The 258,937-nt window shown below is 47.4% G+C and overlaps 3 protein-coding genes across 3 annotated transcripts; 1 reads left to right on the plus strand and 2 right to left on the minus strand.

Moving 5' to 3' along the window:
- The first annotated feature begins 5,794 nt into the window (after positions 1 to 5,794).
- On the plus strand, positions 5,795 to 221,402 carry LOC122379101 (protein masquerade-like). Its single transcript, XM_043361032.1, has 13 exons — positions 5,795 to 6,043; positions 18,832 to 19,129; positions 108,387 to 108,583; positions 111,299 to 111,422; positions 125,146 to 125,364; positions 156,671 to 157,408; positions 157,983 to 158,324; positions 168,298 to 168,547; positions 186,404 to 186,575; positions 208,805 to 208,910; positions 213,043 to 213,197; positions 217,922 to 217,990; positions 219,426 to 221,402. The coding sequence occupies exons 1-13, from the start codon at positions 5,795 to 5,797 to the stop codon at positions 219,522 to 219,524; spliced, it is 3,018 nt and encodes a 1,005-aa protein (XP_043216967.1). The 3' UTR covers positions 219,525 to 221,402.
- Positions 94,673 to 97,105, minus strand: LOC122379093. Its single transcript, XM_043361023.1, has 2 exons — positions 96,028 to 97,105; positions 94,673 to 95,709 (listed from the first exon to the last, which is right to left on the minus strand). Exons 1-2 carry the CDS (start codon positions 96,990 to 96,992, stop codon positions 95,679 to 95,681), a joined length of 996 nt encoding a protein of 331 aa, XP_043216958.1. The 5' UTR covers positions 96,993 to 97,105; the 3' UTR covers positions 94,673 to 95,678.
- Positions 221,403 to 224,780: 3,378 nt separating the features above from the next.
- Positions 224,781 to 239,919, minus strand: LOC122379102. The gene is made up of 4 exons (XM_043361033.1): positions 237,700 to 239,919; positions 236,783 to 236,944; positions 235,990 to 236,512; positions 224,781 to 224,794 (listed from the first exon to the last, which is right to left on the minus strand). Exons 1-4 carry the CDS (start codon positions 239,917 to 239,919, stop codon positions 224,781 to 224,783), a joined length of 2,919 nt encoding a protein of 972 aa, XP_043216968.1.
- Between the last annotated feature and the right edge of the window lie 19,018 nt (positions 239,920 to 258,937).

Consider the following 258,937-nt stretch of genomic DNA (forward strand, 5'->3'; position numbering starts at 1 on the left):
GTTAACCAATCCAGCGATTTAGAACATACAGCATCTTTTTCGACAATGAAAGCCTGTGTTTTATGTGGAATCTGGATGGCAGGCTTCGCTGTGCTTCAGGTCCGTTTCTGGCATGTGACTTTCCCCGAGATTGGAGGGAGCAAATCAGATGGTCGGAGGACGCAGGGTACGCGTTTGTCAAACAAGCGGATCAAACTGATAAAGCCGATCTCCCTTTCCTCTCCCTCCTCCCTCTCTCTCTCTCTCTCTCCCTCCTGCCTCTCTCTCTCTCCCTCTCTCTCTCTCTCTCTCTCTCTCTCTCTCTCTCTCTCTCTGCCTCCCCTCCCTCATTTCCCCTCTCTTCCTCTGCCTCTGCCTCCTCCTCTCCCTCTCTCTGCTCTCTCCCCTCTCTCTTCCTCCACCTCTGCCTGCCTCTCCCTCCCTTCCCCTCTCTTCCTCTGCCTCTGCCTCCTCCTCTCCCTTTCTCTCTCTCTCTCTCCCTCTCTCCAGCTCACTCACTTGTCTTCGCCTGCTCGCTCACCCGCTCACTCGCCTGCACACCCGCTCACTCCCCGCTCATCCGCTCACTCACCCGCTCATCCACTCAATCGCTCCATCATCCCAAGCCCGTAAATAGGCCTCGCGCGGTCATTCATCTATGCATACTGATCCGAATCATCCCTTCAACAGCCCAGCAACGGAACATCTCATTGAACTTATTATTATCTTCTTATCGGAGGTGCCGTCAACCCATGTCCACGGCTCAATGAAGCCAGAACAGTCACCGGCGACTCCAAAATGTTGGAAAAAATTGAGCTTTCTCGGCAACCCCGACAACTCTTCAATGATTGGCTGACGCGACTGCTACGTCACACCCCGGCGACTGGTCAGCTGATATCGACAACTGCGGAGTTGCCGGCGACTGACCCCGGTCGCTGGCGATCGCGGGCGACCGCGGGCGGTCGCCGGCGACAGTTGCTGTCGCTGGCGACCGGAAAAGTTGCTACGTGTGAAAGGGCCATAAGTATCTCTTGCAACAACTGAAAACGGCCACCGTTCGCTCGCTTCCGTCGAAAACCCTCCCTACAATTACACCGATAATGCTGTTGATATTTAAGAAATGTATATTTCATGGGAATGCTAGCAGTTTTTGAATGAACAACTGTCATTCACCGACATTGTCCGGTCTCTGGTTCCGGAGAGCCTTTGTTTTCTTCTCGCGACATATGAAAATGCAACTGGCACGTGTCGTGGGGGGTCGTGCCGTCAGCTGATTACACCCCAGAGTACGGCAGGTCGCACACAGGTCGGTGACCTTCCATTGGCCAACTCCAACTCGTCACAACAGAGGAGTACTAGCCTTTTCCCTTAAAGGAAGGGTGCCACCTTCCGAAATTTTTGTTCTATGAATCTATTTTACTTATTTGAATTTTTAGACGTGGTTAGCGCGTCCACAATATACAAAAAACCGAAACATTGCATTTAATACATTGGCCAAAAAAAAGATCGTTGTTTATATCACCACTACAACTCAAGGTCGTTTGATGTGGCAGCTAGGACGGCTGGCATATCCTGTTGTCATGGCAACATGTCATTCTGCCATTTGCATTGATGGCGCAACTGAGACAAAAAGATGAACAAATAAAAAGGAAGAAGATAACATGATTTGAACTAAGTTGTAGTAAGTAAGTTGAACTAAGTAAGATACGTCAAAAGAACATCAAATAAGTCGAGTAAAGGTTTTTCCTTTACAATGCTTAAGAGATCTATGGAACCCTTCACCCTACATGCAACTTACTAGAAAAACTTCCCAATTAAAATTTTAAAACTTAAGTGTATACCATAAAGAAAAAATATACCCTTTCAAAATGATAAAACATGCTTCAAAAGTATAACTTTTATACATACCTTTGCTGATTTCATGTTTTATAAAATACCCTTAACACGACGAGGAAATAGTGCTGAAGATTTTTGCCTGCCCGAATGCTGGCAGCAAAACTCGCAAATGATAACTTCACGTGCGGATTCAATGCTGACCGTCTCGAGCATAGGTAAGTGAAGCCGGTTTTTAGGTTCATGTGAAGCTAATCTTGTAAAAACTGCGTTGTGTCCAAAAGGTGGCACCCTTCCTTTAACGCACGCTAGGGCCCGTCCCATGGCTCAGCAGGAGCAGACATGATTCATTCAAAAAAGTGTTCACCCACAACACCGGCGCACTGAGGCGCAACTTAAATTTTGAGGGCATGTAGAGTGTAGACAACTCCTTGATCCACAGTGTGGTGGCAGTCTGAGACCGTACACTAGCGTACGATTTTTTTGTAGCTGTATTAGAACATTGACATTTTTCTAAAAAGTGTGCCAATGTAAGGGCCGACGGAAATAAATAAATGTAACACCTATATGCATTATAATTATATAAATTATGACTCATTACAAAGACAAAAGTTCGCGCTATCGTTTGGTACCCAAATTATATAGTTGTCAATCCAAAGCTCGAAGATATTGATGTGAATCACGGCGACTGTTTATGCGTTTTTTTCGCCAAAGTTAAGTTTTTGAGAGTTGTCTGACTTTGTTGTACATTTTCAACGTTTTCAAAAGTATAGAGAATACAAGTTACCGTCTTTAAAGATGCTCTGATCATTTTTGAACACGATAGTGGCCAAATGGAAACGTTTCAAAATAGTCGATATTTCGCATCCTGGCCAGTTTTTGGCCCGAATTAAAACACGGTGCGGTCTCAGGGGCCCCAAGCGGCATCTGAGGGCCTCACACCGGTCTCTGGTGGCCTTATTTCTGGATCTGGGGTACCAAAACTAACCTTTAGGCGCCTATGAGGGCCCGCACTGGCTGTTGAAGACCCGATGCCGGCCTCTAAGGGCCCGTATCAGCCTCTGATGACCCATCTTGGCCTTTGAGGGCCCTCTGCTGGCCTCTGGGTCCAGCGCCGGCCCATGCCGGTCTTTTAGGACCTTACGCTGACCTCTGAGAGCCCCATGTCGGCCTTAAGGGTGCGTTTCACGCGACCTTTACACCACCTGGCGAGGATCTTGCCGACATAGAGATACGTTTCTAGACCAGTAGATGGCCCTAGCGCTGAACGCCGATTTGTTGTCATAGGACAAGTATCACATTTCCCCTGTCCATCCATCTGTTAGCGCAGAGGGGTTCGACTGCCGGACCGCCCCTCCCCATCCGCGCCCCGCGAGTTCGGGGAGGAGTGGCACGGCACGGGTCCGCCGCGCCGGTCAGGCCGGGCGGAAAGGACCAGATGTCAGGCACTCAGTCGAACCACATTGGACCGAACCCGCGCCGACACACACGGATAGGGAAAGACCGGAATAATGAAAGGGTTGGCTAACAGAATGAGGTACAGGAAAGCAGCTTCAGTCACATTCATAGTGTTAGCTTCATTAATCCTTGCTTGGGGAAGTGGGGTGTTTTTTTTTTTGTCAAACTTGCAAGTTTTTGTTTGCCGGCATACCTAAGCGCCGCGAAACTTGGCATAGCTTATCATGCATTAATTTCTCATCATGTGTGAAATTGTGGAACCCCGGTCTCAGAAGTTTAGGTCACCAAGTTCAGGTATATCCTAGATGTTCGAAACTCGGGTTATTGCATGAGCTATCAGCATGAGCTACACTGGTGCCGGACTATCGCATCAGAAGGCACAGATGAATATGCTTAACCCGAAACGCCCGGGGAGGGGTATGAAAAATACCCTGCTAGGGCGAGGGTTTTGGCATAACAGTCGAACTGATATTTGGTCTCACGTCACTTGGGTCTATGTCTCCATGGAATTTGTAGGTATTGCTGGTTATTTTCATTATTTATGTTCAGTTCCGACTGCCCAGGTCAGGTCAAATACATATTGTCAAAATATACCTGTTCGCTGTTCGTAATACCTACCACTCACACAAACTTGTGAGTGACTTCTTTCAAAGTTGTCAGTTTCTCAGAAGCTCTTCCCGGCGTACTCCCGATCAAGAGTGAAAGGCGCGCGATAGGAGACGCCTGGCTGGGCGCCGCTCATGGATAGATCGTGGGATGAGTCTCCGACCCGTCTGGTCACGGCGAAACGTAGCAGGGAGGGTTCAGACTTCAGAGCACCTCGACGGCGGCCGAACGCCAGCGGACCGCCGTAACTAATGGGTGTGACACTGTGTCAACAAACGCCGCTGAGTGACGAGCCGAGGGGACCGTCGAAACGCGCGGGCCATACAGCCAGAGACATCTCTCGGCGATTTTATGAACTAGCTGTGCAATGACTTTCAAATGAATAGAACTGCATAGTGATGCATGCAATGATGATTCACTCTACAGGATTGTGTAGAGAATCGATGTCTTTATGATTCCTAGCAGCCACATTTTTGAAATTGTCATGGCTTTCATGCAATGCACTGCAAGATGAAAATTGTATCATGCAAAACATAGTAGGTACAAAATTTGAAAAAAGGCTTGCTAGGAAATGTTTTCCTTGACTTCGTCAGTCCAAAACTGCAAACATCACAGTCGTACGACAATTCGTTGTTGAGTTCTATTCGTTTGAAATTTTGATTTTACAATATGTTTGTCTCAATTGCTCAGTATATGTGGATTGCAGAACAACGGTAACCACTCTGCGATGACGAGGTTAACGTCCTTCATATCATATCCAAAAATGAAGGCAATCGAAGCAACGATGCTCTAGATATTTACGAAAAACGTTTCTCATAGCGTTACGCGTGAAACGCACCCTTAGCCTCTGAGGGCCCAACTCGGTCTCTGATGGTCTCAACCTACTGGCCTTTGCAGGCCCTGTACTAGTCTCTGAGGGCCCTAAAATGGCCTCTAAGTGAAAACATACAGGGGTGGACTTCTGAAGTTCTGAGGACTCACACAAACTCCTGCAGAGCCTAACGTGTCCCGATGGTTCCGCGCAGATTTCCTCATATTTCGGCGCCGGGCCCCATGAGCCGGTGTGGGTCCTTGGCTGACAGAGACCGATGAAGTGTCCAGGGCCCAGGGACAGTCTTTTTGGCAGTTGAGGATTATGGCAGGATGAATGAGCCCCAACAGAGCCGTTGCAAAGCCCCGCAGGAGTCTGCGCGTGGCCCTCAGATGCCAAATTTGAAAGCGGAACCTGTGGAGGGAATCTAGAGGTCGGTGTACCTACTCTCTCCCGCAGCCACACAACTACAGCATCGGTAAATGCCATAGTCTAAAAATGCTCTCTTGGCTTTATATGCTGCACCGATCTGTCGCCTCGGTGCGGCGGCCCGACCGGTGAGCACACCGTGGGACGGTAAATGGAAATGGTTATTTTGCTTGAACTGAGTTAAAAAATTGTACGCAAGAATGGGATGGATGAAGCATAAGAAATGCCAACTGCGCGGCACTTTGTGGCGTCGACTTTGCTACACACGTACAAACTTGGCCGATCACCCCCCCCCCCCCCCCGGTTGACGGATAAATGTTATGTTCCGCGAGTTTGACTTTGCCCCCCCCCCCCTTAGCTAACGGCTGCCACTGCCAGTGCCTGTCCGTGCATGTTTTCCGCACATATTATGGAAATTTCAGATCCAAGTCGCTCGGCTAAATTAAGGTCACCGGGTTACGTCCAGTGAGCCTTACCTTACCTCGGCACAAGTTAGTTTCCGAAATAACCGGATGTGACCTAATACGGTCCCGGGCCATGGTGAAGTTGGCTGAGTGAGCCCGGGCCCGGGCGCGCCGGTAAGCGTTTCATTCAGGACGTCAGTATTGGCGCACCAGCTGGCGCCGTGCTGATGTCGAGAGCCGGCTGGTGCCGTCGGGGCGCTACTCTACGGTTGGTATGCGGTACCAGCTCAGCGGGCGGGCGGTGAGACGGTCGGCGCGGCCACTGGCCTGGCGGCGGGTAACGGGCCGGGCCGGGGTGGCCGCGGCGCCGCCGCCGTCACCGGGTCGCCGCTCAGAGCGCGCGGCACCGCGGCGGCCAGCGGACGGACGGCAGCGCGGCGAGCGGCGAGCGGCAGCGGCGAGCGGCAGCGGCAGCGGAGAGCGGCGAGCGCAGCAGGGCATCGAGCACAGGCCACCGGAGCAGGTGAGCGCACCAGGCAGCTCGTGAAGGAGCGCACCAGGCAGCTCGTGAAGGAGCGCACCAGGCAGCTCGTGAAGGAGCGCACCAGGCAGCTCGTGAAGGAGCGCACGGGGGTACATTGGGCCGACATGGGGCCACCCAATCGGGTCACAAAGCGCGACAGCAGGCCGTGGGCCGCGCGCTGGTAGCCACCAAATTCACACTTTGCCAAATTCATAACTTTTTTACGTTATTTCTGCTTAATAATATCAACAAAATACGAAATGCAATAGGTTTGAAATAACAAATACCAAATTGGCATCGGTTTGGTATCAGTATATCAAAAACTTTGTATCTGATTCACATCTCTAATCCGTATCGTCCATCTGAGCACATCTAAGGTGTTCTCAGCGCTCGAGCATGTCTCTATCAAAAGTCATTGTTTAAAAAACTGCTGCCGACTTTTCATGACCTGAGATCATGGATGGAGAACCTACCCCGGCCACCCCCGGCCGTGGCCGGGGTAACTTTCAGCTTACCCCGGCGCGGCCGGGGTAACCTTTTCCACTTCTATAAATCCTAAAAGCTGTATCTACATGAGAGAAAAGAAAAAACCAAGTGCCACCTATGAAAGTGTCCCTCTTATCTACCTTTCAAATTTTCTATTTTTATTTTGAAGCTTCTACTCAAAACTTTTCATCGAGAATGTACAAGCCTGATCAGACAGAATTAAATGCAAATCAAGGGCCGTTACCGTAAGACGGCACTACAACAATAACATTACAAGGCAGATCTAGGGTAATATCAGTGATATATGTAGAGCACCAAGAGAGAGCTACTGAAGCTCAAGGCTCCCCCAGCTTAACCCAGTAGCGGCGGAACACCTTCAATTAAGGGGGGGGCACTGCCGACTTTCTGTCCTATTCTTTCCATGCAACGCCCTTAGGGCTAATGTTATAAAGGCAAAATCAAGGGGAGGACACGGTGCCCCGTTGCCCCCCCCCCCCCTTCCACCACCTATGGCTTAACCCGCGCCAGGTTGGTGACACTATCGTAGCACGTTGAGGCAAGAGGTAGGCGTTTTACGTCCCTTCTAACTCGCCTATACTGGGCTACGTGGCGAGGAGCGGTAATGCCGTTTGAAGGAGTGTAAAAATAATAAGAGTCCTATATAGCTCGGTCATTATCTTAGGTCTGCTCAAAGGCAAGACCACCATTGGCCATCGAAAAACTAATTTTCCCGACTTAAGCGTTCTCCAACCACTTTTCTCATAGCTCGTGAGAATTGACGAAGCTAGAATAAAACATTTGATAGCCCTAATTTAAGGCTCGTTCGAGAATACGATTTCAGATACGAATTAAAATCAATCGCTTGGCCTCAATGGGACCAAAACGACGAAATTTGGCATATTCAGTGTGGAAAAAGTTACAACTTTCTAGGAAATAAGCTTTGCAAATAGCAGGATTGCAATTTTTAATCATGTTTATTCAGCAAATTTGACTTGATGACCTGACCCTAGGTGACCTGGTGCCGAGAGTTTGAACCATGTTGCGAAATTGATGCATAATTAGCTAAACTGATTTTCGCGTAACTGCGTGCGGCGACGAAGATGGATACAAGGTCACTTGATGTCACCTGGTGGCCTGACCTTGAATGTTCTGAGTCGGAATTTTTCAGCATTTGCAGAAAAGATGCAATGCAGCATAAGCGTGTCTGAAACTTTAGAGGGAGTGGCGTAAATTCGCGGCCCCTCGCCACTGCGTGGGTAAGGTCTACAGACAGAACCTCTCGTTTCTTAAAAGCAGACTGCCGCGAGCGTACCAATGCATATCAGGCTGGCAGGTAGCATAATCTCCGATCTTAGAGCCTGCTTGTGGTCGCCAGTGCCCGAATTCCTCTCAAATTGTGCTAAGCTTCGAAAAATTTGGCGCGTATTCGGCGCGGTGTTTAAGAACTACTGGTCGACATAATGCTATGGGGTCGACTTTTGTTTGTCACATGTGAGGTTGAGCCGCCCAAGGTTGCAAAATATCCGTCCCTGGATGTCAGTGGCCCACTTTCGTGTATTGACTCGAATGTTACGAGCTTACGAGCTCTCGTCATTTGAAACTTTTTAAGGACACAATAAAAAACTGAAAACGCAACATTTTTACTCATAATTGCATAATGCATATGGTGTCAACCTATGGTGTCTTATGGGTATGCTGTGAAATTGCAAACTGCTGAAAAAGAAGAAGATCGTCTTGTCAATCATGTCAAAAACGTTATGAATGATTCAATGCTAATGCACATCCCTGAACAATGAACATAAATACACAACGTGCATTTTTCCATGCGACAGGATGGATGCTTGTTGATCACCGTTGACAAATATGTATAATTATATATTTGACTTTTGAGCATATGGTCTTTCCGACTCGCGGTCGCTGGCCGGGGTAACTTTTTCAAACATTCTCCACCCATGCCTGAGATGACATCAAGGTTGTAAGGAGGGGTCACGGAACAATGTTTAGATTCAGTGTGTCATATTTACCTGTATTCCGATGTTTAAAGTGACCATCCCACCTTAACCCTATAACTGGTGGGCTCTCTGCACTACGTTAACTGGTGGGGGGGGGGGGAGGGGTCGATTCGGCCCCCCTTTATATCTCAAAAACTCGATCGATTTTATCGATTTAGGTCGATTCAGCCCGATCTTGATGGGACGAATGCCATTTGGTTGCTCTCATCGTTAACATTCAGATTGACTATAAAAAGTAAAAAAAAAAGTTTAAAACTGGGGTCCTGGAAGCAAAAATTTCGAAACAAATGCGTTTTACACCTCATAACTAAAAATGATATAACTTCTTTTGTTTTCGACCGATTTTGATGAAGCATTATGGGGCCCTTCTTCATGAACTGGGCCTTCACTTATATCTTCCGGAATTTGGATATTTTAAAAATTATAGGGGGATTCAGGTAAGCTAACTTGGGATGATGTTTTGAGTTTTTGTCCATGTGTCATATGTCATGTAAAATGCGCAACGTGGGTATAAAATGCACGTTTTCAAATTTCATTCAGCATAGGCGGATTCAGGCACGCTAACACGGGGGGCAGTACATTTATATTACCCTCTTTCTCAGGTACCTGGATCCGCCTATTCCAATATTTTCATTGTAAAATGACGACACATAATCTATAAGTGCATACATACGAGTATGACGGGTGTGGCCACTGATCACCAGTACAAACCTAAGTAAGTCGCTACTTTATATGATTTCAAGCTTTTACGACTAGACATATTAACCCTCGCCCGTAAACGGCGATCTGCCACCTTCGCCCATGCAGGGGGGGGGGGGGTTGGTGCGACCCCCCCCTTGGCGTTTGAAAACGGAGCGTCGTAGAGCTTAGCGGAAAAAACCAACGGATTGCTCTCGCCGAGATCTCGCGATTGGTGGTATATTTTTTGGTCCTAGGTCAACATTTGACCTACTTTTGACCGGTCAAAGGTCAAATTTTCGGAAAAATAGACTTTTTCAAAATTTCCGCGGCGATTGCGGCAAAACGGTGGGAGATATCGACTTGAAACCTTCACTATCGTGTTCCTTGATCAATTCTCTATCGTTTGGTATGTATTTCGTTTCTCTAGCTCTAAAAATGGCGCGTTGGGAGCGCCGGAAGTCGGCAAGGTCACAGTCGGCGGCAGAAATTCGAAAAATCAAAATTTAAATTTTTGAAATCTGATTGTATTTTTGGATTTGGGATGTCCATTTGCTCCCTATAGAAGCTAATATTGCTGCATATTCCCATTGAGGTGACAAGAATTAGCAAAATAGTGGTTCGGGCGCTTTTCAAAAATAGTACCGGACGCTGTTCCTCTTGTGACGTCATAGCTCCGTGACCTGACCTGACCCGGTCAAGTTTCTTATACCATATGATAGCCAATACTTGCCCCAACATGCATGGGAAGTTTCATCACGATCCATCAACCGATGTCCGTACTACCGGCAGGAAACCTCGGGCGTTGACACTCAGTTTGTGAAAATCCGGCCTGAGGCTGTTCCCTTTGTGACGTCATAACTCCGTGACCTGACATGACCCGGTCAAACTTTTTTTATTAAAAGATGCGCAAGGTTTGCCCCATAAGGTACCCAAAATTTGGCGGCGCTGCGCGCAGCCGTTTTTGCGCTATTTCCGAAAAACCTCAGGGGGGGGTTGCACCAACCCCCCCCTACATGGGCGAGGGTTAATTCAAGGTACGTTTTTTTTTCGGCTCCTAGTCGTTTATTGTTTTCGTTTCTTACCCATTCGTACGAAACGCTGCCGTAGCGTTCTGTAATATATGATTCAAGCTTTTACGACTAGACATCTTAATTCAGGGTCGTTTTTTGGCTACTAGTCGTTTATTGTTTTCGTTTGTTTCTCTCGACGAGACGAACAAATCTACAGGTGTGGGCCGAATCGCCCCCCTCCCACCGGTAAGAGTTACAGTTAGTTTTGAGTTGAGGTAGCCAAATTGTGGTCCCTGGCTTGCACTTACCGGTTTGGGCACTCACAAGATCGAGAATTGCTTTAATTCTGAGATATTTAATTCCAAACTTACTGTTTTCAGATTCTAAGGGGCTAAATGCATTTGAATGCCCCCTTATAATTTGTGAGAGATCTAACTATTTTGAAATCTTATAGTCCATATTACATGATTTCATGTAATATGGACACATAAACAATCGGTGCACAGTCACACATTTGTATACACTCAGACACACACAGACATACAAACACATATAACTGACCTTGACCTAACTTGACCTGAAATGACTTCAGCAGCAAAAACCTGGTCGGGTAGTGTGACAAAGAGGTTCTAGCTGGCTTGGCACCAGAAAACGGCATCGTCATCGGTATATGATAAGCAGCGCACTTGATATCCAAAGGTGACCCAAAACAGCAACATTTTTTAGTTTGACCTGACCTGGAAGGTCAATGACTGACCTGAGAAGGTAAAACTGGGTATCATTGGATTTGTCTCTTCCCAAATAATCTTTTTGGTCTTTAACGCTAAGCTCTATCTCCATCAGGAACGAAATGGCGCGGGGGGGTGGCAACTAGAGTTGCAAAGTTTCCCTACCGCATTACCGGCATGCCGGTAATTTTTCACTACCGCAGTTTTTTGTGGTATCTGGCATGTCTTGCCGGTAGCATGCCGGTATTTTTGGTTTTGCACAAAAAAAAATTATTAGCATATGATTCAAACCTTGGACACTAAGAGGAAAATGTGGCATCTCTTGTAGGGGTAAACTGGAATCAACAATGCAGGTTTTTTAGTATGCCGGTAATTTGGTGGTGTTTTTGCTTTGGGCGTGGTAGCATGCCGGTATCCCCAAAAAAATTTGTGGGGCGGGACGGTGCCGGTAGCAGCCTTTGGGGGAAACTTTGCAACTCTAGTGGCAACCCCCCCCCCCCCCCATGTGCGTTCTAGGATGGGAAAATGGCATGTGCGGGCGAGGGTTAAGAGCGTGACTTCAAGCCAGCAAATGTCGACTCTGACTTCGGATTCGAAGCACAAAGCGACTTCGGTGACTCCAGCTCCGACTCTGGCCAGATCTGTCAAGTCAAGCTGACGAGCTGTCAGGCTCCGGCTCCGACCCCGCAGTCCTGCAGTTGCACTACACAAAATTGTTAACTTTTAAGAAATAAGTTATACGGTTAACACGCGCAGTGGAAGGGTTGCGAGCACTACGCCCAGTGGAAGGGGGGGGGGCGGATGTCGCCCCCCCTAAGATCTCAGCTCCCACTAGAGCTAGAAAGACGAAATTTGGAGGGTAGGTGGCGGCCTAGGGGAACTCTGTTGTGTGTGAATTTCATGACCCTAGGTCAATATCTTCAAGGTCAAATGAGGTCAAAAGTGGTCAAATCTGCCATATTAGCGACTTTTTTGCGTTTATACGCCGATAACTCAAAAAGTTACGGGCCGATTTTCTTTTTTCTTTCACTATACGAAAGAACATACATTTGTGAGTATGTATGGTGAATTTCTTGTTAATCCAACGATAAATATGGCAGTTAGAAGCCTGCTAAGCGTAAGATGTCGCCGGCTGAAGCGGGATCGGCGGACGCGGGAAACGCGGCAATCACAATTTTGTGTTTACACACTCATAACTCAAGTTGTTACCGGCCGATTCTCAAAATTCTTTGACCATAAGATTGCCTGTACATTTCTTAGTCTTCTCACACAAATTGACGCGAATCGAATATAATCAGCGGTAAGGAGCGCGATGTAAAGACCGAACCGTCCCGCCCCGGCACAGTCTACAATTCAGGCGGCGCGTAACGGCTAGCGCCGGCCGCCGCGCCGCCGCGCCGCCGCGGCGGCAGGATGTTTGACTTTACACCGCTATTACTAGAAAAGTTGTGACCCGATTTTTTTATTTCTTGCACGAGAAGATCCGCAGTTCAATTCTGGACAGGTAGCCAAAATTTCACATTAATATCTTGTTTGCGGCGCGAGTTATTGGCGAAAAACAGGAGGGGTGGGCGAAATCCGCCGCCCCCCCCCCTTCCACTGCGCGTGTTAAAGGACCACAATTTTTTAGAGGCAGACTTACTTGACTTGGTGACCAGACCTTAGGTGTTCTGGCATCAAACTTGTTACACGGGCTGCAAAATCAAGGTGTTTTGGAGCTGTTTTGCCAATTGGTTATGAAAAATTTTGCGGCGCTTCGCGCCGCCGATTCATACTCGAGTCAAAAAGTACGGTAAAATATCTAATATCGGGTTTTTAGTCGGCCGATCCGTCCCCACCCCCTGTCGAAAATCCGTGGCGACGCCCCTGGAGTTTAACGTAAAAGTTCCCTGTATCTTAGAATTTTTTAAGATTTCATCTTGTTTTACACTCAATTCTGCGTAAGATGCCGGGTTCCGTGTCTACATAGCTTAAACGTAACGGATGCAGCGGCCGCAAACGTAAATCGGGGTCCCGAATTCCCTATTCCCCAACACAGGCGGCGGCCGCTTACTGGTCTGCGCAACATGGCGGCACCGTTGGACACCATCTGGCGGCCGATGCGCCTTCCACATATAGAGTTCAGTGCCTCAACCATAGCTATGGATAAAACGCAGTTCACACATGACCGTCAGTCTGTCGGTGTCGGGCCCGTGACCGTCGACCTGATGGCCTGCAGCCCGTCAAACGAAAGTTGAGATTTGGTAGCTCCCATTGGCTGCCATATGTTGTGACAGAAATAGCGCACCATTTTCGAGATTGACGCAGATGGGAGAAGGGGATGGAGGAGGGTAGAGGCCGAGAAGTTAAAAATATTCTTTGAATTACAGAAATTAAATACCACGCATTTACACTGTATGTCAAAAAATGCTGCAATTTTATTTTAATGAAAGACAAATCGGTTCGCTGACTTATATCAGGGATCGAATCTCATAATTTCGTGCCGTAATAAACACTTTCATCTCAACAAATGGATAGAGAATGGTATAAATGCTCTTAAAAATGCATTTAAGCTTCATGCTGCATGAGAACGTTCCTTTTCCTCTTTCTCCAACACGCACACAGTCAAACCGACGGGCCCGTCACCGTCAAAAGTTGAATATTGCTGAACTTTCCAACGCGACGGCCGTTAGGTCCAGCGCCGGCGCAGTCAGCTGTTGCCGGCCGTCAAACACTGCCGATTCACACATGCCCGTCGACCTGACTGCCGTCGCTCCGTCAGTTTCGGCCGTTATCTTGACGGTGTCGGGCCCGTCACCGGCAGACCTTACGGACAAGTGTGAACTGCGTTTAAAGGGACCCTCCCACCTTAACATTAGATTTGAGTTGAGATAGCCAAAATGGGGTCCCTGGCTCACAATTACCGGTTTCGGCACTCACAACATCGAGAAATGCCTTAAATCGGAAATATTGAATTTCAAAATTGCAGCATTTTGATTCAGAGGGGCTAATGGTTAGGAATACCCCTCTGAATGTGTGACGTCAGCGGAAATATCTAACGATTTTTAAATGTTTGACTAAAACGTTTTGTAGCACGCGGTGGTATATGCTATTTGCGCGCAACATCTGCCGCAAACGCCGCACTTCTAAAATAAAGTCGCTAGAAACAGCGGAGATACCAAAAAAGTAAACAAAAGTAAAAGTCTAATATCTTGAAAACCGGTGAATATTTTTCGGTGAAATTTGGTAGATATTCGTTTTCGCTCTTTCTGAGCCGAGCGACATCACTTTCATGCCAATTCATAAAGTTTTTTGAAGGTGGGAGGGTCCCTTTAAGGGTTGGGTACCGAACCCGCGGCCGCAGGCCTGCCCCCGATGTGGAGGTTTCAACCGATTCCCACAGCTCTGGTGTTCCTTGATGCTGTCCTATTTCGCATTGTTTGGCAAAAGGCTCACTATTTTATTACGATGCTATACGTATGGGACATCTTATTTCACTCACAAAGTAGTATGGTCACCATTCACGCATCGTCGGCCGTGCCCGTGCGGCAGCGCCCCGGTCTCCTCCCGGTCGAGAAACCTGATCATAGATGGCGCTGTTTCTGCGTGGTCGCGGGGAACAATGGGAAATGGCCGGAGTTGCCAATCCATGCTAGTTATCCATGCCCTGGGCGAGCGGCGCATTGGAGCCGAAGGAAACTGCTTCAGTTTTTTTATGGGGAGGATACCCATGGTTGAAAATTATGTTCTGGAATGCAATATGGAAAAGAAAGGTTTCTTGAATCTTGAAAGGCTGTCGAGAAGTTGCAGATTTTCTCATTTGCTAACCGATACAACGCGAAAATGCGCATATGTTGATATGGTGCACATTTTAAGGGCTCAAATGTAATAAAAGATTAGGGACTTCGTGGATCATGCCAAATTGACCGCGACCCAGTTATTTGCCATTGCAGGTAGGTACATACTCATTTGTGAACAGAACGTTCCATTTCCACCACCACTCGCCAGAAATTCAATGGGCAGTTGCTTACCTTTTAACGTTTGAGTGCACCTAACAACCTTCAAAAATGACGTCCTCGGCTCCCTTTCAGTAGCGGCGGAACACCTTCAATTAAAGGGGGCACTACCGACTTTTGGTCCCATTCTTTCCATGCAACGCCCATAGGGCTAATGTTAAAATGCCAAAATCAAAGGGGGGCACGGTGCCCCGGTGCCCTCCCCGTTCCGCCGCCTATGCTCCCTTTCAATAGTTTGTGCGAAGCCATAAATCCAGAATCAACCAAGCAATACCAGGATCCATTGCGCAGCGTGTCTGATGTGCCTCCAATTTTCAATCCGCGCATAGCATAGCGCACACTAAATGCAGGTAAGTACGCTCACCTACACATTAGGTATTTGAAGGATTTGGTAGCTCATTTGCAATTCTGAACTGAAGAAGGACAGTGTCCGAAATATATTCATTTTGTAATTAATTTTGGAACCTTTTGCATTTCGCAATCATTGAACAAAAGGTTATATTTGAAAACATAGATTTGGTAGCTCACTCAAATGTAAGAAACACAATGCGCTGAAATGAAATGTGATTAATAGCTGCAGCAGAAGTTTGGCGTCTGATGCCTCTTCGCCAAAAGTTAACCCTCGCCCGTAAACGGCGATCTGCCACCTTCGCCCATGCAGGGGGGGGGGGGGGGTTGGTGCGACCCCCCCCCCTTGGCGTTTGAAAACGGAGCGTCGTAGAGCTTAGCGGAAAAGACCAACGGATTTCTCTCGCCGAGATCTCGCGATTGGTGGTATATTTTTTGGTCCTAGGTCAACATTTGACCTACTTTTGACCGGTCAAAGGTCAAATTTTCGGAAAAATAGACTTTTTTCAACTTTCCGCGGCGATTGCGGCAAAACGGTGGGAGATATCGACTTGAAACCTTCACTATCGTGTTCCTTGATCAATTCTCTATCGTTTGGTATGTATTTCGTTTCCCTAGCTCTAAAAATGGCGCGTTGGGAGCGCCGGAAGTCGGCAAGGTCACAGTCGGCGGCAGAAATTCGAAAAATCAAAATTTAAATTTTTGAAATCTGATTGTATTTTTGGATTTGCAAGGTCCATTTGCTCCCTATAGAAGCTAATATTGCTGCATATTCCCATTGAGGTGACAAGAATTAGCAAAATAGTGGTTCGGGCGCTTTTCAAAAATAGTACCGGACGCTGTTCCTCTTGTGACGTCATAGCTCCGTGACCTGACCTGACCCGGTCAAGTTTCTTATACCATATGATAGCCAATACTTGCCCCAACATGCATGGGAAGTTTCATCACGATCCATCAACCGATGTCCGTACCACCGGCAGGAAACCTCGGGCGTTGGCACTCAGTTTGTGAAAATCCGGCCGGAGGCTGTTCCCTTTGTGACGTCATAACTCCGTGACCTGACATGACCCGGTCAAATTTTTTTCATCAAAAGATGCGCAAGGTTTGCCCCATAAGGTACCCAAAATTTGGCGGCGCTGCGCGCCGCCGTTTTTGCACTATTTCCGAAAAACCTCAGGGGGGGGGTTGCACCAACCCCCCCCTACATGGGCGAGGGTTAACACGCGCACCGACGGGGGTATGCGCCAACTTCGCACCGACGGGGGGGGGCGGATGACCGCCCCCTCCTGAGATCTCGAGAACGAAGCAAGATAGCGACAAGCAGTAAACGGCATCGGATACGCACGGTCAAGATCTACAATTTTTACTAAGGTCATTTTCAGGTCAGGTTAAAGATGACGTCACAGGGGTCGAAAAAGTCAAAATGGCGGCGCTAGATATGGAGAGTTTTTCTCGAATAACTTTCGAATTAGTCAAGATAGGAACAAACTAAGGGCATCATCGTGATCCTCTCGTCAATCCGCATCGAATGATATATATGTATGTTGACCTCGAAAGGTTGACCTGACCTCGAGGTCATCGTGTATATCATTCGATGCGTCTTGACGAGCTGAACACAATGAGACCATCTACGCGGCTGTATCTTGTTCCTGTACGGAGTTATTGGCCAAAAACCTTTGGTGACCTTTGATGACGTCACATGACCTTACAGCTGCCCAACAGCAAAACAGACCTCAAGGTAGTGAAGGTTGATCGTATATGAAGTCATGTATGGTATATGGGGCCATTCCGACCCGTTTTAGTGGTAAAAACAGGGAGTTGATTTTTCCCCCATTGACTTATAATGGGGAGGTCGCGAAATTGACCTGACCTTAGGTCACCGATATCAAAATTCCGAGATGAACAAATTGTAGCTACTAATGACCTTATAACATCCTGCTACTTTCAAAGGCCTCCGACATCTGCTGTAGCTCTGGCACGGTGACAAAATTGCAAAAAAGTGACTTGAGGTTGGGTCATTCAAAGTGAGCTGGTGACCTGACCTTAAAAGGTAGGAGGTTCAAACTTGCACACCATGTGTAAAATTGATGAGGGAATAGTCGTACCAAATTTCGCGGCGCTACGCGCCGCGGCTATTCGCGAAAAACCTCAGGGAGGGCGGATATCCGCCACCCCCTAAGGTTTTTCGCGGATAGCCGGAAAACCACGGCGCGTAGCGCCGCGAAATTTGGTACGACTATTCCCTCATCAATTTTACACATGGTGTGCAAGTTTGAACCTCCTGCCTTTTAAGGTCAGGTCACCAGGTCACTTCGAATGACCCAACCTCAAGTCCCTTTTTTGCAACTTTGTCACCGTGCCAGAGCTACAGTAGATGTCGGAGGCCTTTGAAAGTCGCAGGATGTTATTAGGTCATTAGTAGCTACAATTTGTATATCTCGGAATTTTGATGTCGGTGACCTAAGGTCAGGTCAATTTCGCGACCTCCCCATTATAAGTCAATGGGGGGAAAAATCAACTCCCTGTTTTTACCACTAAAACGGGTCGGAATGGCCCCATATACCATACATGACTTCATATACGATCAACCCTCACTACTTTGAGGTCTGTTTTGCTGTTGGGCAGCTGTAAGTTCATATGACGTCATCAAAGGTCACCAAAGGTTTTTGACCAATAACTCCGTACAGGAACAAGATACAGCCGTGCGGATGGTCTCATTGTGTTCAGCTCGTCAAGACACATCGACTGTTATACATGATGACCTCGAGGTCACGTGACCTGAGGTCAACATTTGACCTTTACCTTTCGAGGTCAACTTATATATCATTCGATGCGGATTGACAAGAGGATCACGATGATGCCCTTAGTTTGTTCCTATCTTGACTAATTCGAAAGTTATTCGAGAAAAACTCTCTTCATATCTAGTGCCGCCATTTTGAATTTTTCGACCCCTGTGACGTCATCTTTGACCTGACCTAAAAATGACCTTAGTAAAAATTGTAGACCTTGTCCGTGCGTATCCGATGCCGTTTACCGCTTGTCGCTATCTTGCTTCGTTCTCGAGATCTCAGGCCCCCCCCCCCCCCGCCGGTGCGAAGTTGGCGCAGACCCCCGTCGGTGCGCGGGTTAAGACCATGCCAATCTCGGCCCGTCTGCCGCCGCGCCGGCACTGGCCGTGGTGTGACGTCATACGGCCGGCTCGGCGCTGGGTATAGTTCCACACATACCCAGGGTCTGTTCCAGTCGCACTTCCTAACACCTCTAAACTCCTCCAAGATTGCTTCCCGTTCCAGTGGCAGCTCTAGCCCCTACAAAGCCAAGGAGGGCCCTGCTCCAACCTCCTCTATCCTGCTCTTGGAGGAGTTTAGAAGTGTTAGGAAGTGCGACTGGAACAGATCCTTCGGTAACTCGGACCGACACCCGACTGTCTGTCTGTCTGTCTGTTTGTCTGTCTGTCTGTCTGTCTGTCTCTGGCGCCGGCCGCCATGACACATCCGGTAACAATCGGGTCACTGCGCCGCCGCGCAGGTGGGCGGCTGTGACGTCACAGCGCAGCACCGAGACGCCGAGCCAGTGAGCCCACTCGGGCTGACTCACACCATGGGCGCCGCCCGGCTGCTGCTACTGCTGCTGGTCGTCGGAGCCGGAGCCGGAGCCGGAGCCGTCCCGGAGGCGGCGCTGGAGGCCTCCGGGGCCGGTCCGGACCCGCCGGCCTCCGCCCAGGGCCCCAGCCAGCCAGCCGAGCCGGCGCAGCGCACTGTGGACGCGCCGCCGCCCGAGCACCAGCTGCCAGCCAGCCGCCCTGCCACAGCCGGACTCTTCGCAAGTAAGGACGCGCTGAGTGCTCGGTGGCCACCGGCATTCTCATAAGATCTACAATTTGATTTCAGACCCTATGGACCCTGCTTTCCGGCGATCATTTCTTTAATACTTGTCCGATTGGCTTCAACTTTTCACAAATCATATTTCATCTCGGGCGCCGATTTTCGTCAACATGGTTACTTAAAGGGACTATCCCACCTTCAAAAAAGTACCGTTTAGGACACGGAAATGTTACTCATGATATTTTGACGAATTCTGCAAGTTTTTACGCGTTTTCATCGTATACTTTTTGAGATATTGCGACTTTCATATTTCATCGTGATGTCATTTATATCGAATCTGTGACGTAATGAAGGATTTACTTCATGTCAATGTGAGGGGAAATTTGGCAGCACTAATATATTTGCTCTCAAATATGACACGGCTCATACAATAACAAGAGTGTCTCTGATTGGTTTATTCGTAAATCAAGTGATACTTCACTTGAATGTGTGACAGGCGTTCAAAAGGCAAATGAGTAATGACGTCATCAAATGGCCGTTAATAGTTAAGATATAGGGCCTTAGCTAAGGCCCACTTTTCAAATGAAGGGAACGAATTTCTTTAACACCACGAAACTGAGGATATTGCAACCAGTGGCGGCGGATTCGATTTTGGCATGGGGGGGCAAGATCCCAGTCGAGATGATGTCATAGGCGGATCCAGAAAGACGTTTCCGACACTGTAGGGGACATACCCCCCGAAAAAGTGTCCCAAATCCAAAAACTCCTCGGATTCCGATTCCTTACGGATCTACTGCTGAACAGTATAAAGCAAAAAATAAAAAAAATCCTGATAAAAGTGTTATTATTAGGAAACATAAGGTACGCTTTGTCTATTTCGGGCGATGCAGGGGCCAGGGGAGGGAGAGCAAATATTTGCTTTAAATGCCCGCTCCCTGGATCCGCCAGTGGACGATGTAACGCTTTTCGTATTGCTGTATTAGAAAAAAAGTTTCAATGGGAAAAGTTGTGCCATAACCCGATCGCATATTAGATGTTGAAGAACGGTTCCAAACCTTTTGAAGTAGGCGAGCGCTTTCCTTCAATGAGGTAACTCGTTAGCATTTCCTCTGTTCATTTTACGTTCGATTTCCGTTTAACCTTCCTTTAACCCGCGCCCCGTAGGGCTACCGGCGGACCCTACCACCCGTAGGGGGGGGGGGCCGTTTCGGCCCCCCCCTAAGATCTCGGAAAGTTACCGGCCGATTTTCAAAATTCAAACGGCGTTCGATAGCCCCACCCGGGAACTACCTTGTGACCAAATTTCATTGACCTAGGTCAAACCGATGACGTCACAGGTCAGGTCAAAGGTCAGATTTTCACCGTTCACAGGCAATTCAAGAAATGTGCTGTGAAAGCGAGTAAATTGGTAATTTATTGAAAACCATCGATGGTACATTGTTCGTCAAACACATAATTTGCTATCTGAGGTCACTGATACCAGGTCAGGTCACAGCGAGGTCAGGTCACCGGGGGTCACAATATGAATGTGTCGTGTGATACATGTTTTATGGTCCATTTTACATGACAAATGCGATTATGTGGGTTAGGCAGCCTTTGGGGCCAGCCTAAGTCACGTTTTGGTGAAGGTCAGGTCAAGGTCAGGTCAAATTAGGTCAAATTTCAAAGTTGATATTTTTGCATAAAATGGGTATCGATTCGATGCAGCTCGTCACGGGGAGTCTAATGGTGGTCTTCGTTTTGCTCTACGAGTTCTAGAATTGCCAAAAATTGAGTTTGAAAATTTGACGTCATCATTTTTGAACAGTTTTTTCGCTATAACTTGGCCAAAAAACGAGGTATCGATCTGAAATTTGGTATGTAGATAGAAGACGGTAGGCACTATCACATATATTCCGGTTTTTTCGAAACTCAAAAAACTTTTTGGATTTTTTGGCGAATATATCCAAAAAATGCTTTTTTGATTTTTTGGGGTCAAAACTAAAAAATTTCAAAAATTCGAGATAGCAGTTTTGTAGCCCTGTCAATTCTACACCTTTTATGTCTTGATCATTTTTCTGTATCTTCAAAGCTGTAGTCCCGACAGGTCTTCTCGCGAAGGTCTTTTTTCGGTCGAAAATGACAGAACATGACGTCACTCTGACGTCATTTGTGGCCAACCTATCATAGCCTCTGGAAAAATTTTTGGTCACAATGTGTAAAATTGATGCCCGGAGGGGTCCTGAAAGTTTGGTGGCGATATCTCCAGCCGTTTAGGAGATATCGACCGAAAAGGACAGGGGGGGCCGTTTCGGCCCCCCCCTACGGGGCGCGGGTTTTAAAAAGTATTTCTGAGACAGATATCAACTAGCTCACAGCGGGAGGAGACCGCTCAAACATTCAGAGACAGTCGGTCGCATCTAAACCTATTGGGACAGCGATCCGCCAGAAACCCTCCCCAAGGCAGTAGCTCGCCAACTAAGCCCACCGAGACGGGCTGTCTCGATGGGTTTATACAGTTAGCCTACAGCAAGGCTTAACTAAGGCCCAAATGCTCGTCAAGCTGGGAACGGAGGGCTGAGGTGAGGGAGCGTGGCGGTGGGCTGGGGTGAAGGAACGGTGGACTGAAACGAGAATCCAGAAGCTCTGGGTAGGGCGTTTCTTTGAGGGTGCGCTGACTGCGGTAAGGTCCAAATTATCACACCAAATTTTGCCACGACATCTACCGATTCAGGCACTCGAGAATCAGCGGCCAGTGATATCTGCAAGAGCATTTCCAACCCAGATTCAGCCTGGTGTCAGGGTGCCTCAGGTGGCTTTAATTAAAGTTGCACATACCTCAGTGCAGCCAGTCTGTCGCCGAAACCATTCGGAACAGACTTCAACAAAAAGTGAGACAAGGTTAGTGCTATCGTTATAAAAGTGCCATTATAGCCTTGGGCCCCGTTGGCTTGACCCACCGGAAGGTGGTAGTTATCGGACGCTGCGGGGCATACTCATTTTTCCAAAATGCCTCAGATTTCGCTTTCGTGTTCATAGGCGGCGGAACGGGGAGGGCACCGGGGCACCGTGCCCCCTTTGATTTTGGCATTTTAACGTTAGCGCTATGGGCGTTGCATGGAAAGAATGGGACCAAAAGTCGGCAGGCCCTTAATTGAAGGTGTTCCGCCGCTACTGTTCGTGTTTGATGCTCTTTATTCTCACTTTAATAATAATTCTAACTATTCTAACTATATAATACAACTATATTATAACTAACTAACTATATAATAATTCTTAATTCTAACTCTTTATAGTCAGCCTTTAGACAGAGGGGGTCCCACTAATGATCAGTGCCCTAACCCTCAAAAGTTTCCAACACTAATTTTTACTTTTTTAATAGTGAAAACTGAAATAAAGCGGATACTGAACTGTGAGCATCCAGTTTTTACACTGGCCCCACACAAGCCTCCGAATGCCCAAAGCAGATCTCTGATGACTGGCCTTTGGGTGTCATACCATACCGTGCATTGGTCAATGTCGTCAATGTGTACGACCTCGGCGTTTACCATTTTATGCGCTGGAAACTGTTGCGCTCGAAGAAATCAGGGGAGTGGCTTATTATGAGCGCTCATCAGTCCTAACTACCCGCAAGCGAATGGCTAGCCATTCCGTCTCCGCTCGCTTGCGATTTGGCATTTATGTAGGTACAAAATAGAGGCAAACGACCACTGAAGGTATGAGTTGCGTCTCTTGCACACATCTATAAATCGAATCTGAAAAGACAAAAACAAAATGATATAAAGCGGAAATGGTTAGCATTTACACATATTCAAAAGGCACCGTTGGACAAACTGTAGGAGCGCATAGCTGCAATATCAGGTTATGGAAATTTTCCTCATGTTTAGTGCACAATATGGAGGGGCAAGAATATACGTTTGCCCCTCCTCCAAAAGTTTCTTAGGGAACGATGCCTCCTCTGCCACTCCGTATCCGTCGCTCCTGAAGCGGTCACTGAAGGCCTGGGTTTCCGCTGCGTCACGTTGACGCTTATAAAGCCTCCAAAACTAGGTTGAAGATAGGAAAACTTCAAATGAACGTGAACGCTTGCCATTTAAGAAAGGCAACGTATGATAAAGTTATGGGCATCTGGTTACATCTTCAGATGATCGAACAGAATAATCAGGTACATGGTTTCTTGTCTAAGCTTTGTCACAAATTATGGGGGGGGGGGCAAAAAGATACTTTTGCCCCCCCCCACGAGTTTGCCAAGGGGGGCAGCTGCCCCCCCCCCCTGCCCCCCCCCCGAATCCACCGCCCCTGATTGCAACCAGGATATATAGTGGTTTCTGAACCTGGCCGCCAACTTGGCTATCTCAACTCAGAACTAATGCAAAGGTGGGACAGTCCCTTTAACAAAATATCAAATTTTAGGGTACTTGTCGTCGTCTCGTAAATCGTAATGTTAAAATCTGCTCCGTAAATCTGTCAGTGGAGTAGAGGCTATCCGTGCGTAGGCGTGACGTCACGAACACGTGACCACTAGGCTCCGCCCTCCCGGCGGACCTTGGCCGGTCAGTCGGCTGTGTGGAGCGGGTGGGGCAGTAGCTGTCGCACTGGGGCGGCTCGCATGGAACGTAGCTGCCGTGCAGTTGTCGTTGCAGTCGTACCTTACCGATTGAGCCAAAATAGCGCTCATAAATAACGCGCTAGCTGAAGTCCTCGCCTTTGTATTTATCACAAATCACAAAGATCCTGTCATCCTTACAGTTATAAAAAAACATCCAATTCTACACAAGATTCGGGGCTTATGACTAGTTTTGCTTAATTAAGCGCACATAAAAGACGCCGTTGATTTCAAATGATTGCGTAAAATTATGTATCACGTCAGACTACGTCCAAATTGCAAAATAGGATCACCATAAGTTGGATGCAATTTATGTGGTTTTGATATGAAATTAGATTAGATCCGTATGCCTGTATATCATCCCGGTGCAACATCAACACCTTCAGAGGCCTGTTTCACTACCAAATAAAGTTTGTAATTACAAAGAAAAAACTTGAGTTTAAAAGAAATAATTACCAACATTTGATATTTGGATTTCACGAAACCTCCGACAACTAATTTTGAGTTTACTATTTACCAACTTTTTTACAAGAAAAAAGTTTGTAAGAAACATCGAAATCGCAAACTTTCTGTTTCACGAAACCAAAAACTTGAGAGAAAACGTTGTACTTACAAACCCGAAATTCCAGTGGCCCTGACGTTTGGAATTTTGTTACCTTTTGTGCAATAATGCAAGGCAATCAATTATTTAAAGCAAAGATGATATGCTGAGTAATTATATGCTCTTTTTTACTTAACACAATCCCTATGAACCATCTACGAGTTGTTTTTGTTGTTGTTCTTGGTTTAGGGCGCATAGCCTCGTTGGGCTCAGAGCGTCCGTAGTTCGGCGTTGGAGTTTGTTGTTCTCGTCGTCATTTGGTATCACATATGGTAACTAAGCGCGGTCGTGGGAAAGGAAAGGCGTTGCATGTCGGACTGGTTCGGAATGATAGTTGGCATAGGAGCAGTTGTGAAAGGTATAGACTTGAAGAGCATTTAGTATAGTTAGTTTAGTTCTATGCTGCGGGGGAAAACTGGTTAGAAAATAATATAAAAAACTAAAATGCCTGGCTTTAAACATTCGTCTTGAACTCTCGTCTCAGGGCATCGCACTCAAGGCTTTCCCAGTGGAGTCCCACGTTGTCTTCCTTTCCCAGTGGAGTCCCACGTTGTCTTCCTTTCCCAGTGGAGTCCCACGTTGTCTTCCTTTCCTTCTTCTCGCTCCTCTTTCTCATCTTCCTTTCAGCCTTACATCAGCCTTACATCTGAGTACTCTACGTCACTTTAAGATTGTCACACACACGCATGTGTCCCCAATGGTTGTAAGCATTCGAAACTGTGACTCATCGTGCCTCTTTCAAAACATCCGACTGAGGCGAAACGATCACGTCAGGGTAGCCTCTGGCCTGAAAACGTAATCACCTCTGACCTGACGCGATCGCCCTCACCTCTGCAAGGGAAAATATCCGGAGCGAGATATAAGCACCAAACCCTTAATGGCGTTCGAAACTAATTTAATGTTAGTCGAATACTAGTACTCCACTACATAGATGCTACAAATTGGTTACAAATTTAGTAGGCTAACTACCAGTCATTCTGATGAACCACTCATACCCAGTCTCCTTTGCTTTCATGCTCATTCTACTGTTTCACTCATACAATCAGGCGTGCACTTCATACATCCCTTCATTTCACATCCATTCTTCAGTGAGGACATAGACAGAACATGACAGCATAGACAACATAACAAGACAGCAGTGACGTACCCAAGGGGGGGGGGGGCGTCAGCGCCGAAGGCGCTCAGGCCCCGGGATATTTTTTAACACTGGATAAAACGTCTTTTACTCGGAAGAAAAAATGATATTAAAGTTTCATTTATGTGCCCTGGTTACCCGAGGGGCCCCTGCAGTCATCCAAGGGCCCCCAGTTTCCTGGGCCCCTGGTCGCCTAGGGCGCCTCTGGTAGCCAGGGGCCTGGTATCATGGGGGGCCCCTGATCGACTGGGGGCCCCTAGTCGCTTAGGGGGCCCTGATAGCCGGGGGCCTGGTCGTATGGGCCCCTGATAGTCTGTGGCCCCTAGTCGCCTAGGGGGCCCTAGTCGCATGGGGGCCTCTGGTCGCATGAGGCCCCTGATCGCCTGGGGGTCCCTAGTCGCCCAAGGGGCCCCTGGTAGCCGGGAGCCTGGTCGAATGGGGGCCCCTGGTTGCCTGGGGCCCCCGGTCGCCCCTAGTCGCCTGGGGGACCCTGGTCGCCTGGGATCCCCTGGTCGCCTGGGGGCCCCTGATCGCCTGAGGGCCGCTGGTCACCTAGAGGGTCCCTGGTAGCCGGGGGCCTGGTCGCACGGGGGCCCCTGGTCGCCTGGGGGCCTCTGATCGCATTGGCCCTTGGTCGCCTGGAGGGCCCTGGTCGCCTGAGGCCCCTTGTCATCTGGGGGACCTGGTCGCCTGGGAGCCCCTGGTCGACAGGGGGCCCCTGGTCTCCTTGGCCCCCTGGTCGCCTAGGGGGCTTGGTCGTCCGGGCTCCCCTGGTCGCCTGGGGGCCCCTGGTCGTCTGAAAGAAAGCTTATCACCTGATTGATCCCAAATCATCTGAGTGGCTACTGGCTACTGGATATAAGTAGAGACTGGAGTAGGCACTCATCTGAAGGAGCCAATATCTTTCACGGTGCCGGAGATATCACAGAAAAACAAAGAGGCTAAATTGAATATCCCCCAACCTTGGCCCCAAAGGCGTCATTGGCTAACACAGGGATGTGGGTCGATTTGCAATCGCATTTCCTCCTACGTCCTATTCCTCCAATTAATACAGGCTGTCCCAGAATTACCCAAGCATTTATTTTCTGGCTAAAAGTACAATTGCGCTCGATTCCTAGTGAAACATATAATAGCCGCGTTTACATAGGGCTAGTTGCCAGATAGTGGAATTCCGATAACGAGACATTTATTCCACACTATTATATTATATACCTATTATCCGGAATTGGAATTTGGAGGATGTTCGGTAATTAAGGCGCTCGCTCATAAAATGCTGTGCGTTTCATGCACACTCCTCAAGCAAAAATATTTTTACTTTCCAATTTTCCACATTTTCTCAAGGCTTAGACCGTTACAGAGATCGTTTTAATTGACTTTGATGAAGTTGAACGCGAGAAATCACAACCAAATGCTACATTAGGTTGTAAAGAACTGAATTGCGTTTTCCCACCTAACGTTTGCAGGAGAGACCGGACCCACTATGCCCCCCCCCCCCCCCATCGAAAGGTTTGCATGACTCCCGGGTGCCCCCGGGTGAACAAACATAGGACAAATCAGTTTCCTCCGGAATTCAACTCAAACGGCTGGTCAACCAGTAGAGCTATCAAGATCGCTCCATACACACTACACAGTACACAGCCTAGTATAGAAAGTCAGAAAGTCTATGTATATATAGATTTCGATCACACGCCACTACAATAATCGCAAAAGTTCACAGTTCCGTAGGAACCCCAAAAACAGCATCGATGACCTCCGGGTACTCATCACCCAAAAGGTGTTTCACAGTGAAATCCACTCCAAGTTGTCGACAAAGGTCCTGCAGGTCACATCTTTGGGCACCGAAAGTGGGACATTCAATCAGAAAATGCTTAACAGTTTGGTAACAGACCCGGACGGGTTAAAGAAGATACATTTCTTTCCCATACGCCGAGATATCCCTTTAGTATTATTCTAGCCGTGCGGGAAACATTTGCACGTGATCTTTCCTGCACTGTTTTCCGGCACGGGTTGATGACCTACAGTTCTGGTGATTTTTTGATAAAAATCTTAAAAAAGGTGATTTCAATAATTAAATTGTGAGTTTCTGAATAGATATTAAACGACGCATGGGAAATATCTTACTGAACTTGCTCTGGGAAGAAAAATGGAAACCTCGGTCTTCAAAAAATCTCCGGCACTCGGCTACGCCTCGTGCCTACAATTTTTTAAAGACCTCGGTTTCCATTTTTCTTTCCCAGAGCCGTTCAGTAATATATATTCCAGCACTATCAAGTATGTACAATGTACATACTAGAGATGTCAATCAGATACCAACTTTTTGGTACATATACCGATACCAAACCGATACCAACTTGGTATTTGGTATTTCGAGGTCAAAGCATTTGGTATTTTGTTAGTTACGGAGCGAGCGAAGCGAGCGTAGTCTTTCCTTAGATTAGCGGAAATTTCTGAGTATGAGCGGCCGGCCGCTTTTGCGAGCCTTGTATCTCAGCAACCACTTTACCGATTTACATGCGGTAATTTTTGTAGGGTAGCTTCATTCCTTCTGCCAAGTACTCGTATTGGACTATTCCCGATGCATGTGGGTGACCCCTTATGCACGTGCCACGTGCAAAACGAAGAGGTGTCAGTTTTGTAATTGTTGCAATATCTTGGTAACTACTGGGCCGATTGCGCTGAAAGTTGGCATGTAGGTAGGCACCCACTAGGCCATACATATCCATGTGCCAGAGTTGGGGTGCTGCTGCACTTGCGCACGTGCAGGGGTCAATTCCAGATCTCGAGAACGGCTGGACCGATTGCGCTCAAATTTGGTACACGGTTAGGGACCAGTTAGTAGGGTCAGCCGTGCACAAGTCAGTTGGGACTCATTTTGCACGTGCGCACGTGCAGGGTGCCGCTCCCAGATCTCGAGAACGGCTGATCCGATTGCGCTCAAATTTGGCACATCGCTAGGGACCGGTTAGTAGGGTGCAGTGCACAAGTTAGTTGGAGGTTCCCTCTCGCAATATCGCACGTGCAAGGCCCACCCTCTCGCTCGCTCCGTTGCACAGTGGGGATTTTTCCGATCTAGCACGTATTTATTCGTAGAGGGCAAACCATAGGTAGAATTGTAGCCAGATTGTGCACAGATGTTGGCTGGTGTGTCCTGGTGAGAATTTTACCTGTAAATGTGCATAATCAACATAGTATAGGGGGTTCAATTGGACCCCCCGCTCAGCCGTTTGGCCCCTGATCAAGCTAGAGCTTCGCGGAAAAGTCAAGCGTGCTGCCTATGACGAAATTAGGCCGAATATATCCAATTTTAAAGTCCAAGGTCATAAGCTGACTTTCCAAGTCAGTTTAATGACCCAACTAAAGTTGGGAAATCGAGACCTCTTGAAACTTCGCAAAGTTAGGGTGTTACGGGGTATTTTGGGGTGCTGATCACGAATTTCATGTTAGTCTTGATCACAGACGATGTCTTTATGCATTTAGGCCAGGTCGAGTCAGGTCAGGTTAGATCAATTAGTAGGCGTCCTGCCGGCCATCCATAGAAGTGTCACCTACTACTGATAGCTTCGTAACATGGAAAGAAGGCACTAGAACTACTTCGTAAATATTCAAATGGCTGCTAAAATCGAAATCAGCACCAAAAACTACCCTAGAAACAAGTAAAACTCGAAAAAGTGAACCAAGGTCATCAAAAGGTCAATGACCTTGACTTGACCTTCACGTGACCTTGACTCCCACCATTATGCATGGCACCAACATCATTTCACATATTTGAACGTTTAAAACCACAAAAAGACTGGAAACCGCGGATAATGTGAGCTGGCATACGCCGAATCGCGATTCCGGCCAAACATGGTCTCGAGAAATATGCCACAGGTCAAAGGTCAGTTGGGTCAGAGTCATGAAATTTTTAGGTTAGATGTAAAATTGATGATCTCGAGGGTACCGAAAGTTTCGGCGCGATCGGCCGCTTTTTGCGCGAGTAATTTGCGGAAAACCATGGGGTTTTATCCGACCCCTTCCCCCTCCCCCTCCCCACAAGTGCGATGGTTAATAAGGTTACGGTATGTATAATTTACGCTTGTCATCCTATTCCGATAGGCGTTATCACAAGTGTATTCGCGGCCATTAGGGCGACGTAAGAAAAGAAGAAAACAACTGGCCCCAAGAACCTTAAATTATCAGTTAGCATGCACATTTTCCTTGATGTGTAGAGAATTTACCATAAATTGTTAGAGAAAATTGCATATAATATCTTCCATTTATGCTTTTTTCATCGTTTGCACAATGTGTTCTTTTACTTAGCTAGAAACACTAATAAGAAATAGTTCCCGCATCCGTCAAGAACAATAGGGAAGGCTTGAAGTTAATACAATAATCTAAACGGTTTTGTAATCTATGTGAAGACACTTCTAAAATTGCCTGTAGAAATATTGAAGGCAAAAAGTCAACTTCTTCACAAAACTGTTGTCTATAAACCTATTCAACGTGTGACAACTCAGCCGGTATTTCTTCGCCTACAGCCCAGCTTTCCCTAGTGACCGATAGAGGCGCTGCTATCGATGTCCGCCCGTGCCGCCTAACGCCTAATGAATGTGTGTCAGAAAATATGCATCATATAAATGACGAAGTAAAATTATTCGCCTATGTCCGGAACATACCTATATCGTGCTCTTTGCCCTAGCGCTCCTCGAGTGGGGTGTTAAGATACTCTAATGTGAATATTCCGTGTTCAGGCAAGTTTCGGCAGCCAAACTAGGCGTTGTCTTGTGCAGAAGAAAGTGGCGAATTCGATAGGATATATTTCGGAGTGGAAAAGTGTGGAGAACATTGTTGATTTCCTACATTTATTTAGAATACCATTCCTTCAATATGGTGCCTGTAAGGGTTTTTTGTAAAGGGCATTTTTGTGACCTTAGTAAGGTTGTGGCATACTTTCTGTTTGCCATTCCATTCCTAATAAAGGTGCCTTTCAGACGATATGCAACTTTAAGACCTCGCAAGATTAAAACCAACAGGACAGGACAATGAAATTGAGCTATACTTTCGGGCCTTGCTGAGCCCATTGAGTAATCACGCATGAGTGTGAACTTTGGGCGCATTTTTCCTAGTTTTGCTGTGGACGTACAGATAAAACAATGCCATATATGAAAAATTCAGACATTTCTTAGCCCTACTGACACAAAAAATAAACAAAAATCCAAAAAAAATATTTTTTGAATTAATAGGCGCTAGATCGAAAAAATCCCCACTGTGCGTTGGTCGCCCCAAAAGGCGTTATACTGGTATTATCGATCCTCACTTATGTATAAGGGGCCGTGAATTCGGTAAAAAGGTGGTATTTTCCTGGTATTCCCAAGTTGGTTTGATTTCGGTATTTTTCCATGATTTCAGTTGGTGTTTGGATTGATATCGGTTTCCCGATTTTCTGTAATTGACATCATTAGTACATACCAAATGGCAATTATTGGATGTCATTTTGGTACCTATGTGACAAGGTAGCGGCTGGCGGGGACGACTCTTTAGTGCCCTGGCGGGGACAAGAACGCGTGCCCCAAACTCTCGGCAGCTGGCCGCCGAATACATTATGCAAATCAGGCGAATTACCTATTCGGTTTTGCGTTCGAGGGCCAAAGGTCGTCGCCCGGTGCTGGCCTCGGTGGTTGCTTCAGCCTCTCGCTAACACTGCAGTTGACCACGAACACACTGGAAGCATCAGGCCGCCAGCGTTGACCACTGCTGCTGCAGACTGCAGCCCAGCTGGAGTGGCGTGCAGTGCCGCCGCCGCCGACTTGCTGCGGTATCGGCATTTACCACTTCAATCTGTGTGACTGTATCGGTCTCCTTCGCAACACGCGCCGTATCGTCTGCCACCACTGGCGACCTTCCGAAACGGCTGCGCAGCGCGGCCAGTGGCGGGGAGGGGACCGGTCAGCCACCAGCGGCCGGGCGTCAGCCGTGGGCCGGCCCGGCCGCAAATTCCCAATAATGCTACACGCTACGCACCTCCAGCGCTGAGTGGCTGGTTGTCGCGGGAGATGACGTCATAGCCTGACGCCACGCTCATTGGCGTGCGGGTTATGTGACGTCACATCTATCAGCCAAGCAATAGTTGGACGAGGTGGGGTCTATTCGCTAGTCCAGATACAGGTTAAGGAAACTTACGAGGACAGTATACGAGTCTATGCACGAACCACACGCGAACCATGGATAATTACCTTGTTAGTTATCCAAGCGCGGACCTAAGGCGCGAATTCAAGGGGGCTATTGCTGCCTGCTGGCGTTTGTTGGGTGCGCTGACTTAATCCATCGTCTGTATGAAGATAGGCCCCTCTTGCTCGGAGACTCATCCCGAATTCGCAGTCTCCTTGGACGAATATGTCTATAATCTTGGTAACGTATTTAGATTGAGATTCATATTCGATATTGATGGTCTGCGGAGTGCGGAGTGCGGACCATTTAGAATCACTTGAAAACGATTGTTGTTTCTGCACCTGTGGTGTTCGATGGAAAAGGATGTTTTTTTTCGGAAAAAAATGAATCTTCAGGCATTTTGAACATCCACGTGAACTGCAAAGATTTGGCTTTGAGATGTAACGTCAAAACCCGAGAAGAGTTCAGAAACTGGCTGGAAATTTGCTGTTCTTCTACCTCAACTTACCTAAACCCAGGGGCCAGGGACTAGTGATGTCAATTATGGAAACTCGTAATACCGATACCAAACCAAATACCAACAGTATCCATGGAAAAATACCGATACCGAACCGACTTGGGAATATGAGGAAAATATCAACTTTTTACCAAATTCTCAGCCTCTTTTACATTAGTGAAGATTCATAATACCAACAAAATACCAAATGCACTCGCCTTGAAATACCAAATACCAAGTTGGTATCGGTTTGGTATCGGTATACCAAAAAGTTGGTATCCGATTGACACCTCTACCAGGGACACCGCCGAACACTATGTATAAACGTTCTATAGCCTTGGTATAAACGGATCAGCTACAGCTGCCGTCAAACTCGTAATTGATGCGAGTGCATCTCGTTCACCTACGTTGCAATAACTTATAACGTAGCATCTCGCTATTCGGTGTCACTTGTTTGAGGTCATTTGCTTTGTCAAACATCTGGTGCGTAAATCATTCACGACGGATACGCTTACTTGAGCCGTGGTGGAATGTTGGTCCTCAAAACCTGCCACCAGCCGTGCACAGCTCGCCCTACCACCGAGCCAACACTCCAACTCGCACCGCACGAGCAGAGTACATTTCGATTACCGTAATGCTGCATGACGCAACAACCTCAGGTTCTTTCGCCGCAACTTCCCTTGCGTCGGATAAACCCGATAAATCGTTCGCAGTGTAGTTGACTACTAAGCATCAGAGCAGTGGTCTTCGAGCCCTCCCATCGGCCGTGCACATCTCGGAACCCCTCCCATCGACCGTGCAGACGCCTGCCGCCGGCGCCTCCAGAGCCGAGCGGGCCCCCATGCGCATGCCCCGGACGCGAGTGACGACACCATGACGTCACCCGCCCGGGCTGTGCGTAGCGTGTAGCACTATTGGGAATTTGCGGCCCGGCCGCGAGGTCACTGATCCCGGCCGCGCCGTGCTGCTGGCAGCGGACGCCAGCGGCGCGGCGCCGGGGTAGGCCGCTGACCGGGCCAGCCGGCCTTGGCCAGCCCTCTGGGTGCAAGGCCGGCTCGCGCCAGCTTTGGGTCAGATGAGACATTGTCACAGGAATGGCGATCGGCCATTGTACGAGTATATAGTACGGTCTGCACCGGCCGGCTGCAGCCGCGGCTGTGGGCCGGGGCGGCTGCAAATATCTCCAAGAACACGGCTACGGCTGTGGCCACGGCTGTGAGATTTCAAGCTCAATCTAAAGTACTCAAATATAAAATTTTAAATCCTTAATCTTACATTCTGATAAGCAGTCTAGCCTGTAAAAATCATGCAAAGGATGCCCAGCAACATTGAAAGTGGTGAAGCCTTTGAAAACCTGTAATGGTTTTATCATTTGCCGTAGGGGAGTTTGCACTCTGGTACTGAATACCAATTATAGGTACCAATTGTTCCTTCATCATCAAGAGCTTGACAGTTTCAGAAAATGCAACATGTTGCATTGTCACCTCACATCCCTCTCAAATCAATCTCACCTGGTCATTAGGAGAGCACCTTACAGCTATTGAAGACAAGCGTTCAATAATTCTTTCAGGTAAAAGAAAAAGAAATAACGCCTAGGTAAAGGCAGGTAAAGACTTCATAAAATATTATCTAAAATAACTCTCAGATGTATTTCTGGATTTTCGGCAAGTCCAATTACATAATATAAAACTGGCGCTTTATGATCTAACTGGTGTGTGAGTGACCGCTAACAGAAAATGCTGATCAAAGAAGCCAATGGAATTAGATTATAAGGGAGAATAAACTTTACTTACGGTTAATTCACATGACTGTGAAAATCCTGAACACGATATTTCTTACGCAAGCTGTTGACTTTACTAATAAAATGACGTCTTTTTCTGAAAATGTAAAAAGTTGATACTGAATCTTTGTTTGAGAGCAAGTTTTTAACTGTATAGCCTTATTATTTGTTAATTATAATTTTTATGGCTGTTTGTAGTGACACAAAAAATTATTGCCACTTCTTTGCTATTGACGTCATTAAAAACTCAAATAAAATTTTTGATTGAAAGAGGCAATTGTGGCTCGCACGTCCTTGGTGATTTGAGCGAAGATTGAAGAAAAATGAAAATCAAATTGGAAAAATCAAAATAGATGAATGTTTTTCTTTCTTGGATGCTCACTAGTGTTTTGATGCCTTGCATATCAAATTAGTTTGAGACTTGCTCAGAAGGCTGCTTCAAGCCTGGCATATCACACCCCAGAAAATATGCAAGGTAAGAAAGAAGCAAGAGTTTTGACTAGATAATCACTGTTTGACAGTTCATCAACTTCAGTTTCATTTTCCATAACATTGATAATGAAAAGCAGCAGGGTCTGTTGTTCTGTCCCACAACCATGCTTCAGGATTTGGCATTAGATGTCCACACTGCTAGTGCTTCCATTCTGGTTCGTTGTTTATGTCAAGGCCATCTATAGAAGGTACAGTCCAGGGTTGTGCTCGACTAAAAAAAATTTGCCGACTCGACTCATCATTCAACTTCAGAAAGCCCTGACTCAACTCTGACTCAAACAAGGAGCTGATTTTTTCCCTTGACTCGACTCATGACTCAAGCGGCTCAATGAAAATATGAGCTGACTCAAACTTGACTCAAATTTTTTGTTGAGTCAAGTGTGTTGACTCAAAATTGACTCAGATAAAAAAGTTGTTGAGCGGGGGGGGGGGGGGGTGAAAAAAAAAATCCGGCAGCAGGGCCAAGCCTAAGTTGTTAAGCGGGGGAGAATGAAACGCTTATATATATTGTTTCTAAAAAGATGAGTCAGCCGACTCATGTTCCTAAATGTTTTTGACTCAACTCAATGTCAAAAATTATTTTACTGACTCAACTCTGACTCAACTCAACACCTTAATATTTTTGTCTGACTCAACTCTGACTCAACTCAACAGCTTAACATTTTACCTGACTCGACTCAAACCTGACTCATTTGAGTCAGAGTTGAGTCAAATTTCTGACTCGACTCATGAGTCAAGCACAACCCTGGTACAGTCACTCCTTCGCCGACCAATCAGAGACAGATCCTGAGTGACGTCACCCCTGATGCTCGCAAGGGGTGCTCCATTCCTTTACAAAGTAAAAATGACTAACTTCAATTGAAGATTGTTGGTGACACTCTACAGATAACACATATCGCTCAACCGTTGATGTCATTGGAAAGTTTAACTAATTTTCTAGCGATAAAAAAGAGCAGCAATATGCTAAGAAATGGCCGGTTTTGAAGACATAGACGATTTCAGGCTGGCACGGTCCGCCGACATCAAAACAACGGTGCGTCAGCTGATTATTGGTCCTCCGATTCAGGAGAAATTATTAACGCGGGAACGCCGGCGTTAAATAAAGGCGGTAGGATTCACGGCTTCGCATGATCGTGTGCAATATTTTTTTTTATAGTATCAAGCGAGGGGTATTGCTGGAGTTTTGCAAATAAATATTTTGTTCTCAGTTTGGCTATGCGATCGTGAACACTTTATTTTCATAGATACGATATGAAACAGGATAAACAGGCCAACCCAAGGCTTATGTAGGCCAACCTTAGACTTCGCATAGCCATGGACATTGCGTAGGAAGATACTCGCCGATCGTACCACGATACCACGGGCAAGATATCAGAATTTTGGGAGTTTTGTGTCGCTGAAATGTATTTTAAGTGCTAAGAAGGAAAATAATTCAATTTAATGATGTCATCATGGACAATGGTCACCAATGGACAATGGACAATGGTCACCATTCCAAGCATATGGTTTGCCTGGCTTCGACAACCAGATAGCCAGGTTTATTTCGAGAGCTTCTAAAGAGGTAGTGGATTTAATATCGTTTCTATTACCTACATTTATTTGATAATCCTGCATATCAGTACCTAAACCTGCCACGCTATCATTCTCGGCGAGCGAAGCGATTACCGGCACATCGTACCAATGCCAATGCAGCGTCGAGCGTCCGATGGTTTACGATAGGAATTCATAACAATAATTTTAAACTAGCGCTTTTTAGAACCATGGTCCGAAATGGTAATTCAAAGAACCTCTTCCCCTTTCAACTCACCTGAAAAAGCTGCTTTCGTGTACCACCCAGCACCCGTTTCGTAGATATATCAAAATGATAACCGGAGGCGAAGATTATCTTTATGATCTACCACGATTCGTGGGGCTGACTAGTACCGACGGGGATCCCACAAACACGACGGTCACATTCATTAAGCATGATGTACAGTCTGTCTTAAAAGTACCGCGCAAAGTGACGATGGATCCATCAAGCCTGACCGAGCAAGGGCCTGCTAAATTTGAGTCGCCGAAGCAATTGACATCCTCGTCCATTGCCCAGGTCAATTGGTTCGGTGACTTTCAAACTATAGCAGGCCCTTCCTCGGTCAGGCTTGATGGATCCACCGTCACTTTGCGTGGTACTTTTAAGACAGACTGTACGGCGTAAAGCACCACAACTCGGACCCAAAAGCGCAACCTTCTGAGATATCTTATATTTAGTTTCAATGCTGGTACTGGTGCAGTTTCAATGCTGGTACTCTGCTCATTTCTGTTCAATGAAGTTATTTCTCGCTTAAATGCGCCTCACATTAATCGCGTGCTGTGCTCCACAATCATTGCGCCGCGCGCTCTTCCTTGTTATCGGCCCCCTTGAGATCGTATCCATCAATATCTATTTACTTCTAAGTTCTAATGACTTGTAGAGAAACAACTTTAGAGCGTTTAACAAAATAATTGCATAACGAGCGATGGGAAAAGCCCAATCGTCCAACTCATAAAAAACATTGGGACACAAACAACTGGAAACTGTTGGTAGTTGGTACTTTCGCGCATAGGCGGCGGAACGGGGAGGGCACCGGGGCACCGTGCCCCCCTTTGATTTTGGCATTTTAACATGGGCTCTATGGGCGTTACATGGAAAAAATGGGACCAAAAGTCGGCAGTGCCCCCCCCCCCTTCCCCAGTTGAGCTGGGCGCAGGTACTAAATAGCATCAAAGGAAATCCTATATTATATAAATAAATAAAGGAAACTTATATTATTTAAGGAAAATTAAAATATTATTTATATATATATATTAAGGAAAGGAAATATTATATAAACTATATAAAGGAAATCCGCATTTAAGCGCACCAATCGAAAGACGACAGCGTGACCGCGCTGATAGGCAATCAACCTGGCCACATAAAACTAGCTAATGCAAGGAAGATGTCTATATAAACCACTGGACCATGCAAAGCGTTCAGTAAATAAAATACGAGTAAAGATGACGCGTTTGAGGGCAGACTGGCCAAACAGTGACGTTACACGCGGATCTCAACACTGCACAACACATTCATCAAAAAAGATCTCGTGGGTCCCTATAAACGTCATAACTAGCCCTAGTACGGGGGTATATAGCCATGGACGTAAATGGCCGGCTTAAGGCACAGGATCCCAATTGTCATCCCCATTACGTGGTCCCCAGAAGTCGCCAGGCCGAGAGCCAATGGCAGTTAAGCACATCTTACACGTGCCGACAAACGTGACACAATGAATCCAATAATGAGTCCGCTAATAAGCCTGCCTAATTCTGCATGTAGGCTGTTATTTACCACCACGGCGGAAGGCTAAAACGCATCCATACAGCTCAACATAGGTGTCAATTTCCGCCGGGTTGGGGGTGCTCAAGCTCTTTAAATTCCCCGCCGGCTCGGCTGGCTTGGCTTTGGAGCCCCAACAGACGGTGCGGGTCAAGGTCACCGCTAAGGCAGCGGCGGATTTGCTGCGCCCGGGCAGTGGGCACCCTCAATTCGGTGAAAATCGACACCCATGCAGCTCAACATGACAAAACGCTGCATACAAGCGCACGTCCTCGCATTTAATTGACGCATTTAACTGCGTCACTAACCTCGTACACTGTACAACACTGGTGAGATGACTGTCCGAAGGAAACTGCCGACTTTGGCTGGCAACATTCAGGGTTGGTGACTCATGTACTGAGTTCGGCTGGCTGACAGCGATGTGACTTCAGGACCGGTTGATGAACGGGCCATCCTAGCCCCATACTACAGGAGCCCAGCTGGTCTTGGCGAGCGGCGGCGACTGGACGAAGCTGGACCCCTACTACAGGAGCCCAGCTGGTGCTGACGAGCGGCGGTTACTGGACGAACGGGTCAGCCTGGACCCCTATTGCAGGAGTCCGGCTGGTCTTGGCGAGCGGCGACGACTGGACGAGGCTGGACTCCTACTGCAGGAGTCGAGCTGGTCCTGTCGAGGAAATAGTTCACCTTTAACATGGGATTTTAAACTGAGATAGCAGTCTGATAGAGCAGATTTGTGTATGCCTTATATTTGAACCGTTTGAGATATTCACCTTTTATCAGTGAATATTGGTGCTTAAATTCATGTTCTAGTGCTCATTTACAGCAAGCAGAAACCTCTTCAACACACACAGTGGCCAATCAGCGATGAGAGAGAGAGCACTTACAGGAGCAGAATCCCTTGCAGCTGATAGGTTGTTCAGCTGTTAGTGTTCACTCTAATCATTAAAATAATGAAATCCCTTTAGAAGAAGTGTGTAATTCCAAGTTAGAATACATTTCATTTTATTCATCACATTTTTTTAACACACCTTTTTAAATTTTATTCATCAAGTTACTCACAGAAGGTGAACAATTTCTTTTAACACTTACCTTGCTTCAATGGTGACATGTAGCTCCTGCAGCAGAGAAGGCACAGCATTTGGCTGCAACTTCAAATATTTACTTGTTGCTATCAATTATTCAGTTTTGAAATGCATACAGGTAGGTACAGTGAATCTTGGGTTCTCCTGTAAGAATGCCGACCGCAGAAGCAGAAGTTCATCCAAAGCTTGCGCCTGAAAAAGGGCCAGGTTTAATTATCATTATACCATAATCACATTTTTGCCTAATTTGTAAGAAATAGGTTTAGGTTAGCAGAAATAGGTAAGGTTTTGACTAGACCCCCTGGGTCACAACAGGAGATGACCCCCGTGATTGGTGGGACCACCAGGCACCAGCACTGGCACAGTCCGTCCTGACCACCGCACACCTATCAGCCACATTTAAAATGCACTACACTACATCCCCCACCACCTGACCACACCAGACCAAAGCTGCACCGCGCTACACAAAATCCGCACTGCACCAAGCTAAATCCACGCCACACCAAAGCCTCACCAGCCGGACAAGCCAGCACAGACGAGATCTTGTCGAAATTGCCATGCTTTGCAGAGTGCATACTGGCCTACCTGAACCTGACCTTACCCAACATATGAGCCTGACTGTCCTTAGCACTGGGAGCTCATTGAGACCAGGCCCCACAAGCCGAGTGGCCTCCTGAAACCTGATTTCCATATGGGGTGAGCTATTTATGAATGGTGATCGGATATCGAACGTGAGACAAGACAGCAATGAGCAGTGGGGGGTTCATGCAACCATAATCATGTTTCCTTACCACAAGTATCAAAGCAAAATCAAAAATAGCTACCTATCGAATTCAAATTTCACTTGAACCTCACCTGCATGGATCTAAGTGAAAGGATCTTGATACATCTGCACGAAAGATACATCTTGATCCACTCATCTCAATCTTGTTTTTCTGCATCCAGGGCATGCAAAACTTCTGGTCAAGGCCGTATATAGGATATCACTTCTGGTATTTTTGGCACCACACTCGACTGCTGAGCTCAAATGCAAATTGCAATCACGGTCATAAAATACTGAATATTGAATCGCAATGTATATTCAGTCGATGTACCCCTCGTTCGATGTCTCTCAGACGACGAAGATTGTACGTCGTCCGGCCAATCCCGTTCTAGATCAACGGGGGCTCGGCTGCAATTATGGAATGTGATTGGCCAAATGGCGTAGAATCTTTGTCGTCCGAAAAACATCGAACAAGAGTAATGTCGCTACTGCGCCATTGTTGCATCGAATTCGCCCCATAGAAGCACGTGTTAACTCTCTCCCATAGGGCCCTGGGTAAACTCTCTCCATAGGGTCCTGGGTAAACTCTCCCCTTGTCTATTTTCTTTAAACGGGGATAGTTTGGACAACAAAATATTTTCGACCTCATAAAAAATAAAACTTAATTTTTGATGTACCTCATTGATGCAAAACATCAGAAAAACATTAGAAATTAAGTCAAAGAAACCGATTGTTTATAAATGGACAGCTGACGGCATGCCTCCCGTGTCCCCTGGCTTGAAGCTTCGGCTCCGTGTTACCTTAGTATTCTATGACCGTGGACGATTTAAAAATCTTCTGCAGTTGCAGGAAAGCAACGTAAAAACGCATCGAGCTTATATTTTTACTATGAATAAATCATTTTTCAGTAAGTTTTTAGATATGGTATCGATTTAATTAACAACTTTATTACAATATTTTTATTACTTGTAACTTTATTTCAAAATAATATTTTCAAAAATGGAAACTGTTGCCGACAAATTGCACCTATGCAAGGCGAGAAAAAAAAGGCGAGAGACTCGGCGCTGCCGAGCCGAACCGCCACTATGGTTGGAAACGACCTCACGGATGGCCATGGGCAATTTCGGAATATATGTATATTTGGGGTGTCATTTTGTTGGAAATTGATGAAATGTTTTGAATTGGGCAGAAAAAAATACTTAGTTGCGCATTAAGTCTCCATTATCGTACGTGGAATCGGGAGTTTCTGATAGTGGCTTTTTTGGTGCGCCGTCAAAGGTTTAAACAACCGCGCCGGTGATAGCATGTGGAGTACCTCCATGACATTGTAAAACTGGATTATTATATATCAAAATAATCCTTGTTATGTTGGCTATCGAGTGGAGTGACTCTTTTTCCCATGCGTGTACAAAATCAGGAACGGCATTGCATTCTGTTTGCAGTGTCACCACAGCAACATTTGCAAAATTACGTTTATGTTTCATTGGACATACAAAAAGTTCTCCATCGACCTCCATTGAGCTTTTTGGCAGAAAAAATCTCTGTTCAATTCTGCGTAAGGGGAACGTAAAAGCAAACTGCGCACTTGTGCGCAAAATTGTCCGTGAAGCTTCATCTCCCGAGGCGTACCTACCCGTCGCTTCGTTAGCACCAGGTCGGCTCGTCAGTCGTGCAATCGCTTATCCTAATAATTGATGGTAAGAAGAAGGGTTGCGGAGTCGTGGTGGCGCCAAATCCGACTCCGACTCCTGACTCGTAGCCATGACTCCGGGCGACTCTGTCTCCGACTCCGGACCCCTGCCAGTGTTTCGGAGTCGTGATGGAGCTGTTCCGATTCGGACCAACTCCGACTTCCACTGCGGGCTCCTGACCGACCCTGACTCCGACTTCGACTCCTGGCTCGTTGCCACGACTCTGGGCGACTGTGAATCCGACTCCGACTCTGACTCCGACTCTGACTTCGACTCCGCACCCCTCGTAAGAAGTAACTGCTCTCCCCTGCACCTGGAGTATGGATATCGTGCAAACGTGTATGGATATCCTGGAGTATGGATATATGGATATCCACTGACAGAACAGACATACAGACATGCTGTAAACGCCATTACACTGCCAATACCATGGCAAATCAAATGGCTATCTATGGTTTTTGATCATCGTTCTACATTTTCCAAAATCTTGAACTGAATGTTGGCAGTTTCTCGTGACTACTTCACGACCATGCATTTCTGAAATTGATCTTTTTTTCAACCAACTACGTACTCGTATGATAAAATGAATGTCACCATCGTGTTCTACGCCCAAAAGTACCCATAAAACATGTGTCATGGGCTGCGAATAGGTACCAGTTTTAATTTTCGGGGTTATGTGCTTACCTGATTGACCTGACTTTGATCCTGGCCAGTGGCCTATGTTTGACGAACCCCTACATTGATCTGACACTCTTTTAGCACTTATATGAAGGGTTGTGACAGTTGTGACAGATTGTTTAGGACCAACTGATGACTGAATTTATTTAGGACCAACTGATGACGATGTAATCGAAACGCATTTTGGTTTGAATGTAAATTATTTTGAATAATTGACTTTTGCCATAGTGACAAAGTTTATGACGAGAGGCACCGATTGCGAGGTTCTTAAGTCCATGCTACTGAAAGCCCGATTTCAAGTGTTTGACCTGACCTTGACCCGACCTGTGACTTCGAAATTCAACTTTCAAGTATTCATGTGAATCGTCTCGTCGCGTTCTTCTTTCGTTTGCCGCCTCGTGCGTTTCGCTGCGCCTATTTGTTCGCGAGTTATCGGCTGGGGGCGTTGAACGCCGCCCCCCGGCAAACGGCGGGTGGGGAAATACCCCAGCAACTGCCGGGTTAATCTGACGCATTTTTTGTCGTTTGATCGTCATTTTATTTCTTATTTTTTGCCCAATCTAAAAAAAAATCATTAATACTTTTTCTCCAAATTTTTGACTCTTTATGACCAATAGTAAGACACTGTGCGTCACTACGTTGATATTTCTCGCCCTAAAGCATAACAACAATATCCATTCAGTAATAGCAGTATTCAAAACATGTCCAAAATGCCTCGAAATATCGATAACATTACGAAAGACAAAGGCGACTTATAACATACTTGCAATGATGACGTCACACACGCGTGACGTGACGTGACCTCGTCATTTCTGAGTTACTGTATGATGCACGAAAGACACTGGTATACCTATGCAAAGTTTCATCGCAGTCGGTCTACGCATTAACAAGTTATGGGCAAAACATTTTTTCGCGTTGACCCCCGGCCATCCGTGAGGCCGTTTCCAACCATAGTGCGCGCCGCCGCGCCGCCGAGCCGAGCGCCGCACAGTGATGCAAATGGGGTTCACGAGTGGCCATAAATACCAAAAAGTCAAGTTTACCAAACCGAGTAAATCGCGATCGATATGGCTAACCAAAGAAATGTTTGGTGCATCTGAAATCACATAGCTTTCATGTTTTTGTCAAAACCGGCCTCGTGTATGATTGTCAGAAGTCGTGACATTTTCTATGTCGTAAAATGACTGTCGGATACTTGCAAGTTCAAATGCCGCTAGCGTGCGCTCATTTAATAGAAACTACAAAAATTATGCATGGCAATGATCCCTAAAGCCTGCTGCTTCTCTTGCTGGGTGACAAAAAGCCGTAGCTCTTTTGGTTAGACGATGATCTAATCATCTGTCATCATGTTTCAATAACAATATTTTAGTGAAAAATATTTGTTTTCGTTTCACCTACAGCAGCTAACACAGTGTGTGCCGGTTAGTGCACCATACCATAGCATTCCCATCATTTCTGAGCCACACCGTGAAAGAATTAAGGCGCTAGCACAGGGCAGACCAGCGCTATTAAAGTTTTTGTCCGGCGCGGTCGGGTGCCGCGGTCGGGGCGGATTGCTTTCACCGCGGATTGCAATTTCGACAGGCGTTTGACTTTGACCTGCTATTAATAGGTCAAATATTGACTTTAAGTCAAAAGTAATATGCTCACTCACGAGATCTTGTCAAGGGCAATCCATTGGTTTTTGTTGCGAGGCGCTAGGACACTTCGTTTAGGAATAGGAGAGGGATGCACCGGCGAACCCCCGCTGTGGCCGCCCGCCCGCAGCGCGGCCGCCCTCCCACCGCGGCACCCGACCGCAACGGACGAAAACTTTAGTAGCGCCGGTCCGCCCTGTGCTAGCGCCTTAATTCTTTCACAGTGCGGCTCAGAAATGATTAGGGAATGCTGTGGTATGGTGCACTAACGGGCACACAATGTGTAAACTGCTGTAGGTGAAACGAAAGCAAATACTTTATAGTAAAAAGCTGCGATTGCAACATGATGACAAATAGTTAGATCAACGCCAAACCAAAAAAGATACGGCTTTTTGGGACCCTGCATTAGAAGCAGCAGACTTTGGGGATCATTGCCATACAAAAATTTTGCCATTTGTACCAAATGAACGCACGCTAGCGGCCTTTGAACTTGCGAGTATCTGAGTCATTTTACGACAAAGAAAATGTCACGACTTCTGACAATCATACACGAGCCCGGTTTTGACAAAAATATGAAAATCATATATTTTCAGACACCTCAAACATTTGCTTGACTGGCCAGATTACGATTTATTGGATTAGGTGCACTTGAAATTTGGGCCTTTTCGGTATTTATGGCCACTCGTGGACCCCATTTGCATCACTGTGCGCCGTCCACGGTCGCGGGACGCTGGCGTCCCCTCTGACCCGGCTGGCCGGCCGGCGCGGCAGGGCGGCTCCCTGTTTGCGTAGGACCGGCCCAGGTCCGGGCCATTGTGTGGGGCACGCACGTGCGCGCCCAGCGTGTGTGTCTTCCGGGTGGAGCGCTGGACGCCCGGGCCATTATTAGCCTTTTCTGGGTGCTCTGACCGTCCTCAACGCGTCTTATTTTCACCCCCTGTCGCTGTATATAAACTAGTTGTAAACACCCCCGGCCCTCTCTTCACCTTTCGACTTCGACGGGGACACTGCGCTGCCCCTAGGTCTCTTCCCGGTACGTTTCGCTGCCTTGTCCGCCAAATATAGTGAACTAGAAGACAAAGTGAGTGTGGAGCCCGAATGAGAAGTGAAATAGTGCGCGGTCTACACACAGATGAGATATTCGACGGAAATGCGGCAGGCGTATCGGTTCCGGTGACCAGGTCTACTGACTATCCTTTTTTATCCTAAAACATTCCTAAAACTCTCTGAGAAGGGGGTTCCTTTGTCGTCGGTATCCGGCGCTCTCATATTTTAGGCCCTAACATACTCCCTGAGAAGGGGGATCCTATCCTTTGACGTCGGTATCCGGCGCTCTCTTATTTAGGCCCTAACATACGTCCTGAGAAGGGGGTTCCTTTGCCGTCGGTATCCGGCGCTCTTTTATTAGGTCCAAATATACTTCCTAAGAAGGAGGTTCCTTAGTCGTCGGCATCCGGCGCTCTATCCTGTATCCAATATTTAGTTGTATCTTAAAGGTAGTGTGCCACCTTTGAAAGATTTCCCATTTTATTTTTCCTAGGATAAGAAGCTTCTGTTTTTACCTAATATCGCAAAAAAAAATCAAAAATGGGCCTGGAATAGTGCCTTTTTCGCCTAAAAGTTTATCGGTTTTTAGATATGTATAACAACTGTAGTGGGCTCACCTGCAAACAGGCGTCGGCAACAATCGCGAATGCGGCGCACATGTGACAATAAGCAAAGGTCATTATAGTGTTACGACCATACGACGTACGGGAATGAGTTATCAGCTGTCTAATCGTAGACAACACAATGTCGAGCCTTAAACTGTAAGCCTGTATTGGTATTGTTTCTTTTATTTGGCTGTCGAACATTATGGTTTGAAATATGATTTTATGTAAAATAATTGATATGAAAAAGCCGTCTCATAAGTTATGACCCCATTTCACCACACGCAAGTGGCAGAAAGGACAATGATCAGCTGACGCATTTTTCTTGGCCGAAGTCAGAGCGCGCAGCCCGACGCACCACCACCGCACCACAAAGTATGAGCAGAAGCCGCGCCCAAAGCCAGGGCCCCGGTAACGTGAGGTAGCCGAGTCGGGGCAGCGTGCGCTGACCCAAGCCGGGGCCGCAGCTTTGGGAGCGGTCTACCGCATCCCCGCGGGCAGCCCCGGGCTATCACATGACACCGGGAGGACGCGCGGCTCGGGCTTGGGTCAGCGCACGCTGCCCTGACTCGGCTACCTCACGTTACCGGGGCCCTGGCTTTGGGCGCGGTCTACCGCACCACCTAACAGGCGTGTTCGAAACCGCAGGAGCTGATGATGAACGGGTTTATCGAAACTTGATTGGATGAGCATATCGGTAATAGCGATTTCAGTGTGTGCATTTATTGTTCATAGTGGTGTGAAATGTGGTTGGGGTACGACCGACAACCCGTCGGGGCGAATTTCGCACTGGGGTACTCAAAATTTGAAGAATTTAAGACGTTTCCATGAGTTTTGAAGGTATGGATAAGTTCTAAAAATCCGGTTCTCCTTATCTGGGCCATTAACTCCATACGGTCCAGGAAAGCTGGCACACTACCTTTAACTAGGCTAACGTGATAGGTTATAACATTTATTTTCCCAATTTTCCAATTAAACCATTTTCCTCCTAGATCTCGGCCACCAAACAACCAAATGCTGTGCGATGCGCGATTAACCCACGAGCCGCTGGGGGGCATAAAGTTGCCCCCCCCCTTTACGTTTTGTGGAATATCTCCGAAACCTGATGAGCTACGAACGTGAAACTTGGCATAGCTTCAAATGAATACCTAGGCAATGTTTGAGGAAAGTTTGGTGGTTGTAGCACCTAAGATGACGTCACAGTGACGTCATAAAGTTTTGCCGTTCTGCGATATGGACCGTTTCTGATGACGCTGAGCATGAAAATCAACTGTAAATGAACTAGACAGCACCTGCTGTCATCCTAAAACATCTAACTACACTTCCATCTAGTTCCTAACCAATAATCGGTCCTTTATATTCGGTCCCGTATATCTGATGTATCGTGAGGAATATGAGAGTCGGATATCTATAATTTCACTTATGACGTCACTGTGACGTCATTTCAAATGGGATCAACACCAAATTTGAACACAACCTCGGCTAGGTATTCAGGAAGATGTGTGCAAAGTTTCGCTTCTCTATCTCTTCGCGTTGCGACGATATCGTCGCAGAAGTAAAGGGGGGGGGGGCAACTATATGCCCCCCCCCCAGCGGCCGGCGGGTGGCGCGGAGGCCCAGCGGCCGCCGGGTTAAATACAGTCCACACCATGAAAGGAGATTCATGGTGTGGACTGGTGTGGACTGGTGTGGGACTGGTGTGGATTCATGGTCCACACCTTAAGAGCAGGAACAAGCCAAATCCGACAACTTAGTGACAGATGCCAACAGACTGACAGAGCGGGGTGAGACTCCCCCCTACAAACCACTGGCTTTATCACCTAGATTCAGTGACACTGACACTAGAATGGCTCCGACCTCTGACCCCCCTACAGAACGATCGCTTAGGTACTTAAGCAAAAGATAATGACCTACTTCAAAAATCACAAAACCAACAACGCAAACCACTCCAAAGAAGACAACTTCTAGATAATCTACGTTCAGAATCAGACATTGTCATTAAGCGCTCTGATAAAAGCAAAGGGTTTGTAATCATGTCAAAAGATACCTACATACAGAAAGCAGACACGATCACATTGCAATATGAGCCAGTTGACAAAAATCCCACCCCCCGTCTAGAAGCAGCTACTAAGAAAGTCATAGTAGAAAACCTAGGGGGCAAGGTATCGGACAAAATGGTCAATGCCCTTAAGCCCACTTCTTCCAGGACTGCAGAACTCTACGGCCTACCAAAAAGTCACAAGACCGATATCCCACTCAGGCCTATCGTCTCAGCCTGTGGTGACCCGCTAGATAAGTTGACCTGGTTTCTAGAGAGGATCATCACACAACTCCTAGTCTTCGTCCCCGCACATCTCAAAAATACTTACGAGTTTCTCTCCAAACTCAACCAGACCTTCCCGAAGGGATTGCCAGCTGATTCGATTCTGTTCACTGTGGATGTAGCAAACCTATATGGAAACATCCCGATTCAGGAGGCACTAGACGCTACTCTAAATTTGATAAAGAAGTACATTGACAGAATTGACCTATTGGGGCTTGACCTAGACACGATTAAAAAATTACTCAATCACTGCTTAACGAACAACTATGTCAGATTTGGACACTGCTTCTTCAAACAGACTAATGGGATAGCTATGGGAAGCCGGATAGCCCCGCCCTTAGCAATTATCTTCATGAATGCCATCGAAAGCATGATTCGTCTAGTGATAGGAAGCCAGCAATCTATATGAGATATATAGACGATATCTTTGGAGTATGGACTCACGGTCCAGATGCCTTGGACGACTTTCTAGACTTCTTGAATAGCTTCCATCCCAAACTGAAATTTTCCGTAGAGCGTAGCGATCACTCCGACAAAAAGCAAGTACACCCTCATAACCCTTACCAAAAACGGTTCTCTCATAACTGAACTTTATATCAAACCCATGGCGGCTCCCATTATCCTTCCCTTTTCCTCGGCACATCCCATCCAAACCAAAAGATCAGTGCTATATGCACAGCTACTAAGAGCAAAACGTCTCGGCAGCTCAACAGCAGCACAAAACCGAGGGATGGCCAAGATAGAGTTACTGTTTAAAAATAACGGCTACCCTAACAAAATGATCCAAAAGACAAAGTCTCGGGTCAAACTCCAACGCCCTCAGAAAACCGATCCGACCAAGGGACCTACTAAATCCCCAGACGAAATTACATACCTGAGTCTCCCATACATTGATGATAGCATTTCGGGCAAAATCGAGAGCATTGTCAAAAAGTCAAAGCTACCAATTCGGATTGCTTGGAAGCAGACATGTGCTTGGATCCGAGAGCTGGATCTATGATCTCAGTGGATCTCTCGACAAAATAGAGGGGTTGGATCTATGATCCGGGTGGATCTCTCGACAAAATTCAGGGGTTGGATCTATGATCCGAATGGATCTCTCGACAAAATTTAGGGGTCGGATCTATGATCTCTGTGGATCCAGCGGGCAAAAATTTGTGGAGGACCTATGATCTGTATGGATCTCACGACAACATGTAGCCAATGAAACCCTTATCCTACATAATTGTACACCTTACAGTGCAATACAATTGAGAATTATCACTTGTGGACATGGTTATTGGTTAAGACCACTTGTAATCATTAGGTATCATCATTAAATTTGAATTTAAATAAACAACATTTGTACTACATTTAAAGTAAACCAAGAACATGCATATTGCTACTTTTTGTGACCAATTGTAACTTTTTCATGACAGCACTGATGACAATCTTATCAACAAGCTACAGCCACTTAAATTCAATGAACAAGCAGTACAGACAGATGCAGTGGCAGCAGGGCACTGCAGATTTTCATTTTGGTCCCATTCTTTCCATGCAACGCCAGTAGGGCCAATGTTAAAATGCCAAAATCTATGGGGGGCACTGTACCCTGGTGCCACCCCCCCCCCCCTGTTCTGCCGCCTATGGACAGATGTTAGGGAATCAAACCTGGAAGCCAAATAGGTCAGTTTTGTTAAAATAATCCAACAATCCACTTCTGCCAGGTATGAAATCCCAATCCAGAATGTTCGTATGAGCTATTAGTATGTGCAACACAATTTCGATTTAGTAAGAATAGCAACCAACCTCTAATACTTTCCTAATAAAATTACAAGTTCAAAAATGGCATCAACTTCTTCAGATTGCCTACTTTTGGCATCGTGCCACGTGTAGTGCCATGCTGTGCTTTTGTTATGAGAGAGCCTCCCAAAAAAAGACAAACGAAATTCACAGCTCACGTTTTGGTAATATGGTTTTATTACGTCATTATCGTTTGACCAATGAAAAATCTTGATTTGTCCAAAACCGTAATGATTCCAAAAGATTCCCGTAATAGGCCCTTTAAACTAATGACGTAAGATATTGTTATTCTTTTGAAAAATGAATAAAACAAAGATGCAAGGCGCACACCGCTCTGGGTCATATAATACCGTTTCAGCTGATGTTTATGTCATTAAATTCAACGCTACAAAGATGATATTCACAAACAATCGTATCGTAAAATTATGTGAGGCAGAAAAAATGAACATTCTTTAAAAAAAACTCCAGACTTTTGAATTTCCAGTTTGATTTTTTATTTATTGTCATTATACTCGAAGGTAGAACGCCTAGCTCATTTGTTATTTGAAATGACGTCACGAGTTCTATTTAGATACTGAATAATCATTCTACGGTAAATATCCAAGGCCATTACAATTGATATTTCGGTTCCCATCAATTCCGCAGGCTGTTGAATGTTTTTATAATTTTGTTTATATCTCAGTTTATTTTATCAAATATTTCTTTCAATAGATTGAAATACCTTTACCTAACCAAGCCACATGTGTCAGTATCATCTTTTATTGTTTATCAATCAATTGTGGTAGCTGGAAAGTGGAAAGTGGAAAGCCTCATGGTTGTCTAATGCAAGATTGTCTTATCAATATCATTATGTACAGGGTGTCTCAAAAGTTCGTTTACACATTTCCCATGTCAATAAAGCATACAAGAACCGGCCAAAAATCTAACACGCGCAGTGGAAGGGGGGGGCGGATTTCGCCCACCCCTCCTGTTTTTCGCCAATAACTCGCGCCGCAAACATAATATTAATGTGAAATTTTGGCTACCTGTCCAGAATTGAATTGCGGATCTTCTCGTGCAAGAAATAAGAAAATCGGTTCACAACTTTTCTAGTAATCGCGGTGTAAAGTCAAACATCCTGCCGCGGCGGCGGCGCGGCGGCGCGGCGGCCGGCGCTAGCCGTTACGCGCCGCCTGAATTGTAGACTGTGCCGGGGCGGGACGGTTCCGTCTTTACATCGCGCTCCTTACCGCTGATTAAATTAGATTCGCGTCAAATTTGGTAAGAAGACTGAGAAATGTACAGGCAATCATATGGTCAAAGAATTTTGAAAATCGGCCGGTAACAACTTGAGTTATGAGTGTGTAAACACAAAATTGTGATTGCCGCGTTTCCCGCGTCGGCCGATGCCGCTTCAGCCGGCGACATCTTACCCTTAGCAGGCTTTTAAATGCCATATTCATTGTTGGATTAACTTGAAATTCACCATACATACTCACAAATGTTTGGTCTTTCGTATAGTGAAAGAAAAAAGAAAATCGGCCGGTAACTTTTCGAGTTATCGGCGTGTAAACGCAAAAAAGTCGCAAATATGGCAGATTTGACCATATTTGACCTCATTTGACCTTGAAGATATTGACCTAGGGTCATGAAATTCACACACAACAGAGTTCCCCATGGCCTCCACCTACCCTCCAAATTTCGTCTTTCTAGCTCCAGTGGGAGCTGAGATCTTAGGGGGGGGCGACATCCGCCCCCCCCTTCCACTGGGCGTAGTACTCGCAACCCTTCCACTGCGCGTGCTAAGGTTTTGGTGTCCGTGTGTACACTAGACAAATATGCATGCTTTGACAACTGATTCGGAAGGTTGGAAACCAAACCCTTTGCTGTATCTCCAAAAATATTTGCCCATACCGATTTTCGTCACTCCGTCAGCTGCCGGAGGCTGATAAAAGGTTACCAGCTTTCAAGCTCTTGTAGGGGAATCCCCCGCAGTTTCTGCGTCGGATTTAGGTTTGACGAGCTCCCCGGCAACATCCGCTTCTCCCTGAAAGCCGATAGCTTGCATCGACACCATTCGTGAGTATTTTGTAGGTCTTCTCTGGCGCTAACTCCTTCATGAATGACTGGCGCCGACCTCCCAAGCACCATTTTCCTTTTCAAAACAACCCCATTCCTGAACAAATGGGAAGTGCCAGGCGCAAATTTTTCGCAGCATATCGTAGCAGAATGTGTCGGCCATCTGTTTCTTAGACACATTTTGCAAAATTTGCAAATCCCGAACGCTCGTCATTCCCAATGCCAAGACCTTCGCTGGGTTCCGGAGTGTTTTCCTCAGGAGAGGTTCTGCTTTGTAAACGGCCAAAACCTGTCCATCGTGCGGTCTTGTCCGGATTTTGTGTGTAAAAGAAAGCTATTTGCTCCAGATCTGCCTCTTAAAACTTCGTTAGATAAAACTTTACATTAATTGACACTTTTGGAGGGTCACTTGTCCTCGGCATTGACGATTTTCGCATTATTTTCCCTCAAAATTAACGTTATAGATATTATAAACAATTTTAAATGATATTTTGTCTTTATTTTATGATGACCTGCAATTTTTGAAACTGGGTAACCTCTGTCTGTGAGCTTCTAGTCAGTTTTCAATAGTTAGGACTGCATTTTCAGCTGCTTTCCGGAGCACGAGTCTGCTGCGGTACAAGGGTCGTTCAAAGCGCTGTTAGTCTCGCATGGTTTTGTCCTTCAAAAATTTTAGCCACCGTTTTTATTAGATGACCATCATGTTGTACTCATCCTCGCCGACACTTTGCCATGTGTCATTTCCGACCTAACCATTCCCATTACTCGTGAAGCAGAGAGTTTCTCAGCCGACCCGAGTATGCTACCTCCATTTTCATGCCTGATCCATGGTCAGAGGTGAACCCTTTTTGTGAGCTCATGAAGGGTCGAATGCGCTTGAAAACAATGAAGCTGCTTGAGGAAGGTTGTTACCAATGCCCATGCAAAATTTCGACTGTTAATTTCATGTTGATTCAGAATTATTGACAAAAAAGCATGGCTGGTACCTGTAAGCGAACTTTTGAGACACCCTGTAGATTCTAACATGAATTGTGATGTGGTAGGTACCAAGTTATGTATTGTTCATTAGTCATTACTTTGACTTACCTCTATGTTAATTGTTAATGCAAACTTTTCTGTTGGTAGGTACCTATGTGAACTGTGAACAATCTTCATGTCACTCAATTCTCTCAAGTTGTGACCGTCATGAGCCTCCTTTATTTTGTATTCTGTATAATGTAACTGGATGCCTTTACTAATATGTCCTTTGTATAAGATTGTTTGTTTCTAACCATACTTTGGTATTCATAACTTCTTATGAAAGAAAGTTGTTAACATTTTGAGCACCTATGAGCTATGATCCCAATGGATCTCACGACAAAATTGGGGAGCCAGATCTATGATCCGAGTGGATCTAGCGACAAAATTGAAGGGTCAGATCTATGATCCCAGTAGATCTCTCGACAAAATTGAGGGGTTGGATCTATGATCTGAGTGGATCTCGGATCGGGATCCATGGGATCGGATCTCAGATCCATTTTTCCGGATCCAAGCACATGTCTGCTTGGAAGAGTGGTGAGACGCTCTGCAGTAAACTCAGTCGATCCGCACTAGAGAAGCCTCCATGCCCAGCAGGAGGCCGGAAATGCAACTCCTGCTTGTCGGGATTAGAAGGCAGGTGCCACCAGGGTATATTGTTTCTGAAAAATATAATGACAATCACCGTTCCATGCTTCTATCCTCAGGATACAGAAATCATTCTCCTCCACGCCGCAACCCCCTCCGGGCTGGACAGGCAACTTTATCTCATGCGGGCTGCTCCCTTGGAGCGGCGCCGCTGCTCCTGAGGGAGCGCACCCCGTAGCCGGGTGCAGTGAGTGCCTTGGGGCTGGGTGGCCTGTCCTCTGGACAGGCTCAGCCCCGGCGACTCACTAGGGTGCCTGCCCAGACCAATGTCTCCCCCTAATTCCTATCATCCTTCCGGCTCTGCAATGGTCTTGTCGACCGAAAGGGCCTAACCCAACAAAACAAACAAACAAACAATAATGACAATTGGCAAATTTTGACCTTTGATGACCTCTGGTGACCCCAATATTGCTCTAAGGTGAAAAATGACTGAAATATTTTCAAACGTACGCATTGAGAGCTATCGACTGCTTTTTACCGCGTCTTTCTAGCCCTCTTAGTTTTTGAGTTAGAGGTGGGTGGTAACATATGCCCCCCCCCCCCCACTAGGGCGAAGTTGGCTGAGACCGCCACTGGGGCGCGGGTTAACAGCAAGTAAATAGAAATGATGAGTAGCGAAACGATGTTGAAAACTAATCCACTCGATTTTCTCAGCGCGAGAATGTCCTCGCGGAAGTTTACTAGGCCAGTAACCCGCTTTTCAGAATTCTTTGCAGGCTTTAGTTTTTTCATAGTCTGCTATCACGTTTTCCACAAATAACTTATCCTTCACACATATGTATGGCTCTAAAACAAATAAACGCCCGACCAAACTTAAAATAGAGAGCAATACCTGTTCGCAAGCAATACGCACAATTTCCAACAGCGAAGGTGACAACAATTGACCAATCACGTTGCGTGTTTTCTGCTGGCGCTGAATTGTACCGTGGGCAAAATGCCGTGAATAGAAATGCCGTGGCACGGCATTGGTAAGATTGTGTAAATGGAGTGCCGTGGATCAGCCGCCGTGGTTGGCATCCACGGCATCTGCACTCACGTCATTGGTAAGATTGGGCCCAGGATCGACAGTGACACCGATAATTTTGACGCTATTTGCTTGTTCTATTAAAGTTTCACCGACCTGAAGATGAAAACCAGTAGCTCTGGGGGCATTCCACGTCAAATCGAACAAAAATCGGCTGTTTTGCACCTTACCATCAGTGACTTCATTATAAATTTGTGAGCGAGTTCCTGTGTCGCCCCGGACATTACATTGATGTTTTTTGCACATTCTGACCACAGGTCTTCTAAATATAGGGCATCAAATTTTTACAAAATGTTGCATCTTTATATTTTTGAACGACCATAACTTTGGTTGTACTTGTTTGATTTGAATGAAATAAACCTTACTGTTTAGGTAATTTCTTAAGCATTTGTTTAGAATTGCATCGACTTAAATATATGACCTTGAAATTTGCTTAACTCTGTTCTTAAGCACAAAAATTGAAATAGCAAAAAACACGCAATCTTCGATTTGGCTCATTTTCATATATTTTATTGCCTACCATATTCTTAACAACCTGTGAAAAAATTAGAGTGGGCCATTGATAAGTTTTGAAGAAAATGGCACATATGCACGTATGTTAGCACGCGCAGTGGAGGGGGAAGAGTGAATTTCGCCCCACCCCTCCTGTTTTTCGCCAATATCTCATAATATTGATGCAAAATTACTTATGGCTACCTGTCCAGAATTGAATTGCACATCTCATCGTGCAAGCAATAAGAAAATCGGTTCACAACTGTTCTAGTAATAGCGGTGTAAAGTGAACATCCTGTCGCCGCGGCGACGCGGCGACTCGGCAGCCGGCGCCGACCGCTACGCGCCGCCTGAATTGTAGACTGTGCCGGGACGGAACGGAACGGTTCCGTCTTTACATCGCGCTCCTTACCGCTGATTACGTTCCATTCGTGTCAAAATTTTGTGAGAAGACTAAGAAATGTACAGGCCAAGGCCCTATATAGAAGGTATGCTCATTAGGCCGAAGCAGCGATTTCCGTGACGTCACTGGTACGAAGGGTCGGACGGCTGTAATGCAATCCTATGGAAAATGACCCAACTTTAGGGCTCTCCCACATAGCTGCCAACCTCGACACTAAGGTAAAAGTTATATCACATAAAAGCTCAAATCAAGACGAACAAGAAACCTATTTGACGTTTTTAGGTATTACTAACGGCTTAGACTCTATTCAAGTATATTCAGAGCTCTGCATTACCTCACTTTTTCTGCCGTCAATGCCACTACAAATGTCTAGTCGGCGCACGTGCGCTTGTCGAGCGGGGACCACCAGTCGGGCGATTCAGAGCTGCCGCCCAATCAGAACGCCGCAATGCCGTGACGTCATTGGTCGCACACGACACGTTACGGAGATAGGGATGAGACAGCCCTGTGTACAGGCAATCTTATGGTGAAAGAATTCTGAAAATAGGTTGGTAAACAATTGAAATATGAACGTGTAAACACAAAATTGTGACTGCTGCGTTTCCCGCGTCGGCCATTCCCGCCTCAGCCGGCGAGGCGACATGTTACTCTTAGCAGGACTCTAACTGCCATATTTATTATCGGATTAACTAGAAATTCCCCATACATACTCAAAAATGTATGTTCTTTCGTATAGTGAAGATCAAAAGACGTGAAGATATCGTTGCGTGATAATGTTTTCGTTGAATTTATTTCATGATGCATTTCCACACGGCTCAAAATTCACCGCAAAATACCGTTTGCCTGAGACACTTTTACAATGGAACGTGAATGCTTGACTACGATGACTATGCATTTCCATTCTCGCAGAGTTTGGGATATCACTAATCAGCAATCATTCATTTCAGAAAGTGTACACAAGCAAGCATGTCTTGACTCTGTCTTTCAAGGTCACGCGCGGTTGCGTGATGTTGATGCATGAAAACGGCGTTTGCCGCGAAAGTTATGAATGGCCCACTCCAATTTTTTCACAGATGGTTAGGAACATTGTGACGGACATAATATGTAAAAATTACTCAAATCGAAGGTGGCGTGTTTTTTGCTATTTAAATTTTTCTGTTTTAATTCAAGGTCAAATGCATTTCAAGGTCACTTCAATTTAATTTTATAATTAAAAATCAAAGCCTTATCAATTGCCTACAAGACCCTGTTAATATCATTTTGATACCAGAAAAGGAACCAGAGTTATAAGCATTTAAAAAAATGATGTGTGGCATTTTTGGCTATATTCGATGACCTATATCTCGGCGATACGTTATCAAATTTCGAAAATATTATACGTAACTCAGTTTTGAACCATGCCCAGTCTGCCTACACATTTTCAGAAAAATCGAAGGGGATGACGGATTTCGGTGTTTGATTTGACGTGGAATGCCCCTCTGGCTAAATTTTGCTTAGTTCCCACAATCATGAACGCAGTTTTCCTCTCATTCGTCTTGAGAAAGTTACACATGAACCAAGGCCGAAGAGGACATGAACCACGACTGGAGCTCACGCATGGTGAGCTTCAGTCTCGTTTTAAGGTCGGCAAGGCCCGATCCGTCAGGGCGCGCTCTGTTAATGTGCATGGTGTCGTCCGCGTAAGATATAAGGAGGCCATGGGTTAGATTTACCCATGGCCGCCTTATGGGCTAGATTCGAAATGTGGCATCTAAGTCTAACCCGCTCCGAACCAACCGCACTAGAACAGTGGTCTGCAGCAGTTGGAGTTCTAAAGACAGGAGTTCAGGGCAATCAAGGATCAATCAACATGCACCTCAAATAAATGTACCTGGCAAAGCTCAACTGCGCTCAACTGCGGCCCCCTGTCAACAGATATGGTAGCCCAAATCTAGTCGGATATGAAAATTCTTCTAAATCCATAGACTTTAATGTTAACCCTCGCCCTGGCGGGGGGGGGGGTCAATGCAACCCCCTCCCCTAAGGTCTTTCGAAGATAGCGTAAAAACGAATTTGACGCAGAGAGTTTTGCTTCTAAAACAAATATTTGGGACAACAAAAGTTGATAAATACTTACTTACAAAGGCAAAGCACACCGATAGATGGAATGAAAGCACGCGATGAAAGCTAATTTAAATGTCCACAATTTTACGAAAACATTAAAGGGACCCTCCCACCTTCAAAAAAGTTAATGAATTGGCATGAAAGTGATGTCCCTTGGTTCAGAAAGAGCGAAAACGAATATCTACCAAATTTCACCGAAAAATATTCACTGGTTTTCAAGATATTAGGCTTTTACTTTTGTTTACTCTTTGGGATCTCCCTGTTACTAGCGACTTTATTTGGAAGCAATAATTTGGCAGCCTTAAAGTGCGGCAGACGTTGCGCGCAAAGCAGCGTATACCACCACGTGTTAACGATGGTTTTAGTCTAAGATTTAAAAATCGTTAGATCTCCGCTGACGTCACAAATTCTAAGGGGGCATACCAATGCATTAGCCCCTTAGAATCCGAAAACCGCAAGTTTGAAATTCCATATCTTCGAATTAAAGCATTTTTCGATGTTGTGAGTGCCCAAACCGGTATTTGTAGGCCATGGCCACCAATTTGGCTATCTCAACTCAAAACTAATGTTAAGGTGGGAGGGTCCCTTTAACATCGGTCACGTGTCACCTCTATCACATTTGCGAAGGCCATTTGCATTTAGGGACCTAGGCAATATCTGAAATAAACCGTTTTTCTTTTTTGCTTTAGCAATTAGCATGCTTTCATTCAAAATATATGTTTATATTTTTGCATGTTAACATTAATTCAAGAAATATGTCGGGTTACTCGCAATGAAAAATGAAGAATTTAAAGAAAAACCAAGTTGTTTAATTACCTTTTTATTACAGCCATTGAGTTGCAACCGTACCTGGCGCAGTTGTGACATAAAACGTTTTCAGATGTGATCAAATGCGTGAAAAACAAGCCAAAACCCAATTATATTTTAGAGATGCTTTTGATTACATTGTTAGCGATCCTCATAAGTTTAAAAAGCAGAAAAGAGAACATTAATCAAAGAAAATGGATTATCCACAGGATGTCTGTCATCAACATGATTTTAACTTTGAGATAAGTTGACAGAATGGTGCTAATGATGAAGTGACAAATTTAGAATGCTGCCATGAATATTGGATATAATAGTAAAGCTAGTGCTATACAAGACAAAGTTTTGGATAATTTAGCTGCATTACAGCGAAATCTGGAGCAAGATGAATCCCAAACAGACTGCTGAAGAAAAAGTCAAATTTGTTTTTTATATTGATGGATACTTTAGGAATTTAGAGTCGGTAAGCCAGTAAATAGAGGATTCTTCATGGCTCCGACTTCCGAGTGGAAGGTAAAGATATCTTTTCCATGCGGGTTGCTGAAAAACCGAGCGACGAAGGAGCGAGTTTGTTCTGGAACACGCGAGGAAAAGATATCCGATCTTCAACGAGTGAGCCATGAGGAATCCTATATCCTTCTACGTTGACGTTTATTCTTAATTAATTAAACATTATATTGAAATGTTCTCATCTATGGAAAAATAGATTTAGAGTACTTTGTTTTAATATTTCATAAGTTTTAGAATTGCAAAGTTTTCCCGAAAGGCTGCTAACGGCACAATTTTTGCTGCTACAGGCCCCACAAAAAAAAATTCTGGGATACCGGCATGCTACCACGCCCCAAGCAAAAAAAAAAAACGCCAAATTACCGGCATACTAAAAAACCTGCATTCTTGATTCTAGCTTACCCCTACAAGAGAATAGAGATGCCACATTATGGCAGTTTCAGTACCCGTCCCACCCAGCAGCCATCCATTGTCCAACCACAAATACCAGCAGGCTGATTGTGGCTGAGTTGGCCCCACAAATACCCACAATTTTGAAACTGAATTCCAGTCTATAACTGTTAAAATATCACCTGTAATCAAAGAGGTATTGTCTACAAAAAAACTAACACACTCATCAAAAAGGCGAGAACAAAAAGAACTTGAATTACTGAAATATGTTTCTGAAGACTGGACAGTGGGCAGTTATCACATTTACATATCACAGGTGTTCTACTTTTCCACATTCTCCTCCTACCCTACCCTAAATTGTTGCAGGCACCAGCCAAATGTGTAAAATCTAGATGGTCAAAACATAAACTAGTACAGATTCGGCCATCTTCCTAACTGAGGAAGCGAGATCAACATCTGCTGTTTCCAGGGGCGTCGTTTTGTATAGGCCTGGTAGGGCCCGAGCCCTACCAATGTTTATTTGGGCCCTACCAATGTTCGCTGAGCCCTACCAATCTTTTGTCACTTATCAGTTGGTAAAAAATCAAAATAAGCAGATAAGCAAATAAGCATATATGTACAGTCGTCACAGATGTGTGTGGCCTGTGGGCCGTAGGAGCTGCTGTCGCGAACTCTTCGCAAGCCGGCAGGGGGTTCTTAGGGAACGGCAAGGGGTCCTCACTCCTCAGGCCGGCAAAGGGTCTTCAGAGGCCGGCAGCACCTTCAGAAGTTCAGTGGGGTCCTTAGAGAACGGCACGGTACTCTCAGACTCCGGTGGGATCCTCAGAATTGCCAGTGTGGGCCACGCAAAAGTCACCGGTGGGTGTCCGTCAGATGCACATGTGTGGGGCTTTCAGAGGCGCCGGAGAGGGACCTGCACAGTCGCCGGCGAGGGCCCTCTTAAGCGCCGTTTCGGGGCCTTCAGATACACTGGTTTATGGCCATCACAGATATGCGTGGGGCCCTTAGAGCTGCTGAGCTTAGTGCTGATGCGGGCCCTCCATAGGCCGACAAGGGGACCTCAGAGGTCGGTGGTGCCTTCAGGAGCGCCGAGGGGGTCCCTTTAGACCGGAATAGTATTCTCAGACGCCACTGAGACCCTCAGAGTCACCAGTGTGGACTCAGTGGAGCCGTCAGAGTCGCTGGTGTAGGGCCTTAGGAGCCTCTGATGAAGACCCTCAGAACTGGGGGAGAAGGGGCATCAGAAACGCCGGCGTGGGCTCTCAGAAACGCTGGTGTGGGCTATCAGAGGCACTCATCACTGTTATTGGGGCCCTAAGAGAATTGGTGTTGGACCATCACAGGCGGGCATGCAGCTCGTAGAACCGGCCCCTAATAGGCCAGTAAGGGCCCTCAGAGGCCACCAATAGGCCCTCGGAGCCGAGGCCACCAATGCGCCCTCAGAGCCGAGGCCACCAATGGGCCCTCAGAGGCCAGCAAGAGATTCTCAGAGACCGTGAGGGGCAGGCTGGTAAGGGGCCCTGGTGACAAGGGCTCTAAGAAGCCGGCGTGGGGCACTTACAGAGATCTTAATACGCCACTTAGGAACCCATGAGATGCTCTGACGAGCCCTATGGGGTCCCTTTGAGACGAAATATGGCCAGCGTGGACCCTCAGCGGCCGATTGGCGCCGCAGGGGCCCGAAGGGCCCCCTGGACCCGATGGGAGGGGCATGTGCTCCTTGTGCCCGCCCCTCCCACCCCCCACCCCCACTTGGCTACGCCACTGGAATCTATTAAGTTATGTTTAAGATCTCTGCAAGATGTATCCCCCGTTTGCCGACTCTGCAGAGAAAAGGCAAGCTCGAAAGGAGGCTTAGCGCGGTATTTTTGGCCCCTTTATCGAATGTCTAGAAGATGTCATTGACTTGTCACCGTAAAGGAATTGTGGGTGTCACACGTTGACACTAATGGCTCGTACTGTCATCCTTTAATTTTGGCAAGGAGGTCTTTCTAACTATCGTGGTGTTTCGAGACCTTGTTAGTTGTCGAACCCTGCAATTGGCGTGGGCCTTCAAAGCCGTTCCTGGCCCCGCAGCCGTCTTTTTCATTCGGCTTGGGCCATCAAAATCGTTCCTGGCCCCTTTCAGCACAGCAGTGCTTTTAAGTCAGCGTGGGCCTCTTTCAGAATGGCGTGCATTCTTCCGACACTATTATAACTGCCTATTTAACTGCACGTTTTGTGCATGGAGCTCGGTGAGGACCTAGACTTCCAAAATGTTTTTTTTTTTTAGATTTTGGTTTGTCTTGTCAATGACCAGGGCGAAAAAAATAAGTGGCCGAAATCCGATGAGAAAGGCAGATTTGGGGGTACCCTACCTTTTAAGCCCCGTCACATATGGCCGACCGCCGCCATTGGGCCCTACCAATCATTTTCGGAAAACGACACCCCTGGCTGTTTCCTATCCACTATGGCTTGCTGGTTCGTGATTAAGATACGAATCATGTAAGAAATGTGTTAATAACTCACTGGTCCTGAGAACAGTCACCAAATAATATGTATAAAAACGATATCTTCCATCCTCTCCAGCCTCAAACGGGAACAAACACAAGGTTATCAAGGATTTCGAAACAGATGCGCCATAACACAGGCTTTTAACCAGCTGATAAAACGCTGCAAAAAAAAGTTTTACGACTGCAAGCCACTGCCTCGTGAATGATTATATTGCTAAAAATTATCCAACACAATATTAAATTATAATGAAATCAACATTGTGAGTGTAATTCACTACAAGAAAATTCATTTCTCTTCAGTTATTCAACCAAAAGGGTATATGAATAAATATTACGTCATCAGATTACATCCATTCATTAGGGGAGAGAGAATCTGAAAAGTAAATCCTTGGTTGTCTATTTATTTGCGCCACTTTGTGTCAATTTTGCCTGCATGATGTGTTTTCTTGTAAAGATAAGACAAAATGCCAGTTCAAATCAATCCATTTTCATTTAATTATGGGACCAAAGTCAGGCTCAGGGCTACCTAACACCTGCCTTTTCAGCTGGATTTTCAGTGTCAAATTCTTTGTAGAGTTTCTCAGACCATATCTCATGATCTCAGGACTCAAGGCCAGTTTCCAAACAATGTGTTTTTTGGTGTTTTGATTCTGCCTTTTCCCCTAGGGAATGTTGTCATGAACATTTACTTATTTTATTGTGTTATACGTATTACCTGCCATTTGACTTACTAATTGATCGTGCTTTTGCAACATGAATGAGTATTCTTCCTTTTATAGACCCCTACTTTACTCCCGTCTCCTCTACCTCTACCCTACTTCTACACTAACCTACCCCCAGGGGGCGTCGAAGTCTAGTAGGAAAATCTGGAAATCCCCGGCGTGACGTCACGTCGGGGATGACCGACGGCACCTTGCACTGAAAGATACGGCAGAACGGCTATTTTTGAAAAATGATTAAAAATACTTTTGTGCTGTTATGACACACAAAACGCTTATCAGCATGTTCCTCATCATGTCATAAAGGCATATCCGTGGTCGAAAATAGCCGAGACCCTCCCAATTTCCAACCATCGACCTGATAAGCAAAGGATGTAAGCGTAATCCTTAAGGGCGACTTTCCGTTACATATCCGTACATATGCATCCTTATGGAAATCGGTAGTTTGGCGATTGGCGACGCGCGCGACATCTGTGCTGCGACTGTAGCGACACCTGGTGGCTGCTTTTCTGCTGTATGTAGGTATTGGGGTTTTGCCAGATGTGGTTCCTACTGCTACACCACTATGTTGACCCAATACTAGAAAAGTTATTTTGCTAGTAAAAGGCAAGCCATGGTGTGTCAAAAGTGGAAATAGCCAGTGCGCCGTCTGGCAACCCAGCAGCCCGCCGCCATAGGGAAATTCATGCTTTTTGTCGCCTTTTCGCTCCCTATGAGTCACTTGATCTAATTAGAGCTTAACTAGGAACGAGGCGGGTCACTTGGACGTATTCGGGAGTCGAATACGGTGTTTTGGAGCCAATACCTGGGAAACCCTACCCGCCCAATGCGAGTTTTTAAGAGTCTGCATGCCCAAATTAACGTTGAGCGCGGCCGTTTTCGGTCGGTTTTCCCCGACCTTGTGGTGAAATCGCCTTATTTATTCAACCAGGGTGGGCTAATTCGCTTAACTAGGAATGAGGCGTTGAAGAGAATTATTCAAGGAATAGAGCTGTGCAAAAATATTTTTTGTATTGTTAAAACTGTATCCGCCCTCGAATGATAAATATTGTTAACCCACCAGAAACAAATCACCTGGAATGCGGTTGGACTTGGCTGGATCTAATATTAGCGAGTATCTGCTAATGCAGTTTCTTGGCTTACATAGCACGCACACAAGCATACATACTTCCTGCCCTTGGTTATTCCTCACTTGAATGAAAATTTTGCTATAATAACTATTCCAAGCAGTTAACAGGTTTTAGTGCAGTGCCAATTCGGAACCGTTCCGCGCCGCCAGTCTCCCAGGCGGCGCGTAACGGCTGCCGCCGGCCGCCGCGCCGCCGCTCTGGCAGGGTGTTTGACTTAATATCTCTGTTGCTAGAAAAGTTGTGGACCGATTTATTTGATTCTTGCATGAGAAGATCCGCCATTCAATTCTCAGTACATAACGAAAATTTGACGTCAATTGCACGATCCGCTGCCAATATTGTGGTACTGCCATCTATTGACAAGGCTGGCGAACTAAAGCCGGGCAGCTATTTCCACTTTTGACACACCATGAAATTGAAAGTTGATTTATAAAATTGCTTACAAATGATAACGAGATAATAATAAAGAAACTTTGTTTGAATAATTATTTAAATAATCAACCGTGAAACTTTTCTGGTAGGTTTAGTAGAAATAAGTCCGTGCAACCTTGTATTTAGGACCTTGCCTACCCCTAACCTACTCCTACACTACCACTACCCTACTTCTACATTACCCTACCCCTACCCTACTTCTACACTACCCTACCTCTAACCTACTCCTACACTACCCCTACCTCTACCCCTAACTGTATCCTACCCTACCCTACCCTACCCTACCCTACCCTTCCCTACCCTACCCAATATGCATATTTACGTCTGGACAACGAGTTGCGGGGAAAAGTGCTGATTTTGTTGCAGTTTTAGGAGCCGGTGATTAGGCTGGATTTTTGGGTTACTTTTTCGTTCCGATTCATGTATTTCATCGTGTTTGGCTTTTGAATATTTTAGTTCTTTCCGATAAATATTACTTGCCTTACAACTATTTTAAAAACGTTTCATTTTTTATAAGCGGCCGTTCAGAGTCCTAAAAATACATCAGCACTACAATCATTGTAAACAAACAAATGGAGCACCACTTGGCTCTGTTCCAAGGCCATTTTTAGTTTATCTGGTGGTTTTCTTACTCTTGTACGTCGTTTTGTTGGATGTTTTGAATCCCTTAAGATTGACTTATATCATATTTAAAAAGCATGTTGACTGAAAACAATCTGAAGTATCCAGGAGGCTGACAGTGGTCCTGACTCCTGAGCCAAACCTCCTGAGCAATATCAATATGATATCAAGTTGAACAAGTTATGAAAATTTGGTTGATAAACGCAAGTTGATCGGGCTCATATATCAGCAAGAAAAAGTTAAATTAAAAGAGCTTATTGACCAAAAACAAGCTATAATGTTGCAGACCTTGGAGCAATACTGAAGAGCACGCTGAGCAGGATCATGCCAGAAAATGTTGACTGATGAGCGCATATTGATGTATTGGTATGAATATTGAATGATAACTTACAACAGCAAGATAAATTAGTGCTAACTATCAAGTTAAAAATCTAGAATGAATGGACTTGGGCAGTTTTACTATGCTTAGATGCTATGCAGATTGTATAATGTGCATCAGGTACTCAGTGTCTGGCAAATGAAACATGCGATCATTCCATTGCTACTGGAGGAGAAAGCTTGGATCACTAAATCCACTTAATGTTGATTTTGATGTAAATCATCACTGTATTTCTTGAAAAAAGGATTGTAGTAAAATTGTCAATGTGACAATCCATGCAACAATGTGATCATATAATGTGTTCATACTTCATAGTCATTTGTGATAGTGATTATTGGTCCAATATACAATGGCAAAGCTCTCAGTCTCAGCGTTTCTTCCTGTGGATGGCAAGTAGTGACTCAGAGCTTAGAAGTATTAGTTTTCATCACAGGGCTGGGATAAAAAGTACTGAGGGTATTCTTCCACCAAGGAACTCTACTTTGACATGGTATGAGATGTAGGCACAAGTAGGTAGGTGCTTAGTTCCTATAGTTAGTAGTTGTGTATGTTTTGTCAGGTTAGCTTAGATTAGATTGTTAGTTTTTTTTTTAATTTGCCAAGTGTCCATAAAAATGTGACCTGAGCAATGAGCATACCTGACTAACCTGACAGCTGACCTAACCTCAATCATCACGTACATATTTGCAGCCTACCCAAGACCTGCATAGCAGTAGCACCCAGTTATAGGTAGGTAGGTACTCACCCTAACTCAATCTTACCTGCTAACCTTCAACTTGCCAAAAGTTAGCTCACATTACCAAGCTGCATCCAGGGAAACAATCAACTGAGGAACTGGCTCATTGGGTGGCTGGTGTGAGTCTGTGCATTTAAAGTGTTTCTTCTCTGAAGCTGTTCTGCACTGCTGTATGTCATGTTAGATGCTCAGAGAATGTGGGAAATGATTACTAAGCTACTTAAGTGCTTTGTTAATGCTCGAGACATGAACAAGTACAGATCCTGCAGGGTACAGCTATGAGTTAGGTGCTAGGTGAGTATGTTATGTGAATGTGCTGTTCCCTGTTTGACCATAGTATTAGTAAGTATACAAACAAGCACAGGGTCACATATATATTCAATCTCCACATAAACATACAACAAAAATGGCCGTATAGCCTAACACCAAAGTCTGAACACACCACAGATAACTTCAGCCTTTGCAGGCACAAAAATGTTTTGATTAACAGGACAGGTATACAATATATCCTCTGCCCTTGGGGGATCTTGCTGCCAAGTTGAGGTACGATGACTGAACTTCAGGATTGATCAACCTTTTCTTAGCCACTGCTTATATACAAGAAAGACCAAATGCTTGTTTGTTTTGATTTACAGGACATGTATAGGTATGTACAATATATCCTCTGTCCTTGGGGATCTTGCTGCTAAGTTGAGGTTCGATGACTGAACTTCAGGATTGATCAACCTTTTCTTAGCCACTGCTTATATACGAAAAAGACCAAATGCTTGTTTGTAAACTGCGTTGAAAATTTAATGATCCACCTTCAATTTTCTAACATGAAGGCACAAATGAAATAGCGACACTGACGCTTTTCGCTTCATATTTTGTAACAAACGCGCTAAAACTGCAATATGACAGCACTATATGCTTCTTGACAAAATGCGAAAGTAGTAAAAATTTAGCCCTGATGGCATTCAGTCTTGGTGGAAACGTAATTACAAAATGTTTTGTAGTAACTAATAAATTCCGGCCGAAAACAGTGCACGGTTTAAAAAAGAATCATTCCAATGACGGTCCATTCTTGCGGTCCTGAAATCGCCACTATTTCCGGCCTCTCCAACGCAACTCGTCCAGACGTAAATATGCACCCAATATCCATGCTCAGCCCACACTCGACCGAAGCATTGTATCAAATATGAGCGCAATCGACCCAGGGTATATTGAGTGAAGGGTAGGACGAACTTTGGTAGGAATTTCTAGTATAACTACTAGAAAACCTACTATATGTGGTCGGGACTAGCAAAAAGTTAGTTCAAACTAGAATATGGTAGCGCTTATGGTTGGCAGTCGTGACGCGCACGTGACATTCATTTCTTAAATTTCTCAATTAACAGGTTTTAGTGGCCGATTAGTGGGCAGATACATTCAATTAGCTATTAATAATTGATTATGCAAACATTCAAGAATCTACATCATTCAATTCTAGCCAAAATCACGCTGCGCTTCCAGGATTCGAACTCACGACCCTCGGATTCGTAGCCCGATACGCTACCGACTGCGCTACCGAGAACCGCGCGCCGATGATCGGAGAGCCGGATCGCTGGTGCTGGCGTGCAGAGGAATCTTTACCCTGTACGCCGTAGAAGATCGGCTGGGTTTCGTGAAAAATGGTAGAGGAATTGTCGAAAGAAAATTCATTGATCTATCATTTGAGACTAAGAATTATTGATTCCTTCAAAGGTTGACCGAGATATCGCTCGCCGAAAACAGGCCATTTAACATGCAAACCCTATGGGCTGGTAGGAAATGTACGCCGTGGAGCAGCAGTGCTACCAACTAACTTCGGCGGGGGCCGCAATCGACCCACTACCCAGCCGTTCTTGAGATGTTAAAGCGGCTCCGTTGCACGTACGCACGTGCAAAGTGAGACTTCCGTGCACTTGTGCCGGTCACCCTTTTAAATGGACGCCATTTAATCGGGTCCTAAAAAAGCTATTCCTGGCACTAAATAGCTGTTCCAGCCTAAAATTGGTCAACAGCACCTATTTGGCTAGAACCAGCACCTATGGCCAAAATTGACCCAATTTAGCTGTTTCTGGCACTAATTCTTCGGTATTTCTGCCCTAAATGCTGAACGTAGCACCTAAATGCTGAACGTAGGTAGCACCTATCTAGGAGGAAAACAGATGGCAGCACAGTCGAGTCGAGCTTTTTGGCATAATATTCCATGAAATCTAGTCTATATAGTTGCCAGTCCAGTTGTATTCCAAGGCATGACTCGGACGCGCTGGCTGGAGGAGCCCGGCGGCTGACAGCACGTGGCAGAGGAGGATTCGCTCTGTCGGCCGGCCGGCAGATCCCGCGCGAGGAAGAGTCGAGAGAGGGGCAGTTGAGTGCAGGGCCATGTCGTCCCCTATCTCCCCGTGTGTCCAAGTGCACAGATGATATAGGGCAGGTATATAGGGCCTTGGTTGAGTGGATAGCCGTACGGGACTGGGACGAGATCGTGATATTGTGGATATTGTCATTGTGGTATTGCGTGCACGGGTCACCGGGTGCATGGCAGTGGCATTTCTTCGTCCGCAACTTATCCTACCTTTCTTACCATCTTAACTAACCTAAAGGAAAATGTAATATAATTGCTAATCGAAGTGTAGCGTGTGTTTGTGTTTTTGCTGGGGGACTGCATTTGGGGCTGGGCAGAGGCAGAGCTGCCGGTTCGATGGCCGGAGATGTGATACCGCGTGTTCGGATGGCCCGAGTCCGGCGCCGGCGGAGGGCACAGACAGTTGGGACTTGGGTTCACCGTTCAGGCACCGCCGTGTGCCAGCATGTGACGAAGATTTGTCGGGAAGGATACCGCTCACTTTTTCTAAGAAACTCCGACGTTTGTGGTCATATGTTCGCCCGCGTATGCCGCTTGGACCGGAAATAGTATGTTTTCCATTGTCAAAAGCGTGCCATGAATGCACCTAATGTAAATTATCGGTCTGATATGGTTTAGCGAATCCGAGAAAAGGGCCGCTAATAGGCTGGGCAAATGCGAAGGGATATAGGTGCTGAATATTGCAATTCTGGTGCCAATTCAGCAATCACTCCGACTAGACCATCTGGCAACATAAGGCTACTTGTCAGCATTTTAGTGCCAGATTCAGTTATTAGGTGCTAGTAAGCTTTTTGTTGCCAGTCAGCAATTAGGTGCTAGAAACAGTTATTTAGGGATCCGAAACAAATATTCCCCCTTTTAAATCCCTCTGTACCACATTTGAGCGAAATCGGCCCAGCCGTTCCTGAAATGTAGGATCCTTCCCTTGCACGTGCGCACGTGCAATGGCACCCCACACATGGTAACGCCCCGTCTGGTACCGACAGTGGAAGTTTCAACGAAATCGGATAAGGAACGGCTGACTTATTGAAAGAATGAATTTATTTCATTTTGGTGAATCCCCTTGGCGAGCGGTGCCCGGGGCAGGTATTCATTGCCGAAGGTCAATGACCTCCCGGCTCTGATTCTTTTCACTCAGTTTTGCAAGCGAACAACTGAGCCTAAAGCACGTGCCTCCTTCTCGGCGACGGTCGCGGCCCCGCCACGTGCACACCGCTGAACCCACACCCTCGAAACGTTGATACGACAAATGAGTACACGCGTCCCACTTGTCGCGGAAATTTCACCCCCGTAACCCCCAATCTTCGCGAGCAACAGCCTGTTTGAGTGTATAAATAGTGTTTGAGTGTATAAACTGTTTGAGTGTACAAATCCTAAAAAGTACCCCGCCCACGCCGTGTATGACGTAGTCACTTTGTAGCACTTATTGCAGCGGCGTCCGTTGAGCTACGATCTTGCAATTTTCGAGAAATTTGGGCCACCTTTACACGTAGGTCGTATCAAATTTTGGACATGATGCGGCCGCGGGCGCACCCTTGGCGCGTGCTCGCGTGCCCATAGAATTAACACTATAATTGGCTAAAACACGTTATTGCTCTGGAACGGTGAGGGCTACGGGGGACGGGGGTGAAATTTTCACGCCAAGTCCGACGCGTGTACTCATTTGTCGTATTAAATTTTCGAGGGTGTGGGTTCAGCGGTGTGCACGTGGTGATGCGAAAAAAACTTGCATTTTTATTGGTATTTTTTGTGTAGAACTGGGTAACTGCTTTTAATTGAACGGTAATGTATGATGGTGATGCATGCGAGTTGTTTAAGTCCTTTGTAAGTTAGGATGTTACTCAATTCAACCCTACCCTACCCTACCCCTACAATACAATACCCTACCCTACCCTACCCCTACCCTACCCTACCCTACCCTACCCTACCCTACTACACTACCACCGACAGTCCAAGTTTCAGCTAAATCGGCCCAGAAACGGCTGAGATATTGCAAGAACAAATTAATTTTATTTACTACTGATGAATCCCCTAGGCGAGCGGTGCTCTGCGGCGGAATTCATTGCCAAAGGTCAATGACCTGCCGGCTCTGATTCTTTTCACTCAGTTTTGCAAGCGAAGAAACAGCCTAAAGCACGTGCCCTCTGCTCGGCGCCGGTCGCGGCCCCACCACGTGCACACCGCTGAACCCACCCCCTCGAAAATTTAATACGTCAAATGGGTGCACGCGCCCGACTTACAGTGAAAATTTCACCCCTGTAGCCCTCGCCGTTTCCGAGCAATAACGTGTTTTAGCCAATTATAGTGTTAACCCTATGGGCACGCGAGCACGCGCCAAGGGCGCACCCTTGGCCGCATCCTGTCCAAAATTTAATACGACCTACGTGTAAAGGTGGCCCACATCTCTGTAAAATTTTACGGCCGTACGTCAACAGACGCCGCCGCAGTAAGCGCTACAAAGTGACTACGTCATACACGGCGTGGGCGGGGTACTTTTTAGGATTTATAATATAGGCTAGAGGTACAGGTTTACGTGATAACTGTATGTTTTGATTTATGTTATGTTACGGGTGCATTAGTTTGGGTGATTGACTTGTATTTTTATCTGTATTATTTGGGTAGATTTGGGTAGCTGTTTTTAATTAAACTGTAAGGCGGGCCCGGGCAGCGCTTGTCGAACAGCACTGCGGATCCGAAGGTTGGGACTTGAATTGTGAAAAACCGCCCGCCCGCCGCAAAACGTAAACACCGCAAAAGGCGCAAAACGCCAACGCAAACTTCGCAAAAAAGAAACAATCGCCCGCCCGTCGAAAACCGCAGAAAAACGCAAAAAAGCCGCAAAAAACGCCCGTCCGCCGCAAAACGCAAACACCGCAAAAAAAAAACGCAAACACCGCCGCCGCAAAAAAAGCCCGCATCGCCCGCCGCCAACCGCGAAACGCACTGAAAGAAAAAATGACACCCTGTACGGGGTATTGACGGTCATGTCAAAAATAACACCCGAGTGGGGTGTTTTGAGGGGAGTCGCTGAGCTATTATAAATGGGGTGTTTGGCGTACACCCCAGGAGGGTTTCGACGCATAGTGGGGAGTCGCAGCCGCTAAAGGGGGGTCAGCGCCGGCCCACATGGGGTTCCGTTAGACTGCAGGTGACACCCCTCAAATATCAGCCGAGCACCGCTTTTTGGTCCCTAAGCACCCGACAGGGTGTCAAACTCCCAAATTAGGGTGTAAAATATAGCAGCTCAACTCCCCTATTTTTCTGATATAACTCCCCATATTGTTCCTGACCCCCACGCGGGGAACCTCGCGCCTTCAGCAGGGAATCTCTCAGAGAAGTTTCACTCCCCTATATATGTACTTCCGAAAAAGGTTGGATGATGATGTAAATAATAAACCAAATTATTACAAATGCATTCAAATATATTCAAAAAGACACACAAACACACCGCAGGTTGTTTGAAAAGACAAACACTATTCGTTAGAATTGTGTTTTTCTATTGAAAAACAACCGGAGCGGTCGTTCTCCGGGCTATGTTTTGCAAGTCTGGCAGCGAATTGGGGCAACTTGATTGGGGCCTAGACGAATCGCTCAATTTCCGCAAAAAGTTCAGGGTATGGGCTCCCGCGGGCGATCTACCTGATGGCATCGGTCGCTACTCGCTTAAAACCTCGTGGCACGTGGCACGTGCCATTCCATTTTCCCCATGTTAAGTGAATGGGGGTTTGGGGCACTTTTTGCGCCATCGGGAATGGCGGAAAAACGAGCCAAGAAAGGGGTGGTTTTCATCCCAGCATTTTATGGCAAACACGTTTGGGTACACGCTAGTGTGCGCCGTATACCCCTCAGAATTTCGTAACGTGCCTTTGCACGAGGTCAAAGTTGAACTTTTTTCGCTCCCCATGTTAAGTCAATGGGCGTTTTTGCAGAGACATTTTCATTCGTTCATTGTACAAAATTATATGATACGATTTTGTTTAAACCTTCAGGACTTGTTGAGAAAAGACCATAGAACTTGTTGTTATGCTTCGTTAAGCTCTCAGAATTCGTTTGTTCTTTTTAAGCTAGTTTAAAAATGGAAAATTTTAACATGGAAAGTCAACGGGAGCGTTTTTGTTCCTTAATAACTTTTTACAGTTGAGATATATTTAAGTGAAAAGTCGATAGGTTATACAACTTTTGATGCTCTTTCCAATGATATATAGACCGTTATTGCACGTTGTGCCGTTTTCGAGAAATTTAGTAAAAAAGCACGACATTACCGAGATTTGAGCTCACACCCATATATGGCCTTTGCTCAGACAGTATACGAACAGGTGACGGGGATACCTCCCATAGAAGGATGCGACACGATTTTTCTGCTAAATAGCGGCCGGCCGCCGTGGGGACGTTTTTGTACGACTTATGTCTCGGCAACCACTGGGCTGATTCACTTGCGGTTTTTATGTGTGGGGTAGCTTTTTCACTTCTTTCACATAGTGTGCTACTCTCGATGCATATGGGTGACCCCTAACGCACGTTCCACGTGCAAAGCCAAGAGGTGCTTGTTTTGTAATAAGCGCAATAGCTCGGTAATTACTGGGCCGATTGCGCTAAAACTTGGCATGGAGGTAGAAACTTTCCAGGCGATGCATTTCCATGTGTCTTGGTAGGGGTGCAACTGCACGTGCGCACGTGCAGGGTGACGCTTCCAGATCTCGAGAAGGGCTGGACCGATTGTAGTCAAACTTGGCACACCATTAGAGGTTGGTTAGTAGGGTGCCGTGCACAAGTCAGATGGGATCCGTTACGCACGTGCGCACGTGCAGGTTGACGCTTCCAGATGTCACGAACGGCTGGACCGATTGTGTTCAAATTTGGCATAACGCTTGATACCGATCAGTAGGTTACAGTCATTTAGTATGTATTTCCATGTGCTACGATTGGGGTGCAATTGCACGTGCGCACGTGCAGGGTGACGCTTCCAGATCTCGAGAACGGGTGAACCGATTGTAGTCAAGCTTGGCACACCATTAGAGGTTGGTTAGTAGGGTACCGTGCACAAGTCAGATGGGATCCGTTACGCACGTGCGCACGTGCAGGCTGACGCTTCCAGATGTCACGAAGGGCTGGACCGATTGTGTTCAAATTTGGCATAACGCTTGGTACCGATCAGTAGGTTACAGTCATTTAGTATGTATTTCCATGTGTTACGACTGGGGTGCAACTGCACGTGCGCACGTGCAGGGTGACGCTTCCAGATCTCGAGAACGGCCGGGCCGATTGTGCTCAGATTTGGCACACCGCTAGAGACCGCGCAGTAGGGTGCCTTGCACAGGTCAGCTGGGCCCCAGGTTGCACGTGCGCACGTGCAGGGTGACGCTTCCAGATCTCAGGAACGGGTGAGCCGATTGCATTCAAGTTCGGCACACCTTTAGAGACCGGTTAGTAGGGTGCTGTGCACAAGTCAGTTAGTATGTATATTCATGTGTCACGGTTGGGGTGCAACTGCACGTGCGCACGTGTAGGGGTCGCTTCCAGATCTTGAAAACGGCAGGGCCGATTTAGCTCAAATTCGGTACACCGCTAGAAACCGGCAACTAGGGTGCCGTTCACAAGTCAGTTGGGACCCTGCTTGCACGTGCGCACGTGAAGGGTGCCGCTTCCAGATCTCAGGAACAGTACGCCATGGGCTGGGCCAGCCCAATGGGTCATGGGCTTGGCTGGACTACGGGCTGGGCTGGGCCCTCAAATATGGAGGATCAATTGGCTGTGGATGGGCTGGTCCAAGAACTGTACAGTAAACCATAACCACAGCTTACTGCTGTGTGAGACTAAAAACATGTTTATATAGAATATACAAGTATGTGTATATGTACAGATCTCACGGGTTTTAGCGGTAGGTCGCTCAGCGAGCGGGAGGGCAACCAGTTCCGCCTTTGTATTGCTAACCATTTGCTCCGCCCAGTTACTCGCGAGCGTGTACTACGGGACATAGTTAAGTGGGAAGGGGAAGGTTAGAGTGGCAGCCTGCGTAGAGGCTAGAACCGGTTTCTATCGTCTGGGTCGGCGACACGGCACGCGGTCAGGGAACGGGGAAAGGTCAGAGGTCACTCACAATGTGCAGTACCGCGTCCCGTCCTATCCTTTAAGTAAACTGTAATGGCACAAATGGCAAAAATGGCAGTGAAAGGCGCAGTGCGAAGTTCCTGCCCGCCTACTGAAATAGCATGGATTAACGAAAACGCCTTAAAAAGACGGCGCGTTAGGTCACGCCTGGAGGCAGTGCCATGCCCGTCGTGACTGCGGCGCTGTCAATGCTGCATGCGGGCTTAAATTAGACATTTCAAGAAATGCGTTGTAAATTGGAGTAAAATGCACTTCATTGAAAATCATCGATGGGGAAATTGTACGTCAAACACATATTTCGCTACTTGAGGTCACTGATACCAGGTCAGGTCACAGAGGTCAGGTCACTGAGTGTCATAATATGAAAATATTATGTGATGCATGTTGTATGGTCCATTTTATATGCCAAATGCGATTACGGTTGGGGTGCAGCTGCACGTGCGCACGGGCAGGTTGATGCTTCCAGCTCTCGAGAACGGCCGGGCCTATTGTGATCAAAGTTGGCACAGCGTGAGGGATCGGCGAGTAGGGTGCCGAGCATAAGTCAGATGGGACCCATTTGGCACGTGCGCACGTGCAGGCTGACGCTTCCAGATGTCAAGAACAACTGGACCGATTGTGTTCAAATTTGGCATACTGCTTGATACCGATCAGTAGGTTGCCTTGCACAATTCAGTTAGTATGTATTTTCATGTACCACGGTTGGGGTGCAGCTGCACGTGCGCACGTGTAGGGGTCGCTTCCAGATCTTGGAAACGGCTGGGCCGACTCAGATTCAATTTGGTACACCGCTAGAGACCGGCCAATAGGATGCCGTGCACAAGTCAATTGGACACACCTTGAACGTGCGCACGTGCAGGATGACGCTTCCAGATCTCAAAAATGGCCGGGCCGATTGCGCTCAAATTTGGCACACCGCTATAGACCGGCGAATAGGGTACCGTGCACGTCAGTCCGTAGCACACCGACTCCGGTCTGCACGTGCAAAGCTCGTCCTCTCGTTTGGCGGCGGACGTTTTTGCTGCGCTGACTTAACCGCAGGTTGTTTGAAAAGACAAACACTATTCGTTAGAATTGTGTTTTTCTATTGAAAAACAACCGGAGCGGTCCGTCTCCGGGCTACCGACTCAGATTCAATTTGGTACACCGCTAGAGACCGGCCAATAGGATGCCGTGCACAAGTCAATTGGACACACCTTGAACGTGCGCACGTGCAGGATGACGCTTCCAGATCTCAAAAATGGCCGGGCCGATTGCGCTCAAATTTGGCACACCGCTATAGACCGGCGAATAGGGTACCGTGCACGTCAGTCCGTAGCACACCGACTCCGGTCTGCACGTGCAAAGCTCGTCCTCTCGTTTGGCGGCGGACGTTTTTGCTGCGCTGACTTAACCGCAGGTTGTTTGAAAAGACAAACACTATTCGTTAGAATTGTGTTTTTCTATTGAAAAACAACCGGAGCGGTCCGTCTCCGGGCTATGTTTTGCAAGTCTGGCCGCGAATTGGGGCAACTTGAGCGGGGCCTAGACGAATCGCTCAATCTTCGTAAAAATTTCAGGGTATGGGCTCCCGCAGGCGATCTACCTGATGGCACCGGTCGCTACTCGCTTAAAACCTCGTGGCACGTGGCACGTGCGATTCCATTTTCCCCATGTTAAGTCAACGGGGTTTTGGACACTTTTTGCGCGATCGGGAATAGCGGAAAAAATCGCGGATCAAGGTATGGTTTGCTGCACACCATTTTATGACCGACACGTTCAGGTACACGCCCGTGTGCGCCGTAACCGCAGGTTGTTTGAAAAGACAAACACTATTCGTTAGAATTGTGTTTTTCTACAGGTTGTTTGAAAAGACAAACACTATTCGTTAGAATTGTGTTTTTCTATTGAAAAACAACCGGAGCGGTCGTTGTCCGGGCTATGTTTTGCAAGTCTGGCAGCGAATCAGTACAACTTGACCGGGGCCTAGACGAATCGCTCAATCTTCGTAAAAAGTTCAGTGTATGGGCTCCCGGAGGCGATCTACCTTATGGCACCGGTCGCTACTCGCTTAAAACCTCGTGGCACGTGGCACGTGCGATTCCATTTTCCCCATGTTAAGTCAACGGGGTTTTGGACACTTTTTGCGCGATCGCGAATAGCGGAAAAAATCGCGGAACAAGGTATGGTTTGCTGCCCACCATTCTATGGCCCACACATTCAGGTACACGCCCGTGTGCGTCGTATACCCGTCAGAATTCGTTAAATTGAGTTGCACGAGTTTGAAGTTGAAGTTTTTTTGCTCCCCATGTTAAGTCAATGGGCGTTTTTGCAGAGACATTTTCATTTGTTCATTGTACAAAACTATATGATACGATTTTGTTTAAACTTTCAGGACCTGTTAAGAAACGACCATAGAACATGTTGTTATGCTTCGTTAAGCTGTCAGAATTCGTTTGTTCTTTTTAAGCTCGTTTAGAAATGAACAATTTTAACATGGAAAGTCAATGGGAGCGTCTTTGGTGCTTAATAACTGTGTACCTTGAAGATATATTTAAGTGAAAAGTTGATAGGATATACAACTTTTGATGCTCTTTCCAATTATATATAGAGCGTTATTGCACATTGTGTCGTGTTTGAGAAATTTAGTAAAAAAACACGACATAACCGAGATTTGAGCTCACAGCTATATATGGTCTTTGCTCAGACAGTATACGAACAGGTGACGGGGATACCTCCCATAGAAGGATGCGATTTAATGCTAAATATTAGCGGCCGGCCGCCGTGGGCACGTTTTTGTACGACTTATATCTCTGCAACCACTTGACCGATACACTTGCGGTTTTTTGTGTGGAGTAGCGTATATCCTTCTACAAGTATTTTACTATGGACGATGCATGCGGGTGACCCCTACTGCACGTGACACGTGTAAAACGGAGAGGTGTCCCTTTTGTTGTTATGACAATAACACGGTAAGTGCTGGGCTGATTGCGCTGAAACTTTACAAGGATATAGGCACACACCGGACCATGCGTTCCCATGTGCTACGGTTGGGGTGCAACTGCACGTGCGCACGTGCAGGGTGACGCTTCCAGATCTCGAGAACGGCCGGGCCGATTGAGTTCAAATTTGATACACCGCTAGAGACCGGTTAGTAGGGTGCCGTGCGCAAGTCAGGTAGGACCCATCTTGCACGTGCGCACGTGCAGGGTGACGCTTCCAGATCTCAAGATCGGCTGGACCGACTGTGCTCAAATTCGGCACACCTTTAGAGACCGGTCAGTAGGGTGCTGTGCACAAGTCAGTTAGTATGTATTTTCATGTGTCACGGTTGGGGTGCAACTGCACGTGCACACGTGTAGGCGTCGCTTCCAGAGCTTGAAAACGGCTGGGCCGATTGAGCTTAAATTCGGTACACCGCTAGAGACCGGCAACTAGGGTGCCGTGCACAAGTCAATTGGACACAGCTTGCACGTGCGCACGTGCAGGGTGACGCTTCCAGATCTCGAAAATGGCCGGGCCGATTGCACTCAAATTTGGCACACCGCTATAGACCGGCGAATAGGGTTCCGTGCACGTCAGTCCGTAGCACACTGACTCCGGTCTGCACGTGCAAAGCTAATCCTCTCGTTTGGCGGCGTAGAGTGCAGTGCATGTCAGTTCGTAGCACACCCACTCCGATCTGCACGTGCAAGGGTCATCCTCTCGTTTGGCGGCGGGCGTTTTTGCGGCGTTACAGAGGTGCTTGCTCAAACAACCTGCGGTCCCGCGATGCGGAGCCCAGCATCGCAGATGCTGGTAACCGCAGGTTGTTTGAAAAGACAAACACTATTCGTTAGAATTGTGTTTTTCTATTGAAAAACAACCGGAGCGGTCGTTCTCCGGGCTATGTTTTGAAAGTCTGGCAGCGAATCGAGACATCTTGGTAGGGGCCTAGACGAATCGATCAATCTTCGTAAAAAGTTCAGGGTATGGGCTCCCGGGGGCGATCTACCTGATGGCACCGGTCGCTACTCGCTTAAAACCTCGTGGCACGTGGCACGTGCGATTCAATTTTCGCCCATGTTAAGTCAATGGGGTTTTGGGGAACTTTTTGCGCGATCGGGAATAGCGGAAAAACGAGCCAAGAAGTAACCGCAGGTTGTTTGAAAAGACAAACACTATTCGTTAGAATTGTGTTTTTCTATTGAAAAACAACCGGAGCGGTCCTTCTCCGGGCTATGTTTTGCAAGTCTGGCCGCGAATTGGGGCAACTTGGTCGCAGCCTACAGTTTTGCGTCTAGGATCGTAAAAACTTCAGGATATAGACTTTTGCAGGTGATCTACCTGATGGTACCGGTCGCTACTCGCAACAAAAATCATTGCGCGTGCCACGTGCAATTGCATTTTCCCCATGTTAAGTCAATGGGCTTTTGGACATTTTTTGCGCGATCGCCAATAGCGGGAAAACGAGCCAAGAAGGAGGTGATTTTCTTCCACGCATTTTATGGCAAACACGTTCTGGTACACGCCAGTGTGCGCCGTATTCCCGTCAGAATTCGTTAACTTGAGTTGCACGAGTTTGAAGTTGAACTTTTTTCGCTCCCCATGTTAAGTCAATGGGCGTTTTTGCAGAGACATTTTCATTCGCTCATTGTACAAAATTATATGATACGATTTTGCTTTAACTTTCAGGACTTGTTGAGAAAAGACCATAGAACATGTTGTTATGCTTCGTTAAGCTGTCAGAATTCGTTTGCTCTTTTGAAGCTCGTTTAAAAATGAAAAATTTTAACATGGAAAGTCAATGGGAGCGTCTTTGCTGCTTTATAACTTTTTACGTTAAAGATATGTTTAGGTCAAAAGTTGATATTTTATACAACTTTTGATGCTCTTTCCAATGATATATACAACGTTATTGCACGTGCTGCCGTTTTTGAGAAATTTCGTAAAAAAGCACGACATTACCGAGATTTGAGCTCAGACCTATATCGTTACGGTGCCAGGCGGACACGAGGACAGGTGGCGCCGCCGCCGCCAGCATAGCGGCGGGAATGTGAACTAACCTGTTTACCATCTATGGTATGGGGGACCATCGGGGGACCGGCCGCCGTCGGCACCATTTCGGGCTTAGTTTTGACTTTGCATCGCAATAAAAGGCTTATTTACAATTGAAAATGGACTAGCGAGAGTCGTTATGGAATCAGAATTTGATGCTCTACAAAACTAGGCTATTTTCATTGTGATGGCATCACAGACTACACCGCTAGCCCCAATAAAGCAGATTTATGTCGCGTCATCGATGATTACATGTAATGTTTCTTTGGTATATATGTTTGTAGTCGGGTCTTTCAGCTGCCTCCCTCTCCTCCCTCGCCGCGCCGGCGGGTCGGCCATCCGCGGCTTGCCGCCCGCCGGCTGCTGGCCGGTCAGCTGGCCGGTCAGCTGGTCGCCCGCGGCTGTCGGTGCAGTGCGGGATGCCTACTTGCGGGGGGCCGTCGTGGCGGCGGCCCGGGTGGACTGGGCGAGCAGTGAGTTGGGGAGCGCTGCGCTGTCTGGTGCTCTAGTTTGTAACCGCAGGTTGTTTGAAAAGACAAACACTATTCGTTAGAATTGTGTTTTTCTATTGAAAAACAACCGGAGCGGTCGTTCTCCGGGCTATGTTTTGCAAGTCTGGCCGCGAATTGGGGCAAGTTGAGCCTCTCCTAAACGAATCCCTCAATCTTCGTAAAAATTTCAGGGTATGGGCTCCCGCAGGCGATCTACCTGATGGCACCGGTCGCTACTCGCTTAAAACCTCGTGGCACGTGGCACGTGCGATTCAATTTTCGCCCATGTTAAGTCAATGGGGTTTTGGGGAACTTTTTGCGCGATCGGGAATAGCGGAAAAACGAGCCAAGAAGGAGGTGGTTTTTTTCCCAGCATTTTATAGCAAACACGTTCAGGTACACGCTAGTGTGCGCCATATACCCCTCAGAATTGTGTAACGTGTCTTTGCACGAGGTCAAAGTTGAACTTTTTTCGCTCCCCATGTTAAGTCAATGGGCGTTTTTGCAGAGACATTTTCATTCGCTCATTGTACAAAATTATATGATACGATTTTGCTTTAACTTTCAGGACTTGTTGAGAAAAGACCATAGAACATGTTGTTATGCTTCTTTAAGCTGTGCAAATTCGTTTGTTGTCTTTAGGCTTCTTTAAAAATGAAAAATTTTAACATGGAAAGTCAATGGGAGCGTCTTTGGTGCTTAATAACTTTGTACCTTGAAGACATATTCAAGTGAAAAGTTTAAAGGTTATACAACTTTTGATGCTCTTTCCAATGATATACAGAGCGTTATTGCACGTTGTGCCGTTTTTGAGAAATTTAGTAAAAAAGCACGACATTACCGAGATTTGAGCTCAGACCTATATCGTTACGGTGTCAGGCGGACACGAGGACAGGTGGCGCCGCCGCCGCCCGCATAGCGGCGGGAATGTGAACTAACCTGTTTACCGTCTATGATATGGTACCATCGGGGGACCGGCCGCCGTCGGCACGATTTCGGGACTTTGCATCGCAATAAAAGGCTTATTTACAATTGAAAATGGACTAGCGAGAGTCGTTATGGAAGCAGAATTTGATGCTCTACAAAACTAGGCTATTTTCATTGTGATGGCATCACAGACTACACCGCTAACCCCAATAAAGCAGATTTATGTCGCGTCATCGATGATTACATATAATGTTTCTTTGATATATACGTAGTCGGGTCTTTCAGCTGCGTCCCTCCCCTCCCTCGCCGCGCCGGCGGGTCGGCCATCCGCGGCTTGCCGCCCGCCGGCTGCTGGCCGGTCAGCTGGCCGGTCAGCTGGTCGCCCGCGGCTGTCGGTGCAGTGCGGGATGCCTACTTGCGGGGGGCCGTCGTGGCGGCGGCCCGGGTGGACTGGGCGAGCAGTGAGTTGGGGAGCGCTGCGCTGTCGGGTCGGTGCTCTAGTTTGTATTGCGTTCGCATGATACGGCTTGAGCCAATACAGAGTGAACTGATTGAGCTGAGCAAGTCTTTATATGCATTGAAAAGTAAAGCACTTTTTACTGCATCTACGGTGAGATGCTAGATAAAATTTATGGTCGGTCTACCTAATGGTACCCATTACTTAACAATTAAGTGAATCTATTTGCGTTTTTTTGCGGTGTTTGCGTTTTGCGGCGGACGGGCGTTTTTGCGGCTTTTTTGCGTTTTTTCTGCGGTTTTGAGCCTGCGGGCGATTGTTTTTTTTGCGGCTTTTGCGTTGCGTTTTGAGCGTGCGTTTTGCGAGTTTTGCGGTTTTGCGTTTTGCGGCGGGCGGTACAGAGGTGCTTGCTCAAACAACCTGCGGTCCCGCGATGCGGAGCCCGGCATCGCAGATGCCGCGTCTATTGAAAAACAACCGGAGCGGTCGTTCTCCGGGCTATGTTTGCAAAGTTGGCCTGAGATTGGGGCAACTTGATAGGGGCCTAGACGAATCGCTCAATCTTCGTAAAAATTTCAGGGTATGGGCTCCCGGGGGCGATCTACCTGATGGCACCGGTCGCTACTCGCTTAAAACCTCGTGGCACGTGGCACGTGCGATTCCATTTTCCCCATGTTAAGTCAACGGGGTTTTGAACACTTTTTGCGCGATCGCCAATGGCGGGAAAACGAGCCAAGGAAGAGGTGGTTTTCTTCCCAGCATTTTATGGCAAACACGATTGGGTACACGCTAGTGTGCGCCGTATACCCCTCAGAACTTCGTAACGTGTCTTTGCACGAGGTCAAAGTTGAACTTTTTTCGCTCCCCATGTTAAGTCAATGGGCGTTTTTGCAGAGACTTTTTCATTCGCTCATTGTACAAAATTATATGATACGATTTTGTTTAAACTTCCAGGACTTGTTGAGAAAAGACCATAGAACATGTTGTTATGCTTCTTTAAGCTGTGCAAATTCGTTTGTTCTTTTTAAGCTCGTTTAAAAATGAAAAATTTTAACATGGAAAGTCAATGGGAGCGTCTTTGTTGCTTAATAACTTTTTACAGTTGAGATATATTTAAGTGAAAAGTTGATAGATTATACAACTTTTGATGCTCTTTCCAATGATATATAGAACGTTATTGCACGTTGTGCCGTTTTTGGGGAATTTGGTAAAAAAGCACGACTTAAACGAGATTTGAGCTCAGACCTATATATGGTCTTGGCTCAGACAGTATACGAACAGGTGACAGGGATACCTCCCATTGAAGGATGCGATTTAATACTAAACATTAGCAGCCGGCCGCCTTGAGGACGTTTTTGTCCGACTTATATCTCCGCAGCCACTGGACCAATACACTTGCGTTTTTTTTTTTGTGTGGGGTAGCGTATACCCTTCTTAGAAGTATTTTACTGTGGACGATGCATGCGGGTAACCCCTACTGCACGTGACGCGTGTAATACGGAGAGGTGTCAGTTTTGTAATAAGTGCAATAACTCGGTAATTACTGGGCCGATTGCGCTGAAACTTGGCATGTAGGTAGTCACCTACCAGGCGATCCATTTTCATGTGCCACGGTAGGGGTGCCGCTGCACGTGCGCACGTGCAGGGTGACGCTTCCAGATCTCGTGACCGGCCGGGCCGATTGAGTTCAAATTTTGCACACCGCCAGAGACCGCGTAGTAGGGTGCCTTGCACAGATCAGTTGGGTCCCAGGTTGCACGTGCGCACGTGCAGGGTGACGCTTCCAGATCTCAGGAACGGCCGGGCCGATTGCATTCAAATTTGGCACACCTTTAGAGACCGATCAGTAGGGTGCCGTGCGCAAGTCAGTTAGTATGTATTTTCATGGGTCACGGTTGGGATGCAGCTGCACGTGCGCACGTGCAGGGTGACACTTTCAGATCTCGAGAACGGCCGGGCCGATTGAGCTCAAATTTGGTACACCGCTAGAGACCGGCGAATAGGGTGCCGTGCAAAAGTCAGATGGGACCATTTTGCACGTGCGCACGTGCAGGGTGTCGCTTCCAGATCTCGAAAACGGCCGGGTCGATTGCACTCAAATTTGGCACACCGCTAGAGATCGGTTAGCAGAGTGCAGTGCACGTCATTTCGTAGCACACCCATTCCGGTCTGCACGTGCAAGGCTCATCCTCTCGTTTGGCGGCGGGCGCTTTTGCGACGTTACAGAGGTGCTTGCTCAAACAACCTGCGGTCCCGCGATGCGGAGCCCAGCATCGCAGATGCTGGTAACCGCAGGTTGTTTGAAAAGACAAACACTATTCGTTAGAATTGTGTTTTTCTATTGAAAAACAACCGGAGCGGTCCGTCTCCGGGCTATGTTTTGCAAGTCTGGCAGCGAATCGAGACATCTTGACGGGGGCCTAGACGAAACGCTCGATTTCCGTAAAAATTTCAGGGTATGGGCTCCCGCAGGCGATCTACCTGATGGCACCGGTCGCTACTCGCTTAAAACCTCGTGGCACGTGGCACGTGCGATTTCATTTTCCCCATGTTAAGTCAACGGGGTTTTGGACACTTTTTGCGCGATCGCCAATGGCGGGAAAACGAGCCAAGGAAGAGGTGGTTTTCTTCCCAGCATTTTATGGCAAACACGTTTGGGTACACGCTAGTGTGCGCCGTATACCCCTCAGAACTTCGTAACGTGTCTTTGCACGAGGTCAAAGTTGAACTTTTTTCGCTCCCCATGTTAAGTCAATGGGCGTTATTGCAGAGACATTTTCATTCGCTCATTGTATAAAATTATATGATACGATTTTGCTTAAACTTTCAGGACTTGTTGAGAAAAGATCATAGAACATGTTGTTATGCTTTGTTAAGCTGTCAAAATTCGTTTGTTCTTTTTAAGCTCGTTTAAAATTGAAAATTTTTAACATGGAAAGTCAATGGGAGCGTCTTTGGTGCTTAATAACTTTGTACGTTGAAGATATATTTAAGTGAAAAGTTGATAGGTTATACAACTTTTGATGCTCTTTCCAGTGATATATAGAACGTCATTGCAAGTTGTGCCGTTTTCGAGAAATTTAGTAAAAAAGCACGACATTACCGAGATTTGAGCTCACACCTATTATGGCCTTGGCTCAGACAGTATACGAACAGGTGACAGGGATACCTCCCATAGAAGGATGCGACACGAATTCAATGCTAAATATTAGCGGCCGGCCGCCGTGGGGACGTTTTTGTACGACTTATATCTCCGCAGCCACTGGACCGATACACTTGCGGTTTTTTGTATGGGGTAGCGTATACCCTTCTTACAAGTATTTTACTATGGACGATGCATGCGGGTGACCCCTACTGCACGTGACACGTGTAAAACAGAGATGTGTCACTTTTTTGTAATGACAATACCGCGGTAATTCCTGAGGAGCTTCTGCTGAAACTACACAAGGATGTAGGCACACACCGGGCCATGCCTTTCCATGTGCTACGGCTGGGGTGCAACTGCACGTGCGCGCGTGCAGGGTGACGCTTCCAGATCTCGAGAACGGCCGGGCCGATTGAGCTCAAATTTGGTACACCGCTAGAGACCGGTTAGTAGGGTGCCGTGCACAAGTCAGATGGGATCCATTTTGCACGTGCGCACGTGCAGGCTGACGCTTCCATAGCTAAAGACTGGCTGGACCGACTGTGCTCAAATTTGGCATACCACTAGAGACTGGGTAGTAGGGTGCTGTGAACAAGTCAGTTAGTATGTATTTTCATGTGCCACGGATGGGGTGCAGCTGCACGTGCGCACGTGTAGGGGTCGCTTCCAGATCTTGAAAACGGCTTTGCCGATTGAGCTTAAATTCGGTACAGTTTTGTAATAAGTGCAATAACTCGGTAATTACTGGGCCGATCGCGCTAAAACTTGGCATGGAGGTAGTCACCTACCAGGCGATCCATTTTCATGTGCCACGGTAGGGGTGCCGCTGCACGTGCGCACGTGCAGGGTGACGCTTCCAGATCTCGTGACCGGCCGGGCCGATTGAGTTCAAATTTGGTACACCGCTAGAGACCGGTTAGTAGGGTGCCGTGCGGAGGTCAGTAAGGACCAATCTTGCACGTGCGCACGTGCAGGGTGACGCTTCTAGATCTCAGGAACGGCCGGGCCGATTGCATTCAAATTTGGCACAGTTTTAGACACCGATCAGTAGGGTGCCGTGCGCAAGTCAGTTAGTATGTATTTTCACGTGTTACGGTTGGGGTGCAACTGCACGTGCGCACGTGTAGGGGTCGTTTCCAGATCTTGGAAACGGCTGGGCCGAATGCGATTAAATTTGGTACACCGCTAGAGACCGGCGAATAGAGTGCCGTGCACACTGCACAAGTCAGTTGGGACCCAGCTTGCACGTGCGCTACAAAGGTGCTTGCTCAAACAACCTGCGGTCCCGCGATGCGGAGCCCGGCATCGCAGATGCCGGTATTTAACCGCAGGTTGTTTGAAAAGACAAACACTATTCGTTAGAATTGTGTTTTTCTATTGAAAAACAACCGGAGCGGTCCTTCTCCGGGCTATGTTTTGAAAGTCTGGCAGCGAATCGAGACATCTTGGTAGGGGCCTAGACGAATCGATCAATCTTCGTAAAAAGTTCAGGGTATGGGCTCCCGGGGGCGATCTACCTGATGGCACCGGTCGCTACTCGCTTAAAACCTCGTGGCACGTGGCACGTGCGATTCAATTTTCGCCCATGTTAAGTCAATGGGGTTTTGGGGAACTTTTTGCGCGATCGGGAATAGCGGAAAAACGAGCCAAGAAGGAGGTGGTTTTTTTCCCAGCATTTTATAGCAAACACGTTCAGGTACACGCTAGTGTGCGCCATATACCCCTCAGAATTGTGTAACGTGTCTTTGCACGAGGTCAAAGTTGAACTTTTTTCGCTCCCCATGTTAAGTCAATGGGCGTTTTTGCAGAGACATTTTCATTCGCTCATTGTACAAAATTATATGATACGATTTTGCTTTAACTTTCAGGACTTGTTGAGAAAAGACCATAGAACATGTTGTTATGCTTCTTTAAGCTGTGCAAATTCGTTTGTTGTCTTTAGGCTTCTTTAAAAATGAAAAATTTTAACATGGAAAGTCAATGGGAGCGTCTTTGGTGCTTAATAACTTTGTACCTTGAAGACATATTCAAGTGAAAAGTTTATAGGTTATACAACTTTTGATGCTCTTTCCAATGATATACAGAGCGTTATTGCACGTTGTGCCGTTTTTGAGAAATTTAGTAAAAAAGCACGACATTACCGAGATTTGAGCTCAGACCTATATCGTTACGGTGTCAGGCGGACACGAGGACAGGTGGCGCCGCCGCCGCCCGCATAGCGGCGGGAATGTGAACTAACCTGTTTACCGTCTATGATATGGTACCATCGGGGGACCGGCCGCCGTCGGCACGATTTCGGGACTTTGCATCGCAATAAAAGGCTTATTTACAATTGAAAATGGACTAGCGAGAGTCGTTATGGAAGCAGAATTTGATGCTCTACAAAACTAGGCTATTTTCATTGTGATGGCATCACAGACTACACCGCTAACCCCAATAAAGCAGATTTATGTCGCGTCATCGATGATTACATATAATGTTTCTTTGATATATACGTAGTCGGGTCTTTCAGCTGCGTCCCTCCCCTCCCTCGCCGCGCCGGCGGGTCGGCCATCCGCGGCTTGCCGCCCGCCGGCTGCTGGCCGGTCAGCTGGCCGGTCAGCTGGTCGCCCGCGGCTGTCGGTGCAGTGCGGGATGCCTACTTGCGGGGGGCCGTCGTGGCGGCGGCCCGGGTGGACTGGGCGAGCAGTGAGTTGGGGAGCGCTGCGCTGTCGGGTCGGTGCTCTAGTTTGTATTGCGTTCGCATGATACGGCTTGAGCCAATACAGAGTGAACTGATTGAGCTGAGCAAGTCTTTATATGCAGTGAAAAGTAAAGCACTTTTTACTGCATCTACGGTGAGATGCTAGATAAAATTTATGGTCGGTCTACCTAATGGTACCCATTACTTAACAATTAAGTGAACCTATTTGCGTTTTTTGCGGTGTTTGCGTTTTGCGGCGGACGGGCGTTTTTGCGGCTTTTTTGCGTTTTTTCTGCGGTTTTGAGCCTGCGGGCGATTGTTTTTTTTTGCGGCTTTTGCGTTGCGTTTTGAGCGTGCGTTTTGCGAGTTTTGCGGTTTTGCGTTTTGCGGCGGGCGGTACAGAGGTGCTTGCTCAAACAACCTGCGGTCCCGCGATGCGGAGCCCGGCATCGCAGATGCCGCGCTCCGCATTTTGGTTTGGTAATTTGGTTTATTATTTACATCATCATCCAACCTGTCATGGATACTCAACTTCCGAAAAACTCCCGGCGAGGATTGCATGTCCTTCGGAATGTTGTTTGTTGGGTTAGGCCCTTTCGGTTGACAAGACCATTGCAGAGCCGGAAGGATGATAGGATTTAGGGGGAGACATTGGTCTGGGCAGGCACCCTAGTGAGTCGCCGGGGCTGAGCCCGTTCCAAGGCTATGATCGTTCCCTCGGAACGAGAATCTCAGACTATATTTATAACCGGGTGAGGAGTTACTCTTTCCGTTCGCGGCCTTGCGGCGCCCTGTAGTGTGCACGACCAACGTATGACACGGTAATCAGTCTAGATATCATCATGATATAGTTGGCCACTCTACGCTATGCACGCTTTTGCCTTAGCTCCAAACATGCACCAGCCATTCGTGAAAAACAGGTCCCGATTTTACCAACTTTAGTTTGCGCCATCTATCGGTAGGATTTGAAGCTGAAAACACGGGGTGTCACTCCAGGATAATGACACCCCAGAGGGGTTTCAACGGGGGTGTCTCAGCGACACTCCAATTTTTTGGCCTGCAATTTTTGGGGAGTTCGCTAGCCGAACCTCTCCCAAGGGGGTCATGTACATTTTTGCGGCGTCAAAAGGTAATGGGGCTCCCGTGTCGGGTGTCACAACACCCATTACATCCTAAAATCATGAAAACGGAGCCTAATTTAGGAGCATTTTGGAGTATGTGGTGTCAGATTGTAAGAAATGGGGTTCCCCGATTTTTTTCAGTGCGCCGCAAAAAACGGCCGCCCGCCACAAACCGCAACACCGCAAATAACGGCCGGCCGCCGGCAACCGCAAAACGTCGCAAAAAACGGCCGCCCGCCGCAAACCGCAAAAAAACGGCCGCCCGCCGCAAACCGCCGCAAAAAACGGCCGTCCGCCGCCAAACGCAGACACCGCAAAAACACCCGCAACGCCCGCCCGCCCGCCGCCAAACACAAACACCGCAAAAAACGCAAATACCGCCGCAAAAAAACGCCCGCAACGCCCGCCCGCCCGCCTACCCTACTCTACCCTACTCCTACTCTACCCTACTCCTACTCTACCCTACCCCTACTCTACCCTACTCTTACTCTACCCTACTCCTACACTACCCCTACTCCTACACTACCCCTACTCCTACACTACTCCTACTCCTACACTACCCCTTCTCCTACACTACCCTACTCCTACACTACACTACACTACACTACACTACACTACACTACCCTACCCTACCCTACCCTACCCTACCCTACCCTACACTACACTACCACCGACAGTCCAAGTTTCAGCTAAATCGGCCCAGAAACGGCTGAGATATTGCAAAAACAAATTAATAGTATTTACTGACGAATCCCCTTGGCGAGCGGTGCCTTGTATCGGCCTTCGTTGTCAAAGGTCAATGACCTGCCGGCTCTAATGCCTTTCACTCAGTTTTTTTAAGCGAACAACTGAGCCTAAAGCACGTGCCCTCTGCTCGGCGCCGGTCGCGGCTCCACCACGTGCACACCGCTGAACCCGCACCCTCGAAAAGTTGATACGACAAATGGGTGCACGCATCCGACTTTCCGTGAAAATTTCACCCCCGTAGCCCTTACCGTTCCCGAGCAATAGCGTGTTTTTGCCAATTCTAATGTTAACCCTATGGGCGCGCGAGCACGCGCCGCGGGCGCACCCCCGGCCGCATCATGCCCAAAATTTAATACGACCTACGTGTAAAGGTGGCCCACATCGCTGTAAAATTTCACGGCCGTAGGTCAACGGACGCCGCCGCAATAAGCGCTACAAAGTGACTACGTCGCACACGGCGGCGGGGTACTTTTTAGGATTTATAATATAGATTTGTATGTGATTTGGACATTTGTTTTCCTTGCAAGATGTTTTCCCTCAATCCTCATGGTATTAGAATTAGATGGCATTGATAAGTTGCCGTTTAACCATGGCGTTTTGAGCATGTCGGTATTTTGTTGTTGTTGTTGTTGTTTTTTTTTGCTTGGGGCGTGGTAGCATGCCGGTGTCCCATGAAATTTTTGTGCTGGTGCTGGTAGCAGCATTTGGGGAAAAATTTGCAACTACTGTACTCTGAGGGACTCATTTCAGCCTCTAGGCAATAGGTATCGAAGCACTGTCAATGGGCCCCCCTAAAGCAAGCACAGAGCCCCCGAGGGTCGGCAGGGGCCCCTTTGCCAAGTTGCCTCCCCCCAAACACTAAGTCTGCGACCGCCCTTGCATGTACGAAATGGGGCATTCCACGACAAAGCGACAAATAAAAAAAAAATAAATTTGCACCCACATATTTTATTTTTCGTTTAAAACTCGTCTAAGGGGTTGTGATGGGCGGGAAGCCAACTGTGGCAAGGTTTTTTTTCTTTGAACAACGGTCTCCGAGATATAGCCTCGGGCAATTCCTGGAGGTCACGCTGCAACCCTATGTTTGGCGGCTTATAACTCAGAAACTATTGGTTTTCTTTGATAAAACCTGTATATGGTTCAACTCGCAATCACCCAACGAACATTTTGGCTATCTCGGATTTTCAATTTTTGAAAATTTTGATCACGTGACCTTTTGACCTATTTTTCGAACCTTGATAATTTCGTCCTTGATGATTTCGGCCCTTGATATCTTGATATTTTCCCCACTGAAAGTTGCACTTTTGTCTGATGGTGATTTAAGCCTTACCAATTGTCATTCATATGCGATAACGAAAAAGTGGTTATCGGCCTGCGTTGACCTCAGGTCAGGTCATTTTTATGACCTGTCAATTATTACGAGCGGGAGCGACAGCGAGATCTCGAGAACAAAGCAAGATAGCGACAAGCGGTAAACGGTACAGGGTACACGCGGATAAGGTCTACAACTTTTACTGCGATCATTTTCAGGTCATGTCAAAGATGATGTCACAGGGGTAAAAAGAAAGCCTCAAAATAGCGGCACTACATATATAGGAAGTTTTTCTCGAATAACTTTCAAAGTATTCCAGCTAGAAACAAACTAATAGCACCATCGTAACCCCTCGTCGATCCGCATCGAAACATATGTATGTTGACCTCGAAAGGTCAAGGTCAAAGGTTGACCTAAGGTCACGTGACCTAAGGTCATCATGTATATCATTCGATGCGCCTTGACGAGCTGAATACAATGAGCTCATCTGCGCAGCTGTATCTCAAACCTGTAAGGGGTTATTAGCAAAAAACCTTGTGACATGTAATGACCTCACATGACCTTACAGTTGCCCAAGAGTAAAAAAAAAAGTCTCAAGGTAGTCAAAGTTTTTTTTTTCCAACATTTATTGACAATCCATACAAATATGACACAGGTGTATAATAATCGAGGGCTCTCAAGCCCAACAAGGACAGTCGCTGTCGTGGCTTCTGACACGAAACAGCCGGTTTCCCGTTTATGCTAACGAGCGCCCCAGGGTGAGACGTTTAAACCCGCAAACGCCTGATATGCACCGACACAATAGGGCTTTCAAAACCCCCACAACGTGCGAGTAATATTTGGCAAGCGTACACGCTGGCATACAGTGTTGGCAATATACACAAATCGGACGCCACATTTCAACTGCATTTTAACTATAGGCGGCGGCCGAGCTATAAAAATAGAGCTCGCCACCACACGCGACGTGGTGTGGCCCGCCTGGTCAAGCCGCCCCGGTGTCTTTTCATGGACTAAAGAAACGCGGCGGGCCATCAGCCACCGCCCGCGCCGCCCGGCGAAGGGGTATCGCGGGCGGCGCCCCCTATCCACCGGCCGGGCGTGCGAGCCGTCGACTTGTAGGGCCGGCGCCCCGCACGCCCGGCCGGCCGACCGGCCCCAGTCGAAGAGGCCGGTCCCGGGTTGGCCCGGATGGGTCTTGGGAGCGGTGGCTGATTTTTTTTATTAACAGACACACAAACCAACAGCAGCAGCAGCACGTACGCAAGCGCACTTAATGATGCTCAAACCGGTGAGGCCGGTCACAACGGCGCCCACGGCGACAGCGAGCAGCGGCAGCGGCAGCGGCGCGACGGCAGCAGCGACAGAGTATCCTATGTATAGGGTAAGTAAGACACCGAAGACCGAGGAGCCCGACGCGCGGAAACGGCGCTCACCACGTCGCCCGCCGGCCACGCCCCCCGCCGGAACCAGCCCCCGCCACCGGCAGCGCCAGCAGAGGCCCGCACCGCCCGCGCACGCCACCGCGCGAGCTCGCCGGTCCGCCGGTCCCCGCCCGCGCCGACAGGGTCGCCAACGGGCCACGCCCCGCCAGCCAGAGCACTGATTACCGTGATAAGAGCCATTGTACCTACAAATCGGGCAATTGGCGGCGCGTCTCGTCCGGCCCCGGCCCGCCGGCAGCTGCGTGCGCTGCGCATCTCCTTACGCACAACTTGGCAATGGATGGTAAGCTTGTGACTACACGAGCTGACTACTCGTGTTGTAAAATGTTTTTCAATGCCCCCCATTTCGATTCAAACACCCTTATTTTGTTGACGTGTCTAGCTGTTATTATTTCAGTTTCAGCTTCGCGCTTTAATTTATATTTAAAATGTACTACGTTTGGAATAGCTTCCTTCGATCGTGCTTCGCATATTACTTGTTTCATCAAGGTTAAAATGAGTACTTCAATTGGGTTTAGGTTTTGTACGAAAAATATTGTTTTTGGAGTTATTTGAAGTGTAAATTGGTGTGTAGATTGTAAGAATACTTTTATGTCGGTAATGAAACTCTGAACTTCGGTACAGGACCAAAACATGTGCGCTAAAGTTTCTGCGTGTCTGTGACAAAACGTACATTTATCATCGTCTTTCACATTGATGATATTCAGAAATTTGTTTGTAGTGAGAAATCTGTTAACTATTCGGTAATGTAGCATAATGAGTCGTGTTGAATGTGTGGCGTTCATTACAGCCACTGTGCTATCCTCTACAAAGTGTCCAATATCTGTCATCCATTTCTGTCTTAGACGCTCATCCGCATTCTTTGTTTCGGCTTTCTTTGATTGTATTGCCATCTGATATGCATAGCGTGAGAACTTCGCATGATTCAAAACGAGATTTAATCTCGTTGGTATTATTGGTTTCGGTATGTCGTCGAAAGATCGACGTCTCACACATTCAGGTAAACTTCTCACGAGGCTTGAATAGCACAGAATGGTCATTCTTATTCCAAACCTATCTTGCACCGCTTCCCTCGTCATTATCCGCCCAGTTTGTTCGTCAATCAAATCTGCTATGAACCTAAGTCCTTTTTCGTTCCAATTTTTCACGATAGAACAGCTATATTTCGAATAGTCCGAGAACCATAGGCTCTCATTTAGTATACCGACATCGTCTGGGCTATAGTCTATGCTAAAGCGGCTGTACGCTTCCAAAACATCCTGCCAGAATGGATTATTTATTTTGGAGCGGATCCTTAATAACTTTTTGCTTCCAAATTGAGGAATGCTTTCAACACATGGTACTTCATTCTCAGCTAGTCTTACCCACGAAGCTTTAGATTCCCTTAACCTCTTAAGCCATGTCAATTTAAGGCTTTGGACGAAAGCTTTAATATCGATCATTTGCAATCCACCTGCAGCGTAACTTTGTATCGTTTTGGCTCTTTTTATAGGATCCCTTCCCCCATTCCACACAAAAGAAAAGAAAATGCGTTCTAGCTTTTTGAGTATGAATTGTGAAGGATTAGGCAGAACAGTTAATAAGTGAACTAGCTTCGACAACAATAAAGACTTAATCACAGTTATTTTTCCCAGTTGAGTAAGATTTCGCCTCCGCCATTGCGCTATTTCTTTGTTAATCTGAGCGATTTTTGGTTCCAAGTTCGTTTCAGTTATTCCCTTATTGTTGTTAGAGAAAGTTATTCCTAAAATCTTTATTTGACTAACCCATTTACAGCCGAAGTTCTCAGACTCGTATCGCCGAGGGTCTACCCCGAGAGGAAGACATGCTGTTTTTTCTATGTTGAGTTTTAGGCCAGAGAAATTTGAAAATGTTTCTAATTCTGATAGTGCTCCTCGTATTGAACTTGCCTCACCGTCAAGAAATAATACCGTGTCGTCCGCATATTGCATGATTTTTACTTCGCTATCAGGAGAGAGCTGGATACCAGATAGTATCCGAGATTGTTTGATTTGATTTGCTAGAACATTAACAGCCAAATTGAATAGGTATCCTGATACCGGATCCCCTTGACGTATACCGCACTTCAGATATATCTTTTCTCCCAAGAAACCGTTTAACAGTATTCTTGAGAAATTTTCGTCACTCATATATATGTTCGTTAACATGGCTCTGAAATTTGCTCCAAACTTACTATACTTTAAAACTTTGGAAACGAAGTCCCAAGATAAGGAATCGAATGCAGCTTCAAAATCTGCGGAAATTATAACACCTGTCTTTCGATCTTCTGACAGTTTTTGTATTACGTCATAAACAAGCCTGGTATTTTCCCCGATGTATCGTCCCTTGACATACGCTGTTTGACAGGGGTCAGTCAATTTGTCTATTACCCGTTGCAGCCGTGCTGCAATGGCGGATGATATGATTTTAAAATCAGTGTTAAGGAGGGTGATCGGACGCCATGCTTTGACCTGGTCCGGAGACTGACCTGCTTTCGGAATCATAGTAATGACTCCTTCTCTATGCGAAGAAATTACTTTATTTTTTCCTGAACAGAAAACATATGCTCTATGAAGGAAATGCCCTAAAATGTTCCAAAAGTGTTTAAAGAATGATGATGTGTACCCGTTCGGGCCCGGAGACTTCCCGCTTTTCATCTTTCGCATTGCATTAGTTAACTCCTCGTATGATAACGGCAAGTCGAGAGCGTCGCGCTCTGGATCGCTTAGTGTTTCTGTAACGTTTCTTCTGATAAATTCGTCCGTATTTGACGGTAAATTGTGTTGTCTAGTATATTTACTCGCTAGGCTGTCTGTAAATGTTTCCAGAATAGAGCTAGTTGTTGTTAAAATTTGCTCTCCAGTTTTAATGATTCCAACTGATTTTCTCAAGGCATTTCTTTTCTCCAAGCCGAGAAAGTACTTTGACGAGCGCTCACCCTCCTCGTGCCACCTTGTCCTCGAGCGCACGATCAGACCGTTTATCAGAGGCCTTCTCATGTTTTCCAATTGTTCTTTATACTGTTCCAGGACGGCCGCACTACTTTCAGTTTTTGCTTCAAAATATTCTGTTTGAGCTCTTTCGATTTTCATTAACAGTTCTCTTTCTTTTTCTTTATCCCGCTTAGCTTTTTGTTTAGCAAATTTAACAGTTTCCCCGCGTATCATCATGAGTAGCGTTTCGTAAAATAGGTCCTCGTTTATTTGAAACTTAATATCTTTGTAGTTGTACTCATCAGTTAGAAACTCATTCGAATATATCGGTAACGCATATTGTTTGACAGTGGACTCAATACATTTCCGCACCCCTACCAAGTAATCTTCATTGCTCAATAGGAACTCATTGAATTTCCATAGCCCTGGGCCTCGGGAAGCATCGCTGCTTTTGATTTCTATTGTAATAATATTGTGGTCTGTCCTATATCCCGGCAAAATGTTTTGGTTGATGCACAAGCTACATAAATGTTCGCTTATAAAGAACATGTCTAATCTAGCTACCTTGTTGGGTCCCTTCCACGTGAATTCGTGCTTATCTGGGTTATAAAATCTCCAGATATCAATGATTCTATGCTGATTACACATCGCGGTGAATGCGTTTCTGGCATTAATATTATTTTCTCGAACATATCCATGACAGTCTTTTTGATAATTCATCACAAAATTTAAGTCTCCACCCAAAATGATGTGATCGCATTCGACACTTTCCAGTTTTTCGCCTATTTCCCGATAAAATTCTGGCTCGTCTTTGTTTGGACCGTATATGCACCCAAACACATATGTGTCTGACCCTATTTTACATCCAATAATAACATAATTACCTCTCCTGCAAACGAATTCAAAGAGCATGGTATGTTGAAGACCTTTGTCGATCAAAATTGAGGTTCCTCTACTGTTGTTTGTGAAGCAAGAATGGTATGTCTTACCCCGCCACAGCGAGTTTAGAAACTGAACTTTATTTTCTGTGAGGTGAGTATCCTGAAGGAAGATAATGTCAAAGTTCATAGTTCTCAGGTAATGCATAACATCTCTGCGTTTCTCTTGGCCTCCCAGACCCCGGACATTTACTGATGCAATTTTAATGTTTCTCATAAAATGTTAGTGTTTGTCTCTCGACCTTAGACGCGGTGCTGAACTTTGCTCCAAACCAAAACTTCATTTTCCTTTTTGCACTACTTTGTTGTATGTGTTGCTGAGACAATATAGTACTACATTGGACATAGCTTTCTCCTGGTGCGTTACGGTACGGCCGATCCGTCCAGTGACCATACTCACGAAAAGGGTGCCACACTGCATCTGCAACTCGGGCCGGGACCGGACGATTCGCGACAGAACGGCCCCCTCGGCGGGCGCCAGTTGGCATCCGGAGACGCGGGGCGCGGCAGCATGGCCACCCACACCAGCGGGTGGACCGCGGGACCGACGGCCGCCGCAACGTGCACGACCGGCACAGACCGCCACAGGCGCCGCCAGCGACGGGCGCCGGCACCGACGGAGACCGCGGCCGAAGCACACCAGAGGCGGCGCCGATCACACATCGAGCTCCTCGGCTCCCACTGCACGTGTAGAAGAGTCCGACCCCGCCGCCGCCGCCGCCGCCGCCGCAGACACTCACAGCCGATGCACCAGCCGAGATCGTCGTCTGCAAGGCAGACATGGGACAACGCAGAACGAGAACGAGAACACAATTGACGAGTAGACATGCACACACATCAAACATCAAAATCAACAACGATCCTTTATCGTCGAGTAAGTAAGCGACTAGCAGATAGTGAACACGTGCTGGTAAGCGAACTTCGCAAGGCTGTATAAGTGCGTCAAGCGTGAACGAGCAACCTTGACACATATATATGAGTACGCTTATTCTTTGACGCTGAACCCTAGCTGACGAGCCTTAGCAAGTGATTCCACCCGAGTACTTGTTCCAAATTTTTCTGATTTGTAGTACACGTGTCCCCACCTGGTAAAAACAGTGTAGATTTTTTTCGCTTTCTTAGCCTCCAGCAGAGACCGCTGAATCTGGCTCTTCAGGGCGGTTAGACTTTCGTTGATGTACAGGTCGTTGCTCCCTCGCAGCTCCATCCTTCTCGTCATGAGTCGCTCTCTTATCGATCCGGAACCGGAGTGGACGAATCGGACGATTACACGATGATTTGGTCCTGGGAGGCGGTGAGCCCTGTCGATGTCGCTTACAGAGATGCCCAAGCCCGGGAACCGGCTTTGCAGAACTCTGATGACCAGCTGGTTGACATCCTCCTCACTCGTTCCCTCCCCAGACCTCGCACCACCGACACCCCCGGCACCACCGCCGCCGCCACCGCCCAGCGCAGCACCGCCGGCCGCGCGCTCCTCGCTGGGGCCGGCGGAGTCCGTGCCCCCGGGCGCCCGCCCGGCGGCCGGCCGCAGCGGCGCAGCCAGGCTCGGGTTGCGGTGGGGCGCCATTGCTCGGCCGGACAAAATCAGGCACGGGATTCGCGAGTTCATTTCAGCGTTCTCACTCCTCTCGCTAAGCTTCTTCATTTCTTCACGCGTTTCTTTCAGTTCCGTAGACATCCTCTCTATCTCCAGATCCTTTTCGTTCACGTGCTCTTCTAGGTCCTTGATTCGCGCGTGGAGAGCATCAAATTTTGTCTGGAGACTGGCTTTGAATTCGTGTAGTTCTTTGGAAATGAACAGGGACAGGCGACTCTCGATTCCTTCCACTGCATCCTCGATGAGTTCCTTCACCTCTCCCTTGCGAGGCGAGGGGTCGAGCGGCCTGCGCTTACCCATCGGCGCGGTGACAGAGTCACCAGACTCGGAGCGGTCTCTCTTCCCCGCTCCGTCGTCGTAGCTCCGGACCAACTCACTGACGGACGATCCTCTCCGGAGCGACCTGGCAGCTGCAGCTTCGACACCACCAGAGTCGCGACTCGGATCGGCCATCGTGGCCCTCGCCTCACACACAATAAACACCAGTTACCGTCACTGCACTGTGGCTGTCGGCGCTCGGGCGCGTGCGTCAGAGCGGAGCGCTGCCCGCCGCGTCCGTCCGCGCCGGGAGTGACCGGTCAACTGAAGGTAGTCAAAGTTGATCGTACATGAAGTCACTCATGGTCTATTAGGCAATTCTGACGCGTTTTAGTTTAAAAATAAGGGAGCTGATTTTTCCCCAATTGACTTATAATGGGGTGGTCAAGAATTTGACCTGACCTTAGGTCATCAATATCGAAATTCAAAGCGAATTTGCGCTGGTCCAAAGCAAACACAATGGTGCCTGTTCCACGTCTCTTTCTTTATTAGATCAAAAGGTACAGCAAAAAAAAGGAAAATTATTGTCGTGTGTTCAACGGGTGACCTCGAATGACCTTTCAGCAGGTCACTGATGCAAAACTGCAGCAGTGCCATCAATAACAGCCTAACTCAATATAATTCATAAGTATTTGAACCGGTCAGATGCGTTTCGGTGGTAGCCAATATTTCTGCCATTGACTTATAAAAGGCAGGTCACAAAAATGACCTGACCCGAGGTCAACGCAGGCCGATAACCACTTTTTTATTATCGCATATGAATTACAATTGATAAGGCTTTAATCGCCATCAGACAAAATTACAGCTTTCAGTGGGGAAAATATCAAAGTCACTCTTAAAAATAGGTCAAGAGGTCGCGTGATCAAAATTTTTAAAAATTGAAATCCGAGATAGCTTCAATGTTTGATGGTTGATTGCGAGTTGAACCATATAAAGTTTTTATCATAGAAAACTAATAGTTTCTTAGTTATAAGCCGCCAAACATAGGGTTGCAGCGTGACCTCCAGGAATTGCCCTAGGCTATATCTCGGAAACCGTTGTTCGAAGAAAAAAATCCTTGCCACAGCTGGCTTCCCCGCCCATCACAACCTATTAGACCAATTATAAGCAAAAAATAAAATATGAGGGTGTAGGGCACTTGTCGATTTGTCGTGGAACGCCCCAAATGTGTGTCAAAAATATATAATTGAGACAGTCCTGGAAATACACACACAAAAAAAACGATAGAGACTGCTAACCTTCCTTAACATTCTTTACTTCATAACAAAAGCAATCCCAACAAAACCCAAGCCAAGACCCAAGCAGCAAAACATGCGAAAAAGTCCTTAGTAGCGCCTTTAGTTACTCTATACGTATTTGTCTTGAGTGCGCAATATATGTCGCACCTGAAAAATTTGGTGTAGCTACCTGATTTTTTTATTAGAGTTAGACTAAAATTAGCTAGGCTGTTACTTGAAAAATGTTTTAATTTACTTGTACATATACTTCATTCGTTAGTTGTAGCAGCATTTTAGGTGAGCTCTATATGCAATGTGTTCACGTGAAATGTTTGAAAATGTGAATTTTTCTGCCGATATTGTGAGCTTCCCGTTGTGTCTGACAAAAGTTCTGTCTGGCTTATTTTGATAATGACCTGTGGTCGAAATCATCAATAATTATTTCATTATTTCATCTTTTGGTATTTCATTGTAAGGAGGCCATTTAAAAGTGTTTTCTCATAGAATGTTTTAATTTATTGAATTTAAAGCAATTGGTTGTTTAACTTCAAAACATTAATCAGAGAAGCGGTTTGTTTACGCTATATTTGTAAAGAAACAAGGGAAAAAGCTTGGACTCATGAGCAATTCTAGTACATTTTTGGTAGAAAACTTCGTCCAACCTTATGGTTTAGGGCCTTGCACTGAGGTATGGCGACCGAAGGATTGCATGCTGTGTGCCGATGTCGCAACTGTGGCAGTTTGGCGACAAATGGACGCACACGTAGGCGAGGCGGCGGGGCGCGTCGCGGTCCGGTGGCCGGTCTCCGCCATACGCCAGCGCCAAGCATTGACGCAACACAGGGAAAGTTGGGAGCGCCAGTGCAGTGGCGCGGCGAGGCCCCGTTCCAGGTCTTTGTGTTTCATGCGCCCAGCGGAGCGGGTTGTCGCGAAAGCGACCGTAGTCTAGAACTGACACGCTGACTCGGGTTGGGAGTAGCGGAGGAAACGAGGCAAGTTTCCCAGCCCAGTCGCTGAGTGGCTCAGCCCTAGCACAGAGACATAAATACGGTAGGGGATAATGGGGTAATTTGGCCGTTTTTTTAGGAAGGGCTGTAACTCGACATTGGCGACACATTTCTGCACGCTCTCAACGCTGGCATTCATTTTACTTTCTTGTACAGTAAACTGAAAATGATAGAGCAGCTACTTATGCTTGAATTTTGACGTTTTACAGCATATTTACGTCTGGACATGAGTTGCGTAGGAGAGGCCGGAAATAGTGGTGATTTCAGGACCGTAAGAATGGACCGTCATTGGAATGATTCTTTTATAAAGCATGCACTGTTTTTAGCCGGAATTTAATAGTTACTATTAAATTCTTCGGCTTCGGCTCCGGCTCCGGGCTATATTGTTTCACGGCTCCGGCTCCTGCTCCGGGCAAATGTGCCGGCTCCGGCGGCTCCGGCTCCGCACCCCTGCTTGCTACTAGAGGTCTGCACCGGCCGGCTGCAGCCGCGGCTGGCTGCAGCCCCATGGTTGTGGGCCGGGGCGGCTGCAAATATCTCCACGGCTACGGCTGTGGCCACGGCTGTGAGATTTCAAGCTCAATCTTAAGTAGGTACTCAAATATAAAATTTTAAATCCTTAATATTGCATTCTGATTAGCAGTCTAGCCTGTAAAAATCATGCAAAGGATGCCCAACAACATCATTGAAAGTGGTGGAGCCTTTTAAAACCTGTAATGGTTTAATCATTTGCCGTAGGGGAGTTTGCACTCAGGTACAGAATACTAATTATGGCATATGGGTACCAATTGTTCCTTCATCATCATTAGCTTGACAGCTTCAGAAAATGCACCATGTTGCATTGTCACATCCCTTTCAAATCAATCTCACTGGTCATTAGGAGAGCACCTTACAGCTCTATTAAACACAAGCGTTCAATACATATATAATCAATATAATACAATACATATATAATTCAATACATATATATAATCAACAACAACATATATAATCAAGCGTTCAATAATTCTTTCAGGTAAAAAAAAAAAATAACGCCTAGGTAAAGGCAGGTAAAGGCTTCATAAAATATTATCTTAAATAACTATTAGATGTATTTCTGGATTTCGACAAGTCCAATTACATAATTACGAGCGAGCGAGCGCAGCGAGCGAAGTGAGTCTTTTCAATATAACGGAAAAATCTCAGTATGAGCGGCCCGGCCCGGCCCGGCCCGGCCCGGCCCGGCCTGTAACGCTTTTGAGAGGCTTATATCTCAGCAACCGCTGGACCGATTGGCCTGCGGTCTTTTTTGTTGGGTAGCCCCATCCCTTCTACCCCGTAATTGACTACTTTTGGTACATCGCAGTGACCGTCGTGGCACGTGCCACGTGAAAAGTCAAGGGTGTTCAAGCTGTTTTGCAAAAGTAGTGATTTTGAGAGGCTCATATCTCAGCAGCCGCTTGGGCGATTGGCTTGCGGTAATTTTTGTAGGATAGCAGCATCCCTTCTACCAAATATAGGATACTCTTGATGCATGTGGGTCACCCCCAGTGCACGTGCAAAATACAACAATAGGAGGTGTCAAATTTGTTCCCATTTTAATAACTCGGTAATTACTGGGGCGATTTCGCTGAAACTTGGCATACAGGTAGGCACCCACCAGACAATGCATTCCCATGTGTTTCGGTTAAGGTGCTACTGCACGTGCGCACGTGCAGGGGGCGCTTCCAGATCTCGAGAACGGCTGGGCTGATTGCGCTCAAATTTGGTACACGGTTGGGGACCAGTTAGTAGGGTGCCGTGCAAAAGTCAGTTTGGACCCCGTTTGCACGTGCGCACGTGCAGCATGCCGCTTCCAGATCTCAGGAACGGCTGGGCCGATTGCGTTCAAATTTGGTACACCGCTAGCGACCGGTTAGAAGGGTGCTTTGCGCAAGCCCGTTGGAAGTACCCTCTCGCCCTTCCGCACGTGCAGGGCTCACTAGCTCGCTCGCTCGTTCTTCGCCCAAAAGGCGTTTTACTGGTATTAAACTGGCGCTTTTATGTTCTGACTGGTGTGTGAGTGAACGCTAACAGAAAATGCTGATCAACAAAGCCAATGGAATTAGATTGTAAGGGAGCATAAACGCATATTTATATATTATATATGTTACAGGCCGTATGAAAACTCAGGCCGTTTGCAAACGGCCTGGCCCGATTCAGGCCGTTTGCAAACGGCCTGGACAGCCCAGTCAGTATGCAAACGGACTGAAAAGTCAGGCCGTTTGAATACGGGCTGAAATTCCAGGCTGTATGCAAACCGCCTGAAATTTCAGGCCGTTTGCAAACCGTCTAGGCCGTATGACAACTTTCCAGACACCAGGCCGTTTGCAAACGGTCTAGGCATTTTGAAAACAATCTGGTCTGCATAAAGTTACAGCTGGACAATGTTGAGTTTGTTGAAGCACGACCGTTTCATGACATTACATAGCATCATGAAATCCTGAGGTGCATTCGGCATCCGGAAAAATATTGTCACTCGGATATTCTCCGTCGGAAAATGGTTGTTGAGCGCCTATCTTCAGCATGTCTCGTTATCGCGATACCGTTCGTGATCCCCGATGATTTTCGCTAGTTCCGGAAAATTCTCCCTGATTTTCCCGATGACGAATGCAGGCCTGGTCAGGAAGAGATTAGCAGAACTGAAACCCGGCCCGTATAGCGCCCGGTCGACCGGGGCTTCCCCCGGACTTCAAAGTTTCGCCTTCCACCGCAATGGTCAAGTATTGCCGGCGTACGCCACCGGCCAGCCGCCGCGCCGGCGCGGCGGTCGACCGGGCGCGGTGAGGACTCTAATGTGAACCAGTGGCGCGGGAACTTCTTCCAGACTGGGTGGGTGGGGGGGGGGGGGGCTGAACCATAATGTAGATCAACCTAGGGTACTCCCAAATCTAGTTTTCTCACCGGTTTTAGGCCACTTATTTTTAGACCTTGGCCTTTTCAACAAAAAAAAATAAAATATTTGCAAAATAGTCAGGAACCTATTCCGTCTCAGCTGAGTAAAGAAACTACCGTTTTGGCAGCCTGGAATAAAGGTTTTAATCTGCCAAATGAGTTGCTGAGCCAGTGAAAGAGGTGGATTTATCACCTACATGCTTTGTTCCTTTGTGACCCACAACCCCTAATTTGGGGAGGACAAGTTGCCCCAACGGTTCCTGACCTCATAAGAAGTTGTGGGGCACCGCCCCCACGGCCCCAGAGCTGTGGGAGCAAGCTTCCCCCACTGCCCCCTCCCCCGGTTCCCGCGCCTATGTATGAATCTATGAAATTATGTTGGTAGATTTCCGATTTCGATTTCTCCAGCTGGGGGGGGGGGGGGGCTCAAATACATTACGAGCCCCCCCCCCCCAGCCCGAAAAGTTGGAGGGGCTCAGCCCCCGCTAGCCCCCCCCCCCCCGGCTCCCGCGCCACTGCTGTGAACTCTGATGTCCATTGCGCGCTCCCGTGTTTTATGCCGCAAAATAATTGGTGAGTCTTGTAGTGATACGTTTCACCAGACCTCACCAGTAGTGCCTTCACCAGGCTCCATCAACTGGATGGCCGTACACAGGCGGACCGTGAACTTGTATAATTAGTAATATTGTCGAAATAGGGTCGGGCCCAGCATCAACACAGTAAGAAAATGTTCGACGTATGTAGACGAGTCATTCGGCATGGAATGCGCAAGCATTCACATGGATGCAACCTGATCATCGACCAACCTGGATCCATTAAGTTCAATCTTCAGAGGCTGTTGTGCTTCGCCAGACCGTTTGAAAACTGACTAGGCCGTTTTCAAACTGTCTAGGCCGTTTCAAACTGCCTAGGCCGTTTTCATACGGCCTGATATTTCAGGCGGTTTGCAAACGGCCGGCTTTTTCAGGCCGTTTTCAAACGGCCTGACTGGGCCAGGCCGTTTGCAAACGGACTGAGTTTTCATACGGTCTGTAACATATATATTATGAGCTCTTTTAATTTAAGAGCTCATTGGCCGAAAACAAGCTAAAATATGGCAGGAGATCTTGGATCATTACTGAAGAGCACGCTGAGCAGTATCATGGCAGAAAATGTTGGTGATGAATGCATATTGATGCATTAGTATGAATATTGAATCATAACTTACAACAGCAAGATCAATTATAGTGCTAACTATCAAGTGAAAAATCTAGAATGAACGAACTCTGGCAGCTTTACTATGCTATGCAGATGGTAATGTGCATCAGGTACTCAGTGTCTGTCAAATGAAACATGCGATCTTATTTCCATTGTGATTGCTACTGGAGGAGAAAGCTTGAATAACTGTGAATGTGACAATCCATGCAACAATGTGATCATATACGTGGGGTGAATGAAAAGTTTTGAGCCTAACACAGTTACAGGAGACGCAGGTTAATGAAAACTTGGTCATATATGTATTTTGCCACTATTCTTATGTGTGTACACCAAGTTTTAAGTCCTATTCCTTTTTGTTTCGTTTCTAGAGCGCGTTAAAGTGAAGAAGATTCCGCGTTCAGTGAAAAGGGAGAAAATCGAGAACCGAACTTTTACGAAGTATCGCGATTTGAAACGCATGCCTTCATCCGAAATTTTAAAAAAAATATGAAATTAAACTTATTGGTTGTGGCCCATCATATGGCACTGTTAAGGTTTCAGCTGCTAATTTCAAGTAAGGCCGGAACAGTGTTCAAGATGAACAAATGTCAAAAACGCCGTAGAATGTGACAATATCCTAAAACACTGACCCTGCTCTAAGGGTGAGGATGTTGGATCCACTACTGTGACCTCATCAGATAGCGGTAAGAATGGACATCTCCCAGAAGCAAGCTGGCGACATTCTTACCAAAGGGTATGACATGATAAAGGTCTCTGCTCATTGGGCCTCTTGGCTTTTTATCGCAGAGCACGGCGAGAGATGTGTACTGACATCTGGCGCTAGTTGAAGCAGATTCTGAGAATTTAAAGTCACTTTTTGCTACCGTTGATAAACTGTGGGTGTTTCACTTCAATCCAGAATCGGAGGAGCAGTGGCATCAGTGAAAGCACGTCTCTAATCTGAAAAATTAAATGTCAGAGTTACAACCAGAGGCCTGTTTCACTAAAAACTTGCGATTACAAGTGTTTGAACTTTACAATTCATAAGTATTTTTGCAAACTATGTAAAATCGGATTTCACTAAACTTCATCATCAGCGGCACCTCCGATAAAAAGAGTTGGTAAATAAACTTGTAAACAGTAAAAATGTTTTTAATCAAGAACTACAACATGTTACAGATATTGCTTCTTCTTATCAAATTATGTCTAGTATTCATGTCAAAAGATGCATGAATAAATTATAAATAATGATGCTGTTTCTAAATGGTATAAATGATAGTTCACAATATTTTATTATTGAAAGAAAATAACACCCAAAACATTTGACAGGAGAAGACTGTTGAATGCAATTATGGCGCACGAATGACAAAACATGACGATATTTATTTATTGCTCGTAGCTGGTTCGTAGGGATTGTGGTAAGTAAAAAAGAGCATATAATGATTCAGCATATCATATTTGTTTTAAATAATTGATTGCTTTGCATCATTGCACAAAAGTTAATAAAATTCCGAACGTAAGAGCCACTGGAATTTCGTGTTTGTAATTACAACGTTTTCTTTCAAGTTTTTGGTCTTCGTGAAACAGAAAGTTTGCGATTTCGATGTTTCTTTCAAACTTTTTTCTTGTAAAAAAGTTGGTAAATTTTAAACTCGAAATTAATGCTCGGAGGTTTCGTGAAATCCAAATCTCAAATGTTGGTAATTATTTCTTTTAAACTCAAGTTTTTTCTTTGTAATTACACACTTTATTTGTTAGTGAAACAGGCCTAAGGAGGAAAGTGTTCCGTAATTGGGGAAATAAATGATATGTCTTGCAATCGCACTTCCTTTCAAAGGGTCTTACTGTAATTGGACATTACTAGGATGACCCACTGATGCACCTTTGTTAGAAAATCAGGAAGATCAGGGGCCGTATTCACGTCGACTTCGTAAGTCGATTTTCTTTCGTAAGTATAATTTGGTATTCACGTCGGCACTTCTTAAGTTTTTATCGACGAAGTTCACGTGAATAAAAAAATTTACTTAAGAAGTAGGTCAAACTTAAGAAAATTCTTACGAAAATGATCGACGTGAATACGGCCCCAGAACGGCAATGCTGACAAAATTAGTCATGTTTCACCAGGACAATGCTTCTGGGTATTTTTCACTGGTTGCAATGTAAAAAATCAATTACTGAACCTTCCAATCTATCCCAAATGAAATATTTTGACCAGCATTGGTATCCTTAGGGTGTCTATTTCCTTCTAAGCCTAAAGAAAAATGACTGGATGACACTTCACAAAAAATAATGACGTCATTGACGCCGGGAGCACTTACCCAAAATAACATTATTCAAGGCGCTTAAAAAGTGAGGAAAAAAGTGCTAGGACCTCACCATTTGGTGTCCACCCATATAAATAGTGGCAAAATATGTGAACAAAGTTTCATTAATCTGCGTCACCTGTAACTATATAAGGCTCAAAACGTTTCATTCACCCTACGTAATGTGCTCATAGAACTATTCGTGATAGGGATTATTGGTCCAATATACAATGGCAAAGCTCTCAGTGTTTCTTTCTGTGGATGGCCAGAAGTGACTCGAACTTAGAGGTATTAGTTTTCTTCACAGGGCTGGGATAAAAAGTACTGAGGGTAATCTTCCAGCAAGGAACTTTACTTTGACACGATATGAGATGTAGGCACAAGTATGTAGGTAGGTGCTTAGTTCCTTTAGTAAGTAGTTGTGTAGGTTTGGTTGGGTTAGCTTAGATTAGGTTGTTAGTTTTTAATTTGCCAAGTGTCCATAAAAAAATGGGACCTGAACATACCTGACCAACCTGACCTAACCTCAGCCAGGAAAGCATTTGAGCCACAAGATGGTCAGAAAACTGGAAACTTCTTCCGATGCCGCTGGCACAGAACCATCGTGGTTGCCTGAGGGAATGTGTCATCCTGATACCCGAACCATCAATGAGACAAGCTGCCAGTTGAAGTCATGGCTCTAGGCCGCGGTGCCGCGGGGTGAAAGTGACCCGTTCCCTCACATTTTTTAGTAGGCATCGGAACAAAAAAGTAATTTTTACATGGCATGCTTGAAACACGAACCGTTTAAAAAGTAATATACCGAACACCATGAAAATCGCACCATTTACTGAAAATGTGTGCCGCATTGACTATTCGAAGTTTCAATGTTGTATCTTTATCACTTTCTGAGAAATATTGATTTAAAGTTGGGAACGTTTTTTTTTCTGGGCCACCCGGTATAACTATCAGTGTAGCATATTCTAGCATTTTCTATCTCAAAAGGCCTTTTGTCATTTACATTAACTGTCATAAACTGCGATTTCGTTGGATGCATGGACATATTCATCTCTTTTGCAGCAGATCATACAGCAGCTTGAGTTTCAATTCCATGCTCGCTCTTGAAGTAGCTAATACTAAAGTTACCCGCGTGCTCCGCAACGCGAAGAAGGGTTATTTTTGACCCGTGGGTATTGGGTTGGTCTGTGTCGATTTGGTTGGTATCCATTTCGTTCGATTGCTTTTTGACGGCCAAGCATCTTGTAATGAAAGAAAAAATCCATCGCATCGAGGTGCCCGTGTCGGAATATCATGCGTTCTACTTTAGAATGATTCGAAAACTGACGTGAAGTCTTTTGAGGGCCATCGATGAATTTCGCTAAAAATGACAATGTAAACCCCTACCCCGACCAGGGCCTTGGCCTGTCGGGAGCAAAATTAAAAAAAAAACAATGTAATGGTTTGGAACATTTACATTTTTAAGAATACTGTTGCTCATCATGCAAAAATGAAGACTAAACCTTGGACAAAATTGAATGCTCTTTCCAACGGTGCCATTTTTAATTGCCACAGATACCAGATCATGAAGCAAAACCATTTTGATAAACAAAGTGGCACAAAATTGACAAACACCATTTTCTCCGTGATTTGTACAGCCCACCGCTAAAGTAATGTGTGGTTTTACCAATCTCAACGGATGGCTTTGACCGACGATTTTTAAATGCGGACTGATTGAAAAAGAAGACGTCAATAGATAAAGTTGTAGCTGCAAGGGTGAAGATACATTTAAGCTACATTTAAAGTCTCGTTGTAGTCTGGCTAATCGTTCCTAGGCTGCAGAAGCAGAACATACCCATGACTGAAACCACACATTACTTCTGCTGTGGACTGTACCACCTTGATTTGGATCAATCAGCTTTTCACAATTTTTCCATGAGAGGCGGTACATTTTTATTGCTAATAGGCGTTGTTTCAACTCGTTCCGTCTGATGGTCACCTGAAAATAATATAAATTCCGAAATCCGTCCAAAACGTCAATTTTCCACATAAAAGTGTCCTCCCCGGTGCACGTGGCGCGTGCTATCCTCTGTATCGCACACCATTCGATAGCCCGTTCAATTAGCTACACGATGCTGTTTTCCCCGTGCCGGTCGGACCCCTGGTCACCAAGATATTGCACCGGGACGGGACCCGTGTCGGGCAAATTTGGCTGTTTTCGCCCGATTTCGCACGCCGATTTATACATGTAAAGTCTATGACGCGAATTTGCACTTTTTGGGCACGCGCCACGCGCTCCCTATCGAACCGATCAAGCCCAGGTCCCTCAAAGGCACGTCGCGCATCCTTGATCTATAAGTTGTGCAAATTTTCACCGGGCTAGGTGCAACGGTCTGGCCTGTAGTCCACGCAAAGCACCACCAAGTCGGGACCTCGACCACAGACAGAACAGACGCACCCACCACAAATAGCAATATTGATAACCGTATCATCCATAAAAAGCAAAGAATGCAAATTCCCGAGATAGCCATCCACGCCGAACTCCTTTAGCTTTAAAGGCGAACAACGAGCAACTGTTAGCTGCAACCTGCTTAACCCCACGGTATGAATGAAATGATTCGCTTCCTAGGACGTTGACTGTATCTTTAAAACTGTTTGCAATGACCCGAATAAAATTTTGCCCGCATCCTTTTGAAGCCAATAGCCTCAAAAGTAAGTTCCTATCTACCTTGTCATAGGCCTTGACATAAAACATGATATGCAAGCTCTGTTTTGTTTTCCGTGCGTAATCTATCAAGAGCCGCAGCGTCAGCAGCTGTTCTGGGCACCCTCTACCCTCCTGTCCTCCCGCTTGTTCAAGATCTGGCTATACGCACATACAGCTGAGAGCGGCGTGCTGACGGTTGTGGCGCCGGCCGGCGCGCCTTGTGCCAACAGATGTGCTGCGGCTGAGCCGGCCCGGTGAGAGCCCCGGCTGCCCGGGCAGCTGCTACCACGCCCTGGCCGCGCTCATCCACTGTCAGACGGTGCTGGAGGACAAGCCGTGTCCGCAGCCGGCCATGCGCTGCTGTCTGGGCGCCGAACAGCAGCGGCGCAACACGCCAGCCGCTGGCACAGCGCACACGGCCAACACGGTAAGCCACTACGCTCAGTGCATGCATGGGAAAACAACGGCTCCACACCTACCATGCATTTCAGACCCTCTGCAACATTCCTTTTAGGCTATTTTTCGTTACCTATACCTTTGGTTTCAACCAAACTTCACACAATGACACAATGAGTTGACACAATGAGTTTGAGACGACTTCTTAATTTTTACCAATATGGTCTCATAACAAAATATCAAAATGAAAGGCACTTGTCGTTGACTGATAATATTTAAAAATTGATGGGAAAACTTTGCGCCGTGGTAGAGGCTAGCATGACGTAGACGAGTCCGCTGTTGCGCCACAGCTAAGCTCTGCCCACTGCGCCGCAACACCGAGACCGGTCATTCGCCGCTCGGGCTCAGGGCCCGGTTCATATAGCTCCCCTTAGCGGCTAAGTGACCCTTATTGGTAAGGGTGACCCGACTGCCGACAGACTGGTTCATATAACCACACTATTGTGAGCGCAAGGAAAGCGGCAGTTACCAGTAAGGGCGAGCTGGTAAGGGTAGTAGGCACCACCCTATGAGCTCCACTTACGCCATTAGCGAGTTGTTCTAGAGCGAGAGTTTTACGTTTGATTTCGCACCTTATTCGCGATCGGCCGAATCTGGTATCCTTTTCAGGACAGCCTCAGGATCCAGTGGGAAGATGCCACAAGCCTTGAAGCCAGCTTGCAGATTTTTGGAGATGTTTGCTTCTGATGCCTCCATGGCCAATTTCAAAAGGCCAGGGAATGTGCTCTTTTCCACTCCGCTGCCGGATGAGTTTCTCAGCTTCTACTTCTTCAGCACTGATCTCCAAACCTTCTTCAGTGGTCCGAACACACCGACATCCAGTGATTGTGTTAGGTGTGTGCTATTGGGAGGGAGCATGACAAAGGCTATGTTACTCTGCTCACACTTCCTGACGACCTCAGAATTCAGGCGTGAGCTCAGATTGTCGCCAATCATCACCTTCTTTCCCTCAAGCCTGGTGGTCCAGGGGAGGACGATGGTGTTGAACCAGTCTTCGAAGTTTTGGCCATCAAACCATCCACTCTTGCTGCTTCCATAGCGAGCTTTTGATGGTCCTCCCTCAGTCCATGTTGTCCACAGGTGCTTTGCTCTGTACACCACATATGGGGGCAGCACTTGTCCACTTGCAGTTCCTGAGAGCATCACAGAAATGTTACCTTTGGTGGCATACATATTTCTCTCCGGATACTTGCAGCCCCTCCGAAACAACATTTTCTTTGTTCCTGGGTCATCACTGAAGTTCGTTTCATCGTAGTTCAAAATGTGATCTTCAGGGACATCCTCCAGCGTTTCGCTGAGGTGCCGAAAGTACTCCTCGATGCCCTCCTTTCCAATTTGGGATCGAGCTTTCTTGATGTTCTGGCACCTCCTTTCGCTCAACTCTGGGTATCTCTTCAAGAAGTTTTTGATCCAAATGTCTCCAGTGATGTTGTTTTTGAAGCGCTTCTCCTTTCTTCCAAGACGTTCCAGGTAAGTTTTCACTAGCATTTGGAGGTCAATCCTTTCAAGAGGCATCCCAAACTCAGCACACTTCAGAATGTGGTGAGTGAATACCTGCTCCTGGTCATCGCTGAACACTTGTTGACCTCCAGGTTCCTTCATGTGCAACTGTTTTACCTTGTTTGAAAGTGTCCTTCTGGGCATACTATACTTCTTTGCGACTTTGTTTACAGATGCTGTGTTACATTCTTCCACTGCCCTCTGCAGTTCTTCTTCAGTATAGTCTCTATACCTCCTTGCTCCTAACTTTCGGTTATATCTTCTTGGCATGTTGACAACTGGATTTTAGATCAAAAGGGAGCTGGACAGGAAATTATCTAGAATGTAGTGTGTGGCTCCACGCGCAGTGCGCACACTCATTCAGCCACAGCCACAGTCTGTCGCCCGGCGCCGCCCCCCCCCCCCCCCGGGCGCCAGGTCATGCATGTGACGTCACAGCGCCCCGGGCTACGGTCGCCCGGCGCTGGCCGGCGCTCACCGTCACCGGCCGACGCCGACTGATCATCGGCCGAACATAACTACGCCGCATAAGAGAAGGAGGTTATCATAATTGCATGGAAAACAAGGTGGCAAAGTCACCCCAGCTGACCTCCATTTCACCTACTGACATTGCCACCCCCAATTATAAACAGAAGAAATCGATGAATGCATTTTCCTTTGATCACAATAGCATCATAGTCATGTGATAATCACGCAGTTAAAACATCCCAACCACAGCTGTTTTCAAACATGATTGTATGCAAGAAAGTTTGAACCTCTATAAATCCGCCGTTTTATATAGCTCAATTAAATGGAGCATAGTTGTTTACAATTTTATTGTTACTGAGCAAATGCATTCGTTTTTCAAAGAGTCAATAATTGTCTTTCATTTATGCAGCAAAAATAATGACTAGCGTTGCAAAATATCACTGTAGGTAGGCCACTTTAAAATATTTTCCAGAAAAGTGGCAAAGTCACCCAGCTAGGCAAAGTCGCCCCCGTTTACGGTACGGCTTTGATGACCTGAACTGACCTTGACCTTTGCAGATTGTGTCAATTATTTTCTCCAACGCGGTTTGGAGAAGGGGCAGTTTTTGGAACTCTGAATGGCATGTGTGTCATCAATAAAAGTGTGTAATTCCTGCAGACTGTTGGCAGTATTGGTGGATAGTGCCCACACTGATAGCGGTCGGCGCGCTGTTGGCAGGAAGCGTCTGCGCCGAGCACGCCGTCACCAGCGGTGGCTGAGCGGCAGCCGCCGGCCGACCGGCTCACCGACGGCCCGGCCGGCGCGCCGCAGCCGCAGCCCTACTCGGCTCCGGGTGGCACCAGTGAGTGGCACACACACACACACACACACACGCACGCACGCACGCACGCACGCACGCACCAGGCCGGCACACTCCACAATCCACACACACCAGGCCGGCACACTCTACACACACCAGGCCGGCACACTCTACACGCACCAGGCCGCCACAATCCGCACACACCAGGCCGGCACACTCCACAATCCACACACACCAGGCCGGCACACACCACACACACACCAGGCCGGCACACACCACACACACACCAGGCCGGCACACTCCACACACACCAGGCCGGCACACACCACACACACACCAGGCCGGCACACACCACACACACACCAGGCCGGCACACTCTAAACACACCAGGCCGGCACAATCCGCACACACCAGGCCGGCACACTCCACACACACCAGGCCGGCACACACCACACACACACCAGGCCGGCACACACCACACACACACACCAGGCCGGCACACTCTAAACACACCAGGCCGGCACACTCCGCCCACACCAGGCCGGCACACTCTACACACACCAGGCCGGCACACACCACACACACACCAGGCCGGCACACACCACACACACACCAGGCCGGCACACTCTACACACACCAGGCCGGCACACTCCGCCCACACCAGGCCGGCACACTCCACACACACACCAGGCCGGCACACTCTAAACACACCAGGCCGGCACAATCCGCACACACCAGGCCGGCACACTCCGCCCACACCAGGCCGGCACACTCTACACACACCAGGCCGGCACACACCACACACACACCAGGCCGGCACACACCACACACACACCAGGCCGGCACACTCTAAACACACCAGGCCGGCACAATCCGCACACACCAGGCCGGCACACTCCACACACACCAGGCCGGCACACACCACACACACACCAGGCCGGCACACTCTAAACACACCAGGCCGGCACAATCCGCACACACCAGGCCGGCACACTCCACACACACCAGGCCGGCACACACCACACACACACCAGGCCGGCACACACCACACACACACACCAGGCCGGCACACTCTAAACACACCAGGCCGGCACACTCCGCCCACACCAGGCCGGCACACTCTACACACACCAGGCCGGCACACACCACACACACACCAGGCCGGCACACACCACACACACACCAGGCCGGCACACTCTACACACACCAGGCCGGCACACACCACACACACACCAGGCCGGCACACACCACACACACACCAGGCCGGCACACTCTAAACACACCAGGCCGGCACAATCCGCACACACCAGGCCGGCACACTCCGCCCACACCAGGCCGGCACACTCTACACACACCAGGCCGGCACACTCTAAACACACCAGGCCGGCACAATCCGCACACACCAGGCCGGCACACTCCACACACACCAGGCCGGCACACACCACACACACACCAGGCCGGCACACTCTAAACACACCAGGCCGGCACAATCCGCACACACCAGGCCGGCACACTCCGCCCACACCAGGCCGGCACACTCTACACACACCAGGCCGGCACACTCTAAACACACCAGGCCGGCACACTCCGCCCACACCAGGCCGGCACACACCACACACACACCAGGCCGGCACACACCACACACACACCAGGCCGGCACACTCTAAACACACCAGGCCGGCACAATCCGCACACACCAGGCCGGCACACTCCACACACACCAGGCCGGCACACACCACACACACACCAGGCCGGCACACACCACACACACACCAGGCCGGCACACTCTAAACACACCAGGCCGGCACAATCCGCACACACCAGGCCGGCACACTCCACACACACCAGGCCGGCACACACCACACACACACCAGGCCGGCACACACCACACACACACCAGGCCGGCACACTCTAAACACACCAGGCCGGCACACTCCACACACACCAGGCCGGCACACTCTACACACACCAGGCCGGCACACACCACACACACACCAGGCCGGCACACACCACACACACACCAGGCCGGCACACTCCACAATCCACACACACCAGGCCGGCACACACCACACACACACCAGGCCGGCACACACCACACACACACACCAGGCCGGCACACTCTACACACACCAGGCCGGCACATTCCGCCCACACCAGGCCGGCACACTCTACACACACCAGGCCGGCACACACCACACACACACCAGGCCGGCACACTCTACACACACACACCAGGCCGGCACACTCTACACACACCAGGCCGGCACATTCCGCCCACACCAGGCCGGCACACTACACACACCAGGCCGGCACATTCCGCCCACACCAGGCCGGCACACTCTACACACACCAGGCCGGCACACACCACACACACACACCAGGCCGGCACACACCACACACACACCAGGCCGGCACATTCCGCCCACACCAGGCCGGCACACACCACACACACCAGGCCGGCACACACCACACACACACCAGGCCGGCACACACCACACACACACCAGGCCGGCACACTCTAAACACACCAGGCCGGCACAATCCGCACACACCAGGCCGGCACACTCCACAATCCACACACACCAGGCCGGCACACACCACACACACACCAGGCCGGCACACTCCACACACACCAGGCCGGCACACACCACACACACACCAGGCCGGCACACACCACACACACACCAGGCCGGCACACACCACACACACACACCAGGCCGGCACACTCTACACACACCAGGCCGGCACACACCACACACACACCAGGCCGGCACACACCACACACACACCAGGCCGGCACACTCTAAACACACCAGGCCGGCACACACCACACACACACCAGGCCGGCACACACCACACACACACCAGGCCGGCACACACCACACACACACCAGGCCGGCACACACCACACACACACCAGGCCGGCACACTCCACAATCCACACACACCAGGCCGGCACACACCACACACACACCAGGCCGGCACACACCACACACACACCAGGCCGGCACACACCACACACACACCAGGCCGGCACACTCCACAATCCACACACACCAGGCCGGCACACACCACACACACACCAGGCCGGCACACTCCACACACACCAGGCCGGCACACACCACACACACACCAGGCCGGCACACACCACACACACACCAGGCCGGCACACTCCACACACACCAGGCCGGCACACACCACACACACACCAGGCCGGCACACACCACACACACACCAGGCCGGCACACACCACACACACACACCAGGCCGGCACACTCTACACACACCAGGCCGGCACACACCACACACACACCAGGCCGGCACACACCACACACACACCAGGCCGGCACACTCTAAACACACCAGGCCGGCACACACCACACACACACCAGGCCGGCACACTCCACACACCAGGCCGGCACACACCACACACACACCAGGCCGGCACACTCCACACACACACCAGGCCGGCACACTCTAAACACACCAGGCCGGCACACACCACACACACACCAGGCCGGCACACTCCACAATCCACACACACCAGGCCGGCACACACCACACACACACACCAGGCCGGCACACACCACACACACACACCAGGCCGGCACACACCACACACACACCAGGCCGGCACACACCACACACACACCAGGCCGGCACACTCCACACACACCAGGCCGGCACACTCCACACACACCAGGCCGGCACACACCACACACACACCAGGCCGGCACACACCACACACACACCAGGCCGGCACACTCCACACACACCAGGCCGGCACACACCACACACACACCAGGCCGGCACACACCACACACACACCAGGCCGGCACACACCACACACACACACCAGGCCGGCACACTCTACACACACCAGGCCGGCACACACCACACACACACCAGGCCGGCACACACCACACACACACCAGGCCGGCACACTCTAAACACACCAGGCCGGCACACACCACACACACACCAGGCCGGCACACTCCACACACCAGGCCGGCACACACCACACACACACCAGGCCGGCACACTCCACAATCCACACACACCAGGCCGGCACACTCTACACACACCAGGCCGGCACACTCCACAATCCACACACACCAGGCCGGCACACTCTACACACACACCAGGCCGGCACACTCCACACACACACCAGGCCGGCACACTCCACACACACCAGGCCGGCACACTCCACACACACCAGGCCGGCACACTCCACACACACCAGACCGCAACCAATGGCAATCTAATCGGCTGACCCAGTCCACACCCAGTCCACACTCAGTCCACACTCAGTCCACACTCAGTCCACACTCGTCATCAAATTCAGGTTAGCTCATAGTTACCTTAGTGAAGATTCAAGTCATAAAAAACATTTGAACTGAAAAAAAAAACACCCGTCCCGTGGCTGCTTTGGTACAACGTTAGACTCCCGGTGCAAAGAGCTCGGACGCCAGTCCCTCCGGCGCTCAATATGCATATGAGACTCCTGACTGGGATGGTCTGCGGTTGGTAGGAGCAGCCGCAGCCATTTGAAGTCAGTTGCGTAGTGGGACCGACCGTGTCTGGCTTTGATGGGCACTCTTTAACTTAACCCTCGCCCGTATTGGTGTTTTGCCAGTCGCAAACGTATAAGGGGGGAGGTTCCGTTGGACCCCCCTTGCCGTTTGGCCCATGATCGGGCTTGAGCTTCGCGAAAAAAAAAACGAACGTGCTGCCGATGACGAGAGGAAGCCGATAATACCCAATTTTAAGAGCCTAGGTCCTTGGTTTACCTTCCAGGTCAGGTCAATGACCCAATAGCCGGGAAAATCGGGACCTGTTGGAACGTCGCAAAGTGTGGCTGCTATGGGATTTTTCGGAGTGCTGATCACGAGTATCATGTTAGTTTTGATCACACATGATGTCTTCATGCATGTAGGTCAGGTCAGGTCAACCAGTAGGGATCCTGCCGGGTAATCGTAGTACGTGTCAACCGCCTCTGACAGCTTCGTAACATGTTACGAGGGCACCAAAACTACTACGTAAATGTTCAAATGGTTCCTGTTCTGTGCGAACAAGGTGTATGTCAAAGCGATAGCGCAAGAGTAACAGCGTATAAAAAAGGAATGTGTTACACCGATGAAATCTCCGAAGGTTGGGACTTTTCAATTTAGACAATCACTTTTCTTTAGAATTGTGATTTTCTATTGAAAATTCCAACCTGAGCTACCTCTCTAGGGAGACATTTGCGTTTCAGCTGCGACTTTGGACATCTTGATACCCTCAAACAGTGGCGGATCTAGGATTTAAGTTTAGGGGGGGGCAAACATTGCGCCGCCAGGCAAGTCGGCGAGAATTTCAAACGTCCAGTCTTAGGAACAAAAAAAAAACGAGCTACCCCTATTTTTCTCCTCGGATTTCGGGATTTTTTTTTGATTTTTTACATTTTTGTCAGTCCGGGCAAGCCAGGGCAGCGCAAAAAAATTTGCAGCCACCCTGACTCCGGGAGATAGTTAGAGAATAGCTCACCGGCGCTATGGACGGTCCGTCCTCTACCTCCCGCATCACCTCGGCAAGACCTCGTCCGAAAGGTCCGCCCGCGCCGGTTCTCAAGGGCTTCTGTATCCGGACACCGATAAGGGTCGCAGCAGCAGGTTCATGTGTAAATGCCCACGACCAAAGGCCACATCAGCGTATCTGCGATACTATACGCAGTCAGGGTTGCCACATAGTTAAACGTATAAGTATTAACAGTTGTTTCCGGTAATAGAAAATGATATCAGTCGATTAAGAATCCCAACGTGGTGCCTATACCTATCACTGTTCATAATTTGGTTTAGGTGTCAGTTATCTGGTTGTTTTAGGTAGTTATTGATGGAAACACCTTTGGTTAGCATTAACCAAGCCCATAGGCCATATAAACACATTGACCAATAGCGGATAACCACTGGCGGATCCAGGCGGATGCCAGGGGTGCCAAAATCAGTAATCAGGGTGCCAAAACTGAGTTTGGCACCCCCTTTCGCTCCTCAGTCCTGCATACACATAGGTATGCAGCTCTTGTAGAGACTCTCGGACTTTGGCACCCTTTTGGCACCCCCTTTGGAAATGGCTGTATCCGCCTCTGGACATAACTAATGTAGCCACAGTGGAAATGCTAGGTACTAATGGATATTTAGACCCACCAATATTTTTTCAGCTCCTACACCCATGCTATCTAACAATAAAATATTATGCAAACACTTCTTATATACCCATGCAAACCCACTGCACTGTCCAACCGCTCACCAGTGTGGTGACCCCTGACCCCACTGGCGTCTGGCGGTCTGCTGTTGACGGTTTGTTTACTTGGTTCAAGGTTTCAATAAATCGTGTTATTTTATTTTTTTTTTTGGTAGCAGTAGCAGTAGTAGCACTGCTGATGGATGATGGACTGACATTCATGGGGCGGAGGACTTTTTATCAGCTCACAACTTAATATCACGAATATGACAACCTTCTAGTCCTCCATTTATTTCACATTTTCTTTTCAAACACCATATTTTTAGCATTCAAGTTGTAGTTTTTTAGGGGGGGGGGGGGGCAAAAAGATATGTTTTCCCAGAGGTTTTTCGTTTAGGGGGGGGGCAATTGCCCATTTTGCCCCAACGTAGATCCGCCACTGCCCTCAAAAACGGCTCGTCAGATTTTCTTGCCATTTTCAGCGTTTGGTCCCGCATGGGGTAGCTACCGGCTGGCATCCTTTCCTTAAAATATAGTTATCCCGTTTTGGGGTAATCGGCACGTGCATTTTCCCATAGGGTTAGCATGGGGGAAAATCTAAAATGCGGTTTGCGCAAAATCTGTTCAGTAATATTTGTCCACATTATTAGGGTCAGATCTGGAGCGGGCGCCTTACCTTTTGGGGGGTAATTATTCAAAATATAAATGACAAAATTTCGGGTAATCGACGATGACAGTTACCCCATGTTGAGCCTATGGCGATTTCGAAAAATTATTTTCGTTTATTTTGCAAAAAAAAATCCACGTTAGATTTTGAAAATGTTCCAATATGTTGTGCACCGGCGTTATGTGAAAAAATTAAACTTACCTTACCTTTGAAAAGGATTGGCTCAAAAACTTGGTTCATTTATGGTGTTCTAATTGTTTTGGCTCGACGAATGAATTGAAATGTTTGCTTGCGTTTTCGTTTTTTTCTTGATTGGAAAGATCCGGCGCTTTTGTTTAATGTTGGAGACACAACAGATGGGGCATTCCACGATAGATCGACAAAAAAAAATGACACCCACATATTTTATTTTTCGTTTAAAACTGGTCTAAGGGGTTGTGATGGGCGGGGAAGCCAACTTTGGCAAGGATTTTTTCTTCGAACAACGGTTTCCAAGATATAGATCGGGCAATTCCTGGAGGTCACGTTGCAACCCTATTTTTGGCGGCCCATAACTCAGAAACTACTGGTTTTCTATGATAAAAACTTAACATGGTTCAACTCGCAATTAACCAACAAGCATTTTGGCTATCTCGGATTTTTAATTTTTGAAACTTTTGATCACGTGACTTCTTGACCTAGTTTTCGAAGAGTGACCTTGATATTTTCCCCACTGAAAGTTGCAATTTTGTCTGATGACGATTAAAGCCTTATCAATTGTCATTCATTTGCGATGATAAAAAGAGTGGCTTTCGGCCTGCGTTGACGTCAGGTTAGGTCATTTTTATCACCTGCCCATTATTACGAGCGGGAGCAACAGCGAGATCTCGAGAACAAAGCAAGATAACGACAAGCGGTAAACGGCACAGGGTACACACAGATAAGGTCTACAATTTTTACTGAGGTCATTTCTAGGTCAAGTCAAAGATGACTTCACAGGGGTAAACAAGAGCCAAAATAGCGGCACTGCATAATGTCCATATGTATGCAGTTTTTCTCGAATAACTTTCGACGCATCCCAGCTAGGAGCAAACTAGTAGCACCATCGTGATCTTCTCGTCAATCCGCGTCGAAACATATGTATGTTGACCTCGAAAGGTCAAGGTCAAAGTTGACTTTAGGTCACGTGACCTCCTCATATATCATTCAATGCGCCTTGACAAGCTGAACACAATGAGCCCATCCGCGTGGCTGTATCTTTAACCTGTAAGGAGTTATTAGAAAAACCTTTTGTGACCTTTAATGACGTCACATGACCTTACAGTTGCCCAAGAGCAAAAAAGGTCCCAAGGCAGTCAAAGTTGATGGTATATGAAGTCACTCATTATATATTAGGCTATTCCGACGCGTTTTAGTGCGAAAATAAGGGAGCTGATTTTTCCCCAATTGACTTTTAATGGGGTGGTCAAGAAATTGATCTGACTTTAGATCATCAATATCGAAATTCAAAGCGAACTGGCGCTAGGCCAAAGAAAACACAATGTTGTCTGTTCCACGTCTCTTTCGCTATTAGATCAAAGTCGGTACAACCAAAAAAGGAAAATTATTGTCGTGTGTTCGACGGGTGACCTTGGATGACCTTTCAGTGGGTCACTGATGCAAGGCTGCACCAGTGTCATCAATAATAGCCTAACTCAACATGATTCCAAAGTATTTGAACCGGTCAGATGCGTTTCGGTGGTAGCCGATAATTCTGCCACTGACTTATAAAGGACAGGTCACAAAAATGACCTAACCTGAGGTCAACACAGGCCGAAAGCCACCTTTTTATTATCGCATATGAATGACAATTGATAAGGCTTTAATCGTCATCAGAAAAAAATGCAACTTTCAGTGGGGAAAATACCAAGGTCACTCTTCGAAAAACAGGTCAAGAGGTCACGTGTAGAGGTGGCAAAATGTAGACCCGAGGACCCGGTCCAAAAAAACAGTCTATATGGGTCCAGACCGGTTCCTGGAAATTTTCTGACGGGTCGAACCGGGTTCTACCATAAACTATACATCTTGCACACTACACATTATTGCAAAATATGAAGTGAATGAAATGAATGTTTCTTTGCACACAATAGCTCACGAGTATTCCCAGTAGGAAATAGGCTGTTTTACATGATGCAGCTAATGATACCTACAAGTAGTTTGTATTAATGGACTATGGGGAACGGGTTCAACTGGTTCCGATTCCAACTAAGACCGGGTCCGACTGGTTCCAGAAATGTCCAGCCGGGTCTGGTTCGAGTCTGGTTCCCAAAATTTCCATCTTTTGCCACCTCTAGTCACGTGATCAAAATTTTCAAAAATTGAAAAACCGAGATAGGTAGCCAAAATGTTCGTTGTTTGATTAAGAGTTGAACCATATAAAGTTTTTATCATAGAAAACCAACAGTTTCTGAGTTAAAGGGACTATCCCACCTTCTAAAATGTTGTTAAAACCAGTTAAATTGTGCCCGACTTTATAGATTGGATGACCAGGAACACGGTTCTGGCATTTATTTTTCATTAAACATCTTAGGCTTCACAAACTTTCAAATATGTGACGTCACAGCCCAAAATTACCTCCTTCCCCAGGCCACATTACTGTCATAAAGCTGATTCTTTTTACTCTGTAGGCACTAGGCACCACAACAAAGTTCAGACCAAGTTTTAAGCGATTTTTCAACGAACAAACCTATTTAAATCAGAATGACTAAACGAGGTGACGTCACACTAATGGTCGCTCCATGTTGAAGATAGGGCCTTGTGCAAGGCCCATTTTCAAATGAAGGGAACGAATTTCTTCAACACCAAGAGGCCGCGGGGGTTGCAACCTAGATAGATAGTGGTTTCTGAACCTCGCCGCAAACTTGGCTATCTCAACTCAAACCCCATGTTAAAGGTGGGATATAGTTCGTTTTTTCTAAGTTCGACCCTCACTGTAAACGTCTCTTTGAACACAGCACGAGAATTGGTAGCTGAATTACTGAGAAAACTCGTTGGCGCACAGTGATTTCGCAGACGATCAATTGTATCAAAATTATTTCTACCTGGCTCCTTTTTCCCAGACTCGCAGCCCGGTATTTGCAACCTCACAAGGATCGAGGACTTATCAGGAAGTATAACCGAACTAATTAGTAAATCGCACGGCGTTTAACGTAACAGTATATGATAGGTGTTAGAAACTTATTTTAAAAATATTAGTTCATATCTCCAATACAAAGTGCGCTAACCAGTTTTCTCAGTAATTCAGCTAGCAATTCTCGTGCTGTTTCCAAAAAGATGTTTACAGTGAGGGTCGAACTTAAAAAAACGAACTATAGTCCCTTTAAAGGCCGCCAAACATAGGGTTGCAGCGTGACCTCCAGGAATTGCCCGAGGCTATATCTCGGAAACCGTTGTTCGAAGAAAAAAAATCCTTGCCACAGCTGGCTTCTCCGCCCATCACAACCTATTAGACCAATCTTAAGCAAAAAATAAAATATGACGGTGTACGGCTTTGGTCGATCTATCGTGGAATGCCCCAGTTCCTAAATTCGAATTCAGCTCCATAAAGCCTAGAAACATGTTAACCTCGAAAAAGTGACCCGAGATCATCAAAGTACAATGCCCTGATTTTCAGGTGACCTTGACACTCACCCTAATGCATGAAATCAACATTATATCACATGTTTGAACGCCATGGAAACCACGAAAAGACTGCCAAAAGCGCGGCTAATGCGAGCCGTCATACGCCGAATAGCGTTTCCGGACAAACATGGGCTCAAGATATAGGGCTCTTAATATAGGCTCGAGATATAGGGTCAAAGGTCCTTTGGGTCAGGGTCATGATATTTTCAGGGTAGGTGTAAAATTGATTAACTCGAGGGTACTAAACGTTCCGTCGCGTTCAGCCTTTTTTATGCGAGTTATTTGCAAAAACCAAGCGGGGTCCGTTCGGCCCCCCATACGGGCCAGGGTTAAAGCCTAAAGGGAGTAGTTCACCCTCTTGATTTTTTGCAATCGATTTATGATTATTATGCTCAAATTGATCATGTAATAAAATGAAAATAAAAAGTAATACTAGATGGCCATGTTTGCGCGATAACTGTATAGGTTTTGATAGATGTGTTTGAGGGGGCATTAGTTTGGGTGTAGCCTAGGAAGTTTAATTTTTATCAGTAATAGTTGGGTGGTCTTCTTGAGATATAAAGGCAGCCCCCTGCACGTGCGCACGCGCTAACTGAGACTCTAGATGACTTGTGGCAGCCACCCTTCTAAATTGTTCCTAAAGGTGTACAAAATTTGAGCGAAATCGGCCCAGCCGTTCTTGAGATGTAGAAGCGGACTCCTCACGTGCGCACGTGCAGTCGGTCTATCCCACCTGTGACACCTGACCATGTATCGCCAGGTGAGTGTCCTTCCCACCGACAGTCCAAGTTTCAGCAAAATCGGAGCAGTAACGGCTGAGTTATTGCTAGCACAATTTTATGTTCTTAACTGGCGAGCTTAATGTTTGAAGTGTTTTCGAATTCCCCTCGGCAAGAGGTGCTTTCCGTCGGTGCTTCATGTTGTCAAAGGTCAATGGCCTGCCTGCCTAAGCCATCGATCGGATTTTGTCGAAAAATACCCGTAACGTTAACAAACCACGGTCGTACGCTTGAGTCATTTTAACAAAAGTTTATTAACTTTTCGATAACGTTTTGGGTGGATATTGGTCAGAAAAGAATGCTCTTTCCAAATATGTATGTTTCATAGCCAGTGATCAACGTTTTCAATACGTTTTGATGTTGTAAAGGACATCGCGCTCCGCGCAAATCCAATTTTCAAATTAAATTTTCATTATTAAAGAAATGGTACGGATCATCACTTTTTATTTCCTTCCCTCTGATTACACGTGCATTCGCCTGCAAAATGGCACAACATTCATTTCATTCGGTTAAACCGTTTTCCAGCGGCATTGATTTTTCCGTCGCAATGCACGAAATCGGCAATTTTTCACAACAGAGGCTCTTGCCTTGCACGTGGCGGGTACTATGCCACTTCCTTGTACCGACTCGATAGGCCCATCCCTCCTCTATCCATTGGTGGCAACCGCTTCTCGCTACGACCACCCATTGCGGAGATATCAAGCCGGAAAGCTAGCCGTGTCGGCCTGATTTTCGGCCGACCGCCGGTCTCGCCGACCCCGTGTTATCCCTATGGAAGCGCCCTTTTGCACGTGTTGACGGCGCACCCCTGGCCCGATCACGCCTAAATTTTAATACTAAGCCCCCCCCCCACGCCCACAGATTCGGCATGCCAAATTTCACACCGATACGCGGCGCCTTTCAGGCGCAATAAGACACATAAGGCTGACGGACGCGGGCACGGATGGACGGACATGTTATACCTAATTCATAATGTAGATTTTCTATTTTTCAGGAAGAACTATATTCACTATAAAATAATGTTTGACGCGGAAGCTTATTTTTGTTTATTAGCTTCCATAACAAAAATAAGCTTCCATAATGTTTGACGCGGAAGCTTATTACGCGTTACCCAATCATATTGCGTAGTTAAAACATACGCATGCTGCATTGGCTGTAATTTTATCTCAGGAGCGCCTTTTAACATAAGCTGCATGCTGATTGGCTGACGATGACATGGCTGCATTCCTCATTAACCCTCGCCCGTAAACGGTGTTTTGCCACCTTCGCCCATGCAGGGTGGCATGGGCGACTGGTGCAGGGTTGGTGCGACCCCCCCCCTGGCGTTTGAAAACGGAGCGTCGTAGAGCTTAGCGGAAAAGACCAACGGATTGCTCTCAACGAGATCTCGCGATTGGTGGTATATTTTTGGTCCTAGGTCAACATTTGACCTACTTATGACCGGTCAAAGGTCAATTTTTCGGGAAAATCTAACTTTTTCAGATTTCTGCGCCGATTACGGCAAAACGGTAAGAGATATCGACTTGAAACCTTCACTATCGTGATCCTTGATCAATTCTCTATCGTTTGGTGTGTATTTCGATGTCATAACTCTAAAAATGATGCGTTGGGAGCATCGGAAGTCTGCAAGGTCATTTGTGCATTGGGTCACGTCAGGTATGTGACGTCACTGACCTGACCCTGACCCAAAATGAACTACAAGAAACAACCGACGATGCCTGAAATGGATAGCAAATTCGAATTCAGGGCATCAAAATACCCCGAAAAGGCATACAAGTGCAAGAAGTCATTACAGGTCAACCGAGGTCACTGACCTTATCTTGACCTTAAGTAACCTTCAAAATGTCAACGGACATTGTGCCAATGTCAAATCAGCCAGTTGTGATTCTAAAACAATCCATCAGTGTGTCAGGTCAGTCGGCATTTATACCAATGTGAAGCAATCTCCAATTTAGCGTAAATCTGGCCGGAGGTTGTTCCCTTTATGACGTCATAACTCCGTGACCTGACATGACCTTGACAAAAAAAATACCAAAAGTTGCGCAAAGGATGCCCCAGAGGGTGCTGAAAATTTGAGCAAGCTATCTGAAACGGTTCGGCGTGTAGCTAAGAAAAACCTCGGGGGGGGGGGGGGGGGGGGGTTGCACCCCCCTACATGGGCGAGGGTTAAGACACATTTATGAGAAAGACACTCTGGGCCGTAAAAGCTTCTGATTTGTGCTAGTCTCAGGTCAAACTACAAAACTACTATTCCAGTTCAAAACCCCATGTTAAAAGTTAACTATTTCCTGGTCATCTAAATTATCCAATGAGCCGGTATTGCAGGTAAGATTTGGTCTTTATACGCATTACGCAACAAGCTCTGCTTCGCGTTGATTCCTGGTACGTCAATCTGTCCATTCATACATTTGAAACAAAATTGATCCTATCAGAAATATGACCGAGTGCCGTGTGCCAGCAGCCATCTGCCCGGGCGTCTGCGTGGCGCGCCGGATTGCCGACTATTGCGACGCGGCGCTGGACCTGCCGGGCGTGTGCTCCAGCGACCAGCGCTGCTGCGTGCCGGCCGACCTGTTTGACGGCGTGGACCAGGCACCAGAACAGTTTGTCATCCTCGGGAAAAAGCCGGAAACCGCCTCTGCCGAGTCTGAGCCGGAGCCGCAGCAGGAGTCCACTGCAGGTGAGTCACTGGCACCCGGCCGGACCGATTGACCACAGGTCAGTCCGACCTGAATCCGGGTTCACATAAACCGGCTTAACGTAAAACTTTGTTCCTGGCCAAAATTGCCAGATGTAATGACCCCCGGCTCCAGACTGGCTTTAGGCTGGCGGAGCCAAGGCCATATATATAGTATAGGGCGGAGCAAAAAAAAAAAAAAGGATCATGCTGCGCATCAGTTGATGCATCGCAGCGAGGAAAACACTTCAGAAATGATCCGTGTGTTATGACGCTTTTTATCGAACATTATTAATAAAAAAGATGCAAGGCCTCACATGACCTCGTCTGGCCCCGTGGTGCAGAAACCAGGGGTGGGGGTGGGGGTGGAGTCTGTGGGGGTTCGAGCCCCTAGCTTCATAGAAGTAGAAAATGCACTGGCCAGCCAGCAATTTGGTTTAGCTCAAGTCCGTTTTTTTCCCGGCAACTCCGGCGTGCCAGATTTGGGCCGCGCCGGTGTAAACGGAACGCCTTCGGAACAGGGGTTTTGGGTCAATATGGATCTATTCCGGTTACCAGTCTTTGCAGTAGCGCTCCGGAGTTGGTATGATTTCGGGCCGCCGAGTCCGGCACAAGTCCGGCTCCCTGCCACCCACAGTGAATTTTCTTTTTTGTTTCTTCTTTTTTTACATTGATCTGTGTCATGTATTTGAAAAATGTACTTCTTGCATACCGTAAAGTGGGGCTATTTGAAACGGATTTTACAGTTTTGACCTCTCCCTTTAAGACGGTTCATATATCTTATAGCATGTAAATTGCAAAAATGTAGTTCTCTGTGAGCTCTTCCATATAGATGCATTTTGGTTCAGCTAGTAATAATGATTATGGCTATTTTTTTAGTTAAAGCCTATCTCAAATAGGTTCCCACCCCATAGGGTGGGGCTATTTGAGGCAATTTTAATTGCAAAGAAATTGAAGAAAATCGGTCACGTGTCTTCTTCAAGCCTTACATCCCAAATGACCACAATTCAAAACAATGGCCGAAATACACATTATATAGGTGAATAGAGTCACAAAACAGATAGTAAAATCGTCCGTAGAAACATGTCGCATTCTATGTCGTACCCCTGTTTGCCAGATCCCTTAAAGGTAGTTGAGCCGCGTATCTGGCATCTGCTGAGTTTTACTTTACCAACATTGCCGTTTAAAGTTAGAAGCGTACAAATGAATGCTGCCTCTAACGCCTGTCTATGTTTCTTTTTTAATCCTTTACACAAAATTGAAGTTCCGTTCCAGTCTGGAAGGTGACCGGCCTCGTCCACATGCTGTACAAATGCATTAGATAATCTATGATTTCTAAGATCACCCCTGTGCTCCTCTGCCCGCGTATCTATGCCTCTAAACGTTTCCCCTATACTAGATGCCGGCAGCGCTCTTGCGTTGCCTTGGGCCAGAATTGGAGGAACGGTACTGAGGGCACACACCGGGCCAAACCACCGAAACCCAGACTGAGCTTGGACTGAACCTGAAACCAAACGAAACATCCCAAAAATGCTTCGAAGCACGTGAGATTGGTGCGGATATCTTCCTACAGTATGGTATGAATTAACTGCACGTGCATAGTTCATGTCCCAGGCACCCCAGTGCAGTCATTTTCATAACCTCATGTAGCGTGTGTCTAGTTCTATCAGTGTACCGACTTTTGTGTCGCTAGATCGACGTTTCCCGGGATCAGAGGATCCCTAGTCAAAACCGTTATCCGCCCCCCGCACGCGCAGCTTGCACCCCTGGGATATTATCTCGCCGGAATGCTACGACTCAATGTATTCTTCTTATGACCTGCAAGTTTTGAACCAGTTAGAGCGGCCGTTTACCCTGCAGGCGTGGCAACGCACGAAGGGGTGCAATCGGCTTGCACGTACCTAGCTCATGCACCACAGAGTTTAGCTCAACCAAATGTGCACTATTTTGGAGGCCTTGCCTGAGACTACCATTGAACCGATTTTGAGGTTGATAGCTCAAAATTTCTTTGAGCCAGAGGACCTCACGTCAAAACGGTTTTCCGCCCCCAGCACGTGCAGCCTGCACCCCTCGCAGACGGTGACCCCCTGGAAACTGGTTCAAGGTGTTACCGATGTGTCCCGCCAGTGTGGCTTTGTCCGTGACCTCGGGTTGACCTGTAGCCTTGACAAAAAAATTCGTGTCACCGAAACTTTGAAGCGGAATAGCATGTGCCACGAAGCACTGAGCGAACCGAGGCCAGTACCAAAAGTTTACCTCGCCGGAGACGAGTCTAACGGTCCCACTTTCGTCCCGATCGGTCCACCCATTTTGACTCCAGGTCCAAAAAGGCTTGGACAAACTCACTCACATACTCACTCACATACTCACTCACATACTGACAAACAGGCTTGGCCGAACTTTTCTTCAGCGACCCACCAATGGGAATTTCCGGATGCAAAAGCAGATGCATGCTTTTGATCCTCCAATTCTGGATAACTTGTATCGCAGGCACCACATGAATTTTGTAAATCACACTGTCTTGGTTCTTGATCGCTTTCTTTCTTCTTGAATGGACTAGGTTCTTGATCGTCAGACCGGCTGGAGATGAGATATTCATTGTTCCTTTCACGAATCTTTCTATAACTTCTGCTTCTTTTGACATAGGTACTGGGAGGTAGTTCTTTTTGTCTTCATTTCTTTCTCTTGCCCTTCTTCGAATCTTGATCGCTTTCTTTTCTAAGCTATTGTTTTGAATTGTGGTCATTTGGGATGTAAGGCTTGAAAAAGACATTTTGTAGAAACACATGTGTAGCCAAAATCGGTCACGCCAGATATGATTGTTTAAACGCCATGCAATAGGAAATTAAATTGTGATCACTAAATTGTTTTTGCAAAGACTGTTACATGTCCTTTATATTCAATCTTTTCCTTTTTCGTAGGACATGACTAGATAAGTGAAACTTTTTTAAATATAAAGGTACTGTATTATAGAAAGCCTTCGCAAACGCGTTTCGAATATATCATCTTCAGTGCTAGCTTCCCATAATACAAAAAGAAAATGGTACAAAAGTTCACAACACATCGCAAATACACACGCTGCAATTTTTTCTCTCACAATATCACGGGTAGAATGTTTTTATATACTTCTGAAATGCAAGACCGCAAATCGCCCCTCCTAAGGTGTAAAAGCCCCCCTTATGGTTCGTACATGACACACTTTGAATTAATGCCGACTCAAGAATTTTTCTGTGCGATCTCTTCAGACCTGATTTCACCGCACTGGCTTTATCCCACTTAGGTAGGTGACCCTCTGTTTCGGCATGTAACGTAATTGAGTTAGACAAATTATGATTTATCAAATCACGCTTGTGTTCAGTTACTCTGGTTTTAAGCCCTCTGTAAGTTTCACCGATATATACTTTTGGGCAGCCCCCACAAGGAATTTGGTAGACTACGCTGTTCGCCCTTCGCCGTCCTTCAGTTCCTCCCTTAATCATGTCACCTATTTTTGTTCCAGATTTTTCTATCAGTCTAACACCTGCTTGATTTAACCCTTTTGCTAAGCATTGCACTTGTTCAGAGTGTGGCACAACAATGACTCGTTTGCTCTTCTGTTGTCTTTCTTCATTTTGGTTCCTTGTATTTGCTTGTTCTTTCTTCTTTCTTATGCGTTTGGCACTGTTCTTGCATCTAATGAGAAAAGCTCTTGGGTATTTGAGCCGTTCAAATACCTCGAAAATGTGTTTGATCTCATCTGCGATGTACTCTTCGCTGCAAATACGGTATGCGCGCAGGAAAAAGCCAATGACGACCCCTGACTTTGTTCTCATGCTATGTGCAGAATAAAAATGAATATAATCCTCCTTACTTGTTGGCTTTCTATAGACCGCAAACTTAACACTAACATCTTCCCTGATAATCTTGACGTCTAAGAAGTTAAGTGTTTGGTCTCTTTCTTCTTCTAGTGTAAATTGAATGCTCCCATGTACTTGATTCAGCTCTTGTAGCTTCACGTTTAGATCCATTTCCTCTGGCGCAATGACCAAAATGTCATCCACATAATGATACCATTTTGTATCATTTCCCATCACCTTGCTGAATTCCTCCTCCTCTAACATTTCCATAAATAGGCACGCAGCAACTGCGCTGAGAGGTGAGCCCATGGCAAGCCCCTCGTTTTGTGCATATTCTTCTTTGTTGAAGATGAACGGATGAAAGTTGAGGCAGAGCTTTACTAAAGACAGATAATCCTCTTTTGGTAATGGTAATGAATCTTCAGTTAGGCCGTTCAGCGCTTTTTCAAACGCCTTTATAGCGCCGTCGATAGGGACGTTTGTAAATAGCGCCTTGACGTCAAAGCTCGCTAGTTTTTTCCCGTTAAATTGCGTTTGTTTTAACCGCTCAATGAGGTCCCCTGAATTCCTTAAGTGAGCGTCACTTAAGCTTCCCAGAGTCATTGTCAACGGTTTGGCTAGTATCTTAGCTAACCTATGGGGCGCACTTGCAATGCCTGACGTAATAGGGCGCATCGGTATGCCCTGTTTGTGAATCTTTGGGAGCCCTCTCATTTTAGGTGGCAAAGGATCTTGTTCCAATGTGTAAAGTAGTTGTTTTCCTTGTTCAGACTTTTTAAGAATTTTTCGAGCCTCTTTATTGAATTTTTCTCCTTCAGCTTTTGCATAACCTGTCTTTTTCTTTTCATATAGGGGAGAGTGGGGCACATTCGTGCATGGGGCACATTCGTTTTCAGCAGTTTATGGGAACACGAGTGACTGCACGAGCTCAAGGTAAATTATGGAAATATGTCTATCATTGCCGCCCTTCGTTCACCGTAGAAGACAACACTGTACCTGCTGTTATGCTTGATAAAAACGCAAATTTGTAATATTCGTGAGCTTTCCAAACTTTTCTCATATCATCCATTTTCGTGATCCTGACTCGGAAATGTGGTTCAGCTTTTCAAAATTGGGAATGAAGAAGCCCACTCTATTCACGGAACTGCTGCAAACTTGTTTGTTGAAAAAGTGTCATTTTTTCAAAAAGAAATTTTGAAATATATTACTAATAACGTTGTGGGGCAGGTTCGTGTACGCACTGCCTGGGGGCACATTCGTGCATATTTTTTTTTAGTTTTGCGATTTATGACTTTATCTGTAGTAGGTTTCTCTAATGACGCTCGCCTGACTCAGTCTCGACTGCTTGCGACGTCGTGACGAGCAATTCACGCAAACTTGGCGAGGTCACGGAGGCCGGCAGTTGGCACATTCTTGTTGGCCAGCCCATTCTTTCTACATTTGTTGTGCAATGCATTCTTGTCGAAAGGAATCAGGTGAAATAACCCCCTGCCAATTTCCTTTGGTAAATTTCTGGTAATGCCCGGTAATTTCTCGAATTTTGCCGGGTGAACGGAAGTGCCCCATCTCTTGAACGAATGTGCCCCATAGGTGGGGCAGTTTCGTGCAAATGTTCAGAGTTAATAAAAGTCATTTTTTCTAATGGAAGCAATAATTTTATAGGATAACTTTTAAAGAGGAAAACTATCTGCAATAGTTCCTTTCCATACTACAATCAACAATTTTGCCATTGCACTAACCAAAGAACAGATATATGGGTTTATCCATTTTTTGCACGAATGTGCCCCACTCTCCCCTACCTTATCCTTCAAAAGTTCATTCATTTTCTCTAAGTAATCATTCTTGTCCATGACGATGATACTCCCACCTTTGTCTGCTGAAGTAATGATAATAGAATCGTCCTTGGCTAGTGAATCTAGTGCCTCATGATATCTTCTTGGCAGGCTGCTGTTCTCTTTGTCAGCCAAAATCTTGCAACATGTCACTACTCCCTGAACAAAGCCCTTGTCAACATTAGTATCGTTATTTTTGTAATTTTTAGCAACGTGTTCAACTAATGACACTTGGTCTTTGCCCGAGTCGAACTTTAAACCATATGAAAGTGCTTCTTTTTCGCTCGCTGATAGGTTTCTTGACGACAAATTCGTAACTATTTCATTTTTCACGGCTTCACCCCACATGCTCCTGTCACAGAGATTATTCAGCTTCCGTTGTAGCCGAGCCTGCTGGTCAATGTTCATTTTGTCTAGTTCCTGTTTGTGTGCCTGCGATAGACCGACACCTTTGCATTCATCTCTTTGTAAAATGATTTCATTTCTTAGAGCCTCACACGCTTCTTCCAGGAAAACTTGCGCGGACTTGGTAAATGGTACATCTTTACTTCGGAGATGCTGTGGGGCCGACCTTTGTTCAGGGAGTAGTGACATGTTGCAAGATTTTGGCTGACAAAGAGAACAGCAGCCTGCCAAGAAGATATCATGAGGCACTAGATTCACTAGCCAAGGACGATTCTATTATCATTACTTCAGCAGACAAAGGTGGGGGTATCATCGTCATGGACAAGAATGATTACTTAGAGAAAATGAATGAACTTTTGAAGGATAAGGTATATGAAAAGAAAAAGACAGGTTATGCAAAAGCTGAAGGAGAAAAATTCAATAAAGAGGCTCGAAAAATTCTTAAAAAGTCTGAACAAGGAAAACAACTACTTTACAAATTGGAACAAGATCCTTTGCCACCTAAAATGAGAGGGCTCCCAAAGATTCACAAACAGGGCATACCGATGCGCCCTATTACGTCAGGCATTGCAAGTGCGCCCCATAGGTTAGCTAAGATACTAGCCAAACCGTTGACAATGACTCTGGGAAGCTTAAGTGACGCTCACTTAAGGAATTCAGGGGACCTCATTGAGCGGTTAAAACAAACGCAATTTAACGGGAAAAAACTAGCGAGCTTTGACGTCAAGGCGCTATTTACAGACGTCCCTATCGACGGCGCTATAAAGGCGATTGAAAAAGCGCTGAACGGCCTAACTGAAGATTCATTACCATTACCAAAAGAGGATTATCTGTCTTTAGTAAAGCTCTGCCTCAACTTTCATCCGTTCATCTTCAACAAAGAAGAATATGCACAAAACGAGGGGCTTGCCATGGGCTCACCTCTCAGCGCAGTTGCTGCGTGCCTATTTATGGAAATGTTAGAGGAGGAGGAATTCAGCAAGGTGATGGGAAATGATACAAAATGGTATCGTTATGTGGATGACATTTTGGTCATTGCGCCAGAGGAAATGGATCTAAACGTGAAGCTACAAGAGCTGAATCAAGTACATGGGAGCATTCAATTTACACTAGAAGAAGAAAGAGACCAAACACTTAACTTCTTAGACGTCAAGATTATCAGGGAAGATGTTAGTGTAAAGTTTGCGGTCTATAGAAAGCCAACAAGTAAGGAGGATTATATTCATTTTTATTCTGCACATAGCATGAGAACAAAGTCAGGGGTCGTCATTGGCTTTTTCCTGCGCGCATACCGTATTTGCAGCGAAGAGTACATCGCAGATGAGATCAAACACATTTTCGAGGTATTTGAACGGCTCAAATACCCAAGAGCTTTTCTCATTAGATGCAAGAACAGTGCCAAACGCATAAGAAAGAAGAAAGAACAAGCAAATACAAGGAACCAAAATGAAGAAAGACAACAGAAGAGCAAACGAGTCATTGTTGTGCCACACTCTGAACAAGTGCAATGCTTAGCAAAAGGGTTAAATCAAGCAGGTGTTAGGCTGATAGAAAAATCTGGAACAAAAATAGGTGACATGATTAAGGGAGGAACTGAAGGACGGCGAAGGGCGAACAGCGTAGTCTACCAAATTCCTTGTGGGGGCTGCCCAAAAGTATATATCGGTGAAACTTACAGAGGGCTTAAAACCAGAGTAACTGAACACAAGCGTGATTTGATAAATCATAATTTGTCTAACTCAATTACGTTACATGCCGAAACAGAGGGTCACCTACCTAAGTGGGATAAAGCCAGTGCGGTGAAATCAGGTCTGAAGAGATCGCACAGAAAAATTCTTGAGTCCGCATTAATTCAAAGTGTGTCATGTACGAACCATAAGGGGGGCTTTTACACCTTAGGAGGGGCGATTTGCGGTCTTGCATTCCAGAAGTATATAAAAACATTCTACCCGTGATATTGTGAGAGAAAAAATTGCAGCGTGTGTATTTGCGATGTGTTGTGAACTTTTGTACCATTTTCTTTTTGTATTATGGGAAGCTAGCACTGAAGATGATATATTCGAAACGCGTTTGCGAAGGCTTTCTATAATACAGTACCTTTATATTTAAAAAAGTTTCACTTATCTAGTCATAATTGTCACAATGAACGTTCAACATTTCGTAGGACACTTCATTTCGGTAGGGTATAAAATTGCATCACTATATGCTATCATAATAAGGTTATCATAATATGATGTGACCCTAAACTTTCAAAATGACAGGACGATCATCAAGGACTATTTTAAAGTCAACGACAGTAAAATTTTGAAAGTAAGTGTTTGTACATAACGTGAAAACAGATATACCGAAACTCGGTGGGGCTATTTGAGACAGGCTTGCTTCATTATGAAGCACACTGTAATTAATCGAACAAGGCAAAGGGTTTCCCAAAACATTTAAGTGAATGGTCTGCATGATTGCTTGTTCCATTGTACATCTCCTTGCGAAGAAATAACAGAAAAATGTTAAACAGTTTTGATTTTATGCCGATTTTCCTCGATCGCTGCATGCTGTATCAATTGGCCGGTTACCCTACCACATCAAGTTATTCAAGCACTTGGATAGGCTCATCTAACAGGCAACAAGCTCTGCTTAGCTGATGGGCCCCAGAAAGTTTGGCTATGAACTCGAGCTCGAATTGACCAGAAATGTTTCCCCACTGCTATTCTGCTGTTTTCCTATGAGTGAATGTTTAAATACCATCTACTAACCAATTATGCATGGTTGTATGAATGACTTCTTTCGTAGATGCATTTGGACAGTCATTCGCTGCATTCAGCAATGACTACTCGAGGGCAGCGCTTTTCGAGGAGCGCTGTGGCCCGAAGGTTTGAACTTTGAATTGTGAAAAACGCCCGCCCGCCGCAAAACGCAAACACCGCAAAACGCACGCCCGAAACGCCAACGCAAAGGTCGCAAAAAATAAACAAACGCCCGCCGCAAACCGCAAATAAAAAAAAAACGCAAAAACGCCGCAAAACAATAAAACCGCCCGCATCGCACGCCCGCTAACCGCCAACCGAAAACGCCAGAAAATCGCCCGCCCGCCGCCAAAAAAAAGCACCGCAAAAAAAAACGAAAAAGCGGCCGCCAACCGCAAACAAATTTAACACCGCAAACGACGCAAAAAAAAGAAAACCGCCCGCATCGCCCGCCCGCCCGCCCGCCGCCAAAGACAAACAACGCAAAAAACACAAAACGCCCGCCCGCCGCAAAACGTAAACACCGCAAAACGTGTAAAACGCACGCCCGAAAAGCCAACGCAAACGGCAAAAAAATCACCCGATCGCCGCAAACCACACAGAAAAAACGCCGAAACGCCGAAAAAATAAAACCGCCCGCACCGCACCGACGCTAACTGCTAACCGAAAACGACTAAATTGAGCGCAATCGGCCCAGCCGTTCTCGAGATCTGGAAGCGCCCCCTGCACGTGCGCACGTGCAGTAGCACCTTAACCGCAACACATGGGAATACATGGCCCATGGTGGGTGCCTACCTGTATGCCAAGTTTCAGCGAAATCGCCCCAGTAATTACAGAGTTATTAAAATGGGAACAAATTTGACACCTCTCGTTGTTGTATTTTGCACGTGCACTGGGGGTGACCCACATGCATCGGGAGTATCCTATTTTTGGTAGAAGGGATGCTGCTACCCTACAAAAATTACCGCAAATCAATCGCCCAAGCGGCTGCTGAAATATGAGCCTCTCAAAATCACTACTTTTGCAAAACAGCTTGAACACCTTTGACTTTTCACGTGGCACGTGCCACGACGGTCACTGAGATGCATCAAAAGTAGTCAATTACGGGGTAGAAGGGATGGGGCTACCCAGCAAAAAAGACCGCAGGCCAATCGGTCCAGCGGTTGCTGAGATATAAGCCTCTCAAAAGCGTTACAGGCCGGGCCGGGCTGGGCCGCTCATACTGAGATTTTTCCGTTATATTGAAAAGACTTGCTTCGCTCGCTGCGCTCGCTCGCTCGTAATCAGGGGCCCGGGAACGATTTTCAAGTTGGGGGGGGGCGAGCCTAAAATACCTGACATGATGCATATGAAACAGTGGCATAGCTAGGGGTCTAAGGGGACACGCACCCCCTCCCCCATCGGGTTCAAAGGGACCCTCGGGTCCGAGAGGCCCTGCGGCGCCATTTGACCGCTGAGGGTTAACGATGGCCATATTTCTACTTAGAAGGGCCCCGTGGGGCTCGTTAAAGCACCTCATGGGCCCTAAATAGCCACACTAAGGTCTCCATAAGGGCCCCATGCCGACTTCTGAGGGCCTCTTGCGGCTTTTAAGGACACCTCGGTGGTCTCCAAAGGCCCGTTACTGGCCTTTGAGAGTAGAGATGCCACAAATTTGCAATTTCATTACCCGCTCCGCCCCGCAGCTACCCCTTGCCCAACCACAACTACCCGCAAGCTGATTTTGGCTGAGCCGAACCCGCAAAAAAACCCGCAATTTTAAAAACCTGCTTTTGCAAGAAAAAAATACAGCTGGGTCAATGCTAGAGCTATATAAACCTTACTTGCTTCATTGCTGTGCAGAAAAAAAGACAGCCAAACAAATAGTAAGGACTTGAAGTTGCTATGCTAAGCCCTCAGGAAGTGCACACTGGATAGTGGAAAATGAATAATGCATCAATACATTCGAAATGCCTTTCTGAAAAGAGTTCAGTAAAATCTTTCTCTCACCTTACCCTTCAGCATTGGCTGAGGATCAAAATTTCACTCTGGCTGCCTCTCAATGTTAGGCTTCTGGAATGATATTGTTATCAAAATGAATGTTGATATAAAAAGATATGCGATTTCCAGTTAAAAATAAATAGTGACACGGTGAATAATGAGTATCCAGTCGATCTACACATAAAACAAATCATTCAAAATCCCAGCAAAAACCGTAAATACCAATGAACCACGGATTTCTAGGAACATGCGTCAGAAGCGTCGCCAACAGCTGATTGCAAGAAAGTTACAGCGACTAAATTCTTGCAGCCGTAGTTAGTGCGAACTTGTTGCGAAAACAGCGTTGCATAATGCATATTCATGTGCCATTCTGATAAAATTATTTTACACAACAGCTACAGTTTTACAATTCAGAGTTAATTCACCGGTTAAGAAAAAGAGACAGTAAATACTAAATTAAATGTAATAATTTTATAGATCTGGTCTTGGTAATCCTCTCTGGCTGGTCCTCTCTCAGCATACAAATGATAAGGACATAAGAAGACAAAAGAAATAAAAGAAATACGTGGTTTTGAAACATGTATAACTGCTATTTTGAGGTATTCAAAAACCAAGACAGAAAAAATTGATTGTAAAATTATTATTGCGTCATCAATGACAGCTTTCCTTTGCCTCAGAGACCAAAATTGACGCAGTCAAATGCCAATCCTTGTCAGAATGTCGGAAGTGCGCCAGTATTGTATTGCGTTATGTTTGGGCCGCATGCCAGTCAATATTTTGATTTTTTGTAAGGGTAATTGGTGTGTTATTTTCGTAATATAGGGTGGGACAGAACATAGAGTAGGATTAAGGATAGGTAATCAATGAATTTGCATCAAATTTTGTTTAGCTGATAGCTCTTTTTATGCCGACCAGACGCAAATAAAGTAACATGTGGCATTTGCTCTGATTTTCAACATCTCATTTAAGTCTGGTTTCTTCCATAATGTATATCTAGTGCACACTGCACATAGACTTCAGTTCAGCTTCCTATAAGTTTGCTTTCAGGTTCTTTTATGTTTTATGGAATGCTTTCATCAGCATTTATTTATGCTTTATAGTTTGTTGCTTGTACCCTCCCTGGTTTGGTCATTGCTGGACTGTGGATGCTATTGCTGATTGTTTTCAGTTTTGCATTTGAAATGTGCTTCCTTGATATATTTTTATATTTGGTTCTGTTTTAGAAGTTGTTTTGATGAATATTGTATTGTTAACCTGAGCAAATGCACTTGGCATTGTGTTTTGCATCTAAAAAAAAAAATAAAAAAAAATAAAATTTATAGGTTCTTAAGTCTGACCGCCAAATACCCGCCACACGACAAGTTTTGCTTCTCGAACCCGCCAAAAACCCTGCGGGTTTTGAAAACCCGCAGAAAGCGGGTTCGCGGGTTCAAAAGTGGCATCTCTATTTGAGAGGTCTTACCGGCCTATGAGGGGACAGTTCTAGGGGCATTTCCCACCTGTGATGGTCCCACACTTATTTTTCTGAGGGCCCCATAACGGCAACTATGGGGCCCTCGTCGGTGCCTATGAGGGCCCACACCGGTGTGTCTGAGGGCTTCACACCCCCAACTCCGAGTGCCTACACCAGTGCCTATTAAAGCCAGTGCCTATCGGCGGCTCTGAGGACCCACCCAACACCTGCGCATATAAAGGCCACCCACTGATGACTTGAGGGCCCCACAACGGTGACCCTGAGGGCCCCACCGGCGTCTGACAGTACCATGCCGGTCTCTAGGACCCCGCAGGACTTCTTCTGCCGACCTAAGCCTAAGGACCCCTTGCTGGTCACTGAGACCCCCTGCCGGCTTGTAGACAGTTCGCGTCAGCAGCTCTAAAGGCCCCACACCCGTCTGTAACGGCTCTACACCAGCGTCTATGAGGGCCCGGAGCAACGCCTGTAAGGACCCTCATCGGCGCCTCTGAGAGAATCACACTAGCACCTCTGATCGCCCACACCGGCACCTGCATGGCGGCCCCATACCGGTGCCTCCCTTACCGGCGGCTCTGAGGGCCCTACGCCGGTGATTCTGAGGGTGCCACCGATAAATGAAGGCACCACACAAGCCCTTAGTGTAGCTGAGCTTTAATCCCATACCGGCCCTCCGAGGGCGCCACGTCAGTGCACTCATTGTCCCACACCCCTCCCTCACACCCGGAGCGGGTAAACTGTGTTTACCTATAGCAACGATTTTACCACCGTTGTACGTTATGTATTTCTCAAAGTTGACCCAAAATGGTCCAGTACAAAATCTGGCCTGCCAAACTTGGCCAAGGTCAGGCCCAAACACGTTTTGGGCAATCAGTCTCAGTCCATGACTCCAATCTTCGGCAACTACGGTGCAAGGCCGATACTGTAGAATCTTGCAATTTGTACCCTTGACCTGACCTTGACTTTGACCTCAAACTTTAAATTAAGTACATGTTTTTAGTTATTCGTGATGAGATCTTTCGATTGGCGTTTGAATTTTCCAAATCCGACCATTAGTTCGGGAGATAACAGGGGGTAAAATTTACCCCCCCCCCCCAGCCCCGCGCGTTCGGCTGGAGACCCCAGCCCCGCGCGGGTTAATGCATTGGGTGAGCCAAAATTGTTTTACAGTGGCGCCATTAAAACAAGCTCTCGAACCGATTTAACATCATTTCTTGCATGATGCCTGATGGCTACAGTAAAAAAAGAACAGCTAAAAAAAAACTACAAAAACTATGGCATGCCTTTCTGAAAGCTATTGAGCACCCCCAATGATTTTTGGAAAACTACACCCATGTAACCTTTAATAGTGTTTTTTGGTCAACCAAGGTAGACATGTTGATTGTCGACTGAGTCAGTGACTGATGAAGCATATTTTAAGCACACATTCATCAGAATAACTAGTTTGGTCACCAGCTAAAGGGTCATTATGTTATACCGAATATGTAAATATTGCGTGCTGCTAAAAGTACCTACCATGAACCCACTGCACGTTTATGACTACGACCGATTCACCGCTGTTGCTTATGTCGATCGTTCGATGCACTTCAGGTAGATGGCGGTAAGTCTTCTCGGGTGCATCGCATCACCATTATCATCAGCTATTTGACATATCCGTTGAGGTTTGACCAGGTGGGCATCATCGGGATTCTGAGACAGTGGGTTACGCAATCGGCACACTCAGAGAAATATTTACCCTAAAAATATGGGTATTTCACGAGTACCAAATCGGTACTATATTTACGGGTCCTTTAACGCCGAGAAAACGTTTATATCTACTCAGTCAGTGTTAGACTACCTAAACTGATTGTATCACATGACCTGCTTTATTGTATACATACCTGCTATTCTTAGCTATCTTTACCTAAAAAATCCGGGTTTTTCACGAGTACCAAATCGGCACTAGTTTTACGGGTTATCCTACCTCCAGAAAACGAGTATCAATATCCTTCATTGTTTCGCATGAACTATTATTACGTACAAATACCAGTGATTCTAGGGTATTACTAGCCACAAAATCCGGGTATTTTTGGAGTACCAAATCGGTACTACATTTACGGGTTATCCTACGCCGAGAAAACAGGTAGCTCAACCTTTTTGCGTCAAAATACCGAATTAATTTGTGTCACATGACCTTCTCACACGCATACGTACCGAATTTGTTTGTGTCACATAACCTGCTCACACGTATACGTACCACTACCAGTGATTCTTTGGAATTGTTACCTTTAGAGCCTTAAACTTATCCGAAAGTTATAAGGTGCTTTAACACCATGCTTTATTTGTGCTACACTTGTCGCAGTTTGCTATAAATAGAACAAAACAATGATATGTAAAACGGAGTTCGCTTGTTTATTGGGTTCCAACGAGATGGACAGAACCGGATGAAGATCATCGATTTAATTAGGAAACATGTCATGACAAACAAATAATCAGATTTTTCGCACGATGTGGACGCAGTCCCTTCCCGCCTACGGCTGTCGTCAGCTGGCGGTCAACCGACCGGTGAGCATTGCCCCGTCCCGTAATGCAAGGTCTATACTCCCATTCGTACCTGTAAACCGCGTACGACACTCCACTTTTATGGCGCAATGCGCGATATCCGACGGCCCTGGCAGTTAGCTTGTTCGGTCGTCGATCCCCATGTTTGTCGGCCGGTTCAGGTTGTCCTGACGCTGGCCGACACTCAGCGTTGCAGTCAGCCAGGATCTGGCCTGGCCTCTGGATCCCAGTGCTGTTCCTTGACCGCGTTTCTTGACATCCCAGCCCGGTGCTGTTTCTTGTTGATTTGAATGCTTGGTGCCCTTGCACAACACGATCCACCACCACACTCGCCCGGGAAAGAAAGTCACGTAGCTCACTTCCACAATACACCGCGTGAAACGCGAATAGCACTCGCCGTGCGGCTCCCAGCCTCTTCACACACCCACCACGCCGGCAACGGCGGTTCAAACTGGCTCATACTGAAAGCGTGCGCGCCAAACACAAAACGCGGAACGATGATTGGTTGAGAGGAACACCCTTCTGCGCATGCGCGACCTAGGCCACGCCCCCTGTTAAAATTACTCACAAAAGGTAAATCCACCTTTAAAAAATAAGGAGTCAGAAAACCACATTTAAGTACTTATACACCCTTACGAGTTGATGCATGTTACAGGTACCTGTTTTTCAATAACAAGTAGTAGAAAAACATGCTGGTAGAGTAGCCCTATACCACCGATTCTGGTTTGTTAGGTAGAGGTACCGTCTCTTCTGGGTAATGGTACCCGAATCTGCATGGTACTGTAAACCCATATCAGGTACATTTGCTACAATGTGTGTAAAAAGAACCATAGGTGTACAGGGACCCAAAATAAAAGGTGTATAACTATTTCTGTCCGAGTTTTAATATCCGGAGAAATCGGGATACCGGTACCCATAAGTGTAAAATTACCCGTAGAGGGGTAAATTTTTCTCTGTGTGCAGTATCGTTAACAACATTTATATTCTCTTAAGGACATGATGTGGAGTTTGTTAATGTAATAGGTAAGTGAATAAGGACTTTACTCCACAAGAAATCGTTCGGGTCGGAGCTTTCGAATTGTATTACAAAACTTCGTCAGCGAGTCGTAATCGGGTTCGAGGGGTATCGGTCGCAAAATTCAGGACAGTTCGCAGTCGGTAGACAGTGGCATGACACAGATAGTAAAATACATGAAAAGCACGTGACATCCTATGCTAGAACTATTTAACATTTATTTAATAAAGAAAAACTAATAGCACTGTTGTACAACTCCTAAACATAAGGTGACTAAATATGAAAGCTTTCAGAAAAGTAATAAAGTGTAATAAATACCTGCATACCTTAATAAGTATACAAAGGCAATATAAGGAGAGCAAAAGGAAAAAGCTGTATAAAAAAGCACCTTCACACGACATGGACCACAATGAAGGGGGGGGGGGTGATGAAATAAAAACAATGTGAATATGTGCTCAATGTAAAATACAGTCAAAAGGCATAGAAAGCCTTAACTAACAACATTAAAAGCAAAGTACAAAGTATGGTAGAAAAGTCATATAAAGTTGCCGTATCAAAGGGGGGGGGGTATAAGACTATAAAAGGTTAAAAAACACGACTTATTGGCGGCACGCACTGCGGATAATAGGTAACCAGCGATCCTGTAACAAAGCACCTGAGTTTCTGTTCAAATTGGCATCATTTGGCGACACTAACACAGTCTCGCGTCGTCCTACCGTTCTGATATAGGCAGATTCCAAAAGGAGTCGCATCTGGTGGTGGGCGGCACGGTCGAGGATCTTGGCATCATCAAAACGAGGCGTGCACTGCCGATGGGTGTTGAATGCTGAGGCGTTGGCTCTGGAGCTCCTCGAACCAGACCAGCAGTCTCGGTGCTCTCTGACTCTCGTTCCCAGCTCCCTGTCCGTCTCGCCGATGTAGATGACCGGATCACCGTCGACCTTGCAGGAACACTCTATTTTGTAGACCACATTGCTCTCCTGGTGCTTCGGTAGCTTGTGCTTGGTCTTACTGCACAGAACCGCTCCAAGTGTCTGAGTTGGTTTGGAGACGAGTGAGACGCCGATCTTGTTTGCTGCTTTTTTCAGTTGGTAAAAGCAAGCACCGGCGAAGGGCACAGATATTCTAACCGGCTGCTGACTGGGGCTGGTGTCTGGTGGAGCGGGCAAGGCCCGAGCTTTCAGACGGAGGTCTTCGTTGGTCTTGTGAATGGTGTCGTTGATGAATGAAGTGGGGTAGCCGTACTGATGAAATTTCCGGCGAATGATGTCCATTTCTCTCTGACGATCTTTTACGCTCGTGCAGTATCTGCTGGCGCGTATACAGTCTGATCTGATGGCCGATCGAAGGTATCTTGTCTCAGTGTAGGAGTTGAAGGATGGAACTTGATTTGTAGAACACGCTTTTCTGTACACTTTTGTCTTATAGCTGTCTTCCATTCTGCTGATCATGATGTCCAAATAAGGGAGTTGTCTGTCTTCTTCTGTCTCTGTGGTGACTTTGATGTTCGGATCTTTGCTGTTCAGCTGCATCACCCACTCTGTGATGACGTCATCACTGCCTTCAAACAGGACAAGGTAGTCGTCGGCATATCTGCAGAAGCCATGGACTTGGCCTCCACAAGCGAGAGCCACTCGCTCCAGGTCACTTTCCCAGTGGCCCATGTAGAGGTCAGCGACCACAGGCGAGTAGCTCTTCCCCATGGCCAGGCCAGTAGTTTGTTTGAACCATCTCTCTCGGTCCCCGTCTCGAACCACTGCGTGGCAGTTCTTGATGGACAGGTCCAAGAGGTCGGCGATAGCTTCTGGCTTCAGACAGGTGACGTCATACAGAGCTTCTCTGTGTTCTAGAAGCATGCCTTTGATGAGTGGAATGGCTTTCTGCGTCGGGATGGATGGAAACATCGCTTCCACGTCTAGGGATACCATGCGGCATCTGCTTGCTGTGTGCTGCATGCTGTTCAGCATCTCTAGCACTTGGAGCGGAGAACTGATGGAATGTGGTGGTCTTGGTAACACTTTCAAGCAGGTTGTCAGATGTTTTGTCAGCTCATAATCTACGCCGCGGTGGGCTGGGCAGATCGGTCGAAGTTTGAGACTGGAGATCCAGTGGAGCCTTTCGGCCTCTGTTGTTGGAGGCCCTGTGTACTTGTGGGTCTTCACTAGTCCATAGAAAGGGCCGCTCCGCCCGTGGGTCTTTGAGAGCTGGCGGTAGAGTTTATAAGCTTCTTCGTTGTTCTGTTTGAGCTCTAAATCGCGTCGTTTTCCTCGAACAGGGGGACCTGCTAACGCTGTAAGAAGGTGGTCGTTGAACTTCCCTGCAAAAACTTCAGCTGGGTCACTTGTAACCTCTTCATAAACTGGTGACTGAAGCGATCGCAGCACAGCAGCAGTGTAGTCCTCCTTTTCGATCACTACCAAGGCTTTTGCTTTGTCGGCAGGGACGATGACTCTGGTTTCATCCTTGGCCAGTGATCTCAGAGGTCGTGAGATGGCTTGTGGCGGTTTAGGATGTTTCTCCTTGTCAGCACGGGCCAGTATGGTTTCTGCTTTGTTTAGAAAAGTGGTAATGTCGTCACCACTCAGTCCCAGCTGTTCTGCTTTCCTGCTGGCAACTTCGGAAGCCAGCTGAGCTTTCAAAGCTAGCTCCAAAATGGGTGGTTTGTTCGGAGCTATGGAGAACTTGGCACCCAGCTGGAGGACATTTTTCTCTTCTAAGGTCAGCGGCTGGCTTGTCAGATTGATGACAGTTGTGGTTGATTCACCCGTTTGTCTAGGGTGTTTACTCCAGAAAGTCAGGCCTCCATTTTCAAAGAGCAGATGGCTGAGTTTCTTGGCCTTAACAGCATCACTTTTCCTCAAAGCATCGTTGTACAGAGCTTCACCTCTACTCTCCAGCACGGACATAGCTGCTTCAGAAGCTCCTCGTCTTCTGAGGCTGTTCTTGATGCCTTGAAGTCGTGCCTTGACGCGGTGAGTCTCTGAGCGTGCTTCATTGAACGCCATTCGTAAGCGACTTTCTTCAGCGTTTTTCTTCCATTTTCTCTCACGTTCAGTTCTTGTATTGATGGTCAGTCTCAGCCCACGAGGGATTAGTTGTTGATCCCTGCAGTCACGTAAAAAGGTAGAATTAGATTGGAATCTGGCTAACTTACACATGAGATGTGAGTAGAGGTTAGCCATTGACTTGGCAGACCGTCCTAGGTCAGAAAATTCTCTTAAGGACATGATGTGGAGTTTGTTAATGTAATAGGTAAGTGAATAAGGACTTTACTCCACAAGAAATCGTTCGGGTCGGTTAGAATATCTGTGCCCCTCGCCGGTGCTTGCTTTTACCAACTGAAAAAAGCAGCAAACAAGATCGGCGTCTCACTCGTCTCCAAACCAACTCAGACACTTGGAGCGGTTCTGTGCAGTAAGACCAAGCACAAGCTACCGAAGCACCAGGAGAGCAATGTGGTCTACAAAATAGAGTGTTCCTGCAAGGTCGACGGTGATCCGGTCATCTACATCGGCGAGACGGACAGGGAGCTGGGAACGAGAGTCAGAGAGCACCGAGACTGCTGGTCTGGTTCGAGGAGCTCCAGAGCCAACGCCTCAGCATTCAACACCCATCGGCAGTGCACGCCTCGTTTTGATGATGCCAAGATCCTCGACCGTGCCGCCCACCACCAGATGCGACTCCTTTTGGAATCTGCCTATATCAGAACGGTAGGACGACGCGAGACTGTGTTAGTGTCGCCAAATGATGCCAATTTGAACAGAAACTCAGGTGCTTTGTTACAGGATCGCTGGTTACCTATTATCCGCAGTGCGTGCCGCCAATAAGTCGTGTTTTTTAACCTTTTATAGTCTTATACCCCCCCCCTTTGATACGGCAACTTTATATGACTTTTCTACCATACTTTGTACTTTGCTTTTAATGTTGTTAGTTAAGGCTTTCTATGCCTTTTGACTGTATTTTACATTGAGCACATATTCACATTGTTTTTATTTCATCACCCCCCCCCCTTCATTGTGGTCCATGTCGTGTGAAGGTGCTTTTTTATACAGCTTTTTCCTTTTGCTCTCCTTATATTGCCTTTGTATACTTATTAAGGTATGCAGGTATTTATTACACTTTATTACCTTTCTGAAAGCTTTCATATTTAGTCACCTTATGTTTAGGAGTTGTACAACAGTGCTATTAGTTTTTCTTTATTAAATAAATGTTAAATAGTTCTAGCATAGGATGTCACGTGCTTTTCATGTATTTTACTATCTGTGTCATGCCACTGTCTACCGACTGCGAACTGTCCTGAATTTTGCGACCGATACCCCTCGAACCCGATTACGACTCGCTGACGAAGTTTTGTAATACAATTCGAAAGCTCCGACCCGAACGATTTCTTGTGGAGTAAAGTCCTTATTCACTTACCTATAACATTTATATTTTCATGAAAAATGTGCTTAGCCTTTAAGTAAAAAGGTGGAAACGATAGATCCAGTGGCGAAGCTATTAGAACTTCAACTTTGTTAAGCTGCAGGTAGGGGTCCTTTTTGAGCAACTAAAATTGTGTTTTTCTTTGTTTCGTATTTTATGCCAAATTTCTTTCAGAACTTTTCGAAATTTTCAAAAATGTTATTCAGAGCAATCACTGTTTAATTCCACGTCAGCCTAAGCAAAAATGACGAAAAAAAAACATCAAACGGTTTTCATTTTACAGCGATTTTACTAAACCACTACCTACCTTACTGTCTCAAATATCTTCTTAAAATATCTTCTCAAATATCTTCTCAAATATCTTCTATCTTCTGGTTTAAAACGTATCTGTAATTATCGCTGACGAAGCTCCAGGAGCGAAATATTCGATAATTTTAAATATAACTTTTTGGCTCCTATTTCTGATTTATATTATGAGGCTACTGGTTATTCTTATATCAATTATATTGTCTCAAATATCCCCACTGTCTCAAATAGCCCCACTTTACGGTACCTTTTTCGCCTGTGGTGCTACGAGGTGAATGTGTATTGTGGTTCCCATTTCGGGTGCCTAACACCGCCCCTGATTTTACCCCTCAATACAAGGCCTGTATCCGTCCCTGCCTGGTCCAACTCTGGGCCGGATTTGGGCCAGAGCATATATATATTATATAATGAGGTCAACTCCGGCGAGGTATGGTTTGGTCTGGCTAGTGCTGGCTATACTCCGAACTGGTCCGGCGCGCCATGGCTATGGTGCGGCACCGTCCCAGCCCGGCGTGCTACGGCTAGGTCCGGCTGCCTCGTAGCTGCTCTGGCTTACTGTGGCTGAAGCACGGTTGAGTTACGGCACGACCCCGGCAAGTCCGGCTGTGGTGCGGCCGAACTCCGGCAAGTCCGGCTGTGGTGCGGCCGAACTCCGGCTGGCTGGCTGATAGCTTGTGGAGATGATGCTGCGGTTAAAAGCCTGCAGTGGGAACTGGGACTCTGCTTATGATGAGGAAGGCGAGCTTTATTTGCCGGATGTTGATGACGCAATTTGCCACTGATCTCGTTTAGCAGACTGAAGATGGCCTGGCTTAGCTCTTCCAAGGGACTGGGATGAGTGGTTTCGCCGTCCTCCTCACAGGCGCCCTCCTGTTCAATGCCACCCTCTTGGGCAAAGGCGCCCTCCTTACCAATGCCGCACTCCTGTTGATCGTCATCCTTACGCCCATTAGCGACTTCCTGTTGATGACTTCCCTCCTGCCTATGGATGACCTGCTGTTGATTGCCGGCATCCCGCCTTTTAGCGACCTCTTGTCTTGTTGAACGACACCTTCCTGCCTACAGTGTCCGATAAGTTTCTTTACACCTATTTTTTCGCATTATTGGTCATTACTTCTACCTGGCTACTACTTCGAGAACAGCGAGAAACTTGATATTGCTATTGGCTTGATGCTTAGTATGTCTTTTATCAGAGGAAACACTTAACACCCCTCCCCCTCGGCCCAGGCTATTTCAGAGATTGCCCAGGGTGGTCGATCCCACACCCATTTACAATCGTAAGCATGAAGATGCTTGGATGTTCACAACCAAGGAAGTATGCTGACTACGAGAAATTGGGTCAGTTAACCCTATTAGTGGCAGGGAGGGGGGGGGGTTGTTTTCATCCACCCCTCAGGTTTTTCGGAAATATCTCCGAAACCGCTGAAGCTACGATGCTGAAATTTTCTGACTTTTCCTAATACTAAATTGGGCACATTCCCTGAAAATTTCAAGTTCATAACTTTACCAGGGGCGGCTCCAGAGCACTGGGAATTGGGGGGTCCTATTCGTGAAGCGAGTCATTTGGGCGAAGATCACGATGCTGATGTATTATAACTGTATGCACCAGTTTTACGAACAGTGAATGAAAGGTATCATGTGATAACATATACAAAGTTATTGTGCATCCTCTTTTGACACGTTTTTGCTATAATAGGCGGATCCAGGCGTCCAAAAAGGGGGGTTATGTTTTACCTCCCAACATAGGTGCCCTGACACCGCCTATGCATGACCAATACAATTGTAGTCGTTCTCTCATAAGAAAATTGTAACATAACAAGACCACCACCACCCTTTTAGACCACCCTTTTTAGAAACAGTACCAACAAAAACCTTATTTACTATACTTTTTGTGTACCCCCAATCTCAATGATCTGTATCCGCCTATGATTTTTGAAAATGCATATTTTTAGGATCCATGTGAATTCCTGGTTCATTCTCTATCGATCGGCAAAAGTTGCGTTAAGATTGGTTCAGAAACCTGGCCGTGATAAACAGTCTAAAATGTATCTGCAATTTGCCCGTTTTTACCCCCCTCTACCCCCCTATTGACATTTTTTTAATTTTTATTTTCTTAGAAATGTAGACCACGTTGAGCGAAATCGAATGCCGTTTGAATTTTGAAAATCGGCCCGTTAGATCTCGAGATATCAAGGGGGGGGGGTCGTAAACAGCCCCCCCCCTGCCACTAATAGGGGTAGCCAGGAGCCTGCCAGTTGCCACTAATAGGGTTAACCCGCGCGCCCACTGGGGTCTGCGTATAACACCCCCTACTGGGGTGGGCTATACATAGCGTAGCCCCTCCCCCTCCTAACTCCGAAACTACTGGGCCGATCGTCCAAATTCAAGCGGCGTCTGATAGCCCCGGAAAAACTGTCGAACTAAACCTAATTTCATTGACTTCGAGGTCACCGATGACGTCACAGGTCAGGTCAAAGTAAAAACTATCGATGTCTGGTTAATTCACATTTTGGGCTCTCGCCGCAGTCTTACAAGTCAGATCAAGCTCATTTTGGGTTCACGCACACGTGAATAGATGCTTTAGATACCCTGAGGGTACCAAGCTTTTACTTTGATTTTTAGGTCAGGTCATCACAGGATCACGGAAATCTTATGTCATGCATCGGTCACGTGACACATGTTTTATGGTCTATTTAGGCCATAAATTTCATTCGATGTCTTTTATGACATTCGAGGTCATTTTGAGTTGAATTTAGCTTAGGTCAGGCCACTTCCAGGTCAAAAAAGGTCAAATTTTAACATTTTTTCAACAAAAAATGTGTATCGGATGTAGTTTGAGCTCAGGAACATAGTGGTGCTATTTATATTGAAATACGATGTCAAATACGTACTGATTTTTTTTTTTGATTCATAATTGCAAAATTTTTGCTAACATGCGTATAAATTGGCTATTTTTGACGATATCTGGCTCCAACTTGCTAGAGTAAGTCATAAGCATGTGTTCTATGACATATATTCCGTTTTTTTTTTTCGAAAAACCCAAAAATTGAAAGAAAGATAAAAAATAAATTTTGAGTTTTAATCAATATAATTTTCGAATTTCTCGGAATTTTGAAAATCCGATAGCGTGGTTTGATAGTGCAGTCTATTTTGAGTCCTCGCATGCGAATTAATTGGATCTAACTTAACCCGCGCCCTGCTGGGGGGGTGTTTGAACACCCCCTTGTGGTTTTTCGCGAATATCTCAAAAACGGCGGCGCGGAGCGCCGCCGTTTTTGGTAAACCTTATCATACATCAATTCTACACATGTTGTGAAAATTTCAGACCAAGGTCATTCAAGGTCAGGTCACCAGGTCACTTGAAGTGACCTCACCTCATAAAAAGTTTCAATGTCTGTCTTAGCTACACCGAGTGACCGATCGTTTTGAAACTTTCAGCGATTGCTAAGAGCAATAGCATGTACAAAATGTTTATCTCAGAATTTTGATATCGATGACCTAAGGTCAGGTCAATTTTGCGACCTCCCCATTATAAGTCAATGGGAGAAAATTGAAATGCGCCTCTTTTGGATGAAAGACATCATAAACACTCCCAAACACCGAATTACAAGTGGTTTAGACACACTGAACATGAAAATGGTGTCCGTGACCCTTGTTTATGCCCTGAGGTCATCTTAGGTCACGAATGGTATCTAACAGTTTTTCGCAAATAACTTTTGATAGAGGCATACTAGAGCGATGAAAACGCCTTAGATGTGTTCAGCTCGACGATACGGATCGACTGATGTGTATTATGACCCTTTCCGGTCAGGTCATGACCTTGACCTGAGGTCAAATTTTCAAGTTGACCTTTCAAGGTCAAGTTATAGTTCATTCGATGCGTCTTGACGAGAGGAACACGATGCCGGTAAAAGTAAGCTTGTACAAGGCTTGGGTCAAAAGTTATTGCAGAAAAACTGTTTCCGAAAAAATCGGCTATTTTTGCAGTTTTTGCCCCCTGCAGGCAAAACCGTTGACGTTAGGTCAAATCTGAGAGAATTACTCAGAAAGGGTGTTATTAGGGCTATCGAATGCGCTTTTCCGCGGCGCTGTAGCTCTATTGGTTCCCGAGTTATGCGTTGGCTTCTTGGAAGTTTTCGACATTCGACCTGGAAATCGGCGAAATTTTGCCTTCAATGACCTCTGGTGACCTGACCTTTGACCTGACCAAAAAATTGACCGAAGTGATTTCGTCATTATTTTTTACGCTCTTTCGAACGCCGCCTTCCGCGTATCGCTACGTGGCCCAGGAGCCGAGTTACAAGGGGGGGGGGGTGTTCAAACACCCCCCCCCCCCAGCAGGGCGTGGAAATCCAGGACCCCCAGCCGGGCGCGGGTTAAAAACTAAGCCCTTGAGAGCGATTGTCGTGGTTCAATGTTTTGCGCCGAAATCGGCCAAACATGACGTCACTCTGACGTCATTACGGGCCGACGTATGGTAGCTACCAGGTTCATATTTTGACACAAGGTGTCAAATTGATGTGATGGTTAGAAGTTATTGCAGAAAAAGGAGAGGGGGGCTATTTATCTGAGGGTCAGTTGAAACAGGGCTACAGGCCGTTTCAACCGACCCCAGTGACCTTTGCAATGGTTATGTTCAGGGGCTGTGCACATTAAAGGAAATAGTCCACCTTTAAAATGAGGGTTTAAACTGAAATAGCAGTTTGATTGAGCTCAATTTTTGACCCTTTTATCTCCTGCTTTTTGCTTGAAAGGACACTTTTGCCTGAGATATTCCTCGTTTTCCTCATCCGCCCATTTTACCATAATTTATGTACTTTATGTCACCTATTATGAGGAACTTTGCACTCTTAGCTTTCCAACGACCTATTGAAAGTAGCATTTGGAAAAGGAAACCGGACAAAATATCTCCCTAAGAAAAAGATGAAGCCTTAAAGATGAAAACATCCCATTGTTACGGATAGGTGCAATTGACCCCATGGGCTGGTTCTATTGACCCTCGCATCGGGGTCATTTGAAACGGGCTTAGAGCTGTTTTATAAGCACGCGTTTGGCAGCAAAATATGTTTGAAACATAATTTCACACATCTTAAAATAAAGCCAAAAGAGTATATTTTTTCATGGTATTGTGCATTTTTCGATATGACAACTATATCTCGCTGTGAATGTCAATATATAAAAAGTGGTTCAACTGGCCCCGCTCTCCCCTATGTCAGTTGGTGCTTCTTTGTTTGGTGTGCTTATTCAAGGGTCAGGTCAAATGAGGTTAACTGAAGTCAAATGACGTTTGTGCCAATAACTTGTCACATGATAAAGGTAAAACTTTCAAAATGGTATCATTCTGTTCCTCTTGAACAGCCAAGTCAAATGATATGCAACATTAAGCATTTCAACCATTTTTATGACTTAAGTTGTACTTAAGATGTGCTTAACTTTTTAAGTACGCTTAAGCAAGCAAGCAAGTATATCATTCGACGCGCCTTGACGTACTGAGTTCACTGGTGCTTTTGTTTGTGCCCTATCTTAATTAGATCAAGAGTTATAAACGAAAATTTTTGACCTGTTTTAGCGAAATTTTTACATTTATACCCCCAAACCCCCTTCCCTAAACATTGACCTAGATTAAATAAATATGCACAGGGGAGAGAACTCCAGGGGAACCACCTACCTACCAAATTTGGTGTATCTGGGTGCCATAGGAGCCGCTCGCGAGGGGGGAGGAATCGCATCGACCCCCCCCCCCTGCCAGGCCGTGTTATGAAAAATGCCCTATCAGGGCGAGGGTTATGGGATGGTCACTTTAATTCGCGCCCCACTGGGGCTCATGGATTTCCATGCCCTGCGGGGGAGTGTTTGAACACCCTCTTTCTAACCCGGCTCCTGGGCCACGTAGCGACATGCTGAAGGCGGCATTTGAAAGATCGCCACCAAAAATTCAAAACGATTTCATAGTTAAGTAGCTTATTCTAAATAACGTCTGCAGTGAACCTGTCTGTCCCTTGCAATATGAATATCACGATTACCTATGGTCAAGCAGCCAGAAAGTAACGCTATTGTCCATTAACATCCGCTACACACACAAGGATAAAACGTCGCAAAATCACCATGCGAAGAAAACAAACACAGGCACGTCACACATACTACTATGGACGTCAAACTCCCTGAGACCCCACTTGTTTGCGATAGTTTTCAAATGCTTTAACTCTCGTTGACGATGTGTTCTGGCAATACTGAAACTAATATACGAAACTGGCAATGTGTGTTTCCGAACCTGCCAAAACTTTTATTACTAAGGTATTTTAACGCCAAACGATTCTCATTCACTCGTAATGTTAAATTTCACGGAATGAATCTGCTGTTGGGTAAGGGCTACGCGCTCATGAGGTGGAACCACGTAATGACGTCAGCGCTATGCTCCGTCCGCCCTACCCTTCCGGCGCTCCTTGCCCGGCGACCGGTCACTGGCGTCTCGCGCTCCATCCAGAGCTCTGTTCGCCCCCCGTTTATTTATCAGCAGGCTGCGACCATGCTGCTACTTCTTCGGGCTCCTCATTGGTCGAATTCAAGTGGTCTATTCGTTAGACCAATGAGAGGCCAAGCTGCGCCAGCAATAACTTCCTTATATGGGGAAAACCACGGTCGTCAAGCTAGATGTAAGTGAATCCTAATCTATAATCTAAGATTCGGAATCAGGTGAGCCCCTACGATTTGGACCAAACTTGGTCAGTGGATAGTACGTAACGTCCTGATTACGATGCACCCAAAATTTAAGCTCGGCCCGCCATATTTACGAAGTTACGGATGTTTGAATTTCAAGGTCATTTGGGCGAGCCCCTGCGATTTCTGTCAAAATTGGTGTAGGGATACTCTAGATGCTCCTCATTACGAATATCACAAAATTTAAGCTCGGCCCGCCATATTTACGAAGTTACGAAGTTTTGAATTTCAAGGTCATTTGGGCGAGCCCCTGCGATTTGCGTCAAAATTGGTATACGGGCATATTACACCCTCCTCATTACAAATATCATAAAAGTTAAGCTCGGCCCGCCATATTTTTCAAGTTACGGAGTCACAAAGTTTCGGAATTTCAAGGTCATTGGGAGAGCCCCTCCGATTTTCGTCAAAATTTGTATGCGGACACATTACATGCTCCTCATTACGAATATCGTAAAAGCTAAGCTCGGCCCGCACTATTTCAAAAGCTACTGTGGTTTGAAACTCACTGATATTCAAACATCTGTAACTTTTGAAATAGTGCGGGCCGAGCTTAGCTTTTACGATATTCGTAATGAGAAGCCTGTAATGTGTCCGCATACAAATTTTGACGAAAATCGGAGTGGCTCTCCCAATGACCTTGAAATTCCGTAACTTTGTCACTCCGTAACTTGAAAAATACGGCGGGCCGAGCTTAACTTTTATGATATTTGTAATGAGGAGCATCTAGAGTATCCGTACACCAATTTTGACGGAAATCGTAGGGGCTCGCCCAAATGACCTTGAAATTCAAACCTCCGTAACTTCGTAAATATGGCGGGCCGAGCTTAAATTTTGTGATATTCGTAATGAGGAATATTCGTATTCGTAATGATATTCGTAACTAGAGTATCTGTACACAAATTTTGACGGAAATCGTAGGGGCTCTCCCGAATGACCTTGAAATTCAAACATCCGTAACTTCGTAAATATGGCGGGCCGAGCTTAGATTTTGGGTGCATCGTAATCAGGACGTTACGTACTATCCACTGACCAAGTTTGGTCCAAATCGTAGGGGCTCACCTGATTCCGAATCTTAGATTATAGATTAGGATTCACTTACATCTAGCTTGACGACCGTGGGAAAACCGACAGCACGCTGATATAAAAACAGCGACCGAACAGGGCCCAGGCTTGATGGTGGGCGGACGCTAGCTCTGTAGATGATAGCTCTGTGGGCGCTGGTGGATGACATTAAGCTCAGATGGTGCTGGTGGCTCGAGTGTGGCCGAACGTAAGCCTCTGCCCGGCCTGAATTGACCTTAGCATTATGAGTGAATGAGAAGTACCTTCCATAATCATTTGGCGTCAAAATACCTCAGTAATAAAAGTTTCAGGAGGTTCTGAAACACACATTTCCAGAATATCGTCAATAGAGATGTCAATCGGATACCAACTTTTTGGTATACCGATACCAAGCCGATACCAACTCGGTATTTGGTATTTCAGTTCTGATGTGTTTGGTATTTTGTTGGTATCATGAACCCTCGCTAATGTTTAAGAGGCTAAGAAATAGGTAAAAAGTTGGTATTTTCCTCATGTTCCCAAGTTGGTTTGGTTTCGGTATTTCTCCACGGTTTAGGTTGGTATATGGTTTGGTATCGGCATTCCGATTTTCCGTAATTGACATCACTAATCGTCAACGAGAGTTAACGTATTGAAAAATTATCGCAAAAAGTGGAGCCTCAAGGGTTTGACATCCATAGTGGTTCAATGTTTATCAGTATACACTAACATATTCAATATTCATCATGTTCATTATCATAAGCGTCTCAAACGTGTCTCGGTCGCGGGTCGCGTTCGAATTGAGCATACACTGAAAAAAATAATGACACCTAAAAGGGGTGTTTTTTGAAGCGTACCAAAAACGCGCAGTTTTCTGGAGTCCGATTACACCCGGAATCAGACACTTTCTAGGGTATTATGACACTGATTGAGGGTGTATTTTTATACCGTACGGCGTCAAATGATTCCCGGAATCATACGCCTTATGGAATAAAAATACACCCCAAATCAGAGTCATAATAGTCTGATTCCGGGTGTAATCTGACTCCTGGAAACTGCGCGTTTTTGGTACGCTTTAAAAAACACCCCTTTTAGGTGTCACTTCAGGGAGTAATCGGATTTTGAGGGTGTATTTTGATCCCACACGGTGTATGATTCCGGGAATCATTTGACGACATGTGGTATAAAATACACTCCCAACCAGAGTCAGATCACCTCGGGGGGTGTCTGATTCCGGGTGTAATCGGACTCCTGGAAACTGCGCGTTTTTGGTACACTGAAAAAAATAATGACACCTAAAAGGGGTGTTTTTTGAAGCGTACCAAAAACGCGCAGTTTTCTGGAGTCCGATTACACCCGGAATCAGACACTTTCTAGGGTATTATGACACTGGTTGAGAGTGTATTTTTATACCGTACGTCGTCAAATGATTCCCGGAATCATACGCCTGATGGAATAAAAATACACCCCAAATCAGAGTCATAATACTCTAGGAAGTGTCTGATTCCGGGTGTAATCTGACTCCTAGAAACTGCGCGTTTTTGGTACGCTTCAAAAAACACCCCTTTTAGGTGTCACTTCAGGGAGATAATCGGATTTTGAGGGTGGATTTTGATCCCACACGGTGTATGATTCCGGGAATCATTTGACGACATGTGGTATAAAATACACTCCCAACCAGAGTCAGATTACCTCGGGGGTTGTCTGATTCCGGGTGTAATCGGACTCCTGAAAACTGCGCGTTTTTGGTACGCTTCAAAAAACACGTAGGTGTCACCTCAACGGTGTCAAATGACTCTTGGGATGATTTTTCTATACCGATTCAGAGCCTGTTCCTGTTAGCGCCACACATCAGCTAATATCAATATTACCGGTACTATTGGTCTCCTATATGAGAAATACCGCGGTAATATTCGAGTGCGGGGATTGGGTTGTGTGCAGGGGTGAGGGATGCATTCGAACCGAGCTGCGGCGAGGGTATAAAGGGTATATTCATCGCATCAGAAAAACAGGTCGCCTGGGCCCTTATCTTGAGACCAATAGTATGGTACAACTAACCAACATACCCATGGGTATGTTCTGCTTCTGAAGCTTATAGGAACGATTAGCCAGACTGCAACGAGACTTTAAATGTAGCTTACATGTGTCTTCACCCTTGCAGCTACAATTTTATCTATTGACGATGACGTCTTCTTTTCAATCAGTCTTTATACCAGATATTGTCAAATGATTCTCGGAATCATACACCTTATGGGATCAAAATACACTCTCCAACAGAGTCATAATTGCAGTTGTTAACCACGTGACGCAAAGTAACAATACATGCATGTCATTCTTTATTTTATATGCAACAATAAATTCCAAAACATTTGGGCACGAAATGTATGGCGAAATCAAATTACACCTAATAAGGGAGTCACGGATTGCGAAAACGCTCAACTGTGTGAAATGACACCTATAGGATATAAAAACTCCTCATGATAGCGTCAAAAACGCTTAGATGTGTCATTTTACACTGACACCGTGCAGGATCTTTTGACACGACACCTAAAATGGGAGTCAAAATTTTGGGAGTCAAATGACCCTTGGGTATGTGATTCTGACCGAGATCAATTTACACTAAAAAACGGTGTATGGACACTGTTTTTCAGAATCGGATTACACCACGGGTGTCAGTTGATTCCCAAATAGGGGATCGTGATTCCCGGGGGGAGTAATTATTTTTTTCCGTGTAGGCTTTCGATTCCCGATCAGGAAGCGAAAGCCTGTGCTCAATGTCGATTTTACATTTACCTTAAATTTTAATAACCCTGACCCAAATTATAACATTTGACCCGTGACCTCTTTCTTGGAGCAATTGCAAACCAGAGTGGAGATTTAATATCAGAGCATAAATATTGTATGAGCGTTTCGGTTGTGTTGTGTGTTTGACAAATCTCAGTTCAGATCGCCTTGGTCCAATAAAAATGTCAGTCATTTTATTGAGATCTGTTCTTTTTCAGCTTCTTCCTCCGTGAAGATTCCAGAGAAGAAAAAGTGCGCTGGCCAGTGCGTGACGGGACTGTTTTCTTATCTATGTGACCGCGTGGACAACACGGTCAAGTGCAACAACGGTGGCCGCTGTTGCGTGTCTCGCTCCAGCGCCAACAAAGACCCCGAGCCGACTACCACGCTTAAGCCGAGGCCCGAAGACAAGTGTCCTGGCATTTGCATGCCCGGCTTCATGGCTGCCTACTGCAAGGCACCGGCCTTCCTCATGACCGACAACAAGGGCTGCAGCGGCAGCCAGGTTTGCTGCAACAACCAGGGCGACATCAACAAGGAGGATGGGCTCAAACCAGCCAAGCCTCCGCGGCCTGCCGGCGTCGGCGCATCCCCCATCGGCGCCCTCCTCAATCAGGCGCTGGGTGCCGCTGGCGGCGGCGGCGGCGGCGGCGGCGGCGGCCTCATCGGCCAGCTGGCGCCGCTCGCCGCCTCGCTGCTGAGCGGCGGCGGCGGCGGCGGCGGCGGTGGCGGCGGCGGCGGCGGCCCGGCTGGTCTCGTTCAGGCCGTGCTGCCTGCTCTGCTGGGCGCGGGCGGCGTCAGCAATAGGCCGGCCCGGCCGCCGCCGCCGCCACGGCCGGACCGTGTGGACGCCAGTCAGCGGCCGGGCCGGCCGCCGGCGCCGGCCCAGCCGGTCGACCCGCGTCCGCTCTGTCCCGACACGTGCATCGGGCCCTTCCTCTCCTTCACATGCTTCAGTGAGTGACCAGTCGCTGGCAGGGCCGGAGCTTCCTTTACAGTTGGTGGGGTGGCTATCCCACCAACTTGCCATTTTGCCCCACCAATAAGCGTTTTGCCCTTCCAACTTTGGCTGATTTGTAGGACTTTGCTGCTTTGCAAATCAACCTTTTTCGCATTGAGTACCTTTGGAATGTCAGTGTAATGCAAAACGTTATATCTGTAATGATAAGAATTGATTTAGTGTGGCATTTTATTCAGCTTGACAAAAGGATATTGCAGGTTTGACGAATTTTTGCCCCACCAACTTCCCTCGAAAAGCTCCACGCATGGTCGCTGGTGGGCTATGCACTCAGTGATTGATATCATCGATAATTGGCGAACATCTTTCTTGCAATAGCTTTGTTTTGTTTATGGAGTGCACTTTTCTTGCTTCCACTTGGTAAGAAAGAAAGAGAAACTGATGCCTCATAATAAAAAGCCAAATTTCCAGTATTCAATCGTGTCATTGTCAAGTAGCCCAACCACGCAGCCATGAAGCCACTTGCGTCTTCCGAAAGCGTTGACAGGTAATTTGTCCGTTACCTTGTGCAGGTAGTGCAGAGATGACCGACCTCTTCAAGTGCCCGTCCAAGAAGGAGCGGTGCTGCGCCAAAAAGTCCAACATTCGCCGATTGCAGCAGCAGCAGCAGCAGTACTATAATACCGGCGTTGAGTACCCAGAGTACCCGGAGCAGTACCCGGCGCCGCCTGCCGAGTACCCGGAGCAGTACTCGGCGCCGCCTGCCGAGTACCCGGAGCAGTACCCGGCGCCGCCTGCCGAGTACCCGGAGCAGTACCCGGCGCCGCCTGCCGAGTACCCGGAGCAGTACCCGGCGCCGCCTGCCGAGTACGGACCGGGACCAGAGTACCAGGCTGGCCTGCCCTCCCGCATCGGTGAGATCACAACTGGTGCGGAGGCCAGTGCAAGGCACGCACCACGTGCACATCACCGAACCTCTTGGTCGCTGTGCTTTTCAAGCAGTACTTTAGTGCGTGTCCATGCACATTGCACAACTGGTGAGCGAGGGGTACCGTGAAATTCTAATCATCACCATAACTCGAATAACCTTTAGTCTGCTTTTTAGCAGCTGCCGGTCGTTTAAAGGGACTATCCCACCTTCTAAAATGTTGTTAAAACCAGTTAAATTGTTCCCGTCTTTATAGATTGGATGATCAGGAACACGGTTTTGGCATTTATTTTTAATTAAACATCTTAGGCTTCCCATATTCCAAACACAAACTTTCAAATATGTGACGTCACAGCCCAAAATTACCTCCTTCTCCAGGCCACATTACTGCCATAAAGCTGATTCTTTTTACTCTGTAGGCACCACAACAAAGTTCAGACCAAGTTTTAAGCGATTTTTCAACGAACAAACCCATTTAAATCAGAATGACTAAACGAGGTGACGTCACACTAACGGTCGCTCCATGTTGAAGATAGGGCCTTGCACAAGGCCCATTTTCAAATGAAGGGAACGAATTTCTTCAACACCAAGAGGCCGCGGGGGTTGCAACCTAGATAGATAGTGGTTTCTGAACCTCGCCGCAAACTTGGCTATCTCAACTCAAACCCCATGTTAAAGGTGGGATAGTCCCTTTAAAGTGCTCAACTCAGCACTGCACGAGCAGCGGAAGCAAAAATCGAACATGATTGGAAGTCTTCCGCCCAGGGATATTGAATTATGCTTCCGCCTGCATTTTACTTTTGAAAGCTTCGGACCCATCTTTTACCATATGTAAAGGATCAACATCAGTCAATCAGCTTTAATCTTTTCGTTTCAAGATATCTTATACTCGCGAATTAAATGTTTCTTAGTGTAATGCAGTTGATTCAGTAAGCTAATTTTAAATTAAAGCAGTCATTTTCGATGTGTCTGAATACTGTCCAAGATTTCAGTAGAAGAGAATAATATGGAGTATGAACCTTACAAGAGCATCCTTCAAATCAAATTGCGTGGTTTCCTCACGACGAAAAAATTTATGCTACATTTCCGAAATAAAGTGTATGAGAGTAGCTCGAATGGCTGATGTTTCTGAACGTACGTGGGGTGAATGAAAAGTTTTGAGCCTAACACAGTTACAGGTGACGCAGGTTAATGAAGATTTGGTCACACATTTTGCCACTATTTTTAGGTGTGTACACCAAGTTTTGAAGTCCTAGTCCTTTCCGTTTCGTTTTTAGAGCCCGTTAAAGTGAAGAAGATTACGCGTTCGGTGAAAAGGAAGAAAATCGAGAACCGAGCTTTTATAAAGTATTGCGATTTCAAAGCCATGCCTTCATCTGAAATTAAAAAGGACCTGAAATTAAACTTATTGGTTGTGGTCCATCATACGACACTGTTAAGGTTTGAGCTGCTAATTTCAAGCAGGGCAGGAACAGCGTCCAAAATGAACAAAAACGCCGTAGAATGTGAGAAAATCCGATAACATTGACCCTGCTCTTGGGGTGTGGATGCTGGATCCAAGACTGTGAGCTCATCAGATAGCGGTAAGAATGGACATCTCCCAGGAGCAAGCTGGCGACATTCTTACCAATGGGCATGACTTGAGAAAGTTCTCTGCCCATTGGGCCTCTCGGCTTTTTGCTGCAGAGCACGGCGAGAGATGTGTAATGACATTTGGCGCTAGTTGAAGCAGATTCTGAGAATTTAAAGTCACTTTTCGCTACCGATGATAAACTGTGGGTGTTTCACTTCAATCCAGCATGGGAAGAACAGTGGAGTCAGTGAAAGAACGTCTCTACTCTAATCTGAAAAAAATAAATGTCAGAGTCACAACAAAGAGGAAACTGTTCCGTAATTGGGAAAATAAATGAGGTGTCTTGCAAGTGCACTTCTTTTCAAAGGGTCTTACTGTAATTGCGCATTACTAGGATGACCCACTGATGCACTTATGTTAGAAAATCAGGAAGATCAGATGGGCAATGCTGACAAAATTGGTCGTGTTTCACCAGGACAATAAATCGGGGTATTTTTCACTGGTTGCAATGTAAACAATCAATTACTAAGCCTTCCAATGTATCCCAAATTGAATCTCTTAACCAGCATTGACATCCTTAGGGTGTCTATTTCTTTCTAAGCCTAAAGAAAAAACTGACTGGATGACGCTTCACAAAAAATAATGAAGTCATTGACACCGCGAGCACTTACCCAAAATAGCATGATTCAAGGCGCTAAAAAAGTGAGGAAAAAAGTGCTAGGACTTCACAATTTGGTGTCCACCCATATCAATAGTGGCAAAATATGTGACCAAAGTTTCATTAATCTGCGTCTCCTGTAACTATGTTAGGCTCAAAACTTTTCATTCACCCTACGTATTGTCTGTGAGGTGGAAAAAGATGAATGCGATTGTGAAAACTGGAAGCTATTATTGATCAAGATATTTTTAGGAAAGGAAACGTTTTCCGCATATATTTCCATAGTCCTTTCCTCAATCTTGTATTCTTGCATGCTTACCATAAGCTTTTTTTTTGGCTTGTTTCGCGACATAAAGCTTCAAATCACCTTTTATTTCGTAAAAGGCATGCTTCGTTACTTTTGCCTATTACCCAAATACGATAGACCATCTAATAAGACCAACTTTGTTGAAACTGGTTGCAAATCCCTGTTACAATCCAGCAAATTTAATCAATAATAAGATGCATATTCGATCGCATACCGATATGTTTTATCGGGCGCTGCCAGCCAGTGATGCCATCCACATTTTTGCTCCATCCCAAGATCTCGACCAGAATTTCCCAAGATTTTCGTCTCGAATCCCAAGACTACCCATCGCATATCCGGAGTACCCCAAGTAAATCCATAGCTTATTTTGGACATATTAGTGTGTTTAGTATTCAACTTTCTCTTCTTCGGGTCCACCCTTGTCCTTATTGGCGTCTTTACAGCAGCTAATGTACCTAGAGGCCGGGGGGAGGGGGTCGATCGGACTCCTACAGCTGATCGGTTCCTGACCGAGTATAAGAGCTTCAGATGCTGGCCTAGACAACATGAAGCCGGTGGTATCTGATATTATGGTCAGGTCATTCGTCGATCGTCAATGGTGGGTCAAGGACCCAAAATACAAAGTTCGAATCTGTTAGAACGGCCTGGAAACAAAGTCTGTGGCATTTTGGATTTATTTCGAAATTTGTCTCGTGACACATTTGGAGAAGCTAGGGTCAGGTGAGGTCAGGCTGATTTTTAGTGTTTTCCACCACTGAGTTTTGAGATATGGGCTCCAAAACAAGCTCTTAAAAGCTTATGTGAATCCAGAAATCGAAAAGCCTATGCTGTGAATCTGCGCGTAAGCCAGTGCCCGCTGGGGCCCATGAATTTTCAAGCCGACGATGGCGAGGGGGTCTAAACCGACCCCCACCAAACACGATTTGGTAGCACTGTAATGACGCCTGCTGGGCGTGAAGTTTTCCCTTCACCATAGGGTTTACACACAAATTGGTCAAAGTTTGAGCCAGGATATACTAGTCTAAAAATGCAAAAAACGAACAAATTTTGGCATCAATAGATTCAGCATTTCATCGTGTGCCTCAAACCGTCCATCATTTGGCCTCAAAGGAGGTAAAAATTGTTCAAAATCGAAGTTGAAAAGATGCTTTCTGAGCACATAATCTGGTAGCAATCACGTGACCTGCTATAAGCAGCTTATCGATAATTTACAAACATAATCATTAAAATGTTGCTTTAAAGGGACCCTCCCACCTTCAAAAAAGTTAATGAATTGGCATGAAAGTGATGTCGCTCGGTTCAGAAAGAGCAAAAACGAATATCTACCAAATTTCATCGAAAAATATTCACCGGTTTTCAAGATATTAGACTTTTACTTTTGTTTACTTTTTGGGATCTCCGCTGTTCCTAGCGACTTTATTTGAAAGTGCGGCATTTGTTGCGCGCAAAGCAGCATATACCACCGCGTGCTGCAAAACGTTTTAGTCAAACATTTAACGGACGTTCGAAAGCCTGATGACGTCATCAGATTTCCGTAATGGTTAAGAGATAGGGACCACGCTGGTCCCACCCTGCAAGTAAAGGGAAGAAATTTCTTGAACACCATAAAGCTGCGGGGGTTGCGACCAGGATAAATGGTGGTTTCTGAGCCTGGCCGCAAACTTGGCTATCTCAACTCAAAACTAATGTTAAGGTAGGAGGGTCCCTTTAAACAACATTAATCATACATTTTGAGCTTTCAGTACTTTAAATAAGGTCAAAACATCACAAAACACAAAAGTTAATACAATAGTCACGTGGGTGTCAGGAAATGTCACAGGTGCGTCAAATTTGTGACTGGGGCTTTACTTTCAAACATCGGATCTACCTGTTTCTTATAGGTATCTTGGTCTAAACGAGGACCTAACTCGTCCCCTGGACTATATAGTTACAAGACGTCAGCAGTGTTGTGAAGGTCGCAAGGTTACGCTTTGATTATTTTTGGTCTAGCAGAGCCCAGAGGTCAGGTGACCAGACACTTTTCCGAGGTCAAAGACAAATTGCCCTTATTTTGGTTCGCGGTCAACGGATAAGCCTCCATAGAGCAAAACCGTAAAATGAAACGCTTTGTGCGGGAGCCGCTTTCTGAAATATTTTTTGGGGCATAATGTTTGTAAAAGCTTTTCATAGCCATCCAACATCATGCCGCCAAACGACCCATCCCCGTTGATCGGTAGTTGGAAATTAAACAAATGAGCGCCAGTTGCGAACAGCGACTGAAAGCTGCTACTATACCCATAACAAGTAATGGTACAAAAATAATCCTGCGACCTCGGGAAGATAATGCCTGCAAGAAACATCGCAAGCTTCGTCCGTTACTTCAATATGTTTGAATGCTATTAACCGTCCGTGAGGCAAATCCATCCTAAGTTTATTATCGACCAAGGAAAAAAGCATTCGACAGCATGAGAAGACAAAGTGAAATCAGCTTCTGCCAGATCCCAAGATATGCAGCGCAAATCACAAGATCCCAATGTTAATGTTCAAATCCCAAGATCTTGGGACAAATCCCAAGGAATGGCATCGCTGCTGCCAGCACAACTGGCCGAAAAAGTGGCTCGTTATGTTTTTACATCTCAACTCACGTGCAGATACATTTAAAGCGCTTTAAAGGTAAATTGTCAGCTAAAATACAAAATTTGATATTTTGTAGAATCAGCACTCCACTTTACGAAACTGAAATCAAATTTTGGAAATTTATTCTGAGTCACGAGTAATTTAATGTTGAAATTGGGATTTCACCTACTTTTGTACTATTTTTACGTTAAAACCCACCAGATTCCTCAACTATCACTATATTTGAATCGCGTGAAATCGGAGCTTCTCTACAAAACTTCAAATCAAAAAATTAATTTACGATTTTGCTGAATATCAACATAATAATTTCATCCTAGGCTATGAAAATTCTGTAAGTACTACCAGTTAAATTATTTTCAAAATTTCGCATTTTTCATTTTGCAAAAAGAAAGCAGAAATCGATTCGCCGATGCTGTGGCTTTGGAGATTAGCGCCACATTAGCACCATTCACTCAGCGTTGGCGCCGGAATTCCCGGCTTTGGACCCGGCGAATCGATACGCCGCAAAAGTAGGTAAACAAAGCCGGTTTGACGAGATTCAACGTTCGGGTATGGTACGAAGGCATTTGGTTGTGTGTTGGTATCATTTCTTGCCTTTTTCTTTAAATGTGGAACGGGCGTGAGGCTTATATTGAAAAAAATAACGTTGTAGCTTGCCTTCGGAAATTGCGTGATAGATGTATGAAGTGCGCCATTCAAGGTGACAATTTCGCCGTCGGCCATCATGAAAATAGTGATGAAGGCTTTTCGCACGTACTATTTTAGACTCGCAAGCGACTCTGGAATCATTTATAGAAAGATCGTGTTTGAAGAATCCGGTAAGGCTGAAACCTGCACAGAACGACTTCTAAAATTCGAATTGTGCAATCTTATAAAAATGAAAAAGGTGATAGTTTCCCTTTAAACGACCGGCAGCTGCTAAAAAAGACTATAGACAACAAATTGCGCGGCGGGCACTTTCTTTACGAGTCGCCGCACACAGCTGCTGGCATATCATTCCTGTTGGATCTATCGTGGAATGCCCCATTCCGGGCATTCCACGATAGATCGTACCAGGCCCGTCACCCTCATCTCTCAGATTTTAATGAAAATCGGTCCTAGGGGTAATCATAGGCCCCAAAGACGCCTGGCAAAATATCAGACTTCTCAAATCAAAACTTTTTGAGTTAAATTGCATTACATTTTTTTAACTTCGGTATGTAACGGTGAGTTTGATGGCCTATAACTCAAGAACGGGTTAAGCAACCAACAAAAAGTAAACAACACTAAGCTTCCGATGAATCAAAAATTAATATTACTATTTAAAAATTCCAAAGAAAAAATTTCATTATTGAACAAAAACCATATTCTTTTTTCATTTGCCTCTATTGACTTTTGGGACCAAAATTTTTCACATTTTTATTTTTCAAAATAAACTTCATGTCATTGCAAATCGACATGCGAAAAATTAAGAAGGTGTTCTTTCTGTAAGTTCCTCATTTTCCCGCAAACAAAATGGGTTTCGGAGGGGTTGATACGACCCCAGCACGCCGTTTCGCTTCTAATTGAGCTAGAGCCTCGCGGAAAAAAACAAGCGTGTGTGCCGTTACAAGTCGCAGCGATTGGTACCCGATTTTAAGGTCTCAGGTTCACCGGTAGCGTCTGAGGTCAGGTCACGTGACTGAAGTTACGGGTTCGGTTTTTAGTAAATAACTTCGCAAAAAATGGCCGCAGAGCCGCGATTTTGGCATCATTGTGCTCGCCTAGCTCAGGTGCATCGAATGGTATACTTTTTGCTAGGATGAGGTCAACTTAAGTAGTTGACCTCGGGTCAAGGTCAGGTCAGAGCCCCTCAGGTCACGAAGCTGGGCAAAGGGTATCATATGGCATATCATTCGATTCGGAAGGTCTTCCCGAGTCCATTGGTGGCTTTCCCGACCCTCTTGCTCCATTTGATCGGGAGTTATTGACGAAAAACTCGTAAGACTCTAGTGACGTCATAAATGACGTCACGCAAGGTTAACAATGCAAAAGTAAAGCATTGAACTTTGCAAGGAGTGCATAAAATCACGATACCATGTACGTGGGATAGTTTTAGATCATTCTCGGCGCCAAAATAACAGTTTTTATATTTCCCCATTGATTTATAACAGTGATGTCACGTGACCGACCTGACCTCATGTAACCTTGAAAAATTCCCAGATATACAAGTTGTGAGACCTCTGGAGGACACCATGTATGCGTCCTGTAACTTTCATCTCGGACAGCTATGGTCATTGGCGTCCAAAACAATGTCAGAACCAAACAGCCTTTTTCACCCTCGCGCTTATAGGAAAGAGGATTGGATAAACCCTCTTTTCACTTTTTTCAGATGACTCAGACTTAAATTGAAATTTCAGTAACCCGTGATGACACTAGGCAGCTTTACCACGCCATTTGTAAGCTCCCCTCCCGAAATCACTATTCGAAACCGTTATCGTGACGTAAAATAAATACATTTATAGAAAGAACACCTTCCTATTTTTTTGCATACTTCTTAACAATGAGCCAAATGTTTTTTTTTTTAAAGAAATAAAAATTCCAAAAAATTTGGTCCCAAAGTCCAAAAAATGCAATTGAAAGAAAACTCGATATGTCATATATCAAAAATAGCGTATTTTTTCGAAATTTCAAAAATACATATTAATCTCTGTTTCATTGCATGTTCAATGTTATATAACATTTGGCATTTGAATAATCCGTCTTAGAGTTACAGCCCGCCAAACTTAGCGCTGCAAAGCAAGATCGAAAAAATGTTATACACCATAACTCAAAAAATACTTATCTGATAAGCCTGAAATTGTTACAGGTGGATTCAGAGCCCCTGATTACCCCTGAGACCAATTCTCGTCAAATTCCGAGAGATGAGGGTGTCAAATTGGAAAAAAGCGGTACGATCTATCGTGGAATGCCCCAGTGGTCTCATGTCATAGAGATCTTATATACATATATAAGATCTCTATGTCTCAAGTCACCGCTGTTGGACGTTTGGCCTTCCGACTGCCCCGTGAACTGCACGGTTTCACCTCGCCAGTGACGCTCCCGGCTCCGACCGTGCGCAGTGCACTCAGCGTGAATGCAACAGGATCGAATAGCATGCACTTCACCGGTCACATCTTCGGACAAATAAGCAGACATCACACATATAACTAGTAAACTTGTCCTTACAAAACGTCACATTAATAAAATAAAATCACTTTCAGCCTGCAGGGATATCTTGATACACAACCGTACTGGCAACTGTGCAGACTGGACTTCATGGAATAATGTAATATTCAACTAAAAACTTGACTCTGGGGCACTTAATCCGGCAGTTGCTGGGGTATTTCGCCACCCGCCGTTTCCTGGGCGGGGGGGGGGGGGGCGTTAAACGCCCCCAGCCGATAGCTCGAGAACCAATAGGCGCAGCGAAATGCACGAGGCGGCAAACGAAAGAACGCGACGAGACGCTTCAGATGAGTACTTTGAAGTTGAATTTTGAGGTCACAGGTCGGGTCAAGGTCAGGTCAAACACCTGAAATCGGGCTTTCAGTAGCATGGACTTCAGGACTTCGCAATGGGCGCCTCTCGTCATAAACTCTGTCAAAACTATGCAGAATCCTTCATATAAGGCTTACAAGAGTGTCAGCTCCATGAAGGGGTCAGTCAAGCATAGGTCAGGGTCAAGGTCAGGTCAACCGGGTAGGCACATATCAATCAAAACTGATAAAATCAAAACTGAAAAAAATAAAAACTGAAAATCAAAACTGATATTTGCAGTCGCCCAAAACACATGTTTTATGGGTAATTTTGGGCGTAGAACACGATGGTGACATTCATTTTATCATATGTGTACGTGTTTGGTTAAAAAAAATCAATTTAAGAAATGCATGTATCATGGTTGTGAAGTAGTCAAGAAATTGCCAACATTCAGTTCAAGATTTTGGAAAATGCGGAACGATAATCAATAATCGAAGATAGCCATTTGATTGTTCATGATATTGGCAGTCTAATGGCGTTTACGGCATGCCTGTATGTCTATTCTGTGACTTTTTATGATTTCTTGAACATGCCGTTTTTGGTCGAAAACTCAGAAATCATGACATTAAAACCTTGATATCTCAAAAATTTTCCGACCGATTTTTTTTTTTTTTGAAACTTTGTCACAATCAACTTCAATAAATTCCCTACAGGTACCCAAATTTTGGCGCGCCTGCGGTGCGCCGTTTTTATGCTAAGGCGCGGCGAAAAAAGTGGGGGCGTTTAACGCCCCCCCCCCCCCCCAGCAACTCGCGGGTTAAAGGAAATATCATTCCCTTTAACATGGGGTTTTGAACTGGAGTAGCAGTTTCGTTGTTTTAGCTTAGACTTACACTAAAAAGGAAGCTTTTGCAGCCCAACGATCATCCTAGTCAAAGAATAAATATATTTCATTTCTCATTCCGAAATCAGTCCCTTACGCAGGAATTAAGCAGCACACAGCTGGCCTTATGGAAGAATTCCAAAAATTGCAGCCACCTGTCGCAGAGCCCAGCGTCAGCCAATCAGCATGCAGTTGGCTGCAACTTCTTCTCCGCAAACCTTGGATGGACAATGAATACGATGATAATGCCAATCTAAGGTGCGGAGTCTCGCGCGTCCTGCTGTTACGATTTCCGAATGACCAATAGCATAGTATTCGCGTTATTCTCGGTTTTGTCGCAAAAAAAGAATACCTACCTACCACGCAGTTTGCAGAGGGATGCGTGGTACTTTGCAATTTTCATCCACTGCTCCCCTCCCCCCCCCCAACTGCCCCTCCCCCACAGATGGCGGTCCAGGCCACATCCAGGTCTTCCAGACGCCGCCGCCGCCGCCAGCGCACCAGCACACCAATAAGTACGTGTGCGGCGTCAAGGGGGCGCCGGCGCGCAGCGCCCGCGTCGTCGGCGGCACGGACGCCACGGCCGGCGAGTGGTGCTGGCACGTGGCGCTCATCAACTCGCTCAACCAATACTTGTGTGGTGGAGCGCTGATTGGCACCCAGTGGGTGCTGACGGCAGCCCACTGCGTCACCAAGTGAGTCGCGCAGCCCGCCGCGGCCGCTCACCAATCAGCACAAACGGCGGCTGGCGGGAACACGGCTCTCCGGGACGGCACGGCACATTGGCACCGGTTGTTTTCCTAACATTGAGCTGACAGGTCGCTGGCTACATCAGTCAGGCCGAGCACTAGGGGCCAGCAGGTGCAGCGAAACCTGTGGCGGATTTGGAAATTGTTTGAAATTCAAAAAAAGCATTGAATATGGCTGAGGACTTGTGTCATGCTGATGCTAGATAGGAATTGTATGCAAGTTGTTGAAGGCAAGCAATGGTATATTTTAGCATTACATACTCGTATTGTAAGTACAGTCCACAGCAGAAGCAATGTGCGGTTTCAGTCATGGGTATGATCTGCTTCTGAAGCTTAGGAACGATTTGCCAGACTACGATGAAGCTTTTTAATGTTGCTTACATGTATCGTCACCCTTGCAGCTGCACTTTTATCTATTGACGTCTTCTTTTCGATCACTCCGCATTAAAAATCGCCAGTCATAGCCATCCGTTGAGATTGGCAAAACCGCACATTGCTTTAGCGGCGGGCTGTAGTCTGTACAATAGTATGTACAGGGTGAGCCATGAAGATTTACCCATCGAAAATTTCACTTTTCAAGGCGAGCTGACAAAGCTATGTCATCTTTTACATACATAAAACAACGTTATCTCCTAGCTAAACAATGAAGTCTGTTTTCTGGATGCTCGCATTCTCCCTGTGTTACGCGCCCAAGTCCAAAATTCTTACAGAGGTTGGGACGCCAGTCACGTGATCCTTTTCCCAACCCTACTCGCGATTTTCATAAGCCTTGATTTATTCTTGAAACACTTTGTGCAGAGGCGTTTATTTACATATATAAAAATCAAAATGTCCGTATGTATGTATGTATGTATGTGACGCGTCAGTCACGCTTGGCGGGCTATTGCTGTGGAACGGTGTGAGCTGCGGGGGTGAAATTTTCGACACAAGTCGGACGCGTGCATCTGTTTGTCGTATCAACTTTTCGAGGGGGTGCGTGCAGCGGTGTGCACGTGGCGGGCGCATCTTTGCAGCATTTTGGGCCGCGGCCGGCGCCGAGCAGACGGCACGCGCCTTAGGCTCAGTTTCTTCGCTTGCAAAACTGGGTGAAATCAGAGCCGGAAGGTCACTGACCTTTGGCAGTGAATACCAGAACAGGGCACCGCCGGCCATGAGGAGACGCCAAATTTATTCTGGCCATAACTCGGCCGCTACTGGGTCGATTTTAATGAAAATTGATTTATTACGCTGCGCGTAATGCTGTCCCTCTAGTCACTTATATAAAAATCAAAACGTCTGTACGTATGTATGTATGTATGTATGTATGTAACGCGTCAGTCACGCTTGGCGGGCTATTGCTCCGGAACGGTGCGGGCTGCGGGGGTGAAATTTTGGGCGCAAGTCAGACGCGTGCATCTGTTTGTCGTATTAAATTTTGGTGGGGGTGGGTTCGGTGGTTTGCACGTGGCGGGCGCATCTTTGCGGGAATTTGGCCGCGGCCGACGCCGATCAGACGGCACGCGCATTATCCTCAGTTTCTTCGCTTGCAAAACTGAGCGAAATCAGAGCCGGAAGGTCACTGACCTTTGGCAATGAACACCGGAACAGAGCACCGCCGGCCAAGAGGAGACGCCAAATTTATTCTGGCCATAACTCGGCCGCTACTGGGCCGATTGCAATGAAACTTGGTTTATTACGCTGCGCGTAATGCTGTCCCTCTAGTTACATATATAAAAATCAAAATGTCTGTACGTATGTATGTATGTATGTATGTAACGCGTCAGTCACGCTTGGCGGGCTATTGCTCCGGAACGGTGCGGGCTACGGGGGTGAAATTTTCGACGCAAGTCGGACGCGTGCATCTGTTTGTCGTATTAAATTTTGGTGGGGGTGGGTTCGGTGGTTTGCACGTGGCGGGCGCATCTTTGCGGGATTTTGGGCCGCGGCCGGTTTCGAGCAGACGGCACGCGCCTTAGGCTCAGTTTCTTCGCTTTCAAAACTGGGTGAAATCAGAGCCGGAAGGTCACTGACCTTTGGCAATGAATACCGGAACAGAGCACCGCCGGCCAGGAGGAGACGCCAAATTTATTCTGGCCATAACTCGGCCGCTACTGGGCCGATTGCAATGAAACTTGGTTTATTACGCTGCGCGTAATGCTGTCCCTCTAGTTACATATATAAAAATCAAAATGTCTGTACGTATGTATGTAACGCGTCAGTCACACTTGGCGGGCTGTTGCGAGGCGACGGTGCGAGCTACGGGGGTGAAACTTTGGTGCCGAGTTGGACGCGTGCATCTGTTTGTCGTATTAAATTTTGGTAGGGGTGCGCTCGGCGGTTTGCACGTGGCGGGCGCATCTTTGCGGGATTTTGGGCCGCGGCTGGCGCCGATCAGAGAGCACGCGCATTAGCCTCAGTTTCTTCGCTTGCAAAACTGAGCGAAATCAGAGCCGGGAGGTCACTGACCTTTGGCAATGAATACCGGAACAGGGCACCGCCGGCCAGGAGGAGACGACAAATTTATTCTGGCCATAACCCGGCCGCTACTGGGCCGATTTTAATGAAAATTGATTCATTACGCTGCGCCTGTCCCTCTAGTAGTTAATTTATTTACAAAAACTAATTTAATGATATTTGAAATTAACAAGCACCTTTTTACTCACAATCTCAAACAAAAGTTAACTTTATTCGCGTTTCATTAATTTAATCAGCTGGCAACCATCAACCATCGTCCTCGATGTAGTCGAACTCGGCGCACTCGGATAGTCTTCGAAATTTGTGACGCTATCTTGTTGCTATGGCGACCGGGCAGCGCCTATGTATGCTTTTCATTTGTCAACAAGTGCTTGCGGAGCTGCCGCTCACATTTTTTAACACAGTCTTTATGCGTCAGTTTGTGTGACGCGTCATATCTGAAACATGTTTTGTGAGGCTCCAAAACCATTCAATTCATCTCCTTCAAAAGAAGTGTTTTGTAACATTTTCGATATGTTTTTGGGCCTAATTTCTAGCTCTATTCATCCTATCTTGCGTGAGGATAGTCATCATTCGGGGACAGTTGAAAGCAAGAAATAACGACGAGGAGAACTGCAGTGGCGTATCCAGGGGGGAGGCCAAGAGCCCATGGCCTCCCCCTTTGGGATCAGCCATGCAAGTGGGCCCTTTGGCGCAGTGACGTACCCAAGGGGGCCACGGGGCCCCTGAGGTCTAAGGATAACTCAGGGGGACCAGCGTGACGAAGGCGTTCTGGGTCTCCCTGCCTTAATTCCAGTACTAGACAGAACGTCTTTTACTCGGGAGAAAAACGAATATTTGTATTTGTATTTGTATTTGTATTTGTATATTTAAAATCGCCAACAGACAATAAGTCCACTTAAAAGGCGAAGTCAAAGAGACAGTAAAACAGCACACACCCACACACACAACACACACACACCTACATACACACACACACACTGAAGATAAAAACACGTAGGGTTATAAACACAGGAGATGTAAATAAATAAATAATAGCCTAAAAAGCCTAGTAAACAAGAAACACTAAAAGCACAGCGGATGCGATCACGCCGCTTCCAGCCCTTTCACATAGTTTAAAACGTGTCCTCTAAAAGTGTAGAAACTATCGCTAAAAACATCAGCGGGACTTCTAGTTAAAAACACGTTCATGGCCTTCGGTAGTCGGCGCAGAAAACCATCCCCGACGGTCCGTACGCGCCAGGGAAGCTCGGCGAAGAGCCGCTGTGAGCGGGTTGATCGCGGCGGCACATGGAGCGGAAATCTACCAAGGAGGTTAGAAGAACGGATTTTACCGGCCAGGATATTCCTCAGGAAGAGCAGGTCGTGTTGGTTTCTACGGACAGACAGTGATGTAATACCAAAATGATGCAGAAGAGAAGGATAGGACAGAGAGGAACATGGCGAGGACGTGTGGCTATTCAACCACAACAAGAATTTGTGCTGCACACGATCAACCCGCTCTGTGTGGGATTTGGCCGCTCCCGCCCAGACCACGCAACCGTATTCCAAAATTGAGCGAACATTGGCATAGTAAGTAACGAGTAACGTATGTTTGTTAAATTTCGATCTCTTAGTCCCGGCCTGAAAGGTTCTGATCATCAGGCCTAGGGCCCTGTTTGCCTGGCATACAATCCGGGACACGTGCGCCGAAAATGACAGCTTGCTGTCAATTGTGACGCCAAGATCTTTGATCTCGTCTACGCTCTCCAGAACAGCGCTGCCAATACGGTAGGTGGTCCGAACGGGAGCGCGCCGCAGAGTCACACTGAATGCTTTACATTTGGCTGGGTTTAGAGACAGACCCCATGTGGCCGACCAGGAGCTCAGCCGGTCGATGTCCGTCTGCAAAGTAAGAGCATCCTGGCGCGTCGTGATTTTCCTGAAGATTTTGGCATCGTCTGCGTAGAGTAAACATTCTGAGTCTAGATCGGAAGGGAGGTCATTGATAAAAATAGAAAATAGGATCGGAGCAATCAATGACCCCTCTGGATTTCCCGAAATGACACTAGTCCATTCCGACGTTTTGCCGTTCAGTGTGACTCTTTGGCGCCTATCGGAGAGGTACGAGACAAACCACATGAGAGCTGAGCCGTGGACGTGGAACGAATTTTTTAGTTTGTGGATCAAGTAACCATGATTTACACTTTGAAAGGCCGCTGTGAAGTCGGTGTATATCGTGTCTGTCTGGTATCCCTCCGATATGGCCTCCCACGCCGAGGTCAGAAAGACGGCCAAGTTGCTGGTACATGATCTGCCCGGCACAAAGCCGTGCTGCTCGTTGCAGAGTGCCGGTGCCACGTGCCGGTAAAGCTGGTCATAAACCACTTTTTCTAAAATCTTTGCGAAGAGAGGCAGCAAGCTAACACTTCTGTAGTTTTCGGCCGACTTTTTGTCTCCTTTTTTGAATATCGGCACTATGTTAGCGCGTTTCCAGCGTTCGGGGAAAACTCCAGAGGCGACTGACATGGAACAGATCTTTGTAAGCGGAACAACAAGTTCCTCGCGGCATTCTAAGATTATTCTGGCGCTTATGTTATCTGGCCCACATGCTTTGTTCTGAGTCAGTTGATTAAGAGCCGCACGGATTGATGATTCGGTGACATAAAAGTGAGACAGTGAGTCAATGGGATATGACTTAGCATGTGGGATAATGCTGGGAGACGGCTTTGATATCAAAGAGCGATATCAAAGAGCGATATCTATCACAGTGACGAACACAGAGGGCCCCTAACTACCTGAGAGCCCCTGGCTACCTGAGGGGCCCCCTGGTTACCTGAGGGTCCCCCTGGTCACCTGAGGAGCCCCTGGTTATCTGACGAGCCCGTACAGGGTGTCCCAAAAATAATGTCACACCTTTCCAACGTCAATTTCATGAAAATAACAAACATGAGAAGCGCGCTTTTCTTACATATGCATCCCACCTTCTCCCTGATGCAGGCAAGCATACGGAACCGGACATCAGACATCAACATGTCTAGCTTCTGTGGACTGATCTTGGACCAGGCAGATCGAACGTTCCTGGTCAGCGTGCGTTCAGGTTATCCTGGCGCCGTTTTGCTCACCTCTTACAGGACGATCGCCCAAAGATTTTCTATCGGCGACAGATCGGGGCTATTCACCGGCCATTTGTCCTTCTCCCAGAATGCTGGGAAGTTCGATCTGTACCAGTCCTTCGTCGTTCTAGTTCGATGAGCCGGGGCGCCGACTTGTTGAAAGATGGCCCTGGACATGTTCAGCAGAAGTTTTCGGCTGGAAACGTGGCTTGTTGGGCTTCAGCTTTAGAGACATCCTCCGGTACCGATGGATTATCAATTTGAAGACTGGATGACTGTTGGCAATCAGTCTCCTTGCCAGTTTCCTTGTGGATGAGCCCGTCTTTAGCTCCGCACTTCGCGATGACGATCTGCGCTATACCCGGCTGCCGGAAGTCTTCCTGCCGCGACCTAGCTTGTTCCCAGGCGTCTATCCGCTTCTGTCGCGTGATAACCAGCGTCAAATCGTGCGACAACTCATGCCCAGTACCTCGGCGACCTGGCCGTGGGTCATGCCACCGGCAACCATGCCGACTGCCCCGCTGCGGGACGATTTGCTCTGCAGTTTCGCCATCCTGGACACCTGGTCCGCGCGCGCTGGGTAGGGGAGAGTGGGGCACATTCGTGCAAAAAATGGATAAACCCATATATCTGTTCTTTGGTTAGTGCAATGGCAAAATTGTTGATTGTAGTATGGAAAGGAACTATTGCAGATAGTTTTCCTCTTTAAAAGTTATCCTATAAAATTATTGCTTCCATTAGAAAAAATGACTTTTATTAACTCTGAACATTTGCACGAAACTGCCCCACCTATGGGGCTCATTCGTTCAAGAGATGGGGCACTTCCGTTCACCCGGCAAAATTCGAGAAATTACCGGGCATTACCAGAAATTTACCAAAGGAAATTGGCAGGGGGTCATTTCACTTGATTCCTTTCGACAAGAATGCATTGCACAACAAATGTAGAAAGAATGGGCTGGCCAACAAGAATGTGCCAACTGCCGGCCTCCGTGACCTCGCCAAGTTCGCGTGAATTGCTCGTCACGACGTCGCAAGCAGTCGAGACTGAGTCAGGCGAGCGTCATTAGAGAAACCTACTACAGATAAAGTCATAAATCGCAAAAACTAAAAAAAATATGCACGAATGTGCCCCCAGGCAGTGCGTACACGAACCTGCCCCACAACGTTATTAGTAATATATTTCAAAATTTCTTTTTGAAAAAATGACACTTTTTCAACAAACAAGTTTGCAGCAGTTCCGTGAATAGAGTGGGCTTCTTCACCCCCAATTTTGAAAAGCTGAACCACATTTCCGAGTCAGGATCACGAAAATGGATGATATGAGAAAAGTTTGGAAAGCTCACGAATATTACAAATTTGCGTTTTTATCAAGCATGACAGCAGGTACAGTGTTGTCTTCTACGGTGAACGAAGGGCGGCAATGATAGACATATTTCCATAATTTACCTTGAGCTCGTGCAGTCACTCGAGTTCCCATAAACTGCTGAAAACGAATGTGCCCCATGCACGAATGTGCCCCACTCTCCCCTACTGCCCCGGAAATGACCTCCGTACACCCCTTGACCGGTCAGGGTAAAAAAATTAGAAGGTCACATGACTAGAAAGTAGCCAATATGGTCTGGGAGCCAGTACCGGTGAAATGATATTGATATTGCGCAATAGATGGCAAAACAAAGGTTGTGGGAGGGTGTGACATTAATTTTGGGACACCCTGTAGTTACCTGAGGGGCCCCTGGCTACCCGAGGGGCCCCTGGTCACCTGAGGGGCCCCTGGTTATCTGAGGGGCCCTGGTTACCTGAGGGCCCCTGGTCACGGGACCCCTGTTTACCTGAGGGGCCCCTGCATTTAGAGACATGATGTGGAGATGAATTGTGAATTAAAATGAAATCGGACTTACTCCACAAGAGTTCGTTGGGTCGGAGCTTTCGAATTGTATTACAATTCTTCGTCAGCGAGAGTCGTATCGGATGTTAAGATCGAATCGAAGGTACAGTGCGGATCGAACAAAATATGGGTCGGACAGGAGGGTCTCTGAGGCAGCTAGTTGGTCTTGAAATAAACATACAAACACTGGGAGACACGTGAATAATAACAGGATGCACACTTACTAGAAAAAGCCTGTAAAATGGGTATAAAACACACTATTAAAATATCTTATACAAAAATATAGGCAGGTAGGTAAAAATACAGTTAATGACATGTAAAAAATTGCATAGATTAGGCGCAAACAGTACCTATAGCAGAGATAAAGCTTTACAAAAACACGAATAGTAAACTAGACTAAGATATAAAATATCAAAATGATAAATTCTATAAATGAACTTTTTAACGGCAGAAACGGCGAATAATGGGAAGCCACCGGTCTTGCAGCAGGGCACCAGAGTTGCGGTTCACATTCGCGTCATTGGGTGACACTAGGACGGCTTCCCGCCGTCCCACGGTACGAATGTAGGCCGATTCGAGAAGGAGTCTCACCTAGACATCATGATCACAAGACAGGACAACAAGTGCACTACAAATGTCTACCGGAAGGCATGCACCACTAACCAAGTACCTGCCTTCAACTCCTATACAGAGACGCGCTATCTGAGATCAGCCATCAGATCTGACTGCTTACGTGCCATCCGCTACTGCTCCTCCGTCAAAGACCGCCTGCAAGAACTTGATTTTATACGCAAGAAATTCCACCGACACGGCTACCCTCTCTCGTTCATCAACCCGATCCTAAGAAGAACAGAAAAGGACCTCCAGCTGAAGGCCAGGGCTCTGCCGTCGCCACCGAACCCCAGCCCGCTGCCTGAACCCGTCCGGCTCTCGGTTCCGTTCGCTGGTCCCTGCTTCTACCAACTGAAGCGAGAAGCCAACAAGATCGGCATTCAGCTCGTGTCGAAGCCGTCGCAGACCATCGGGACCCTCCTCTGTAGCCAAGCCAAGCACCGTCTACCCAAGCAGCAGGAGAGCAATGTCATGTACTGCATCGAGTGCTCCTGCCGGGTAGAAGGTGACCCGGTCGTCTATGTACATCGGAGAAACGGACCGAGAACTTGGAACCAGAGTCCGCGAGCACCGAGAGAGCTGGGCTGGCTCGGTCCGCTCCAGAGCCAACGCTTCAGCGTTCAGCACGCACCGGGACTGCACGCCGGCCTTCGACGACGCCAAAATCCTGAACCGTGCCTGCCACCACCAGATCAGACTCCTTCTCGAATCGGCCTACATTCGTACCGTGGGACGGCGGGAAGCCGCCCTAGTGTCACCCAATGACGCGAATGTGAGCCGCAACTCTGGTGCCCTGCTGCAAGACAGGTGGCTTCCCATTATTCGCCGTTTCTGCCGTTAAAAAGTTCATTTATAGAATTTATCATTTTGATATTTTATATCTTAGTCTAGTTTACTATTCGTGTTTTTGTAAAGCTTTATCTCTGCTATAGGTACTGTTTGCACCTAATCTATGCAATTTTTTTACATGTCATTAACTGTATTTTTACCTACCTGCCTATATTTTTGTATTAGATATTTTACTAGTGTGTTTTATACCCATTTTACAGTCTTTTTCTAGTAAGTGTGCATCCTGTTATTATTCACGTGTTTCCCAGTGTTTGTATGTTTATTTCAAGACCAACTAGTTGCCTCAGAGACCCTCCTGTCCGACCAATATTTTGTTCGATCCGCACTGTACCTTCGATTCGATCTTAACCCGCGAGTTGCTGGGGGGGGGGGCGTTAAACGCCCCCACTTTTTTCGCCGGGCCATAGCATAAAAACGGCGCGCCGCAGGCGCGCCAAATTTTGGGTACCTGTAGGGAATTGATTGAAGTTTATTGTGACAAAGTTTCCAAAAAATCGGTCGGAAAATTCTTGAGATATCAAGGTTTTAGTGACGTCATGATTTCTGAGTTTTCGACCAAAAACGGCATATGTTCAAAAAATCATATAAAATCACAGAATAGACATACAGACATGCCGTAAACGCCATTAGACTGCCAATACCATGAACAATCAAATGGCTATCTTCGATTATTGATTATCGTTCCGCATTTTCCAAAATCTTGAACTGAATCTTGGCAATTTCTTGTGACTACTTCACGACCATGATACATGAATTTCTTAAATTGAACTTTTCGAGCCAAACACGTACACATATGATAAAATGAATGTCACCATCGTGTTTTACGCCCTAAATTACCCATAAAACATGTGTCACAGGCTGCGAATATCAGTTTTGATTTTCGGGGATATGTGCCTACCCGGTTGACCTGACCTTGACCCTGACCTATGCTTGACTGACCCCTACATGGAGCTGACACTCTTGTAGGTCTTATATGATGGATTGTGTACCGTTTTGACAGAGTTTATGACGAGAGGCGCCCATTGCGAAGTCCTGAAGTCCATGCTACTGAAAGCCCGATTTTGGGTGTTTGACCTGACCTTGACCGGACCTGTGACCTCAAAATTCAACTTTAAAGTACTCATCTGAAGCGTCTCGTCGCGTTCTTTCGTTTGCCGCCACGTGCGTTTCGCTGCGCCTATTGGTTCTCGAGTTATCGGCTGGGGGCGTTTAACGCCCCCCCCCCCCCAGCAAACGGTGGGTGGCGAAATACCCCAGCAACTGCCGGGTTAACATCCGATACGACTCTCGCTGACGAAGAATTGTAATACAATTCGAAAGCTCCGACCCAACGAACTCTTGTGGAGTAAGTCCGATTTCATTTTAATTGAGGGGCCCCTGGTTACCTGAGGGACCTCTGGTTATCTGAGGGACTCCTGGTAAAGAACCCCTGGTTACCTGAGGGGCTCCTGGTTACCCGAGGGGCCTCTGGATACCTGAGGGGCCCCTGGTTATCTGAGGGGCCCTTAGTTACCCAAGTGGCCCCTGATCCCCTGGATGGCCCCTGGCCAGTCATCTGAAGAAGCCCTGGTCACCTGAGGGGCCATGTTTACCCGAGGAGTACCTGGTTATCTGAAGGGCCTCTGCAGTCACATGAAGGCCCTTAGTTGCCCGCGGAGCCCGTGGTATAACCGGCCCCTTATTATCAGAGGGTCCCCTGGTCACGGTAACATGGTGGGCCCCTGATCAATCAATCAATGATCAATGAGCCTTCAGAGCCCTTGCAGTCACCTGAGAGGCCCCTGATTACGTAAAGGGCCCCCGATCACTTGGATTCAATGGCATAGCCAGGGGGCGAGGGGACACGTGTCCGTTATATGGTTTAGGGTCCCCTCGGGCCCGAGGGGCCCACCGGCGCCTCCGAGGGCCCTATACCAGCGCATCTAGCGGCCACTTACCAGCGACTCTGAGGGCCTCTTACCGGCATCTGAGGTTCCCTTGCCGGCCTATGAAGGGCCACAAGTAACTTTCAGGGCCCCATACATGCCTATGACGGCCCCTACCAGCGTCTCTAAGCCCTAAGGCCCCCCACAACGGTGCCTGTGTGGACCCCACATCAGCGCATCTGACAGCCTTTCACAGACACGTCTGAGGGACCAACACCGGCGACTCTGATGGGCTCGCTCGCTTCGCTTCTTAATAAAACACCGTGCATTTTATGCACATTTCTCAAACAAATTATACTTTTATCTGCCAATTTTCCACCTTTTCTCAGGGCTTAGACAGACAGACAGACAGGCAGACAGTGAGACAGACAGACAGAGGGGCCCGTCCGCAAGGGGGGCCGGACCCACTGTGCCCAATCTCCCCCATCGAAATGTTCTGGATACGTCCCCGCCTGGGTTGACAGTGGCCCCCAGGTAACCCGGGGCCCCTTCGAGAGCAGGTTGTCCCTCCTGGGCGAGATCCTGGGTACGTGCATGCTTGGGTGTCCCAAGATAAACGACCTTCAGGGCCTTATCCGAAGTACTGGCCCAAACTGAAGACAATGTGGAGCCCTCTGAGGCCATTGTGAGGCCCTCTGTGACCAGCGTGAACCCTCTGAAGCCAGCGTGGGGCCAGCTGTCATCTGACTTCAGAGTTCAGACGCTGGAGCTGGGCCCTCAGAAGCCAGCACGGGGCCTTCATAGGCTGGCGTCGGGCCGTTAGAGGTCACTTCGAGGGCCTCGGCAGCCATACTTCAGATTGTATATGCATGTTTGAGCCCCCTGAGGTAAGAGTGGCCCTTAGAAGCCGGCGCGGAACCGTCAGAGGGCAGCATGGGCTTCTAGAGACCGGCGTGGGTTCGACAGCGGCATAGGGCCATCAGACTGACTCAAAGGCTCCCAAGAGCCAGCTTGGGGCCCTGGGAGGTCAGCAATAGCATGGGTCTCCTGAGGCTGAGGCCAGATTCGTTCACTCTGTTGCCGAAGAGGGGCTTTCAGAGGTCAGAATGAGCCTTCAAAGTTTTTAGATTGCCAAGTGTGCCTAAAAAGGCTCCCTCACATGGCGAAAGTGGCAAAGAACCGCACCTGTGCGTGGATTAACCCTCGCATGTGTGCGGCGTTTGCCAGCTTCTAATGTGTAGGGGGGGGGGGGTCGGTTGGACCCCCCCTTGCCGTTTGGCCCCTGATCGAGCTAGAGCTTCGCGGAAAAAACGAGCGTGTTGCCCGTGACGAGAGGAAGCCGATGATACCCAATTTTAAGGTCCTAGGTCATTGGTTGACCTTCCAGGTCAGGTCAATGACCCAAAGTCGGGAAAATCGGGACCTGTTAGAAAGTCGTAAAGTGTGGCTGCTAAGGGGTTTTTCGGGGTGCTGATCACGAATATCGTGTTAGTTTTGATCACAGATGATGTCTTGAAGCATTTAGACCAGGTCGGGTCAGGTCAGGTCAGGTCAACCAGTAGGCGTCGTGACGGGTATTCGTAGTACGTGTCAACCGCCTCTGACAGCTTCGTAACATGTTACGAAGTCACCAAAACTACTTCGTAAATGTTCAAATGGTTGCTAAATTCGAATTCAGCTCCAAAAACTAGCCTAGAAACATGTAAAACTCGAAAAAGTGACCCGAGGTCACCCGAGGTCACCAAAGGTCAATGACCTGACCTGACCTTCAGGTGACCTTGACACACACGGGAATAACATCAAATCACATGTTGGAACGTTTGAAACCAGGAAAAGCTTGCAAACACGCGGCTAGTGCGAGCCGACATACGCGAAATCGCGATTCCGGCCAAACATGGTCTCGGAAAAGAGGTCACAGGTCAAAGGTCATTTGGGTCAGGGTCATGAAATTTTCAGGGTAGGTGTAAAATTGATCAATGCGAGGGTACTGAACGTTTCGTCGCGATCGGCCGCTTTTTACGCGAGTTATTCGCGAAAAACCATGGGGGGGTCAATCCGACCCCCCCCCTACACATGCGAGGGTTAAGTATGCTACCACTGGGGCTCCTAAGGTAAGGGTGGGGCCCCTTGAGCAGGTTTTGCCTCCTTCTTTTCAAGATCCTGGATACGCCACTGAGGAGAAGGTCGTAAAAAGTCGCATCGATTGCATTGAGCATTAAATGACGAAAATATGTTTACCCCCCACCGCCTCAAGCGATCACGTGCCGTCACACCCCGGGCGCGGCCTAGGTGGCTTGCATCCATGGCCCCCGGGAGTGGATGAAGGTGATAGCTCCACAAACACACATACACATTAGCGATATAACGTAACGTAATATAACGTAATTAAGAAAGGGCTTTTTTACTGTGTACTTTGGCTGAAAGCACAGGTTTTTGCCCTCTTGGTTAGGCACCAGGTTTTTTTCTAGTTAGGACTTTTCCTGGTAAAGTTCACCCCACAACAACACACACCAAACAACAGCACACAAATCAGCAGCAAGTCACAGCAGCAAGTTCTATGTAAGTAACCAAATTTATTGTCTCGCCCATCAGGCACCTTTCGGCCTTCCCTTTGCTTTGCAACCCACCGGACGCCACATGAGCCGGTTTAACGTAGTCTTTTGCCTTTCTCTTAGTTCTTGGGCCGGAATCAAATAGCCGGCATTAACGTAACGTAAACGGAAGACCTGGCCAATTGCCAGCTAGTAACTTTCCCCCTCCCCCGGTTATAGCCACTTGGCTTGCCGGGAGGAAAAAAAACCACCTGCCCAAGACGCGAGGGCACTATGGCACGCGCCCGCCACACCGTCTTGTCACTTATTTTCCTCGATCACCCATGCTATAGTCTGGCAACCCTAAGAAAGAATGGATTTAGAGTGCTGCGGCCGTTGATGCATGTGCCTTTATATTGTGAGAGCATATTTTCTGTCACAACTTTTCACACAAATTTATCCGGACCATACATTTGATGCTTACCAGTAGATGATGCTTACCAGTAGATGGAAATATGGAGACATGTGAGCTCAGGTGATCACATTTGAAGTGATCAAAACACGTGCAAAGTAATTGAAGCGCTTTAACTCCGTTCTTTCTTAGGTTTGCCAGACTATAGTTAGAACGATGCTGCGCCGTATGTCATTTCCGGTCTTTCAGGGGGTAGGGTGGGGTTTTCAGCATATTTCAGTTTACGAAGCCCATGGGGCTGAAGTCGGGAATAAAATGTGCCCTATATTCTTTAGACCAAGGAGTGTTCAGCAGCCAACACCCAGTGGTGATTCCTGAATTTCAGGAGCGGCGGATGTGCGTCAACCCTCGCCCGTATATCGGGGGGGGGGTCGAACGGACCCCCTTCGGTTTTTCGTGAATAACACGCGTAAAAAGTGGCCGATCGCGACGAAACTTTTAGTACCCTCGTGTTGATCAATTTTACACCTAACCTTAAAAATTTCATGACCCTGACCCAAATGACCTTTGACCTGTTACCTATTTTTCGAGACCATGTTTGGCCGGAATCGCGATTCGGCGTACGTCGGCTCGCATTAGCCGCGCTTTTGCTGTCTTTTCGTGGTTTCAAGCGTTCAAACATGTGATATGATGTTGCCCCCATGCATTAGGGTGGGGGTCAAGACCATCTGAAGGTCAGGTCAGGTCATTGACCTTTGATGACCTCGGTTCACTTTTTTCGAGTTTTATGTGTTTCTAGGCCAGTTTGTGGTGCTGAATTCGAATTTAGCAACCAAATACACATTTACGAAGTTGGTTTGGTGCCTTCGTAACATGTTACGAAGCTTTCAGAGGCGGTTGACACCTACTACGAATACCCGGCAGGACCCCTACTGGATGACCTGACCTGACCCGACCTGGCCTAAATGCATGAAGACATTATCTGTGATCAACATTAACATGATATTCGTGATCAGCACCCCGAAAGACATCATAGCAGCCACACTTTACGACGTTCTAACAGGTCCCGATTTTCCCGACTTCTGGGTCATTGACCTGACCTGGAAGGTCACCCAATGACCTACGACCTGAAAATTGGGTATCATCTATCATCGGCTTCCTCTCGTTACGGGAAATACGCTCGTTTTTTCCGCGAAGCTCTAGCTCCATCCGGGGCGAAACGGCAAGGCCCCCCCTTATAGGGGAGAGTGGGGTAAGATGCCCAGGGTGGGAAAGACGCCCCACCCCCTCTAGCGGCGAAACAAAGAATCGAACCTGGAAATTAATGTTCTTAGCGTAAAGCGGAAGCCTGCCTTGTTAACTGCACAAAAATTTGCGAAGCTCATTTGGGCAACGGCTGGCTGGTGATTGCATGTTTTTATTGGCTGCTTTCATAAAATGTTTTGGTGTCAAAACATCGTAAATATCAAAGAAGGTAAATAATTTTTATGTCCCTTGATAATTTTTATTTTTTTTACGTCGTGATACATTAGCATGCGTGTACTGTGCCCCAAACAGTTTGTTTCAGGGTGTAGTTTTATGGCTAATAAATTGTACTGATTTAACCCGCGCCCCGCTGGGCTATTCAGCCATACGCGCCCATACGGCCAGATTATTCAGCCATACGGGCAGATTCTGCCCCCCCCCCTGTCTAACTTCCGAACCGATGGTCGTAGAAAGACGGGGAAAACGGCAATCGAAAGCTCTCAACAAGGCGGATCTTAAGAGCCCAATTTTTTTTGGCTAAGTAGGTCAGAGGACAGGTCAAGGTCAGGTCAATGGTGCAAAGTGCAAGCTTCTATAGTATCGGCCTTCCACCGTAGTTGCCGAAGAATGGACTGAGACTGATTGCCCAAAACGTGTTCTTAGGCTACCAAGACAATATTCGTTGCGTACAAAATCATTCAAAGGTCAAGGTCAAGGTCAGGTCAGGTCAGGTCAGGTCAGGTCACCAAAAACGAAATATAGAAAAGGGCAAGTGCGACACATGTTTTATGGGTCATTTTATTCATAGAATTCAATAGGCACACTCAATAAGTGATATGGAGCACATCTGGATGAATTTCAGGTCGAGGTCAGGTCAAGGTCAGGTCAAGTGAGGTCAAATTTTGAAGTTGGTTGTTTAGGCCTAAAAAGGTGTCTATCTGATGCAGTTTTTCACGACGAATCGAATGGTGCTATTTTATTTCCGTACGAGTTCTAGAACTTCCAAAAAAATCATTTTTTCAAAAATTTTGTGTGTCGTGACGTCATAAAATTTTTAATAACTCCCACATTTTTTTAACCGATTCTTCTAAAAATTGGTATGTAGGTGCACATAGACTACTTCTCTGACATATAGTCCGGTTTTTTCGATACACTCAAAATTTTGGATTTTATAATTATTTTTCCAAAAAAAGTCAGTTTTTTGAAAAAATAGGGGCCAAAATCCAAAATTAAAAAAAAACGAGATAGCCATTTGATAGACAATATAAAATTACGGATAATCTTTTTTGATACGTCTTGATTCCCTAAAAAATGAAGATGTTAGCGGCCTTTGAAATTTTGCCGTTTTGAGGCGACAATGGCGAATATGACGTCACTGAATCGTCATTTTCTCAAAAATTTCCGACCGATTTCGCTCACATTTTCAGGGAACGTGTCAAATTGATGTATGATAAGGTACTGAAAGCATGACGTCGCTGGTGTAACGCGTTTAGAAGTTATCGGCGAAAAACGGGAGGGGGGGCAGATTCTGCCCCCCCAGCGGGGCGCAGGTTAATGTTAATTCGGTCCCTTGGGGAAAGATGCCCCCTGCCCTGATGGGGAAAGACGCCCCCCCTAAATCCGTATGCCGTCCTTCAAACAACCCGTGAAATCATTTATTACATACTTGTGGTGAGAGACAAAAGCCGATCTGGGACTATTGAGAGTCCAGTACGGTCGGGTGCTCCCCATGCCGGTCTCTCGGCCCACACAGCGACTTTTTGGGGGGCATCTGACTCTGAGAGCCCTCACGACGGCTTCTGTGGGCCCCATTATTGGCTCCAAGGTCCCTCCCGACATCCTTTGGGGGCTCCCACGCTGGCTCCACGGGCCGTGCTGGCATCTGAGGTCCCCAAGATGGGCTCGAGGGCCCTCAAGCATCATGGAGACCTATAAGGGCCCCACAACGGTCTCCGAGCGCCACCACGGAGGCTTGTTTGGCCGCGCTGGACTACGATGGCCCTAACGATGACCTCTGAAGCCCCTTACGACTACCTTTGAGGGCCCTTACGATGACGTTTAGTGTCTACTGCAGGCTCGAAGGGACTCCTGATTCGTTCAGGCGATTCACGTGCACATTTATGTCACTTTTAGTGAAGGGGGCATCTTCCCCAACGCCAGGGGGCGTCTTTCCCACCGTGTGGGGTAAGATGCCCCCTTTCACTTCTTCAGGAAAATGTTTAATAGCAAAAAAGTTATCATATTTAAGCCACGAAAGTGTGATATTTTTGGAGAAAAATGATGTCGGCTTCCGTTGAAACTCCAAGTTTATGCTTTCCGATCGTCATTTTCGAATAATATATGACATTGCAAAACCCTGGGCATCTTACCCCACTCTCCCCTACGTTCCCGGCTGGAAAAACACCAGTACGGGCGAGGGTTAAGACGACCTCGCATTTCGGGAGCGTAGCAGAGACAGTGGACGAGCATATACAAAATGAGCTATACTGTCAGGATTTGAGAGAAATTTGGGACATGTACATAGGTATGCAAAAGATGGCATACCTACGCTAACCCGTTTGGAAATAAAGTGAATTTATCGATGGGTAATTTTTTATGGCGCACCCAGAGCAGAAATTAGGTCATTTCTACATGCATACCTACTATTGTATTCAATCACCATATATATTGAGGTTTTATAATTGACTGCCGAAGTTCAGCATGACCCGACAGGCTCAGGGCTTGGTCACCAGCCGCTGTATCCAAACTTCTATAGCAAAAGCGTTGTCTAGTTATAGCTCGTGTGTTATCAACTATGTGTGTGTGTGTGTGTTTGCGCGCGTGTGTGTGTATGTGCGTGCATCTACTGTTGCAGCATCGTGCGCTCGGGCGATGCCATCTACGTGAGGGTCGGCGACCACGACCTGACGTCCAAGTACGGTTCGGAGGGTGCGCAGACGGTGCGCGTGTCCACCACCTACATACACCACAACCACAACTCGCAGACACTCGACAACGACATCGCCTTGCTGAAGCTGCACGGCCAGGTGGGTCTCATTGCAACTACACCCCAACCCCGTGCTTTTACGCTCCCAGCCGACTCGGCGGAGTCAATAGATTTTCGACGATTTCAACCCCGACTCCGGGCTAAAAATCGACACCGACGTCGAATCCAACTTCAGTTATGAGCATCTCTGTTAAGGTATTGCTTGGTTTTCGGTTTCTACCCATACTTTTGTATTCATACCTTCTTATACCAGTTAATTTATTACGGAGCGAGCGAAGCGAGCGTAGTCTTTCCTTAGATTAACGGAAATTTCTGAGTATGAGCGGCCGGCCGGCCGGCCGGCCGGCCGTGGTCACGCTTTTGCGAGGCTTATATCTCAGCAACCACTTGACCGATTTACACGCGGTAATTTTTGTAGGGTAGCTTCATTCCTTCTACCAAGTATTGGACTATTGCCGATGCATGTGGGTGACCCCTTATGCACGTGCCACGTGCAAAACGAAGAGGTGTCACTTTTGTAATTGTTGCAATATCTCGGTAACTACTTGGCCGATTGCGCTGAAAGTTGGCATGTAGGTAGGCACCCACTAGGCAATGCATATCCATGTGCCAGAGTTGGGGTGCTGCTGCACGTGCGCACGTGCAGGGGTCGATTCCAGATCTCGAGAACGGCTGGACCGATGGTGCTCAAATTTGGCACATGGTTAGGGACCAGTTAGTAGGGTGCCGTGCAAAAGTCAGTTGGGACCCATTTTGCACGTGCGCACGTGCAGGGTGCCGCTTCCAGATCTCGAGAACGGCTGGGCCGATTGCAGTGGCGGTCGCAGGGGGGGGGGGGGGGGCCATCAGGGCCATGGCCCCCCCAAAGGCAAATCAGGGGGGCCATCATATCATTTGCCCCCCCCCAAACAACCGATGGGCCCCCATGGCCGTATGGGGCCCTGGCCCGTATTCGATTGTCACGAGGCTCGAGAAACCCACGCCAGCTATTAACAGCTCCCATACCAGTCTTTGAGGGTCCTACACTGACCTCTGAGGGCCCTTCAGTGGCGGTCAAGCGTCCACATTGACCGCTGAGGACCCGTATTGACCTCTGAGGGCCCTCCACTGGCCTTTGAGGGCCCCTAAACCGGCCTCAGGGGCCCAACCGGCGTCTGAGAGCCTCACACCGGCCACTGGTGACCTCATTTCTGTCTCTCGAGTCCCAAGACTAGCCTTTAAGAGCCTCTGAGGGCCCCGCACTGGATTCTGAAGACCCGATGTCGAGCCAGCATCGGCCTCTGGGGGCCCATCTTGGCCTTTGAGGGCCCTCCGCTGGTCTCTGGGTTCCAACGCCGGTCCATGCCGGCCTTTTAGGGCCCCACACTGACCTCTAAGGGCCCATGCTGGCCTGTAAGGACCCACATTAGCCTCTGAGGGCCCCCGCACTGGATTCTGATGACCCAATGCCGGCCGCTCAGGGCCCGCATCGGCGTCTGAGGGCCCATCTTGGCCTTTGAGGGCCCTCCGCTGGCCTCTGGGGTCCAACGCCGGCCCATGCCGGTCTTTTAGGGCCCCACACTGACCTCTGAGGGCCCATGCTGGCCTGTAAGGACCCATATTAGCCTCTGAGTGCCCAATTCGGTCTCTGATGGTCACAAACTGCCCTTTGCAGGCCCTGTACTGGTCTCTGAGGGCTCTCAACTGGCCCCTAAGAGCCCAAACCAGCCTCTAAAGGTCCCACGACCCACACCGGCCTCTGATGGTCCCATTTCTGTCTCTGGGACCGAAACTGCCCTTATGTGCCTCTGAGGGCCCCGTACTGGCTTCTGAAGGATCGATGTCGGCTTCTGAGGACCCATACCGGTCTTTAAGTGCCTCATAGCGACACCTGAGGCCCCACACTAGCCTCTGAGGGGCCTGCAAACTGGCCTATGTGGTCTCTACACCGGCCACTGATGGCCCTATTATGTTCTCTGGGGGCTCAAGCCTTACCTTTGGGCGTCACGCACTTGCTTATGAAGGCCCACATCAGCCTCTGGGGCCCTACTTGGGGCCTTTGAGGCCCTTCGCTGACCCTTGGGTCCAATGCCGGCCTCTGGGGGTCTGGCACCGTACTCTAAGGGCCCCATTGCAGCCTCTAGGCGATAGGTATCGCCGAAGCGCTATCGATGGGCCCATAAGTGTAGGAACCATGGGTGCAGTGGGCGCAGTTGCACCAACAATAATTATGCATTGAGTGCAGACAATGTATTCTGCATCCACAATAATCTGGAACAAAACCCCCTTTCCTCAGCAACACTACTTTCCATGCAGCACGACAAATTTAGGATATTTTGCCCACTATCCGTCTTTCGAAGCATTTGCTACTGTAATGGTCTTCAAAACTTGCATTTGTGCTCAAGTAAAAAAAAGATTAAACGGAAGTCGGAACACATGTGATTGAACAGTGAACAGATACCGATGACCCACTGTTAAAAGTTTTAGCACAATGATCTTAAAAAATGGCAAAGTTTTTTTTTGCAAAGAAAATGGCAAAGTTAGCCGCCTTTACTTTTGCGGTAGTCCATTCACAGTTGCGTGAATTATTGACATAATCAACAAAATGCACTTTTCGGTACCTTTTCGACATGGTGCACCCTCAAAGCTCTCAATGAGCCTCCGCTCGGGTGCCGCTCCCTACCCCCCCCCCCGCTTCACCGGCCATGGCCTAGATTTCTGCACCCGTGCACTACGCCCGTGGGCCCCTTTAAGCTAGCACCGGGCCCCCCGGGTCAGCGCAGGGGCCCCTTTGCCAAGTTGGCCCCCCCCCCCCAAACTCCAAGTCTGCGACCGCCCCTGGCCGATTGTGCTCAAATTTGGCACATCGCTAGAGACCGGTTAGTAGGGTGCCGTGCACACTGCACAAGTCAGCTGGAGGTACCCCGTCAAAATTTCGCACGTGCAAGGCTCACCCTCTCGCTCGCTCCGTTAGTCGCCCCGAAAGGCGTTATACTGGTTTTAAATAGATAATGAGAATCTATGTACCAGTAAAACGCCTTTTGGGCGAAGAACGAGCGAGCGAGATAGTGAGCCCTGCACGTGCGGAAGGGCGAGAGGGTACTTCCAACGGGCTTGCGCAAAGCACCCTTCTAACCGGTTGCTAGCGGTGTACCAAATTTGAACGCAATCGGCCCAGCCGTTCTTGAGATCTGGAAGCGGCATTCTGCACGTGCGCACGTGCAAACGGGGTCCAAACTGACTTTTGCACGGCACCCTACTAACTGGTCCCCAACCGTGTACCAAATTTGAGCGCAATCGGCCCAGCCGTTCTCGAGATCTGGAAGCGCCCCCTGCACGTGCGCACGTGCAGTAGCACCCAAACCGCAACACATGGGAATGCATTGCCTGGTGGGTGCCTACCTGTATGCCGCGCGGAGTCGTGGCAAGCAGCCAGGAGTCGGAGTCGGAGTCGGGGTCGGTCCAGCTGCCTCGACTCCAACTCCAGAAACAGAAAGTTAACTGAAGTCAATCCGTGCTATCACTTTTCAGTTGTTTTTACAAATTTCAATTTATGTCATAATTTAGTAGGCAAGTATTTTGTATTCGCGTTATAACTTCTACTTTCCAGTGTCAAAGACTTAATGACAATTGTATATTTGATAATAATATAAGAATAACCAGTAACCTCATAATATAAATCAGAAATAGGAGCCAAAAAGTTATATTTAAAGTTATCGAATATTTCGCTCCTGGAGCTTCGTCAGCGATAATTACAGAAAAACATATACGTTTTAAACATGGAACAACAAAGAACACTGCAGAATAAATAGCAAACTCATGCTACACTTCGCAAGGGACCGACATTTTTGGCGAATAACTCGGCAATTATAACTCGGCAGCATTTCGCCAAAAATGTCGGTCCCTTGCGAAGTGTAGCATGAGTTTGCTATTTATTCTGCAGTGTTCTTTGTTGTTACATGTTTAAAACGTACCTATGTTTTTCTGTAATTATCGCTGACGAAGCTCCAGGAGCGAAATATTCGATAACTTTAAAGATAACTTTTTGGCTCCTATTTCTGATTTATATTATGAGGTTACTGGTTATTCTTATATTATTGTTATTCATCATGAGCCTCAAGCAGAGTTTCAGCCTTTTAAGAATTGTATATTTACTTTCTTATCGTAGAAGAATAACCGTATGCTCACTATCTTTTAACAATCCAAAATTAGCCTAAAATGAATGAATATATTTCGGAAACGTTCCTTCGTCAGTTCAAAAGTTAACTTTTGAACTGAAGAAGGAACGTTTCCGAAATATATTCATTCATTTTAGGCTAATTTTGGATTGTTAAAAGATAGTGAGCATACGGTTATTCTTCTACGATATTCAATCATGCTGCTCATTCTAGTACTTCGCCACCTTATTACTACATATTTACTTTCTTCTTTTATCGCTCCGAAAAGTGCCTAACACAAACACAGACCGACATGATGGCGATGCCCGTGGTCATGAATACGGCCACACTCGTGCTTCTCGGCGGGTTTTCAAGCTGGCCGCCGGCCGGTGGTCTCTAAGGATTCAGCTGCGTCCACGTGGGAGAAATGGTGACCGCATGAACGAAACCGGAGCGTCGAGCGATCTCCCGGTGCGCGAACAGAGTGTTCGGAAAGTTCTGGCGCCTCTTTTGGACGTCGTCTAACGCGCGCTGTGATTATTGGACTTTCAGCCAATCACCACAGATATGACCCCTCATTCACCGCTCAGCTAGAGGTCGCGTAAACATGACCTTGAAACCGTTTTCAGTGCTAGGTATATGGGCGAAGATGCGCCTTGTCGCTGAGTGCCCGCACGCGAGGGCCCGGTGCGGCTTGAACGAGAAGCGAGTTGCAGCGCGATGCGGCGTTTCCCGGCGAACAGTTGAGCAGGCAAAGGTGCATTCCGGATCGGAAATTTCTTAGAAAATATTCTCACTCAGTAACGACCACGGTATGCCAAAGCTGCTGAGACCGAAGCAGCATTTCAGCGGCAATCGAAGAAAATCTGGGATCTGATGGACACAAATGTTCAATCATCTTCGTCAAGGTCAAATAAATGACTGACAGGCTGGTCCACGAGGGGTTCCTGGACACGACAATCAAGGCGACTTGCCCTAAGGGTCATTTCGCACTTCAACAGCACGGAGCGCACTCCAACAACGCCGCTGCCGTCCAAACCAAACTGACAGAGGAGCTCGGCGGACCAGATCACCGTGGTGAAATGAGATTAGGCTACCTTATTATCCCAGCCTTAACCCGCTCGACTAAGGCATGCTACGCGTTTTGCAGAATAAGCTCTAGGCCACCTCTCATCCCACCCTGGAGTCGCTGAAGACTCGCATCATGACAGCATGGGAGGACAGGAAATGTCCTGCATCGTCAAAACCCGCAGACGTTTCCGCCCTTGCGTTGAGGTGTAGCAAGGGAGTTGAGAGAAATAAGGACGTACGGCTGCATCGTTGCGGGTAATCAAACACCGCTGTCCGCTGTTGTTCGGCTGGTTGTAGTAGAAGAACAGAGCTATTTGCGGCTGTCATGATTCGATAGTTGAGCTGGTAGAACAGGGGAGCTTGAGCGTCTTGGAAATATCCCGAGAGGGGGATGAGATCCTGAGATGGAGATGAGATATCCAGCTGAGGAAGATGTAGGTCTAGATCCAGATAGAGATCTTGAGATGACGTCCACCTGGGAGAGATGTAGAGATCCAGATCCACCTTGCATACAAATACATCTGATGGAAGATGCTTTTTAATTTAGAGGCTTGATGATTCTGTTCATTGTATAGACCATGATGCACGAGATGCTTCTTCACTGCTCGGATTAGGGATAGAGGGGTCCGATCAGCTGGGTTTGCGGCACAGTTGGGTAGGTGAAGGACAGGGCATTCGGAGTCCCGATGACCACTGCCAAACATATGGGTGGTAATTACGTTGATAAATTGAATGTGATCATTCGTCCAGTCACCTATTCCTATATCACTGGCCTCCCCATTAAGAAAATTGCCCACTTAATTCGTATTAGCGTTGCTAGTTTAAGTTGCCCTCGAGATTAATTAGTTTGACTGTCCTAACTGAGCTTCGCTAAACTCCCATCGGCCTTATCCTAAGATTCATCCTTTACCATTCTCACTCTCATCCTCTCTCTACGTTCGTTCGTCATATATTCACCCCAAATTTATTTAGCGCCCCTCGAATTCCCTCCGATGGTGTTAGGTGCCTGACTAATAGCGATCTCCCCGGCGAGATAAATGTCTCTTTCCGAAATCCATATGCATGCTCCGCTAACCGGCGACAAAGATACTAATCGCAGGGCCGTCCAGAATAATTATGCACAAATATCCACCCTGCTATTTTATGGGATTCACTACACGTCCGATAGACTTATGGTACACACATACACGATTTATATCCGACTTATCTCTCTACCGGGAGAGATTACCTATGCCCTCCTCCGGTCCGCGTGCAACATTCCCGTTCACGACCCAGGGACCCTAGTTCATATCCTGGAACTATCCTTAACCATGGGATTTACTCTTCAAGGCCTTACGTGTCCTGGAGTACATTCTTCCCTCCCCTGAGGCTGTCCAGTACCGATTAGAGTACCTTTACGAAATAAGTATGAGGACTTACCCGGGACACTACGGCTCACCTTATCCGCCCTTTGGGTGACTGACCCCTGACCTTCGGCTTCTTGCCTTTGGCATAACTTACTCTCCACTGCATACTGCGCCAATCTTCCCCTTTCCCCCCTGCCGTAGAAACCTCTCACTGCCTTCTCACCCAGTGTTACCTAAGCGGGAAAATTAACAGTGGCCGGTACCACTGGCGGAAAACGTGTATATGCCCTGCGTACGTGACGGTGTGTCCCTCTTATCATTCCGGTCTGGACGTGGGTGTAGAGAAGTGCATCTGTGTCTCATACAGTCATGCTGGTAAACGTTACGCCATAGGAGACGGGCAAACAAGCCGTCTGTGCCTCACAATGCCCTGTGCCAATATTGGTGGAGTAATTATTGGCGCTAACTCACAAGAACGCGAATAACAGAAACGCATTATTTATCCAAACCTAATAGTAATTTCAAGTCCTAATTGCTGCTGCACGCGTGAACCAAATCATCAGTTCTCGTATACAATCCTAGTAGACCTTGAACCGCTCTTGATTTAATCAGATGATCTAGAACCAATTAGTACGCACCGATCTGCCGTCTGGTTGTGATCCACCGTATCATAGTGAATTACTGAATGCTCAAACGGAAATGACTCCTTGAAACTCGTTCGATAGCTTCTGATGGGCTACTAGTTACCTATACAAATTATCTTTATAGAGTGCCAGAACATTGTCATAGGGGTCCCTAGCCTTTCATAGAAAATCTAATTTAAATCATCCTATTAGCAGTAACCAATGCACATCAAACGTGCTGCAGTCCTAGATATCATATAGCATGTCATATTTAAAATTATGCATTAACTGTTTACGTTCTTATCCCGTTGCAACTTTCCACAACTAACCATGTTTCTATACGATGACCTTCACCTACCGCACGCGCCCCAATTACGGCTAACCCACTGCCCCTGTTGTGGCTGCTTTTCGCGCCCTCTGGCGGCTCAACGCCCGCGTCGGGAACGACGATTACCACGGCTGCCGGCCGGCGCCGCGTCGACACCGTCAGTCACAGTCACGCCGTTATGGGCGCGTCAACGCTCGCGGTACAGTGTTCACTGTTCGTGCGTGTTGTCTCTTCTGGCCGGGTAGATTCACCGGATGTGTCAGTGAGTGTGAATCTGGTAAAATATCGCTGCAATATCTCCCTGTTCGACATCTCATCAGCTCCATTCGACGTAAGTTTTTTTTTTAATTAAATTCCTGTCCCATTTAATCGTTCCCCAAAAAAAGATGGTCCTTTCTAGTATTTATTCTACGAAAGCACAACGATCGGTTCCGATATTAGTCGCATATTAGTTCTAATCACAAATAATTCTACATCTACCTGTTACTCGACATTTCGCAATTTCAATGACGCAAAGTGACCATCTAAAGTCGCAAAGTGTCAAACCGTCAACCTCAAACCACTGCTCACAACTCTGCACCTAAGTAACAGAAGAAATTCCGCCGTAAGCTCAAGCATTCGTATCTGTCGAAAATCATAACTCATAGCCATATTCATGGATCGATTGCATAAATCAGTCGCCACCTTAAAACATTGCATTCCTTTTCAACCGTATTTACCTGTTCTATAATTGATTTCGACTTCGCAATCAATTCCTACAGCAATATTACCAATGAATTCGCAATGCAACTTTTAGTGAGTACAGCACAAATCTAAACCCTTAATTTCACAAACGTTCCAACCTCAAATCGCACTTGACCACCGCCGATTATAATAAATCGAACGAACCAGTTTGACCAAAGACAAAGACATATTCAATGTTGTCACGCATCCTGTCATCAATTTCAGCGTTCGTGACACTGAGCTGCTTATTCAAATTTTAGGATCTCGCTCCCGGCCTAATCGTGAACTCCAACTGACAATAACGTATTTACTGGCGGCTCTGACATGACCTCAAAATTCAGATCCTAATATGCTACTAGGGTGTCTGGACCAATAAGTTCAAAGTAATTTAAGTTTTCCAATTCCAATTGAGAGTGCATTTTATGGCAACCGAAAATGTTTGGCAGTCGTCACGGCACGGCAACCGGGCAAGGGGGGGGGGGTTCAAGGATTGGGATTGAGCAGACTTTTCAACAACACTCACATTCTGGAGTTTCTCTGCGCTTCCGCTTCTCAGTGTGGTCTCAAGCGTCGGCGGTTGTCCTCGGTTCTGGTCGCTCGAACTGAAGAGGCTTCTTGTGGGTGACCTCGGACTGACGGCGGCCTCCAGATGTCGTCTCCGGCTCCGGCTGCAGACTGTCACTCTCGGCTGCTCGACTGTGACCCTCGGCTGCTCGACTGTGACCCTCGGCTGCTCGACTGTGACCCTCCTGGCTGGGTGGCGCACCCTTTTATAGTTGGGGGGAGGGGGTGACTGCCACGCCCTTGCGACGTCATCTTCCTCTGCCTTCTTTTGGTGGGTGGGGCCGTAAGATGGCGCCCTCTGTCCTGTTTAGTCACCTTGCTCCTCTGTGCCTGCAATTTTTGGCCGTCGAATCGTCTTCGTGTTGAGTGCTTTATCATTTTAGTAATCGCTGGCATAAAACAATCCCCGAAAGGTTTGTGATTTTCGAGTTTTAATTTTGATTCTTCAATTTCATTTTATTCAAACTTTTGTTTCCTTCCGTTTCGTCTGCCGCCAACGCCCCTGTGACGTCACTCTTGCTCCGCCCACCGTACCGGGGCGTGGCCGTAACGCAGCGCCTTCTTCCTCTGCGGAGATCTCTGGAACTACAGGTCATTGCTTGCGGCTTGTTGTGGAGGTCACCTTGAAGTCGTTCTGCCGGGTCGCTCACCCTGGGTTGCTGTACACCGACAAAGGAGGCTGTGTGCTCCAGCCGGCCTCCATCCTTGACACTGCTCCATGATCTGTTGACATCTTTTGCTGATGCAGCGTTCTTTGAGGAGGTTCGAATCGCTCATCCTGCGGTAGCTGTCTCCATAGGCGGGCGTCGTAATGAGAGTTTAACGGTTGCCCATTGCGAAGACCTCTGGAACTACTGCGTTTTTGCTTGCCCTAGGATCTTCCTGGCTGTGCCATTCCCACCATGTGACTCAGCGCGGCGCAGCTGTTGTGGTACCTGACAGAGTACGTGACAAGTGACAGAGTACCTTAACGTGCTCGCTCGCCGCCGCCGCCGGCCGCGGTCCTGACGTAGCTTGTTGACTCAGCTGTGCCTCGACGGTTCGTACTGATGTAGGCGGCATCGTCTTCTCGCAAATGTGTCTACTGCGGCTATTTCCACGGACAGTGCTCGTTGCGGGAGATGGAGAAAAGTGATGTGTGGGGATTGTGGGCCTGGTGACTGGGGGGGGGGGTGAATAATGAGAGGGGAGGGGAGCGCAGCAGCAGCGCTCCGCTCAGCTGTGCGTCACCCGGTAGCAGCGATGGGTGAGTGAATGGAGGGCTAGGCCTGTGACCGGACTGCGAGGGGGGGAGACTGCCGGACCAAGCCGTGCCGAAAAGATTCTACGTTAAATGTTAAAGATGTAGCGTGCTACATCTTCAGTCCAAACAACCCTAGTTGCGTCCTCGCAACTCATACAAAAAACTCACACCCCTTACTCATCTAAATCTACACAATCATGTTAAGTTCCGCAACGCCTACAAAATGACATCGTATACCTAGTACAGTACACACACGCACCTGTTGTTCCTCGTCCCCACCTCAGTTTGTCGTTCACCAGATCCGGGTCACGTGCACCAACCACTTTGGTTAGTCCGATGTCGTCGGTGGCCGTCCGGCAAGTGGCTTCTCAGGAGGGTGAAGGCCGCCATGGCAGCCCAGGTGGCGGCCTCAACAGCAGTTCGGGTGGCGGCCTCCATGGCAGCCCGGGTGGGCAGCCTTCACGACAGCCCGGGTGGCAGCCTGGGTGGGGCGGCCTCCACGGCAGCCAGGGTGGGAACATTCCACATCAGCCCGGATGGCGGGCTCCGTGGCAGCCCGGGTGGGCAGCTTGCACGGCGGCCCGTGTGGGCAGCCTACGTGACAGCCCAGATGGATGACCTCCTTGGCAGTCCGGGTAGGCGACCTCCATGGCCGGCCCTGCCGCGACCTCCGTGGCCGCCCGGGTGGCAGACTCCGTGGCAGCTCAGGTGAGCGACCTCCATGGCAGCCCAGGTAGGTGACCTTCGTGGCAGACCCGGTGACAGGCTCCGTGGTAGCTCAGATGGGCGACCTCCATGGCAGCCCAGGTAGGTGACCTCCATGGCAGCCCAGGTGACCCCCGTGGCAGCTCAGGTATGCGACTTCCGCGGCAGCTCAAGTGGGTGACCCCCCCGAGGCAGCACATCTGAATGGATCGCTTGGCAGTTGGTCTTGCAACATCCTGGCACCCTATCCTCGTTCACCAACTTGATCATCGCCTTGGCTGTGTTGTGAAGACGACCGTGTTTGATTTTGATTCAGTACAACACGGCATCCCGCCTGTTCTTCTTCCTCTTCTGCTTTTGATATTGCTGTCCTCTCATCATCAATACTCTAGAAAGTTCGAGCTCTCCTTTGCAATACAGCAGCTGACCTTGACTTGTACTTGTTGTACAGCAGAACGTAGAAGAATTGATATGCTGATGCAAACAATTGTCAAGTTCATTTTCGGCCTGACTTCTGTATTAGTCTGATCCTTAGTTTCATGAGACAGCTTCATTTCCTTATCTTATCTTCAACAACTTCTTCTATGTCCTTTTCAGTATTCGTAAGACCGCTTCCTCTCATCAGCCACCACCATAACCTTCATTATCTTCACAAAGCTTTCTTTAGCTCATCCTCTTCCTTCACGTCGACCCCTGCAGCGCGCTCATTTCCACTGCTGCCAGTATTTCGAACACCTGCTCAATTCTTCAACTTCCCTGTCATCAGCCACCATCATGAGCTTCATCATCTTCACACAGCTTTCTTCAGCTCATCCTCTTTCTTCACGTCGAACCTTGCAGCACGCTCATTTCCACTGCTGCCAGTATTTCGAACACCTGCTCTATTCTTCAACTTCTTCCTCTTCTCCATACGGTTCACTTTCAATTCATCAACTTCGGGTTCGGCGGCTTGTGCCAGTCTACCAGCTTCAAAATTTGAGAATTATCAAAGCCCCACGTTATGGGCGCCATTTGTAGCGAGGGGATTTTGAGAAAAAAGAGAATAAAGGAAAGAAAAGTACTGCATCTTGCGGGTCATCAAACAGCGCGGTCCACTGCTGTTCGGCGGTGTAGCAAAAGAGAGATTCGCTGCTGTAATGCTGTCGGTAGTAGAGGTGGTAATACAGGGGAGCTTGAGGGTCGTTGAAGAGATCCCGAGATGGAGATGAGATCCTGAGATAGATGTCCACCTGGGAGAGATGTAGATATAGATCCACCTTGCATACAAATACATCTGATGGAAGATGCTTTTTAATTTAGAGGCTTGATGATTCTGTTCATTGTATAGACCATGATGCACGAGATGCTTCTTCACTGCTCGGATTAGGGATAGAGGGGTCCGATCAGCTGGGTTTGCGGCACAGTTGGGTAGGTGAAGGACAGGGCATTCGGAGTCCCGATGACCACTGCCAAACATATGGGTGGTAATTACGTTGATAAATTGAATGTGATCATTCGTCCAGTCACCTATTCCTATATCACTGGCCTCCCCATTAAGAAAATTGCCCACTTAATTCGTATTAGCGTTGCTAGTTTAAGTTGCCCTCGAGATTAATTAGTTTGACTGTCCTAACTGAGCTTCGCTAAACTCCCATCGGCCTTATCCTAAGATTCATCCTTTACCATTCTCACTCTCATCCTCTCTCTACGTTCGTTCGTCATATATTCACCCCAAATTTATTTAGCGCCCCTCGAATTCCCTCCGATGGTGTTAGGTGCCTGACTAATAGCGATCTCCCCGGCGAGATAAATGTCTCTTTCCGAAATCCATATGCATGCTCCGCTAACCGGCGACAAAGATACTAATCGCAGGGCCGTCCAGAATAATTATGCACAAATATCCACCCTGCTATTTTATGGGATTCACTACACGTCCGATAGACTTATGGTACACACATACACGATTTATATCCGACTTATCTCTCTACCGGGAGAGATTACCTATGCCCTCCTCCGGTCCGCGTGCAACATTCCCGTTCACGACCCAGGGACCCTAGTTCATATCCTGGAACTATCCTTAACCATGGGATTTACTCTTCAAGGCCTTACGTGTCCTGGAGTACATTCTTCCCTCCCCTGAGGCTGTCCAGTACCGATTAGAGTACCTTTACGAAATAAGTATGAGGACTTACCCGGGACACTACGGCTCACCTTATCCGCCCTTTGGGTGACTGACCCCTGACCTTCGGCTTCTTGCCTTTGGCATAACTTACTCTCCACTGCATACTGCGCCAATCTTCCCCTTTCCCCCCTGCCGTAGAAACCTCTCACTGCCTTCTCACCCAGTGTTACCTAAGCGGGAAAATTAACAGTGGCCGGTACCACTGGCGGAAAACGTGTATATGCCCTGCGTACGTGACGGTGTGTCCCTCTTATCATTCCGGTCTGGACGTGGGTGTAGAGAAGTGCATCTGTGTCTCATACAGTCATGCTGGTAAACGTTACGCCATAGGAGACGGGCAAACAAGCCGTCTGTGCCTCACAATGCCCTGTGCCAATATTGGTGGAGTAATTATTGGCGCTAACTCACAAGAACGCGAATAACAGAAACGCATTATTTATCCAAACCTAATAGTAATTTCAAGTCCTAATTGCTGCTGCACGCGTGAACCAAATCATCAGTTCTCGTATACAATCCTAGTAGACCTTGAACCGCTCTTGATTTAATCAGATGATCTAGAACCAATTAGTACGCACCGATCTGCCGTCTGGTTGTGATCCACCGTATCATAGTGAATTACTGAATGCTCAAACGGAAATGACTCCTTGAAACTCGTTCGATAGCTTCTGATGGGCTACTAGTTACCTATACAAATTATCTTTATAGAGTGCCAGAACATTGTCATAGGGGTCCCTAGCCTTTCATAGAAAATCTAATTTAAATCATCCTATTAGCAGTAACCAATGCACATCAAACGTGCTGCAGTCCTAGATATCATATAGCATGTCATATTTAAAATTATGCATTAACTGTTTACGTTCTTATCCCGTTGCAACTTTCCACAACTAACCATGTTTCTATACGATGACCTTCACCTACCGCACGCGCCCCAATTACGGCTAACCCACTGCCCCTGTTGTGGCTGCTTTTCGCGCCCTCTGGCGGCTCAACGCCCGCGTCGGGAACGACGATTACCACGGCTGCCGGCCGGCGCCGCGTCGACACCGTCAGTCACAGTCACGCCGTTATGGGCGCGTCAACGCTCGCGGTACAGTGTTCACTGTTCGTGCGTGTTGTCTCTTCTGGCCGGGTAGATTCACCGGATGTGTCAGTGAGTGTGAATCTGGTAAAATATCGCTGCAATATCTCCCTGTTCGACATCTCATCAGCTCCATTCGACGTAAGTTTTTTTTTTAATTAAATTCCTGTCCCATTTAATCGTTCCCCAAAAAAAGATGGTCCTTTCTAGTATTTATTCTACGAAAGCACAACGATCGGTTCCGATATTAGTCGCATATTAGTTCTAATCACAAATAATTCTACATCTACCTGTTACTCGACATTTCGCAATTTCAATGACGCAAAGTGACCATCTAAAGTCGCAAAGTGTCAAACCGTCAACCTCAAACCACTGCTCACAACTCTGCACCTAAGTAACAGAAGAAATTCCGCCGTAAGCTCAAGCATTCGTATCTGTCGAAAATCATAACTCATAGCCATATTCATGGATCGATTGCATAAATCAGTCGCCACCTTAAAACATTGCATTCCTTTTCAACCGTATTTACCTGTTCTATAATTGATTTCGACTTCGCAATCAATTCCTACAGCAATATTACCAATGAATTCGCAATGCAACTTTTAGTGAGTACAGCACAAATCTAAACCCTTAATTTCACAAACGTTCCAACCTCAAATCGCACTTGACCACCGCCGATTATAATAAATCGAACGAACCAGTTTGACCAAAGACAAAGACATATTCAATGTTGTCACGCATCCTGTCATCAATTTCAGCGTTCGTGACACTGAGCTGCTTATTCAAATTTTAGGATCTCGCTCCCGGCCTAATCGTGAACTCCAACTGACAATAACGTATTTACTGGCGGCTCTGACATGACCTCAAAATTCAGATCCTAATATGCTACTAGGGTGTCTGGACCAATAAGTTCAAAGTAATTTAAGTTTTCCAATTCCAATTGAGAGTGCATTTTATGGCAACCGAAAATGTTTGGCAGTCGTCACGGCACGGCAACCGGGCAAGGGGGGGGGGGTTCAAGGATTGGGATTGAGCAGACTTTTCAACAACACTCACATTCTGGAGTTTCTCTGCGCTTCCGCTTCTCAGTGTGGTCTCAAGCGTCGGCGGTTGTCCTCGGTTCTGGTCGCTCGAACTGAAGAGGCTTCTTGTGGGTGACCTCGGACTGACGGCGGCCTCCAGATGTCGTCTCCGGCTCCGGCTGCAGACTGTCACTCTCGGCTGCTCGACTGTGACCCTCGGCTGCTCGACTGTGACCCTCGGCTGCTCGACTGTGACCCTCCTGGCTGGGTGGCGCACCCTTTTATAGTTGGGGGGAGGGGGTGACTGCCACGCCCTTGCGACGTCATCTTCCTCTGCCTTCTTTTGGTGGGTGGGGCCGTAAGATGGCGCCCTCTGTCCTGTTTAGTCACCTTGCTCCTCTGTGCCTGCAATTTTTGGCCGTCGAATCGTCTTCGTGTTGAGTGCTTTATCATTTTAGTAATCGCTGGCATAAAACAATCCCCGAAAGGTTTGTGATTTTCGAGTTTTAATTTTGATTCTTCAATTTCATTTTATTCAAACTTTTGTTTCCTTCCGTTTCGTCTGCCGCCAACGCCCCTGTGACGTCACTCTTGCTCCGCCCACCGTACCGGGGCGTGGCCGTAACGCAGCGCCTTCTTCCTCTGCGGAGATCTCTGGAACTACAGGTCATTGCTTGCGGCTTGTTGTGGAGGTCACCTTGAAGTCGTTCTGCCGGGTCGCTCACCCTGGGTTGCTGTACACCGACAAAGGAGGCTGTGTGCTCCAGCCGGCCTCCATCCTTGACACTGCTCCATGATCTGTTGACATCTTTTGCTGATGCAGCGTTCTTTGAGGAGGTTCGAATCGCTCATCCTGCGGTAGCTGTCTCCATAGGCGGGCGTCGTAATGAGAGTTTAACGGTTGCCCATTGCGAAGACCTCTGGAACTACTGCGTTTTTGCTTGCCCTAGGATCTTCCTGGCTGTGCCATTCCCACCATGTGACTCAGCGCGGCGCAGCTGTTGTGGTACCTGACAGAGTACGTGACAAGTGACAGAGTACCTTAACGTGCTCGCTCGCCGCCGCCGCCGGCCGCGGTCCTGACGTAGCTTGTTGACTCAGCTGTGCCTCGACGGTTCGTACTGATGTAGGCGGCATCGTCTTCTCGCAAATGTGTCTACTGCGGCTATTTCCACGGACAGTGCTCGTTGCGGGAGATGGAGAAAAGTGATGTGTGGGGATTGTGGGCCTGGTGACTGGGGGGGGGGGGGGGGTGAATAATGAGAGGGGAGGGGAGCGCAGCAGCAGCGCTCCGCTCAGCTGTGCGTCACCCGGTAGCAGCGATGGGTGAGTGAATGGAGGGCTAGGCCTGTGACCGGACTGCGAGGGGGGGAGACTGCCGGACCAAGCCGTGCCGAAAAGATTCTACGTTAAATGTTAAAGATGTAGCGTGCTACAGAGGCCGTCGTCGGCACAGACGATGGTTACAATGAATGGGCACTTGCAGAAGCATGTGACTTGGTGTACCTGGTCATTGTTTTGTTCTATTGTTGAGTATCTAATGGATCAAAGGCATTTATTTTTAAATTTGGTGAAAAGCGCCTGGACTTTCCGGTCACCCTGTAGACCTAACATGGCGCGTCATATCACGCGGAATTTTGGCAGCCACCATTGCCCTTTGTAGCAGACCCGGAGTCGGAGTCGGAGTCGGAGTCGGAGTCGGTCACGAGCCCGGAGTCGGAGTCGGATTCGGAAGAGCACTACCACGACTCCGAAACCCTAGACTTAAAGGCACGTTATCGAAAATAATCGGTGGAGCGTCGGTTCACCTCCCCTCAGTCGAGCACCGCGACAGGCTAATGGCTTACTTCTGCACGTACAGGGTGTCCCATAAGTTCGTTCTCACCTAAATTTTGGCTTTTAGAGGCTCTTGTTTAAAGACACGCTGAACTTGGCTCGTCACTGAGCTTATGTGGTTGCCATGGCAGCTGGCAGTATGCTCCACACTCCACAGTAGCTAATTTCTCTAGACATTTTTTTTTTTTTGCTAGAGAGTTCACTTCCTGTGGAGACGGCTTACGCCGCAACATAGGTCTACGATACGGGTACGTATCGGTATTTAGTCCGCACGTGGGCCATTTGCGACGATTGAAGATGGTTGAAGCCAACCAGCATGTAGCCAATGTCTGTCGCTAACTGGACGCACAGTCAGCAAGTGACGCCGATGATTTGTCGGGAGTCAGTCACTGCAAGTTTATCCTCTTTCCAGTCAGCCCTCAGGAATGAGCCATGTGGCCAAAACTGTGGGGCGTCAAAGTGGCCATCAAAAACGTCAAGGCGTTATGAAGTTGATAAGCTAGCTTTTCAGGATGGATTGTCAGCTTTCTAAGAGTGTTTTTTTTTCGGGGTACATAACTCACGGTCACTTGGGCGTAAGACTAAACGGAACTCTCAAAACAGTCGAAAATGTCTTAAAATAGCTAAAAATGTGTTATGTTATGCCTGAGGCTAAAAAACTGGAGCGCCGATGATATCAGTGTGGTCCATGTTCGGGATGAAAAACTCGTCCAAACTCCAAAGCGAACCCATAAGGGCGAAAGAGAAGGCCTCCGTTTCGTCCCGTTTCGTTTCGTTTCCGAGTATGCAAAAGGCCGGGGTTACGGAGGCGTCCAGACGCTGACCAGGATGCCGGTGGTACTCCAGAAGCGCATTGGGAAATTTCGACCTCGACGAGCGTCTGTGGTAGAAAACCACCACTTTGGTAGGGGAAACTATGCTACCATTTGCACTGCATGTGTCGCTATAGCTGCGACATCTATGCATATACATATAAACCGCGACATCTGTGTGCTCTGATTCTAGTTAACGATTAGCGAGGGCATCAGGGTGGATCCAGACTTTCGGTTTCAGGGTGGGGGGGGGGGGACTCATGGCCAGCCCGATCCCCGGCAGTCAAAGCTGCTGAGCGGTGGGGGGGGGGGAGGAGGAAGGTCCAATATGATGCCACAAAAGACATGCCGATAGCCTATAGGCATATACGTATGTATTGGTATCAGCACTCAGCTGTGTGCCTCCTGAGATGTTGATTTTTTATCGATTCATCAAGTTGACGCTTTGAGAATACCTTTCTCAAAATACCTATCATTGCAAAAAAATCAATGAAATGTTTTCTTCCAAAAATAGACAGGTGGGATTCCTCAGAGACCATTGTAGCTGCAGTTGAATAACTCAGAAGTAGAGTCGCGCGTGGAGCCCGGCATAGCTAGTCAACTGGAAAGACCCAAAGGAGCCCGCTTAGAGCCCGCTCCTGGAGAATGGTGTAGGCCCGCCAGTGACCCCATCAGTGATAAGTGAGAAATACCGAGTGCCTGAAAGTGCTTAAAGGGACTATCCCACCTTCTAAAAAGTGCCGTTTAGGATTCGGAAATGTTACTCATGATATAGTGACGAATTCTGCAAGTTTTACGCGTTTTCATCATATACTTTTTGAGATATTTCGACTTTTATATTTCAGGGTGACGTCATTTAGATCGGATCTGTGACGTAATGAAGGATTTACTTCATGTCAATGTGGAGGGAAATTTGGCAGCAAATATATTTGCTCTCAAATATGACGCGGCTCATACAATAGCAAAAAATTGGGGCCAAAGAGCTGATAAGCAAAAAATGTCGTAGCAAAAAAATAGCAAAAGATCTAATTGGCTTATAATCTGATCTGACGACAGTGACGTCATAACTGTCGTCACGCAAAGTCAACAATGCTAAAATGAAGCACCGGACTTAGCAAGAAGTGCATTAACCCTCGCCGGACCTATTGGTTTTCTACATACGCGCCGGCCGAGGGGGGGGGGCGGGTACGACCCCCCCTCGCCGTTTCGCCCCTGGTGGAGCTAGCGCGTCGCGGAAAAAACGAGCGTGTGCGCCGTTACGAGACGCAGAGATATGTACCCGATTTTAAGGTCCTAGGTCAACCGGTGACCTCTGAGGTCAGGTCAAGTGCCCCAGGGTACGGTTCAGTTTTTGGTGAATAACTTCGCAAAAAACGGCCGCAGAGCCGCGATTTTGGCAGCATCGTGTTCGCCTCGCTCAGGCGCGTCGAATGATATACTTTTTGTCCGGGTCAGGTCAACTTGGGGTGTTGACCTCAGGTCAAGGTCAGGTCAGCACCCCCAGGTCACGAAGTTGGTCGAAAGGGGTCATGTCGCCATATCATTCGATTCGGCAGGTCTTCCTGAGTCCATTGGTGGCTTTCTCGACTCGCTAGCTCAATTTGATCAAGAGTTATTGACGAAAAACTAATATGACCTTGATGACGTCATAAATGACGTCACGCAAGGTCAACATTGCAAAAGTGACGCATCTAACCTTGCAAGGAGTGCATCAAATCACGAGTCAGTGTGCTTGAGATAGTTGGAGATCGTTCCCGGCGCCAGAATAGCAGTTTTCATTTTTCCCCATTGACTTATAGGTAATGGTGAGGTCACGAAAATGACCTGACCTCATATGACCTTAAGGAAAAATCCGAGATATACAAGTTGTGAGACTCATAATGGATACTAGATCCTGCAAGTTTCATTTCCCTGTGACATCTCCTCTGGCAGTGAGGGCGTTGCGAAGTTGCGACATCTGAACTCTGAAGACCGTGCAGACGTTCACTTATGACGTCATAGGTCAGTGACCTGACCTGACCCAACAATGCGGTTGGTGTCAAAAGATGCGGCTTGGATCAAAGGTCAGGTATGCCAAGTTTCAGCTCTCTATCGCCAGCGTGTTCGGAGCTATCGCGAAAAAACCCTATGGGGGGGCGGCACCCGCCCCCCCCCTCGGCCGGCGAGGGTTAAACCATTCCCGGTGCCCGAATAGCGGCTTCCAATTTCCCTTGTTGACTTGTAGTGGTGCTAGATCCTGTATTATACTCAATTATGACGTCATAACTTAACAGTTTCACGTCATATATTTAGTGCTCGACATCCAAATGATAGCTTACATATAACAGAGAAAGTATGCAAAGTTTTATGAAGTTTGTTTCACTAGTTGCGAACAAGAAGCAAAAACCTTTTGCAGAAAGGCCGCTGGAGCGTTTCCGACCAGTGTGCGCTGGGCTATTCAGCCATATGCGCCCTGCTGGGGGGGGGGGGGGGCGCAGTAGGGCTAACTTCCGAACCGATGGTCGTAGAAAGACGGGGAGAACGGCAATCGAAAGTTCTCAACAAGGCGGATCTTAAGAGTCAATTGTTTTGCTTAAGTAGGTCAGAGGTCAGCTCAAGGTCAGGTCAAGGGTACAAAATCCAAGTTTTTACAGTATCGGCCTTGCACCGTAGGTGCCGAAGAATGGACTGAGACTGATTGCCCAAAACGTGTTCTTAGGCTACCAAGACAATATTCATTGCATACAATATCATGCAATGGTCATTGGTCAAGGTCAAGCTCAGGTCAGGTCACCAAAAACGAAATATAGAAAAGGGCATGTGCGACACATGTTTTATGGGCCATTTTATTTATATAATTCAATAGGCACACTCAGTAAGTGATATGGACCACATCTGGATGAATTTCAGGTCGAACTATTTTCCTGCCTGTCCCGTAGCTCAGTTGGTAGAGCATTGGACTCCCGGTAGTGAGAGCCCGGGTTCGAGACGCTCCGGCGCTCGATATTTGAGACTCCTGACGGGGATGGTCTGCGGTTGGTGGGAGCAGCCGCAGCCAGTTGAAGTCAGTTGAGTGGGACAGGCCGTGTCCGGCTTTGAAGGGCACGTTAAACTTTGGCATCTAAATTCTCCCGTTACCCGAAATTGCGCGATCGGACGGTAGGGGTCGGGGTCTACGCAACAGGCTCTGCTTAGCGTGGGCTCCGGCTCTGTCAATCCGTCCATTCAAACATTCGAGCTTAATTTATAAAAAAGTAAAAAAAGGTCAGGTCAAGGTCAGGTCAGGTTAGGTCAAATTTTGAAGTTGGTTGTTAAGACCTAAAAAGGTGTCTATCTGATGCAGTTTTTCACGGCAAATCGAATGGTGCAATTTTCGTTTCCGTACGAGGTCTAGAACTTTCCAAAAAATCATTTTTCAAAAATTTTGAGTCGTGACGTCATACAATTTTAAATATCTCCCACATTTTTGAACCGATTCTTCTAAAAATTGGTATGTAGGTGCTCATAGACCATTTCTCTGACATATATTCCGTTTTTTATACACTCAAAACTTTGGATTTTATAACTATTTTCCCAAAAAAAGTCAGTTGTTTTAAATTTGAGCCAAAATCAAAAGTTTTCAAAAAAACTGAGATAGCCATTTGATATACAAAGTAGAGTCACGTACAACCTTTTTTTACGTCTTAATTCCCTTAAAAAGGAAGATGTTAGCGGCGTTTGAAGTTTTGCTGTTTTTTTTTAGGCGAAAATGGCGTGACGTGAGGTCACTTAAGCGTCATTTTCTCAACAACAACAAAAAAAAATCCGACGGATTTCGCTCAAATTTTCAGGCAACGTGTTAAATTGATGTATAATAAGGTACTGAAAGTTTGACGTCACTGGCGTCACGCGTTTAGAAGTTATTGGCGACAAGGGGAGGGGGCAGATTCTGCCCCCCCCCCCCCAGCGGGGCGCGGGTTAAAGGGACCCTCCCACCTTCAAAAAAGTTAATGAATTGGCATGAAAGTGATGTCGCTCGGTTCAGAAAGAGCAAAAACGAATATCTACCAAATTTCATCGAAAAATATTCACCGGTTTTCAAGATATTAGACTTTTACTTTTGTTTACTTTTTGGGATCTCCGCTGTTCCTAGCGACTTTATTTGAAAGTGCGGCATTTGTTGCGCGCAAAGCAGCATATACCACCGCGTGCTACAAAACGTTTTAGTCAAACATTTAACGGACGTTCGAAAGCCTGATGACGTCATCAGATTCCCGTAATGGTTAAGAGATAGGGACCACGCTGGTCCCACCCTGCAAGTAAAGGGAAGAAATTTCTTGAACACCATAAAGCTGCGGGGGTTGCGACCAGGATAAATGGTGGTTTCTGAGCCTGGCCGCAAACTTGGCTATCTCAACTCAAAACTAATGTTAAGGTGGGAGGGTCCCTTTAAGAAAGAAGCCTAAAGCTGTAAATATCGTATCAAATAAATAGCACCACCTTACGGTACTAACTTTGTCATTTCTGCTGCTTCTTTATCGTTTAATGTCGCGCGTTGACGCTGCCTGATAGCACTGTAGGTATGGTTTGGAGGTAGACGGTGGCGGCGGCGGTGCTGAGCTGACGGTGCTGAGCTGACGGTGAGCGGACGGTGCTGTTGCAGGTGGAGCTGAAGGAGGGCGTGTGCTTGGTGTGTCTGCCGGCGCGCGGCGTCGAACAGCCGGCCGGCAGCCGCTGCACCGTCTCAGGATATGGCTACCAGGGCGAGAGTAAGTGCAGCATATGGGTACCACTGCCAGAATACATTAGTGCATTAATGGGTGCCACTGCGAGAATAAGTGGCAGGGTATTGGGTACCACTGCGAGAGTAAGTGGCAGGGTATGGGTACCACTGCGAGAGTAAGTGCAGGACATGGGTACCACTGCGAGAGTAAGTGCAGGAGTGCGACTTCCAGTGCAGGCCAGCTCAGTACCCGACTAGGGCCCCAGTTCACCAAGGTAGTAGATTCCTAGCAGTAGCGTACTTAGGAAATGTAAGCTGTTAAATAATGACAGCTGAGAGACGAGAGTCTCGTTAAAGAGGAATACAACGCCAAATAGACAAAACAAAGACGTGGGAGCAAACAAAACGCTGGTGATGACCAAGGGCGGAGCCCCGGGGGGGGGGGCAACGGGGCCATGCCCCCCTTAACGCCGAAAGGGCGCCAGCACATCTTTTGCCCGCACCTTCATCCTTGTTCTTTCTCTCAGCCAACTCACGTACCTTTCTTCAAGACAGGACACAGAAGGTAGTGGTTCATGACAAATAATCTAGAAAAGAGGCTGTGACAAGGCCTCGGATAACATGTTAACCCGCGCCGGGCCGGTGCTCCGAGACTTTCGTGCCGGGCCGGGGGGGGGGTGTCTGAACGCCCCCCTCCCCTTCTAACTCGGCTCCTGGGCCACGTAGCGACACGCGGTAAGCGGCAATCGAAAGAACGTCCAAAATAAGGACGAAAACACTTACTATGCATTTCAGACCCCATGAGACCCTGTTTTTCGGCGATAATTTCTTCAATTTTTGTCCAATTGGCTTGAAATTTTAGCAGACGATATTTCAGCTCAAACGCCAATTTGTGTCAATATGGTCTCTTAACCCGCGACCTGGTGGGGGGGGGGCTATTTTTTGCCCCCCCCCCCCCTCCAGACTTTTCGATATATCTCCAGAACCGCTGCGCCGATCGTCACCAAACTTTCAGTACCCTCCCGGACATCAATTTTACACATTGTGACCAAATTTTTTTCCAAAGGCTATGATAGGTTGGCCGGAAATGACGTCAGAGTGACGTCATGTTCTGCCGTTTTCGACCCAAAAAAGGGTTTCGCGGGAAGAGCTGTCAGGCCTATAGCTTTGCAAATACAGAAAAATGATAAAGACATAAAAGCTGTAGATTGGACAGGGCTACAAAACTGCTATCTCGGATTGTTGAAATTTTTGGATTTTGACCCCCAAAAATCAAAAAATAGATTTTTTGGATATAATAATCGAAAAATCCAAAAAGTTTTTTGAATTTCGCAAAAACCGGAATATATGTGATAGTCCTTACCGCCTTCCATTACATACCAAATTTGAGATTGATACCTCTTTTTTGGCGAAGTTATAGCGAAAAAACTGTTCAAAATTGATGACGTCAAATTTTTAAACGCAATTTTTAGCAATTCTAGACCCCGTAGCGCAAAACAAAGACCACCATTAGACTCCCCGTGACGAGCTGCATCGAATCAATACCCATTTTATGCAAAACTATCAACTTTAAAATTTGACCTTTTTTGGCCTGACCTTGACCTGACCTTGACCTGAACTTCACCAGAAACTGACCTAAGCCGTACCTGATAGTCTTATAACCAACACCATGGAGTTGGAAATGAAAAATTGGCCATAAAACATGTATCACACAACCTTAGTAAAGTTGGGCTCATGTGACCTGACCTGTGACCCTTGGTGACCTGACCTGTGACCTGACCTGGTATTGCCAGTGACCTCTAATAGCAACATATCTACTAGGCAACTGACGCCCTACCGCTGATTCTCGACAAAATGCGTTTTCCTCGGTGTTATAGCGCATTCCCTAGAAGCCCCGTGAACGGTGAAACATTTCATCTTTGACCTGGCCTGTGACGTCATCGGTGACCCCGAGGTCAATGAAATTTGGTTTCCTTCGACAAATTTGACAGGCCTTTCGAACGCCGTTTGAATTTTGCGGATCCGTCCAGTAGTTTCGGAGATACGAGGGGGGGGGGGCAAAAAATAGCCCCCCCCCACCAGGTCGCGTTATAAACAGACCCCACCAGGGCGCGGGTTAACAAAATATCAAAATTTAGAGCACTTGTCGTTGGCTCGTAATGTTAATCAGTTTTTGCACCCGGATAGAGGCTCGCTCGCGACCGCACCGGATTGGATAGGAGCGCTGGCCAATCACGTTACGCCGTGTTCAACTTCGCCCACTGGCCGTGACCGCGATGGGTTTATGCCGCTTCAGTCGGTGTCAGCACCGCGGAGAGGTCGCAGCGGGACCTCATACTGGAGACAAGTGAAGCTGGCAAAGTTGTTTCGGGATGAATGAAAGCCAAAAATTATCCGTACGAGGGCATTTGGTGTCCTCTTCTGAGTCGGCCAGGGTTTCGGAGTCGGAGTCGGAGTCGGAGTCGGCCGGAGTCGTGGCAAGCAGCCAGGAGTCGGAGTCGGAGTCGGTCCAGCTGCCTCGACTCCGACTCCGGAAAGTTAACTGAACTCTAAAATCCGCGCTATCACTTTTCAGTTGTTTATAACCAGTTACCCCGCGGCATTCCGATGATCAAAAATAACGAGTGCGAGAACTCGAGTACCATCAACCGACACTTCTGTGCAAGGCAGCGCCTCTATTTGTGGACAGTCTGAGAATGTGGCTGGCGCTGACTGCTGTCCCACGGCGTTCTCCGGACTGACTGGCGGCGGAAGTGCCGACTGCCGACCACCACACCCGAAGCACTTGACATCGGTGCGCTTCTCTGTGCCCGTCCTCTTGAGCAGAAGCGGCGGAACACCTTCAATCAAAGGGGGGCACTGCCTACTTTTGGTCCCATATTTTTCCATGCAACGCCCATAGGGCTAATGTTAAAATGCCAAAATCAAAGGAGGGCACGGTGCCCCGGTGCCCTCCCCGTTCCGCCGCCTATGCTCTCCGCTAGTGCTAGTCAAACGGCCAAATGGGGGTCAGAGGTGTCCATTCTGGGAATGACCTGGACGGAGGGAGTTGTGATTTTGTTCAGGCGACGGAAATCTCCACATTCCACAGATCCAGATCTGTGACCCGAGGTCAACACCCTCAGTTTACCTCACCCAAACAAAAAGTACCTATACCTATCATTCGACGCGCCTGAGAGAGGCGAACACGATGCTGGCTGAAAATCGCGGCTCTGCGGCCGTTTTTTGCGAAGTTATTCACCAAAAACGGAACCGTGCCTTGAGGCACTTGACCTGTCCTCAGAGGTCACCGGTTGACCTAGGACCTTAAAATCGGGTACCGATCACTGCGTCTTGTAACGGCGCACACGCTCATTTTTCCGCGACGCGCTAGCTCCACCTGGGGCGAAAGGGCGAGGGGGGGGGCGTACCCGCCCCCCGCCCCCTCGGCCGGCGCGTATGTAGAAAACCTATAGGTCCGGGCCGTCGAGGGTTAAACTGGCCTCTGAGGGCCCAGAAGACCGACCTCTAAAAGTCCCACACCGGCCTCTGATAGTCAATCAGCCCAGTTGCAGTGGTCGCTGATATAAAACCTCTAAAAACGTTATAGGTCTGGCTGAGCCTAGCTGGGCCGTCATGCTGATTTTTATAGGTATATTGAAAAGACTCGCTTTGCACATTTCACGCTTGCTCGTAATGAAAAAGTTGCTGGATGCCTCTGGAATTTGCATGGGTGCCAACGGCTGCAGAGGACAGGGGAACGCGTCCATCAGTGTGAGTTTATGGACGGGAGTCTCCCTGAAATTTTAACCACTTTTGTTTTTGTTTTTGTCTCGATTTTTTTTATCTCTGAGCATGTTTGCGAAAACAAAGTGGCCGAAATCCGAGGAGAAATTGGATTTTGGGGGTAGGTTAGGTTTTGGACCTCTGGGACCCTGCCCCCTCCCCCACACTTTCGAAAACGTTCCTACGCCTATGGCGATAAAGACATTCAAAAACATAGATTCTAATGGTGGACCCATAAGGGACGGCAGCTCTTACGTACTGTCGAACTCGCTTGCACTTTTGCTGAAAGGTGTGCTCTTCCGCCTAAAGTGGGCGTAAAAATGTGTGGTTCAGTGGGTGAGTATGGTCCGTTTGGCAATGCTGGTATGGTCCGTTCGCGGTGTTGACAGCAGTTTGCCCGGTTTGTCCGGCAGCGGGTCCCATTCCGCTGCGCGTCAGGGCCGCTGAGCTGCCCATAGTCTCCGACAACGAGTGTGTGCGCAAAATCAACGCCGTCACCGAGAAGATATTCATCCTGCCGGCGTCCAGCTTCTGTGCGGGCGGCGAGCAGGGACACGACGCGTGCCAGGTGAGCCAGCGCGGGCGGCCAGCCTCCCCGGGCCGGGCGCGTGCCAGCGCGCACTGATCGAACCGAGTGTAGATAGAAAAATCATCGTCCTACATCAGAAGTCATACTCATTTATTGAATAAGTCAGCTGAGTCGATCGGGATTGCAAAATCTGTCTTACCCTTATCTTATCGTTCTAGGATATTGTCACGGGTCAGAAGTAACCCTGTTATTCCCGAGTAAGGCCTTCCCATATCCAACTTCCATGTCTGAAACGTACCAAAATGAACTGAAAACAAAACGCCATAAAAACAACGTGAACAAAATCGAAAATGACAGCACACAACTAACAAATGATAACCAAAATGAACGTAACACAAACCAGCCCACAATTTTTAATACTAGTCAAAATTTCAGCAAAGCTCACCCTTTGGCGGACGTTCACTCGCGCCGGGCTGGTGCTCCGAGACTTCCGCGCCGGGCCGGGAGGTGTCTGAACACCACCACCCCCTTCTAACTCGGCTCTTGGGCCACGTAACGACACGCAGTAAGCGGCAATCGAAAGAACGTCCAAAATAAGGACGAAAACACTTCAGTCATTTTTTGGGTCAGGTCACCAGAGGTCACCAAAGATAAAATGTTGGCTATTTGATTATTTTGGAAACGCCAACGGCTAACTCGGGAACCGATAGAGTTACATCGCCGTAAAAAGGCGCATTCGATAGCTCTTTTAACGCTCTTTCGCCTACATGTCTTCAACTTTGACCTCCTCAGGTCAACGGTTTAGCCTCCAGAGGGCAAAATCTACAAAAATAGCCGTTTTTACGAACAGTGTTTTTTCGGCAATAACTTTTGACTCGAAAGGGCCACGACATTACTTTTGTCAGCATCATGTTCCTCTCGTCGAGACGCTTCGGATGAACTATAATTTGACCCTGAAAGATCAACTTGAAAATGTGACCTTAGGTCAAGGTCATGAACTGACCGGAAAGGTCATGTTGCATATCAGTCGATCCGCATCGGCGAGCCGAACATATCTAAGGCGTTTTCATCATCATCATCATCATCAGAAGTTATTAGCGAAAAACTGTAAGATACTAGGTATTCGTGACCTAAGATGACCTCGGGGACATATCGAGGGGTCACAGGTGCCATTTTCCGGTTCAGTCTGTCAATTTTACCTGGATCCCGATGTTTGAGAGTGTCTAGAATGGCGTTCGTGCAAAAGAGACGCTTTTCAATTTTCTCCCATTGGCTTAACCCGCGCACCGACGGGGGTCTGCGCCAACTTCGCACCGACGGGGGGGGGCGGTCATCCGCCCCCCCCTGAGATCTCGAGAACGAAGCAAGATAGCGACAAGCGGTAAACGGCATCGGATACGCACGGTCAAGATCTACAATTTTTACAAAGGTCATTTTCAGGTCAGGTCAAAGATGACGTCACAGGGGTCGAAAAAGTCAAAATGGCGGCGCTAGATATGGAGAGATTTTCTTTCGCTAGATGGAGTTTTTCTCGAATAACTTTCGAATTAGTCAAAATAGGAACAAACCAAGGGCATCATCGTGATCCTCTCGTCAATCCGCATCGAATGATATATATGTTGACCTCGAAAGGTCAAGGTCAAAGGTTGACCTCAGGTCACGTGACCTCGAGGTCATCATGTATATCATTCGATATGCGTCTTGACGAGCTGAACACAATGCGACCATCCACGCGTCTGTATCTTGTTCCTGTACGGAGTTATTGGCCAAAAACCTTTGGTGACATTTGATGACGTCACATGACCTCACAGCTGCCCAACAGCAAAACAGACCTCAAGGTAGTGAAGGTTGATCGTATATGAAATCATGTATGGTATATGGGGCCATTCCGACCCGTTTTAGTGGTAAAAACAGGGAGTTGATTTTTCCCCCATTGACTTATAATGGGGAGGTCGCGAAATTGACCTGACCTTAGGTCACCGATATCAAAATTCCGAGATATACAAATTGTAGCTACAAATGACCTAATAACATCCTGCGACTTTCAAAAGCCTCCGACATCTACTGTAGCTCTGGCACGGTGACAAAGTTGCAAAAAAGTGACTTGAGGTTGGGTCATTCAAAGTGACCTGGTGACCTGAGCTTGAAAGGTAGGAGGTTCAAACTTGCACACCATGTGTAAAATTGATGAGGGAATAATCGTACCAAATTTCGCGGCGCTACGCGCCGCGGTTTTCCCGCTATTCGCGAAAAAGCTCGGGAGGGGGGGCGGATATCCGCCCCCCCCCCTGAGGTTTTCGTAGATAGCGGGAAAACTGTGTCGCGTAGCGCCGCGAAACTTGGTACGACTATTCTCACATCAATTTTACACATGGTGTGCAAGTTTGAACCCCCTAACTTTTAAGGTCAGGTCACCAGGTCACTTTGAATGACCCAACCTCAAGTCACTTTTTTGCAACTTTGTCACCATGCCAGAGCTACAGTAGATGTTGGAGACCTTTGAAAGTCGCAGGATGTTATAAGGTCATTAGTAGCTACAATTTGTATATCTCGGAATTTTGATATCGATGACCTAAGGTCAGGTCAATTTCTCGACCTCCCCATTATAAGTCAATGGGGGAAAAATCAACTCCCTGTTTTTACAACTAAAACGGGTCGGAATGGCCCCATATGCTATACATGACTTCATATACGATCAACCTTCACTACCTTGGGGTCTGTTTTGCTGTTGGGCAGCTGTAAGGTCATGTGACGTCATCAAAGGTCACCAAAGGTTGTTTGCCAATAACTCCGTACAGGAACAAGATACAGCCGCGCGGATGGTCTCATTGTGTTCAGCTCGTCAAGGCGCATCAAATGATATACATGATGACCTCGAGGTCACGTGACCTGAGGTCAACCTTTGACCTTGACCTTTCGAGGTCAACATATATATTTTTCGATGCAGATTGACGGAGGATCACGACGATGCCCTTAGTTTGTGCCTATCTTGACTAATTCGAAAGTTATTCGAGAAAACCTCTCTCCATATCTAGCGCCGCCATTTTGACTTTTTGACCATTGTGACGTCATCTTTGACCTGACCTGAAAATGACCTTTGTAAAAATTATAGACCTTGTCCGTGCGTACCCCATGCCGTTTACCGCTTGTCGCTATCTTGCTTCGTTCTCGAGATCTCAGGGGGGGGGGGGCGGTCATCCGCCCCCCCCCCCCCCCCCTGTCGGTTCTAAGTTGGCGCAGTCGGTGCGCGGGTTAATGGAGAGGCCGCAAAATTGACCTGACCTTAGGTCACTGATATCAAAATTCCGAAACATACGTTTTATAGATACTGTTACTCTTATTAATCGCTGAAAGTTGTAAGGCAATCGTTCAGTCGGTGTAGCTATGACTAGCATTCTAATTTTGTCTGAGGTGAGGTCACTTGGCGTGACCTGGTGACCTGACCTTGAGCTACCTGGGTCTGAAATTTTCACAACATGTGCAGAAAAGATGCACAAACAGGTGTGCCAAAAACAGGTTTGAAAAAATGACAGTACTTTGGTAGCTGTTTCAATTACCAAACCTGATGAAGGAAATAGGTAAAATTGCTTATTTTGCACGAACACCAGTCATACGCTAAACAAAGAAGAGCTAATAAAAATGGCATTATCCCAAGAGGGAAAGCAAATTTGCCTCGGAAGTCGCAATGGATAGATTTTCTGAGCATGTGATCACGTGTTTTTATGTAACACAAAAAAAACTAACTGAAATCATGTAATTTACGAATTTCAACCTATGTGCATATTTTCGTCTGCACTCCGAGTTGCGTCCATGATATTGGCCATGGCGTATTTCTCGGGAACCCTCCGTTATAGGAAATTCCACTATCTGGCAACTAGCCCTATGTAAACAGAACTAATGACAGGCTAGAAGGGATGGGGTTTCCCAACAAGAGACCGCTCGTCAATGGGCCCAGCGGTTGCTGAGATATGTCTCTCATAAGCGTTGTAGGCCGTGCCGGGCCGCTCATACTAAGTTTTCTCCGTTATGATGAAATAGATTCGCTTTGTGCTCGCTCGTAAATGCCCGTTAACGGTAACGTAGCATCATTGCTCTCGCGCGCCCGTAAGCCTATGACGGGGCCGCACTGTACGGGCCGGTGTTCGGTGACCTTGACCTGACCGCGCCGGAGGGGTCGTAGCGCGGCCGGTGGACGGGCGAGCGCGAGGGGAGCGAGCCTCAGTGCGGGCTGGCGGCTCCGGGCGGCGCGGCGGCTCCGCCGAAGCGGGTTTCCGCCACTCACCCCATCCGACCAGCTTTGCCCCCTTTTCTATTCGTGTATCCCTTTTCTAGTTCCACCATCTCCCTCGTCGCTCGTTTCTTTCTCTCCTTGTATCGCCAGTAAGGTAAATGGGATACACTGGAGAGCGAGAGAGACGGGCGGCCGATAAACAGCCAACACTGATGAACGGAGCACACGATGCCGACAGCGTTACGGTGTTAACTAAAGATAACGCCAGTTATCAACTATTGAACGAACCTCAACGATAGCGGGGTACTGTACCCCGCTAACTTTTGATAGCGGGGACCATTTCCCTCCCCCCCCCCCCGTCTGCCCCGGTGGCGCCGCCCGTACCTATACCTGTGGCTTTGGTGACCTGGGGCGCCGGGATAGGGGTCATGGGAAGGTCTGCTGCGCGGTCGGTCGGTATCGGCCGGTCAACGGTGAACGGACGATAATGCACTGGACGACGACACAATGATGCACTGTTACTTTTCGGCAGGGTGACGGCGGAGGGCCACTGGTCTGCAACGTAGACGGCTATTACGAGCTCTCCGGCATGGTCAGCTGGGTAAGCATTCAGCAGCCAAGAGATACTTCATTTCTCGCTATTCACGTTACAACAGTGATTTATCAGTGGCGTTCCATAAAGCGTTTAGCTCGCATACATGAAGCCCTTTTTTACTCAACCGTATTTTATGCCCACCTTTACCCTCGCCAGGGCATTTTTCATAACACGGCCTTTTTCATAACATTTTTCATAACATCTCCTCGCGATTGGCTCCTATGGCACCTAGAAACACCAAATTTGGTAGGTATGTGGGCCCCCTAGAGTTCTCGCCTTTGTGCAAATTTGGTTGCTTTAGGTCAATATTTGGGGTGGTTTGGGGGTGTGAACGTAAATTTTTTGCTAAAACGGGTAAAAAGTTTTTCGCTTATCACTTTTGATCTAACTAAGATAGAGCAAAAACAAAAGCACCAGTGAACTGAACACGTCAAGGCGCGTCGAATGATATACTTTTGTGCTTGCTTAAGTGTACTTAAAAAGTTAAGCATATCTTAAGTATATCTTAAGTCGAAATGCTTAATGTTGCATATCATTCGACTCGGCTGTTCAAGAGAAACAGATTGATACCATTTTGAAAGCTGTATATCTTTATTATGTGACAAGTTGTTGGCACAAACCTCATTTGACCTCAGTTGACCTCATTTGACCTGACCCATGGATAAGTACATCAAACAAAGAAGCACCAAGTGACATAATCGGTTAAGTACTTACTGTGGTTTCAAAGCACCAACGTGATGGAACGAAGCGGATATCTCCAGTATTTTCCGAATTGAATATTTTCCCCTAGGCTTAACATTACGACGTAATGACCTCTAACTGACCTCAGGTCAGTGCGTTGAGCATTGTTGATAATATTATCAGGAGTATGAAAAATAACCTCTTGCTCATATCTGAAGGAATTAAAAAATTAAAGACCAATATATATTTGTTTATTTTCAGGCAGACGGGAAGGGCCACGCCCGAATATATATTGGTCTTTAATTTTTTAATTCCTTCAGATATGAGCAAGAGGTCAGGTCGGTGCCATAAAAAACGAACTATATGTTATACAACTCGGTGAACTTAGCACATCCTGAAACTTGGAAGGAAATCAGTGCAAAACTGTGAGTTGGACAGGTGCATAAAGAAAATTGAAATTTGACCATGACCTTGTACCGGTTTTTCTGACCTGGTGACCTGACCCAAGGTCACCCGGACCTGAAATTTTCAGTTTATATGTAAAAAGGTTGTCCCATAGGCTGTGCTAAATTTGGCGGCGCTGCGCTCCGCTGTTTTAACGCTATCTTCAGGTCGATGCCAGGGCGAGGGTTAATGTTTCTGAGGTACCTACCATTCAGTATTTATTGGCACAAGTATCCTTGACATAAATCAATCTGTGAACCATTCAGTTATCCGCCTTGCCAATAGCCGAGAGCTGACTGCGTCTCCTGATCGGCAGGGTTTCGGATGCGGCCGACAGGATGTCCCCGGTGTGTACGTGAAGGTTTCCGCCTTCATCGGCTGGATCAACCAGATCATCAGCGTCAACAACCTGTGACCTGGCCAGCTGGCTGGTGCCGGCGCAGTGCCGCGGGTGGCTCCTATGGTGCCGTTCAGCACCAGCCCATGGACAGCGGCCGCCGGCCGGCAGGCAGACGACCCGGGTCGGACACGGTCTGGCCGCAGCCCTCACCGGTCAGCAGGACTGGCCTGGGTGTGCGCTAGTTTAAAGGCTCGCCCAGCTCCATCCGCTCGATCTGTCTTGGACAAATGAAGATAGAGGCGTGCTGGGCGGCCATGCGGTGGTGTGGCGCCCGGGTCTCGGTGCGCCGAGTGCGACAATATAAGGAGCGCCAGCAGTGACCGCAGTGACTGGGCAGCCACCGCAGGAGTAGCACCAGTGACACGCCGCGCCGCGCGCACAATGGCCACAATGCCAGCCAGTCAACTCAACACCTTGGTGCATGCTTCCAGCGCGGAAGGGAACAGAGGTACCGGAGCCGCTGTGCCAGCGGAGCCGGCAGCTGTGTGTGCCGCCAGCTGTGTGTGGTTTCTGCAGCCGTGTGTCGGGGCGCTGTGCCAGCGGAGCCGGCAGCTGTGTGTGCCGCCAGCTGTGTGTGGTTTCTGCAGCCGTGTGTCGGGGCGCTGTGCCAGCGGAGCCGGCAGTGTGTGTGCCGCCAGCTGTGTGTGGTTTCTGCAGCCGTGTGTCGGGGCGCTGTGCCAGCGGAGCCGGCAGTGTGTGTGCCGCCAGCTGTGTGTGGTTTCTGCAGCCGTGTGTCGGGGCGCTGTGCCAGCGGCGCCGGCAGCTGTGTGTGCCGCCAGCTGTGTGTGGTTTCTGCAGCCGTGTGTCGGGGCGCTGTGCCAGCGGAGCCGGCAGCTGTGTGTGCCGCCAGCTGTGTGTGGTTTCTGCAGCCGTGTGTCGGGGCGCTGTGCCAGCGGAGCCGGCAGTGTGTGTGCCGCCAGCTGTGTGTGGTTTCTGCAGCCGTGTGTCGGGGCGCTGTGCCAGCGGAGCCGGCAGTGTGTGTGCCGCCAGCTGTGTGTGGTTTCTGCAGCCGTGTGTCGGGGCGCTGTGCCAGCGGCGCCGGCAGCTGTGTGTGCCGCCAGCTGTGTGTGGTTTCTGCAGCCGTGTGTCGGGGCGCTGTGCCAGCGGAGCCGGCAGCTGTGTGTGCCGCCAGCTGTGTGTGGTTTCTGCAGCCGTGTGTCGGGGCGCTGTGCCAGCGGCGCCGGCAGCTGTGTGTGCCGCCAGCTGTGTGTGGTTTCTGCAGCCGTGTGTCGGGGCGCTGTGCCAGCGGCGCCGGCAGCTGTGTGTGCCGCCAGCTGTGTGTGGTTTCTGCAGCCGTGTGTCGGGGCGCTGTGCCAGCGGAGCCGGCAGCTGTGTGTGTGTGTGTATTGGGGCTGCGGGCTGCGGTATCGGGGCGCCGGCCGCCGGCCGCCGGGCAGGTGTACTGTTGATCCGGCCGGCCAAGTACCTATAGCTGGCTGGTCTGGACGTCCGTCCATCCGACCACGTGTTGAGGCTCGTTTGTACGTTGCAGTGAGAAACATTGAAGAAACTTGGGCGTGTGCCTAAGCTGTCCCTTGGCGACTTCAGATGATGTAGGTAGCGACGATATTGTTTTGCACGAAAACTGACACTGAGATAAGTGTAGCCGTGAATACTTGGGGCGTCACCAAAGCAGTAAGTGGCATTACTTTCAGCCAAAGGACACAGGCTAGCCTCAGGACGTGGTGCTTGCGATTGTGATTATTATGTTGGTATGATGTCTGCATCTCTACCGATTCTGCATCCCTACTGGCCGCCGGGACCGCTGGTTGTGCCCCCGGGCGAGTGTGCGCCGGCAGCCGGTCAGCTGGCACTGGCGGGGCGCGGCAGTTGGAGCCGGACATAGGCCACTTTCGTACGTTTCGCTCGTGTCCAATACACGGGATCGCTGTCTGTCTCGCGTCTCAACTCGCTTGTATACATTTGTACACGATTTTTTTTGTGCATAAATAACTGTATTTGGCAGCATATTGCTACAGTTTCTTTGGTGATAGGCAGGCTAACCCGCGACCGCCTGGGGGGGGTCGGATCCGACCCCCCCCCCTCCGTTTTTCTTGAATAACTCAAGAACGGCTTACGCTATCAACTTGAAACTTGGCGTACCTTCTCCCCCATCAATTTAACGTCTTCTGTGTAATTTTTAAGAAAAATATTTCAATTTTTTTAGATATATCGATTTTAGTGATGTAACTACATGGCGTTTTTAGTCAAAAAGTGGTAAATGTTTAAAAAATCGCCAAAAATCAGGGTTTAAAGCAAATTGCAAATTAAGGACATGCATAGACGCAGCTCAACGAGTTCTTTAAAATGGCTATCTCGGATTTTCCATAAAATGCGTTTTTCACCCCTAAAAATTAAAAAACTACATTTTTTGGAAAACAGCTAATAAAATTCAAAATTTTGAGAATTTCGCAAAAACCGGAATATATGTTATAGAGCTCTATTAGAACATTAAATGTCTCAAATTTCAACTTTCTATCTTGATTTTTGACCCCCAAATTGTAAAAAATAGCTCCAACATGCATAGGGCATGGTGACGTCATAAGCATTTTCGTGCATTAGAGGCACTTCTGAACATCGCATGTGAAAACAAATGGCACCACTAGATTCCTGGGACAAAGCTCGTCTAGAAAAGTGCATTTTTATGTCAAAAATAAAAAGTTGAAAAATTGACCTTTTTTCTCAGCCCTCGTTTAGTTATGTATGGTATAAACGATTTTTTATGCTTTCAATGCACATTTATCACCAGCACAGTGACTTGGGGTCACATATAACCATTATCATCGGATTCGGCGTGAAAAATAAGCCATAAAACATGTGTCGCACGCCCATGTAGCAGAAAGTGAAAACCGTGACCTTTCGTGACCTGACCTAACCTTGACCCGTACTTAGTATGACCCCTATACGCACATGGTAGGCGAAGGTGGGGTAAGACGGACCAGCTAAGGTATGAGGCCGCATATCTTGCTACACTGCCCTCGTAATTCATATTATTTATAGTTTTCGGAATGCTCAATCCTTCCTCTGTTGATATGTGTAAAGGCTAATGCGTGGTTCACACCGGGTCCGTAATGACGCCGTAACCGTTACGGACGTAATGAGCTAGAGATTTCTCAAGATTCCCCAAGCATTGTGACTTTTGTAGACGAAGTTGAAATGTGGCAACCAGTCGCCGTAAACTGGCAGCGTCCACCGTACTCGTTACGGAACGTAACAGAAGTTGGGAAAATTGAACTTTTCGGCTCGACCGGCCGCCGTAATGACTTTTATCGACATTTATCTCCAAAACGGTTTGACTGTTTGATGAGTGGTCTTCTTTGGGGAGGGGCTGCATCCTTTCTACCCTGAACTGTGCTATTGATATCACTCATGAGTGCCTGTTACAGCACGTGTCACGTGCGACGAGAGAGGTTCCAAAAGAGCTCGTCATACCATAACTCGGGAACGGCTGAATGGAAACGGTTCAATATTTGTTTGTTGTTTCGGCTGGGTGCACACTACACATCCCGTGACCTTAGGACGATTTCGAATTGCCTCAGCGCGTGCGCACGTGCGCACCCCTTTTTCACATCTCGGGATTGGCTGTGCCAATCGCGCCCATATTTGGTATGCTGAATGACATCATGTTTATATGCAAGTTGCACAGGTTGACAAAAGCATTGATCTGCACGTGCGCACGTGCGTGCCCCTTTTTCATATCTGAAGATCGGCTGGGCCGATCGCGTTCATATTTGGTGTGCTGAATGACACCATGTACATATGAAGATTGAACAGATCGGCAAAGGCATTGGTCTGCACGTGCGCGCGTGCGTACCCCTTTTTGGCATCTTGGGATCGGCTGGGCCGATAGCGCTCATATTAAGTATGCTGAATGACACCAAGTTTATTTGCAGATTGCACAGGTCAGCGAAAGCATTAATCTGCACGTGCGCACGTGCGCACCCCTTTTTCATATCTGGGGATCGGCTGGGCCGAAAGTGCTTATATCAAGTATGCTGAATGATAACATGCTTATATGTAGAATTCACAAGTCGGCAAAGGTATTGATCGGCACGTGCGCACGTACGCACCCCTTTTTCATATCTCGGGATCGGCTGGGCCAATAGCGCTCACATTTGGACTTTGGTATGCTGAATGACACCAGCATATAAAGTATGCAGATTGCAAAGGTCAGCGAGAGTATTGGTCGGCACATGCGCACGTGCCCACCCCTTCTCACATGTTGCGATTGATTGGGCTGGTCTGGGTAGCGGGTAGCGGTCTGCTCGTGTGCAAGTGCGGACCTTTCTACTTGAAAAAATCGTATCAACTCGCGACTGATTTTTAGGCATTATTTCATGTAGGTATGCCTTCAGTATGTCACAACCTACTTTGTATCTCTTGAGTGACGTACATAAAATTCATGTTCCGTCATTACATTTCACTCGTTTATTTAAAGATAACATTTCCTTCGTAGGCCTAGCCTAGCCCTAATCATATAGGTATGTTACAGGTCAAGTTCAAAGTCCACAAAATAAATTCCAATACATAGATTCTCATGCCACGTCTTTTATGCAGTTCTGAGTCAACTTCGCTGCCCATATTGCCCCTGCTAGACTTGATGCTTGGACGGACACTGCACCGCCTCTTCGCAAGCCAATTGAGCAAACTGTACGATGCGTACGTTGATCTTGCCCATGGATAGCAGCGATTCACGAGTGTATAAAATGAACTTCAGCGTTGACCAGCATAGGCATGTTTTCTTGTTTATGCCAAAAAAGGATAAAAGATTATCTGTATAGTATCATGCCCACAATTGTAGTTAATTAACAATGGTATGCCTCCATACAATTATAAACCACTATGCAAAAGTGATAGGAATAAATTTAAAAAGAAGAGAGCAAAACCAATTAAAATTCTGACGCACCGATATTAAGAAACAGCTCTTAGCTTTAGCCCATTTTTCGATTCTTTATAAGCAAAATAGTTTTGGCGCACTTGATTCGAAGGACGGCGCTCAACATGGCAATTCCCGGTGCACACCGAATCCGTAACGAATACGGCGTTACGTCGCCAAAAAATCAAACTACGCATGCGCGTTGCATTGTGCCCTCCACTTTCAAGATACTATTTAATCGCCGACGTATTCATTACGGCACGTAACGGTCATTACGGATCCGGTGTGAACCACGCATAAATTTCAAATTAAAGACGTCTAGGTGGTGGATGCTCTCAAAACAGAATCCGTCTGTGAGTCTGTCTGTCTGTGTGTCCGCACGCCGTGTAGTAGGTTCAATTAACCTCGCCTGCAGGGCAGCCGGTATGCGGTAGGAGGTTGAAATTTGCACACCTTCTATATGACACAATGGGTCAACGCCTTTTCTAGGTTTCCACTCACTGGGGTGCACGGTTGACACGTGGCGCGCGCTGGAAGAACGCCAATGAAATTTTGATCGGTTCTTAAATCTTCATTGAGAGCCGGGGTCGACGACCTTTGTGAACTAAATGCATGCCGATCGGCGGCGGGTGCCTCGCATTGGCGGATGGTGAAATTGACTGTGATAAATAATGGCCAAAGAATGTGTTGATTTTCATTCAATGGGCACAGTTTATTATGCAAGTATAAAAATGAACTGCGCTTGCCGCAATGCGTCACATTGGTCACAACGCGCCATTTTTGCCGCAACTCGCACAGTTTTGTCAAATACGGTCCGATGAGGATAGAATTTGGTGCCAGGCTGCATGCTCCACCAACAGGTTCAGATGCGCCGCGTTTGCCGCAATGCGCCATATTTGTCACCATGCGCCATTTACGACAACTATGATTAAGCGTAATGGAATGGCACGAATGGGAGCAGGGCTAGGAACACTTTAACCCGGCAGTTGCTGGGGTATTTCGCCACCCACCGTTTGCTGGGGGGGGGGGGGCGTTAAACGCCCCCAGCCGATAACTCGAGAACCAATAGGCGCACCGCGCAGCGAAACGCACGAGGCTGCAAACGAAAGAACGCGACGAGACGCTTCAGTTGAGTACTTTAAAGTTGAATTTTGAGGTCACAGGTCGAGTCAAGGTCAGGTCAAACACCTGAAATCGGGCTTTCAGTAGCATGGACTTCAGGACCTCGCAATGGGCGTCTCTCGTCATAAACTCTGTCAAAACGGTGCACAATCCATCATATAAGGCCTACAAGAGTGTCAGCGCCATGTAGGGGTCAGTCAAGCATAGGTCAGGGTCAAGGTCAGGTCAACCAGGTAGGCATATACCCCCGAAAATCAAAACTGATTTTCGCAGCCTGTGACACATGTTTTATGGGTAATTTGGGGCGTAGAACACGATGGTGACATTCATTTTATCATATGTGTACGTGTTTGGCTAAAAAAGGCTTTTTTAGCCAAACACGTACACATATGATAAAAAAAGCTCAATTTAAGAAATGCATGTATCATGGTCGTGAAGTAGTCACGAGAAATTGCCAAGATTCAGTTCAAGATTTTGGAAAATGCGGAACGATAATCAATAATCGAAGATAGCCATTTGATTGTTCATGGTATTGGCAGTCTAATGGCGTTTACGGCATGTGTATATGTCTATTCTGTGATTTTATGATTTTTTGAACATATGCCGTTTTTGGTCGAAAACTCAAAAATCATGACGTCACTAAAACCTCGATATCTCAAAAAATTTTCCGACCGATTTTTTTGAAACTTTGTCATAATAAACTTCAATCAATTCCCTACAGGTACCCAAAATTTGGCGCGCCTGCGGCGCGCCGTTTTTCTGCTATGGCCCGGCGAAAAAAGTGGGGGCGTTTAACGCCCCCCCCCCCAGCAACTCGCGGGTTAAATAGTAAAGGCATGGATGAGATAATAATAGATTGGTGTCTTCGCAGTTTTTGGCGACATTGAGCTCAGGCTTGCCATCTAGCGAGAGAATTATCGTAAGTTAGGAGCAAGCCGAGTGAGCGCCGCTGATTAGCATTGTGACACACGGGAGTGTGGTGTAGTAGCGGGCTTGTTGTGCAATTTTTCAAAAGGTTACGTCTATATGTTACAGGCCGTATGAAAACCCAGTCCGTTTGCAAACGGCCTGAAAAAGCCGGCCGTTTGCAAACCGCCTGAAATATCAGGCCGTATGAAAACGGCCTAGGCAGTTTGAAACGGCCTAGACAGTTTGACAGACAGTATATGTCAGTAAAAGCGAAGAAATTAATAGATTTATGTGCAGCGTCAGTAATAAGATAAGCAGTTCAATGTTATTTCTTCATTAAATCGTGAAACAGGGAAATATTGAAGATTTCGCCAGCACGTGTCGTTTTCGCTATTTTTTCACATGAGTCTTTACTTGGCCTAAATCAAACAAATTGCCCGATCAAAGAACAAAACGAACGTTAAGTACTTATCTATAAGTCTAATGAAAAGGTTGAACGGAATTGCTAACGTCATTGCCGCTCAATATGTCATTCAAGACGCTCTATGAAAAGGACCCAACCAGTGCTGCGTAGTCGATGAAATTTCAGTGACTTTGGCTCCAACTCCGATTCCGGTATCCAGATATCGACTCCGACTCTTCCGGGCAGAACTGCGATTCACACAGACTCCGACTCTGACTCCGACTCTGCAGCCCTGGTAAGTCTGTGAAGTCGATGACTTTTCGGTGACGTTCGACTCATACTCCGACTACAGCTTTTAAAAATCAACCGACTCCGAGTCGAAACTGAACCGCTGGCTCTGACTACAATTCCGCAGCCCTGGTCCAAGATAGACGCCTAAAACAACTTTGATGTGTGATCTTCGTCGTACGTACATTGTTAATGTTATTTTAAACAAGGGGTGGAAAAGGGAGACGTAGCCTTTACAAACAAGGATCTCCTGTTGCGGATCAATCAGCTGCTGGAACAGAAAGGCATAAACACCACGCATCTCATTTCCTCGTTTTCTTTACGACTCTGCACCAATGTAAGCACTGATCAATGCAGTGCGAGCATCGATGTAACATTTGTGTACAAAGTTTGAGTGTTATCCGCCCAGCCGTTCTTGAGATATGGAAGCGGCACCCCGCACGTGCGCACGTGCAGTAGCACCCTTATAGTGACACATGGAAATGCATTGGCCACTGGGTGCCTAACTATTAACGAAGTTTTACTGTAATGGGACAAGCCATTGCGGAGTTATTTTATGTGGAACAATTTCGACACCCCTAAGTTGGCACTTGGCACGTGCCGTAACAATTAACTAAGATGAAGAAAATCGAGCGAAATTCGGAGAAGAAGAAATAAGCCTACCAAATATGTATGACATATTGTCAAACTGCTGTACCATTTTGAGTAAATGACCATTGAAAAGGTCATACAAGCCGATGGGACCGGGCGTTTCAATACACACCGTCTTACGCATTTTATTGTCGTTATTACCTAAATGCTGCTTGACATTTTTGGCTTTCAAGCATTTAAGACATTTTTATCGTCTCAAGTCCAGTAAGATTACCTCCAACTCGTGGGAATATGCACTTCAAGCCAACTATAGTTCGTTTTTTTTTCAAAAGGACTATGGCTCCAAGTATGTTTTTCGAAAAAGCACGCGTTTTAGCCACGGACGTATAAATAAACTGGACTGACAATCCCAATGGACCTCCTATGGAAGATAGTGAAGCCGACAAGGCGCCATTTTACGTTGCCAAAAAACCGTGCTCTGGAAGGTCATCGAGCCAATACAATTAGAATTGCGTCCAAACGGATGATCGGATCGAGATGCTGGTGGTACCGTTCGACGGGTAATTCCTTGAGGCAGGTGATGATGGATGTCACATGTCACCCGGTGTCACATGGCGCGTGCCAGGTGCCGACAAACTTACAAAGGGCAAAAACCTTTAAGCGACGCTTCAAATCAAACGAAGGGTGGCACAAGTGCCAAACTCACACGCCACATGTCCCAGTGTTCGACCACTAACATATGGTATGCTCGGCATCAGGGGGTGCGGAATGCACGCGCTAGTGGCGAAAAACATGTTTTGAGGAGGCATCCTACGATTCCGGAAAACCTTGAACTAGGCACACCAAATTTGGTACACTGACACTGCTGGACACGCGCTTTAAGGTGCTGTACAAATAGGCGTGCTGTGGTACACGTTGCACGTGCTGTGCACGTGCAAACCTTTTGATGTTGCACTCCAGGTGTCACATATGCGGGTAGGGCGGGTAGCGCTGGCAAGCTCAAAGTGCCAAATTTACACAGGCCACCCAGAATGTATTCCAGCATAGTTATTGAGCATATCCATCTCCTGGTGGCCCCAAAGGTGCGCTCTGCACGTGCAAAAAATTATCCGCGCCGGGCGGTGGGGATGATCGGACACCCAATGTGGATTTATGTAAATATCTCGAAAACGGCGTCGTGTAGCGCCGCCGTTTTCGGCACACCTCTTCATACATCTTTTTCACAAATGCTGCATAACTTTCAGAGTTAGGTCGCTCAAGGTTAGGTCACCAGGTTACGTCCAAGTGGCCTTACCTTAGAAAAATTATAATGCCCGTCATAGCTTCACAGACTATACAATCGGCTTAAAACGTGCAGCAATTGATAAGATCAACAGTATATACGTAGAGTACCTACCTCTACCTCGAAATTTCAATATCACTGACCTAGGGTTCTGTTGATTTTGCGACCTCAGACCACCAGCACGGCAAATCATTTATTTTGTCAAATTCGGGTTCCTAAACCTTTTGCTACCCAGCAACGCAAATTTACGCCTCAATCGCCGGCCAGCGCAGCATAGGCATCTTTGTTATCTATGTACGTTGTTTGCACCTGCAGTAATACTGTACCGCAATAACCATTATCTTCATCTTTCACCCATAGATGGCAGTAGCAAAGCGCCTGCATCTATGCTGTGTCGCAGTGCTCTTAAAATACGAGCTGAGCAATGAGCATTGAGGAAGCAAGTGATATTGAAATCATAGGCGGCGGAACGAGGGGGCACCGGGGCACCGTGCCCCCCTTTGATTTTGGCATTTTAACATAGCCCTTTCCATGCAACGCCCTATGGGCGTTGCATGGAAAGAATGGGACCAAAAGTCGGCAGTGTCCCCCTTTAATTGAAGATGTTCCGCCGCCACTGATTGAAATTCCGAGGTAGAGGTACTCTACGTATATACTGTTGCTCTTATCAATCGCTGCACGCTTTATACCGATTGTTTAGTCTGCGTAGCTATGACGGGCATTATAACTTTTCCTAAGGTAAGGTCACTTGGACGTAACCTGATGACCTAACTTTGAGTGACCTAAGTCTGAAAGTTACGCAGCATGTGTGAAAAGATGTATGAAAAGGTGTGCCAAAAACGGCGGCGCTACACAACGCAGTTTTCGAGATATTTACATAAATCCACATGGGGTGTCCAAGCAACCTCACCGGACCTCACCGCCCGGCGCGGATAATTTTTTGCACGTGCAGAGCGCACCTTTGGGGGCCACCAAGAGATGGATATGCTCAATAACTATGCTGGAATGCATTCTGGGTGGCCTGTGTAAATTTGGCACTTTGAGCTTGCCAGCGCTACCCGCCTTACCCGCATATGTGACACAGAGTGCAACATCAAAAGTTTTGCACGTGCACAGCACGTGCACCGTGTACCCCAGCACGCCTATTTGTACAGCACCTTAAAGCGCGTGTCCAGTAGTGTCAGTGTGCCAAATTTGGTGTGCCTAGGTCAAGGTTTTCCGGAATCGGAGGATGCCTCCTCAAAACATGTTTTTCGCCACTAGCGCGTGCATTCCGCACCCCCTGATGCCGAGCATACCATATGTTAGTGGTCGAACACTGGGACATGTGACTTCTGAGTTTGGCACATGTGCCGCCCTTCGTTTGATTTGAAGCGTCGCTTAAAGGTTTTTGCCCTTTGTAAGTTTGTCGGAACGTGGCACGCGCCATGTGACACCGGGTGACATGTGACATCCATCATCACCTGCCTAAAGGAATTACCCGTCGAACGGTACCACCAGCATCTCGATCCGATCATCCGTTTGGACGCAATTCTAATTGTATTGGCTCGATGACCCTCCAGAGCACGGTTTTTTGGCAACGTAAAATGGCGCCTTGTCGGCTTCACCTGAATGGAGGTGGTTGCTGGTCCAGTTTATTTATACGTCCGTGGTTTTAGCGAGCAAAACGAGCAAAAACTGAACTTGAGAAACTCGAACGTCGCCTTATTTTAACATATGAATTATTCCCGATAATTTCTATCCGTGCGTTTTGGAACCAGATTTGAGAACAGTGGTGACGTCATGCTGTCGAACTTGTCTTGCAATGTAGCGTATAACTATCATGGACGAAACCGCTTACTCGATTATAACCTCGGCAACAGTGAAAAACGAAGTTCCCCCAAATTCGTCGAAACCAGCCCTCTGTTCGGGTCCGCGCAAAATATTTTGCTGAGTGTGAAGTCACACATGCGATGATGTCAGCCGCCTGGCTCCGCCCATGCTCCGCCCCCTCTCCGCCGGCCTGCAAAGCCGAGGGCCACGCGACACGCGGCGAACCGTGGCGCGGATGGACTGGTGTGTTTCGTTCAATTACTGAGTAAAATGCGTTCAAATGTGGTTAATAGCAATGTGCCACTGAAAAGAAAGATAATGATACCAAAATAACACCATACTAACCACTTACAATAAGAAATATATGAGGGTAAACTTTAATCCGCGCCACTTTCGCCTCCTGCAGCTACTATTTTCTTCTTGCGCAAAACTGAAAGATTTTGCGCGAGCCTACGTCACACGTGTGACGTCATACGCCGAAGGGCGGAGCTTGGCATCCGAGAGACCTCAACTGCGCATGCGTGGTGCAAAATTTTGCAATAGGATGCGCTGCCCGAACAGGGCTCTGGTCCCATCGTACGGACATTGAGTGCCTGCTGCCACCAGTGACGTCATCATAGTATGCTGATTTTTCAGGACACAATTTCCAGGTACTTACCGTGCACAATTTGAAATCGAATATTTTTTCGGTAAGAAATTCTTGGCCAGACGCTGAAGCTGCCAAAACTCACGTGAGAGCTTCGATTAGGAACTTGGAGCCAGCGTCCTTTTGAAAAAAAAAACGAACTATAACACACCACACCCACGTGTGTCATAATGCTGAGAGATGGCGTTCACTCGCCTTGCTCCTAACTTACGATAATTCTCTCGCTGGATGGCAGGCCTGATCCCAATGTCGCGGGTCCCAATGTTAATTTCCACGAGACACCAATCCAGTGTTATATCATCCATGGTAAAGGTAGACAAGCGGCAAGCCGCTTGCTTCGCGTTGCGAGGATATGGTTTGCGCTTAATTGTCCAGTTCGAGTAAGAAAAGTTTTGTGTAATAGTGACTTCTAGAAGCCTTGATGTACGCGAAAAGGTGAATGATGGGGCCCAAATGGATAAAATTCAAATAAATGGGTCATTTCAGGTCACATGGGTCACAGTGGGCCACGCTAGGTCAGTTTTAGTCACCTCAGGTCACCTTTGGTCATGACAGGTCACTGGGATCCCTTCAGGTCACGATAGGTCAGGTCAGGTCACAGGGGTGAGCTCAGGTCACGATAGGTCAGACCAGGTCACTTACATTACGTTAGAGCAGGTCAATTAGGTCACGATGGGTCAGGCCAGGTCAATGGTTGCTTGGCCAGGTCACGTGTCACGACCATATCACGTGTCACATTGGGTTGCAACATCACTACCCTTACCTAGCCCAAACTAACCGAACCTAAACTAACCTAAACTAACCCAACCCAACCTGACCCGACTGGACATAACCTGACCTATATAGGATGTTGGTGTAGATAAGACTGTAATCAGCCCCCACCAAATCTTCATCTGGCGTCGGCATTTTGCTACTGATGACGCCATTCCTAGCAACCGAGCGTCCCTAGCAACCGAAAGTGAAGACGTTTCACCTTCAACAAACGATCGTCAGCTAACTTCGTTAGCAACAAAGAAATGAAATTTATGAATAGTATGTTGTGAAAATAACTTATGATAATAATTAAATCATGATCGTTAATGATAAAATCCATACTTATTACTTAGTAAAGCTTACGATACATCAAATTCGTAACGTGTGCAAAAATGTCTGACCCCAGGTCACTTATGGTCAGGTCACCAGGCAAAGTGAAGTGACCATGTATCTAAGAACTTTGTGATTCAGTCATTCCTAAATTATACATTCCAGTAGCTTGAAACTCAGGGTACGTACCTATTACATGGGGGAATCAGTACCAACAATTTGTTTCTCTCAGAATTTGGATATGTGTGACCTAAGGTCAAGTGAATTTTGTGACCTCTCCATTATACGTAAATCAAAGGGAACAAATTGAAATGCCTTTCTTTTGGCTTAAAACACCCTCAAACATCAAGAAACACAGGTGAACATGACACACTAAACCGAAGAAATGCTTCTATGACCCGTTTATGGCGTTTATGCCCCTGAGGTCATTTCAGGTCATGAAACGTCTCCAACGTTTTTTGACAATACATTACTTTAGATAGAAATATGCTAGACAGCTGAAACGACCATTAATGTGTTCCGCTCAGCAATACAAATCGAATGGCATCCAACATGACCTTTTCTGTGACCTTGACCCGAGGTCAAATTCTTAACCCACGCGCTTATAGGGGAGGGGGGGTCGACCGGACCCCCTCCCCTCCGTTTTTCGCGAATACCTAACTCGCGTAAAAAGCCGCCGATCGCCACAAAACTTTCAGTACCCTCGAGGTAATTACCTAATTTTAAATCTACCCTAAAAATATGACGCTGACCAAATTGACCTTTGACCTGTAACCTATTCCGAGAGACCATGCTTGGCCGGAATCGCGATTCTGCGTATGTCAGCTCACATTATCCGCGCGATTGCAGTGTTTTTGTGGTTTCAAACATTTTAACATGTGAAATGATATTGGTCCCATGCATTATTGTGGGTGTCAAGGTCGCCTGAAGGTCAGGTCAGGTTATTGACCTTTGATGACCTCGGTTCACTTTTTTCGAGTTTTACATGTTTCCGAGCTAGTTTTTGGAGCTGATTTCGAATTTAGCAGTTCTTTCAACAACTTCGAAGTAGTTTTGGTGCCTTCGTAACATGTTACGAAGCTGTCAGTGGCGGTTGACACCTACAATGAATACCCGGCTGGACCCCTGCTGGGTGACCTTCACCTGACCTGACCTGGCCTAAATGCATGAAGACATCATCTGTGATCAAAACTAACATGATATTCCGATTCGTGATCAGCACCGCGAAAAACCTCACAGCAGGTTTTTACGACATTCTAACAGGTCCAGATTTTCCCGACTTTTGGGTCATTGACCTGACCTGGCAGGTCAACCGATGAGCTAGGACCTTAAATTGGGTATCATCGGCTTGCTCTCGTCAAGGGCAACACGCTCTTTTTTATGCGAGGCTCTAGCTCAATCAGTGGCCAAACGGCGAGGGTTTAATTAACCTTTTCCGGTCAATTTTATCTGACCTTGACCACGTTGCTCGAATTCGGAATTTTAGGGCATACTTCTGATGCGCCTCGCCTTGGTGAAACTCTTCCAACGCCACCTCGCACGTGTCGCTACGATGCTTAGCTTCGGAAATATACATAAATATATCGTTCCGCACGTACGCGTAGCACAAAGTGTAATATCAAAAGGTTTCCACGTGCGAAGCATGTGGACAGTGCACATCAGCACACCTATTCGTACAACGCCTTTAAAGGGACTATCCCACCTTTAACATGGGGTTTGAGTTGAGATAGCCAAGTTTGCGGCGAGGTTCAGAAACCACTATCTATCTAGGTTGCAACCCCCGCGGCCTCTTGGTGTTGAAGAAATTCGTTCCCTTCATTTGAAAATGGGCCTTGCGCAAGGCCCTATCTTCAACATGGAGCGACCGTTAGTGTGACGTCACCTCGTTTAGTCATTCTGATTTAAATGGGTTTGTTCGTTGAAAAATCGCTTAAAATTTGGTCTGAACTTTGTTGTGGTGCCTAGAGAGTAAAAAAAAGCAGCTTTATGACAGTAAGGTGGCCTGGGGAAGGAGGTAATTTTGGGCTGTGACGTCACATATTTGAAAGTTTGTGTTTGGAATATGGGAAGCCTAAGATGTTTAATGAAAAATAAATGCCAGAACCGTGTTCCTGGTCATCCAATCTATAAAGTCGGGTACAATTTAACTGGTTTTAACGACATTTTAGAAGGTGGGATAGTTCCATTAAGCGTTTGTCCATGTTGTGTCATTGTGCCGAGTTTTAGGTGTGCTTAGGTCAAAGTTTTCGGACATCGGAGAATGCCTCATCAAAACATGTTTTTCGCTCCGAGCATGTGCAATATGTATCTCTCGGTGCCGATTATTCCATATGTCAGTGGTTTGGTACCGGGATATGTGACCTACAAATTTGGCACCTGGACCTCCCTTGGATTGGCTTAAAGCTTCGATAAAAGGTTTTTGTTCTCAATGTGTTTGTCGGCAAGTCACACGTGACAGAGAGTGACCCGGGACCTATACCATCACCTGCCTCCAGAAATGGCACGTCAAACGGCACCACCATCACCTCGATCCGATCATCCATTTAAAAATAATTACACATTTATTTGCTTTACAACGTTTCACAGCACAGATTGTTGGCGCCGCATTGTCGGCGCCACTATCTTCCATGGGAGGTCCCTTCGAATAGCCAGTCCAGTTTATTTATACGTCTATTAATTTTTACCAAATTATCTGATTTAGTAGTATCGTAAAACATTTATTTTTCTTTTCATATCATCTGTTCCAATTGAAAACAAGTCCATGGTGCCTTACTTTACATTTCCAGCAATTATTTTCACAAAATCAGATACTTGGCAATGGATTGCCCTCCCTTCAAATTTAGTTTCAACTAGGACTGTCTAGTAGGATACTAGGAAAAATATTCCAAGCACCAGTGACGTCACAATTTGTCCAAATGTCCAACCTTATGTTCTAGTAATCTTGACTGCAATATAGTGGCAAGCAGGAATAAGTCATGCAAGGGATAATATCTTGTAAGGGATGTGCTTGGTTCGCGTCGGAGATAAATTTGTTTTCGAAAGATATTTGATTCATATTGATGGGTCAGCTGGAAGCGGATACCTATAATCGGAAACGCTCCTAGGAAAATTTTGGCTAAAGAGCTTTGTTGGGTAAAATTTGGGTGACATGGGGTCAGGCTGGTCACATGGGTTACCTCCAGTCAAGCCTGCTCACAGGGCTACACTGAGTCAGACCAAGACACCCCATTTCACCATGATTTATGATAAACAAATATAGATAGACAAAAGTCAATATATTTGGTTAATTTTGTTTCAAATTTCGCCCACAATCAACACTGCCTGAAGACTTCTTTGTCTGACCCTGGCTCCGGTTGATAGTCATTCCGAAGGCTACACTCAAATGGAACTGTAGCCTCCGGAATGAAAACCCCAGGCCAGAGTCAGACGAAGATTCGAGTGGGATGCGCGGAACGAACACACTCTCACCTCGAGCAGGGCCGGTCAGCACGCTCAGCTCGAGGACGTCGTCAGCCAGGGTTTTGACCACGCACAGTGTACCTTTAACAGCGCGCGGTGCGTCCAAGTTGCGCATGAGAAGAACCGGTGCGCCAGCTTTCAGGCGAATTTTGTGAGGTGGTAGGCCGGAAATTTCTATCTTATTCAGTACCTCCGCTGTTAATGGCACGGTGTTTGTGTCGGTCATGGTGTCGACGCTGTCATACACCTTCTCTTGTCCTGGCATACTCTCCATGACGTGGTCGTTGATGATTTTAGCATCCGAATTGAGGACTGTCAGAATAGTGCGCTCTTCGAGCCACTCAAGATTTTGACAATTTTGGGCCAGATCGGGGTAGATGCGCTCGGCCAGCTCGGCGAGTGATCGCGCCGGGCTGAGCACCGTTGGCGGAACCGTCACGCTGTCGAGTGTGCCAGGGCATAGAGGAAGCCGGCCGGAACCGAGCTGCGACAGGAAGGTGGCATACTCGCCGGCCTCTAGGTCACCCTGTAACTGCACGCACATGTTTGTACGCAGCGTGAGACATGTCACATACTGCCACAGCGGGGATGCTTTGAGGCATGCACCGACAACCTGATGCCGCGCACCACCCTTAACGACCGGCAGGATCTGTTGCCAATCACCGGCAAACATAGTCAGCAGACCGCCGAACGGCCGGTCGGTGCCCCTTAAAGGGACTATCCCACCTTTAACATGGGGTTTGAGTTGAGATAGCCAAGTTTGCGGCGAGGTTCAGAAACCACTATCTATCTAGGTTGCAACCCCCGCGGCCTCTTGGTGTTTATCGCAGCTGGCGCGGCCCTCGATGGTGATGAGTGCGAAGAGGCACCTCAGCTGCCGGGGGAAGGTGATTTCGGCTGCCTCCGCCATGGCCCGATGCCAGTGCTGGCCGTCCTCCAGCAGACCGAGCACCGAGCAGGCCTCCTGAAAGGTGTCACGCACTTGACCGTTGACAGTGCGGAGCAGGGTATATTGGTGCGGAGCGCCTCAAATGAGCGCGGCCCCCGCACGTTGTGCAGGAGAAGGCGCAGGAAGAAGCGTTCCCCGGCGCGTGGGCTCACCGCGTAAACACGGCCGAGAGCCCGTGCGGAGAATATCCCCGGCACGTTTGGATGTGGTGCTCCCCGCCGCCGCCGCCTCCAGCTTTTTGTCGCCGTCTGCCTTGTATAGTACCTGGGGACTTCATGGTAGAGCAGAGTACATAGCGGCGAACTCGTCCTCTGCGCAGATGTTAAAGAAGCTGGTCAGCTTGGACTGCTCCTGCCTGTCAATCACTTGCCGTAGATGGTCGTCGGCGTGGAACCTTACCAATCGGTCTTGACCGCCAAGGTGGACGGGCAGCAGTGTTTCATTTTTCAGACTTTTTGGTGGCAAATCACACCTAATGGGGACAATGTTTTCATCCTAAAATATGAATGACCGACTTTACTTCATCTCTGAAAAAGTTTCATGTATTCCCAACAGCCAGTTTACATATCCCTTGACAGTTGATGCACCCACATCCTTTTGTTTCACACCCTGTCAAGATCCTGACATGAAATCCTGGTTCATCAGTTGGCATAGAAATTGGCATTACACCATTTTGCAAAAATACTTGTTATTTACTTCCTTTTTTATCATCCTAGGATTTTTTTTCTTCATCGGCACACCCAACCAATCTCCAATTTTAGAACACTGACGGGCAGCGCTTCTACTGTGGGCAGGTGCTCATGGATCGGGTTCTGGAGCAGGCGCCAGGCGGCCTCCATGGCGCTCAGATAGCGGCCCTGCTGAAAGGTCGCTATCTCGTCGACCACCGCCGGCTCACCTGGTGCCACCGCGAACATGACCTGGTCGCTTCCCTTCGTCACGTACTTGAGGACGTAACGAATGCAGGTGAAGGCATGGGTGACGAGCTCCACATTGACGTGGCACTGCAGTGCGCGGCTGAGTAGGGGATTGTATGGCACAATCCAGCGGTTGTCCACAGTGATAGGACCACCGGGTCGGCCGGTGGGATGCACGGTGCGCCCGCCGTCCAGCGGGCTGCGGCGGCGGTACTGCGGGTACCCCGTGTCGTTCACCTCGGTGACAGCGGCGAACTGCTTCGGGTATCGCTTTGTGCAGGCGCCATCAGCCATGCACGGGGCCGCTGGCCGGTGGGCACCGCACGGGCCGTGCACCATATTGCTGGTGACGACAGCATGGAGCTCTGGCTCTGTTATCGGGTCTGGGATCTCGGCCGAGACGAACAGGTCGGCGGTGTCAGGCCGAGGCTTGTCGTCTGGCTCCAACCACAGGACGATATGGGCATGAGGGAGGCCGCGCTTCTGCCACTCGATGCAGCTGATGAAGGCACGGACCTGACCGAAGACCGCGCCGTCTCGGAACAGGTGCAGGAGGCCGCGCAGCTTCTGGCGAAAAAACTTGTGACACCACTTCTGGATGGTCAGAAGGCTGCTGTCCCGGGTACAGGCGTCGCAGGGTGTCCTTAATTTCCGCCCACATTGGATTGCACGTGACCGTAGGTCGCCACCTCCAAACTCGCGAACGTACGCCATGGCATCGTTGAGCTTGGCGACCATGTAGCGGGCGCTGCCGGTAAAGGATGCCGGCAGCACGATGCGTCCGACATCAGCGCCGTGCTCGTCACCGGCGTGAATGGCGTCCGTCAGGCCGCGCAGCGTCTCTGTCCTCAGTGCCGGCTGGTGTTGGCGCAGGTAGCAGAGGCGGTCCGATTCGATTTTCGCGAAGGCGTCCACCAGTAGCTGCTGAAAGAGTGACTGGCCTCTGGCGATCAAATTGAAATGGCCTGGACGATAGCGCATATGGAAAGCGTAGTACTCTGTTGCTGTTATGTTCATGGCGTGCTTCATTTCTAGGGACCAGCCGTCGGTGCCGTGAGGGTGTAACAGCACGTAGTGCAGGGGGTCGTAACTGCGGTGATATTCATTAATGCGTTCCACACCGCCGTCTCGGTGGTGCAGAACGATGTCGCGGACGCCATGCGGCTCATCGGGCATTAGGACTGCCATCTCGCCGGTCTCCGGCAAGTTGAAGCGGCGCTGGTGTTCCGTGGCGGGCCGACGCTGTGCGCTCAGAACGATTCTGAGTGGTTGGTCCTCTCGGCGCACCAGCTCAAATGCCGAGCGAAGCCCGCGCACGTAGATGTTGTTGTCGTGCAGCATCTCCTGCAGCTGCTGAAGCACTTCTGGATGCATATTCTCGTACAGGTCCATCCGTGCTTCCAGCTCCCTGTCGTAGAAGTAAATCTGCAGGTACTCCGGCTGAGCGCCCTCCGCCGGCAGCAGGCTCCCGATACGGTGGCACACGGTGCCGTGCACGGTGAACACGGGGTTCCAGCCTGGCTGTCGCACCTGCTGGCAGCCCATGCTAGCCAGCTGGAAGGCGCTATTAAACGTTCTGAGATGCTGTGTGAAGTGCCGATGGTGTGGCGACTCTGGCGAGAAGAGCTGACACAGCACCTCAGGCGGTGGTGGGTGGAACGGTGGAGCCACCTTGCCGGAGTGACAGCAGGCGCCGGGCGACTCCTGCCGCCAGCGGAGCGCGCCGCAGTGAGCACAAACGACCTCCATCTGGCCCAGCTGCAGGCGAGGTGGCGCCACGTACGCCTCGCGGCTGTACAGCTTGTGTGGCGCACGGCGGCGGAGCTCCTCCCGCTGCAGGCGGTGCCGCTCGGCGTCTGCTGCCAGGAACGCGGCGCGGTCCTCCCGCTGCCGATCAGCGGCGTGACGGGCGGCGTCCTCTGCGAGTCGCTGCTGGCGCTCAGGAGTCGTCTCTCGGTCTCGGGCGGCGGCTTGGCGGGCGGCCTGCTGCTCAATTCGCTGCACGCGCTCTTCCGCGGTCTCAGCTGCTCGCGCCACCCTTTTCCGCGCAGCGTCCCCGGAATAGTCTCTCATACGCTTTGCCGAGGGAAGGCCTCGATTAGCGCCCTGAAAAGGCACAAAGAAAACAGCTATAATGCATAAAAATTAAATCACGCCCGGGTGGGCTTCTCAGCCAACTTCGCCATGGTGAGGGCCTTTTTGGCCACAACACGTTATCTCGGAAAGTAAGCAAGCTAGAAGGACGCGGTAAATAACAATGGATGGCCCACTATAAGATATTTTGGAATTTAAAAAGTCATTTTCGTTCAGGTCATCGCTGAGGCCGCTGAAGGTCACCAAAGATAAGAATAACGCGACATTTTGGTCCCGATTTTGACAACTTTTCACTAACCAAAGCGAGGCATAAGTAAGGAACTAATAAAGCTACAGCGCTGCCGAAACGCGCATTCGATAGCTCTTTGAAAGACCTTTCTGAACATTACTCTCAGATTTGACCTAAGCTCAATGGTTTAGCCTCCAGAGGCTAAAAACTCAAAATTGAACGTTTTTGCGGGAGGTTTCTCTGTAATAACTGTCCACTCCAAGCTTGTATTACACTGATTTTACTGGCATCGCGGTTGTCTCGTCGAGACGCGTCGAATGAACTATAAGTTGACCTTGAAAGGGCGACATAAAAATTTGACTTCAGGTCAAGGTCACGGATCAGGCCATGTTGTATTACATTCGATTCGTCTTGTGTTAAACACATTTGGCTGGAGACTTCCACACGCGGATAAGTCGCGTGTAAGTGCTTTGCGGGTAAGCTGGCGTTTATCTCGCGTTTAAGTCGGCGGGTAACTTTGCCCGGAGACTTCCATCTGCGGGTAAATAGTTTGTTCGCTAAGTTAGCGAACGAACTTACACGCGAGCCACCCCATGTATTAAGTTCGCGGATATCTTTTCGGTGGTTGTTTTTTGGTTCTTAGGTGGTTTTGAAAGTTTATTTCTGTGCAAATTTTATGTGCAAGTGATGGACAATAGTGCAATCATCTAGTTCCGGCTTTTTCAGCCAGTTCGGCCTAGCCGTTCGGCTACTAAGATTAGACGAATTTGAGATCACCTTTTCATAGTACTGAGGCCAGTTTTACCAGCAGAAAAATAGCCGCCTGCCGGAATTTTTCGCCTAAAGGCCGATTCACATACGGATCGAGAGCGGTAAAGCCCTATCCGCTTACGTGCTTATCGCGTTTACACTCCGTATGTGAAACGGTCTTTAGACAAAAAATTCCGCCAGGCGGCTATTTTTCTGTTGGTAAAACTGGCCTCTGTACTTGTTGAGGAGTTACAAATTACGTATTTCATCACTGCAAGTATCCAGATGTTTTCGACAAGTCATACATGAGTAATGAGAGCAATATTTGAGTTGACAGAATTGAGGTTGTAGGACTCAAATTTTCAAATACGGAGGGATTAGTCTATTTCCATCGCACCTATCTCCTTGCCACCAGCTGCTATTTCGTAATCTTCGGGATAGTGAGATGGGATCGTATCGCATCCGAAATAATGTGATCGTCGAGCCAGCCGGCTAGTGTCGGGCCCCGGTCGCCGCACTTCGCGTTACGTGTCAGTGGGCCGAGGACCAGCTCAGTGGAAGCAATACGAGTGTCCGGTCAACAACCATGGACAGGAAGAAGAGGAGCAGAAATTTCAGTAGCAGAGACATGCATTTGTTAGCCGATGTCATGAAGACTGAAGTAAAAATCGAAAATAGCGACACGATGGAAGGAGTAATGAAGAACGAAAACGGTCTTTGAAGAACATTGTTACAGCCTGTAATGGAAGATCAGAAGAAAAATGGGACTAGAAACAGCTGACACAGCTCTGGAGAGATATGAAAAGGACGGCTAAAAAGGATCATTAGCGGTTTAACCCGCGAGTTGCTGGGGGGGGGGGCGTTAAACGCCCCCACTTTTTTCGCCGGGCCATAGCATAAAAACGGCGCGCCGCAGGCGCGCCAAATTTTGGCCACCTGTAGGGAATTGATTGAAGTCTATTGTGACAAAATGTCAAAAAAAATCGGTCCGCAAAATTTTGAGATATCGAGGTTTTAGTGACGTCATGATTTCTGAGTTTTCGACCAAAAACGGCATATGTTCAAAAAATCATATAAAATCACAGAATAGACATACAGACATGCTGTAAACGGCATTAGACTGCCAATACCATGAACAATCAAATGGCTATCTTCGATTATTGATTATCGTTTCGCATTTGCCAAAATCTTGATCTGAATCTTGGCAATTTCTCGTGACTACTTCACGAACATGATACATACATTTCTTAAATTGAACTGTTTGAGCCAAACACGTACACATATGATAAAATGAATGTCACCATCGTGTTCTACGCCCCAAATTACCCACAAAACATGTGTCACAGGCTGCGAATATCAGTTTTGATTTTCGGGGATATGTGCCTACCCGGTTGACCTGACCTTGACCCTGACCTATGCTTGACTGACCCCTACATGGGCTGACACTCTTGTAGGCCTTATATGATGGATTGTGCACCGTTTTGACAGAGTTTATGACGAGAGGCGCTCATTGCGAAGTCCTGAAGTCCATGCTACTGAAAGCCCGATTTCAGGTGTTTGACCTGACCTTGACCCGACCTGTGACCTCAAAATTCAACTTTAAAGTACTCATCTGAAGCGTCTCGTCGCGTTCTTTCGTTTGCCGCCTCGTGCGTTTCGCTGCGCCTATTGGTTCTCGAGTTATCGGCTGGGGGCGTTTAACCCGGCATTTGCTGGGGTATTTCGCCACACATTGTTTGCTGGGGGGGGGGGGGGGCGTTAAACGCCCCCAGCCGATAACTCGAGAACCAATAGGCGCAGCGAAACGCACGAGGCAGCAAACGAAAGAACGCGACGAGACGCTTCAGTTGAGTACTTTAAAGTTGAATTTTGAGGTCACAGGTCGGGTCAAGGTCAGGTCAAACACCTGAAATCGGGCTTTCAGTAGCATGGACTTCAGGACTTCGCAATGGGCGCCTTTCGTCATAAACTCTGTCAAAACGGTGCACAATCCATCATATAAGGCCTACAAGAGTGTCAGCTCCATGTAGGGGTCAGTCAAGCATAGGTCAGGGTCAAGGTCAGGTCAACCGGGTAGGCACATATCCCCGAAAATCAAAACTGATATTCGCAGCCTGTGACACATGTTTTATGGGTAATTTGGGGCGTAGAACACGATGGTGACATTCATTTTATCATATGTGTACGTGTTTGGCTCAAAAAGTTCAATTTAACCCTCGCATGTGTGCGGCGTTTGCCAGCTTCTAATGTGTAGGGGGGGTCGGTTGGACCCCCCCCCTTGCCGTTTGGCCCCTGATCGAGCTAGAGCTTCGCGGAAAAAACGAGCGTGTTGCCCGTGACGAGAGGAAGCCGATGATACCCAATTTTAAGGTCCTAGGTCATTGGTTGACCTTCCAGGTCAGGTCAATGACCCAAAGTCGGGAAAATCGGGACCTGTTAGAAAGTCGTAAAGTGTGGCTGCTAAGGGGTTTTTCGGGGTGCTGATCACGAATATCGTGTTAGTTTTGATCACAGATGATGTCTTGAAGCATTTAGACCAGGTCGGGTCAGGTCAGGTCAGGTCATCCAGTAGGCGTCGTGACGGGTATTCGTAATACGTGTCAACCGCCTCTGACAGCTTCGTAACATGTTACGAAGTCACCAAAACTACTTCGTAAATGTTCAAATGGTTGCTAAATTCGAATTCAGCTCCAAAAACTAGCCTAGAAACATGTAAAACTCGAAAAAGTGACCCGAGGTCACCCGAGGTCACCAAAGGTCAATGACCTGACCTGACCTTCAGGTGACCTTGACACACACGGGAGTAACATCAAATCACATGTTTGAACGTTTGAAACCACGAAAAGCTTGCAAACACGCGGCTAGTGCGAGCCGACATACGCGAAATCGCGATTCCGGCCAAACATGGTCTCGGAAAAGAGGTCACAGGTCAAAGGTCATTTGGGTCAGGGTCATGAAATTTTCAGGGTAGGTGTAAAATTGATCAATGCGAGGGTACTGAAAGTTTCGTCGCGATCGGCCGCTTTTTACGCGAGTTATTCGCGAAAAACCATGGGGGGGGTCCATCCGACCCCCCCCCCCCCTACACATGCGAGGGTTAAGAAATGCGTGTATCATGGTCGTGAAGTAGTCACGAGAAATTGCCAAGATTCAGTTCAAGATTTTGGAAAATGCGGAACGATAATCAATAATCGAAGATAGCCATTTGATTGTTCATGGTATTGGCCGTCTAATGGCGTTTACGGCATGTCTGTATGTCTATTCTGTGATTTTATATGATTTTTTTAACATATGCCGTTTTTGGTCGAAAACTCAGAAATCATGACGTCACTCAAACCTCGATATCTCAAAAATTTTCTGACCGATATTTTTGAAACTTTGTCACAATAAACTTCAATCAATTCCCTACAGGTACCGAAAATTTGGCGCGCCTGCGGCGCGCCATTGTTATGCTATGGCCCGGCGAAAAAAGTGGGGGCGTTTAACGCCCCCCCCCCCCCCAGCAACTCGCGGGTTAACGCCCCCCCCCCCCAGCAAACGGTGGGTGGCGAAATACCCCAGCAACTGCCGGGTTAAACGGCAACAAATGGGCACTGGTAGTGGACCGGATCCTGCGCCGTTGGAACGTCAGCCACCCCCGCGACACGCACATATTAAACTGATCACTCGGTGATAATCGTCCTTTGTGTGGCATTGAATTGGACACCGACGACGCCTCACCGATGAAGTGACGGGGCGGGGGTGGGGACGGGGGGTGACGGAGACGAACCGATGAGGGCAGACGAGTAATCTGAGATACGGCTGTTATAAGATCATGCAGTAGACTGGCGGTCGGCCATACAGAGTGAAATAACACAAGGCGAGTAGCATTACTGATGCTGATTGGCACGGCTTCAACCGCTGTTCTGGTTAGGTTAATGCATCACCACATCCCATTGTTACGGCTGTACTCATTGCATGTGTAAAAACGCTGATTGGGGGCCACCGGTCCCATAAATAACGGAATTACGCACTTGTTCATTGGACCAGCTGATCGCCGTATCCCGATCAGCTGATCGGGAAGCCCTTTAAACTGGCGTGTAAGTCGGCATTTAAATATTTACACGCGTGTAGCTACCCACCAGTTAACCGCGGATGGAAGTCCCCGGGTAAAAGTTGGTAGGCAGCTACACGCTTGTAAGGAAGTTAGCCACCAAAATAAACGCGAGTTAACCGCAAACTGGAAGTCTCCAGCCTAATGGTGTTTTCATCGCTCTAGCATGTCCCTATCTAAAGTTATTGTCAAAAACTGCTTGAGACGTTTCATGACCGGAGATGACCTTAGGGGCACCAAAGGGGTCACAGAGGCAGTTTTCCGCTTCAGTGCGTAACGTTCACCTTTGTCACGATCTTTGAAGGTGTTTTCGGCCAAAAGAAAAGCTTTTCAATAGTACTGATTCCCTCATGCAATAGCCGGGGTTTCAAGCTTCTGGACCCGCAACCACCTCCATTCAGGTGAAGCCGACAAGGCGCCATTTTACGTTGCCAAAAACCGTACTGTGAAAGGTCATCGAGCCAATACAATTGGAATTGCGTCTAAACGGATGATCGGATCAAGATGCTGGTGGTACCGTTCGACGCGTAATGCCTTGAGACAGGTGATGGTGCATGTCTCAGATCATCCAGTGTCACGTGGCGCGTGCCACGTGCCGACAAACTTCCAAAGGGCAAAACTCTTTAAGCGGCGCTCCAAATCAAACGAAGGGCGGCACAGGTGCCAAACTCACAGGTCACATGTCTCAGTGTTCGACCATTAGCATATGGTATGCTCGACATCAGGGGGTGCGGAATACACGCGCTAGTGGCGAAAAACATGTTTTGAGGACGCATCCGCCGATTCCGGAAAACCTTGACCTAGGCACACCAAATTTGGCACACTGACACTACTGGATACGCGCTTTAAGGTGCTGTACAAATAGGCGTGCTGGGGTACACGGTGAACGTGCTGTGCACGTGCAAACCTTTTGATGTTGCACTCTGTGTCACATACCCGGGTAGGGCGGGTAGCGTTGACAAGCTCAAAGTGCCAAATTTACACAGGCCACCCAGAATGCATTCCAGCATAGTTATTGAGCATATCCATCTCCTGGTGGACCCCAAAGGTGCACTCTGCACGTGCAAAAAATTATCCGCGCCGGGCGGTGGGGATGCTTGGACACCCCATGTGGATTTATGTAAATATCTCGAAAACGGCGTTGTGGAGCGCTGCCGTTTTTTGGCACACCTTTTCATACATCTTTTTTACAAATGTTGCATAACTTTCAAACTTAGGTCACTCAAGGTTAGGTCATCAGGTTACGTCCAAGTGGCCTAACCTTAGGAAAAATTATTATGCCCGTCATAGCTACACAGACTAAACAATTGGTTTAAAACGTGCAGCGATTGATAAGATCAACAGTGGCCGTTTTCACGACGGAATAGCAGGCATCTATTTAATCCCCATTTGATCCTTTGGTTCCTCAGGAATTTTAGTAGTTCTTTTTAGTAGGTTCCCCAGCTTTCGAATGAATGGTGCGTTAGTTTGCTATTTTTCTATTAAATATCACATCGATTTACTTTATCTAAGGATTTATCACTAATATCAACATAAAGCGTAAGCACAATTATAAAATTATGAAATTATTAAATACTAGTACAATAGTTAAAAGAAGATACTGAGTTGCCAGGCTACAAAGAATATATTCATTTATGGCGCACGACAGACATTTAGAAAGCAGCGCCCTGTTTTATTGCACGCTGCTAGCCGCTTCCATTGGGTTTTGCAGGCCGACGTCATTGGTCGTTACACGTATGATGTCACGCGACTTGTGGCCTGTCACGGCTCTTTAATGATCTCCACTAAATGAATGCAACAATGGCCTTTTAAGTTGATCTCTGTGGCCATCTGTCTATGGAGCGACCAATATGAAAGTTGGGTGAATTTACCGGGGTTACATGACTATGAGCAAGCAAATGTGTATCAGGAATGGATTTAGGTGGAGAATTGCGCTGGACCATGAGTGCTCGAACGCTCCCAATTCCACGCCGGTTTGGCTTTGGAGCCGAGACAGACGATGCGGGTCAAGGTCACCGCTGGGGTAACGGTGGATTGGCTGCGCCCGAGCACCCGTAACGCGGCACAATTCTCCATCTATGGATTTTCCTATTCGCTCAGCATTGTGATAGGCGTTCGTAATAGCATTTACTCTGCTCATGTACCTATCCCCGGTTATTTAAAAGAAGTTTTTGTGGGGGAATATCACGGCTTTAGGTACTCGGTGGCCCTATTCACGACTTTCAAAGAATGCTCCGATAACTAAACACCGCACAGACCTACTGCATTAGTGAATCTGACAGAAGGTCTGTGGAATTACATCCCCCCTCACCACACCCCTAAAAACTCATCCGCTCCCAATTCCACGCCGGTTTGGCTTTGGAGCCGAGACAGACGATGCGGGTCAAGGTCACCGCTGGGGTAACGGTGGATTGGCTGCGCCCGAGCACCCGTAACGCGGCACAATTCTCCATCTATGGATTTTCCTATTCGCTCAGCATTGTGATAGGCGTTCGTAATAGCATTTACTCTGCTCAGGGCGGTGTTTCACGGGACGCTGCTACCACGCTGCTATCAAATTGCGCGAGCTGACGTCACACTTGTGGTAGTGTTGGAGCAATGGGCCTGTTGATGTTTCCATGGAAACCCAATTTGACACGTGTAAAAGCAGCGTGCTGCTATCACCGGTGAAACATGGCCCATGTACCTATCCCCGGTTATTTAAAAGAAGTTTTTGTGGGGGAATATCACGGCTTTAGGTACTCGGTGGCCCTATTCACGACTTTCAAAGAATGCTCCGATAACTAAACACCGCACAGACCTACTGCATTAGTGAATCTGACAGAAGGTCTGTGGAATTACATCCCCCCTCACCACACCCCTAAAAACTCATCCAGTGTCCAAAACCACTTTTATCGACTCGCCAAAAAAAAAAAACACACACACACATACACACACAAAGCATGGGGCATGTCAGCTCTCAGTTCATTTATCATTGTCTTTACCATGGTTCAATTGCATTGCGCGATTTAAAGCACGTGAGTGCCTATATAGTATATATGTAGAAAATAATATCTACAGCAAAACATCCAAAATTACAAAGGCTACAATGCTTAAAAAGTAGGTTCATCAAGGAAGCCCATTTTTACTTGCGTTGTGTTCCCAACCATGCGATTCCAACGCGGGCTATTCGCAACGTCTGTTAAGGCACGTTAACAACTGACAAGCCGCCACCGCTGCCACTTATTCATAGATGGTTGATATCGCAGCTTGGGCGTCAGCAGCACGGCCCACAACGCGTCGGCGCCAGCGCACGCAGCTGTTGGCACTCGGCAGCCGGTGTTGCGACTTAACGGCCGGCCGGCCCCATGAAGGAGAAGCTCTTGGTGAAGCTTTGTGATCGCCTCATAGCCGCCTTGGATGTCATCTTTCTTGGCAGATCCATCCGTTCAGATGGTACGGTGCAGTCTGGATAAAGGACGAAGTCCAACGCCGCTAACCCCGCGACCGCCACCCCACAACGTGGCCGCAGACCGAACGGGCGTGAGGGCCGTAAGGGCCACCCCGCCATCCGGTAGGTGGCTGAGCAGCCGGACGCAGCGGCGCCTGGGCGGCGGCCGCGCTGAGATGAAGTCCCAAACCGCCATGTCGCCATCACCGCCATCACCATTGCTGCAGCTGTTCCCAACCGCCTCAATCGCCGCCGTTTTGCCAGCAGTCGCGCCGCGGAATGGCAGAAGCTCCAGAGTAGCCTCCAGCGCCCCTCTCCGCACGTGTGCAGGTGCACTGCGGCCGCCGGGTCCGACGTCCAGGCAGAACATGATATTTCCATGCTGCTCCGACGGTGGGCTGGTCTTGTTTGGGCGTTCCTCCACTGTGACGTCGGTCACGCCTGCCCCGGCCAGGGCGCAGAGGCCGACTTGTCACCATCCGGTTGCAGTCCTCAGTCGGGTCGCAACGTGTACCTCTTCCGCAGCGTGGAGCGCGCTCCCGCTGGGCAGCGATACAGCCAAAAGTAGCATAGCATGCGGGCGGCCAGCGCTGCGCCGGACAGCGGACCATGCCGGGGGTATGCCGGTCTCGGCCATTAGCGGGGTCGTCGGGGCCGAGGCTGTACATACAGCTGGTGACCGCGTGAGCCGCCAATCGAAGCTCACGGCTTATAAGCTCGACGCGGGCATCACACGCCGTCCCGATGGGAGCTCCACGACGCCGCCGCGAACTCCAGCGCGGCTCGCAGCGCGAAGACCAGTACGGACGGCCGGGGCAAACGGCGTGCGGGAGTCGGAGGCGACGTTCTGCGGACAGAAAGGGTTGGGCATAAGCTGGTCGGCAGGACACTCTTGAGCCGAGCCTTTGATGTAATTACAGATGATCCAGAACCGTTTGGGCGTTCCTCGAGGTTCGAAAAGTTGGTGTCACTGGATCAGGAAATTGTGACCTCACTACGAGCGAAACACCCACCGGCTCCAGACGACCTGATACCACCACCACCACCTTCAAACACTGACCCTGCCCCGATCATCGTCTCCGAAGCCGACGTTGAGGCGGCCATCACCAGCATGCGGCCAGGATCAACAGCCGGTCTAGACGGCATTCGTGCCCTACATTTGCAGCAGTTGATCTCGAAGGAGGCCGCCGAGAGCGGACGCCGTCTCATTCGCTGTCTTGTCCGTCTCACCAACCTACTCCTACAAGGGGCAGTACCGGATTGTGCACGGCAAGCGCTGTTCGGCGCGTCTCTATGCGCGATTCGGAAGAGTGACGGCGGACTGCGGCCGATCGCAGTGGGGAGCATTTACCGCCGCCTTGCCGGCCGCATCGCCGCACGTCAAGTCGCTGCTGCAGTGGGAGAGGAGCTACGTCCCGTGCAGCTCGGAGTCGGCACACCTCAGGGTTGTGAGGCTGCCGTGCACGCCACGCGAGAATTTCTGACGGCAGCCGCAGAAGCCCACGCTCCCTACGTGCTGGTGAAGGTGGACGTCCGAAACGCCTTCAACACCGTGAGACGCGACACCTTTTTGGAGCAAGTGAAGACGCGTGTGCCCATGGCATATCCTCTCCTGTGGTGCGCATACAGTGAGCCCACTCCCCTCTGCATCGGTGACCAAACCATTTCCTCGTGCAGTGGCGTGCAACAGGGCGATCCACTCGGCCCGGCGGCTTTCGCGCTGGCACTAGACCCCATCATCAGAAGAATGAGGTCACCACTAAACGTGTGGTACCTCGATGACGGAACCATCGGAGGTCCGGCCGACCTCGTCACCGCTGACCTAGCAGTCCTGGCGACAGCTCTGCCAACCATTGGCCTGCAGCTGAACGCCAGCAAGTGTGAGGTCACATTTGCCGGTCCAGCGCCGCCATCATCACTCTCGGAATCACTACGTGCCACACTCCCAGGGCTGAAGGAGACTCCAGCTAGGGATCTCTCTCTCCTGGGATCTCCATTGACCGATGCTGCGCTGCCCACCGCTACCACCAAGACTGCAGCCGTCATTGACCGGATGTGCGCCCGCATCAGCCATCTCGACGCTCACACCGGTCTTTTCCTTTTGACACACTACACGGCAGCCCCCCGGCTAACCTACCTTCTGCGGTCGGCGCCGCTGTACCGCGAGCCGGGACCACTGCTGGCTGTAGACGAGACGGTACGGGTCACGCTCGCCACCGTCACCAACGTCACCATCGATGACGGAGCGTGGGAACAGGCGACCCTGCCACTGCGTTTCGGAGGACTTGGAGTCCGGTCAGTCACGGCATTAGCCCTGCCGTGTCACGTGGCATCACTCCATGCTTGCTTGTCACTGGCGCAGGAGATCCTCCACGCCACCGAGCCTCGCCAGCCTACTCGAGCACTCCAGCGAGTCAAGGCCGATGCCGTCGCGAAGCTCGGCGAGGCCGCTCACCTTGTGCCCATATCAGAAAAAAAAAACAGCGCGCTTGGGATGATGCATTCTCCAAGATGGCACAGAAGCGTCTGCTGGACGGGGCAAACCAGGTGGTCCGGGCACGTCTCCTTGCTGCCGCAGAACCTCACACCGCTGCCTGGGCGCAGGCCCTCCCCGTCACCAGTCTAGGGCTCCACCTGGATAACGAAACTGTTCGGGTTGCGGTGGCGCTGCGTCTTGGGGGATCAGTATGCGAGCCACATAACTGTCAGCTCTGCCATCGCCCTGTTGACCAACTGGGACACCACGGTCTCTCCTGTGCCAAGAGTGCTGGCCGCCACGCACGTCACGCTAACCTTAATGACGTGCTACGGCGAGCACTCAGCAGCGCAGGACTTGAGTGTGCTGGAGCCCACCGGCCTTGACAGAGGAGATGGCCGACGTCCCGATGGGATTACACTCTTCCCTTTCAGCCGGGGAATGAGCCTCGTATGGGACGCTACCTGCTGCGACACTTACTCATCAACGGCCATCATCAGCTCCGCCTTGAATCCTGGGAGCGCCGCCCGCTGTGCGGAAGAGCGCAAGCGCACCCGATATGCAGCTCTCTGTGAGCGATACGTCTTCGTCCCTTTTGCGGTCGAAACGTCTGGTGTGCTGGGTCCGGCTGCAGCCGGTCTCCTGAAGGAGCTTGGCCGTCGACTGACAGCCCGCACCGGCGACAAGCGCGAAACAGTCTGGCTCTCACAAAGAGTCTCCATCGCCGTGGCCAGAGGTAACGCTGCCTCTGTGCTGGCCACAGCCAGGCCAGCAGTGGGCACCAGACCGGGACCGTCGCCGCCGCCATCGTCCGGACTGACCCCGACCAGGATCCCTCAGTCACTCCAGGCACCGGAAGAAGAGCCAGTTGCGGGGCCGCCACTCGACTCAGAGGCTGATCCGCCGACACACCCACCACCACCGACCCCTGCGGACGGCTTTCGTGAGGAGCGACGCGTGACACGCTCTCGGTCCTCCTCTCTGTGCTGCCCCGGAGCATGCGCATGTCCCACTTTCACAAGTGGGTCCAGGGCTTGAACGCCCCGAGACATGCCTATTTTTTATAGTTGCTGCGATGTTTAAAAATACCGCTACTGTTGTCCGTTTGCGATAAAATCCTGTGCCAATGCTGTGTCCTTGGTTCTGTTCCCGGTGAAATATAGTCTATTCTCAGATGATCCAGAAGCATGCACAAAAATTCATGACACACTATTCTCATTTATGTATTTGCTACATATGATATGATATACCAGCTCATGATCAGTGACGCATTCTGGGCAATATGTTCTAAAGTGAAGTAACTGAAGTTACAGCTTAAAAGCTTAAAAAACAGCTTTAAAAAAACACACACACACACATTCGATAGCTTATGAGAATAACATGCCTTGTGTGCTTAATGCAGGAAAATATTTTTTTTTCACTTTTTTAGAAACAGCAAAAGAGTTGTCAACAAGCCATGTCCACTATCTAAACATTTTTTATGGAAACTGCTCTAGCTAGCTTAAAGTTCCACAACGTTTCCGGAGCACCGTACCCAAACTCAGTTCATGTTACAAGAAAAAAACAGTAATAATGGCTCCTAATTTTGAATGAAATATAGGTATGAGTAATTTGATTTGGAAAGCAACAAATTTCCGCGCATCATTTTAGCAAAATTACTATTTTCTTCAGCCATCAGGTTACAAAAAACTATAGTAAACTTTATGATCTAGTTTACACAAAACCAAAGCCCCGATTTTAACAAATGTAGATAAAATTTAAACAATTTTAAAAAATGTATCGTGGAGAAAATGAAAAGTGTAGATTTGTAAAGCCGGGATATTTCAATTTCACGGATTAGGCACTTAAAGAAATATCTTCACCTTTCTTTGAGCCACCAGCCTTCACCCAAGTTTTACACGAATGTAGTGAAGCAGACAATGTGGCAACTCGAAATTGTGATGGTTTGAGATAATTATGACGGTAAAAGAAAAAGCAACACAAGGTTCCTTACCCTCGTTTTTTTCACATGGGTTCAGATGAGGCTTCAACTGTTGCCGACCTGAGGAGCTATAGGGACTTGAGCTTTCCAAAACTCAATTTCTAAAGGCACTGAGCAGTGTTTGGCTTTCACACGAATGCGATAGTAAGTTATATGAAGTTGACAAAGCAAGCAAAGCAAAGCATGATGCCCCGCGCGTCCGCCCGCGACCACGCCCCGCGTCCGACTCCCGACCGCCGCGTGACCCGAGGCGCCCGGCGGTCACGTGACCTACCGGCCGAGACTGCAAACGGCCTTCACCACCATTCTTGTATGACGTCATATCCTACTGAGGTGCTGATTGGTCGGAATTAGATACCTGAAGATAATTATCTGCCGTAGTTATTTTTGTTTCATTGTTTTGCGTGTTTTCTTATATGAAATGTAATTAAAAAATTTGTCATATTTTAATCACCATTAAAACATAACTGAATAGGTATAAAAGAGAACTCGATATATACTTTCCTTGTTTTTAAGAATTCCGGAATTAGATACCCGAGGGAGCAAAGAGGGAGCAAGTTGCCACGCTGATTTAATACCTCATAGTCGAAAGGTGGGCTACTAGAACCAAAAATTGCTGTGTTTGTAAATGAATAAGTGATTTGAGGGCAAAAAAATGCTCGGATTTAAACTTCTAAATTATTTTGAACATAAAATATTTCAGTTTGAGGGATGTTAAGGCCTCTAAGGGTAGGTACTTTTTAGGTATCAAATAAGTTCCTCTGCGAAAGTTCCGTCGTGAAAACGGCCATTATATACGAATCCTACCTACCTCTACCTCGAAATTTAAATATCACTGACCTAGGGTTCTGTTCATTTTGCGACCTCAGACCACCACCACGGCAAATCATTTATTTTGTCAACTTCGGGCTCCTAAACTTTTTGCTACCCATGCAGCAACGCAAATATACGTCTCAAAGTCAATCGCCGGCCAGCGCAGCATAGGCATCTTTGTTATCCACGCTGTTTGCGCCTGCAGTGATACTGTACCGCAATAACCATGATCTTAATCTTTCACCCATAGATGGCAATAGCAAAGCGCCTGCATCTATGCTGTGCCGCGGTGCTCTTACAACACGAGCTGATTGAGCAAGCGCGGTGTAATACGATTAGGTATGTGGTGGCCTGGACCGGTGACCGCGTCCAAGAAATGGTTGGCGAACTTGACTGAGTAGCGGTAAATGTAAGCTAACAAAACAATAATATCAGTTATAAAAAGAATTGACCCGATATTAGCCTCTGTTTTGTCTGAACATGATTGCGTATAACGGTCCAACCGGGTTCAACCCGGCCCAACCTGGTTCGGCTCCCCCGTTTCGATATACTTAAATTTCAAGCTTTTGAATGAAAGGAATCACAAGGACAAAGTCCCCGCTAAGCTGAGCTTGTTGCGTTGACCCTGCCTCTACTCTCCGATCAAGCAATTCCTGGTCTATGGCAGAATTAAGAGTCCAAATTTTAACGTGCGCACATAGCCGCGCACGGCCGGTCCCCTCACTGACTTCGCCTGGCAGCGGCCTGCCATCAACCACAACCATACCCGTCAGGAGGCTCAAAAACGTCAAGCACACGTCGCGTTTCGAACCCGGACTTTTGCAACCGCGGGACGTGCGCTCTCACCACACGGAATCCAACGCTCTACCGAACGAGCTATCGGGACGGACATTGACATTGGGGTTTCGCCTCGTGACATTGACAGACGTCATACTCATACACTTTGGCCGAACTTTAGCCGAAACACTGAGCAAGCTGCGAGGGCGATAGGTGCTCGTAGCGTTGAAGTTTTAGGTAGGTCTGGTTTTATCTAGACACGAACCAAAACCTTTCCTTCTACTGCAAGACAGGCAAGCACGATGACATCTTTCCCCAATATCTTTCCCCAATATCTTCTCATAAAAGTCGAAATTATCGCTTATAAACGTTTGGCCAAGTTTCCTTTTTTAAGAAAATATTTTTTGGTCATTTTCTGGAGCCATTTCAGCTCTTTTTCTTTTCTGATTCTTTTCGACCCGATAAAACCCACCAAAACTGAACATGCCAAATGAAAAAATATCCAACTCAAATAACAGTTTAGAAAAGCCTATAGAAGACATCATGCAACTATATAAGACTGAATAGTTGCATGCTATGAATACGTTCTATATTTCAATTATCATTGTTCAACATTTTGGCTGGATGGAACTGGCGCTGCCTCTCGCTTGCGCGTTTGTTTGAGATAATGATTCCCTTCAGTCGCATTCTTTGCTGGTTCCACATGAACAGGATATCACCATACCGGAGTGAACGCACCCGCAACCATCATCCTCTCCCCTCAGCCTCGGCGCATGGCAGTGGCGGCCCACTCCCGGCGCTACGCACGCCCCATGCGCCGTGATACCGCGTCACTCCTCCTCCCTCCTTCCCCCACAATGACCGGCGACCTCACTTCCCTCGGGATTTGGACTCGCCCAGGGGGCGTCGAAGTCTAGTTCCTACCAACCTGGCACTCCCATGCCTACGTCACCACGAGGACGCCCGAGGGCATTTACATGTTGAAGATAGGGAAATTGCCATAGTTTAGAGCCGCCTGGAGGGCAACCTTGAGATAGATGATAGCGTAAATGTGTGCTAATATGATCATCAACATGTTATTTATCCCAATCCAGGGCCAATTAATCGATATCTTGTCACGTTTTCCAGTGGTGATGCGCTAACTTTCGTAGTTCTTGGAGCCAATAAGGGTGTTTCATAGTGCGATTCAGCCGCATTATCGACTTTAATGCCATAAACCGCCACGGAACATATGATTTGCAGCTCCCTGGCGTGAAAGCTGCCAGTAGGGCACCGAAGTCGGAGTCATGAAGTCGGTCGGAGTCGACAGTTCTGACTCGAGTCGCCGAGTCGGAGTCAGAGTCTATTTTAAAAGCTGGAGTCTGAGTCGGTCACCGAAATTCGATCCCCTCCGCAGACCTTTCACTTTTCAGGGTTCCGTAGTCGGAGTTGTACTCGGTCAGAGTCGACAGTTCTGACCAGAGTCAGAGTCAGAGTCGATTTTGAAAGCTAGAGTCGGAGTCGGAGTCACCAAAAATCCATTGCCTCCGCAGACCTGCTAGGGCTGTGGAGTCGGAGTCGGTCAGAGCCGACATTTGAAATCAAAGTCAGAGTTGATTTTTGAAAGTCTGAGTCAGAGTCCGAGTCATCAAGAAACCCATGGACGATCCGCAGTACCATGCAGTAAGGGCGCTGCCGATCGAATTCGATGCCCTGAATTGCCTAATTTATTAATTGAATGAATAGATGGCAATTAATAAGATAACTTCTATTATTCATCCCTTGCCACTTGGAGGACTATACTTTCAGTAGAAAAAGACGCATTATTTGTTTGTTTATTTATTGACGAATATTTTTTGAGCAGTTAGGCATACAGACACAAAACACTATGATAGCACCTCGCTGGTGCAAATTATTGCTAGATAGATGTTTTTTTTATACTGCGTGTTTGCCAACGATCTACCTCAATTTACACAGGACGCATTTGTAATTCAGTATGCGGACGACACTCAAATTTTAGTCAGTGGTAAAAAATCTCAACTTTACACAGTCGTCGCCCGTATGGAAAACGTTCTTAGCTCACTCGACATCTGGTTCCGCTCGAACGGGCTCAAAGTTAACGCCACTAAAACGCAGCTGATGTTGTTGGGCAGCCCCCAAAATTTGCGATCTTTGCCTGACATTAAAGTAGTATTTCGCGATCATCCTTTACTCCCCGTACCAGAAGCAAAAAATCTCGGCCTGGTATTTGATCGTTCGCTCAACTGGACAGCACACATTTCCGCCGTCACTAGACGCTGCTTCGGAGTCTTGAGTGGTCTGTCGCATCTGAGAGGACATCTACCACCCAGCGTTATCCTGACGCTTGTGAACGCCCTGGTCATATCACAGGTCAGATACTGTTTATCGGTGTACGGCGGCACCAAGGCCCTATATACCAGGTAGGGTCGTCCGGCGATTCTACCTTTTCGTGACGTCAGCTCGTGACGTCATTTGGAGTCAAGTCTCGAAGCCCCGTTCAATCCCCATGTAAATGAGCGATTTTCGAAGCACTGTAGAATGAAGTCTGCACAAGATATATCAAACCTAAGTATCTTATCTGAAAGAGCAGACAATTTTCTGCAAGTTATCTATTACGTGTTTTTCGCTAAATCTTTTGCTTTTTTCACAAAAGCGTAAAATGTCCCCCCATGTCTCCGCAGCCTCCCTGCCGCCGGCCGCCGCGCGGTCGCGGTAGTGTAGTGGTTAGCGTGCCCGCGCAGTATTCCAAAGGTCCCGAGTTCGAATCTATGCGGTGCGGAACTTTAATTGCAATTCCAAGCTGAATATACACACATCCATAATAAATTATTATTTGTATAGCTAAACTGTCACCAAGCTATCCATATTAATTGACTTCACCCAAAATATCGGCAAGATTCTATTAAAATATAAATTCAAATATGGCGGCTTGGACTGCCGCGTGCGTTAGGCTCCGCCCATAGCTCCGCCCACATGCGTGACGTCATTCGTGTTAGTGGACACACGCGGAGATAGGGGACGACATGGGCCTGGGCGGCACTAGTAAGGAGAACTTATGTCGTGTCCAAAAGGTGCTGAACTATGCTGCCAAGGTTGTATTCGGTCGCAGGAAGTATGACCACGCATCTGACCTGCTGCGGCGGCTGGAGTGGCTCAGCGCAGATCAGCTAGTGTCGTACCACACTCTCAGCCTGCTGCACAAGGTACGCCGCAGCGGGGAACCCGAGGCGCTGGCAGCCGGTCTCGCCACTGTGGCCGAGGCCCGCGGCCGCGACCGGGACGTTGTCACGCGACAGGACCACCTGCTCCACGTGCCGCGGTGCCGCACCGAGATGGGGAGGAGGCGGTTTCAGTGCCGCGGGCCGGCCGCTTATAACGCGCTGCCGCCCGACCTGCCGCGGCTACCTCCGCACCTGTTTGGCTGCCGCCTCAGGCGGCACCTCAGAGTTGGAACCGATTTAGGAAGCGACTGAGATTTTGTGTGTATGTGTGTGCGTGCGTGTGACAGTTGTATGTTTGATCGTTGTCATTTTGTGGCTACTCTCCCATTGCCGATTGACGTTCATTTGTTTTATCACGTGACGAAAGGCAGTAATAGCCGCAAGTATATGGCGGATGTCCTTAAAGGGACCCTCCCACCTTAACATTAGATTTGAGTTGAGATAGCCAAAATGGGGTCCCTGGCTCACAATTACCGGTTTCGGCACTCACAACATCGAGAAATGCCTTAAATCGGAAATATTGAATTTCAAAATTGCAGCATTTTGATTCAGAGGGGCTAATGCATAGGAATACCCCTCTGAATGTGTGACGTCAGCGCAGATATCTAACGATTTTAAAATGTTTGACTAAAACGTTTTGTAGCACGCGGTGGTATATGCTGCTTTGCGCGCAACAAATGCCGCACTTTCAAATAAAGTCGCTATGGGAACAGCGGAGATCCCAAAAAGTAAACAAAAGTAAAAGTCTAATATCTTGAAAACCGGTGAATATTTTTCGATGAAATTTGGTAGATATTCGTTTTTGCTCTTTCTGAACCGAGCGACATCACTTTCATGCCAATTCATTTACTTTTTTGAAGGTGGGAGGGTCCCTTTAATACAGTATGAGATGAGATGAGATGAGATGAGATGTTGAAATGTGTTGCCACTTGCCATTGAAGAATCTACTGATTTTCCTGGCGGCTATCGTTTTCAAGTAACTACTGGTCTTGTAAGATCTCTTGATTGCTCACCGTCTGGCGTCTAGTCCAAGGTTTTCTGAAAGCTAATCAAACGTTACCATGGCTGCTCTTGATGGCATGGCGCTTGCTGGTTCTGGGTTCTTAAATTTTAATTGGTGGTTCTTGCGTCTGATCCTGTTGCTTCATGTTCCATCACACATCACATTAAATTTTTAATGGAACAGACACTTCTAGCTTTTATTTCACTATCAGTCGACTTGCATTC

Source organism: Amphibalanus amphitrite, unplaced genomic scaffold (assembly GCF_019059575.1).
Source record: "Amphibalanus amphitrite isolate SeventyFive unplaced genomic scaffold, NRLGWU_Aamphi_draft 000071F_arrow, whole genome shotgun sequence".
Lineage (NCBI taxonomy): Eukaryota > Metazoa > Arthropoda > Thecostraca > Balanomorpha > Balanidae > Amphibalanus > Amphibalanus amphitrite.

Excerpts from the sequence above, each read along its gene's own strand:
- LOC122379093 (XM_043361023.1), bottom strand. The coding sequence starts at position 96,992 with ATGGCCGATCCGAGTCGCGACTCTGGTGGTGTCGAAGCTGCAGCTGCC. Across the intron at positions 95,710-96,027 it reads ATCTACACTGTTTTTACCAG|ACGACGATCTCGGCTGGTGC; the intron begins GTGGGGACACGT and ends TCTGCCTTGCAG.
- LOC122379102 (XM_043361033.1), bottom strand. The coding sequence starts at position 239,919 with ATGAGAGACTATTCCGGGGACGCTGCGCGGAAAAGGGTGGCGCGAGCA. Across the intron at positions 236,945-237,699 it reads CCACAGTAGAAGCGCTGCCC|GAGGCCTGCTCGGTGCTCGG; the intron begins GTCAGTGTTCTA and ends GACACCTTTCAG. Across the intron at positions 236,513-236,782 it reads AACACCAAGAGGCCGCGGGG|TTACAGGGTGACCTAGAGGC; the intron begins GTTGCAACCTAG and ends ATGTGCGTGCAG.
- LOC122379101 (XM_043361032.1), top strand. The coding sequence starts at position 5,795 with ATGCGGTACCAGCTCAGCGGGCGGGCGGTGAGACGGTCGGCGCGGCCA. Across the intron at positions 6,044-18,831 it reads AGCACAGGCCACCGGAGCAG|GTGGGCGGCTGTGACGTCAC; the intron begins GTGAGCGCACCA and ends GCCGCCGCGCAG. Across the intron at positions 213,198-217,921 it reads AGGGACACGACGCGTGCCAG|GGTGACGGCGGAGGGCCACT; the intron begins GTGAGCCAGCGC and ends ACTTTTCGGCAG.